Here is a 243,793-nt window from a genome sequence, read left to right as displayed (position 1 = left end):
ATGGGCAGTTGATAAGAGGTGTCCTTAATGAACAGTTGTAGTGTTGTTATTGCGGACAACGAGTAGCGGGTATAGCAGATACGCTGAGGATATCAGTACATGTATCATTGCTGTTGGGTTGACTACTGCCTGTAGAGTTGTCTATTAAAATGGTAATACGAACGAGCAGGGAGCTGCTGTGCCTGCTGATTCCAAGATGCCCACTGACAAGATGAAGAAATTGCTCTTTTATAGCGATTTTGACCTGGAAATCGGCTCCAGATTCAACTCAGAAAATATGCTTTTTTGCGCATTTTGATTGGTTAAAAAGTCGATAGCCTCTATTACGTTGAGTGTCTTCATCTACTTCCGCCAAAGAATGGGTTTGATCGGGTCAGGGGGTCAGTGGCTGACGAAATTTTTCGTTTTTTATACGTTGGCCAGAAGGGTACGTAAAGGCGCATGCGTGAGAGGCGAATTTTATGTATTTTGTCTAGGGGAGTCGAGGTGTCAACATCCAGTTGGCGAATAGATATGTGTTATGTGTTGTTATTGTTTTTAGTTGTTTGCTAGGGTGACAGTGAGATTATGATAGCATAATCAAGAACTCTGACTTGCACCTTGAATTGTTATTTATAATGTTTGTAATTGTTCCAGAGTCGTACCTATTTGCTGACATATTTTTATTTCATTTTTTTATTTTTTTGCCTGCTAAAGAAAAGTGTTTCGACCTGCCCTCTCAACTTCATCATGAATTCAGAGACCGCTTGATCCATCTTCCTTCTACACATTCTTCTCTGATCGCAAACTTTAAACTTTACTCAAAGTTCTTCTTTTTGAAGCACGAGAAACAAAATGGCTGTTTCACCCTCTTTACTGATGATAATTCATTCCTTAAAAAAATCATTAAAAATAATGATCACCAATCTGAAGTCTGAGCCCCGCCCCTCGAAGCTTAGAGTTAGTAATTGAATAATTCCACTGCAAAACAACCATATCCAAACATCTTAATGCCATTTTTTTTTCATGCTTTGATAAATCAACAAATGCAAATATAATTTTTTTTTTAATCAAAAACAGTTGTAGAATGTTAAAAATATATAGGTCGGTAGAAAATTCAATTTTAATATGTTTAATTTAAGTTATTAGTTGTGAAGTTGTTTATTTTTAATTTCTTGACTGTTAACTATACTGCAAGATTACCAGTGAACGAGTACAAGCCCTCCCCTCAAACGATTTTGTTTGAAAAAAAAAAATAGAATGAAAAATTATTATAGATTAATTAAGCATCAAACGTTCGGAATACTAACATTGCTAGCTCACTATCATTTTGTAAAGTAATTAGTCATAGAACGAATGTGATATTTTGGTGAAAGTGTCTAGGATAGAGTAAGTGCAAGGTATTTTGAAAAAGGTATAACGACAAAGTCAATTCATACAAAAAATAAATTCTGTTTTATTGACAACAGAAAGCAACTTTAGAGAAATGAGCATATCTAGTAAGAAACAGTCTTTTGGGAACTTTCAAAATAAAAAATGTCCTGGTAGCAGGAACAACTCATTAAGCAGGAATATAAGATTAGCAATAAACTAGACAGGTCTTAATCTGTTGCTATTGCTGAGGTAAATTGCATGCAGTGAAGAATTTTTTAGCAGGTCATATGGAATACTTTTTGGATTTAGCTTAAGTATCAATTAGGTGGCTCTGTAGCAACAATGCTACAAGCAGTCACAGCAGTAATAGTAGCAGCAGTACCACAACAGCAGCATCAGCAGAGACAACTTACTGATTTTAAATCTGTACTTGATTTCTAATCTCGGTGCTGATTGGTACAAGCATTTAACTTCCTTTTTGGCTTGCCCAATCAAAGACCTTCTTTCAGGTGAGCTGCTTGCATTACTGAACTTAATAAAAGGTAGTGCCAACTAAACTTTTCCTCTTTTGTTGCTAGGAGACCACCAGTGAGCTGATCCATTTTAACCCACAAACTTTTCTCTTGGGAAGCAAGTGGGGTTCAACAAGAAGCCACAAGAATTTAATATGGGGTCTTCCACGCAAAACTTAGCACACACATACACCTATCTACATAACTATTCACACACGGTCTGACTGGTACATTGCAAACATTTTTCATATAGGGACTATTTTCCTTTCTTTACAAATAGGACACTGAAGTTAAGCAACGTTGAACTGTTCAATACTAAAATGGGTGACTATTTGGAAAGTCGAGGTGCTGTATGTGTTCGCCACTTATCTTGGTATTGTTTCCAGTCGTCTAGCATTCTCCTGTCACTGGACTCAAGTAGTGCCAATTCAGGAGAGGTTTGGTTGAAGATTGCGCAACCCTTGCCTCACAATTACACGTGCTACCCTTAGAGGGGGTATCCATTGTCTCTTGAAACTGAACAGAGGCATTGCATAAACAGGACATTCATCCTATACTTCATACATGAAATTTTTTTTCTCCCTTCTTAATGAGACATTTATTTAACACCATGTGGACTTTCATGTGGCGTCACGATAAAAGATACCCTTAATAGCCCTGGCGAAGCATCAAGTACTCAGCTACCACAAAATTTGAATTACACTACAAACTCGTGTAGTGAGTTCAATCTTGGCTACGGCCGCGCTGGATGGATGGATGGACTTTTTAACCTTTAGTGTTCATCCACACTCATGGACGCTTTGTTTACATGTTAACGAAGACGTCTCCAAGTTGTTTTAAATCATAGAATGAGTCTTTTAATTCTACAGTACTCAGCATTTGGTGCCAATATTTCAATCTGTATTCTTTTAAAAAGTGACCCGTTTCAGCACCCACTGATGTCCAGCTATCTGTACTAGTGCCTACTGACGTCTAGCTGCTCCAGTTCACAGGCTGAGCCTGTCCCACTTGGCCTGATCACGATTTCCGGAACTTTCAAATTTATCACTTTCATTCATTACGTGGCAAATAAAATACGGTATCTGTCCTCTTTGAATGAATATGTCTGTCATTATTCTTTTGCTATTGCCATTATTTTTTGCCTCTGTATCTACCTTGCAGCTGTATGGTCGAGTGGCGCACCTCCATATCGCCTCTTGATCGGGCCAAAGTAAAGTGTTGCAAAATCCAAAATTAAACAGAATACGTACGATTACAATAAAAGTCACCAATCGTGTGAAATGTAATGTTCTATGTTCTACCAGTATTTTGTTTAATTTTCGATTTTTGAGCGATTATCGAGGTCGACTATGACCTCGAGTAAAATCGTTTTTTTGTTCTAGCTCGATACTGCCTTTATTTATTTTTTTTAAAGTAAAAAACACTTTAAAATAAGTTAAAACACAAAAAAACTTATCCAGGTAGGTAACAGCTTGTCTTTGGCAATATTTATTTGTTGTGCATTTATTTTTTCAACCTCTGTTTTTTTTTTGTTTTTTTTTCTTTTGCTTTGTTAGCTATTCTGGAAAGTCGCCCTAAATTAGATTTATTAGGGGCATAAGGAAAGTATTTTCAGAATATGAATTATCTCCCTTTGTTCACCGGTGTAAAAACGGTAATAGTGAATTCGGTGGGTGTTGTTTATGCCAGGAGAAGCAATTCGCACTTTTAAAAAGTATGGCTACGGCCGATTGGAACCCTCTTGGAGATGTTTACTACAGGTAAACAATAGAATTTTTAATAAACACTCTATGTCTAAAATTGAAATAAATTATATTGCATTCGTTCTTTTTGTATTGGTTTAAAAAAGAAAACTATTTAATTTCTCATTTTTCTATTGTGTGTTCTGTTCACGTTTCAGTCATTTCGCGACATTTATTTTTAATTGTTTGCATTTATTCAAAAATAGTTCTTCATATTTAATTTCCAATTTATTCGAAGAAATTAGACGTTCTAAAATAATATAAAAAAAAATGTATTATTTAATTTTTTTAAAAGTTTTATAAATGTAGGTTTCTCTAAAAAATACATTACGCTGCCTGCGATTATTTACGTTGTTTTTATTTTAGCAGATGATGAAAAAAAATCGCAGTTATATAGGACTTTATACGGTTATCACTTCCGGTTTCCCTTTGTTTTTAATTGATTTTTAAGGGTATTTAGTTCTCTCTCACTGCAAAAACTGTGACACTAGGATTGGAAAGTTGGATTTGAGAATCAACGCCCTAGAGGATGGATACGCTGACTTGGGCAGCTCTGTCGGCATTCCTCAGTAAGGGCGCCTCAGGCGATTAGCAATAAACTAACCCCTTCTCAAAGTCCGGGAGTGTGAACCGTCTAGAACTGCACAGAAACATCATTACACCGCAATCAACATTGACCAGCTCATTACAGGAATGGTCCAATCTCTGTTGATTTTAGGGGCCGAGGATAAAATCCCTAGGGTATCTTTCGTTACGTGAAAGTAAAAAATAGGTAAAGGAAACACCCACCTCTCCCAATGTTAAGAAGTGCTTTTCTAAATAACGTTATTATTGAGGAAAAAAAACAAAAAAAACAAAAACATTCTTAACATTGAGAGATGCAACCGGAAGTAAAGTAGAAACATTTGTGGTAAAGATAGCCCTCTTAACTATAAAACTTATTGTTAAACATTTACTTAAAGTAAAAATATAAAAATAAATAATCCGTAAATAACTGAACCCGGATCTACTTTTTATTTATTTTAGTGAAATTATATTTTTATTTTAAGGTTGAAAAAATAAATTAAATGTTGAAATTACAGAATAGTTAACAAAGCTCGCCTTTTTCCATGTTAAAAATGTGTTTCTCAGTAATAAAGTTCTTATTTAGAGGAACTAATTCTTAACAGGAGGAGGTCGTGAAAGAGCCTTGGTTTACTATTCTGTACCTTTTTGGTTAAGTGTAAAGTGTTGTATCTGTTCTGATATTTCATCCTCTCTGTCCTCAATCAGTGAGATAGAGATCCTTCCATATGTTACACTGCAGTGACTGAATGCGATTTGGACAAATGCTAAAAAGCAAATGGCTTGAATAGCTACCGCTTTTCTTTCTCTGCTTCATTGGGATTCATCTCCTCTTCACTTCCAAAAGCAAGTTTTCACAGGAACGTTTTAACTCAAAATATTTTCAACTAATAAAAATCGTTTTAGGCCCAAAAAAGTAACCATTACCCAACCTATAAGTTACCCTAAGGTTACCCAAATAAGATTTTCTCTAGAATTCTCAAATTGACTGCACCAAAGAAACCAACAGTGTGTTCAACACCCCTACCCCATGCCAGGAGAAGCAAAAAGAAACTCTTCAATGACTCGCATACAGGCCTTCTTCATCTTGCACATGTATTCCTACGCACTCATGAGAGTCAAGCGAACAGAAATGAATTACTACTTACAGCTATACATTTACTAACAAAGTAAACCAACAAACATACACAATACCACACTGCAAATATACATATATTACTTACATATGCATATAATTCACACTATGGACATATTGACATACACATCCCTAAGCCTTTGAACTACTTACTCAACTTTACCAAATATGAGTTTGCATAAATGAACATTTACTGACTGAAAACTTTTATATTCTTATGAAATTTTAGATATAAAAATGTTTTGTTATAAAATTGCTCTTCATTTCAATTTTTCATTACAAAATTCTGTTTACTTTAGCTAGTACTTACTAACTGGTGACACTTCTATTCTGTCAATGTTTTAGTTATTTCCATTTTCATATACATGCCTGTATTTGTCAAGGTTATTTGCGGGCACTGCTCCTGTGGGTCGATGGGTAGAAATGCTGTCAACGCGATGGGTCTAGATTCAATCCTCGGGTTGGGAGAAGTGTTAGTCTAGCATATATATATATATATATATATATATATATATATATATCATCATCAAGGGGTGAGAGTTCATATAGAAACGTTGTTTTAATTTGAATAAAATAAAATATGCATCAATGTAATATTAGGAAAATAAACAAATATTTTACTTGTTTGAAATTTATCACAAATATATTTCAGAGGTAGACTCCATCTTCAGTGTGTTGTTTCTTTTTTTTTTTTTCAAAGTAAAATATTTGTTTATTTTCCTAATATTACATTGTGATTTGGCTTTCAAACGCACTTGATGCGTATTTTATTTTATTCAAATTAAAACGTTTCTATATGAACTCACACCCTTGACGTTATTCTCGCGTTGCCTATGCACAGTTCAAACATTTCAAAATACAACTGCTGAGATACAACAAGCAGCTCTTTACAAACAGACTTTACAACATGGCAAGGAAGAAGAAGAAAAAAAAAAGAAACAAAACAACACACTGAAGATGGAGTATACCTCTGAAATATATTTGTAATAAATTTAAAACAAGTAAAATAGTCGTTTATTTTCCTAATATTACGTTGTGATTTGGCTTTCAAGCGCACTTGATGCATATTTTATATATGTATATATATATATATCATTCATTTTCTTCCTTTGCTATCACATAAATTTTATAGCCAGTTTATATTAATTGTTGGTGTGCTTCTTGGCAGTACTCAAAGACATCATTGTCATTCAAAATGGTGTTACCAAATCCAGAAACAACGCCACATATCGGTAACCCTGACATTTTATATGCACACTACAATACAATTAGTAGCAAGATCTCATTCCTCCGCTCGACAACAATTGCTGACCCCAACCTTGTGTTCTGTGGATTTCTTCTCCTTCATCTTCTGGCCGTGTCATTGTCTCTTACAGTAGTGGCTGTTGGGGAGAGCGAGGAGGGATGCGTTGATTCATAAGAGAAAATTAACTATAACTGCGACAAATGAATAATCCATAACTCCATCATCATCATCATCATCATAATGAAAAAATAAATCGTTAACTCCAATCTATCAAGAAATAATTCCGCAGCACTCAATAGTCGAGAATCAGCGATCAATGAATTAATAATCCACAACTCTGTTATCAACATCGACAAAATGGATCGATGATCCCAACAGATTAAGAAATATCTCATTTCTCTCGGCAGACTGGAGCTGGCTATTTGCAATCAAAACTCACACAATATCATTTTTTTTTTTTTTTACACATCTGGGCAGGAGCTGCTATCATCCCAAAACAAATGACTCATGCTACCATAAACCAAAACTGAACTTTTGTAAGCATCTTAAGCAGATGACAATTTATATCCAATATTATTGAAAACTTGTAAGACCTGTGGAAAGTCCATGGAATGAGAAATATATTTAATCAATAAATATATTTTCATAAAGCTTATATTTTTTCTGGATAGTGCAAAAAAAAAATTGTTTTATGGACAGAAAAACCAATAATATGCAGCAAATATAAGTTTAACTATTATTATTATTATTGGCAGACATCATTCTTCGCCCCCCCCCTGTTTCTTTGGCATGTTTCCTTTTTAACGTAACGTTTCGCTGAGTTCTTTCTTTGCTGAAGAACCATTGCCCGTCAAAATTAGTTCTTTGCTCACTCCATTACAACAATCATCATATATTATTATAATGATATTCGAAAATGATCTTTTAAAGCCAAATTTTATGAATTTGGCCTTTTTTCAAAAATTGTATTTGGCCTTTTTTTTTAAACAGCATAATTTATGGATTAACAAAAGAAGGAACAAACAGAATATTATTAGAAAATAATGTTTGAATATTACAATCAGTTAAAAATACATAATATGCTTGGCTGTTTCTTGCTCATCACCAGAGTAGTATAACACAGACTTAATCAATTTTAATTTTTTGTCTCAACACAACTAAAATGCAACATGTATGGTAAGGACGACCAGTGTTTTTTAAAAGAAAGAAATCTGCAACAGGTGGATTTTGCATTTACCTTATTTTGGAATCCTCTGCCGTATAACAAATGGACTCTCCCATCTGATGTATGAGGATCAGGCAACTAACTTGTCTGAAATCCACACTTATGATTTGTTTAAAATGGTTTTAAATGCAGATACTGGAAATTTCTACGATACATACAGTCATTCATTTGATATTGGCCAGGTTCATCATTGCTTAACTTTGGTGATCTAATGAGGATCAGTGTGTCACTGTGATTATGCTGTATAATAAAACATATACTTATTTGTATCCATATTTCACATGAATGTTTACACATAAAAGAAACTGCTTGACAAATCAATTTCAAGTATTTAGGGAATTGACGAAGCAAATAACAAGTCAGACAACCCCTCACCTTCAATCTTTTTCCATAATGAGACATTTACTTTTTTTTTGTTTTCTTTCTGCATATTATACCGATTTATACATTTTTCTTTCTTTTTTGAACTTTCCAGATTGAGACGTTTTCTTTATTTCTTTTTTAAATTTACTGAGTCAGGTGTTATTTTAAATCAATATTAGTATGAACACTGGCAAATAAAGTTTCTTTTGAAAGATTTCTTGTTGTAATTAAGTTCTTTTTTTTTATTTCTCAAAATAGGAAAACGGAAATTTACACAATGGAATGGCTCATTGAGCCACATATTGACCTCAGTAAATGTATGATAGGAGTGGCTCAATTTGCTGGGCCAATTGGTAAGTAAAAAAATAATTAATTTTAAGTTTTCATTAATCATGTTCAAGTTTCAAAGTCACAGTGTTTTTTGTGTAGTGGGTACATATTTAAAAATGACGGGAGGTCATGTTGGAAACATGTATAATGAGCATTCATGTGGGGGAGCACATATATAATGATGATGATGACAATACTGAGGGGAAGACATTTATAACAGTTCTTTGAACATCATGACGACTGTGATGATAAATATGGAGGGAGACATTTCTATCAGCCTGGGATGATCCTTTTTAACACATATAGAGGGGAGGAAATACTTCACTTATGATGGAGGAGGCACATTACTTGTAAGAGTTATACGAGAGTTCGTTATAAGATGATGATAAAACCACATTTACCTTTTCGGTTGTAAGGAATGACAATACGAGACAACAGTTATAAACATAGTTGGTTTCTTTATTCTTCAACCGGCCGATCGATGATGTCAGGAACTCAAGCCTGTTCAACTACATGGTCTACTCTCCTCCCTTCACTTCTAAGGGGCTCTCCTCTCGATCTCTCTGGATTCTCATCTACTGACTCTCTCTCATCTCACTCTACTGTCTCCGTCTCTACTGACTTTCTAACTTCAAACCCTCTTTATACAAGTGCATTTGAGAAGTTTTATTGACACACAAACGGAAAGGCCCGACATATAAAATTAACAGTAGATTCTTTGATATAACAGGGATGCATTCAAAATGAATGTTTCTGTTTAAAGCACAATTTTTTTTTTTTTTACTCATGTTCACCCCTTATAAAGCATATCGCCACTTGGACGTAAGGGGCTACTATTTGGGGCCATGTCTAGGAAAGATTAACAAGATATTTGTTTATGTTACATTTAAATTTTAGCATATCAGTACAGCCAGGGAAGCAGGTAGCAGGAAGGGAATTCCAAAGTCTAGCTGTTCGAGGGAAGAAACTATTAGAATAGAAAGCTTTCTGGCAACAGTGAAGGGGTAAGATCTTATTGCTAAGCAGGTTTGTCGAGGCTATGTACGTCAAGAGGGTACAAGGGAAACAAGTTCATCAGAGCACATTCCATTAAAATATTTGTAAAACAGGCACAGTGATTCAACATTACAGCGATGAGACGGGCTGTAGCTTAGTTGATAAAGTGGGACCGATTATATTGACAACTCTTTTTTAATACATGATGTTTTCATTTTAAACTTAAATTCTAGCCATTATCACCACATATGCAGAAAAGGCAGGCATATAAAATCAATAGTATGATATGATAGAGATGCATTCAAAATGAATGTTTCTGTTTAGAGCACAATTGAACCAGAAACTTGACTTTTATATTTTAAACTTTAATTCAAGCCATTGTATAAAAAAATAATTTTATAAAATCAACAATAAGTTCTCTACAGTGCAATGTAGACAACAACATATTATGAACTAAGTCATTGCAGAGAGGCATATAAAGCTTCCTCCTGGTGCAACACGATGGGTCCGCAACTAGAGCAGGCAATCAATTGATTTGATTGGAAATGTTTGTATTATTTTGGTTGTTGGGACAATTATTTTCATTTTACATGTTACTAGCGTAGGTGCCTGGCATTGCCCGGGTGTTTGGAGGTGTGCATTGAGCTACAAAAAAAAAAAGAAGTGGTAGTAGGCAGGCTTGAACCCATACCGTGAAGGAGAAAAAGAACGTGAGAAAAAAAACGTGAAGTCTTTGCCATTGTGTCCATTGCCAAACTGGAAGTGGCGAAGGTTTAAATTAAGGCTAGTCAATCGGAAAGAGCAGATGACTTTTGAAAATGTCGGCGAAAAAAGCGACCCCCCCCTCTCTGTAGAAAAGTGCCCACTTGAGGGTGAAGCAATTAATGTTTTAGCCAATTTTTCGATATTTGTCATCCGAAGAGTCGAGCTTCAAAACGATACCGATCTTGTGAAAATCTGTCGCCTCTGTTGAAAGTTTTAGGCAGACATACATACATACATACATACATTTAAACAGACAGGTGAGTTTTATATTATAGACTAGCGGGGGGGGGGGTACCCGGCGTTGCCCGGGTGTTTGTAGGTGTGTGTATGGAGGGGGGGGGTAATTAATAATCCTGCTTAAATATTATAAAAAAGACGATGTAAAAAAAAAAAAATCCAAAACCAAAACGGAAAAAAAATGGCATAAATAAACCTGTGTATGGGGAGGGGGGGGTAAACTAAAGAATAAGTGAAGTAATAAAAAAAAAACGTTTGGTCGGGAGGAGGGATTGAACCCGGAAGCTTTGACGCGTAAGTGGAAACCAATGCCAACTACTTAACGGTCTCGACCACGAGTGAGAGTAATTGATTAGCGTGTTAAGTTAAAGCTTATAAAGCTAAAAGAGGTTTGATTGACAGGACGACGCTAAATGAGGTCATTGTGCGATCGTTATTTTTAGTTTTCACTTCACCCCAGATGATGGTGGGAAGGGGGGGAAAGCAGAGCAAAGCCGAGAACCCAACGTTTTTCACTGTATTTATACTAAAATGCTGGAGGAACCGGGGAGAAAGTGAAATAGCGCGAATCTCATAAAAGTCGACGTAAATAAATCTAGAGACGACCCGCGTTCCCAAATCCTACATATTATGATATAGGACCCATATAAACAGTTGTAAGCGATAGTAACAAACCTGGGAGTGTGTGTGAGAAAAGCCTTTTGAAGACATACACGAAATGGTCACACACATTTTGCCTTTTATATATATAGATTTCCAATAACATCCAAGATGAGAATAATTGTCTGAACAATCAGAACAATACAAACATTCATACCTCACCTCAATAATTCAGAACTGCATCATGAATAAATATTTGAAAATATAAAGAACTTGAAACGTGAAAACTTTTTCCAAAATTATGTGATTCAGCATCAAATACCCTAAAAAGGGTTGATATGGCATAAAACAAACTAAGCAACTAACCTGGCCAGTGAAAGTCTTTGATCATTATCTCTCTGTCGCATGTGAGTTCACTAGCAGCTGTTCATTTCAAGATGTCTACAAGTTGTGCCAAATTTCTTCTCTTCGGCCACCTCTCCTTGCGAGGCGTCCTCACAGGTTTGATCATGGTTTTCAGTGTCTATGAAACAAATTCATTAGAAAAGTGGTCAATCTGATTCCACTTTGTGGCTTGAAAAATCAAAACATGGCTCAGCACAATAAAACAGAACTGATTATTAGTGCACGTATCTACGATGTTCGTTGGTAGAAATCAAGATGTGCTGTCACTCGTCTAATGTTGGCAATGAACTGCCGTGTTTGGTCAGTTTTCATTCAGAATTTGATGAATTCATTTGAAGGAATCAACTCAAGCGACTAATGGTAAATTCTGCCACAAATCAAAAAAATGGTCAAATCTTCAAGAAAGAATTATTTAAACCATCTAAAAGATTTCTACATTGGAAAATTCACTTCCATATTTTTTATGTTTTTTTTTTTTATTTATCTTCAGTCTTATAATGTCCATCAATCAACAGTGATAAAATTCATCATGCATCTATTTACATTTGATCACCAAAATGTCTGAACATTTGTTTCTATCATGTTGACATGATCTAGAAAGGACAACTAGATCAAACAACAGTCTGCAATTGCTAAGGCATTGGATTTGTTTTGTTTTTATAAATTTATCATCAGTCTTGTAATGTCAAAATGCATTTTGCATTTATTTATATTCAGCCACAAAAATATCTGTTGTTGGTGGTAGCCATTTTACATCTTTTGTGTCTCATCCTGAAATTTTTTTTGAATGACTTTCAATTTTTATGCTTGCATTCACAATTGTGTTTGGTTCTTATTTTTATAAACATGTAATGTTTTCATTACTGAAATAAATCAATTAAATGTCCTTAATATATATGTGGATATATATATATATATATATGTATATATATATATATATTGTTAGCCATTGTCTCTCACAACTCACATTATTCGACGTTTCTAATTTGTCTGGCATTGACAAACTCTTTTTGAAAGCTATTGTTTTTTCTCAGCTTGACAAATGTGACGTCATTGCTTTATGTTCCTCTAATGATCTGTAGTGTCTACGCCATTTGACTTGTTTTTCCTTGTTTTAACTCTACATCACATATCTTTAAACCACCTGTGAGAATTATTTTGTTTAACAGATTTGGATCATTATGACATGTACAAAATCGATGCTAGCTCACTTTATCGCTATTGACATAGGGCTTCTGCATTATGTAACAGCTATTCTTGATCTCAACACACGAATTAACCATGGTATGGTTGTGAAGATGTCTTGCCACTGTAAGACAACAGATACATAAAGTGCATCTTTGTAGACATGGCTACCATTATACACACTAGAGATTTTTAAGGATGATGTTAGTTTGCAACTCTCTTTCTGTCCACGTAGCTGTTGAGCTAAAAAATATGGTTCATTATATTGAGATTCAAATGCAGCAAGATAACATTGTCCAACATCCTTGACTCATTCTCCCTCTTTTGGTCACTTTGACCACTTCTAGAGAGTGGTGCTGTTCAAATCTATCCACTTGTATATCTATCATTTTCATTTGTTTATTGTCAGTCATGATCAACTCTAATTTATTGGCTGTAGTAACAATGTAGACATATCTTTAGTAGTTTTCTTTCTTTTCTTCAACAATACATTTCATCATTGTTGATAGTATTTGTTATTGCTAAGATCTATGTGGCCGAAGTTCAAAGTTTTTAGATATAATGAAAATAAAATTTTGGTTTGGAATACCTATTACAAATTTGTATATTTACCATTTCTCTGTAATTTGACATTTCTAACAATATTCCTTTCTTTCATGAACACTCAGATAATTGAAGCTTATCAGTGTATCCAGATGAACATTTTTATTTTATCAATTTTTTCATCTATTTTTCAGCTCTTATCCGAGATGACAGTAAACTTGCAAGAGTTCCCACAACAAAACCAATTCTTTATGTCTACAATGCAGCTGGAAAAGAGATTAGCCATATGCGAGTAAGTTTACATCATTAACAATATATATATATATATATATATATATATATATATATATATATAAAATAAAATAAAAATTACAATTAAATTTACCAAAATGATTCAAGTAAAATTAAAGTATATTATAATTCAAGTAAAATTAAAGTATATTATAAATATTAAAGAATTAATATTTATAAAATTATCTCAGCCAGATGTAAAAGCTTGATAAAACCAAATAGGAAATAGAGCTTATAATATGAGCAAACAGTTAATAAAATATGTTAAAAAACACTTTGAAATGAGTTAAAAACATATTTAATCTGAAAAGGAAACACTAGATAAATGGATAATCCTTAATCCGCGGAGTTTCGAAGAAATACTTTCCTTCTCATCAGAGGGTAGGAATTAGCAAAATGCGGGATCGGATTTTGCATGCAGAAGTATTTGATGAAACAATGTAAGTCAAAGATCTTACTTGAAAATAAAAAAAGTGAAGCAGAGGGAATATAGTGAAGAAAAAGGTGATTATACATGAATGGATAGTCTGGTGGAAAATAAAAAATCCAGTGATGGTAAAATCCAAATGTAAAACTTCAAGAAAGTTAAAAGAATTTCCATTTGTACAAGTAAAATCCCAGGAAATCCCGTAATTGGAAGAAGATGGTCCATAATAACCCAAAGGTAGAAATCCATGGAATAATTCACAAAAATGTGTACAAGGAATAAAGAAAAGATTCCAATAATATTAATAAAAGAAAAATAAGATATGCTTTTCACTCTACTTCCGAGACATAAATATAAATAAGAAAGATCAGGGAAGAGAGAGAGGGGAAACAATGATAAAGTTAAATATAAAATATAAAATAAAGGGAAGCAAAAGTCAAAATGATCCAGACAGGAAATGTTAAAGGCGCGAAAAAAATATATAGGGCAAAATTATATAGGTCAACTGAAATGTACAGGTCATCAATTAAAAAATGTCAGCAAGAGTTGTTAGACGAAACTAAATGGAAAATAAATAAATTAATAAATAAATAGAAAATAAATAATAAATAAATAAATATGAAAGTGGAACCTGTCCATTGATGGTTAAGGACATGCATTACATGAAGAGAAATGATATAAGAATAATATGATGGATGTGTAGTATGAGTATTAAAAAGAGGAAGATTAAATCTGGACAGTGCAGAAATATGGGCACATTGAAGGAATATATGAAAGTTCTTGAGTTATTAGTGAAGTAGCAGGGTCAGTTTGCAGAGAAAGGCAAAGAAAACATGGAAGGAAGTGATAAAGATGGGCGTGAGAGAGAAAGAGGGATAAATAAAGACATGGCCAGAGATAGGTTAGTATGAAAACCAATTTCTACAAACCATCCAACACATGCTAACATGTAAAAAATGATGATGATTATTTATAATGTACATTAAATGCGCTGACTGTAATTGTCTCCACTTGTTGTGCCAGCCCAATGTTTTTGTCAGCATTGTCAGTGCTGTAATGAAGAATCCTCCATCTAAAAGAAAACAAAAAGCACAAGCCTTGGTTCTAAATAATTATGTTTATTTCTCGGAGGTTACAAGGGCTATTTGTTTTCTCAAGGCTGAATAGCAGACTTACAGAATGAGATATTTGCCTGACCAAATCTAAATACATGACTCCTTGACACAGTTCTTCATCCAAGAGTCCCCAAGAGACCCACCCGGTCTGGCGGTGTACACTGGCTCAACTGCCTGGTAACTCTCACCAAAACCAACTGCCCTCCAACATTCAGCTTCAACTCTTTCGTCTTTCTTCTCCAGTAAGGAGGGTCCAGCTTTGACTGTCCCCTTTCCATCTTCTGAAATCTTTTCACTCCTGACTGGTTCTAGCCTTTTGTTAATGATCACTGTTCTAATGCTCTGAGTTTGGCCACTTGAGACGTCCACTAAAGATAACATCTAAAAATGTCTCCATTATCTGTATATATAACATCTAAAAATGTCTCCATTATCTGTATATAATCCTGGACATTGTTTTTTCTCACAAAAGCCGATCCCAACATTCAATGGATACTTATTTTTTTTCTTGGGTGATTGAGCGCTGTCCAAAGATATTTTCAGTTTTCTCTGCCCCACCACCTTTGACCAATCTTGTATCACTGTAATGTATGCCAGTTGTATGCACTAGCAAATCATGCTGTACAGCACATGTTTACAATAGTTAAAACTAGCATGGGTGCCTGGGTGTTTGGAGGTGTGTGTTGAGCAAAAAAAAAACAAAAAAAAGCTGGTAGTAGGAAGGCAGGCTCGAACCAGTACCACGAAGGAGGAAAAGAATGGGGAAAAAACGTGGCGTCTTTGCTGTTACGACCACCGCCAAACTGGAAGTGATGTAGGTTTAAATTAAGGCTAGACAATCGAAAAGAGGGGATGACTTTCGAAAATATCAGTGAAAAAAGCGATCCTCCCTGTAGAAAAGTGCCCAGTTAAGGGTGAAGAAATTAATGTTTTAGGCAATTGTTTGGTATTTGTCGCCTAAAGTGTTGAGCTTCAAAACGATACTAATCTTGTGAAAATCCATCACCTCTGTCGAAAGTTTTAGGCAGACATGCAAACATACATACATACATTTATATATTGTTAGCTCAAATTTTCGACCCAAACCGATTAAAAAGTTTGGCCTATCTCTGAATACACCTTATGTAAAATTTCAAATGTTTAGACCAGAAATTGTCTGAGTAATTTGGTAGAGACCACAAAGGTCAAATTTTTTTTAACTTTGACCCCTATTATGACTCCTTAACATTTACTATTTGGCAAGGCTCATTGTTACTTAATTCTGGTGATCTGATGAGAACCAGTGTGTCAAACGTGATTATGCTGTATGCCCCTCTAAACATGGTCCTGAATAGTAGCCTTGTTTGAAGTGAATAAAAAAAAAATCTGTATGTATGGAGAAAATGACACATTTTTCCATTGATGTTCTGCTGGCATATTCTAGCAATTTACATAAAACTGCTGGAATATGCTGAGCATTGATCAATTTTTAAAAGGCAAGAAAAAAAAAAAGCATCATGATAGAAAACCTTTATCGTATAGTAATTTCAATCAAGAAAAATGGAAATACAATAAATTTTTTTTAATCAACCTACGGTAAGTTTCATGAATAAATATTTATTTTTTTGTAAAATGATGTGTGTAGCTACGAATGAAAACTTTTTTTGGTTGTTGTTTTTCGTAAGAAATGTTACTGTTTTAAAGAAGGTTTTTTTTTTTTACAGGTGGGTGTTTATAAAATATATTTTTATGACAAAATGTTTTTATTTTTTTGTTAAAGTCAGGGTGAAAGGGTATTTTATTTTTTTGAGTGGAGGGGTGGGGATTTCTGCAATTCCTAAAAATATAATTTTTGCAAATGTCTCCAATTGGTTACAATGTAAATTCCGAACAGTTGCAATGTTGTGGGACCACATGTATTTTTGATTAATTTCCATTCCTGGCAAAATGAAAGATCTTTTTCCGGTGACTGTAGCATAATCTGCAAACCTGCTGAATTCATTGTGACAACTTCACTAAAATGATTTATTTTTAATGATTTAAATTTTTGCACAATTAAAAACTAATATTTTCTTTCAATTTATTAACTGTAGTTTGATGTATTGGCTGAGTATTTACTTATATTCCAGCAATTTAAGTTGAATATACTGAATTTAAGCTGAATATACTGAATTTAAGCTGAATATATGGAGGTAACATTCATGGAAAAACGGATCATAGATAAGTACCAAAAAATTTGATCATCATGGGCTCTTTTAGTTGTACTAATTCTAGTTTGGTGTTTTGTTTTGCAAATGTATAATCACTTTCTTACCTTGATTAGTTTCTTTGTTCACATTTCTAGTGGAGCAGTGGGAATCTCCTTACGATTGGATGGACATGTACGGAAGATCTCCTCTGCATTCAGGATGATGGCGTTGTTCTTGTATACGATTTATTTTGCAATTTCAAGAGAACATTTGGCCTTGGAGAAGTAAGTGACTATTTTGTTGCTTTATAACTGTTGTGCATTTCTTTTTTAAGTTAATTCTCCAGGTACAATGGTTTATACTGAATGGGTTAGCTAGAACCCCATATGAAAAATAGACAGTTGATTGGTTGGCTGCCAGAATTTCAAGTAAGTTACATTTTATGTAAGGTACTGAGAAATGGGGAGATGTTAAAATCTCTTAAGATAGTTCAGAATTAAAACAATGGAGATCCATTTAAGTTATGGAGCTGATCATGTGATATATGATTGATTTTTTTTTTTTACAAGGATTTGAATTCTGTTTGAATAAAGTCTCTATTGTCCAAACATACTTTTCAAAAGGGTAAATTTTTGTGATAAAATATAGAAATATAATTATATGCATAATGTCTGAGTACGTTTTTTTTTTTTTTTTTAATTTTCTCATTAGTTTGTTCAAGTTGGGATTGGGCATCCTACCAGATGCCAGACATTCACCTGCTATCTCCTATATTCCAACAAAGAGATCTTTTTAAGATTCTAACTGTCTCTTTAAGTGCCATTGTTTGAATCTCTCTTGCACTAGGTTCATTTGCCAGGTATTTTCCAGGTAGTTTCACAGCTATTTTCAAGATCATGGTGTGTTGATATCAATTAAATGTATACTAAGATGCAAAACCAGGAGATTGTGATGTTCTGATTGAAACAGGGAGGTATAGTTCATCAATGAATTAGCAACAACATCATTTAACAGGACTTTACTTTGACCTTAGAAGTTAATGCTTTTTCTCTCTGAAATCGGCTCAGCTCCTTAATTTACTTTTATTCCTGTGACTGATTGGGTGTAAAATAATCGGTTTTGTTATGTTCTGTGCTATGATAATAAGTGTTTAATTTTTCCTAATATACATACATATAATTGCCATAAATATATATTCGTAACTCATATATATATATTAAATGAGTCAAATTATTGCTGTTAGATGTAATTAACATTGCATATGACAAATTGCTATTTCATTTTTACAAGGCAGTTATATTCTGTGATATACTGATAAAAGAACTTCCAATCATTTTTTTCTTGATTATATATTCTTTCTGGTCTGTTACTTTCTTAAGTAAGATGAAAATTTAAAATGTTTTCATAATTCTGTTGATTTTGAATTACATTACCATGCTGAGTCCCTTTGCTTTGGAATGACATGTTAATTACAAATATGCACTTTGACGAATATCCTAAGTGTATTTACTTTAAAGCATTTTTCTTTTTTTGATAATACAGAATATTTACAAAATATTTTTATTTTTTTGCAATATTTTTGTTCAATTTGATTGGAGGTTGTTATTTTGTTATATGCACATTGGTGTTTTTAGGAATATGTTTCCAGAAATTTGCAGTTGCAACATAAACAGTTCTGACTTTCTGTAGAATGTAAAATCAAATCTGATGTTTTTACATAATATAAAATGAATGAGATTGACTTAGTTTAGGGTTAGGTTAGGGAAAAAATTAAAAAAACAAACAATTTGGCTTGTATTAGGGAGATTATTCAGTGAAGTTTGTTATTGTAACTTTTACCTTGGCATGGCTATTTCCATTTGGATTTTTTTAAATATCAATTTATAAAAAATACCCACTCTCTACATTTATATTAAAAACATAAAAAAGATCTAATTTGAATGAGTATTTATATTAAAAACATAAAAAGATCTAATTTGAATGAGTATTTATATCAAAAACATAAAAAGAACTAATTTGAATGAGTATTTATATTAAAAACATAACAAAGAACTAATTTGAATGAGTATTTATATTAAAAACATAAAAAGAACTCATTTGAATGAGTATTTATATCAAAAACATAAAAAGAACTAACTTGAATGAGTATTTATATTAAAAACATAAAAAAGAACTAACTTGAATGAGTATTTATATTAAAAAAATAAAAAGAACTAACTTGAACGAGTATTTATATTAAAAACAAAAAGAACGAACTTGAATGAGTATTTATATTAAAAACATAAAAAAGAACTTATTTGAATGAGTATTTATATTAAAAACATAAAATAAGAACTAACTTGAATGAATATTTATATTAAAAACATAAAAAGAACTAATTTGAATGAGTATTTATATTAAAAACATAAAAAAGAACTAACTTGAATGAGTATTTATATTAAAAACAAAAAAGAACTAATTTGAATGAGTATTTATATTAAAAACATAAAAAAGAACTAACTTGAATGAATATTTATATTATAAACATAAAAAGAACTAATTTGAATGAATATTTATATTAAAAACATAAAAAGAACTAATTTGAATGAGTATTTATATTAAAAACATAAAAAAAGAACTAACTTGAATGAATATTTATATTAAAAACATAAAAAAGAACTAATTTGAATGAGTATTTATATTAAAAATATAAAAAAGAACTAATTTGAATATTTATATTAAAAACATAAAAAAGAACTAACTTGAATGAGTATTTATATTATAAATATAAAAAGAACTAACTTGAATGAGTATTTATATTAAAAACATAAAAAAGAACTAATTTGAATGAGTATTTATATTAAAAACATAAAAAGAACTAACTTGAATGAGTATTTATATTAAAAACATAAAAAAAGAACTAATTTGAATGAGTATTTATATTAAAAACATAAAAAAAGAACTAATTTGAATGAGTATTTATATTAAAAACATAAAAAGAACTTACTTGAATGAGTATTTATATTATAAACATAAAAAGAACTAACTTGAATGAGTATTTATATTAAAAACATAAAAAAGAACTAATTTGAATGAGTATTTATATTAAAAACAAAAAAGAACTAATTTGAATGAGTATTTATATTAAAAACATAAAAAAGAACAAACTTGAATGAATATTTATATTATAAACATAAAAAGAACTAACTTGAATGAGTATTTATATTAAAAACATAAAAAAGAACTAATTTGAATGAGTATTTATATTAAAAACATAAAAAAAGAACTAATTTGAATGAGTATTTATATTAAAAACATAAAAAGAACTAACTTGAATGAGTATTTATATTATAAACATAAAAAGAACTAACTTGAATGAGTATTTATATTAAAAACATAAAATAAGAACTAATTTGAATATTTATATTAAAAACATAAAAAAGAACTAATTTGAATGAGTATTTATATTAAAAACATAAAAAAGAACAAACGTGAATGAATATTTATATTAAAAACATAAAAAGAACTAATTTGAATGAGTATTTATATTAAAAACATAAAAAAGAACAAACTTGAATGAATATTTATATTAAAAACATAAAAAAAGAACTAACTTGAATGAGTATTTATATTAAAAACATAAAAAAGAACTAATTTGAATATTTATATTAAAAACATAAAAAAGAACTAATTTGAATGAGTATTTATATTAAAAACATAAAAAAGAACTAATTTGAATGAGTATTTATATTAAAAACATAAAAAAGAACTAATTTGAATGAGTATTTATATTAAAAACATAAAAAAGAACTAACTTGAATGAATATTTATATTAAAAACATAAAAAGAACTTATTTGAATGAGTATTTATATTAAAAACATAAAAAAGAAGTAATTTGAATGAGTATTTATATTAAAAACATAAAAAAGAACTAATTTGAATGAGTATTTATATTAAAAACATTAAAAAGAACTAATTTGAATGAGTATTTATATTAAAAACATAAAAAAAAACTAATTTGAATGAGTATTTATATTAAAAACATAAAAAGAACTTATTTGAATGATTATTTATATTAAAAACATAAAATAATTTGAATGAGTATTTATATTAAAAACATAAAAAAGAACTAATTTGAATGAGTATTTGTATTAAAAACATAAAAAAAGAACTAATTTGAATGAGTATTTATATTAAAAACATAAAAAGAACTAACTTGAATTAGTATTTATATTAAAAACATAAAAAAGAACTAACTTGAATTATTATGTATATTAAAAACATAAAATAATGTGAATGAGTATTTATATTAAAAACATAAAAAAGAACTAATTTGAATGAGTATTTATATTAAAAACATAAAACAAGAACTAACTTGAATGAGTATTTATATTAAAAACAAAAAAGAACTAATTTGAATGAGTATTTATATTAAAAACATGAAAAAGAACTAATTTGAATGAGTATTTATATTAAAAACATAAAAAGAACTAATTTGAATGAGTATTTATATTAAAAACATAAAAAAGAACTTATTTGAATGAATATTTATATTAAAAACATAAAAAAAAACTAATTTGAATGAGTATTTATATTAAAAACATAAAAAAGAACAAACTTGAATGAGTATTTATATTACAAACATAAAAAAGAACTAATTTTAATGAGTATTTATATTAAAAACATAAAAAGAACTAACTTGAATGAGTATTTATATTACAAACATAAAAAAGAACTAATTTGAATGAGTATTTATATTAAAAACATAAAAAGAACTTATTTGAATGATTATTTATATTAAAAACAAAAAAGAACTAATTTGAATGAGTATTTATATTAAAAACATAAAAAGAACTAACTTGAATGAGTATTTATATTATAAACATAAAAAGAACTAACTTGAATGAGTATTTATATTAAAAACATAAAAAAGAACTAATTTGAATGAGTATTTATATTAAAAACATAAAAAAAGAACTAATTTGAATGAGTATTTATATTAAAAACATAAAAAAGAACAAACTTGAATGAATATTTATATTATAAACATAAAAAGAACTAACTTGAATGAGTATTTATATTAAAAACATAAAAAAGAACTAATTTGAATGAGTATTTATATTAAAAACATAAAAAAAGAACTAATTTGAATGAGTATTTATATTAAAAACATAAAAAGAACTAACTTGAATGAGTATTTATATTATAAACATAAAAAGAACTAACTTGAATGAGTATTTATATTAAAAACATAAAATAAGAACTAATTTGAATATTTATATTAAAAACATAAAAAAGAACTAATTTGAATGAGTATTTATATTAAAAACATAAAAAAGAACAAACGTGAATGAATATTTATATTAAAAACATAAAAAGAACTAATTTGAATGAGTATTTATATTAAAAACATAAAAAAGAACAAACTTGAATGAATATTTATATTAAAAACATAAAAAAAGAACTAACTTGAATGAGTATTTATATTAAAAACATAAAAAAGAACTAATTTGAATATTTATATTAAAAACATAAAAAAGAACTAACTTGAATGAGTATTTATATTAAAAACATAAAAAAGAACTAATTTGAATGAGTATTTATATTAAAAACATAAAAAAGAACTAATTTGAATGAGTATTTATATTAAAAACATAAAAAAGAACTAACTTGAATGAATATTTATATTAAAAACATAAAAAGAACTTATTTGAATGAGTATTTATATTAAAAACATAAAAAAGAAGTAATTTGAATGAGTATTTATATTAAAAACATAAAAAAGAACTAATTTGAATGAGTATTTATATTAAAAACATTAAAAAGAACTAATTTGAATGAGTATTTATATTAAAAACATAAAAAAAAACTAATTTGAATGAGTATTTATATTAAAAACATAAAAAGAACTTATTTGAATGATTATTTATATTAAAAACATAAAATAATTTGAATGAGTATTTATATTAAAAACATAAAAAAGAACTAATTTGAATGAGTATTTGTATTAAAAACATAAAAAAAGAACTAATTTGAATGAGTATTTATATTAAAAACATAAAAAGAACTAACTTGAATTAGTATTTATATTAAAAACATAAAAAAGAACTAACTTGAATTATTATGTATATTAAAAACATAAAATAATGTGAATGAGTATTTATATTAAAAACATAAAAAAGAACTAATTTGAATGAGTATTTATATTAAAAACATAAAACAAGAACTAACTTGAATGAGTATTTATATTAAAAACAAAAAAGAACTAATTTGAATGAGTATTTATATTAAAAACATAAAAAAGAACTAATTTGAATGAGTATTTATATTAAAAACAAAAAAGAACTAATTTGAATGAGTATTTATATTAAAAACATAAAAAAGAACTAATTTGAATGAGTATTTATATTAAAAACATAAAAAGAACTAATTTGAATGAGTATTTATATTAAAAACATAAAAAAGAACTTATTTGAATGAATATTTATATTAAAAACATAAAAAAAAACTAATTTGAATGAGTATTTATATTAAAAACATAAAAAAGAACAAACTTGAATGAGTATTTATATTACAAACATAAAAAAGAACTAATTTTAATGAGTATTTATATTAAAAACATAAAAAGAACTAACTTGAATGAGTATTTATATTACAAACATAAAAAAGAACTAATTTGAATGAGTATTTATATTAAAAACATAAAAAGAACTTATTTGAATGATTATTTATATTAAAAACAAAAAAGAACTAATTTGAATGAGTATTTATATTAAAAACATAAAAAGAACTAACTTGAATGAGTATTTATATTATAAACATAAAAAGAACTAACTTGAATGAGTATTTATATTAAAAACATAAAAAAGAACTAATTTGAATGAGTATTTATATTAAAAACATAAAAAAAGAACTAATTTGAATGAGTATTTATATTAAAAACATAAAAAAGAACAAACTTGAATGAATATTTATATTATAAACATAAAAAGAACTAACTTGAATGAGTATTTATATTAAAAACATAAAAAAGAACTAATTTGAATGAGTATTTATATTAAAAACATAAAAAAAGAACTAATTTGAATGAGTATTTATATTAAAAACATAAAAAGAACTAACTTGAATGAGTATTTATATTATAAACATAAAAAGAACTAACTTGAATGAGTATTTATATTAAAAACATAAAATAAGAACTAATTTGAATATTTATATTAAAAACATAAAAAAGAACTAATTTGAATGAGTATTTATATTAAAAACATAAAAAAGAACAAACGTGAATGAATATTTATATTAAAAACATAAAAAGAACTAATTTGAATGAGTATTTATATTAAAAACATAAAAAAGAACAAACTTGAATGAATATTTATATTAAAAACATAAAAAAAGAACTAACTTGAATGAGTATTTATATTAAAAACATAAAAAAGAACTAATTTGAATATTTATATTAAAAACATAAAAAAGAACTAATTTGAATGAGTATTTATATTAAAAACATAAAAAAGAACTAATTTGAATGAGTATTTATATTAAAAACATAAAAAAGAACTAATTTGAATGAGTATTTATATTAAAAACATAAAAAAGAACTAACTTGAATGAATATTTATATTAAAAACATAAAAAGAACTTATTTGAATGAGTATTTATATTAAAAACATAAAAAAGAAGTAATTTGAATGAGTATTTATATTAAAAACATAAAAAAGAACTAATTTGAATGAGTATTTATATTAAAAACATTAAAAAGAACTAATTTGAATGAGTATTTATATTAAAAACATAAAAAAAAACTAATTTGAATGAGTATTTATATTAAAAACATAAAAAGAACTTATTTGAATGATTATTTATATTAAAAACATAAAATAATTTGAATGAGTATTTATATTAAAAACATAAAAAAGAACTAATTTGAATGAGTATTTGTATTAAAAACATAAAAAAAGAACTAATTTGAATGAGTATTTATATTAAAAACATAAAAAGAACTAACTTGAATTAGTATTTATATTAAAAACATAAAAAAGAACTAACTTGAATTATTATGTATATTAAAAACATAAAATAATGTGAATGAGTATTTATATTAAAAACATAAAAAAGAACTAATTTGAATGAGTATTTATATTAAAAACATAAAACAAGAACTAACTTGAATGAGTATTTATATTAAAAACAAAAAAGAACTAATTTGAATGAGTATTTATATTAAAAACATGAAAAAGAACTAATTTGAATGAGTATTTATATTAAAAACATAAAAAGAACTAATTTGAATGAGTATTTATATTAAAAACATAAAAAAGAACTTATTTGAATGAATATTTATATTAAAAACATAAAAAAAAACTAATTTGAATGAGTATTTATATTAAAAACATAAAAAAGAACAAACTTGAATGAGTATTTATATTACAAACATAAAAAAGAACTAATTTTAATGAGTATTTATATTAAAAACATAAAAAGAACTAACTTGAATGAGTATTTATATTACAAACATAAAAAAGAACTAATTTGAATGAGTATTTATATTAAAAACATAAAAAGAACTTATTTGAATGATTATTTATATTAAAAACAAAAAAGAACTAATTTGAATGAGTATTTATATTAAAAACATAAAAAGAACTAACTTGAATGAGTATTTATATTATAAACATAAAAAGAACTAACTTGAATGAGTATTTATATTAAAAACATAAAAAAGAACTAATTTGAATGAGTATTTATATTAAAAACATAAAAAAAGAACTAATTTGAATGAGTATTTATATTAAAAACATAAAAAAGAACAAACTTGAATGAATATTTATATTATAAACATAAAAAGAACTAACTTGAATGAGTATTTATATTAAAAACATAAAAAAGAACTAATTTGAATGAGTATTTATATTAAAAACATAAAAAAAGAACTAATTTGAATGAGTATTTATATTAAAAACATAAAAAGAACTAACTTGAATGAGTATTTATATTATAAACATAAAAAGAACTAACTTGAATGAGTATTTATATTAAAAACATAAAATAAGAACTAATTTGAATATTTATATTAAAAACATAAAAAAGAACTAATTTGAATGAGTATTTATATTAAAAACATAAAAAAGAACAAACGTGAATGAATATTTATATTAAAAACATAAAAAGAACTAATTTGAATGAGTATTTATATTAAAAACATAAAAAAGAACAAACTTGAATGAATATTTATATTAAAAACATAAAAAAAGAACTAACTTGAATGAGTATTTATATTAAAAACATAAAAAAGAACTAATTTGAATATTTATATTAAAAACATAAAAAAGAACTAACTTGAATGAGTATTTATATTAAAAACATAAAAAAGAACTAATTTGAATGAGTATTTATATTAAAAACATAAAAAAGAACTAATTTGAATGAGTATTTATATTAAAAACATAAAAAAGAACTAACTTGAATGAATATTTATATTAAAAACATAAAAAGAACTTATTTGAATGAGTATTTATATTAAAAACATAAAAAAGAAGTAATTTGAATGAGTATTTATATTAAAAACATAAAAAAGAACTAATTTGAATGAGTATTTATATTAAAAACATTAAAAAGAACTAATTTGAATGAGTATTTATATTAAAAACATAAAAAAAAACTAATTTGAATGAGTATTTATATTAAAAACATAAAAAGAACTTATTTGAATGATTATTTATATTAAAAACATAAAATAATTTGAATGAGTATTTATATTAAAAACATAAAAAAGAACTAATTTGAATGAGTATTTGTATTAAAAACATAAAAAAAGAACTAATTTGAATGAGTATTTATATTAAAAACATAAAAAGAACTAACTTGAATTAGTATTTATATTAAAAACATAAAAAAGAACTAACTTGAATTATTATGTATATTAAAAACATAAAATAATGTGAATGAGTATTTATATTAAAAACATAAAAAAGAACTAATTTGAATGAGTATTTATATTAAAAACATAAAACAAGAACTAACTTGAATGAGTATTTATATTAAAAACAAAAAAGAACTAATTTGAATGAGTATTTATATTAAAAACATAAAAAAGAACTAATTTGAATGAGTATTTATATTAAAAACAAAAAAGAACTAATTTGAATGAGTATTTATATTAAAAACATAAAAAAGAACTAATTTGAATGAGTATTTATATTAAAAACATAAAAAGAACTAATTTGAATGAGTATTTATATTAAAAACATAAAAAAGAACTTATTTGAATGAATATTTATATTAAAAACATAAAAAAAAACTAATTTGAATGAGTATTTATATTAAAAACATAAAAAAGAACAAACTTGAATGAGTATTTATATTACAAACATAAAAAAGAACTAATTTTAATGAGTATTTATATTAAAAACATAAAAAGAACTAACTTGAATGAGTATTTATATTACAAACATAAAAAAGAACTAATTTGAATGAGTATTTATATTAAAAACATAAAAAGAACTTATTTGAATGATTATTTATATTAAAAACAAAAAAGAACTAATTTGAATGAGTATTTATATTAAAAACATAAAAAGAACTAACTTGAATGAGTATTTATATTATAAACATAAAAAGAACTAACTTGAATGAGTATTTATATTAAAAACATAAAAAAGAACTAATTTGAATGAGTATTTATATTAAAAACATAAAAAAAGAACTAATTTGAATGAGTATTTATATTAAAAACATAAAAAAGAACAAACTTGAATGAATATTTATATTATAAACATAAAAAGAACTAACTTGAATGAGTATTTATATTAAAAACATAAAAAAGAACTAATTTGAATGAGTATTTATATTAAAAACATAAAAAAAGAACTAATTTGAATGAGTATTTATATTAAAAACATAAAAAGAACTAACTTGAATGAGTATTTATATTATAAACATAAAAAGAACTAACTTGAATGAGTATTTATATTAAAAACATAAAATAAGAACTAATTTGAATATTTATATTAAAAACATAAAAAAGAACTAATTTGAATGAGTATTTATATTAAAAACATAAAAAAGAACAAACGTGAATGAATATTTATATTAAAAACATAAAAAGAACTAATTTGAATGAGTATTTATATTAAAAACATAAAAAAGAACAAACTTGAATGAATATTTATATTAAAAACATAAAAAAAGAACTAACTTGAATGAGTATTTATATTAAAAACATAAAAAAGAACTAATTTGAATATTTATATTAAAAACATAAAAAAGAACTAATTTGAATGAGTATTTATATTAAAAACATAAAAAAGAACTAATTTGAATGAGTATTTATATTAAAAACATAAAAAAGAACTAATTTGAATGAGTATTTATATTAAAAACATAAAAAAGAACTAACTTGAATGAATATTTATATTAAAAACATAAAAAGAACTTATTTGAATGAGTATTTATATTAAAAACATAAAAAAGAAGTAATTTGAATGAGTATTTATATTAAAAACATAAAAAAGAACTAATTTGAATGAGTATTTATATTAAAAACATTAAAAAGAACTAATTTGAATGAGTATTTATATTAAAAACATAAAAAAAAACTAATTTGAATGAGTATTTATATTAAAAACATAAAAAGAACTTATTTGAATGATTATTTATATTAAAAACATAAAATAATTTGAATGAGTATTTATATTAAAAACATAAAAAAGAACTAATTTGAATGAGTATTTGTATTAAAAACATAAAAAAAGAACTAATTTGAATGAGTATTTATATTAAAAACATAAAAAGAACTAACTTGAATTAGTATTTATATTAAAAACATAAAAAAGAACTAACTTGAATTATTATGTATATTAAAAACATAAAATAATGTGAATGAGTATTTATATTAAAAACATAAAAAAGAACTAATTTGAATGAGTATTTATATTAAAAACATAAAACAAGAACTAACTTGAATGAGTATTTATATTAAAAACAAAAAAGAACTAATTTGAATGAGTATTTATATTAAAAACATAAAAAAGAACTAATTTGAATGAGTATTTATATTAAAAACATAAAAAGAACTAATTTGAATGAGTATTTATATTAAAAACATAAAAAAGAACTTATTTGAATGAATATTTATATTAAAAACATAAAAAAAAACTAATTTGAATGAGTATTTATATTAAAAACATAAAAAAGAACAAACTTGAATGAGTATTTATATTACAAACATAAAAAAGAACTAATTTTAATGAGTATTTATATTAAAAACATAAAAAGAACTAACTTGAATGAGTATTTATATTACAAACATAAAAAAGAACTAATTTGAATGAGTATTTATATTAAAAACATAAAAAGAACTTATTTGAATGATTATTTATATTAAAAACAAAAAAGAACTAATTTGAATGAGTATTTATATTAAAAACATAAAAAAGAACTAATTTGAATGAGTATTTATATTAAAAACATAAAAAGAACTAATTTGAATGAGTATTTATATTAAAAACATAAAAAAGAACTTATTTGAATGAATATTTATATTAAAAACATAAAAAAAACTAATTTGAATGAGTATTTATATTAAAAACATAAAAAAGAACAAACTTGAATGAGTATTTATATTACAAACATAAAAAAGAACTAATTTTAATGAGTATTTATATTAAAAACATAAAAAGAACTAACTTGAATGAGTATTTATATTACAAACATAAAAAAACTAATTTGAATGAGTATTTATATTAAAAACATAAAAAGAACTTATTTGAATGATTATTTATATTAAAAACATAAAATAATTTGAATGAGTATTTATATTAAAAACATAAAAAAGAACTAATTTGAATGAGTATTTGTATTAAAAACATAAAAAAAGAACTAATTTGAATGAGTATTTATATTAAAAACATAAAAAGAACTAACTTGAATTAGTATTTATATTAAAAACATAAAAAAGAACTAACTTGAATTATTATGTATATTAAAAACATAAAATAATGTGAATGAGTATTTATATTAAAAACATAAAAAAGAACTTATTTGAATGAGTATTTATATTAAAAACATAAAACAAGAACTAACTTGAATGAGTATTTATATTAAAAACAAAAAAGAACTAATTTGAATGAGTATTTATATTAAAAACATAAAAAAAGAACTAATTTGAATGAGTATTTATATTAAAAACATAAAAAGAACTAATTTGAATGAGTATTTATATTAAAAACATAAAAAAGAACTTATTTGAATGAATATTTATATTAAAAACATAAAAAAAACTAATTTGAATGAGTATTTATATTAAAAACATAAAAAAGAACAAACTTGAATGAGTATTTATATTACAAACATAAAAAAGAACTAACTTGAATGAGTATTTATATTAAAAACATAAAAAAGAACTAACTTGAATGAGTATTTATATTAAAAACATAAAAAAAGAACTAACTTGAATGAGTATTTATATTAAAAACATAAAAAAGAACTAATTTGAATGAGTATTTATATTAAAAACATAAAAAAAGAACTAACTTGAATGAGTATTTATATTAAAAACATAAAAAAGAACTAACTTGAATGAGTATTTATATTAAAAACATAAAAAGAACTAATTTGAATGAATATTTATATTAAAAACATAAAATAATTTCAATGAGTATTTATATTAAAAAAATAAAAAGAACTAACTTGAATGAGTATTTATATTAAAAACAAAAAGAACTAACTTGAATGAGTATTTATATTAAAAACATAAAAAGAACTAATTTGAATGAGTATTTATATTAAAAACATAAAAAAGTACTAATTTGAATGAGTATTTATATTAAAAACATAAAAAGTACTAATTTGAATGAGTATTTATATTAAAAACATAAAAAAGAACTAATTTGAATGAGTATTTATATTAAAAACATAAAAAGAACTAACTTGAATGAGTATTTATATTAAAAACATAAAAAAGAACTAACTTGAATGAATATTTATATTAAAAACATAAAATAAGAACTAACTTGAATGAGTATTTATATTAAAAACATAAAAAAGAACTAATTTGAATATTTATATTAAAAACATAAAAAAGAACTAATTTGAATGAGTATTTATATTAAAAACATAAAAAAGAACTAATTTGAATGAGTATTTATATTAAAAACATAAAAAAGAACTAATTTGAATGAGTATTTATATTAAAAACATAAAAAAGAACTAACTTGAATGAATATTTATATTAAAAACATAAAAAGAACTTATTTGAATGAGTATTTATATTAAAAACATAAAAAAGAAGTAATTTGAATGAGTATTTATATTAAAAACATAAAAAAGAACTAATTTGAATGAGTATTTATATTAAAAACATTAAAAAGAACTAATTTGAATGAGTATTTATATTAAAAACATAAAAAAAAACTAATTTGAATGAGTATTTATATTAAAAACATAAAAAGAACTTATTTGAATGATTATTTATATTAAAAACATAAAATAATTTGAATGAGTATTTATATTAAAAACATAAAAAAGAACTAATTTGAATGAGTATTTGTATTAAAAACATAAAAAAAGAACTAATTTGAATGAGTATTTATATTAAAAACATAAAAAGAACTAACTTGAATTAGTATTTATATTAAAAACATAAAAAAGAACTAACTTGAATTATTATGTATATTAAAAACATAAAATAATGTGAATGAGTATTTATATTAAAAACATAAAAAAGAACTAATTTGAATGAGTATTTATATTAAAAACATAAAACAAGAACTAACTTGAATGAGTATTTATATTAAAAACAAAAAAGAACTAATTTGAATGAGTATTTATATTAAAAACATAAAAAAGAACTAATTTGAATGAGTATTTATATTAAAAACAAAAAAGAACTAATTTGAATGAGTATTTATATTAAAAACATAAAAAAGAACTAATTTGAATAAGTATTTATATTAAAAACATAAAAAGAACTAATTTGAATGAGTATTTATATTAAAAACATAAAAAAGAACTTATTTGAATGAATATTTATATTAAAAACATAAAAAAAAACTAATTTGAATGAGTATTTATATTAAAAACATAAAAAAGAACAAACTTGAATGAGTATTTATATTACAAACATAAAAAAGAACTAATTTTAATGAGTATTTATATTAAAAACATAAAAAGAACTAACTTGAATGAGTATTTATATTACAAACATAAAAAAGAACTAATTTGAATGAGTATTTATATTAAAAACATAAAAAGAACTTATTTGAATGATTATTTATATTAAAAACAAAAAAGAACTAATTTGAATGAGTATTTATATTAAAAACATAAAAAGAACTAACTTGAATGAGTATTTATATTATAAACATAAAAAGAACTAACTTGAATGAGTATTTATATTAAAAACATAAAAAAGAACTAATTTGAATGAGTATTTATATTAAAAACATAAAAAAAGAACTAATTTGAATGAGTATTTATATTAAAAACATAAAAAAGAACAAACTTGAATGAATATTTATATTATAAACATAAAAAGAACTAACTTGAATGAGTATTTATATTAAAAACATAAAAAAGAACTAATTTGAATGAGTATTTATATTAAAAACATAAAAAAAGAACTAATTTGAATGAGTATTTATATTAAAAACATAAAAAGAACTAACTTGAATGAGTATTTATATTATAAACATAAAAAGAACTAACTTGAATGAGTATTTATATTAAAAACATAAAATAAGAACTAATTTGAATATTTATATTAAAAACATAAAAAAGAACTAATTTGAATGAGTATTTATATTAAAAACATAAAAAAGAACAAACGTGAATGAATATTTATATTAAAAACATAAAAAGAACTAATTTGAATGAGTATTTATATTAAAAACATAAAAAAGAACAAACTTGAATGAATATTTATATTAAAAACATAAAAAAAGAACTAACTTGAATGAGTATTTATATTAAAAACATAAAAAAGAACTAATTTGAATATTTATATTAAAAACATAAAAAAGAACTAATTTGAATGAGTATTTATATTAAAAACATAAAAAAGAACTAATTTGAATGAGTATTTATATTAAAAACATAAAAAAGAACTAATTTGAATGAGTATTTATATTAAAAACATAAAAAAGAACTAACTTGAATGAATATTTATATTAAAAACATAAAAAGAACTTATTTGAATGAGTATTTATATTAAAAACATAAAAAAGAAGTAATTTGAATGAGTATTTATATTAAAAACATAAAAAAGAACTAATTTGAATGAGTATTTATATTAAAAACATTAAAAAGAACTAATTTGAATGAGTATTTATATTAAAAACATAAAAAAAAACTAATTTGAATGAGTATTTATATTAAAAACATAAAAAGAACTTATTTGAATGATTATTTATATTAAAAACATAAAATAATTTGAATGAGTATTTATATTAAAAACATAAAAAAGAACTAATTTGAATGAGTATTTGTATTAAAAACATAAAAAAAGAACCAATTTGAATGAGTATTTATATTAAAAACATAAAAAGAACTAACTTGAATTAGTATTTATATTAAAAACATAAAAAAGAACTAACTTGAATTATTATGTATATTAAAAACATAAAATAATGTGAATGAGTATTTATATTAAAAACATAAAAAAGAACTAATTTGAATGAGTATTTATATTAAAAACATAAAACAAGAACTAACTTGAATGAGTATTTATATTAAAAACAAAAAAGAACTAATTTGAATGAGTATTTATATTAAAAACATAAAAAAGAACTAATTTGAATGAGTATTTATATTAAAAACATAAAAAGAACTAATTTGAATGAGTATTTATATTAAAAACATAAAAAAGAACTTATTTGAATGAATATTTATATTAAAAACATAAAAAAAAACTAATTTGAATGAGTATTTATATTAAAAACATAAAAAAGAACAAACTTGAATGAGTATTTATATTAAAAACATAAAAAAGAACTAATTTGAATGAGTATTTATATTAAAAACATAAAACAAGAACTAACTTGAATGAGTATTTATATTAAAAACAAAAAAGAACTAATTTGAATGAGTATTTATATTAAAAACATAAAAAAGAACTAATTTGAATGAGTATTTATATTAAAAACAAAAAAGAACTAATTTGAATGAGTATTTATATTAAAAACATAAAAAAGAACTAATTTGAATAAGTATTTATATTAAAAACATAAAAAGAACTAATTTGAATGAGTATTTATATTAAAAACATAAAAAAGAACTTATTTGAATGAATATTTATATTAAAAACATAAAAAAAAACTAATTTGAATGAGTATTTATATTAAAAACATAAAAAAGAACAAACTTGAATGAGTATTTATATTACAAACATAAAAAAGAACTAATTTTAATGAGTATTTATATTAAAAACATAAAAAGAACTAACTTGAATGAGTATTTATATTACAAACATAAAAAAGAACTAATTTGAATGAGTATTTATATTAAAAACATAAAAAGAACTTATTTGAATGATTATTTATATTAAAAACAAAAAAGAACTAATTTGAATGAGTATTTATATTAAAAACATAAAAAGAACTAACTTGAATGAGTATTTATATTATAAACATAAAAAGAACTAACTTGAATGAGTATTTATATTAAAAACATAAAAAAGAACTAATTTGAATGAGTATTTATATTAAAAACATAAAAAAAGAACTAATTTGAATGAGTATTTATATTAAAAACATAAAAAAGAACAAACTTGAATGAATATTTATATTATAAACATAAAAAGAACTAACTTGAATGAGTATTTATATTAAAAACATAAAAAAGAACTAATTTGAATGAGTATTTATATTAAAAACATAAAAAAAGAACTAATTTGAATGAGTATTTATATTAAAAACATAAAAAGAACTAACTTGAATGAGTATTTATATTATAAACATAAAAAGAACTAACTTGAATGAGTATTTATATTAAAAACATAAAATAAGAACTAATTTGAATATTTATATTAAAAACATAAAAAAGAACTAATTTGAATGAGTATTTATATTAAAAACATAAAAAAGAACAAACGTGAATGAATATTTATATTAAAAACATAAAAAGAACTAATTTGAATGAGTATTTATATTAAAAACATAAAAAAGAACAAACTTGAATGAATATTTATATTAAAAACATAAAAAAAGAACTAACTTGAATGAGTATTTATATTAAAAACATAAAAAAGAACTAATTTGAATATTTATATTAAAAACATAAAAAAGAACTAATTTGAATGAGTATTTATATTAAAAACATAAAAAAGAACTAATTTGAATGAGTATTTATATTAAAAACATAAAAAAGAACTAATTTGAATGAGTATTTATATTAAAAACATAAAAAAGAACTAACTTGAATGAATATTTATATTAAAAACATAAAAAGAACTTATTTGAATGAGTATTTATATTAAAAACATAAAAAAGAAGTAATTTGAATGAGTATTTATATTAAAAACATAAAAAAGAACTAATTTGAATGAGTATTTATATTAAAAACATTAAAAAGAACTAATTTGAATGAGTATTTATATTAAAAACATAAAAAAAAACTAATTTGAATGAGTATTTATATTAAAAACATAAAAAGAACTTATTTGAATGATTATTTATATTAAAAACATAAAATAATTTGAATGAGTATTTATATTAAAAACATAAAAAAGAACTAATTTGAATGAGTATTTGTATTAAAAACATAAAAAAAGAACCAATTTGAATGAGTATTTATATTAAAAACATAAAAAGAACTAACTTGAATTAGTATTTATATTAAAAACATAAAAAAGAACTAACTTGAATTATTATGTATATTAAAAACATAAAATAATGTGAATGAGTATTTATATTAAAAACATAAAAAAGAACTAATTTGAATGAGTATTTATATTAAAAACATAAAACAAGAACTAACTTGAATGAGTATTTATATTAAAAACAAAAAAGAACTAATTTGAATGAGTATTTATATTAAAAACATAAAAAAGAACTAATTTGAATGAGTATTTATATTAAAAACATAAAAAGAACTAATTTGAATGAGTATTTATATTAAAAACATAAAAAAGAACTTATTTGAATGAATATTTATATTAAAAACATAAAAAAAAAACTAATTTGAATGAGTATTTATATTAAAAACATAAAAAAGAACAAACTTGAATGAGTATTTATATTACAAACATAAAAAAGAACTAATTTTAATGAGTATTTATATTAAAAACATAAAAAGAACTAACTTGAATGAGTATTTATATTACAAACATAAAAAAGAACTAATTTGAATGAGTATTTATATTAAAAACATAAAAAGAACTTATTTGAATGATTATTTATATTAAAAACAAAAAAGAACTAATTTGAATGAGTATTTATATTAAAAACATAAAAAAGAACTAATTTGAATGAGTATTTATATTAAAAACATAAAAAGAACTAATTTGAATGAGTATTTATATTAAAAACATAAAAAAGAACTTATTTGAATGAATATTTATATTAAAAACATAAAAAAAACTAATTTGAATGAGTATTTATATTAAAAACATAAAAAAGAACAAACTTGAATGAGTATTTATATTACAAACATAAAAAAGAACTAATTTTAATGAGTATTTATATTAAAAACATAAAAAGAACTAACTTGAATGAGTATTTATATTACAAACATAAAAAAGAACTAATTTGAATGAGTATTTATATTAAAAACATAAAAAGAACTTATTTGAATGATTATTTATATTAAAAACATAAAATAATTTGAATGAGTATTTATATTAAAAACATAAAAAAGAACTAATTTGAATGAGTATTTGTATTAAAAACATAAAAAAAGAACTAATTTGAATGAGTATTTATATTAAAAACATAAAAAGAACTAACTTGAATTAGTATTTATATTAAAAACATAAAAAAGAACTAACTTGAATTATTATGTATATTAAAAACATAAAATAATGTGAATGAGTATTTATATTAAAAACATAAAAAAGAACTTATTTGAATGAGTATTTATATTAAAAACATAAAACAAGAACTAACTTGAATGAGTATTTATATTAAAAACAAAAAAGAACTAATTTGAATGAGTATTTATATTAAAAACATAAAAAAGAACTAATTTGAATGAGTATTTATATTAAAAACATAAAAAGAACTAATTTGAATGAGTATTTATATTAAAAACATAAAAAAGAACTTATTTGAATGAATATTTATATTAAAAACATAAAAAAAACTAATTTGAATGAGTATTTATATTAAAAACATAAAAAAGAACAAACTTGAATGAGTATTTATATTACAAACATAAAAAAGAACTAACTTGAATGAGTATTTATATTAAAAACATAAAAAAGAACTAACTTGAATGAGTATTTATATTAAAAACATAAAAAAAGAACTAACTTGAATGAGTATTTATATTAAAAACATAAAAAAGAACTAATTTGAATGAGTATTTATATTAAAAACATAAAAAAAGAACTAACTTGAATGAGTATTTATATTAAAAACATAAAAAAGAACTAACTTGAATGAGTATTTATATTAAAAACATAAAAAGAACTAATTTGAATGAATATTTATATTAAAAACATAAAATAATTTCAATGAGTATTTATATTAAAAAAATAAAAAGAACTAACTTGAATGAGTATTTATATTAAAAACAAAAAGAACTAACTTGAATGAGTATTTATATTAAAAACATAAAAAGAACTAATTTGAATGAGTATTTATATTAAAAACATAAAAAAGTACTAATTTGAATGAGTATTTATATTAAAAACATAAAAAGTACTAATTTGAATGAGTATTTATATTAAAAACATAAAAAAGAACTAATTTGAATGAGTATTTATATTAAAAACATAAAAAGAACTAACTTGAATGAGTATTTATATTAAAAACATAAAAAAGAACTAACTTGAATGAATATTTATATTAAAAACATAAAATAAGAACTAACTTGAATGAGTATTTATATTAAAAACATAAAAAAGTACTAATTTGAATGAGTATTTATATTAAAAACATAAAAAAGTACTAATTTGAATGAGTATTTATATTAAAAACATAAAAAGAACTAATTTGAATGAGTATTTATATTAAAAACATAAAATAAGAACTAACTTGAATGAGTATTTATATTAAAAACATAAAAAGAACTAATTTGAATGAGTATTTATATTAAAAACATAAAAAGAACTAATTTGAATGAGTATTTATATTAAAAACATAAAAAGAACTAATTTGAATGAGTATTTATATTAAAAACATAAAATAAGAACTAATTTGAATGAGTATTTATATTAAAAAAATAAAAAAGTACTAATTTGAATGAGTATTTATATTAAAAACATAAAAAGAACTAATTTGAATGAGTATTTATATTAAAAACATAAAATAAGAACTAACTTGAATGAGTATTTATATTAAAAACATAAAAAGAACTAATTTGAATGAGTATTTATATTAAAAACATAAAAAGAACTAATTTGAATGAGTATTTATATTAAAAACATAAAATAAGAACTAACTTGAATGAGTATTTATATTAAAAACATAAAAAAAGAACTAATTTGAATGAGTATTTATATTAAAAACATAAAAAGAACTAATTTGAATGAGTATTTATATTAAAAACATAAAATAAGAACTAACTTGAATGAGTATTTATATTAAAAACATAAAAAGAACTAATTTGAATGAGTATTTATATTAAAAACATAAAAAGAACTAATTTGAATGAGTATTTATATTAAAAACATAAAATAAGAACTAACTTGAATGAGTATTTATATTAAAAACATAAAAAAAGAACTAATTTGAATGAGTATTTATATTAAAAACATAAAAAGAACTAATTTGAATGAGTATTTATATTAAAAACATAAAATAAGAACTAACTTGAATGAGTATTTATATTAAAAACATAAAAAGAACTAATTTGAATGAGTATTTATATTAAAAACATAAAAAAGAACTAACTTGAATGAGTATTTATATTATAAACATAAAAAGAACTAATTTGAATGAGTATTTATATTAAAAACATAAAAAAGAACTAATTTGAATGCGTATTTATATTAAAAACATAAAAAAGAACTAACTTGAATGAATATTTATATTAAAAACATAAAAAAGAACTAATTTGAATGAGTATTTATATTAAAAACATAAAAAAGAACTAATTTGAATGAGTATTTATATTAAAAACATAAAATAAGAACTAACTTGAATGAGTATTTATATTAAAAACATAAAAAAAGAACTAATTTGAATGAGTATTTATATTAAAAACATAAAAAGAACTAATTTGAATGAGTATTTATATTAAAAACATAAAATAAGAACTAACTTGAATGAGTATTTATATTAAAAACATAAAAAGAACTAATTTGAATGAGTATTTATATTAAAAACATAAAAAGAACTAATTTGAATGAGTATTTATATTAAAAACATAAAATAAGAACTAACTTGAATGAGTATTTATATTAAAAACATAAAAAAAGAACTAATTTTAATGAGTATTTATATTAAAAACATAAAAAGAACTAATTTGAATTAGTATTTATATTAAAAACATAAAATAAGAACTAACTTGAATGAGTATTTATATTAAAAACATAAAAAGAACTAATTTGAATGAGTATTTATATTAAAAACATAAAAAAGAACTAACTTGAATGAGTATTTATATTATAAACATAAAAAGAACTAACTTGAATGAGTATTTATATTACAAACATAAAAAAGAACTAATTTGAATGAGTATTTATATTAAAAACATAAAAAAAGAACTAACTTGAATGAATATTTATATTAAAAACATAAAAAAGAACTAATTTGAATGAGTATTTATATTAAAAACATAAAAAAGAACTAATTTGAATATTTATATTAAAAACATAAAAAAGAACTAACTTGAATGAGTATTTATATTATAAACATAAAAAGAACTAACTTGAATGAGTATTTATATTAAAAACATGAAAAAGAACTAATTTGAATGAGTATTTATATTAAAAACATAAAAAGAACTAACTTGAATGAGTATTTATATTATAAACATAAAAAGAACTAACTGGAATGAGTATTTATATTAAAAACATAAAAAAAACTAATTTGAATGAGTATTTATATTAAAAACATAAAAAAGAACTAATTTGAATGAGTATTTATATTAAAAACATAAAAAAGAACAAACTTGAATGAATATTTATATTAAAAACATAAAAAAAGAACTAATTTGAATGAGTATTTATATTAAAAACATAAAAAAGAACTAATTTGAATATTTATATTAAAAACATAAAAAAGAACTAATTTGAATGAGTATTTATATTAAAAACATAAAATAAGAACTAATTTGAATATTTATATTAAAAACATAAAAAAGAACTAATTTGAATGCGTATTTATATTAAAAACATAAAAAAGAACAAACTTGAATGAATATTTATATTAAAAACATAAAAAAGAACAAACTTGAATGAATATTTATATTAAAAACATAAAAAAGAACTAATTTGAATATTTATATTAAAAACATAAAAAAGAACTAATTTTAATGAGTATTTATATTAAAAACATAAAAAAGAACTAATTTGAATGAGTATTTATATTAAAAACATAAAAAAGAACTAATTTGAATGAGTATTTATATTAAAAACATAAAAAAAGAACTAATTTGAATGAGTATTTATATTAAAAACATAAAAAGAACTTATTTGAATGAGTATTTATATTAAAAACATAAAAAAGAACTAATTTGAGTGAGTATTTATATTAAAAACATTAAAAAGAACTAATTTGAATGAGTATTTATATTAAAAACATAAAAAAAAACTAATTTGAATGAGTATTTATATTAAAAACATAAAAAGAACTTATTTGAATGATTATTTATATTAAAAACATAAAATAATTTGAATGAGTATTTATATTACAAACATAAAAAAGAACTAATTTGAATGAGTATTTATATTAAAAACATAAAAAGAACTAATTTGAATGAATATTTATATTAAAAACATAAAATAATTTGAATGAGTATTTATATAAAAAACATAAAAAGAACTAACTTGAATGAGTATTTATATTAAAAACATAAAAAAAGAACTAATTTGAATGAGTAAAAAAAATGCCCCTCACCCTAATGTTCCCCTTCCAAAAATTGAGCAACTATTCAATTATACATTTTGATGTAGGACGAATTTGATGGGAGAGAACAATCTTACTAAAGAAGCCTTTTGAAAAAGTCTTGGGTTTGTTGTTGAAGAACAACTGCATATTTTGAAAATGCGAAGAAACAATTGTATAGATAAAACAAATCTGGAACATTTATTAAATTATTATATCACATGTACAAACACACACACACACACACACATACTTAATTCCTATCATGTAAGTAAAAAAAACATGCTGACCAAAACCATCTTAAGGTTTTTAGAAGAACTGAGAAAGCAAATAGTCCTCTGTCTGATATGAATTTGGAAAGAAATCTCAACTCTATTTGCATAAGCCCTTTTCTTTCTGGTTCTGAATGTTTTAGATGATGAATGATTTTTCATATTATTTAGATTCTTCATACTACTGTTCTCATCTTGAATGTCAATTGTGCAACGTGTCAGTCAGTGTGACCTTTGACCTTCTGCAAATGTATCTTGTTGAACTCATTAATTTTTTTGTCGAATTTGTGAATCTTTACGGAATTTTAAACAGAACCTTTAATTTAATCCACGGGAGTAGCATGCTCACATACCATCAGCCATTACTGTGCCTTAACCTAAACATAGATTCCATGAACAAAGCTTCTTTCTTAGAACTGCACAAACTCTGTTCCATTTTCGTTAGTCCAACGTGAACAAGTTCTTGATGAGCCATCCCCTTAAATAATCCAATTTACAAAATTTCCACTACTAACGATTACTACAATATTTTCCCATTGACTACTGTACACTCATTAACCCTTATCCTTGAGTGACCTCCAGGCCTTGATAAGTGGTGACTTCTTTATATAAAAAAAAATGTATTTTGGGTGTAATCCACACAGAGGATTGAACCTGCAACCTCCAGAAGAATGTAACTTTTACAATTGAATTTTACTATGTACTCTTTTCACTGCACTATGGGTCCTCCTACCCATCATGGAGATAGTGGATTTAATAAAGAGTTTCATTTGAAATTCTTTATTGATTCCTGAGTTCAGCAGATTTTTGAGTTTGACAAAATACACCTGGAGAAGGTTGGGGCTACATTAACAAAACATTGTGAAAATAACAATGCAATATCTCTGTTCAGTCTCAAAAGACAAAGGATACCTCCTGTAGGGGATACTGCGCATGAAATTGTGAGGCAAGTGTTGCGCAATCCCCGACCACACCTTCTGAATTGGCACTGTTTGAGTCCAGTGGCAAGGAGAGTCCAGGACGACTGGAAACAATGCCGAGATAAGCGAAGAGCTCATACAGCACCTAGAAGTTCCAAATGGTTACCCATTTAGTACTGACCAGGTTCAACGTTGCTTAACTTCGGTGATCCAGTGGGAACCGATGATTATGCCGTGAAAATAACACTGATGATGAAAACAGTAGTTTGAAGAACGCAAATAGTATGCATTTTCTTTGTGTTTTTTCTTCTTTTTTAAAAACTTTCTAATTTCAAACGTTTTCTGTCTTTTTAATTTCTTTTTTAACTTCATTAATTGAAACTTTGCTGTATATAAGTGTGAACACTGGTGAAGCATAATTTTTTCTTTTACATTATTTTTTAATATACTATGTGCATAATTAATAATGTAATCGAGACAGCAATCATTGTCACACTTTCTATTTCACTTTCTTACTCATGCATTTTCTTCTTTCATATATATATATATATATATATATATATAAATATATATGTATATACAAATTTACTCATGCAGATTCTGGAAGAGGTCAGTTTCATTTTTTTTTTTTTTTTTTTTGAATACTAATTATAAATGCAAGTAACAAGGCTGAAAAAGAGAAAATGAGTATGAAGTACTCCTATATAGCAGGTCTTTCAATGGATCAAATCTAGCAATTATATAAAAAAAAAGAAACATGGAGTTTTTGTTTAAAAATCTAAAAAGTTTAAATTAAACACACTTGCATGCATGCATGAATATATATATATATATATATATATATATATATATATATATATATATATATATATATATATATATTAGTGTTGGAATGATTAATCGAAATCGGAAAAATCGGAGTATCGGAATCGGGAAAATTTATGTATATTTTCTGATTCCTTTAATTATCGTTTTTATTTAATTTTGTTTAAAACCAAATCTTCCGCTACTGGTAGTAATAATAAATATAGTAAAGATCCTCCGTCCCCGCAAGTGTGATTTTACATTTTAGAAAATATATGCGCATTTAACTGTGTTTTTACTGTAATCGGGAAAAATAACAACTTTTTAGTTAAATATTTAGAGATTTCTAAAGAATCAGAATCAGGAATTTAGTACAGAATTGATAATTGTATCGGAATCCGGAAAAATATTGGAATTGTCCCATCACTTATATAAATTTCTACAAACATTATTGGCCACACATATGCACACATGTTTCAGCTGCAATTTTATTCTAAATCCAATTTCTCTGATCATTGTATCAACTGATATTAAGGTGAATAGAAAAATTATTTTGCAAATCCTTTTGGTTTTTGGAAGGGAAAGAGAGTGGAGGAAGAGGAGAAAAAAATAATAGATTGGCAAGGCATTTATTTACTCCCCCTCAATTGTCTATTCATATGCTCATACTAATTTGCACAGGCACACATGTTTAGGGTTTTTTTGTTTTTTTTTTACTCTATGCATTCTTGGTTAATTAATTTCTATCATCTTTACTCTTTTTCTTTATGATACGGTTATAATTTCAAGTGCCCCGTTTCTTATCCCGGGTCTCGGATATAAGTTGAACTTAGGATGAGATGCTCTCACCATTTTGTAGATGTGGGTCAGACCACATACATGTATATGGAAATCGTATTCTTTTAATTTATAATGCTAACTTAAACCTAAATATATATCACTCTTTCACTCCCTTTATCTCTACCTAAATATGTATGTATGGGATAGACAACTGAGGAAGAACAATAAGTGCCTTGTCAGTCACTTATTTTTTCTTTTCTTAAAATCTAAAAACATTTGTAAAATAATTTTTCGATTTGCTTTAATGTTGGTTAATATGAAGGCCTGAGGAAGCAGGATTCTAAACGAGAGTGCAATATGGAATTCATATTCTCAATCCTATGTATGTTTATGTGCATAAGATAATTTATAATGCTAACTTAAACATTTCACTCCCATTATATGTATATGTATGCGAATTAGTATGAGCATATGAATAGACAACTGAGGAAGAGTAAATAAGTGCCTTGTATTAGTATTACTATTATTTTTTCCTTTCCTAAAATCCAAAAAGATTTGTAAAATTATTTTTCTATTTGCTTTAATGTTAGTCAATATGAATCCCTGAGGAAGCCGGATTCTAAATGCTGAAACATGTATGCACATATGTAGCTAAATAAAACATATTATATTGTAATACAGCTCTACTTGTTATTGGGCACTATTTTGTAAACGCTGGAGTTTCATTGGATTAGCATCTAGAAAACAACAATACAATCACTATATATATAACCTGAGGATTCCCTATGTGGATGAAATGCAGAAGCCTCTGTGTAGGTTAATTACCATGAATATATTTTCATAATTAATTATCTATCTATCTATCTATCTATATATATATATATATATATATATATATATATATATATATATAGTGTTATAATGGAATAATTCCAGGAGGAAATCCGGGTATGAGAGCTCAATGTGGTAAACAGAGCAATAACATAAAAATATAACACGGAAATTACATAATGGTCGATGCAATAATTTATTTCAACCTTATGGTATTTTCAAGCATCTAAACTAGACAATTACATTTTTGATACTGAAATAAATAAAGAAAAAGAATCGGGCCTCGACCGTCAAAAAACCAGAGAGGGTGGTAGTAGCAATCCACTTAATACATTTTATAGAGAGGGTGGGAGGGATTTAAAAAAAGAAAAAAAAACAACATTATGACACTTATAATTGCTGTCAGGTAGCTGACGTAACAACCGACACACACACACACGCAACACACACACACACACGCCCCTAAATATGCACGTTCTTACACGTAAATTCCTTGATACGCGTTTACTAACCTAGGAAGAAGAGGGAGAAATATACGGATACAAAACAAAACAAACCGCGCGCAAGGGAAAGAGAAGAAGAAAGAAAAGAAGAGAGCGACCATCCACTGCCTGTCGTATGGTTTCATCAGTCTAGAATCCCCGAGAAAGAGAAGGGAAAGAAAATGGAGATCATACGCGCGTCATAGAGTCAATTGAGTCATGGAAAGCAAGTCTATTAAAAGATAAATAATAAAAAAAGTTTATATACAAAGTTTTAAAACTATCTGTATGTTATCATGTTATAATTAGTTAGAAATAAATATTATCTTATAATACATTTAAATATTGTAATATATTACTATGAATTCAAAAAATTGAGTCTTATGTAGTTAGTATTTTATATATTTTTATGTAATTAATTTTATTGGTGATTATAGCGGTCGTTGTAATTTTTCTCACTAATATTTCACTTCCTAATTGATTAAGATGCAGAAAATTGCATTATTAGTTGCCCCCAATTCCATAGGACGTATATAGTTTCAGTTAATATATATTTTTATTCATTCCGTACACAAAAGTACTTTCATGTACGCATAAAGAAATAAATAAAATAGTTATTATTTTAAAGTTTTTAAGTTAATTTATATTAAATCTAATAATGTCTAGTGGTAGTATTTGATCTTTTTGACTTAAATCAGTTTAATAACTAATGTATAATCTGCAGAGAAAATTTATTTTCTTAAAGCTATCTCATTTATTTATAAGTAATTTGGATAAACAGGTACTTCGGAATAAGTACACCCAACTTAGATTTCGGACAACAAATATGATCAAGTCGTTATTACCGAGTATATACCAGACAATACTATAATTGCCAGTGAGGTGGGGTGGGAGGGTTTATCGTAAATAATCTAGTGGTATTAAATTCGGTCTCTTTACCGTTATGGGATTATCTGTTTGTCGGATCTGGAGTTATTGGTTATTTTAAATTTACATTTATGTCTACATCTGGCCATCAGTTCATCTCGTTTATTTAAGAGATTATTGTGTTTGTACTTCAGGATTCTTATTTTTTCCTCGAGGCATAAACTGCCTAAAGCCGTTTGGAACATCCGAATAACATAGAATTGACCATGAAACCACTGGGGATCGGTTCTCATTTTTTAATAACCACCATTGTTTAGCTAACTCAGTTTTGTTCTTAAGTTCTGGGTTATTGAAAGAATGTTTATGGTCATAAAAATGCTGTTTCCAGTTTCCGGCGGAGATACCGAACTATTATTAAAAAATGAGAACCGATCCCCAGTGGTGCATTTGCTACTAGTCTCTCCCTGTTAGACAGGGTTCAAAAGAAAATTGCCAACCTAATAGGCCCTGGACTATCAGCTCGGCTTCAACTGCTGTCCCATCAATGATTATAGCTGTATAAATCTATGAATATATTTAAAGCTTTTTTAAAAAACAAAAAAAAAACAACAGAATAGTAAACAAGAAATGATCCATAATGTTGATATAGCATAAAAAATGACCCCAATCCTTCTCTAGTCTAGTAAACCTATCAAGGTTTGAGAGTCTAGTCTAGCTATAATCAAAGAGAGAACATAGGTGTATACTCTTCCCAAAGAGGATTAATGATATAATTTTGACAGAAAAGAAATCAACAGATTTACAATAATAACCACTTTCACTGTCTCATAAGATAATAAAAAAGCTATTTCAACATTTGAGGGCAATGTTTTTTACTAACCATTAAGTATGTAACAACTAGGACTATGACAACAGCATATTTTCCCCCCTTGTTTTGATTCTCAGGTATATATCCATTGATATCTTATATGTTTTTATATAGAGTGATGTGGTTCTCGGTTGATTAATTTTCTTACTGTGTTGGATATATTACTCGAGAGACAAAACAATGAAAAGAATATGCTGTTGTCTTAGCCCTAGTAATAACCTTTTGGCTAAAATCAAAGTGTAGTATCAGAACAGATACTACACTTCATCTGTTGTATCCGTGGTCAGTGAAGGAAAGACCCTTCTAGACCAAGGCAATTTTTATTTTTGTTCCAATACAAAATGACCCTTTTTAAGAACTGGATTTCCTCACATTTAAAACTGACCTTGTGTCTAACCCTGTTCTTGTGTGGGAGGTAAGTAAATAGTGGCTTGCATTGTTGTAAAAAATAATCTTAATAAATAAAATACAACTAAAAAACAGTTCAAACTATTAATAATGTTTTTTTTTTACTAATCAAGTTTACAAATTTCATTTCAATTTTATTTTTTATTTATTTAATAATTTATTTTTCAGATTTACAAATATTTATTTCCTGTCAGTGTATGAGCAGTTATATAAAACAGGAACTTTTTCTTTTGCAAAATCCATAGTTTGCATAAGAGGAACCCAAAGGTGTATGCAACATCTGTGACAACTAGCATAGGTTACATTAGTTTAGAAATAAAAAATAAAATAAAAGAGAAATAAATGTTGTCACGGATATATTTATTTGTAACCTAGCTTCTTTCTCCTCTTCTGACATGAAGCATTAAGCTTCAAAATGTCATAGTATATATATAACTTAATTGTTTTCCTTATTTAACAAACAAATAAATTTATCCATACTTATATTTATTTTATTATTATGTTATATGGTCCACTCTTGTTGAGCTTTATATACCTTGATAGGTCCCTATATAAAGATTCATCCGAATTCTTTAAACCTTCTTGCTATATATATATATATATATATATATATATAACATGGACGTCTCTGTGCAATTTGTCATAAATATATTTTTATAACTCACTATCTAACTGTATTCATGCATTGAGCACTTGAAATAAATACTGAAAATCTATGCATAATTTATTATATCTCTTTATAATTATGTGGAGACATGAAATAGTTCACTCTTTCTCATATACACATGCACACACACACACACACACACACACACACACACAAATATATATATAAGTTTAGTGTTAAAATTAAATTCTGAAAATCAAAATATAGACACATATATTCGAGTTAAGAAATTATTGTTTGACAAAAGGAATATATAGAAAGAGGTTATGTTAATTTCCTTAATCCATGGATTTTCAATAATGGCTCATATCATCAGAGGAAATGAAATGCGGTTAGCAAAATGCTCAGCTGTGAATAGGCACGTATTTTGCTTTTCAGTACAAATATTGAAAAAGTTTTTTGGGTGGTGAATAATAATTATATGAAAATAATTATAGGAAAAGGAATTTTATACAACCTGGGAGGTCCATTATCGGAAGGAGTACAATATCTTCCGGGGTTTTATTGCCAGGTAGACAGAATATTGGTCCAGGGGAGAAGGCAGTAATCCCATATAACAAGAATGCATGGTTGCTCCTTACTGATTTTCCAAAGGTTATATGGAGCGGCCGTATTCGTTGATGAGTTGAATATGTTTTGGTAGATGTAATCCTAAGTCTTTGTAGGTGTAGAAACAGTGTATCAGATATTGGATGAATGTTCCATTCCATTGCATATATTTCCGTTGGTAATGGAATTTGAACGTTGAGTTATATATGCATATCTATGGTGCAATGGACGTCGAAAAATCAATGGTCTGGGTAGAAAAATATTTGAAGAGATGATTATTCGATCAGATGTGTTGGACGATTAGCTTCTGATATGGGCTGAATTCCTGGTATTCTGCTGGTCAGCTTCCTTGTTGAGAAGGGGTGAAGGAAACCATTTAGATGAGGGAGTGAGGAGGAGGAAGAGGGTAAGGTAGAGATGGTAAGGAGAGAAGTGGGGAAGGTTAGGTTTGGGAGAGCATATATATTAGTGGTCTGGGAAGGCCACGGGGGGGGGGGGACAAACAATTATAAAAAACCTTAAGCAAAATTCATCCTAAAGCAGCAAAACTGAAGCTGGCCTGCTAGGACACTATATGTACGAATGTAGGTAAAGTTTGGCATATTTTATTGGTTTGAAAGTATAGGTTATTTTTTACTAATTGTCATAAAATTTTAACCAGAGAATTGTATTATAATGTTCAAAAAGCCTCAAAATTTTCATGTAGTTTCGTCCCATAGAACCAACCAAAAATATGAGCATTTCAATATTCAATTTGGCTACCAGTATATATATATATATATATATATATATATATATATATATATATATATATATACGTTTTATTTTTTATCACCGTATTTTTCTGTTAAGTTACATTATTGTTTCAGCTACCCGGCCGTTTTTTTGGGCCGTCTGTAGCTTCCTCACACTTTTACATATAATTATAAAACTCAAATGACCTTGTAACGGGTGTTGTAACCCAACATCCAGTTTACAACTTCCGGTTGCGCATGCGTACATAAGCATAAACCCATAACGTAATACAAAAATGAATGATGTAAAAAAAAAAAGCAGAAAGTATTAACAATTGTTTATTTGGATAATTTAAATGTGAAAAAAAATTGGGACGCTGAAAACATACACAGTAAAACGATATGTTTTATTGTCGCGTTGATTATTTATTTGTAATGCCAGTTAAAAAAAACATATTTACAAATAAATAATCAACACAACAATAAAACATTTTTTTTTACTGTGTATGTTTTCAGTGTCCCAATTGTTTTGTTTTTTTTTGCATTTAAATTATCCAAATAAACAATTGTTAATACTTTCTGCATTTTTTTTTTACATTGTTCAGTTCTGTATTATGTTTAAGTTGTTTTAACGCAATTTTCTTACAAATAAATCTACTTTAACCCGTTGACAACCATAAGAGCATTTTATAACGGCGATTTAACCACCGCCTTCCTTTTTTTTTTAAATTTATTCTCCATTTTTAATACACCTTTCTTAAAAAGAACATTCATACATTTTCTTCTACACTACCAACATAAATAAATAACCCTGAAAATATGTTTTTTGTTAATTTGCATTACAAATAAATAATCAACGTGACAATAAAACATATTGTTTTACTGTGTACATTTTCAGCGTCCCAATTGTTTTTTTTTTTTTTTTGCGTTTAAATTAAAAGATATATAAAAATTTGAATTTAACTTGAAGTATTATGGTATCTGTTCAGTGCACATTTAAGTATGGCAAATCACTTATAATTCAATGGCTGTAAGATTTTTTTTTTTCGAAAATAGACGATTATAAACAGAACAACTCCTAGAAATTTATCTATATTCTTTTTCATTTCAATATACTTTCATAGAAATGTTTCTGTTATGTCACAAAAAATTATTTTCTTTACGTCACAAGTGTCACGCTCATACATTAATTCCATAGCTAATATAACATACTGACCCAACGGGTCGTCTAGTGTATATATATATATATATATATATATATATATATATATATATATATCGTGACACCCTGCACTGATGATTCCCAAAAGGATGAAACACTAATGTCTGTAGGTATTTAATAATTATAATAATAATAATATATATATATATATATAGTAGAACCCCGAGATACAGCATTAAAAATCAGTAACAAAATACAGTACAGTAAATAATACACATGTATATAATCAAATAACATTATAAATAACGCCATAAGGCGGGGCAAATACTGTAAACAGGGGTCGGAAAAACATTGTATTCCACATTGTAACTTGAAAAAAAAAACTGTATTCTAGGGCAACCGTATCTTAGGGTTCTACTGTATATATATATATATATATATATATAGTGTTATAATGGAATAAATCCAGAGGAAATCCGGGTATGAGAGCTCAATGTGGTAAACAGAGCAATAAGATAAAAATTATAACACGGAAATTACATAATTGTCGATGCAATAATTTATTTCAACCTTATGGTATTTTCAAGCATCTAAATCAGACAATTACATTTTTGATACTGAAAAAAAGAAAAGAAAAGATCGGGCTTCGACACTCAAAAAACCAGAGGTGGTGGTAGTAGCAATCCACTTAATACATTTAATATAGAGGGGGTGGTAGGGATTTAAAAAAATAAAAATTAAAAATAACAAATAAAAATATTAGATTAGACACTTATAAGCGGCAGCTTGATGTAACCATAGATACACACACACACACACACACACACACTCACACACACACACACGCAACACATACACATACACCTACACCCACATACACACACGCCTCTAAGATGTACGTTCTGACATGTAAATGCCTTGGCACGCGTTTACTAACCTAGGGAGAGAGGGGCGAAAGTATACGGATATATAGTGAAAGAAATAGAACAGCGCGTAATGGAAAAAAAAAAAAAAAAAAAAAAGGAAGAAAAAAAGAGGAGACAGTGATCAAATGTTAAGTGTCATATTAGTCTAGAAACTCTGAGAAAAGTAAGGGAAATAAACTGGATGTTGTGCACGCGTCCTATAGTTAATTGAGTCATGGAAAGTAGGTCTATTAAAAAAAAAAAAAATAAATAAAAATAAAATAAAATAAAAAATAAAAAAATATAAAAGTAAGAAAATAAAAATAAAAAGAATATTATATATAGAGTTTTAAAACTATCTGTATGTTATTATGTAAAAATTAGTTAGAAATAAATATTATCTTATAATTCATTTAAATATTGTATTTGTAATATAATACTATGAATTTAAAAAATTGAGTCTTATGTATTTAATATTTTATATATTTCCATGTAAATAATTTTATTGGTGATTATAGCGGTCGTTGTAATTAATATTTCAATTCTTAATTGATTAAGAAGTGGGAAATTGTAATATTGGCCGCCCCCAATTCGATAGGACGTATCTAGTTTCGGTTAATATATACTTTTATTCACTCCGTACAACAAAATTATTCTCATGCACGCATAAAGAAATAAGTAAAATAATTATATTTTTGTGTTGTATCAAATCTAATAATATCTAGTTTTAGTATTTGGTCTTTTTGACTTAACTCAGTTTAATAACTAATGTATTATCTGCAGAGAAAAATTATTATCTTAAGGCTATCTCATTTATTTATAAGTAATTTGGATAAACCAGGTACTTCGGGAAAATATATATATATATATATATATATGCCTAACTTAGATTTCGGAACAACAAATCGTAAAGTAGTTATTATCGAGTATATACCGGACAACACTATAATTGCCAGTCGGGTGGGGTGGGATGGTTTATCGTAACTAATCTAGTGGTGTTAGATTCGGTGTCTTTACCATTATAGAATTCTCTGCTCGTCGGATCTAGAGTTATTGGTTATTTTAAATTTACATTTATGTCTACATCTGGCCATCAGTTCATCTCGTTTGTTTAGGAGATTACTGTGTTGGTACTTCAGGATTCTTATTTTTTCCTCGAGGCATAAACTGCATCTCTGCCTAAAGCCATTTGGAACGTCCGAATGACATAGGATTGACCATGAAATCACTGGGGATCGATTCTCATTTTTTAATAACCACCATTGTTTAGCTAACTCGGTTTTATTCTTAAGTTCTGGGTTATTGAAAGAATGTTTGTGGTCATAAAAACGTTGTTTCCAGCTTCCGGAATTTCTTTGTTAGCCGAAAGTTTATTAATCTTATTAAGATATTACCCCAAATTGTAAAGAAGTTAATTATCTAGACATAACTCTAGACTTAAGAAAGGGGATATACAAGCCGTTCAATAAAGATAATAACACACCTTCTTATATTAATACTAGATCTAACCATCCAAGTTGCATAATTAAACAAATACCTAAAACGATTAACACTAAACACTAAATTTTTGAAGCAAATAAAAAATTATACAGTAGAGCACTAGAGATAAGCGGATACAGTGAAAAACTCACATATATTAAGAAGGAAAATAAAAACAAAAATAAATCTAAGAACAGAGGGCGGAAAATAATATGGTGTAATCCCCCTTACTGTCAACTATCCAACATAAACATAGGCAAAGTATTTTTGAACCTAATAGATAAACATTTTACCATAAATAATCCACTTAGGAAGATATTTAATAGAAAAACAATTAAAATAAGTTACTTGTGCACTAAAAACATGGACAGAATAATTAGCACTCATAATAATAAAATATTAAACAACTCTAATAGAAATGAGGCTACAGTAGACAAATGTAACTGCCAAGTGAAAAATAACTGCCCACTGGACGGTAATTGTAAAGTTGAGTGCGTGGTTTATAAGGCCACGATCCACCCAGAAGATAATAACAGGGACAAAAAAGTTTACTTCGGTATCTCCGCAGGAAGCTGGAAACAACGTTTTTATGACCACAAACATTCTTTCAATAACCCAGAACTTAAGAATAAAACCGAGTTAGCTAAACAATGGTGGTTATTAAAAAATGAGAATCGATCCCCAGTGATTTCATGGTCAATCCTATGTCATTCGGACGTTCCAAATGGCTTTAGGCAGAGATGCAGTTTATGCCTCGAGGAAAAAATAAGAATCCTGAAGTACCAACACAGTAATCTCCTAAACAAACGAGATGAACTGATGGCCAGATGTAGACATAAATGTAAATTTAAAATAACCAATAACTCTAGATCCGACGAGCAGAGAATTCTATAATGGTAAAGACACCGAATCTAACACCACTAGATTAGTTACGATAAACCATCCCACCCCACCCGACTGGCAATTATAGTGTTGTCCGGTATATACTCGATAATAACTACTTTACGATTTGTTGTTCCGAAATCTAAGTTAGGCATATATATATATATATATATATATATATATATTTTCCCGAAGTACCTGGTTTATCCAAATTACTTATAAATAAATGAGATAGCCTTAAGATAATAATTTTTCTCTGCAGATAATACATTAGTTATTAAACTGAGTTAAGTCAAAAAGACCAAATACTAAAACTAGATATTATTAGATTTGATACAACACAAAAATATAATTATTTTACTTATTTCTTTATGCGTGCATGAGAATAATTTTGTTGTACGGAGTGAATAAAAGTATATATTAACCGAAACTAGATACGTCCTATCGAATTGGGGGCGGCCAATATTACAATTTCCCACTTCTTAATCAATTAAGAATTGAAATATTAATTACAACGACCGCTATAATCACCAATAAAATTATTTACATGGAAATATATAAAATATTAAATACATAAGACTCAATTTTTTAAATTCATAGTATTATATTACAAATACAATATTTAAATGAATTATAAGATAATATTTATTTCTAACTAATTTTTACATAATAACATACAGATAGTTTTAAAACTCTATATATAATATTCTTTTTATTTTTATTTTCTTACTTTTATATTTTTTTATTTTTTATTTTATTTTATTTTTATTTATTTATTTTTTTTTTAATAGACCTACTTTCCATGACTCAATTAACTATAGGACGCGTGCACAACATCCAGTTTATTTCCCTTACTTTTCTCAGAGTTTCTAGACTAATATGACACTTAACATTTGATCACTGTCTCCTCTTTTTTTCTTCCTTTTTTTTTTTTTTTTTTTTTTCCATTACGCGCTGTTCTATTTCTTTCACTATATATCCGTATACTTTCGCCCCTCTCTCCCTAGGTTAGTAAACGCGTGCCAAGGCATTTACATGTCAGAACGTACATCTTAGAGGCGTGTGTGTATGTGGGTGTAGGTGTATGTGTATGTGTTGCGTGTGTGTGTGTGTGAGTGTGTGTGTGTGTGTGTGTGTGTGTGTATCTATGGTTACATCAAGCTGCCGCTTATAAGTGTCTAATCTAATATTTTTATTTGTTATTTTTAATTTTTATTTTTTTAAATCCCTACTACCCCCTCTATATTAAATGTATTAAGTGGATTGCTACTACCACCACCTCTGGTTTTTTGAGTGTCGAAGCCCGATCTTTTCTTTTCTTTTTTTCAGTATCAAAAATGTAATTGTCTGATTTAGATGCTTGAAAATACCATAAGGTTGAAATAAATTATTGCATCGACAATTATGTAATTTCCGTGTTATAATTTTTATTATATTATATATATATATATATATATATATATACCACCTTTTTGGCAATTTTATAAGTTCAAAATCTCAGTGACTATTAATCAGGTTTTAACAAATGAAAGCTCGTTGAAAAGGTAATGACTTGAATTGTGTAGTGGGCTATGTGACATTTGCCCTTAAGGTTACACATTAAGGTGATCATCCATCATCTGGGGCCTATTTTTGGCACTTTTTTATAGCTATAAAGTGTTTCAATCATAATCATTTGTTTTCCTAGTTTTGCATACGAATTACAAAATATGTTTCCCCAAAACCTCTGGCCTTGATGAAGGGGAGACTAAAATTTGCCACTTTGGTTTCAAATAATCTGAAATAACAACAAGGGGAGACTTGATTCCAAATATTTCTCATATGTTATATCTCCTTTCTTTGGTTTTCATAAATTTCACAGTGTATAAGGATTATTTGATACTGGAGATATTCATAATCTTATCCTATTTCCAAAAGAGGGGAGATATAACATATGAGAAATATTTGGAATCAAGTCTCCCCTTGCTGTTATTTCAGATCATTTGAAACCATAGCAGCAAGTTTTTTGTCTCCCATACAGAGGTTTTGGGGAAACACACACGCACGCACGCACGCGCGCGTGAGTGTGTTACAGAAGCTCAGAATAAGACTCTCTTCAGCCTCTGTTTATATCTCTCTGGAAATGGTGTCTCACATCCTGTATCTCTCATAAAGCCATAATGCTATGGCATGCAAGATGCCATTTCTGGGAGAACAGAGGCTGAAGAGACTCCAACAAAGGCAACCAGATATTAGTCCCCTTTGTTTTGAATGTTGTTCTGATCTTCTGTAGTTTTTATTTGTTAATTTTTCTTATCAAACACTTTACCAGGGTTCTGCCCCACTAACCTTGCATCGATATAAGCATGTATATATATATATATATATATATATATATATATATATATATATACACACACACACATGGTCATTTCAAAAGTAAAGCCTATTTTATTTTATTTTTTTTTTTTTGTAACTCAAAAAATTGAAGAGCTGTGAAGACAGGAGTGGTATCATTAAAACGAGTGACCTTTTATTCTCCAGAATTTATTTTTCTACATAGTCACAATCATTCTCAATGCATTTTTGCCAGGAATTCAATGATGTATCTCTGCTTCTGACACACGTCCACAATAGGGATTGCTTTCTTGAGTCTCATACCGTCAATATCTGCAACAGAGAGATTAAATTTTTAGGTCATGAATGCATAAGTTAAGTCATCATAATAATGCAATTTGCAATCTCCCTCTGATGCATTCAGGTGAAATAAAAAAAAAATAGACATTACTTTTGGAACATCCCTCGCATATGTGTGTTTATTTATTTTATAATTTTTATTATTATATCATCTTATTATAATTTATACCCCAAACAACTCAACGGATTTACAATTGTTTCCAGAATATCTGCACAGTACATAAACATTATTGATTGTGTATCATAAAGGCACATTCCTTTCTTCAGAATCAGATTTCCTGGATCATTTGTTTTCTGGAAGAAATTGTAAATCTGTTGAGTTGTTTTCGGTATGAATTATTTATTATACGTTAATACAATAATCAAAATTTTGGAATAAATGCATTATAAATTCTATTAAATTACTAAATATTGAACTTGTCGATTGAAATTGCAATTTTCTTGTGAATCAATCTAAACTTATATAACACAACTTTTTGATTCACCCAATAATATGTGAATGCACTATTCTTATAATAATGTAAAAAACAGTTATGTTTGTATCAGAGATGGTGTTCTTTTTTTCTTTTTTTTTTCTCTTTTTTCTCTTTGTTACTCCTACATTTTATTCTTTCATATGTATGTAAAAATGTACCCATGCAGTTAGAAGATAAGGTCAGTTTATTTTTCATTTTTATTTTGTAATACTACTAATAAAACTCAGTACAAAGCTCGTTTACTCCCTTTGAACAGGCTTTTCAAGAGATCAAATAGATTTTCGATTAAAAGCCTGAAAGGTTGAGATTGAATACACATGCATAAATTTATAACACATTTTATTTTGGTACTCATGCAGAATAAGGACAGCATTATCATCAGCCGATTTTGAGCAAGTTACGTAAATTGCTGGAAAGTGCTGAACAAAAACTTTGTGTGTGTGTGCAAGTTTTTGGCTAATTCTTAAGGTGCTGGAAAAAAAACGATGTATTCTTTTTTGTATGTGTTTGTGTGCAAAAACGCTGGCCAATTCTTAAGAAGATTCCGGATAAAAAACTTTATTTCATCGATGGTCAATGTTTAAAATGCTGAAAAACAGCTAAAAATTATTTATTTCAAGGCTGTTTTTTTTAGAATAAGCAAACTTTAAATTAAAATAAAACATAAAAAAAATATTTCCATTATACAAATATGTGGTTTATTCCAAAGATTAATTTTTGGTATTTATAATTTAAATACTATTTCGGGCAAATTTTTTTTTTTTTTTTTAATTGCATTTTCACCCCAAACAAAGCACATTGCCACTTTGTTGTAGGGACTACTATCAGGGACATAAGCATCAGGGGTACTGTGTAGGGAGTTGGGCAGCAAGATGTCGGTTCACATTACACTTGAACTTCTGCATGTCAGTACAGTTGGGGAAGCAGGGACCCAGTAGGGAATTCCAAAGTCTAGCAGTTCTGGGGAAGAAACTACTGGAGTAAAAGGCTCTCTTACATCTAGGTATCTTTACCGTGAAGAGGTGGGATTTTGCTGCTTGTCTGGTTTGTCAGGGATATTTACGTCGAGGGAGCACAAGTGTTTGCAGTTCGTCAGTGGATTCACCGTTAAAATACTTGTAGAGCAGGCAGAGGGATGCAATGGCCTTTGTGCATTAAATTAGGCTGTGTTTTGGCTATAATGCATCAAATATTGTCTTCCAAGTGGTTTATAATTACTCGATTCAGCATTAAATAACTAAAAGGTTGATATCCCATAAAACAAAAACAACCAAACTATTTAAATGGTTGAGGACAGCATGCAGACTTGCAGTATTACAAATAATAATTTTAATAAAAAAGCAAAGATACCATCAATTTTAAGACTCAATACAACTAAAAACCAATCAAAACAATGTTTTTACTAACCAATAAGTATGTAATAACTAGCGCTATGACAACAGCATATTCTTTTCCTTGTTTTGATTCTCAGGTATATATTCATTAATATCTTATATGTTTTTATGTAGAGTGATTTGGTTCTTGGTTAATTAATTGTGTCTAACTGTGTCAGATATATACTCGGGTGTCAAAATAATGAAAAGAATATGCTGTGGTCATAGCCCTAATAATAACTCTTTGTTTAAGATTAAAGTGTCCTATCAGAACGGATATTATGCTTTATCTGCTTAAAAAGTTTTTAGATGAAGATTGATAATTTGTATTATTTGAAATATTGTTTTCATCTTTCCTGCAAGTGCCTGTGGCACAACAGATAAAAGTGCTAAGTAATAAACAGTTATGAGTGACAGTTTTCTGGAGATCAAAGGTTCAATCCCAAGTATGAGAAATTCTAAGAATACAATTATGAATTATTAAAAAATTTTGTCTGATCGTGGCTGATATCTCCATGGATTAAATAAAATATTCCGTTCAAAATTTCGTACAGGTTCCAAAGTTAAGGTTAGAGATGACATTGGCTGAAGCGTTGTAAGAAGATAAGGACAATAGTCTGAATAATTCAAATAATATAAGTTAAAGTCCATCTCTTCTGTTCTTGGTCATTGAAAGAGAAATCCTTCTGGACTGAGGCAATTTTTATTTTTGTCCCAATAGAAAATGTCCCTTTTGGGGGAACTGGATTTTCCTCACATTAAAAACTGACCTTGTGGGGAGGTAAGTAAATAGTGGTTTGCATTGTTGTAAAAAATAATCTTAAAAAAGAAAAAAAACGACAGAATAGTAAACAAGAAATAATCTATAATGTTGATATACCATAAAAAAATTATCCCAATCCTTCTCTAGTCTAGTTAACCTATCAAGGTTTGAGAGTCTAGTCTAGCTATAATCAAAGAGAGAAGATAGGTTTATACTCTTCCCAAAGAGGATTAATGATATAATTTTGACAGAAAAGAAATCAACAGATTGACAACAATAACCACTTTCACTGTCCCATAAGATAATAGAAAAGCTATTTCAATGTTATGAGGGCAATGTTTTTACTAACCATTAAGTATGTAATAACTAGGACTATGACAACATCATATTTTCCCCCTTGTTTAATAATAACCTTTTGGCTAAAATCAAAGTGTAGTATCAGAACAGATACTACACTTCATCTGTTGTATCCGTGGTCAGTGAAGGAAAGATCCTTCTAGACCAAGGCAATTTTTATTTTTGTTCCAATACAAAATGACCCTTTTTAAGAACTGGATTTTCCTCACATTTAAAACTGACCTTGTGTCTAACCCTGTTCTTGTGTGGGAGGTAAGTAAATAGTGGCTTGCATTGTTGTAAAAAATAATCTTAATAAATAAAATACAACTAAAAAACAGTTCAAACTAATAATAATGTTTTTTTTTTTACTAATCAAGTTTACAAATTTCATTTCAATTTTATTTTTTATTTATTTAATAATTTATTTTTCAGATTTACAAATATTTATTTCCTGTCAGTGTATGAGCAGTTATATAAAACAGGAACTTTTTCTTTTGCAAAATTCATAGTTTGCATAAGAGGAACCCAAAGGTTTATGCAACATCTGTGACAACTAACATAGGTTACATTAGTTTAGAAATAAAATAAAAAATAAAGGTGCAATCAATTTTAAGATCTGATACAACTAAAAACCAGTTAAAACTATTAACAATGTTTTTACTAATTTCATTTCAATTCTATTTCTGTATTAATTAATAATTTATTTTTCAGATTTACAAATATTTATTTCCTATCTGTAGGAGCAGTTATATAAAACGGGAACTTTTTCTTTTGGGAAATTCATAGTTTGCATATGAGAACCCTAAAGTTTATTTTGATTACTCATCAGTGAAAAATGATTTAAGTGACATCTTGTTTGGCTATAATCATTTTAATAAAAAAAGCAAAGATACCATCAGTGAAAAGTGGTTTAAATGACATCTTGTTTGGCTTTCACATTCTTCCTCAGCAGAGAAACATTAAAAATTTTCCCAGTAACAAACAAGAGTTCCTTCTTGAAAAACTGACTCAGTTTTCATATTTCCACTAGCTGTTATATATATATATATATATATATATGTACAATCCAATGTAGGGTGGTCAAAAAGGTATCAAAAAGTGCTCAATACTGAAGTAGAGCTAAATGTAATCTTTATTTTTTTTACCTTGAGTGAATACAGAACATAACGGTTTGTTTTGGCAGACACGAACGAATTGTCTGACCTGCTTTGTCAGATATTCTGTATTAAAAGAAAAAAGTGGCAGTAGACAACACATGTGTAAAAGTCCTGAGGTCTCTTTTGATAGTCAATATAGGGGCTCAGTTGGCTTCCTGTGAATGTTAACCCTTCTTATTTCAGGTAACAGAATGCAACAGACCAAATACAATTAAAAATATACCACACAGAGGAAGAAATAGTGTAAACCTGCCACTCCTACGGACTGTTACTGGCAACACAATTTTCACATCAATTGATTTTTGGAGATACTAAAAAATTCAGTAATTTCGCTCTTTGGGATGTCTCCGAGGTTGGTCATTGATCATTGGTTGTTGCTAGTGGTTTCTTCTCTCACAAAAAGTCAACCTTTCATCGCTGAAAAGGTCTGGTTTGTTGATGTCTGTGAAAAACTGAATCACTTTCAAATCACAAAAAAACGGCAAAAAAATAATTAACAAGCAATTGTTTTCTTATCAAAAATAATTATTCAGACGTAGTCTGCATACAAAAAAGAAATGGATAGTTATCCTTTTTTTTTCTAATTTATGAAACGTTCTGGATCAGCTAGAGTTTTTGTTCTCAATTTAATGTTTCTACTTAGTTTCTCGGAGGAATTCCATCTTGAGTTGGGGCAAATTGCGACCAGCACTAGTGTGGATTCTTCAGAAACTGAAGGAGACTATTTATAATCGTCCGAAAACACTTGCTTTAATTGACAATTTATTTCTCTCCTCTCTTACTGCAATTACTGTATTTACGACTTTTCTCTATATTATCTTTCTATTTTCTTTTTTCTAATAAGCATTTACTATCTTCCTCTTTCACATGGAGTGTTGGTCTCCCCTCTCACATATAGAAATTCTAATTTAATAACTTAACTTTCTTTTTTTTTTCTCTATTTTCCAAAACAGAGATAATGGTAAATTAATACCATTTCTTTTTTCCTTCTCTTTTTCAAAACAGAATGGTAAATTAATATCTTTTTTCCCTATCTTTTTTTTTTCTTCAAAATACAGAGAATGGTAAATTCATATCTTTTCTTTTTTTTCCTTTCTTTCTCTCTTTTCCAAAACAGGGAGAATTGTAAATGAATATCTTTTCTTTTTATGTTAGTTTCACTGCAGGAAATTTATCTTTCAGTAATCCGTCCCTAAAACACCCTAGTTAATCTGAACAACCTTTTTTATTTTTGCCAGCTGAATGTTTTCCAAGTGATTGTCTGGGAATTAAACTTTTGTCTAGTTTCCTTATTAGGAATATCAAGCACTGGATAAGGCACGGGAGGGGAGTGCAGTAGCCCTAGATATATCTAAGGCTTTTGACAGGGTATGGCACGATAGTCTTCTCATAAAAATAAAATCCTATGGTATTACTGGACGAATGATTAGCATAATTAAATCCTTCTTAAATGAAAGAAGAATCCAGGTTGCCCTTGATGGGCATACGTCCAAAAAATTTGATATAAATGTGGGCGTACCCCAGGGATCGATCCTTGGACCTTTATTATTTCTGATATTCATAAATGACTTACCTGATAAAATTGTCTCTGAGATGGGTATATTTGCTGATGACACCATGCTCTATAGCAGGCATGTGGGGAAAACTAATGAGCACATATCTACGGTAATGGCGGAAACCCTAGAGGAAGACCTTCAGTCTGTAGTGGAATGGGGTAAAAAATGGATGGTAACGTTTAACGCTGCTAAGACAAAGATTGTTTCCTTTAATAATTACATGAAACCTTACCAACCACCAATAGCTATTGTCCTTATTGTAAATAAAATTATTAAACACAAGTTAGGAGAGTAGAAATTGAACCGTAGGTTTGCTTTTGGCAGCGTTGTAACTCATTTCCTTTATTTTGTCCTTTAGTCCTCAAATTCATGTGATGTTTCTCACAAAAGGGGAAAGATTTGTTGCTTTCTGAATTGAAATCTATCCATATAACACTATTAACATTATTAGTTAGTTATCTATATTTTAAATGGTATTAACATTTTTTTAGCTTCCTACATCAGGTGGATTCATGCCTTGTCTGGAGTGGTTTCCAACTCATGATTAAAGTGAGGAAAATAGCAAATCTTTGATTGCACATGTCTCTATTCATATAAAGTTAGAAATATGTGTATGTTTACATATTTGTATATACAGGATCCACTATTAAAATAATTAACTGATCATTATTATTTTTTGAACACATCTGCTCAGCCTCAGGTGGGTAATATGGGCTATGTTTAGTTTAATCTAGTTTCATACAAAAATTGTGCAAGCTCTTCATGAAAATTTAGATACTTCCAGTCTTTGTGTGTGCGTATTCAGAGAGAGGAATATGTTGGACAAAGAAGAAAGAGGGGATGAGGGAGAAATGCAGTAGAAGAAAGAGGAAGGGATAGAAGTTGTTACATTTTTGCCTCAAGTAGTTTATAATATAAAAGAATATAATTGTTTGCGTTGAGCTAGGTACATGCAAAATGACTGCCGATGCTCAAAAGGTATAAATATTTTGCCCCCCCCCCTTTACTTAAAAATTCACGAAAAATCAGGAAATTAACCAATTTAAGTTAAATTTTCAGTATTTATCAAATAATGATCGCCGAATATAATGAACTAATGAACTAATTATTTTTATTTACATCTTAGTGAAAATGTATTATTTTGTTTAAACAAAAAATACCTTTACTAAAGTTATGGTTTTCATTAGTAAATAAAAAACGCAGGAATTTATTTTTGCTTTTTTTATGTAAATAAAGCATCGTAATTCGTAACAATAAAAAAAATAAAATAATTTTTACAGGAACATTATGAAAAAAGCCCTTAAAATCCATATTAACAAAATCGATATAACTCGTAGAAAAATTAATTTCTCAAACTACCAATATTATTATTGAATTAAGCATTGTTTATTTAATATTTTCGCACAAAAAAGTATAATTGCAAAAATTATTTCTACTTTTTTTTTACGCTTACATTTTTAACGTAATCTTTACATGTGATATTCTAATATTTCCATTGCACACATGAATGTATAATCATCAATGTAAGATAATGTTCATGTAATCTTGGAAAATAAAGTAAAAAAAATTAAATTGAAAAACAGGAACATGGAAAATAATTTAACTAAAAAATGGTAAAAATTATACGAATGTTCCATGTTGGTAAGTATGGATGCACAGACTTGAAAAGAAAACCAGTCTGTTTTGCTCACCCTCCTCCTCTCTTCAACTACCCGCCTATTTGTGTTTATCAACTTTAAATTTCACACACACATTCTGATAAATTTTGACGTAGGTTTGTATTTTTTTAGTGTGCAATTTTTTCAATAATTACAGAAAACTTATATTTTTCTTGCCAGAAAAATGTAAACGCGATCTTTGTCATAATGAATTTTTACGTGAAATGTAGGCTTTTTCAGATTTGAGATAAAATTATTCCATGTATTTTTTATTTCACACACTTTTTTTCTTAGAGAAATTAACTTTAAACTATAATCTTTCAAACACAATAAAAAAGTAATCGAAAATTAAAAAAATTATTATGATTAGCCGGCATTCAAAACCATGCCCCCCCCTCCTACCGAAGTAGCCATTAAATTGGCCGTACCTACCTTGAGCCATATATGTTCACAGAATGATTTCTTTTTTTTTTTAAATTTTATTAAAACATTTTTTTTTTTTTACTTTAGGAAGCCAAAGCAGTGAAAGTCAAAACATGCAAAATCTTTCACAACCTCCATGGAACAGGTGTGGCCATTCTGACACATTCCCATCGGATATTTTTAGTGAACAATGTTGATGATCCAAGGATTCGACGGTTTGCTGAAATTCCAAGTAAATAAACCTATTTTGAATTATTTTTAAAAATTCCATTTACCTATCGAAGTTTGGTTTTCATACTTTACACTGTTGCATTATTTATTTTAAAGAATCTGTTTCCGATAAAGTTATTTAAAGTTCTTTACGGGTAGTATTTTTCTTGTGAATTGAAACACATTCTTTTCCCTCTTTTCTCCTTTGGAATACTATCAATTAATCATCATATTTGGATTCTTCAGACTACTGTTCTCATTTTGAATGTCATTTTCACAACGTTTTGATTGATGAAACCTCCTACTGTGTTCAGGTGTATTTTGTTGAACCTGGGAATGTTTCCATCAAACTCGGGAATTTAGATGAAATTTCAAATGAAACTCTTTATTTACTTCACGGGGGTAGCATGCTCTCATTCCATCAGCCGTGACTGGATAGAGGACCTAAGTAATTTGCCATTGTATTTTTCAGTTGCCCACACTGAGAATTGAGAAGAATATCACTTTTACAATTGATTTTTCCAAGTACTCTAACCAGTGCATACTATCAATTAAGAACCAAATTTCCTGATTAAAAAGAAAAATGTTTGAAATCATATAAACTACATGTAATCCTCCCGATTGGAATATTTGAAAAAAAAACAAAAAAAACAAAAATTACTGTTTAAGAATACTTTTCTAATAATACCATGCCACAAAGAAGGAAAAAGAAAAAAATTGATTCGATGCTTGCATATAGTGTTGAAACTAACTTGATTGTAAATTTTTAAATAAATAAATGTTTATTAAAAAATTTCAATTATTTTTATTGGTTCTTTAACTGAAAATTCTAATTCAAATATACACAGCATTTACATTGAGAAAAGAATCCCTAATTTCACATGAGCCACTTGCATGACAAGCCCAACAAAAGTTTCCTGTAAGAAGAGCCCATGGGAGGGAAGGGGGGACGCACTCAACAGGAGGTGTTGCAAGGATGTGACGCAGATGGAAATGATAAAAAAATCTCCACTGCTTCAAGTACCTAGGTTCAGTCATCATTGCAACTAGACAACGGGATACAGATATTAATACCCGTATCGCTAGTGCCACTTTCATTTCCATTTGTGGTCTAGACGGGAAATCAAGCTAGCCACAAAGGTCAGAGTCTACCAAGCACCTATCTGCATCATTCTCCTCTATGGTTGTATGTCCTGGCCGATGAGAGCTGCTGATCTTTGCAGACCAGAGGTTTTAGATCACTTATGTTTACAACACCATGTTTTTGAATTTCAACCGTCAGGCAACATGCAAAATACTATTGCGAATTACTTAGGACTTCTACTCAGTCATGACTGATGGAATGAGAGCATGCTATCCTCATGGATTAAATAAAGGGTTCGATTCGAAATTCCATGCAGATTCCTGAGTTTCACAGAAAGTTTAACAAGATACACCGCAAGAAAGCTGTTGTGCTAATAACACTCAAGATGAAAACAGTAGTCTGAAGAATCCAAATCATACAAAGTTTACAACACTATCCTCTTTAAAAATTTATATACTACTAGCAAAAGTACCTGTCGTTGATTGAGTTCAAAAACAGCCTACAGAAAATGGACTCTGATTTATGAAAGTATGATAGGTTATGAAAAGGAAGGGTTGTAAAAAGATAGCTTCGAATTTGGGGCTATCAAAACCAAAGAAAAATATAATGAAAGTAAAAATAAAATAGATAAATCCCATAATTTATTATACCATACCTGTTCACACTGAAACACTTATCACAATATTCTGTGGATATATATTAAAAAACCTTGTTAAACTTTGTGACATATTTCCATTTTATGGAGGTCAGGCGTGAACGAACACCCCATAATTTTATTATACCATATTTCTTCAAACTGAAACATAATTATCAAAGTACGCAGATAGATATGAAAAGTCTTTATTAAATTTGTGCCTATTTCCATTCTATGGAGGCCAGGCGCGAATGCAGACCTCACAATTTTATTATACCATCCCTATTTAAGTTAAAACATACTTATCAAAATAATATTATGTACATCTATATCAAAAACACTTGTAAACGTTTTTTTTTTAATTTTTTAATTTTTTATTTCCATACTTTGTGGACCAGGCGCATACGCAGACCCCACAATTTTAATGAATCATCATTATGCCAGATCAAACATACCCATTCCTGTGTCTCGATACATCTATCATTATATGTGATCAGTTTTCTATAATAGTCAACCATATAGGAGTCTATTCGTGACCAGACACACACACAGACGTTCAGCTTTATATTATAGATTTAGTAAATTCCAGTGAGTTATCTAATGGACATTCTTTAATTGATGAGTAAAAATCTTTTATCTTGAATTGTGTAAATATGCAATTACTTTTGTTGTTGCAGCATTCATTCAATTCCAATTTATTTCTTACTCTTGTGTTTATTGCTACTAAGATTTGCTTATTTTTTCCTATATTGATTTTTTTTTTTTTTACATAGGAGTCATCATTTATCAAGGCCCAGGGGCCACTTGAGGATAAGGATTAAAGAGTGCACAGTAGTCAATGGGACAATATCATTGGAATCGTTAGTAGTGTAAATTTGGTAAATTGGATTACTTAAGAGGAACGGCTCATTAAGAACTTGTTTACATTGGACTTGAAGACGATCATATTGTAATCAGCTGGAAAGCAGGCAAATGGGAGATAATTCCACAGGTGTGCAGTTCTAAGAAAGAAGCTTTGTTCATGGAATCAACATTTAGGTTTAGGCACGGATAAAGATTTGGGGAAATTATTGATAATGTTTTCAGCTAGACAAGGGTTTCTTGTGAAAGTTTGGCAAGGAGGTGGGGGGACCATAGATTGGACCTCAGATGAGCACTTACCATTAAAATAACAATAAAGCAGAGACAAGCTTGCAATGTCTCTTCTGTGAGAAAGAGGTTGCAGGGAAAAGAAAAGGGCATCCCCTACTAGGTTATGATGTCTATTTTGAACTCTGTCAAGGCAGGATAAGTGCTTCTAGCAGTTCCTGCCCAGATGTGACAATAATATTCCATCCTTGGACGTACCTGGCTCTTATATAGGTAGAAAATTGTATCAACAGTGAGATATCTACTGGATCGATAGAAGGATCTCCCCATTTTTCCAGCGACCTTGGCAACAGATTTGATGTACGTGTTCCATTTCAGATCAGGAGTAAAGGTCAAGGCCAGAAGCTTGTCAAAATACAGAGTCTCCCCAATTGTATGATTTAATAATTTAAGAGCTGGTTTATTACTATAATTATTCTTGGTCTTTCAACAAATTAAGAACTGAAATTATACACTTAACCTCATCATCTAATTTTAGTTTGGATGCGATTTGCTGTACTTCTTCATTTTTTTTGTTGATTCTGTTCTGTCACTTGTTTGTTATCTAAAATATTTGATGCTTGTCAAGAATTTCCCCTCATAAAACAAAAAATAAATAAATTAAAATCTGTATGATGTACATACCATGTCGGAAAAGAAATATTGTGCACCAAAAATAAATTAATCAAGTAGTTTTATATTAAATAAGAAAATCAAATTTTATGGTTAAACCATGATCAACGATCTTTTGATGTCATCTTGAAAACATTCTAAAGAAACAAGGGATATAACTCCAAATTGAAATTTTAGAAAGCTATTCTTGACATGGGGAGGAGTGAAGACATTAGAAAAACTGAAATGCGCTTAAAGATGATTTTCTTTATAAAAATAAAAATAAATGATCAATTTATGTGATTTTTGGCATATGATATTATATTTCCATTACAAGATTTTTGTTTATTTTTGTTTTTTCAAAGTGAAAGGTGAAGGGATTCTGGATAAGTGCCAAATCTTCTAACTTTGCTGTTGATTAATTTATGATATATATTTATTATATAGTTTGTAAATTTTCCTAGATTTATCTGCCCTTACTAATATTTTTATATTATAATGTTTATATCTGCTATATTTTTTAAATATATTTTAAAGGTTTATTTTTCTAACTTCCAAATTATTTATTATAATCATTAATTTTTTTTTTCAAATTCTGCTAATTTATTCATTTTGTAGTGGATATTTTGTGGTACTTAAATCCATGTTTATTGTTCATATTGCTATTATTATCGCTAGAATGAACTTGGTAGGCAATCACCTAGAGATGGTGTCTCTATAAAAGCACTGATCCTCATCACCTAACTGGATTAGTGTTAGTAAAGGCTATGTTAAATTTTGCCTCAACTAAGGAAATAACTTCCAAAGAAAATCAGTCTTATTTCATGTTATTTAGTTTAAATGTTCAAAGCTTTTGTGGAAGGTCTAGTGAGATTGTTAAGTTTCTTCGGAGAAAATGTCTTGACTTGTATTGTGTTCAAGAAACTTGTTGGAGAAGTAAATCTGCTAGAATGTAAGATGTAAGCTGCACTGGATTGGAAATGAAAAAGGAACAGGTAGTGTTGATAGTTTTATTGCAGAGGGATGAATAGATAAAGTAATATTTTCTCTGTTTCCTTATTTTTTATTGATTCTGTTCCGTTACTTGTTATCATCTCTCAACTTGGAAATAATTTCACAGCACTTCTTATGTACCTGGTTTATAATATTCCTTAATTTAATTGTAAAATTCCTTGTCTCAGCATGTCTGGCAAGAAAAATTCTGGACTTCGGACATTTCTATTCATTTTTTACTATCACTGCCCAATGCATTCAGGTGGCAAATAAAGCCTGCAGTGTGGTCTTTGTCATTAACTGCTTCTTTGCTAAGATGATAGCGAAAATCTTTCTACTGTGTGACACATTCTGGAATATAGCATGCAATTTCATCCCCCTATTTTGTTCAGGATATCTAGAACCTGGAGTGGGTTCAGAGACGTGATTCAGATGATCTGTGGACTCCACATGAATTCCTATGAGCAATGATTGGTTCCTTAACCTGTAATTGCTGGATCATAGACAGTTGCATGGAGACCTCATCCTCATGACAACTATTGAGGATAATGTGGAGTAGGCATTTAAGTTCTATATGTGTGTGTGTCTGTATGAATTCTAATAAATGACACACAAGAAATGTATTAACCTAAAAATGTGAACATAAAATGCTGTTATATGCAGAGTTATGTTCAAATATCTGGGCTAAATAAACATAACACTGTGTTTCACATATTGAGAATCATATCAGACTAGTTGTCAATATTGCACAAACAATCTTTTAGGTAAGTGTAACAATCAACCAGGTTTGCAGAGTTAGTAGATCAAATGTTGGAGTCGGATTCCTTCTAAAAATTAAAAAAGCTTCAACTTTGGATTTAAGAAATATTCTTCCACAAGCGATAATTTATAGGTATGTATATATATACTAGCAGAACCCAGTGACCTCTTCTTCATACCAGCTCTACAGAGAGAGCTTCATGGAAACTCATGCAATACAATTTTAGCTGAATCATCAGAAGGGTTTTTTTGAGTTTGGGTCCCTGCATCACTGAACAGGCTGCCAGATGTTGTCAGTGTACCAAATAGTTTAAGGCAACACTGAATGCATCATGGGCACTGATCCTTGTATAATTACTCCTCACTTGAGCAGCAGAGGATGCATAAATGTACATTTCTGGTGTAAAATATTATCAACCAGAATGTAAATATACCTTTGAACAAGTTTTTTTTTACCCCAGCACCAAGAAATCATCTCAATGGAATCCAGCAAAAGTGGTTTCATCTCATTAAAAGAAAAGTCAGCATTCTTTGTCGATGATTCTGATTTGTGAAACAACCTACCAGAAGTAATGATGAGATTTCTATGATATCCAGGATTAAAGCAAAACATTCAGAGCATTTATAGATGTAGACATTTTTAATTGTCCTTTTACATGGCTTGTTGCACTTTGCTATTTGTTTGCCGATTTGATTTGATTGTGAATTTCATTCTAACTGGTTTATTTTCTTTTGGATCTTCTGTACAGGTATTTCACCAATGATAAGCAGTTGGACAACTCTGAACATTGATAGACAGACAAAGGTTATCCTCGCCAATGGAACGGAACTTGCGGTGCTTGACCAGGGAGGACAAGTTACAACTTTGGTGAGTAGGAACAGAAAGCAGAAAAAAAAAAAAGATATATATATATATATAAAAGTGACCTTGTATGTCTGTTTGAGGAATGGTCTCTATCAAACTCTGCTGTCAATTTTTGGTTTACAGACTTGAAACTTGATATATCGTGGATTTGGACCCGTGGAACAAATTTGATTTGGTCTTTAGCTAGTAAAAATAAGTAAAGGATCAAAAAATTTTTTAAATTGTAACTTGGTAGGTGTAAGTCAACTTAAATTGCTTCTGGATACATGTGGAAATATACATTAATAGGCTAAACAACTCCATTTTTTAAAGTTTTTATATACGTATGGATTTAGGTCAGACTGTAATGACTAAGACTGGAGCACTATATATTTTGGTTTTTATTCTAGCTGATGGGCACCTAAGTCATATATTTTTTTAATATTTGAAATCACTATATATTGGATACAATATAATAATCAACAGAATATTGGCTCTATAATAATAAATATGAAATCTGCATAAATGAAAATATCATATTTAAGTGTATTTTATGACTGAGCCACACCAGAGGGTTGAAACTATATATTGGGTATAATATAATAATCAATATATAATAATAATAATAATAATAAGTATAAAATCTGCATAAATCAAAATATCACATTCTGGAATATTTTACAATTGAGCCACACCAGGTGGCCTCTTACTGTATTTGCCTGTCTGAGGAATGCGATTGGAAATGAAGCTCTATACCAAGATTAAATAACACTTTCTGAAGTATAATTATATGCAGTGCCCCATGGTGGTATTAAGTTTGTTTATAATAATATGGAAGGGATGGGGAGTATCTGCATCCATGGCAGACATTCATAAACGGCAAAAACAAAATAAAAAAAAATTTCCCTATATTAAAAAACGCAAATGAAGAAAAGTCTGCATCCACGACAGAAAGAAATTCTCATACATCAGAAATCACATGAATTGATAAAATAATTTTATAAAGAAAATTATTTTTATGTGCATTTGAGTTTTTTGATTTCCCTCATGTTAAGAATGGCTTTCTAAAATCTTGCAAGTTTAGATAATTTGAAATTATCTCCCTTTTTTTGTTAAATTGTTTTCAAGATGGCGTCTTGTGATTGTCGCTCGTAGTTTTGCTATAAAATTTGATTTTTTTATTTAAAAATAAAACTACTTGATTAATTTAGATGATGTTTGGTGTACGATAGTTTCTTTCCATCATAAGTATGTACATCATACAGATCTTTCCTTATTTTTTGTTTTTTAATATAAGGTGAATTCTGGATAAGCACCAAAATTTTATTTTCATCTTATTTATAATCTTAATATACACTTAATTAAAAAACAAAAATGCAGAAAATTTTTTATGTTATATGTACTAGTCACAGAATGAAAATATCATATTCCAAAAATCACATAAATTGATCAAGTAATTTTTTTTTAATTAAGAAAATCAAATTTTACAATTTTTAGCAGTTAATAATTTTTGCAAGCCATAGCACAGTCTGTAAATCTTGATAGTTTTATTGAGTTGTCCGTCTTTGAATTAAAAAAAAAAATGACTATTGACAGCTTTACAGTCTTGCTGGTCATAAAATTTGATTCTCTTACTCAAAAAAAAAACTACTTGATCAATTTATGTGATTTTTGGAATATGACATCTTCATTCTGTGACAAGTATGTACATCATAAAGATTTGTCTGTATTTTCTGTGTTTTTTAATATATTTTTTATTAAGTTGAATTCTAAATAAGAACCAACATAATAATAAAAATGTTTATATAAAATTTAAGGCTGTGATCAAGTGCACCCAGGTTCTAATTTATTCCTGGATAAAACTGAGTACACCTGTTAGTCATCCATATAATGTGCTAAAGCAATAACTCTTGTTAATAATTTGGCTAGCAGGATATTTGTTCACATTATATTTAAATTTTAGCACAATATTTTTTTGCAAAAAATGTTTAAAAATAATTTTTAAGGAAAAAGTATCCACTCTAAAAATTTTCTTAGCCAGAATAAATATTTTCAGAAAAAAAAACTGATGTAAAATAAAATATATTTATGCCAATGACATAACTGAAGGTAGAAATGAAAAATAGGCTAGTTTGAATCAAATATCTGCATGTCAGATAGATTTCTATTTGAGTCTGACTTTGAAAATTCCAATATGTGTTGGCATGTAAAACAGACATTAAACTTAATATACTGATGATGATGTTTTGGTTTGTGATTCTGCTATTGTGGGAAATATCACCTCCGTAGATGTTTTTTTTTTAACTTGATTAACAGTGCTGCCAAAAATTTTCAATCCAAACTTTACTATGTAAGTCTGTTTAGAGGTTTTAATTTATCCTGCAAGACAGAGGACATGACCAAACCAGGATAAATGTGTTTTTTGTACACATTTTCTTTTTATTTCTTTGAGTTATCAATTCATCTTTGGCGATACATTTTTATTTTTATTTTAACTCTATATCCCTGAAAATACAATATTTCAGTGTTAAAATCGTAGATTGATGACATTTCCTTAAGCCTATTGGTTAATGCCATGTAATGTTAGAATTCAAATACTTTATATTTAAAAATAAATTTTTTTTTACAGGATTTACTTGGAAAACAAAATTTAAATTGATTTGATACAAACTGTTTTCATTGTCTTTTCTTAATTTGTATAGCCATTCCCACCGCCAAACTGGCAAGGAGGAGCTGTGATTGATATGGCAATATGTTTAGAAAAGAATGCAGTTGCATTCTACTCTGCCACAGGTGTGATTTGGGTTGGAACTTTATCCGATATGGTAAGAAAATATACTTTTTGATTTCTATGTTAATTATTACTATTTTATCAATGTTAAACATTGTCTTTGAAACTGTTCACCAAACATATCCTTTTCTTCTGTTTATCTTCCCATGCCATACACAATCAAAGGCTTAGATGAAATCTGGCCATCTTAAGCACTAAGTATAGGATATCCAACCATCTTTGTTTCGATTACCCTCTTAACCGCTTTGCAGAAACCTCAATTTTGAATTTCATTTTTCACGATGATGATGTCGTTTGCACATAGTGAATATTTGTACCAGTATAGTTGATTATTCTTAATGTTCTCTGAGATTGGTATAACATCATAATGGCAGCAAATATTGACTGTACAAGCATGGTTGAATCTGGTCCAAAAATTAAAGGTTAGGCTAAGCCTCTATCAGAAACCTCCCTGCTGCTTTGCTGATTTGGTTACAGATAGTCTTGCTATTCTCAATATCATGGATTAATGATTAATTGCAACCAACATGGAGAACTTCATGCAAACTAGACTATCCTGGAGAAGAATCTTCATGAACAAATCATTCAGTTTTGGTATTTAAAGTGCAGTGAATATCCAAGACTTAGGGATGGGTAATGCTACACATCTTCATGCAGCCTGATCCAAAATTTTTTTTTTTTTTTTTTTTTTACTCACATTCACTCCAAATAAGGCATATCATCACTTGGATGTAAAGGGCTACTACTATTTGGAACCATGCCTTAGAAATATTAACAAGCTGTTGGTTTATCTTACATTTAAACTTCTGCATATCAGTGCAGTCAAGGAAGCAGGTAACAGAAAGAGAATTCCAAAGTCTAGCTGTTTGAGGGAAGAAGCAATTAGAGTAGATTAGTAGTGGCATTTAGGGATCTCAACAGTGAAGGGGTGTGATTTTGCTAAGTAAGTTTGTCAGGGATATGTACATCAAAGAGACACAAGTGTAACGAGTTCATTACGGCACATTCCATTAAAAATACTTGTAAAACAGGCACAGTGATAGGACAGCTTAGTTGACAAAGTGGGACCTATTAGATTGAAGACTCTTTTTTTGGACCCTATCCAAGAGAGGTAGACTCGTGGTAAATGCACCAGCCCAGATGTGGCAACAATACTCCATACATGGATGAATAGTTAGAAATGTAGAGATACATATCAGCCATGCAGCATGAAGTTAAATCATTTTTTGTACACACAAACCAGATCTCCCTTAATCTACGATACTCCCTAGTAACTGGGATGTTATAGAGTTGATGCCAGAAGTAAGACATACATGGACAAACCACCTAAGGGTGAGATAACACTGATAGAAATCTCTACTTAGATTTCTGTATCTGACTGTAAACTATAGTGGTTTTCATCTCAGGTGCTCTGGTGACAGATAGTATTAATATGACTGATCAGAGTACAACTGGCACAAACAAGCAATTATATTTCTTAAATAAAAGCCAGAAACCTTGAACTAGCAGCTTATGTACAAAATGAAATCTAATTTGGCAAACATTATCTTATTTAAAATTTTGATATTGAAAGTAGGTTATAGTTTTATTTCTTTTCTTTTCATTTAATTAAAAAATTGTTTCACATGATAACAAAATATACACAAACCTGAAACATTTAAAAAAAAAAATGGTCGAACAGTGGTACATGTGGATGTAAATGGTACCCCATTTAATGTTGAAGCTACTTTCTTTTACTTGAGTGACACTTTAAATACTGGTGGTGGTGTATTGCTTTAGGAAGTTTCAAGATGATATTACCAATCCTTGCATTAAGGAACATTTATTTCATGATTCACGATAAGATCTTTTCAGCCCATTTTTTGTTTTTCACCCCAAACAACAAACCAGGCTTGAGTGTGTAAGAAGTGATTTGATTGTCTGATGCATGACTGATATGAACTCTTTTGAATCAAACCACATGGAGGATAGTTGAGAGATGTTGCCTGATGTTACTGTAATTTTCTTTAACATTTAACAACTATAGTTTTCTTCTTTGTCTCCTTTGACCTTCCGTGTTGACTTAAATGTCATGCCTCAACATGGTACATATGCATGGCTCATCTTCTTCAAACGAACTCCACCGTTCTTCAAATGGTTTGCATTCATGTAGCTCAGTATCATCTAATTTGCATATTAATGAAAGAATTCACATTACTTTTGCATGACCATTGAGCATAAAGTCAGCTATGTATCATTATTTTCTTTTTCACTATTGTTAAGCAACTGAACTTTACAATTACCCGATCCTAAATCAGGGATGCTCACAACATTTTAAATACCAAACTGGATGATCTGATGATTGTTATGCATTTATGAAGATTGTGCCTCAGGATTGTCTTGTCTGCATAAAGTTATTCTTGTTGGTCGCAACTGTGCATTAAGCTGATGGATTGCAAATATTTACCCCTGAGTGCAACAAGTCTTAGCGGTTGCATGCAAAGTTTGGGAAGAATTGTCTCAGAATACACAAAATAATAGTGCAGAAGCAACATTGCCACTTTCACTCAATTAATTTGTTACATTCAGAGACAGAAATTAACAGAAAATGATGCTGATTCTCCTAGATTTTCACCAGAGCCTTGTTAGTTGGGTGGCTCTGAGAATGCCGTGGCTCCACCACAATGATGTATTGTATTTTTGAACGATAGAAGAACCAGCCTTGAATAAATCCAGGGTTCAAGAAGATGAGCCAGATGGAAGATGAAACAAGCAGTCAAAAATTTGAAGTCTCTAAAACATAACCTCCCAAAACAAGAAGTATTGGCTACTAATTCACTACAAAGTGATGATATCATAATACTACTGGACAACAAAGGTAATACAACAGTGTTAATGGATAGAACTGCTTTGTGGATGCCTTGAGAAAGGCAAAGACTAAGAAAGTAAACCCTGACAAAAAAAAAATCTAGTTTGGAGTCCGGATAGGCGGATTGTGAAACACTGCAACATCTTTTCAGCAACTCCTGCAGTTGCGCTGGCCCCGACCGTATTGGCTTGTCTTTCCATCAGACTTTGTCTGCAACGCCGATAGGGGGACCCTGGTAACTCTGCAGACCTAGGTCTCCTTATCAACCGCCCTGACCTGCGTCCGGAAAGCCAATTTCATCTTCGAATTGTACAGCTACAGCAGGTGCTACTGTAAAGTAAAAACAAGAATCTGATTTTGAAAACAGAAGAAGTTGCCACAATTATTATATGGACATTATAAAATAATGTTTCCTTAAAAAAACAAAACAAAATAAAAATGAGTTTTAGACAACTTCTTTGAATTAAAATAAATTCTATTTCTTTTTTAAATTTCAGACACCACTGTGGGAAATTGATATCAAATGTACTCAGAAGCCAACTTGTTTTGTTTGGTAAGATGTTTTATTTATTTGTTTTAAGTTTGCTAATTTTATGAACTTTACATGGTGTTTTGGATAAATTTGACACTTTCTTAGAAAGGAGAAAAAAAAGTCATATATTGACTTTCAGTGTCTGAACACATGTTTAATTCTTGGTGTTGTAGACAATATGATTCATCTCTTTCACAACTTCTCCTCTTCGTATCCTTGAAGCATGTGGTCATACAATAGCTTTCCACTTTTTTACATTATTATTGTATTCTGTAAGATCTTTCAGGCTGTACTGATTAGACAGTAAATGGAAGTCAAGACAGTGTTACATCGTATGGTCATCTTCTCCATATTTGCAGATCAGTTTTGTAGACTCATCTGGTTATAGCAACTTTTGATTGTCCCATTCCTGTTTTCAAGTTGTTGAGTGTTTCCCAATGGAGCCAGGATGTTTCTGAACAATAAGAAAAATCCTCAGAAGGAAAGATTCCCTTGTCAGTAGGAGGGGAGCCATTCTCAAGCTGTCCTGTCTCTTTCTCAGAACCTGTGCATACTAACTAGGGCTTTGACATGGTTGAGGAAGCTTCAGTCATTGGACTGCTGATTCATGCCTATCAAGAAGTCATAATCCAGTAAGTTAGGAGAGGGGGGGGGCGATGTTAGGACTGGTAAAGTTTGGGAAGTTCTTAAACAGCCATTTCATGTTTAATTCTTGGTGTTGTAGACAATATGATTCATCTATTTCACAACTTCTCTTTGTATCCTTGAAGCATATAGGAGCCAGGTACGTCCAAGGATGGAATACTGTTGCCACATCTGGGCAGGAGCTGCTAGAAAGGACTTGTCCTGCCTTGATAGAGTTCAAAATAGACTTCGTAGCCTCGTAGGAGATGTCCTTTTCTCCTCCTTGCAACCTCTATCTCACAGAAGAGATGTTGCTAGTTTGTCTCTGATGTATCGTTATTTTCATGGAAAGTGTTCAACTGAGCTTCAATCTATGGTCCCCCCTCGCCAAACTTTCACAAGAAACACTCGTCTAGCTGTAAACACTATCAATAATTTCCCCCACTCTTTATCTGTGCCTAAACCTAAACGTAGATTCCATGAACAAAGCTTCTTTCTTAGAACTGCACGCCTGTGGAATTGTCTTCCGTTTTCCTGCTTTCCGGCTGACTACAATATGGTTGTGTTCAAGTCTAAAGTAAATAAGTTCTTGATGAGCCGTTCCATATAAGTTATCAAATTTACCAAATTTTCATTACTAATGATTACTATATTGACCAATTTCTACTGTACACTCTTTAACCCTTATCCTTGAGTGGCCTCTGGGCCTTGATAATGTGGTGATGCCTTTGTAAAAAATAGCTTTCCACTTTTTTACATTATTATTGTAAGATCTTTCAGGCTGTACTGATTAGGCAGTAAATGGAAGACAGTGTCACATCGTATGGTCATCTTCTCCATATTTGCAGACGATTGGATCAGTTTTGTTGACTCATCTGTTTATAGCAACTTTTGATTGTCCCATTCCTGTTTTCAAGTTGTTGAGTGTTTTCCAATAGAGCCAGGATGTTTCTGAACAATAAGAGAAATCCTCAGAAGGAAAGATTCCCTTGTCAGTAGGAGGGGAGCCATTCTCAAGCTGTCCTGTCTCTTTCTGAGAAACATCTCAGAACCTGTGCGTACTTTGACATGGTTGAGGAAGCTTCTTGACTTCAGTCACTGGACTGCTGATTCATGCCTATCAAGGAGATGACAAGTACTCCCTATGTCCAAGAAGTCACAATCAAGTAAGTTGGGAGAGAGGAGGAGCGATGTTAGGACTGGTAAAGTTTGGGAAGTTCTTAAACAGCCATTTCTGGGTTTTCCTGGACGTGTACCATTAAGCTGAATCCTTCTGCTACACATATGACATTCTTGCAGCCACCCAGCCCTTGACAACAGTGAATAACAACTCATAAGCCATCTGAACTCTGAATTCCTTTTGAAGGTGTAGTGTGGTATGACATGGCCATTACTAGTAACATACCCACAAGTCTGATGACTATCATGCTACTTTTTTTGTTAGTCTCTGTCAGATATAGAATCGCTATTGCCTGTCCCACCTAGCATTTACGCTCAATGTTGCATTAAAAGAAGACAAATAGCACAGAAAATGTTGTGAATTCGTTACATCAACAACATTTTGATCTTTGTGCTTCCAGATCAGTCTGTCTAAAGAAATCACCTTCCTGACTTAAATGCACAACATCAATGCTATTGTTTTTTATTTCTTTTGCAAAAGCAATCAATCAAAGCCAAAAACTACTATTTTTTTTCTATAAAATAACGAAACTAAACACCATGAATAAATATTTGAAAATATAAAGAACTCGAAACATAAGAAAAACTTTTTTTTCCAAAATTACTGAATTAAGCATTAAATAATCCAAAAAGTGTTAATATGTCAGAAAACAACCAAAACAAACATTTTGATGGACAAAAATGTGGATCCTGTACAAAATATCATCCACAGACAGCTGTTTTGTCACATGTGACTCATCAATGTGGCTAGAGGTAACACGGGTACCCACAAGATTCAAAACATGAACAACCAGTCACATCCAAATGTGATCATCAGTCAAATACCTTATCTATTGCATCAACAGATTTGTCATTGAGATTAGAATAAATAATTCTATATCTATTTTCTTTGTTTATATATATTTTGCCATGTTGCCATGTTATTATGTTTCTGAATTTTTGAGATGAGGATTTGTTATTCATATTATTTGGATTCTTGAAACTACTGAACATTTTGAGTGTCATTTTCATATTCCACTTGATGTAACTGTCGACCTTCTGTAGGTGTATCTTGTCAAATTTGGGAATGTTTCTGTCGCAAGGAATCATGGTTAGAGTACTTAGAAAAATCAATTGTAGAAAGTAATATTCTCCTGAAGGTTGAAATTTCAATTCTCAGTGTGGGCGACCGAAAAATACAATTGCGAATTACTTAGGACCTCTCCCCAGTCATGACGGACGGAACAAGAGCATGCTACCCCTAGTAAAGTATATAAAGGGTTCTGTTTGAAATTCTGTCCAAATTCCTAAGTTTGACAGAAACATTCCCAAGTTTAACAAGATTCACCTGAAGAAGGTCAGAGGTTGTATCAACCGAAATGTGAAAATAACACTCAAGATGAGAACAGTAGTCTGAAGAATCCAAATAATATAAATGTTAGCAGTAATCTGAGGAATCTATTCTTTAAAGAAAATTTATTGTTTTACACCATAGTCTGTCGGACTCTGTTAGCCCGTAGTTGTTTATACCCAAATATACTTGTTTTACGTAAGATCTTTTTGCCTCAAATTTACTGTTTCAATACCTCATTGTAATACAGCTGAGAATCGAGTCCAGGTTTTTTTTTTTCGAATAGAATACCTCATTGTAATACAGCTTCTTATTCCAGTAGCTTCTTTTCAAGAACTACAGGTTTCTGGAACTCTCTTCCTGCCGAATGTTTTCCCCTACTTTTAACCTTTTTAATCTTTTTGAGACTAAGGTCAATAGGCATCTCCTGCCTTTGCAATAATTATTTTCGTTCTTGTTATCTCCTTACATTAAGTGGCTTCATGACTTGTCTGGAGTGATTTCCATAAAAACATTATCTCTCCACTTAATCCTCAAAGTTATCTAATTTTTGCCAGAATTCCCAAACCCCTAGAATCATTGGATGATGAAACAGCATTGGAAATATGAGTATAAAAAGATATAGCAGGGGATACATCATTCAGGAGAGAACAAACTTGCAGAGATGATGTAACAGTGAGCCATGTGACATCATATCTGTTTCTATTAATTTCCACAGTCTGGCAGTCCTCGCCTTGGATTCATCAAGTTAATCCAGGCCGACCACTCAAAAACTAAAAATTACTTAACCTTTTTTTACCCATTCATAGTTATAGAACAATTTACCTTCATGGATTAAATAAAAGGTTCATTTTAAAATTCCATATAGATTGCCAAGTTAACAAGACGCACCTAGAAATGGTTGGTGCTTTCATTGGTTGAAACGTTAGCATTTAAGATGAAAACAATAGTTTGAATGATCCAAATTATCAATCCTTATCTAAACGATTCAAAAACATAAAATTATATTATTATATAACCATGTCCACTCGTTCAACTTTAACTTATTTTATATAAATAAAACATGTGTGTCTGTGTGAAAATATTTAACTGATGAACTCTTAATTTCAGTCACAGAAAATAGTAATCTTACATCAAGGATGGTTTATAACAGGTAAAATCTTTGTTTGGATGGATGAATAACATGTACAGAACTTATCAACAAGCTGAAATACAAAATATTTGTTCAAATTGCTGACATATTTCTATTACTTTTGCGCATGTGCAAATTCATTCATAGCTTTTAACTCTTATTTATCTGTCAATTGCTCAAATGGTAGGGAATGCAGCTGGAGCGCTGAATGTTTTGGTTTCGATTCTAGCTGATAGCACTCAAGTTATTTTTTTTTTAACTTTTGAAATCAGTACTATATATTATGTACAATATAATATTCATGTTTAATTGAACAGCAGAGATAATTCCTGTTTGCTTCTTTTACGATCTATCTTTTCCATTTGGCGAGCCAATGTTCAAATGTAAAAAGAAATTCTACAAAGTCACAAACGTTTTCAACTTCCATGTGTCATCTTCAGGAAGGTGATGGATTTCTTTTTACACTCAAATAATCTAAGACAATACAAGAGAAACAAACAGTAATTATCCTTGCTGCTCAATAAAAGATGCATAAAATATAATATTCAATAGATAATATTCTTTGTAATAATAAATACAAAATCTGCATGAATGAAAATATATTTACACATATTTTATGACTGGGCAGTTAGTATTTGATTAAAATGTATCACATTCTTTTAAATATTTATAATTTCAGGTGTGGAACTGATGCTCTGGTGTTGAACTGGGACACTCGTCTTTTGATAGTCGGCCCAGAGAAAGACGTTATTACATATCCTTTGTTATTTCATCTAAGTTTTATTATTTGTGTTATAATTGGTTTTGCAAATTATTTTTTTAATTTCTGTTTAAATAAAGTTTTTATTTTTCTATGTTTTTATGCATCATATTAACCACTAAACTAATGGAACTAATCATTATAAGTTTAAAAATACAGCTGTTAGGTGTAAGGCATTGTAGTGTTGATTATATTTAGATAAAATTAGTTTTATGCAAAGTGTATGGAAACTCTCTGTGAAAATTCAGATATTAGACATTAATTAATGAATATTCCTCAAATTTCAGTTTCTTTGGACTGTTTTGAAGTGTTTTTAGGGGCATAATATGGGCACTTGAACATTCAAATATTCCAGATTTGCATGGAATTTAATCCATAGTTATTAGACATCAATTGAGCAAAATTCCCTGAATTTCAGTGTCTTCTTAAGATACTTTAATCTTATTCCTTAAATTTTAGATATTTTCTAAAATCAAAATAATGTAATGAATTTATTATAAAAAATTGAAATAAGGATTCCAGGCTTAAGACTTAGTATCATTTGGATTTTAATCTTTGTTAAGGGAATAAAACTGTGTTGCAAAACTGTTCTATTCCTAGAATAGGTATTCTTCTTGTATATATATATATATATATGATTATTTACTATAATAATTATTAAATATCTACAGACACTAGTGTTTCATCCTTTCGAGAATCATCAGTGCAGGGTGTCACGATTAACACCGGTCGATAGATTTGAACCTGGCAACAATCTCTGACTCCATTAGCAAGGATCTAATCCATTTGGCTACCGTTAACCACGAGAAGTACTGTTGAAATTTAAACATTTATTTTTTTAAAAATGTTTTTAACATCTGTCAGAGTGATCTAATCATTATATGATGATCTGCGCATACAAGCTAAATTGACTGAGATATATATGGAATGTCATGTTTGTAAAGATAGAGCAATTCTTAAGTAAGAGATTTGGCTACATTTTTAGTTGCTTTTTTTCTCCTTTTAACTTTATATATATATATATATATATATATATATATATATATATATATATATATATACGTTTTATTTTTTATTACAGTATCTTTCTGTTAAGTTACATTATTGTTTCAGCTACCCGGCTGTTTTTTTGGCCATCTGTAGCTTCCTCAGACTTTTACAGAAATGTTCGTTATGATGGGATGAAAGAGTGAATGATGTCAGGGGAGGGGTGCGAGAAGAGCGGAAAAAGGAGGAAGGGAACAAGGGGGAAAGGTGGGAGGGGGGGGTACTTGGTATGTCGGTAATGTTTTAGTTTTGGAGTTTAAGGACCTTGTGGGGGAGGGTCTGGGAAGTTCATTTCTGGTGTGGCTGAGGGCATAGGGATATGTGGAGGGGGAAGGGGGATATGTGGGGGTAGGAGGAGAGGGGTTATTTTAAAATTCGAGTCTTAATGTTAAAGTTTTCGGCGTCTCGTTGGTGAGATGATTTCTTGATAAGTATGTCTTGACCTGATGGGTGTTCACTTAGGTTCGGAGGCCGGAGGCTATGATTCGGTTTATTTATTTGGTTTTTATTTGTTGTTAATGTCTTGGAGAGGGTTAGCTAGTGGCCACGCGCGCGAGCACACACATGCGCACATACACACACATATATACTTAAAGAAACGTTCACATGTACACATACATCTCCGCCCTAGCGTGCAAATATATGCACATATGCACGCATGCATGCATAGACACCTGCGCCGCTCCTGCTGACATCAAATTTTCCTTAAGGTGCTAAATTGGGTACGTGTGCATAAGCATGGATGCGCTCATACACAGATACATACACACATCGACACCCATACCCCCAAGGAGGTGTATACACAGACTTATATGCGCATATTGATTCAAACATACTTGCACTCCCACGCATGCATGCAAGCACATGTGCACATACAGATACTAATACTCGTGAACACATATATCAACATATATACAGCTGCACGCATCACACACGTATGTGGACAGCAGGCAGTGGGCACATATACTCTTACATCCACACATGTATACATGGATAAGTAAAAAAAAAGATTTTAAAATGTGATAGTCAAGACTTTTATTTATTTAATAAATTGGAATGTTTATTGTGATAAGCATTTTTCATTTATTTATTGCAGACTATTATCCTCATCTTTTTTTAGTCGTTGTCTCATGATGTTTTGGCCAACTATTCCTCTGGCCTTCGTCAGGTGGTAATCGCGACAAGATAGGAACTCTGAATCTCCTAACTGCATTCTCAGCAATTACTGCTATCCGTAGTTGTTTTTTGTCTCACCATGTTTTGGCCAACTAAGCCTCTGGCCGGCTTTGGGTAGGATTGAAACCGCTATCTTCAGACAATGCTCACTTGGAACCAAAGAGATTCAAGTCTCTGTCCACTGTGCTACGGGCCCTGAAGTTGTTTCCTTGCCCTTCAGGGCCCGTGACACAGTGAATAGAGACGTTGAATCTCTACGGTTCCAGGTGAGACGAAAACCAACTATGGAAGGCAGTAATTGCTGAGAATGCAGTTAGGAGATTTGGAGTTCCTATCCCGTCATCGTTACCACCTGACGAAGGCCAGAGGAATAGTTGGCCGAAACGTTGTGAAACAACAGCTAAACAGATGAGGATAATAGTCCGCAATAAATAAATGAAGGCTTTTATTATTTAAGACTTGCATGATTTTGATAAAAATTGTCCATTTTTTTTGTTTAACCTTAACTGATTCCACGAATGTGCTGGATACACCTGTACATTTAGTTGAAGAAATTGATGGTGTTAGAATAATCAGTACTTTGCTGCATGAGTTTGTGGAAAGAGTTCCAGGTAAGATTTCTATCTATTTTTTCTTTATTTTTTAACTTGAAAGAATAGAATTTTTTATGTTGTTGTTGTCAAACTTGTTAGATGAAATAAACTGATTCTGTTGATGCACTCGTTATGAGTGTCGCTGATTGTTTCCTCTTGATTGTCCTGTTAAGAATCCCCCGCTGATGAACCTCTCGTGGGACTGGCACAAAATTAAACATCTAGATCCCTGTGGTAATCAACATTCTTATCTTAAAGATAAAATACGAACTGGATATCTTTTATTGTTTTGTATAATGTACATTATTTATCTTTCATAATTGTCAACTGTAAATAAATGTGTTAAATGTAGTCTTATCCTTTTGTTTTAATGATGGATATGTTTGGAATATATATTGTATGTGCTGCAAATTAAAATATATATCTTCCTTCTGCTCATGAGTTGGAATATATGCACTTTTGACTGGAAATCTTAGATTCTTATCTTTCTCAGTCATCATTTGACTACCCAGAAGCTGACTACTGAAGATATTCACTAAACATAGCTAAGTGTTCAATCAAAAGGGTTTATCTGGAGCCTATCTAGGAACATTACTTTTCTCAAGTCACTTGGTCTCCGCATGATTGCCAGTTCAATGAAGCACTTATTTTATTTCAAACAAAAGACAATTTCTGTGTGGCCTAACTCACAATCAGTTATTTTCAGTTTCTTCTGTGCCCCTAGATTTTTATGTTTTAGCCAAACATCTATCACTTACAAAATCTACCATTCACAAAAAACATGCAACATAGTGCATGTTTGCATCAATAAATCATATTAAATGCAAAGATATTTCTTTGCCTTTGTTTTTTTTTTTTTCAGAGGTAACTCAGAATGTTTATAAAATGTTATCCATGCAACCTGGAGCTATGTTGAGACAAGCCTCAAAAGAATATCATGTAAGAAATTCTTTATGATGGAAAATAAATTTTCCTTTCTGAGTAGCTGTTTATCTATATACCATTAAAATGTTTTTGGAGTTGTTTGTACACAAATAGAAACATGAAGAGGGGGATTATGTTTCTGGATTTTTGAGCCGATAATTCATATTATTTTGATTTTTCTGATTATTGTTCTCCTCTTGACTGTTAGAAAAAAAATGTTTAAATTTTCTTTCTGAATTTTTTAGATGAGGATTGATAATCTAAATATTAATTTGACGCTTCTACACTATTGGGACGAGATTTTGTAGTCGATAAATGGAGTTTTCAGATGAAAAAACAATGGTTTCAACTGATTTTTTTGTCAATTCTAATAAGTTACAATGGTAGATTGCAAATTATGCAGTCAGAATTACCTCAATATCACTGAATTATTCAAGAAAACAACTTTAATCATGTTAGCAGGTGAAAAATTGCCTCCCTCTTGTTTTAATTGAAACGAGAAATTACCTCCCTTTTGAACTCTCTTGTGTTTTATGATTGTTTTCATCAAATTCTATTTTTATTTTCTTTAATAAATAATTTCCTACCTTATCGATTTTTGGATATAATCATCTTAAAAATATGAGGAATACTTAGATACCATTGTTTTCATGTGAACTTCAGTTTTACGATTTCCGAAATTTCGTCCTAATAATGTAGAAGCATCATTAATTTACTTGTCCGATGTCCGGTGCCACAAAAAAACCATCATCGCAAATTTTAATAAATGAAAAACCCATTACCTCCTTTTATAGTAGTTCTTTATCAGTTAAAAATCATTAAAACCATTTCCTCTCCAAAAATTTTCAAAACAAAAAAAAACATGACTATTTATTTATGATTTCAAATTTACTATTTTATTTTATAATTTAAAAAAATGTTAAGAGGAGACTAAATTTTTTTTTTTTGATTATAGATTCTTTTAAAAAATATGTGCACATGAATTGACATCTGTTCCTTTATAATTTATATAAAAAATTATTTAAAAAAATGTGCTGTGTGTTGAATTTTAATTGAAAAAATATGTTTTTTAAATTAATTCTGTTTAAAAGGCTAAAAAAGAATTTACTAAAAAAAAAAATTGTTTTAAATTCGTCGTTATTTGTTTTATTTTGTTTTTTTATTCATTTTATTTATAATATGTTTTAAAATTTTTCAACTATCATGGAATTTCCATGGGTTCTGCTGATTCAGTTTTATTATTAGGACTACTGTTCTCATCCTTGATGTTATTCTCACGTTTCAGTCGATGTAACTTCCAACCTTCTTCAGGTGTATCTTATTAAGCTCAGGGAATCTTTCAGTTTAACTCGGGAATCTGCACGGAATTTTGAATGGGACCTTTTATTAAATTCACTAGCCTGGGTACCTGGCATTGCCTGGGTGTTTGGAGGTGTGTGTTGAGAAAAAAAAGGGGGTAGGAGGCAGACAGGAGGAAAAGAATGAAAAAAATAAAACGTGACGTCTTTGCCATTGTGTCCATTGCCAAACCGGAAGTGGCGAAGGTTTAAGTTAAGGCTAGTCAGTCGAGAAAAAGGGATGATTTCGAAAATATCGGCGAAAAAAGCGACCCCTCCCTGTAGAAAAGTGCCCTGTTGAGGATGAAGGAATTAATGTTTTTAGCCAATTTTTCAATATTTGTCATCGGAAAGGTTGAGCTCTAAAACGATACCCATCTTGTGAAAATCCGCTGCCTCTGTCGAATGTTTTAGCCATACATACATACATACATACAAGCAGACAGGTGAGATTTATATTATAGATCATGGCAGCATGCTCTCATTCATCAGCTATAAATTGTGGGTGTCTTTAGTAATTCACAGCTGTATTTTTCGTATTGCCTGCACTGAAGATTGAGCCTTTAACCTCCAGAAGAGTGTCACAACTGAATTTTACCCAGTATTTTATCTGTTACACCATGGGTCCTTGCAGATTCTCGAGTTCAACAGAAATATTTCAGAGTTTGAAAAGATACACTTGAAGAAGGTTGAAGGTTATATCGACTGAAACGTGAAAATAATACTCAAGACGAGAACAGTGGTGTGAATAATACAAAAAAGCTTTATAGCTCTACATTTATTAATTTATGCAAATAAAAGAAATGTTGGGAAATAGTTTTTAGCTAGGGCATTTTGACAAGTTATTTTTCATGTACATCTGCCTGGAAGATTGATCCTTATTGAAAGTATCCATGTGGAAGATGTGCTAGTACTGTTTGTCCAATATAGTTCCCTATAGACGGTCTGCAAAAGTTGGAAATCATTTTGCCATCTTGTGATGTACATTCTGTCTCATTAGAGCCATAGACGACCTTGATAATCGCTCAAAAATTAAAAATTAAACAAAATATTGAGAGAAACCTATCCAATAAATGTAACCAATCATGCGAAAATGTTCCACTAGGATTTTGTTTAATTTTCGATTTCTGGGCGTTTATCAAGACTTTATTATGGCTTAAATGAAATTATTATTTTGTTCTTTTTGTTCTAACTTGACAAACTTCTATTTTGAAGTAAAAACACTTTAAAATGAGTTAAAACAAAAAAAAAAACTCGTCCAAGTAAGTAGAAGAATAACTTTGCTTGCATTTTGTAACATGTATTATATTTAATTTTTACTCTTTTGTGCTTTGTTGGCTATTCTAATAAATATTCAAAATTACTTTCATTGTATTACATCTTCAACAATTGGGTAATCCATTTTTTTTACAAAAAACGGAGCTGTAAGTGATAATTTATGTAAGAACCTGGGATTGCTGTAGTATATCATTATCTAGTTTAATCTGTTATACATTTTGTTGATAACTTACATCAGAACAATGAATTATCTTAGCATATTATTATGTAGATTTATCTTAGCATATTATTATATAGATTTATCTGTCATATTGTTGCCATTTATTTTAATATTTTTTGCATATTTTAATTTATTTTCTTAAACTCAGCGTGGCAGTCAAAATGCTGATGAACATCTCCGAATGATTGATCGTAAGGACATAGCGGTCGACCAATGTATCCGTGCAGCTGGTTATCAGTTTGAACAAAGTGAACAGAAAGAACTCTTGCGGGTTTGTCTATTTTTTTTATTTTATAAAAGTTTTTCAGTAGTGTGCAATAATATTGATGTTAATCTCCTACCCCCCACGTTAGGAAAAAAAAACCCAAAACAATACAATAAAAAGAAGAGGAAATAAGTTTAGCAGCAGAACAATGGAAAGTAAGTTGTTCATTATGAAACACAAAAGAAAGCCGAACAGGATTGTAAATCAAAGTGTGGCAGTGGTTTGGAGGTCAATATGCTTAGAGTTAGTTTTGGGAGTGGCGATGAGTTTCAGTTAATTTGGGTTTTACATTGTCTCCTTTATTCATGTGAAGTAAATTTTGTACTCAACATTAATTGTGTCAAAACTTTCCTTTTTAGAAGATTTTTTTCTTTTAAAACTGATTTTATTTTTGTTTCTTTTTATTTATTTTAATTATGTTCAAATCTAAATCTAACCCTAACTGCCAACCACTCAGAATTTGTGTTTGTGGGAAAACATTCTGCTAATTGTCTAAAAAAGCCTAAATGGCTCAGAAACAAGAGATAATTTTTATATTAAATTTCTATACAAAACTGGTCCCCACTCTAAAATAATCTTAAAAGAATAAAGTAGGATCTCATTTTTGAGGGAAGAAGGATATTCCATATAAGCTTAATTTATAAATCTATCAAGAAGCATATTTCTCATGCTTACAGAGTGAAACAATAACATTGTCGCCCTATAAAAGATGACATGATTCCATTTCTGTTTGATGTAAACCACTTTTCTTTTTTTTTTTTTTTTATTGCAAACCATCTACTAGTTGGCCAGTTGTATACAAATCCCAAGAGTGATAGGAGCCTTCTATCATGTCTGAAAGTGACACAATGTTCAACAAACGAGATTGGAGATGTGCCGCTCTACAACTCATACTCTTTACCGATCCAAATTATGACAACAGGACCCTTGCCAGCACTCTCAAAATGATTCACTGGATTGCCACAAATAACAGGAACATGCCCAGGTTGATGAAAACAAAGTTTCCGGCCATGGTTATGGTCTTTGGTGTAGTTTCAAGTGAGGGCCACATCATACTACCTCACATCTTTGAAGTTGGCTTGAAAGTCAACACCAAAGTGTACCTGGATGTGTTGAAGAGTGTGATGATCCCCTTATGCAATCAGGTGGCCGCTGGCAGACCCTGGATGTGGCAGCAGGACTCTGCGCCAGCCCACAAGTCCAAAGAAGCCCAGGCTTGGTTTCAGAAGGGGTGCTACGACTTTGTACCCTTCTCTCACTGGCCTCCCTCTTTCCCCAACCTGAACCCACTGGACTACTTTGTTTGGTCATACGTGAAGAACATCACCAACATGACTTCCCACAACACCAAAGCCATTCTGATCGCCGAGTATTTGCCAAGCTACCCCCAGCGCTTGTAGCAAAAAGGCATGCTCCTAGTTATGGACCTGTATCGAGGGGGTGATGTTTTTTTTTAAAATTCAATTTTCACCCCAAACAAGGCACAGTGCCACTTTGAAGCAGGGGGCTACTATTAGGGACTTAATTAGCAGGGTCATTATGAAGGGAGAAGAGTAGAAAGATGTTTGTTAACATTACACTTGAACTTCTGCATATCATTGCAGTTGGGAAAGCAGAATCTCGGAAGGGAGTTCCAAAGACCCACAGTTCTGGGGAAGAAACTATTGGAGTAAAAGGCTTTCTTGCACCTAGGGATCTCTACTGTAAAGGGATGAGACTTAGTAACTTGTCGGGTTTGTCGGGGGTAGTTACGTCAGGGAGGTACAAGTGTTGAGGCTGAAGGCAGCTACATTGAATAGATGTCAGCTCTAATACATAATAAAGTTACCTGAATTGATTTTTTCAATAAAAGTTTTAAAATAAAGCTTTTCTTTAGGGTGACAATTTTATCGTTCTAGTCTGTATTTTACAAAATTTTTTTGTCAAGTTTTTTTTCTGATTAGCATTCAGCAAAAAAAAAAAACATAAATAGACTCTTTAAAATTGGTATGAAACCATGCATTTCTCCCTCCCAACAATTGCTGACTAATGCGGTGTGCTATAGTTTTCTATTCATTTTGATCTTTTATTGTTCTGGCTATATCCTTGTCTCTGACATTGGCGATTGCTGAGAACACGAACACTGACTCACAAATATAAAATACAAATTCATAAAAGAAAACATAGACTCTGACACATTGATCAATTTCTATTGGTGTTATTAAACTTTTTTGATTGGAGCAATTCAGTTCTGATTAAATTTGGGTTTTGTATTATTTTCCCTTACTCATGTGTACTCAGCATTAACTCTGTCAGAGCTTTCCTTTGTACAAGATATTTAAAATTCTTTAATAATTGATTTTATTTTTTATTCCTATTAATTTTAATCAGCTTCAAATTATTTTCAAAACATTTGTTACATTCTTCGAACCTAATCCTAAACTGACCCCTACCTGGTAGCTGCTGAGAATTAAGGTGGAAAAAAATCAGTTAACTGCCTTTAAAAGCTAGAATGGCCCAGAAATAGGGGATCATTTTATGTTAAATTTATGTATGAAATTGCTCCACTCTAAATTGTAAAATAGTAAAATAATCACCTAAAAAAGAATGTCATTTCTTTTTAGGGTGAGGTGGGGGCAGTGAAAAGTGTTAATTTGGCAAAAAAGTATTTCTCATGTTTGTTTGTTGTAAAACAAGTACGAGATCTAAGCTTCAGCCTCTGTCCCATCGACAAAATGTTGCATCTCTCTGCCTGTTATACAAGTACTTTAACGGTGAATGCTCTCATGAACTGCAAGCACGTGTACCCCATTGACATAAATACCCACGACAAACCCGACAGGCAGCAAAATCCCACCCCTTCACAGTTCAGTTGAGATCCCTAGATGTAAGAGAGCCTTCTACTCCAGTAGTTTCTTCCCCAAAACCGCTAGACTTTGGAATTCCATTCCGGATTCCTGCTTCCCCAACTGTACTGACATGCAGAAATTCAAGTGTAATGTGAACCAACAACTTGCTGCCCAACTCCCCACATAGTACCCCTGTAGCTTATGTCCCTGATAGTAGCCCCCCTACATCAAAGTGGCAATGTGCCTTGTTTGGGGTGAAAATGTAATAAAAAAAAAATTTAAAAATTAACAAATGAAATTTGGTTAATCAGAAACAAAGTTTGATTTATTAGCTTAAATGCTATTTGTGCCTGACTTTGAACATTTGACAAAATAACTTTATATGTAAGATTGTGGTGTAATGAATATTAATATAACCAGGTTCCTCCTCATAAGAATATGATTGTGTGGTATAAGCCATAAATACAAACAGATATAGTAGCCTGGGGGTAGACGTTAAAAGATGCATCGAAAGCCTTAAGCTTAAGCATATTACCAGCTATGATTTGCTTTTGCGAGGTGGTAGACTAGTGCTTGATTAATTAAGGTCTCAATTTTAGCGAAGAGGGTGAGGAGACTGATAGTGATAATTTTGAGGGTCAGTCCTTTAAGATTTTTTTCTTTTAAAACTGATTTTACTTTTGCTCCTTTTTATTTATTTTAATTATGTTCAAATCTAAATCTAACCCTAACTGCCAACCACTCAGAATTTGTGTTTGTGGGAAAACATTCTGCTAATTGTCTAAAAAAGCCTAAATGGCTCAGAAACAAGAGATAATTTTTATATTAAATTTCTATACAAAACTGGTCCCCACTCTAAAATAATTTTAAAAGAATAAAGTAGGATCTCATTTTTGAGGGAAGAAGGATATTCCATATAAGCTTAATTTATAAATCTATCAAGAAGCATATTTCTCATGCTTACAGAGTGAAACAATAACATTGTCGCCCTATAAAAGACGACATGATTCCATTTCTGTTTGATGTAAACCACTTTTCTTTTTTTTTTTTTTTTTTATTGCAAACCATCTACTAGTTGGCCAGTTGTATACAAATCCCAAGAGTGATAGGAGCCTTCTATCATGTCTGAAAGTGACACAATGTTCAACAAACGAGATTGGAGATGTGCCGCTCTACAACTCATACTCTTTACCGATCCAAATTATGACAACAGGACCCTTGCCAGCACTCTCAAAATGATTCACTGGATTGCCACAAATAACAGGAACATGCCCAGGTTGATGAAAACAAAGTTTCTGGCCATGGTTATAGTCTTTGGTGTAGTTTCAAGTGAGGGCCACATCATACTACCTCACATCTTTGAAGTTGGCTTGAAAGTCAACACCAAAGTGTACCTGGATGTGTTGAAGAGTGTGATGATCCCCTTATGCAATCAGGTGGCCGCTGGCAGACCCTGGGTGTGGCAGCAGGACTCTGCGCCAGCCCACAAGTCCAAAGAAGCCCAGGCTTGGTTTCAGGAGGGGTGCTACGACTTTGTACCCTTCTCTCACTGGCCTCCCTCTTTCCCCAACCTGAACCCACTGGACTACTTTGTTTGGTCATACGTGAAGAACATCACCAACATGACCTCCCACAACACCAAAGCCAGTCTGATCGCCGAGTATTTGCCAACCTACCCCCAGCGCTTGTGGCAAAAAGGCATGCTCCTAGTTACGGACCCGTATCGAGAGGGTGATTGAGGCTGAAGGCAGCTACATTGAATAGATGTCAGCTCTACTACATAATCAAGTTACCTGAATTGATCTTTTCAATAAAAGTTTTAAAATAAAGCTTTTCTTTAGGGTGACAATTTTATCGTTCTACCCTGTATTTTACAAAATTTTTTTGTCAAGTTTTTTTTCTGATTAGCATTCAGCAAAAAAAAAACATAAATAGACTCTTTAAAATTGGTATGAAACCATGCATCTCTCCCTCCCAACAATTGCTGACTAATGCGGTGTGCTATAGTTTTCTATTCATTTTGATCTTTTATTGTTCTGGCTATATCCTTGTCTCTGCCATTGGCGATTGCTGAGAACACGAACAATGACTCACAAATATAAAATACAAATTCATAAAAGAAAACATAGACTCTGACACATTGATCAATTTCTATTGGTGTTATTAAACTTTTTTGATTGGAGCAATTCAGTTCTGATTAAATTTGGGTTTTGTATTATTTTCCCTTACTCATGTGTACTCAGCATTAACTCTGTCAGAGCTTTCCTTTGTACAAGATATTTAAAATTCTTTAATAATTGATTTTATTTTTTATTCCTATTAATTTTAATCAGGTTCAAATTATTTTTCAAAACATTTGTTACATTCTTCGAACCTAATCCTAAACTGACCCCTACCTGGTAGCTGCTGAGAATTAAGGTGGAAAAAAATCAGTTAACTGCCTTTAAAAGCTAGAATGGCCCAGAAATAAGGGATCATTTTATGTTAAATTTATATATGAAATTGCCCCACTCTAAATTGTAAAATAGTAAAATAATCACCTAAAAAAGAATGTCATTTCTTTTTAGGGTGAGGTGGGGGCAGTGAAAAGTGTTAATTTGGCAAAAAAGTATTTCTCATGTTTGTTTGTTGTAAAACAAGTACGAGATCTAAGCTTCAGCCTCTGTCCCATCGACAAAATGTTGCATCTCTCTGCCTGTTATACAAGTACTTTAACGGTGAATGCTCTGATGAACTGCAAGCACGTGTACCCCATTGACATAAATACCCACGACAAACCCGACAGGCAGCAAAATCCCACCCCTTCACAGTTCAGTTGAGATCCCTAGATGTAAGAGAGCCTTCTACTCCAGTAGTTTCTTCCCCAAAACCGCTAGACTTTGGAATTCCATTCCGGATTCCTGCTTCCCCAACTGTACTGACATGCAGAAATTCAAGTGTAATGTGAACCAACAACTTGCTGCCCAACTCCCCACATAGTACCCCTGTAGCTTATGTCCCTGATAGTAGCCCCCCTACATCAAAGTGGCAATGTGCCTTGTTTGGGGTGAAAATGTAATAAAAAAAAAATTTAAAAATTAACAAATGAAATTTGGTTAATCAGAAACAAAGTTTGATTTATTAGCTTAAATGCTATTTGTGCCTGACTTTGAACATTTGACAAAATAACTTTATATGTAAGATTGTGGTGTAATGAATATTAATATAACCAGGTTCCTCCTCATAAGAATATGATTGTGTGGTATAAGCCATAAATACAAACAGATATAGTAGCCTGGGGGTAGACGTTAAAAGATGCATCGAAAGCCTTAAGCTTAAGCATATTACCAGCTATGATTTGCTTTTGCAAGGTGGTAGACTAGTGCTTGATTAATTAAGGTCTCAATTTTAGCGAAGAGGGTGAGGAGACTGATAGTGATAATTTTGAGGGTCAGTCCTTTAACCAGAATTCTTGTACATTCGTACCACAGAGGACATCTTCCAGCTATTAGGGAAGCAAGATTCAGCAAGGCATTTATTGTAGAGCTTGGAAAGTATGGGGACTAGCTCAGCTGAGCATTTGTTAATTACTATAGCAGGGATTATATCAGGCCCACATGCCTTGGAGGTGTCTAAATTTTTTATGATATCACGGACATGAGAAGGGATAATTTTTACATCGTCTAGTGTGGCTTCAGTCTGCATAGGGAAATTCGGGAGAGAGTTGTTTGTTGGCTCTAAGGTAGAGTTGGAGGTGAATCGCCAGGCAAACAGTTCCACCTTCTGTGTTGCTTTACATGCAACCTTCTGATTGTTGGATAGGGGAGGAATTACTGATTGCTTTTTATTCATTACACTATTATAGATTTTCTAGAAATCACAAGTTCCTATCTTTTGCAATTCTATGCGTTCCTTGATTATTTCAGCATGCTTTCTTTTGACTGTTGCTTTTTCTCTTACAATTATTTCTAGCATCTATGAATTTTTGCCTATTTATATTTGATTTATGATGTACAACCGGTGGAATGTATCCTGTCTTTGTGCAATGGCAGCTACATGATCTGTAATGAACCATGGGGGTGAATGGGGTTTGCTATAATACTTCTGAGTGGGAACATGCGCTTCAATGCTTGCTTTGCACCATTCAGTTGTTTGTCAGAAAGAGAGAAGATATCAGTCCATGTGGCAACTCTGGTGTGTTCTCTGATGACTTCCCAGTCAGCCCTTTTGTGGTACTTTGTTGTTTTGAACAATGACTCCTCATCTTGGGGTTGGGATTTAAGTGTGATGTCAACTGAAACCGCTATGTGGTCTGCATTTCCAAGTGGTCTGTGGGCATTAGTCACACAATCCTTGGGTACTGTGGTGAGGAATAACTCTAGAAGTGAAGCCTGCTAGGGTTCACAATCTGGTAGGCGGGTTGGGAACATTACTATCTGTGTGGGAGAATGGGCTATAGAGAAGCTATAAGTAGAGCATCCAACTGCATCCGTGCAACCTGAGAAACCAAGCCATAAGAATTATGATGGACATTAAAGTCACCAAACACATGTATTTGGGCATTACTATTTAAGGAGAATACTGCATCTTTACTATCACACACATGATCAATTAGGGTACAATCCTGACTTGAGGGAGAGCGGTAAAGAAAATATAAGTAACTAACACAGTGATGAAAGGCTAGTCAAAAGTACATAAAAGCCTGGTCATCTGATTCAAAATGTTGCTTTAGTTAAAGGGAGGGTGCTATGAATATAGACTCCAAGCCTGTGCATATATCTATCAGTCCTTATGGCAGAAGAGGCCGGGGTATCCTGTCAAGTAGTTAGAAAAGTGTAAGTTTGTTTCATGCTAAAATATCCAGGTGAGTTTACTTAGAGGTAAGACTCTACATCATCTAGATTACTTCTAAGTCCACAGATATTTGTGAAAGCGAGCCTCAAGGGAGGAGGCAGACTGGTTTTATTTGGGTGGTTGTCTGGTTTGATCGTATTATTTATTTTGGTTGTCATTTCATTATGTTTTTGTTTAATTTCAGGTTGGAGAGTTAATGAAAAAGGAGCCTTCAGGTTGCCCTCAACTATGGTCAACTACTTTTATTTTTATTTTTAAAGAATTCAATTTCTTTTATTTTAGGCTGCTGCATTTGGAAAGAGTTTCCTGACTGATTATTCGGCCAAAGAATTTATGACCATGTGCCAGAAGCTTCGTGTTCTTAACCAGATTCGACATTACAGCATCGGAATGCCTCTTACTTACACTCAGTATCCTTTTCTGATGAAATCCTTTCCATTGTCAAATTATCATGGAGAGAGGAGTGAAAGCCCAGAATAGTTAAGAACCAAATATTCATAAGCAAAAAATAAGAACAACAAATAATTTATGGCAAATGCAGTAAAATTAAATTTTCTACTAACCTGAATACCCTAATGTGTGGAAACTGTTCAGAATTTGATTTTGTTAAACTGACATCGACATACAAAAAAAAAAAAAAACAGTGATCATTCAAAAATATTAACCTCCATTTTTTTCACATGTCGATTAGTCAGCTTTACAGAATCTAATTTCGAAATAAAAACAATCGTTAATCAGTTTTCGGAGGAAAATCAGGAAGAATAGTACCAGAATCACCAAAAAAAGAATTTTTAGCAAAAAGAGGAGTAAAGAGATCAGCCTTATCCTTAAAATATGAAATAACTTTATCCTTGGACAGAAGAGGAACACCAGACATTATTAAATATACTATTATAGACTCTCCAAAAATCATGAGACCAACCTTTTGAGATAAGATAGTCAAAAATTCTTTAAGTATAATTAGATTTAGCCTTAGAGATTACTATCTTGCGTCAGATTATCTAGAAGTCTCAAAACCATCCTGGCGATACTAATTAAAGTAATGGTTACAATAGGCAATGGCAGAAGTACAAACGGATGAAAACTGGGAAGGAAATTGAGGTTTGGTATGAACTTAGGAATGAAGGTGTCTATTCCAATGAGAAACTAATCAGTAACTTCCTTAGCAGAATCATTTGGAAATATACTAGTGATGGGACGATTCCGATACAATTGCTGATTCTGATTCTTTATAAATCTCTAAATATTTCACTATAAAATTATTTTTTCTTGATTACCGTAAAAAACACATGTTAAATGCGTATATATTTTCTCAAACATCAAAACACACTTGTAAGAGGTTGATTATAGATTTTAGTTTTACTAGTAGTTTCAAATCCATAACAGTGGAAGGTTTTATTTTAAACAGAATCAAATGAAAAAAGATAATTAAACGGATTGTTTTTGGCATCGGAAATCTCCAAAAGTTCTGATTTTTCTGATTCTGATTAATCATCCCAACACTGAAATTTACTAAATTTACTAAACTAGTAGTAGCCCATAAAATGTCACATAAGATTGCTCATTCCAATCAGCCTTCCTGTGGTTAAATGAATTCCTATGGTTGGGATGATCAAAAGAAGACTTCGCAGAAAAATCAACCTCAACATGAACAAGAGCATGATCAGAAAAACTCAGTGGAGGAGAAAAGAAAATAGAACATGAGAGCAGAAGTGAGAAAACGATGATGAAGGTCATTATCAGAAAAGCATGTAGGAGATGTGACAAAAAAAAAATTATGACAGACAGATTTGTTGTATTGGATTCAGGAGCCAGTAAGAATGATGATTATTGAAGTCTCCAAAAGCAAAGATGGATGAAGTTGCAATACATTATCAATGCTGCTAGATACAAACAATAGAACAACAGTCAACAACAAAAGGGGCACACAAAGAATAAGATAGGGAGTAGAGTGCAGCAAAGACAATCTCAGATGGATAAAAAGGATACCAATGAAATTAATATCAGAATCAAAAACACCTTTACCTGTGCAATTAAAATTAATTTTTTATTTCTTCCTATTTATAAAAAATGTAGCCTTCACAGATTTGTATTAGCTAAAAACAGACGTGTTCGTTAAAAGGTGAGCCTGAGTCAACTTCGTAGAAATCGCAGCACCTATATATATATATATATATATATATATATATATATATATATATATATATATATATTTTATTATTATTATTTCATGAAATTTTATAAGGAGGTATATTTTATGTATAGATTTTTTAGCATTTACTTCAACAGTGCTCAATATGTGAGTAGAGCATGGAAGTAAGTTATGAAAATATTTATATTAAATTCTGGATGGTCAACCTTTGAAACAAAACTATTGTTTGCATGTATTGCAACATTGCTGAACAAGATGTATTGCAATGAATGTTTACATAACCAGTTTTGTCAAAACGATTATATTTGCCATTAAATAACAACAAAACAAAATGATATGCTGCTAAAATAACCAAAAATATACGATGGCAAGCTTCTGTCTTGTAAGACAATGGCATTCTGCATCTAGTCTAGTGCACTGCAGCATCTGCTGTGGCTATACAGTTGAAGTTGGAGTTACCCCTCCAGATGCAGGTTTGGGTAGATGATAAGGAGACAGATGCAGGTTTGGGTAGGTGATAAGGGTCCTACACTCAGTGTTTCAGACAAAATTCGACTGAAAGGCAAGCCAATACAGTTGGAACCAGCACAATTGCAGAAATTGTCAGAAAAGTGTTGCAGTGTTTCATCACCCGCCTATCGGGACTCCAAACCAAAAATATATAGTTGTATTTTATTTATTTTTTTATTAAATTTTCGTATGGAAATCTTGATTAAAAATAAGAGATTAATTCCAAAAGACTAACAAATAAAATAAAGAACTTTTTTTTCTTTTGCTTTTATTGTGTCATGAACCTTGACCATTTTCCTAGAATGGAGACATTAACCATAGATGTTGTTATTGATCGCCTGGTTCTTCGCAAACACTTCTTCCTTGCCATTCGCATTTGTCAGTTCCTGCATATTCATGACACAGCAGGTGTCAGTCGTATCCTTGCTCATTGGGCCTGTTATAAGGTAAGATGATATGTAAGATGAGTTATGAGAAAAAAAAAATTGGAAAAACACAAGATTTAATGAACAAACTGTATGTAACTTTGAATCCCTTTACAAATTTTGTTTCTTTTACCTTTCTTTTTTTTGTTTGTATCTTATAATGTATCATGTATCTTAAGTGTTATATACCACCATTTTTATAACCATTTTGGATGACGATTGCATTTTTGGGTATTGTCAAAAACCACATCGACATCTATAATATAAATCTCATCTGTCTGTTTAAATGTATGTCTGCCTAAAACTTTTGACAGAGGCAACGGATTTTCACGAGATCAGTATCGTTTTGAAGTTCAATCCTTCAGACGACAAATAGCGAAAAATTGGCTAAAAAAAATTTATTCCTTCACCCTCAACTGGGCACTTTTCTACAGGGAGGGATCACTTTTTCCACTGATATTTTCGAAAGTCATCCCCTCTTTTTGATTGACTAGCCTTAATTTAAACCTTTGCTACTTCCAGTTTGGTGATGGACACAACAGCAAAGATGTCACGTTTTTTTTTTCACATTCTTTTCCTCCTTTGCAGTACAGGTTCGAGCCTGACTGTCTACTACCACTTTTTTTTTGTTCAACACACACCTCCAAACATCCGGGCAACGTCGGGCACCCAGGCTAGTTTAATATAAATTGGGTATAAAAGTTATGTTTTAGCTATAAGTAACAATTCGTTTTACTTTACTTGACTCTTGTTTATGTGTAAAAATGTGTGCTCGAGATAAAATAAGCTGATATGGGAGATATTGATTCCTTTCTTTTGTAACTTGCCTCCCCTCGATCGAAAGGCGCAGAAGAATGGGAGTGTTGTTGAATGATATTCTTGGGTTCTTTGAGATGCGGCCATCTGGAGAAAATCTCATTTGGTCAATGTTCTTTGGGACTTGAAATAATTTTCATTGGTTGAAAATACTTTTGAGTTCACACATTCTTGTGAAAAATTGTTTTAGAAAGTGGAAAAGAAAACGAATTCAGACAAAGTTGAGAAAGAATGGGAATAGCAATCAGAGCATTTAGCATTCGTTTGAATCACGTTAAAATCACCAATCTGTTACTGTTGTTCTTGGCCAAACTCAGAGACACTATCAGTGTTCAAACTGATCCTACCATGCCACAATATGTCATGTATCTTGTCATATATCTTATACGTTATATTTTTATTTTATCTTAGAATATATTATCAGTTCAATATCTTGTAAGGGTTTATTATATCTTGTGATGTTTCATGTGTCTTGTGTGTTGCATATCAATTTTTTTTTTATCTTGGAGTATATTATGAGTTCAATATTTTGTAAGGTGTCATATTTTGTGTGTTATTTATTGCTTTTTAGCCCTGGAATATATTATCAGTTTAATATTGTGTGATTCATCTGTTTTTATATGCGCATCAAAATAACAATGTTGCAGGATAAGAAAGTCTACTTAATATTATTTTAGCACAGAAAGTAAAGAGAGAAAATCTTGGGCGATTGTCACCCAATTATTTTTTTTAACAATCTCGTACATTGCATGCTAGTGTAGCAAAGTCTGATGAAGCATGATCCTTGAATCAACAGTTGAAAGTGATTTCACTGAATAAGTAATACTTGCTAGACAAGGCTTTACGTTACTATGTTGAAAGCAATACAATTTGCATTGGATGACTATATAAACATGTTGAATTGTGTTAATGGCTGAAGGAGTGAAACATTGATTACTGATAAAAGGAATGCATTTAAGACAAATGGGAAACTGCAGTGTGAAGTATAATAAATAGTAAAAAATAGCAATATCTACTGAGTGTTTGTACCTCTTTGAACATTATCTTGCACTTTTTGTGTGTTGTTCAATCTAAGATCAAGCTGAAAAAGAAAAAAAAAGAGATATGACATTTGAGAATCATAAGACGTTAATATAACATTATTATAGATATATTATTATTAAATATTAACACAAGAATAATGTAGCAGTATTTCATCTGGTAAAATCGAATATTAAGAATAAATTATATTTTTCTTAGATAGAAATGTCTTTGTTGTAGTGACTGTATGCACATCAAAGATTGTTTCTGGTTGAGTTTTGGTTTTGTACATGTTTGAACTAAAAAACATTTTTTCTATTAGAATAGGAAAAAAAATTCTTGAATGTAGAGCCATTATTGTAATAAAATTATCGTTGTTGTCCCAAGCAAAGGAAAATGGCAGCATCAATCAGAGAAGCTTTTCCAGGTAAAGAATTAATCCAGTTAGCAGAACATGGTCTTTTCGTGTCAAAAAAGATGCAACATATTTTATAAAGCAATTCTGCCATCTGATTGAATTCATTCTTATCACTCATGGTTATAAATATAATTTTCATAATATTGCAAATAAAAAAAAAATACTAATTATAAATATGCCATTAATATGTAAAGAGTCTTGGAATTTTGACAAAATTCAGGTTCTGTCACACAGAAGTAGAGTGTGAGCCACCTGACATCCAGCTGTAAGGCTTTGCTGAAGGATGGCTATTATATGATGTAAAAATATGTAAATATCTCCACTGGACCATCTGGAAAACGTTGAATATCAAATATAGTAGCAAGTCCTGGGAACATCTAACCAAAAAGAACAGTTGGAAATAAATTATACACGATCCACTTTGACTATACAATTTCTACAGCTATTGCATCCAGAAAACACCTGTAAAACCTGATATAGTGAAATGAGAGAAGAAGGAGAAAAAAAAAGTGCTGAGGAAGAAACGATAACAAAATACCAAGGTCTTGCAACTGGACTCATGAAAAAGAATTCCAAAAACTATCTGGCACATATACCTGGTCAACCAAGTACAAGAGAGCTATAAATGATTGCATTTAAAGGGGTAGTTAGAATTTTAAAAAGATCTCTCGGTTGAAATGTATGAGATAGTGGGTGTAGGTCCTTGCATCAAGTAGGATGCCTCATTCCCAGCTCGAACAAAATGATAAAAAAATAAAAAAAGAAGAGAATTGTATAGCTCTTCCATGGGTGGAATTATTATCATCATAGTAGTGATCGTGTTTTTGATAATAAAGAACATTGACAGATACATTTTATCTGCTCTGAACTCAACTTGTGATTCTCAGAAATATGAGTTCTCTTCTATTTTTGCCTAAACTGCATGTTAGTTTTTGCTTCTCTGCTTTTTAATTCAAATTTGCTTCTTTTTTTTTTTACAAGAAAAACTGATTTCTGCAAAATTGCTAGAGCCTTACCTCCTCATTTTTTTTATTGCTATTTGGCTGGATTTTATTTCACTCTTTCTCTTCTCTTTTCCTCTTTCTATCTTGTTTTGCCATCCTTTTCTCTTTTATAACAGTTCTCTCTGAAAACTGAAAATATTAGTTTTGCTGAGAAGACAAAGATTTCAAGCAATTCATGACGGAAGTAGTGGAGTTAAATTACTTTTTTTTTTATCAAAATATGACCTCCTGTCTCTTTTACCCTCACAAGCACACTGTGTCTTTCTATTAATTTTGGTTTTCTTAATTGAAATTAATTGGAGTTATTTAAAAAAAATGTGTTTTTTTTTTTGTTTTGTTTCTTCTCTCCACACATACATACACAGGGAGTGGGTAGCACGACTCAAGTTTGGGAAATCTATCTTAAATTCAGATTTTTTTTTTCATTGGCTACTTTTATTCAGATTCTTTATGATGTTTTTCTGGTTGAATCATTGTTTATTTCAATTAATTAAACAATTTGGAAACGATTTTTATACAAAATAGTTTCTTTATGCTTTTTTGGGGGGCATAATTAAAGAGTCAATCAGTGCTAACATTTGCTATTATATTCAGAACTTCATTTGTTATCATATTCAGAACTTCATGCTGACATGTGTATCATTGTACTCACCTCAAAACGAAATTACCCAGCATTGTTGCATCACATGATCCCTCACTCCCACACACTTGATCTTTTGAGCCCTTAACAACTACTTCCTATCTCAGTTTTAGTAAGGATTACTTAATATTAGGTTGGCAACTAAGTTCTTGCTGCTTTTTAGCTCAATTTTTTGTCATACCATAAGAGGAAATAGGAGAGGAAGTAAATGCATAACCAGAGTGAATAATAAACCAAGTTTAATTTAATTTAATGATCTGAAAATGCAGTACTTACTCTCTTCAAATTCAAAATGGCTGAACACTGATTATAAACATCAACATGCTATAGTAAATTGACTTAAAATTTCTTTTAAATATTGAATATTCAAATTAGGTCACAAATGAGTAGGTAGAACAGAATAAATACTTTTAACTAATTTTTCAATAATATTTCGTTTATGCACTTATACAGAAGAAGGACTATGCTTATGTCTGAATTGTTCAGGCTGTTTATGTAAAATGCTGATAGGTGCCGAAATGCTGATTCAATGAAATCGCAGCAGCCAACTTCATTTAAGAAACTATTTGCTATCATTGGTTTATTATAAAAAAAATAAATAAATATTTATCTTGATTTGAACAAAAAAAAAGCAGAAAAAAGAAAAAATTTATTTAAAAATTATCCTTTTTGTTTGCTATCACTTATTTAATATTCAAAAAAAAAAATATTTATTCATGAAACTTAAAATGAGTGCTTTTTTTCTTGGTTTGAATTTTAATTTTCTTAAGTTTTCTAAAAATTGTCCAATCATTAATGTATTTTCTTCGTAACAATAAAAAGAATATTGTTTTAATTCTTTCAATTAATTTTTCATTAAATTATCTTCATAACAGAAATAATACATTTTTAATTGAAAATATTAGCCAATGTTTGCATGAAAAAATTCACAAAGTTTTCATTTGGCACCTTCTTGCATTTTATGTACACTCCTGGAAAATTCCAACAATAGCACAGTCCTTATTCTGTATAAGTACCAAATAATTTATGTTGGTATTAATAATGATTACACTTCCAGCTATAGGTAAACTAATCATATCATTGATTCAAGTGGAGTTGATATGCTGTAAAACAGGAAAACCAAATCTGATGGTAATACAACTAAAACCTAATATAAATCAAACCTGATGGTAACATAAACCAGATTTGTCGGTAACCCAAACCAAACCCAATTGTAATATAAACCAAAACCTAATAATAATATAAATCAAACCTGACAGTGACACAAACCAAACCAAATGGTAATACAAACCAAGTGCAATGATAAACCAAATCTTCTATTATTCATTTCAGATGATACAATTTAACAAAATAATTGAGGAAAATAAATTTCTTGTTGATCCCGAAGTTTTGGTAATATGAACCCTCATGTAAAAATTAAAATTAGTACTCACCCAGTTGTGAAAAAAAACAAAAAAAGACTAATTAATGAATCTCATAACTTAAGTAATGAGAATTATTTCACAGAAAATATGGTCGGCTATTTTTTAATTGAAGGTGGCACCTTTTCATATTAAGGGAGAGAACTTGTCTTACCTTAATATTTTCTTTATTTCTTCTATATTTACGCTGTTTTTATCTCATTTTCTAGATTTTTTTCAACAACTTATTTACAACTTTATTTACAAAAACAAAAACCTTTTTATAGATGTGTTTATGAAACTAAGAAATTATTAAGAAACCAGTAAAACTATTAATGAAACTGAGGTAAAAAAAAAAAAAGAAGTTATCTTCTTTCATATGACACTGCCACCTTTAAACTAAAAAACAGCCTCAAAATATTCACTAATCCTTTTCTAAAAATTATATTTGCCAATTTCATTTTTCTGAATGTTTGAGATGAGGATTGATAATTGGTATTATTTGGATTATTCAGACTACTGTTCTCATTTTTAATGTTACTTTTTACCAAAGTAATCTCCAACCTTCTTCAGGTATATCTTGTTGAACTTGGGAATTTGCACAGAATTTTGAACGGGATCCTTTATTTAATCCATGGGTAGTATGCTCTTGTTCCATAAGCTATGAGCGGGTAGAAGTCTTAAGCAATTTGCAATTGTATTCTGAAATTGCCTATACTGACGATTGAATCCTCAACCTCCAGAAAAGTGTTTTTACCACATACTTTATCTGTTATGCTATAAACTCGTGGCATAACGGATAAAGTACTTAGTAAAATTCAGTTTTCAGTGACACTTTTCTGGAGGTTGAAAGTTCAATCTTCAATGTGGGTGATACTCAGAATACAATTGTGAATTGCTTAGAACGTCTGCCCAGTCATGGTTGATGGAACAAGAGCATGCTTCCCTCATTCTATTCAAAAATCCCTGCAGATTCCAGGTTCAACTAAACACATCTGAAGAAGATAAGAGTTTACATCAACCGAAAAATTGTGAAAATGACACTCAAGATGAGAACAGGAATCCGAATAATCCAAATAATGCAAATTGTCAATTTCATGTTTGATAATAAAAAAAATGTTCACTAAAAATAAAAATTAATACTAATCTTTTGCAACTTGTGAATCAAATTGAATAAAATATATACTAACTCCCTCTGAACCACCTGATCAGAAGCAATATTCCACCCCTTCACTGTAGAAGTCCCTAAATGCTGGAAGATTTTCTACTCTCATAGCTTTTTTTTTCTTGAACCGTCTGCCTTTGGAAATTTCTTCTCATTCCCTGTTTCCTCATCTGTACCAACATGCAGAAATTTACATGTAATATGAACAAACATATTGCTGCCCAACTCCCCACTCAGGTTTCCTCCTATAAATCTGGTCTCTACTACAGAAGCCACTAATGATTCATTGGCAATATGCTTTGTTTTGGGCATACTAAAAGTATAGATTTAAAAAAAAAATTGGTACTTGTACAGTTTAGTCAAGACATTAAAAAATGAAAATATCGAAAAAAGTTTAAATTGTATTTATCCGTTATAGAACACAGTTCTCTGAAAAAAAATTTCACTTAATTTCATCAAGTAGTTTTTTTTTTTTACAGCGGAAAAACACGTTTTTATGAGAGCGCGTTGAAGGCAGCCATCTTGAATTAAAAAATAATTGTTTGAATTTTAGAAATGCCAAAGGGAGATAACTCCAGTTGAAGCGCTGACACCCCTTCCCATCTTTAATACTAGCTTTTCTTCCTAAAAATCGAACATTTTGCTCGGTATCATAACAAATTGTTTTTTCGCTGTACAAAAAAAAAACTACTTGATGAAATTAAGTGAAATTTTTTTTCGGAGAACTTTGTTCCATAACGGATACATACAATTTAAACTTTTTTCGATATTTTCATTTTTAATGTCTTGACTAAACTGTACAAGTACCAAAAAATTTGATGACAATATATAACCCACACCTCTACACCATGGTGTAGAATGATTGTATATGAACCCTATACATATATATATATATAATTATATAATAATTATATATGTATATATATATATATATATATATATATATATATAAGAGGTGGGTGTAATTTGCTTGAAGCATTGTATAGTATGTAGTTAATTGAGAATGATTAATGTAATGAACCCTGTTTGATTTCTTATAAGGAGGGTTTATGAGATGTGTTGTTTTATTTTGCTGTTCCACAGACAATCATATAGAGCTAAAACACAGGCGACTAACAAAATATGGACAGACTTTTGGCAAATTATTGTACATTATATATATATATATATATTGAGTAAAATGATTCATAAAGAATACAAAATAAAGGTGAAAGGTGCCTTATTCCATGGAGTTTCAAAGAAAGGCTCTTCTCCTTAGAGGAAAAAAGGTTAGCAAAAGGTAAGTATAGATAAGTATCTATTTTGGCTGGTTAGCTTAATTTTTGAAAACAGTCAAGAAAGAAAATTGGAAGAGAAGTCTAAGTTTATAGATAAAATGAAAGGGAATACTTAGCAAAGTCCAATATATATATATATATATATGAACTCCATGGAATAAGGCACCTTTCACCTTTATTTCGTATTCCTTATGAATCGTTTTACTCAATATATATATATATATATATATATATATATATATATATATATATATATATATAATGTACAATAATTTGCCAAAAGTCTGTCCATATTTTGTTAGCTGCCTGTGTTTTAGCTCTATATGATTGTCTGTGGAACAGCAAAATAAAACAACACATCTCATAAACCCTCCTTATAAGAAATCAAACAGGGTTCATTACATTAATCATTCTCAATTATGTTTGATGTCATAGGATAACCTTTAACCAACTTTTTCTTCTGGCTCCATGGGTCTGGACATAATAGCCCGCTTGAGGGTATCCTATATGTGACAATATAGATCGAATGGTAGCATTGGAATATTAGACGAGAAGAGACTTTTCTGTTCCTTCCATTGTGTATTCATTGCTAATGTTTCACTTGTCAATAATTTTGATTGATTTAAAATAATGACAATGTTATTTAAAATGAATATACGTTTCTTACCTGTGCACATCTTTGGAGTAAATTTGAAGTAATTGTATGAATAGGGAATGCAGTGTGTGTGTTTGTATATATATATATATATATATATATATATATATATATATGGGCAAAATATGCTTATTCAATTATATTTCATCTTTTATTTATGCCAATCCTTTAATTTATGAAGCTTGATGTAACTACAGAGTATAATATAAATCTCACCTGTCTGTTTAAATGTATGTTTGTATGTCTGCCTAAAACTTTCGACAGAGGTGATGGATTTTCACAAGATCAGTATTGTTCTAAAACTTGACCCTTCAGATGACAAATATCGAAAAATTGGCTAAAAACATTAATTCCTTCAAAACTGGGCACTTTTCTACAGGAAGAGGTCGCTTTTTTCGCTGATATTTTCGAAAGCAATCCCCTCTTTTTGGTTGACTAGCCTTAACTTAAACCTTTGCCACTTCCGGTTTGACAATGGGCACAAAGATGTCACTTTCTTTTCACATTTTTTTCCTCCTTTGGGGTATGGGTTTGAGCCTGCATGCCTACTACCACTTTTCTTTTGCTCCGGGCAACACCGGGCACCCAGGCTAGTATACACTTAAATGACAAAAAGTCTATGTTCCAAATTCCAATAAGTTGTTCATCTTTTTATTTTCTTTTAAAGTTAATTTTTATTCTTCTGATGAGTCAGGATGGAAAAGATTAAAAAATTGACATAATAATTATATGTATGTTTCTGCACTATGAAACAGGTGCTGTCAAGAATTGAATATTTTAATATGCTGAAAGAAATAAATGGTAAGATGGACAACATTTTGAAATTTGGAATATAGACTTTTTGTCATATATATGCGTGTGTATGTGTGTGTGTGTGCGATATGAAAAGAATATTTTCAAATATTGTATTTCTTCAAATTAATCATCTTGAATTCCCTCTGTTTCTTGCTTCCTTGACTGTATTAACCTGTGGACATTTAAATGTAATACAAACAAACATCTTGCTGATCAACTTCCCACATAGTCTGCTGTAGACATGATCCCAAATAGTAGCCCCCTCACATTCAAGTGACAATATGCTTTGCTTGAACTAAAAGAAGTAAAATAAATAACACAAAACAACAAAATAATTTACAAAATAACAAAATTAAATTCTTAAAAAAAAAAAATAGGTTCCAAATTTTTAAACACACACAAAAAAAAATGGCAGGAACTTCTCAGTTCAATACATAATTTAAAATAAATACAAAGCATGATTTGAAATTAACATTAATACTAATTGATTAATATCTGTTATTATTTGTCAATATTTATGTTATTGACATTACTTACATGTTTCAGACTATTGTTCATATCTTGAATATTTCCATTGTTACTAATACTGTTATGTGTTATGAAATTGATGTTTGTTTATACTATTTGAGAATATTTATAAATATATTATGAAATTAATGTTTATATTATTTGACTATATATATTATTATTAAATTTATATTTGTTCATGCTATTTTTCTATATATATACATTACTTGCATGTTTTGAAATTTTATTCTCATCTTGGATGTTGCCATATTTTTTTACTACATTTCAACCATTGTATCCTCCAGCCTTCTTCAGATGCCTGCGAATTTCAAACTGAACCTTTTATTTAATCTAAGGAATAGATTATTCTCATCTGTCATTCCACGCCATTTTAGATATTCTGATTTGGATAATTTTTCCTTCATGGATTGAAATCCTAACTTCTGGGTAAAATTCACTCTAGAAGTTAGGACAATACAAGATACTTTTCTATTTTATCTATAAACCCAATATCGGATATGATTTTACTTATATTCATATTGCATGTTCCATATTTAATCCTCTCATAATATTGATCATAATTGACAATCTATCCATATTTAGCTCTTATCCCCGAGTGTCTTTTAGCCTTGATAAATAGTGACTCCTTAGTAAATAAAAAAAGATTATTATATTGTAATTAATTAGTTATTATTATTTCTAATACAACTATATAGAAAGTAGTAGAAAGTCTCCAAGATTTCCACTCTCCATTTTTACTTCTTTTCGTCCCTGGCCTTTCTCCCCATTGGCACTCCTCTTGGAAGGACTCCACCCACCTCCAACTCCACCCTTTTTCTTTTTCACCCACACTTAGATCTCACGCCCACTTAGAGATTAATCTGCTTGTATTTGGTAAACTGAAAAACAGTGGGCGGTCTATTATTTAAAAAGGGTTGAAAAGGCCTTACTAGCCAATTTTTGTTGTTTTTTTGCTTATTCTCCATTCCCTCACCAATGAAATGAAATATATGTATGCATCCATGATTCAATAAAACTTTTTCAAATTTGGGGTTAACTTATGTTAATGTTATTGTGGCGACTGGCGATATTTCTAGTAGGATAGACAATTTTAAGTATTTATGACCAAGGATAACCGACAACACTCATTATCCCCACACTTTTGATCAGCCTTGTGCCTAATTTGTTCAATTTGTATTTTTTTTTATATATATTTTGTGTAAATATATATTTCAAAGTGTAGTATCTATTTTCAGCTTCCCAGCAACACCAGGTATTTTTTTGTAAATTAAAATATTGCATACATATAAGAAAATATGACAATACAAAATTACAACTATATATTCCAAAATATAAACTTATTAGACGCTGTTTATTATAGAAATATTCAAATTAAGAAATTATGTTTATTATAGAAATATGCGAATTAAGAAAGCCAGACTGTGTTTATGAGTATTTGCAATCTACTATAAATGATATATATCATATAAAAAATGTCATGTTGTATCATTGAATTAAATAAACACAACGTCTTTTGATGTTAATATAGTTATAATAGATGGAAAAAGAATTTTTGCATTTATTAATTTATATATATATATATATATATATATATATATATATATATATATATATATAAATGTTTATTTTTGAAATATTGTTAATTTAAGTGAGAATCTTATAATAAAAACTGAATCACCATTAATTTTGAGTAAAGCTCAATGTATCTATTTTATAGGTGCAGAGCATGTATAGTACAAAATTTTGTTAAAATTCAAAGACTTACATTTTTTATTTTATATAACTCTTGTTTATTTCATCTTGGATCTCTTAATACAGCTGTTTCGTTAATGGGATGACAATTTTATGTTTTCATAAAAATTTTCTTTCTCACCAACTAGTCAGATATGATGTCCATCCGATATTACCAACAAAAAGTTAATTTTGTACATGATAAATCTGGTGCATTTGGGGAAAAGACATTCCATTCCCACATTGTTGCAGGTCGGCCATCTTGGGTACCCATATATATATATATATATATATATATTGATAAAGATATATATAAATATTTAAGCATGGTATTGTTTGAATTTATATATACATAGATATATATATATATATATATATATATAAATTCAAACAATATTTGAATTTATATATACATATATATATATATATAAATTCAAACAATACCATGTTTAAATATATGGTTAAGTGTTAGTTTTACTTATTTAGAACTGCTTTAAAGTTTCACCACTCACTCATTTTACGACGAAATTTCAAACAATTTTTACAATTCATAGGTCACCTTCTCAGCTATATTTTGAAAGAAAATTTTTCAATCTTTGTTCAGTAAAACAGAAGTTAAAATAAAATTACTGTGTTCAAAAATTCTCAGAATCTGTAAGGAACAGAGACGTTTTTTTTATTGGCTGTTGGTTACCATAGCAACCAAATATGTTATGCTATCTCAAATCGGCTGGGAATAGGGGAGATGATGACGTAACAGGATATAAAAAAAAAAGACTGTCACCACTAATTCACTGCTGTTCCGATCTGTTGCTCAGCTGTACTATCGCTAATAATTCACAGGTAACAAGTGAAACATAGAGAGAAAATTTTATTTCAAATCAAAGCCTGGAAAAATCATGAATTACATAGAAAAATGTGAGCATGAAAAGTAATATAGTTTAAGATTTAAACATGGAAAAGTAAAAGGACTAGTTGTTAAAACTGGAAAAGAAAAAGACAAGATATTCTAGTAAGAAATATAATAAATTTATAACTTCAAATATTGCAGTATTAAGAATTGATTATATAATGTTAAATTGAATTTTTAAAAAAATTCTTAATGCTGCAATATTTTAAGTTATAAATTTATTATATTTTTTACGAGAACATCTTGTCTTTTTCTTTTCCAGTTTTAACAACTAGTCCTTTTACTTTTCCAGGTTTAAATCTTAACCGTATTACTGTTCATGCTCACATTTTTCTATGTAATATATATATGTATATATATATATAAATTAATAAATGCAAAAGTTTTTTCCATCTATTATAACTATATATAGGTTAAAAAAAAGAAGAAAACATTAAAAAAAAATTAGTCAAATAAGCTTATTTAACACAATAGGGGCTTTTCAAATGAGTAAGCTGGTTGAAGGCTGTTTCCTGACTGAAAAATGAAAAAAAAAAGCATAGTTTTGTTTTTAAGGCGAGGGAAGGGGGGATATATATTTTGTTGTTAATTCTGGGGTACATTTGCTCTGTTCTGTATTATATTAGCCTAATTTCCCTCAGGTTACTGGCAACAACAAAAGATATCCGAGGAAAGTCAAAGATAACTCTAACTGAAAATAGCAACAACCAAGAAATATGAAACCTGTAAGTGATCAAAATGTTTGATGGCAGTATGACTTTTTCCTCTCAAGAATGTTGCATTCCTCATTTCAGGTACAGCAAAAGGCCGAACAGGATGAAGCCCTTGCTCATGCCATCTCTCAAAAATTGGGAGATACTCCTGGGGTCTCTTATTCTGAAATTGCTAGTAAGGCCATGGAATGTGGCCGAGAAGAACTAGCAATTCGACTCTTAGAATTTGAGCCGAGGGCTTCGGAACAAGTGCCATTGCTCATGCAATTGTTGAGATATGATTTGGCACTTTCTAAAGCCATTGATAGTGGAGAGACAGATCTCGGTAAGATTTTTATCTTTTTTTATAAATGTCCTTTTTCATAATCATTCAGATTAAATTTTAAATCGAATTTTGTATTTCCATGCCATAAAAACAGAAACATTTTTTTCTTTTGCTTGGGAAAATAGGAATCATACATAAAGATGAATTGGGTGCAGAGAGAGTTAGATGAGATTGATGAAAATAAGGAGAGATGGATGCAGATGAATAAAGAGAGATAGGTGAGATGGGTGAAGAGAAATAAGGTGAGATGGATGAAAAGGCATAAGAGATGGATAAAAAGAAATCAGTGAGATGTATGAAGAGAGATGAGTGAGATGGATGGGGGAGATGAATGCAGAGAGATAGTTGAGATGGATGGAGAGAGGTGGGATGGATAAAGAGAGATAAGTTAGATGGATGAGGTGAAATCTGTGAGATGGATGAAAGGAGATATATGAGTCAGATGCGGAGAGATAAGGATGGATGAGTGAAGAAAAGTGAAATAGACAAAGCGAAATCAGTTAGATGGATGAGGAGAGGTAGGTGAGTTGGATGAGGAGAGGTAGGTGAGTTGGATGAGGAGAGATAAGAACAAATGGATTCAGAGATATAGGTAAGATGGGTGAAGAGAGATAAAAGGTAGAGAAGAGAGATAGAGATGGATGCAGAAAGATAGGTGGGATGGATGAAGAGAGATAAGTGAGATGGATGAAATGGATGAGGTGAAATCTGTGAAATGGATAAAGAGAGATATATGAGTTAGATGTGGGGAGATAAAAGAAAGGAGAGATAGGTGAGATGGATGCAGAGAGATAGGTGAGATGGATGCAGAGAGATAGGTGAGATGGATGCAGAGAAATAGATGAAATGGATGTAGAGAGATAGGTGAGATGGATGCAAAGAGATAGGTGAGATGGATGCAGAGAGATAGGTGAGATGGATGCAGAGAAATAAGGGAAATGGATGCAGAGAGATAGGTGAGATGGATGCAGATAGATAGGTGGGATGGATGAAGAGAGATAAGTGAGATGGATGAAATGGATGAGGTGAAATCTGTGAAATGGATAAAGAGAGATATATGAGTTAGATGTGGGGAGATAAAAGAGAGGAGAGATAGGTGAGATGGATGCAGAGAGATAGGTGAGATGGATGCAGAGAAATAGGTGAGATGGATGCAGAGAAATAGATGAAATGGATGTAGAGAGATAGGTGAGATGGATGCAAAGAGATAGGTGAGATGGATGCAGAGAGATAGGTGAGATGGATGCAGAGAAATAAGTGAAATGGATGCAGAGAGATAGGTGAGATGGATGCAGATAGATAGGTGGGATGGATGAAGAGAGATAAGTGAGATGGATGAAATGGATGAGGTGAAATCTGTGAAATGGATAAAGAGAGATATATGAGTTAGATGTGGGGAGATAAAAGAGAGGAGAGGTAGGTTAGATGGATGCAGAGAGATAGGTGAGATGGATGCAGAGAAATAGGTGAAATGGATGCAGAGAGATAGGTGAGATGGATGCAGAGAGATAGGTGAGATGGATGCAGAGAAATAAGTGAAATGGATGCAAAGAGATAGGTGAGATGGATGCAGAAAAATAGATAAACTGGATGAAGTGAAATCTGTGATGAAGAGAGATATGTGAGTTAGATGCAAAGAGATAAGGATGGATGGATGAGGCGAAATTAGTTATATGGATGAGGAAAGAAAGGTGAGTTGGATGAGGAGAAATAGGAAAAGATGGATGAAAGGATGGAGATGAGGGAGAGCTTGAGAATAAGGAAGTAAATAGAGATGAGGAGAGAGAGAGAGAGAGAGAGAGAGAGAGAGAGAAAAGCGATGAATGGACAGATTGAGTGGTGGCTAGGGAACTTTCCTGTTTTGATTTGGACGTTTCAAGATGTTTCTATTTTTTATTCTTTCTTTCAGTTTACACGGTGTTATTACGATTGCAAGATTCCAACTCAACAGATTTACATAGACAAATACGGAATCTTCCAATGGCTTATTATCTGTATCTCCAGGTAAGCAATGTCTGTTAAAAATTTTTATTAAATCTCTAATCTTCTGATTAGTTGACATCCTCTGATTTCTATTTAAATGTAAGCAATATCTATAATTCAAGCATTTTTAAAAAAATATTTAAAAATAAAAAAATCTTGTGATTATTCAAATGAATAAATATTTATATAGCTCAATATTTCTACATTTTAAAGACACCAGAAAGATGAAAATATTAAAACACATATAAAAAGCCAATTTTTTGTGTCAAAAGATTATTTTTTAATAAACTGAAACATAAATCAGTGAAAATGCTGATATGTACGAACTAAACACTTACCTTTTAAAAGTTGATTTTTTAAAGGTTATTTGGATCTGATTTGAATGAATATCACATTTAAAATTGTTGTCAACAAGTAGTTATTATAATATTAAAATCTTTATTATCTAATGTATTTTCTAGTGGTTGCCATTTGTTTTCACTTTAGACACATGCCAGTGTGCATGCACAAAAGAAAATATTGAGAATTGGCTAAGTTTAATGAAAATGAAATATGGTTAGGGTTAGAGTTGGAGTCAGGATCAGAAAAAATATAAAAACTTGAGATGTTTTGCGCAAAAGAAAAATCAAAAACCAGAATGTTTTTGAATAACAATGAAAAAATTAAATCAAAAACTCCAGAAGAAACGTAGTAATTAATATAATAATAATTTTTATTAACACAAAATGAAAGAATGTAAAAACAAAAAAACTGAAAACAAAACCAATATAACGTAAGAATTCTGAAAAAAAAAAGGAGGGAATTGCTTATTGCCATTGCTCTTTCTCTTCCGACTCATTGCACATAATGAAGGTCTTAATATTTCTACTATTATTTAGAAAGAACTTTGTGTGAGTTCATTCTCTATGGACTTGAAAACGGCTCAGCCGATTTTTATTAAATTTCACACGAAGGTACTTAACGTACCTGGCAGTGGTCTTAGAGAATTTTTTTTTATCGGAATGTCTTTGATAAGTATCAATAATCAAAATAATGTGATGAAAGAAGGTACAAGCGATTTTGATTAACGTTAACACCTTACACAGCCTAACAGCACAAGGGTATTTGAAAAGTTTTATTACCACACAAGTCAAAAAGTCCGACATATATATTCAACAGTATGTTCTTTGATATGATAGGGGCGCATTCAAAATAAATGTTTCTATTTAAAGAGCAATTGCACGATGATATTTGAAGTTTTCATTTTAAACTTAAATTCAAACCATTATCACCGCACAAGCAGTAAGGCCATGCATATAAAATCAACAGTAGGTTCTTTGATATGACAGAGGTGCATTCAAAATGAATGCTTCTGTTTAGAGCACAATTGAACCATGACACTTGATTTTTACATTTTAAACTTTAATTATAGCTGTTATATAAAAATAATTTTATAAAACTAACAGTGACAAACAAATATAAAAATAATTTTATAAAACTAACAGTGACAAACAAATATAAAAATAATTTTATAAAACTAACAGTGACAAACAAATATAAAAATAATTTTATAAAACTAACAGTGACAAAAAAATATAAAAATAATTTTATAAAACTAACAGTGACAAACAAATATAAAAATAATTTTATAAAACTAACAGTGACAAACAAATATAAAAATAATTTTATAAAACTAACAGTGACAAACAAATATAAAAATAATTTTATAGCACTAACAGTGACAAACAAATATAAAAATAATTTTATAGCACTAACAGTGACAAACAAATATAAAAATAATTTTATAAAACTACAGTGCAATGTAGACTACAATGTATTGTGGATTGCAAGGAGGTATGTGAAGCTTCTTTCCAGTGCACTGTAATGGGTCCCCAACTACAGCAGGCAGTCAATCAATTTGATCGAAAAATGGTCGATTTCACTGATTTTGATGACAATAAAAATATAAGAGTGTGAAACATTTGTTGATCATCATTCAATACCGCGCAATGTTGGGTCTCCTTGCTAGTAAAAACTAATTGTTGGTGACAATTTTAAATTTGATATTCATTCAAAAACAGACCCAAATACCCCCCCCCAATCAACTTTTGAAAGGTGAGTGTTTAGTTGATCCACATCGACATTTTGACCCAGAAATCAAATATTTCAGTTGATACGTGATCGTCTTCAGTGAATTATAGGCATTTATTTTTTTCAGTTGATAACAGCAAATGCCAATGACAAATACAAAATCTCTTGTTAAATAGACATTAATATTTAGTCCAAGTGTAGATATCATGCTGACATGTGTTTTAGTTAATTTATCAATATTTCTACATTCTAAAGACACGGGAGAGTTGAAAACATCAGAAATTTTTAGAAAGATATTCTTATGGTTAACATTTATATAATGAATTTTCGATACTATCATGATATTATTTATATAATATAATTATTTATTTTGAAATTATATGTTTTTATTATTTCAACCTTGGTAGTATTTGCTTAAATCATTACAAGATTGTTTCTATAAATGGGACAAACATATCCAGTCCATGTCATCAGACAATTTAAGCCAAATGTTTTTTACCAAATATATCTCTTATATATATTATATAATAAAATGACTGCAGAAATTCCCCTCTGGACCAAAGTCTCGTAGGCTTGCAACAACAGATTCCACATGCAAATTCAATACGTCTAGGCTATAAGCCACTATCTTATGTAACTTATGAATACCATTTTAGACACATTGTCATTATAATAAAATGCTACATTGTGTCCTAGGAGCAACACCATCACAATCGCAACATCTTTAGAGGAAGAAGTTCTTATTTTTCCCTCTATATATTTAGTCCTCCTACCATCACCACCACCATCACCAGTCAACACTGGAAGGAAATCTACACTTTCCACTTATTTTAGGCTTACACCACCCTTAAGTGACTCATACAAGCACAGATATAGGATTAACTTTTGCAGATTAGAATAAAAAAATAATAAAGTCTCCCTTGGGAAAATCCACTTCCTCTGATTGGTTGTCTGCTAATTCTCTCACTCTTAATGAATACTTCAAAACAATACATTATGGTGTCGATTAAATTCATAAACTTTACTGGTTTTATTTGTTTCTTTTTATTGGCAACTGTTTTTTTCTGTTTTATTTTTTCTTGGCTTTATACTTTTCATTTTGTTTGCATATGTTTTTACACCATATCACGGCGTCATTTATTCATTGATAACAAATGATACTGCTTTTTTTTTTCATTTTTTTGTTTAAACTGCCTTTTGAAAAAAGTATTTTTTTATAGTATAACCCAGCGTAATGTTAAGAATGGCTTTTGAGGTTGGTGGTGTTTCTTCCAACAGCCATTCTTCTACATTCTTTTTTCTTTCTTTCTTTGTGTTCATCAAAACTTCTTTTTTTTTCTCCTTCCAATTTTTGCCCATCTGTTCACATTTCTTTGCTCACTGTTTGCACAAAACATATATGCCGCAGATTGATGAATAATGTGCACTTATTTTTTTTTTTTATTTATATCTTCATAATTTTCCTCTTTGGACATTTATTATATTCTTTTTGGACTTATGCATTTACTGAAGCGCAATGAATTAATCATGTGATTATTTAGAAACCCATTACAGACGTGAAGAGGGAATATTTTTCTGCAACTATTACATATTTTCACCTAACAAATTAATAACAGATGCTGTAAAAAAATAAAATCAAATACAAACATATTAATCGCTCAAATACAGAAATTTAACACCTGGTAACCTTAAAATTTTATCCTAATGTTTCATAAATACTGGCAACTTAGTTTGAACAATTCAGTATGTTAACATATTAACATGTATGAGTAAAAACAAATTATACATAATCGCTTTGAAGTCTTGATAATTGCTCAAAATTTAGACATTAAATACTGGAACCCTAATAATTTTGCTACGGTGAGCGCTGAAAGGTTTAGGAATTATTGGCATTTTAACATGCATTGCTAACTCTTTCTTTGCGCACACAGAACTAATGCAAAATATAATCAACATATGTTGCTCTTTCATAGCTCAGACGGAACAATCTCTAAATGTAAACACAGCATTGGTTTGAGAATGTAAATACATGCAAAATACTGACATGCCACTACCCCCAAACCCAAAACGGCCATAAAGTTTTTTTTTCTTTAATGGATACCAATACTTAATTTTTGATTATAGAGCTATTATCAAGACTTTACTGATGCTATATTTAATTTTTTTACATTTTGTTTCCCCGGTTGACAATTAAATTTAATTATATATTCTTGACCACTTATGTAGGTTACAAAGCTGTAACTTATCATGTCAACATTTTTTTTTAGAACTGATTAAACAATTGCAAATAAGTCAGAACACATATTATGCAGGTAGGTTGCAACGTACATTTACTTGGCTAATGCAACATTTAGTTAGTGGGATAGAGGTTGAAGCTTAGATAACAGTTCAGGACCTATTAGGTTGGTGACTCTCTTTTGAACCTTGTCCAGGAGTGAGAGACCAGTAGCAGATGCATCTGCAAAAATGTGACAACAATACTCCGTACGTGGGCAAATGGTGGTACAGGATGCTTTCAGGCCTAAGTAACTTTCTAGCACGGTAGAGAGAGCCCACCTTTGCAGCAACCTTGGCAATGCTCTCAATGTATCTATTCCAACTCATGTTCCCTGTGAATGTTAAGCTAAGGAGTTTGAAGGAAGTACTTTCAGGTAATGTATCTTTAGCCATAGCTATTGGTAGTTGAGAAAGATTCTTGTAATTATTGAAGGAAACAAGCTTAGTCTTGGCAGCATTGAATGTGACCATTCATTTTTTTCCCATTCCACTACAGATTTTGATTGCTCTTATTCCTGTTAAATGTTTGAATTTCTGCAAAATGTCTTTTGATCAAGACTCAAATGTATTAAATTCTCGTCATTACTGTTTCTAGTATTGTCGACAGCAAAATCGTAAGAAGATGCAGAATATTTATTATTCCGAAGACAATTATGTAGAACAAGGCACTTTCCATGTGATTGACAGTTATGCTCATGATGTAAGTATAAACATTTCTATACTAATGCGATGAGAAACTAATTAGCTAATATATAAAATCAAGAAGTAAATATTAAGTTTACATGCCAACAGCTCCTGTAAACTAAAAAAAAAAAATAAGTATTAATATTTATATAGTAATCCCAACTAAATAAAAAAGCTCAATACAACCAAAATAGGAAAAATAAAAGAATGTAATTAAAGACTGTAAATTGATAAGTATTTATTGTTCAACAGGATACTCAAAAAGAAACAAATTCTTGTAAATTATAATTTACAGTCTTTAATTGTATTCTTATAGAAAAGGTGAAGGTTTAATAGTTTATATAGAGGGGAAACATAACAAAATCTAATCCCCCCCCCCCGATGTAAACTTGATAATAATTTCACAATTATTAACCCCTCACCTTTTCTATATATAGCTCTAGGTTAACAACACCTATTGAGCTTTTCATAACTGCAATACTCCTTGCTCGTATAGACCTTATCTATTTATCTATAACACTCTGTAATATATATATATATACATATATATATATATATATATATATATATATATATATATATATATATATATATATATATAAAACATGTTTTTTTATTTCAAGAAATGATAAAAACGTATGGAAATATTCTAACATGATGTTTTATATATTCATCAACATTTCATCTTTACCTTCGGATGATTGCTTTGAAGAAATAATATAATTCATCACGTTGAAATATTATTTTCATAATTGTCATTTTTTATATATATAAATATAGTTTGGAACGATAAAATTGTTGCCATAGAAAAGACATGATTCCATTTCTGTTTGATGAAAACCTGTTTTCTTTTTCTGTTGTAGACCAGCTAGTTGGCTGGTTTTGTACAAATCGCAAGAGCAATAGGAGTTTTCTATCATGTCTGAAAGTGACACAATGTTCAATGAGTGAGATCTGAGATGTGCTGCTATACAACTCATGCTCTCTAACGATCCAAGCTATGGCAACAGGACCATTGCCAGCACCCTCAAAATGATTCGCTGGATTGCCACAAATAACAGGGTGAAGAAAACAAAGTTTCTTGCCATCGTTATGGTCTTTGGTGCCACCTCACATCTTCAAAGTCAGCTTAAAAGTCAACACCTGGATGTACTGAAGAGTGTGGTGATCTCCTGGTGCTATCAAGTGGCCGCTGGCAGACCCTGTGTGACGGTCCACAAGTCCAAAGAGACCCAGGCTTGGCTTCAAAAGGAGTGCTACGACATTGTACCTTTCTCTCACTGCCCCCTACCTCCCCTGATCTGAACCCACTGGACTACTTTGTTTGGTCATACATGAAGAACATCACCAACATGACCTTCCACAACACAAAGCCAGGCTGATCGCCACCATCCACTGAGTATTGGTGAAGCTACTGCCGATGTTTGTGGAAAAGGCATGCTCCCAGTTCCATATCGAGGCGGTGATTGAATAGATGTCACCTGTACTACATAATCAAGTTACTTGAATTGATTTTTTCAGTAAAAGTTTTAAAATAAAGCTGTAGTGTTGTTTTCTTTAGGGTGACATTTTTATCGTTCCACCATATATATATATATATATATATATATATATGGTCCATTAGCATTCTTAAGTTTCATTATTAAACATTTTTTAAGAAATTGAATCTATCCTTAAATATATGTTTTCGCTTTTATTGACTCCACTTATTTAAGGCAATAAAAATGTTGTCTGGAATTTATTTTGTGTTAGTAAGTATTGAACAATTTTGCCAGCATTGACATATAATCATCAATTTTCTACATTGCAGTGAAAGCGATAATTAATTGAAATGTTTGAAACATATCTACACAAGGATATATTTGGTGCTGAATTTTTTGGAGGGCAATTACAGAATATGAATTATGTCATAAATTTTGTATTCTACTTGAGTTATATAAATATATTTATAAATATAATTTATTATTTATACAAGTCTGGTTGAAGCCCACAGAACTTTCATGATTTTTAATTTTTTTAGTTTATTTTTCGACATAGCAATCAAGCATTCAGGTCTCTGTTGGCAAACTAAAATCATGCACAAAAATAATTGTACATATCAACAAAAAATAGTTCAAGCAATATTTATATAAAAAAAGAACCCAATGTTAACAAAATAGCTTTTAGTATCAGCACTAACTTATTAAATGGCTTCTGTAATTAAAAATAATAAACATACAAAAATAATATGACTAAACAAATTTGGTAAAAACAATAAATACATAAATACACAACAGACTCGATTACATTTTCTTTTCTTTTGCCAAAACTTCAGAAACTTTGATGACATTATTTTTACTTTACAGTTTTTTAATAATTTTAGGTATTCTTTTTGTCTTTCTGCTTTTTTTTTTTCTTTTAAAAAATCGTTTCAAAATTTATTTTAAAAAATTTATTAATAAAATTATTAGAACTTCATGTGTGTTTTGACAAACTTCAAGAATTAGATGGAGTTATTACCCTTCGTCTCCCTCCCCCATCTTCTGTAGCTGAAATTTCCAAGATGGCTGGTGTTGTGATCGTCCTCACTAAAATTTAAAATTTGATTTTCCTTTGTAAAAAAAGTACTTGATTGAATTAAGCAATTGTTTTTTTTTTATGAGAACTTCATTCCATAACAGCCATAGACATTTTTAATGTCTTGGCTAAACTGCATAAGTACTCGAAGTGTAATATCTGTCCTAATATTACACTCCATCTTTTCTGTTCTTGGTCAGTGAAGAAGAAATCCTTTTAGACTAAGGCTATTTAAATTTTTGTCTCAGTCCATAGTGCTCCTTTTTGAGAAGCCATATTTTTCCTCATCTTAAAAACTGATCTTGCGTCTAACAAAGCCCTTATAGGGAGCCAAGTAAATTGAGGCTGTTAGATTTTGAAAAGATCAGAATTTATATTGGTTGAAACATTGAGAATATAGCAACCAAAATGAGAATTCTTGTACGATTAATGATACAAATTATCCATGCTCATCAATGTTTTTAGTGTTTTTTTTTTTTTTAAATGAAAATATAAATAAATGTTAAATGAAATATACTTACTGTTTTTTTTTTTTACCAATGTTCTTTCCTATTTAATTTTACAGAGGTTAGAGGACCGTTTCTCTGCATTGAAAGATGCCCTGCTTTCTTTTAACAAATCAAAAAACGACTTTGTGATTAAGGTAAGAAATGCATTTGTTCTTCCATATATATTTTTGATTCTTACTAATAAACCTGTATGTATTTGTGGCACAGATCGTGATCATCCACTTCTTGTCTTCATTTGAATTTGGCACTTGATTTCAACACTGGCAATCAATTGGCAGTGATTTTTGTTCTTTAACAAAGAAATTTCTCTTCTAAATAAAATTACAACACTGACTTTAAAACAACTAAGAATATTTTATTTTGCAAAGTGAAAATGAGACTTGATTTCTTGACAAATGAGAAACTAAATAAGTAAAATCCAAACAAGATGGTGACTGAATTTGACCTGATGTTGTGTGATTTTGCATATTTAGATAGTGTAACATAACGCTGACAAATATATGCGAATACCATGATTGAAATGACGTCACGATAAGGAAAAAGAAGACTATAAAAGAAAAGAGAGAGCGTATCAGAGGCATGAATGATGTTCGAGAGCACGATCACGTGAAGGACGTTACAGCGGTAATGAGAGAATGAGGAAATGTACAACAAAAAAAGCGAGTGGAAGTTCTTTTCTATTCTTTGTCTGCTTTGCGACCTAGACTACAATATATTGATTCCTTGACAACGTTACAAATGTTTACACATTTATAGTGTGCTTTTCTCAAGTTTACATGCATAATACAAAATGGATTTTCAATTTAAATTCAAATGATTCTTTGTTTAATAATATATGAAATAAATAAGAACATAAAATCATATTTAATGCCTGTACATAATTTTTTTTTTCGCATTTTGTTCTGGCTGTAATTTTTAATGTTTTCTCAAACTTGCAGTCAGAGCAAGAATCCTTTGTAACTGAACATAAAACCACGGCTTGGTCAAGCTGGGCCCAAACACCTATCTGTTTCTGAGACCGCCAGAAACCAAAATTTCCCCCACCTGTTTTTCTCTGAATTTTTTTTTTTTTTTACACAGTGATCACCACTTATCAAGGCCCGTAAACCACTCAGGGATAAGGGTTATTGCAAGTACATTACGTTAGTGTGGAGATTTGATGAAGTGTTTACTTAAGGGGGCGGTTCATTAGGAATTTGCTAACATTGGACTTGAAGACATCCTAGTTGTAGTCCGGTGGGAAGCAGGCAGACGGAACAGAGTATCTTTAGTATCAATTGGATCACACCATGTGACCACTAGATTTCTCAGCTGTTAATCTATGAACATAAAAACTCACTGACCAAGTTTCTATTGTCTGTAGAATTTCAAGTGGTTCACAATCTCACCATGGAACCTTGTCTTTAAGAGGCAACTACTTTCATCAAACTAGCATCTTCTTTTTCAGGTGGTCAAATCTAGAGACATATTTTTGCCATCACTGGTTTGTCATTTGTATGCTTTGGAATTCCACTAAAAACATATTGTGCATATTTATATTTGAGACATTCTGTAAACTAACATCAGCCTCTGAGTGATTGTGTCTACAGACAGTCAACGACCTGAATTCCTAATGGCAACAAATGTATAAACTGATTCACACCATGATAAACAAAAATGTACCAATAATTGCTGATTGTTGCTGTCCATATAATGATAACATGTATGGACCTGTAGGCTTGTTTGAAAGCAATGTTTTATAATATATATTACAAATACTGATACGGCATAATTACATTTACACACTGGTTCTCATTAAATCATTGAAGTTAAGCAATGTTGAGTCAGGTCAAAACTAGATGGGTGACCATTTGAAAATACCAGGCTCTGCATACAGGAGGACGTCTACACTTCCCTGCAAGAACTGCAAAATGATATGGCATGATCACATTGCCATACCGGTTCTCATCAGATAACCAAAGTTAAGCAATGTTGAGCCTGGTCAGTACTAGATGGATAACCATTTAGGAATATCAGGTGCTGTATGAAGGAGAATGTGAATACCTCTCTGCAAGAACTGCAGTGAGATATACATGCAACTAGGAACTGCTTGTTAAGCTGATATTCCTATGAAATTCCCTTCTTTAGGAGAAGCTGGTTCAAACCAGTTAGGGTGAATACTGCTTTTTAAATACTGATCCAATTCGTTATGAGTGGTTTAGTTTTAAATAGACATTATTTAATTTTTTTGTCCTCTGACAAAAGGAGGGTGAACCTGTAAATTCACCTTTGTCCGTTTGTCTGTTCACCCGTCTGCACTTTTCTCAATAACTACGACTTGGAATTTTTTGAAATTTTGCACAAACATTAAACATGATATGAGTAAAAAAAGTAACAGAACAGATTTTCCGGGAAAACTCCAGTTGCCTCCCTAAGTGTGTGCCTTTCGGGTTAAAATGGCTAAAATTGACACTTTTGTGCTTATTAAAAAAAAAATGATGCCTTGGATTTTTATAAAACTTTCTGAAAAATTGTAACTAACTGATTTCTATATAATTTTGTTTGTCTATACTTCACAATAACTCTTAGATGTGCCCCAGGGGCTCTTTTGGGGCTGATAAAAACACTCCATTTTTGGGAATATTTTACCATATTTGTCCAAAATTTTCTGTGTATGTCTATTTAGCAGTTTTGCATGGTGCTGAACTCAAATTTAAATATGTTAAGGCCTTGGAGATTTTGGGGGCTAAATGGGGGGGGGGGCAAATGATGGACTTAGTCATTTCTTTTTTTGCGCGGTGCAGAACTGAAATGTACATATGTACATACTAAAACTGCACTGCTTGTTCATTTTCACCAGGATTTGACACCTCCTGAAGACTTTTGGGGCTAAATGGGGGTAGGTGCAAATGCTGAACTTAGTCATTTTTTTTATGTCTCATTCACTGTACACTCACAGGGGACCATGCATGCTTCACTTGAGGGGAACAGAAAAATGTAACAACTCATTATTTAATGATAAAAAAAGTGTATTTATAAGTTCCTGTATTAATAGGACCCATGGACATTCTACAGTTATATCCGTCATCTGCTGTAAATTACTGCTGTGCTTCAAAAATATTTTCATTTCTAGGATGTCTACTGCGAAAAAGATGCTACAATATTATTGTATCATCTTTGAGCAGAACAAATACTACACTTTGATGCTAGATGCGGCCAAGAAAGTGTATTGAGTTTTATGTTTGACACTACAGCAACATCAGCTGAAATTTTTAAATTACTATTTTTACATTGCGTTTCAGCGATTGGGCAATCCCATCATGTAAAAAAGGGGTAGAGGGTGATAACATACATACAAATATGAAATTGTCATATCGTATTATTATTATTTATGTAATTTGGATTTTTAAAAGAATCAGTTGAAATTGGCCTCCCGCTACGAATAAATAAAGTAAGCAAGCAACACGATAAAGTAAAAACTAGTCCCAAACGTTTTTATCTGAAATTATTTTTCCCAGGTAACATGAGATTTCCTTGCTAGTTAACAATGAAAATAACTGAATAAATATTTATTTTATTTTAGCAAACAGAAGATCAAATCAAATTACTTGAACAGCAAGTGAAATTTGAAGAAGAATACAATCGACCTTACATCGATTTGACCCTTCATCAAACAATTCACAGGTTGATTGTGGACGATAAAACAAAACAGGCAGAGGCTCTACGAAAGACGTTTAAAGTTCCTGACAAACGGTATGATTTTATTTTATTTCGCAAATCTATATATAAATGGCAATGTTTGTATGTATGTCTGTGTCTTTTTATGTATATGTTCTCTATAGAAAGAACAGTTTAAAAATTTGCATAAAAACTAAAAATGTATTCATGCGTAAAATGTTCTTAGGAAGACAATGGAAGTAGCCCAAAGGGGATCTGAAGGAGGCAGAACCTTTTTAAATCTTCAAATATGTGTATCTGATTCTAATGAAAATTTAAGACTCTGACGAATAGTATCATTTTATTTCACAAATTGATGTATATATAAATATTGGTGTCTGTGTGTATAACAAAACCATGTATCCCTTGTTTGACAACATCGCTGACTCCAATGTTGTTTCCATAGTCTTCTCCTCTTTCTTTCTTTTGGCCGTGTTGTAATCAATCACATTGATAGTTGTCATCATGGGGTGCACATGGATTTATGAGTATATAAAATAAACAAAACAGAGAAATCACAGACTCTCGTACTTTGTTGCACTCTGGGTGTGTGTGTGACACCATCGACTCTCTTCATCTACTGTTCTGTTGTGTTTGTCCTTTGGTTGATCAGTTCGTTTCCTCATCTCTTCCAAGCCACAGTCTGAGTCTGACTCGAAATTCTCCTTGATTGTTGTAAAATGCTGCAAACACTCATTGCCACAAAGCCCACCAACACTCAAATGTCAAGCTGTTCTAAAACTCTTTGCCAATTCTAAAACTAATTCTAAATATATCTCAAATCCTCTTATTTCTGTTCTCCACCACACTTTAATTACAATTACACCTCAGCTTTCCTTTGTCTATCTCAGTAAACAAATTCCTAACCATTGCCTTTCCACCAACCACATTTTTCACACCTTTGTTTTCTCAATAAATGTATTTCCTCTTTTGTTTTATTTTTTTCCCTCTTGGGAGGGGAACGGAAGCATCGATAGTATCACATATATATTTCTGTGTCATTCTGTGTGTATGCTCACTATAGAAAGAAAGGTTAATGAATCTACATATAACTTAATACTGTGTTCGTTTGTTAAATTTAATGGAAAAGACAATAAAATATTCTTGAATCTCTACATGTCCTCTTAAGGGAACTGAATGAAGGCAGAACCCTTTTAAGCCTTTGAATATGTATATCTGATTCTAATGAAATTTTATCTTCACAAATGGTATCATTATTTCACAAATTATGTATGTATATATATATATATATATATATATATATATATATATATATCAATGTCTGTTTCTTATAGAAAAAAAGATTAACAAACTGAAATGTGCACCTCCAAGTGAATTTTCTCACTCATGATACTTTTTTATTTTGTATATGTTCATCTCATAATGCTTCCAATTAATTCCTGGCAAAATGAAAGAACTTTTTTCCAGTAACAGTAGCATAATCTGCAAACCATTAGATTCATTGACAACTTTGCTAAAATGATTTATTTTTAATGATTTAAATTTTTGCACAATTAAAACTAATATTTAGTTTGCTGCATTGACTAAGCGTTTTAGGTTTTGCTATATTCCTGTGATTTATGTAAGCTGCCGGAATATGCTGAGACAGCTTTTATGGAAAAACTGATCCTTCTCTGCATAAGTCCCTTCTTCAGCATTTTACTTCAGTCTTCCAACATATTTTTCTGCAATAATCTCCAATACTTCATTGTGTCTTCATGTGTAGCTTCTCAGGAGATGCTCACATCCAGTGCAAATATGTTTGAGGTTAGCATTTTTCTCACATGCTCTGCATTGATTGGATGTAGATTAACTGGTGTTGGTAAGACACATACATCGGTCTGCAAAGTAAGTAAAATAAAAGCTTTTTTTTTATAGTGTCTTTAATTTGTAATGTTCTGTTACTTTCTTTCAATTTATAAAATGTGTATCCAATTAAGAAACGTTTTTTAAACTTTTGTGAGATTTAAGCTTGTACAAAAAGAAACTTGTATTTAACCCTTATGCTCGAGTGGCCTCCAGCCCTTGATAAGTGGTGACTCCTATGTAAACAAAAAAAAAAAAAATTTCAGTGTTTTGACAATTTGACATTGTAAAATCTTCTGCCTTAGTAATGAGTACTCTGCTTATTCCAATCACATTTCTATTTGCATATGAACAGGTAAACTCTAAAATCGCCATAACTTTTTACAGTTTATATTAGTGATGGATGATTCCAATATTTTCCCAATTTCAATACAATTATTGATTCCATACTAAATTCCCGATTCTGATACAATTACTAACTCTGATTTTAATAAATCTCTAAATATTTAGCTAAAGAGTTGTTTTTCTTTTCCTCTGATTACCATAGAAACACACATTAAATGTGCAGATATTTTTCTAAACATAAAAATACACAATTGTGGAGGATAATCTATGAATTTTAGTTTTACTAGTAGTTTAAAATCAATAAATATTTATTATTTTATCATTACGACTAGAAGTGAAAAAATTTGTCTTAAACAAAGTCTAGTAAAAACAATAATTAAAAGAATTGTTTTGCCATTGGAAAAGAGGCATACATTTTTCTGATTCCAATGTTCTCAAATGTTCCGATTTTTAAGATTCCTAATTCCGATTAATCATCCTAACGCTAGTATATATACCTGGTACTACCAGATCAGACTGTCTGAAGATATCGGCTCTCTGACTCAAATACACTAATTAGGTGTTATTGTTTTTTTCCTGTCTCTTTGCAAAACCCCATCATGTTATGCAAAGACAAAAACAATAACAATTTTTCTCTCCAAAACAACCAAACTAAATACTATGAATAAATATTTGAAGATATAAAGAATTTAATGAATAAAAATTTTGCTAACATAATTGAAGCTAAAAAGATTTGGTATGCCATAAAACAAAACAACCAAACTAGACACAATGAATATATATTAGAAGATATAAAAAACTTGAAGAATAAAACCTTTTTCCCAAATTTGCTGAATTTGCCATTAAATAACCCAAAAAAGGGTTGATATGCCATAAAACAAAATGACCAAACAATGAAATTATTAGATTTATTCACTCTGTTGGTGAGGGTGTGGTATTAAGATTTAAAAAATCATTTTTATTTCAATTTTACCTTCTTTTTTGTGTAATTTGCTGTATTTTCTTTTATTTTGTATTACTAGCAAGCATACCCACATTATCTTGTGATAAATGACAGCCTCCCATTTACACCTGTTCAAAGTCTTGAACTTTTAAAATACTTGTTTTTTTTGTTTTTTTTTACATTTTTTAAATTTTCAATTTTTCGAGTTAACAGTAAACAGATAGATTTCTCAGATCCCACACTATTATAAAAAAAACAAAAAAAAAACTAATGCAATATACATATATATATATATATATATATATATATATATATATATATATATATATATATGTATATTTTTTTTTATTCAATTTTCACCCCAAACAAGGCAAGTGCCACTTTGAAGTAGGGGGCTACTATCAGGGACATAAATTGCAGGGATATTAAGAAGGGAAATGAGCAGCAAGATGTCTGTTCACATTACACTTGAACTTCTGCATGTCAGTACAGTTGGGAAAGCAGAATCCCGGAAGGGAGTTTCAAAGTTCTGGGGAAGAAACTATTAGAGTAGAAGGCTTTGTTACACCTAGGGATCTCTGTGTAGGGGTGGGATTTAGCTGCTTGTCGGGTTTGTCGGGTATTTATGTCGAGGGGGTACAAATGCTTGTAGTTCGTCAGAGCATTCAGCATTAAAATATTAAGAAAACAGGCAGAGGGATGCCACATTTCGTTAATGGGACAGAGGCTGAAGCTTAGATGACAGTTCAGGACTTATCAGGTTGGCAACTCTCTTTTGAATCCTATCCAGGAGTGAGAGACTAGTAGCAGATACACCAGCCCAAAAGTGACAACAATACTCCATATATAGACGAATGGTGGCCTTATAGAGGTACAGGATACTTTCAGGCATAAGTAGTTTTCTAGCAAGGTAGAGAGAGCCCACCTTCTTCGCAGCCTTCTGATAAGATTCTTTGTTTAATTTTGGTATAGCGCTTTGTTTTTAATTGCATTCCAGACAGACACCACAAATATAGTTATTTTTATTTTAGTTTTTTTTTTACTCTTATTAACCTCAAACAACGCACATTGCCATTGAAATGTAAGGGGTTAATGTGTATGAAGGACCATGTCTACAGGGGCTTTCTCACTTCATATGGCATAATCACAGTGACATGAGTTCCCATCAGATCACCAAAGGTAAGCAACCTTGAGCCTGCTCAGCACCAGATGGGTGATCATTTATAATGCTAAGTGCTGTATTTAGAAGGACATCGACACCTCCCTGTAAGAACTGAAAAAACCTAATGTTGCGAATCCTCTGGCAGAAGTATACAATTAACTGAGAAGCACTTGTGAATTTTATATTTCTATGAAACTTCCTCCTTTGAGAGAAGTCAGTTCAACCCACCTTTTAGAGTAAGTGCTACTTCGTTTGTTTTTCATTCCGGCCTTCTTACTTGAGCAGTGGGATGTCTGTTTGTATTACATGTAAATTTCTGCATGTTAGTACAATCGGAGAAACATGAACCAGGGAGGGAATTCCAAATGTTAGCTGTTCGAGGAAGAGAATATAAGAGTAAAAGGCTTTCTAGCGTTTGGGGATTTCTACAGTAAAGGAGTGGGATTTTGTTGCTTGTCAAGTTAATCAGGGGTATTAACGTTGAGAGGAGGCACCAGACACTTTCCATTAAAATACTTGTAAAACAAGCACAGGGATGTAATATTATTATGATAGAACCAGGGTTGGAACTTGGTTGACAGTTCAGAACATATTAGAGTATAGTTTTTCTTTGGAGTATTGTCTAATAGGAAGAGGCAAGTGGAGGATACAGCAGCCTGGATATCACAACAAGTGAAAATTTGACCCTTTGATGAGTTTATTATTTTAATTATTCATATTATTTTTATTTTTCAGGCTACTGTTTTTATTTTGAGTGATATTTGTACAACATTTTGGTTGATGAAACCTTTGATCTTCTTCCAGTGTATCTTGTCAGACTAAGAAATCTGTACAGAATTTCATACAGAATTCTTCATTTAACTCAATGGGGCAGCATTCTCTCCGCCAATCATAATTTGGTAGAAGTCTAGTACAAATTTTAAGAGCCTTAAACCTAATTTTGTTTGTAGATGTTATTATTACTATTTATTACTACATCTTTAGAATTAAAAAGCATTTGGGGAAAAATAGACACTTATTGTAGTGTTTATAAAACTCACCCCTGAAAAAAATTGAATTCAAAGCACACATGAGGGAAGCTGACTTAAGCTGCCATATTTGATTTTGGGGGGAAAAAATGGTCGGAGATGATTTTCAATTAAAACATTGTGAAAATAGCATGCAAGATGAGAGCAATAGTCTGAAGAATCCAAATAATACACGCAATCAATCTTCATCTCCAAAATTCAGAACTTTAATTATTTTTGCTTTCATTATTTCAGATTTTGGTGTCTTAAGATCAATGCTTTGGCAGAATCTGAACAGTGGCTGGAACTGGAAAAATTCTCTAAAACTAAAAAACCTCCCATTGGAATGGAGGTATGTCAACTTTAGTCTTCATTATCATTACTGACAAAATGGGTTTACTTTTTATTTATGTGTTTGGAGGTTAGGCAGGATTTGTGTTATGAAATCAGCTGATCTGAGTTTTAATGTAGTCAGATGGAAAATAAGGACAAAGTTAATTTCTTTCTTTTATTTTATTTATGGAAATTACTCCAGACAAGGTAAGAAGCCATTTGATGTAAGTAGCTAAAAAATAAAATGCCACTTCAAAGTTTAAAACTAGCCAACCATAAGTGTTAGGTGGATTGTTTTTGATCCTGAAAACAGCAATTCTTCCGTCTTGTCAGAAATATTGCTCGTAAAATATAAGGACTAAAGAACAAAAAAAGAGGAGATAATGCCTGAGAAACGGTATTATGATCAATAACAAAAACAAAAAATACAGCACTCATAACCCATTACTGGAAAGTCAAAGAAAGTGGGCACTACCTAATAGAGGAGTAGAAAATAATATGAGAGTTCAGTAAAATTATTATTAGTAAAAAAATACTTTAAGCAAACACATATTAAAATAAGTTCAACTATTAATTCAGCACTTATTGTATAGGGTCATGCGCATTTTTCTTTTGTGACTGTTGAATTCACAAAGTATGTCAATCATATTGAAACACCACCAAAATTAAGCAATGTGGAACCTGGTCAGTAACAGATGGGTAACCATTTGGGATTGCTAGGCAGTATATGTCATCTTCCCTTGACCAGGGTACACATGTAGCTAGAGACCGCTTGTGAATTTCATATTCTCAGTAAGTTTCCCCCTTTAGAGGAAGCCAGCATAGCTTGCCTAGAGCTAATACCACACTATGTATAAGTGGTTTGTTTTATTACATAATGTTTTGAAGTAATAGTTGAGCTTATCTTAATACTTATGCATTGTTATGCTAAAGTAAAGTTTATTTTGTGTAAACAATTGTTCACTATTTCACTTCTACAGTTTAATAAATTTGGAGGCTTCTTAAGGTTTAAAATCTCAAATTTCTCATTTAGGCAATACTACATGGATCATCTAAATATCTATATGAATACTGGTCTATCATAAGATTTTCCATTCGGCTATTGGTGAGAAATTTTCAGGAAATTGAAAATTAAGGAATTTTACTTATTTGGTGTCAAAGTTTATGCAAATCTGAAATATATGAATTTTGTGGTTTTATTTAAAGCTTTTTAAAATACTGTAAATTCTGAAATCTATAATATTAATTTACTTGTCCGTATATCCAGTGTCACAAAATAAACATCATCATCACAAACATTAATTAATGCAAAATGAATTACCTCCCTTTATAGTCAATCTTTATCAGTTAAAAATCAATAATACCATTTTCTTTCCAAAAATTAAAAAAAACACATGGCTGTCTGTTTATGGCTTTAGAATAGTAAATATCTGCAAAATGTACATTTTCAAAAATAGAGAAAGATGGAGAGAGGGACAGATAGATAGATATAGAGAGTGTGTATAGATTTAGGCAGCATATTTTCATTTAAACACACGTTATAATATAGCACCTAGATTTCCATTTAATTATTCTTTTCTTTAAAGTTAGATCTACTTTCCATAGAATCATTCTTGTCTGTTAAATTGCTGTATATAGAATCTGTTGTTTTGTTCCATTTTTTGCGAGTACATTCAACTGGCTATTTTATTTGATAATAAAAAAGAAGTCATGTTGAAAGGAGACTGTAAGTTTTTTTTTTATTATAGTTTCTTTTTAAAATTAAAAAAATGTGCAAGTGAATTGAAATCTGTCCATTCATAATTTATACAAAAAAATTATTCAGAAAAAAAAAACAAGCAATGTGTTGTGTGTTGAGTTTTCATTGAAAAAAAATCTAAATTTTTAAAACAAATTTCTTTTAATTTTAAAAGGTTAAAAAGAATTTGCTAAAAAATTGTTTTAAATTTATTTGTTTTATTTTATTTGTAATATTTTATGTTTTTATGTTTTATTATTTTATTTATAATATTTTATGTTTTTATGGTTTAAAAATTTTCAACTACCGTTGAATTTCCATGGGTTCTGCTATTTATTATTATGTCTATTACATATTAAAATTTCATAACAATTGAAGATATCTGATTTTTTACAATGAGTTTCTACTCTGTTTTTATCCCCTTTACATAAAACTTAATTAAACTGAATATAGCCCATATTGCTACCCCTTATGCCTAGAATCTGTGTTCCAAAGTTAAAATGATCAGTTAATTAGTTTAGGAGTGAATACAAATATATAAAAAAATATGCTTACCTAACTTTAAAGAAATAGACATATGCTATTATAATTTTTGTATTGGTATTTGCTATAACATGCCCAATACCTGATTAAAGCTGAGTAGTAATAAAAAATATACTTATGACAAGTAAGCTATTTGTATAATAATATAAAAATATAGTTATAGCAAATAAGCTACACAAAAACGTTTGTATTTAAAAAAAAAAGCAAATTTAATTTTAAAGACATGTTTTTGATAATCATTCATCTGCCATTCAAAATCTGCACGATAAACAATTTTCTTTTCAGGCTTTTGTTGAGGCTTGCATGAAACATAACAATCCTGAGGAAGCAAAGAAGTATCTGCCAAGGGTACAACCAGAAAACAGAGTTCGATGCCTTCTTCGAACTGGGTAAGTCTTCATAAATCACTGTTCTCTTAATTTCTTCATTACAGCAAAGTTATAACATATTGTGACAATATGTAAGTGTGAACATTTTAAATGTGAAAACTGCCAGGATAATTTTTACTGACTAAACCTTTTTTTTTTTTTTTTTTACATGGAGGTCACCACTTATCAAGGCCCAGAAGCCACTTGGGGATAAGGGTTATTGCATGTACAGTAATCAATGGGATAGTATCGTAGTAATCGTTAGTCCATCAGGAATCTGTTTATGTTGGACTTGAAGACATCCAAGTTGTAGTCAGGTGGGAAACAGGCAAACGGAAGAGAGTTCCCCAGGCATGCACTTCTAAGAAAGAAGCTTTGTTCATGGAATCTACGTTTTGATTTAGGCACAGATAAAGAGTGGGGAAAGTTATTGACAGTGGTTTCAGCTAGACAAGTGTTTATTGTGAAAAATTGGCGAGGGGGGACCAGAAAATTACACAATATTATTATTTTTATCTTGTTTCATAACAAGGGCAGTGTTTCAATGGAAGAGTTTGGTGAATCTATAAAAATCAGAAGTGAACCCAACGGAAGGCAATGAAAGCATGTGATTGTTTTGGTTATATTTGTCTTCGTAGTATTGGTTATTGTGATAGAACAAATAAATGAAAATGAATTTGTATGAAAATCTTAGATATAGATCAACAAGAAGATTTATTAATATATATATTAATAATTGAAAAAAGAATTTATTTTTATAATGAGGACATTAATTTATTATAAACTGTTTAAAAATAGCAGTTATAGTCAGCTGACATATTTCCTAACTTCCTGTAACTGGAATATTTCCTAACGTCTGTAACTGGAAGTGATGATAAGACAAATAAGTTCCTTCACTTTTATTGTTCTTGTGATGTGATTTATTGAGATAAAATATAAGAAAAGGACATTATTGAAATATATATCATAAAAATTAACAAAATTATACAGATAAAAATGACACAATTAGTCTTTATTTGCACTTTTCTTAATTAAAAGTTTTAAACATGTTTTTAATAATTCTTTAAAAATTAAAACTAATTTCAATAAAGACCAAAAAACTTTTCAATAATTATTAAATAAAAAAAGAATGATCGGAAAAACAAAAAAAAATGCACAGGGGAGATATAGGCATGCGAGAAAAAAGAAAAATGAAGGAACTAATTTGCTTTGTCACCACTTCTGGTAGCAGACATACCGATAGTTAGGAAGTACATTAGCTGACTATTGCGAAAATAGTTATGCAAATTAGGTATGCAAAATAGTTATGCAAATTAGGTATGCAAATAAATAGCTATAATTAGATGTTTGCTTACAGTAGTTCAAAATACTATGTTTTATTATTGATTGAAATAACAGTAAGACATTTTGAAGATAGTCTATGTGCAATGAACTAAAAAAGCGCTTTTGCATTTATTTAAATTCTATTTTCTATTTTCAGGAAAATGAAAGAAGCTGCGGATGCAGCCTTTGAAAATCGCAGTGAAGATGAATTGAATATTGTACTCTCCCGTTGTGGATTGTCTGATCCGATCTTGGCCGAGAAAATCAAATCTCTCAAATCACAACTTACGAAGAAGTGATTTTTTTTCTTTTTCATATTTTTTTTTTCTGCTGTCTTTAAAATTTGGAATTAAAAAAAAATCATATTTTTTTACAATCACTATCCCATGAAATAAAACTTATTACTTATAAAGTATTTCAATATTTGAAGTGAATACTTTGATAGTCTTTAACTCTTAGGATCTTAGTGCACCTCATTAAGAAACACAATAAAATCCAACCTTGTGTCTAAACATGCCCTTGTGGGAAGGCATGTAAATAGACACAAGATCGGTTTAATGTAGAGGAATATCCTGTCCTTTAAAATGAGGGCATTCTGGATTGATACAAAAATAAAAATTGTTTTTCTCCTGCTTTACAGATGCAGTCAGATTACCAGCCTTCAATGAAGGGAGCAAAAAGCAGAATTATTGCAAGGTTTATTCTGTTCTTTTTCCCTCCCAATTCTCATTCGATCGGTGACATAAATCTTCAAATTGTTTTTGATACATTACTCAAATTGACAAATCCCAAAATACAAACAATAAAATGTTTATATTTTACTTTCGTTTCAATCTTGAAATTATCAAAACAATCACAGTTGCATTCCGAATGTACTGTCCCCACACCTTTATTTCTTTCTTTTCTTTTTATTGTTTTTTAGTTTTCTTCATTTCTTTTTTCCTTTTCTTTTTTTGTGTTGGGCACTCTTGTCTTTTTTCGACCTACACTATGTTTGAAAACCAAACAAGAAAGTTTTTTTTATAGCTTTTAATTTATTGTAATACAATGTTGGCATTCTCTTGGTACATTCTCGCCTTACAGATGCAGTCAATTCCTCAGTTTTCAGAGGAAGCAAAAGACGAAATATTTGCTCACTTTGAACTCAAGTCTTATGCTGCTGCTTGCTGTCTCAGTCAGATAATGTAACCCTGAAAATTATTTTTAACTCATTTTTTAAATTAGCATACTTCAAAATATGAACAATAAAATGTTTATATTTTAATTTTCGTCTCAACCATGAAACTATCAAAGCAACCATAGTCACATTCCAAACACAACATCTATGTACATCTCTGACCTACATTTCATTACCATCTAGATCATAATTCTTATCTACTATTTTACTTTTTAGATAACTCCAATACGAACAATAAAATAAATATTTTTTTTATTTTTGTATCAACCTTGAAATTATCAAAGAAACCACAGTCACATTCCAAGTGTGATATCTGGTAGATGTCTACGAGATTGGTCCCTACCTCTAAATTCCACAATTTTCACTTTTTTTAAAACTTTTTTTCCAGTTAATCTCATTGATTACACACTTTCAGATTAAGAAAAGAACAAAATTTTAGGACTTTTATTGTTGGGGATCAGTTTTCAATTATAATGTTCTTCTAGTATATTTTTTATTTTCGTCTCAACCTTGAAATTATCAAAATAACCACAGTAGCATTCCAAGTGGATGTCTATCTACACCCTTGATCCACATCTCATTAACATCTAGGTTATAATTCTTATTTACATTTCTGCTTTTTTTTTTTTGATCACTCATGGTTAATCTTGTTACGAACACAATCAATGTAGTGACATAGTTGTATTCAAAGTGAAAATGGAAATGAGAAACAACTTATTGAAATTCACTGAGTTTCTGAGATTTTATGAAATATTTTCTGTTTTGTAATATTTGAGATGAAGATTGTTTATTTGTATTGTTTGTAAGATTCAAGCTACTATTTTCATCTTGAATGTTATATTTGCAAAGACCTATGGCACAACATATAAACATGCTAAATAATAATCAGTTCTAAGTGATAATCTTCCAGAGGTTGTAGGTTCAATCCCTAGTATGGCTGATACAAGAATACAATTACAAATTACTTAAGATTTCTACCCAGTCATGGTTGACAGAATGAGAGTAAATTACCCTGAGAATTAAATAAAGGGAACTGTTTGAGAGATCAATTCTAAATGACAATCTTTTGAATTTTAATGGTTCAATTCTCAGTATGCCTAATACTATTAATGTAATTATAAATCATTTAAGACTCATAGCTGATGGAACAAAAATCAGTTCTAAATGACACTCTTCTAGAGGTTGAAGGTATGGCCAGTACTAATAATATTAAGATGTCTAACCAGTCATGGCTGATGGAATGAGAGTAAGGTACCCTGTGGATTAAATAAAAGGTACCATTTGAAATTCCATGCAGATTCCTGAGTTTGACAAAATGCATCTGAAGAAGGTCGGAGGTTACATCATCCAAAACATGACCAGTAATCTGAATATTTCAAATGATACATATAGAGAAATTTGCTTAAAGAAATGAAACCAATCAAACCAAATAAGATTGCACGTTATTTATGGCATTGTGATTGTAATACAGTTGTATTTTCTTTTTCCCTATGTTTGTCCATTTTTTTTTGTTCGTTTTGCTTCAATTGTAAATGAATCAATTTAAAAAAAATCTAAGAAAACATACTATTATTTATCAATCTTTTTTGTTGTCTTTGTTAACATATTTTTCAAATTAATTTAAAATATTTCACAAATCATTAAAAACAATTTTTGTTAATTCAACTACTTTAGAAATTTCTTTAAAAATTAAATTTGAAAAATAAAGACACGAACAAATTGTTGTTTTTTTTGTATTTTTTGGCAAAAATAAATTTATAAAGATCTATATTGTATTCGTGGTGTTGTTTTATCTTGGTTTTCTGTCAGTCCAAAGATGCAACTGAAAACAAAGACCTATACCAAGATCAAATGTTAAGTATAATAGTGATAATCATTTTGTACTATATGTGTAGGATTGCAAAGGGTACGAATCCATATATTCTCCCCACAAACCATGGATTAAATAGTAGGCTAAACTAGAATCTCAAGCCTTGGTTGAGCAATTGACCTAGGAAAAAGAAAATTTGGAAATAACACCGGTCTTTCTCTGCTTACCATGGCATTGATTACACTTTTCCTTGCCACTAGACTCAAGCAACATTGGTTCAGAAGAGGTTCAGTTGGAAATTATGCAATCCTTGCTTCACTATAGACTTTCTACTCAAGCACCCTTGCAGGGAGTGTGCATTTGCACTCGAGACTGAGAGGAGGTTTGTCTGTCTTTTTTTTTTAAATTATAATTCCTTGTTTGAATTTTTGATAGATTAATAAATATTGTAATTTATCCAATTTTTATTTTCATCATTAGTTTTTTAATTGCTCTGTCTAGTATATTAAGCTTTATATATTATCTTGATCAATGTTGGGCCTGGTCAGTCCCAAAATGTTTAAGAATTGCAGGTTCTGTATGTACTCTACGCTTGGCATTGTTTCCGGTGGTCCTGGATTCTCCTTGCCACTAGACTCAAGTAGTGCTAATTCAGGAGAGGTGTGGTTGGGGATTGTGGAACCCTTGTCATACAATTACACATGCAGCTACCCTTACAGGGGGTATGTATTGTCTCTTGAGACTGAAGGAAACCATCAATATTATCTTGATAGTTTATAAATAAATATTAAGTTGAGAAAAAAATTTCTTGCAGAATTTTTAATTTTGATTTGAAATGATATATTTTCAAACAAGTTTTCATTATAATACCTTTATTTTATATAGCATTTAAAAAGCGTTTTTTGCTCTATCGAATCATTTAAATTACAATTGTTTTAAAACAATTGCCTTTTCAGAACATTGAATGCAAGATGGTTCTTATTTTAATTCAAGCGTGGCCAAAAAGCTGCTGAAACAGCTCGTCATATCAATGAAGCATTTGGTCCAGGAACCTCTACTGAACACATGGCACAATACTGGTTTAAGAAATTTTGTGGTGGCGACAAGAGTCTTGACAATGATGAGCGTAGTGGTCGGTCATTAAATGTTGGCAACAATCAATTAAAAGCCAATCTATGCACAACTGGTCAAGAACTTGCTTATGAATTAGACAACATATACAATGATTTCCAATCACTTGAGAAAGAGATTGGAAAGGCAAAAACACTTGATAAATCACGAATTAAATGATAACCGGCATTATGAAGTGTTATCTTCCCTTTTATGCAACAAGAATGACCCGTTTCTCAACCAGGTTGTGACTTTTGATGAAAAGTGTTCTTTATGAAAACATGCTGACTGTTTGGTAGTGTGCAACCAATCTCATCCATTACAGTTTTACAGCAGAAAAGTTCTGTCAACAAATCGATAAAATGCATCAGAAACTTCAACAACACTCAGCATTAGTCAACAGAAAAGGCTTGTTTCTCCTGCACGATAATGCCCAACTGCACATTGCTAAACCGACCCTGCAGAAGTTGAATGAAACTTTGCCTCATCTACCATACTCTCTAGACCTCTCACCTACTGACTACTACTTTTTCAAGCATTTAACAACTTTCTGTGTGAGAAATGCTTCAAAAACCTAAGTGATATGAAAAACGCGTTCAGCAACTTCATTGCCACCAGAACGCAAGATTTTTATGCTATTGGCATAAATACACCAATTTTGATTCTGATGGTGCTTATTTTGATCCAAAAATTTTTGATTGAGCCGAGATATGTTCATCTGAATTTAAAAGTTAAAAATAGCAAAAACTTTCATACATAGAAATAGGGCAAGTTTTTTAATCGGATTTTGGCAGAAAATTTGGCTGCCAAGGGGTCAAAGTTCAAAAGATTTGACCTTTGCAGTCTCTTGCAAATTATTCAGCCTATTTTGTGTTTAAACATTTGAAATTTTACATAAAGGGTATTCAGACATGCAGCAAGCTTTTTAATCAGTTTTTTTATGCGAAAGTTTGGCTGCCAAGAGGTCAAAGTTGAAAGATTTGACCTTTGCAGATTCTACCAAACTCCTCCACCAATTTTGGATCTAAACACTTGAAATTTTAGATGTAAGTTACCTGGATATAAGTCAAACTTTTTAAATATATATACATATGCAGAGAAAGTTATGAACAGTACATAAAGCCAGGCTGATATATGTATGTAATATATATATATGTGTGTGTGTGTGTGTTTCTTTCCGGTAGAAAGATATCCAAAAATTGAAAATAATTGAATTTCAACAAGGGTCGTTGATAGTGCTCAATCATAAGAGAGCAAATTATATATATATATTTAAATTTTTTTTTATGTAAATACAGTCATATCTTGCTACAATGTGCAGACGGTTTCAATCATATTAGATATCATCAGGCAAGAAAAATTAAGGTACAAAAATTAAAAAAGGTTCCAGACCTTTTCAAATTTTGAGGAGAGAGAATTTGCCATGACTGGCAATGAGCAAAAATTAAGGTTCTTATGGGTTTGAATTGATTCCTGAAATCAAGTTTCTGTTAAAAGGAGGAGGAGAGGCTAAAAGAAAGAGGAAGTGTTGAAAGGGTAGTTTAAGGTTACAAAAAGAAAGAGGGGGTAATATAATAATATAGAGGTGGTGTGTGAAAACAGTAGGGAAGAGAGAAATGGAGTGAACACAGTTGTCATGGTTACTGATGGGCGACAGTGAGGATTCAATTCAGGTCATTTAGAAGTGTTTCACCTGTTGAAAAAGTTTAACTAAATTGGGTCAACTAGTCTGTCAATAAATATTTGTGTGTATACATGTAAGTGTGTGTATATATATATATATATATATATATATATATATATATATATATATATATATATATATATATATATATATATTGCAATTAGGAAGGGAAGACTTATGATTCATGATTAAAAGTAAATTTGTATATATATATATATATATATATATATATATATATATATATATATTCCTTTAATCTTCTCTCCAAAAAGGGTGAAAAAGGGGAACAGGAGAGGAAAGAAAGAGAAATGGGGAGCCAGCTGACCGGTTTCGATCTTCGTTTCTCAAAGATGTATTGAGGGAATTTTTAAAACAAAGAATGAAAAAGCGATTAAAATTGCGTTTTATTCAATTTACGGGGAGAGAAAAAAAAGTGGGAAAACAATTAAAATAAAACAGCGTTATGGTCGAATACCCTAGCGATTAATCATGTTCAAACCCAGGAGGCATTCCCTTTGCTTGCAAAGGGAAGGTTTTCTAAGTCGAATGTGAATAGTCTCCAAGATCTTAAGGTGATATAGTGAATGAGCATGACTCAGAATAGAAGAAGAGTTTGTGTTAAAGTTTGTTGCATAAGACGGGTTTTTAAGTAAATGATCAGTAATTGAAGACCCGTATGTGTTACTAACCACGTCCGTTGCCCGGTAGATTCCATTCCTAATTTTACTGGGTACATGTTGTTGGATTCTTCCATCTAATCTTAATGTCATTCGACCCAAGTAGTTGGCACCGCAACCACATTCAAAATTGTAAATAACGTTACTATTATGGGGGGGGGGTAGAACGTCTTTTCGAGAAGATGGTAATAAAGTTCTCATAGAGAACACAACATGCACATTGGCAGCAAAATAACATCCATGAACTGTTGAACTTATTTGTTGCTTCTTTCGGGCAAGCTTTTTAATCAGTTTGGGTAAAAAATTTGAGTTTCCAAGGGGTAAACGTTCAAAAGATTTGACATTTGCGGTGTCTAGCAAACTACTCAGCCAATTTTGTGTCTAAACATTTTGAATTTATACATAACAGGTATTCAGACATAGGCAAGCATTTTAATCAGTTTGGGGGAGAAAATTTGGCTACAAAAATGTCAAAGTTGAAAGAGTTGACCGTTGCAGATTCTACCAAATTCCTCCGACAATTTTAGGACTAAGATTTGAAATTTTAGATGTAAGTAACTTGGACATGGGTAAAATTTTCTATGTTAAGTGGTAAGAATTGGGGTTAAAGTGAAAAAAAATTGATCTCTGCAGTCTCTATGGAATTACTCAGACATATTTCGACACCTCCATATAAGAACTGCAAAAACCTAATGTTGCGAATCCTCTGACATAGATATACAAGTAACTGAGAAGCACTTGTGAATTTTATATTTCCATGAAACTTCCTCCTTTGAGGGAAATCAGTTCAACCCACCTTTTAGAGTAAGTGCTACTTTGTTCATTTTGCATTCAAACCCTCTTGAGAAGTGGGATGTCTCTTTGCATTACATGTCAGAGAAACAGGAAGCAGGGAGGGAATTCCAAATGTTAGCTGTTCGAGGAAGAGAATATAAGAGTAAAAGGCTTTCTAGCGTTTGGGGATTTCTACAGTAAAGGAGTGGGATTTTGTTGCTTGTCAAGTTAATCAGGGGTATTTATCTTGAGAGGAGGCACTAGACACTTATGAGTTTGTTGGAACACATTCCATTAAATAATATAATGTAATATTATTGTGATGGAACCAGGGTTGGATCTTGGTTGACAGTTCGATACCTATTAGATTATAGACTCTTTTTTCAGCACTGTCTAACAAGGAGAGACAAGTGGTAGATACAGCAGTCCATGGGGCCCGTGGCGCAGTTGATAGAGATGTTGAATCTCTATGGTTCCAGGTGATGATTGTTTGAAGATAGCAGTTTCAATCCTACCCGAAGCCGGCCAGAGGCTTACTTGGCCAAAAACGGGGTGAGACAACAACAACTACAGAAGACAGTAATTGCAGTGAATGCAGTCAGGAGATTCAATGTTTCTATCCGTCGCGGTTACCACCTCACGAAGGCCAGAGGAATAGTTGGCCGAAACGTTGTGAAACAACTAATAAAAGATGAGGATAACTGTCCGCAATAAATAAAATAAAAATTAATAAATTAGCAGTCCACTTATCGCAACAAGTGAAAATTTAACCCTTTGATGAGTTTTTAATTATTTATTTTAATTATTCATATTATTTTTATTTTTTGGGCTACTGTTTTTATTTTGAGTGATATTTGCGCAACATTTTGGTTGATGTAACCTTCGATCTTCATCATGTGTATCTTGTCAGACTAAGTACACAATTTCGAACAGAATTGTTCATTCAACTCAATAGGGCAGCATTCTTTTGCTCATTAAATCATAATTTGGTAGAATTCTCTAGTACAGATTTTAAGAGCCTTAAACCTATTTTTGTTTGCAGATGTAGATATTACTATTTATTACTACATCTTTAGGATTAAAAAGGATTTGGTGAAAAATAGACACTTATTGTAGTGTTTATTAACACTGAAAAAAATTGAATTCAAAGCACACTAAACTTCTGACTAACAAACAATATGGATTTAGACAAGCCCGTTCCACAGCTGACATCCTCACTGTAATCTCTGAACATATATACCATTCACTGGACAAGGGGGCGGGGAGGGCAGAGCGGTAGCTCTAGATATATCTAAGGCTTTTGACAGGGTATGGCACAAGGGTCTCCTCAGGAAAATTAAATCATACGGTATCACTGGTAGAATACTTAGCATAATTAAATCCTTCTTAGATAAGAGAAAAATCCAGGTTGTCCTCGACGGTCGAACATCTAAACAGTGTGATATAAATGCGGGAGTGCCTCAGGGATCTATTCTTGGACCTCTATTGTTCCTGATATTTATTAATGACCTCCTCGACAAAACTACCTCTGAGATGGGTATATATGCTAATAACACTACACTCTATAACAGGCATGACAGGAAAACAAATGAACACATATCTAAGGAAATGGCAAAAACACTAGAGGATGACCTCCAATCTGTAGTGGAATGGGGACATAAATGGATGGTCACATTCAATGCTGCCAAGACTAAACTGGTTTCCTTCAATAACTACAAGAAACCTTCTCAGCCACCAATAGCAATGACCAGTGATTCCCTGTCTGAGAGTACATCTTTCAAACTGCTTGGCCTAACGTTCACAGGAAACATGAGCTGGAACAATCATATTGAAAACATTGCCAGGGCCGCTGCAAAAAAGGTAGGCTCTCTCTACCGTGCTAGAAAACTACTGACACCTGAAAGTATCCTGTATCTCTATAAGGCCACCATTCGCCCATGTATGGGGTATTGCTGTCACATCTGGGCTGGTGCGTCTACTACTAGTCTCTCGCTCAAAGACAAGGTTCAAAAAAGAGTCGCCAATCTGATAGGCCTTGAACTGGCATCTAAGCTTCAGCCTCTGTCCCATCGATGAAACGTTGCATCCCTCTGCTTGTTCTACAAGTATTTTAATGGTGAATGCTCTGACGAACTGCAGACACTTGTGCCCCCACGACGCAGACACCCTCGACAAACCCGACAGGCAGCTAAATCCCACCCCCACACAGTAGAGATCCCTAGATGTAAAAGATCTTTCTACTCCAGTAGTTTCTTCCCCAGAACCGCTAGACTCTGGAATTCCATTTCAGGATCCTGCTTCCCTAACTGTACTGACATGCAGAAGTTCAAGTGCAACGTGAACCGACATCTTGCTGCACAAATCCCTACATAGTGCCCCAGTAGTTGCTGACCCTGATAGTAGCCCCTTGCACCAAAGTGGCAATGTGCCTTGTTTGGGGTGAAAATGTTATTTAAAAAAAAAAAAAAAAAAAAAGCTGCCATATTTGATTTCTCAACTTTGTGCCTTACTTTTGGACGTTCCTATTTTGAAAATAAATAAATAATTGTTATAATTCTTTTTCTATCCTTTGCAAATGATTCAAATGTTAGTATGTTATTATGGATGCTAACGACTACCAGTTGTCAAAGTTTCAGCTTTTCACAATTGTTATTTCTAACAAATATTAGGTTTTAAAATTTTGTCCTTTAGTTTTGGACGTTACTGTATATATATATATATATATATATATATATATATATATATATATATATATATATATATATATATATATAGTAATCCACATACAATACTGTTTCACAGCTTATCAGTGCGGCTAGACAGGCAACTGCCTCGAGCCAGGATCGAAACCTGACCGCCAAATAACGATGTTTTGAAATCGTCTAAATGCTTCTGCTCGATTCGCAAAGAGCGTCGCTTAATATGCTAATGGCAGTTTGTATATCACTTCCCTATATGCTCAACCCAAGATAGGGAGCATTATAATACACACACATATATATATATATATATATATATATATATATATATATATATATATATATATATAAGAACATATTTATGTATGTATACATACATGTATGTATGTATTATATACGTATATATATATTAGTATATATAGGCAGCATTTTCTCGTTTTATGCAGGTTTTATTTTAGAACAGAGACAACTCTTGTTTGTTACGCTTACAATCCATTTTTTCTTTTAAACATTTAGAAAACAAAATATTTATAAATAATATAAAGCTCTCTATATACACAGGTGGCAAAAAGAAAGTCCGCACGTGTAATTTTTTCAAAAACTGCAAATTTAAGCTAAATTTAATGTAAATGTTTAAACAAACTATACCTCATTTGATTGGCCTTTTATTCTTCTATAATTTTACCTGTTCATAATTGACTTTTAATTGAAGAATTCTAGTGTTCACGTCAATTTAAAAAAAATAACTTCAAATTGAGGAGGCAAAAAGAAACTCTGCACAATGGAAAATTGTTATTTAAACGTAACTTTAGGACATTAATGCAACACAAATACAACAGGAACACAATGAACTAGTCAATATTTAGTACCATAGCCCTTCTGCAATTTGACAACCTGCAATATTTTTGGAATTCCTTGAATTAGACTGCATTAACCTTCTTAGTGACATGCAATATGGTTTCTGTTCTGCTAGATTTACAGCAGATGTGCTAACGGTTATATCTCATAGGATTAGTGAATCTCTCGACAAAGGCTTCCTTTCTAGGGAAATTGCTCTTGACATATCAAAGTCCTTCGATAAGGTATGGCGTAAAGGCCTACTTCACAATATTTCCAGCTATGGTATAACTGGAAATGTTTTCTCAATTATTAAATCATTTCTCTCTGATAGGTTCATAAGAGTAGTGGTTGATGGGCAGAAATCAGAGGCCTACAGTATTAATGCTGGAGTCCCTCAGAGGTCCATCCTGGGCCCAGCTCTCTTCCTGATGAACCGCCCCCTTAAGTAAGAGACTTTATCAAGTCTCCAATACTAATGATTACTACGATACTATCCCATTGATTATTGTACACACAATAACCTTTATCCCCGAGTGGCTTCCGAGCCTTGATAATTGGTGACCACCATGTAAAAAAAAAAAGAAGAAAGCAATACTCCGAGAAAAGGGGAAAAGGGCATCCCACTTTTCTTTAATTTTTGTCCAAAGTTCTTCCAAATTAATAATTCTGTAGCTGTTGCTTGATGTAATGCCATAGGTTTTCGATAGGATTGAGATCTGGAGATTGTGCAAGCCAATTCAAACACGGAATATCATGCTCTTCCAGGAACCTCTTGGCATTACCAGCTGTGTGAATGGGAGCATTATCCTGCATGAAGATGGGATTATCATCAACATTCCAACCAAAGTAGGGTAGAAAATGCTCAGTCAACATATTAATGTACTTGGTTAAATTAATTCGATCTTGTAAGCGAACTAGAGGCCCTGGGCTATTGGTACTAATAATGCCCCACACCAAAACTGAACCTCCACCACCTTGCAGCGTTGAAACTGAGCACCTAGGATTAAATTCTTCATCTTTCCTCTGACGGATGTATTGCCTACCATCACTGCCTAGCCTATTGAACTTGCTTTCGTCGCTAAAAATCACTTTTGACTAATATGAAGAGTCATGATCTCCATTGCATCTGACAAAATCCAGACGGCATTTTCTGTTCTTTACAGAAATCATTGGCTTGCGTCTTGCAACATACCCTCGAAAATTAAATTCCTTTAATCTGTAGTAGACAGTAGAAAGAGAGCACTTTTTAACAAGATTGCACTGTTGTTGGATTTTGGGAGCCGTTTCAAATCTGTTTCTTAGGCTGCAGATCTTGATAACATTGTCTTCCCTGTTAGAAGTAACTCTAGTACGACCAGATTTAAAGGTATCATGAACACTGCTGGTTTTTTGGTGCTTTTACACAGTCTTTCGTACCGTTTTCTCATTATATTTCAATCTGTGGACGATTTCTCAATTGGATTAACCAGAAAGGTGGAGATTAATGATCTCCTGACGATCACTAAGAGAAAGTCGTGGCATATTGCCTAAATGTTACATTGTATAACCTGGAACAACAACAATTACGATTAGAGATGCTTTGTTGCCTATTGGTGGATATTTTAAACTGATTAAGGGGCGATAATTTAAGTTGGTTTTAAGCGAATTTGTCGCTGTGGACTTTTTTTTGCCTCCTCAATTTAATGTTATTTTTTTAAATTGATGTGAACACTAGAATATTTCAATTAAAAGTCAAATATGAACAGGTAAAATTATAGAGTAATAAAAGGCGAATCAAATGAGGTATAGTTTGTTTAAACAGTTACATTAAATTTAGCTTACATTTGCAGTTTTTGAAAAAATTACAAGTGCAGACTTTCTTTTGCCGTCATTGTATGTACGCTATGTGGAGGACATTCTTATTTTAGCTGAAAATACTGAAATGGATACCAACTACAGTACATTTTCAAAAAAACTCAATTCTTAATTTTACAGTAGAGTTGAATAATAATAATAATAATAATAACATTTCATTTGTTGATGTCGTTATTGATACGACCAATAAGTTTTTACACTTCTGTATATAAAAAAACAACGAGCATAAACCCCAGTCTCCTGAACTTTAAAAGTGAGTGACCACAAAGGTACAAAATAGCCATAATAAAAAGTCATTAAACCGTGCTAAAATGATATCATCTACAAAAAAATTGAGATAAAAAACATTAAATGCTACACCCTTGAAAACCCTAATAATAATATTAGCCAACACCGCAATGCAAACCCCATTAATATATTTTATCAAAATCAAATGACATCGAACTTCAGAATCGAAGAAAATGCAATTGAAAATATCGTACGTAGATACTTGACGCCTATTGACAGTAACTCTAAAATTAAATTTATTATCTACTACAAGAAGTTTAGAACACAAAACCTTGTGGTTAGAAACAACTCCTCACCGACTATAAAAACGTAGGAACAAACCAATGTAGTGTATAAATTTAAATGTTCTATGGAAGAATGTAACTCTAAAAATAATACTTACATTGAGCATACACCGATAACGTTGTCCCGGCGAATAACGATGCATCTTAATAATACTAGTGCTATATATCAACATTTGATAAAAGAACATAACTGTTCCCCCTCCAATCTTAGAAAAATCCTTGTTGACAACATAAAAATTATACAACATGAAAACAATATTAAAAAATTAAAAATCCTTGAAGCGTTATATAATAGAAGCCTTCAACCCACTATAAATGATATTGCATTCGAGAAAAGCAGTAATGTTTTAAAATGTCTTGCATAGTTCTTAGTGGACGGACTTTGTTCACAGTGTCCACGAACTTGCTGATTTTAATACTCGAATTTTTAATCGACCTATATTTTTGATCGACTTTTCATCGACTCTATATATTTTAACTTATCACCTAACGCTGTTTACTGTATATTTTAATTTTCACTTTTAATTCTCATTTTCACTCCTTCGCACTTTTGCTTTACCACTTGAAGATGATTCGTGGACGAATCGAAAGCGCTCATGACAGCAACAATTATGAAACTTTTATTAATATTTTTGATTTTTATATAAGAAGATTAAACGGAAAATCGAAAAATTAAAAAAAGATTCACTGTCTCCATTGCATTTAATAATATTTATTGGAATGAAAAATGCTGCCTAAATATACCAATATATATATATATATATATATATATATATATATATATATATATCAGGAGCGGAGATGGGACTAGTGCCACTCGTGCCCGGCACGACCAATAATTCGGTTAATCTTATTCAAAATGGATTAAAAAATCATCCATTAATTTCAAGCAAACATAGTTAGTCTGATCTCAATTAAATTACATATCTATTCAAGTTTCGATAACTAAGTAGCAAAAAATTCATAAATATATCTGGGAATAATACAAGGATGCTGTTTTGAACGCGTTGTCTTTGTCCGGCTACCGCCAGATTCATTGAAAACTCCATAACAGCGGCTATGACGTTGAACGTCCGTAATTCGTGCCAAGCCAAACCTTTACTCGTAATAATCATAATGTTAGAGAAATCCAGATTTTTCTGTAATCACCCGCAAAGTGAAGCCCACTTATAGTGCCTAAAATATTTAGCACGATCGAGCCTGCTGATGTCTGTTTTAGGAAGAGGATGAGGGACCAAGAGAGAGAGAGGGGGGAGAGAGATCTCTAGACACATACATACGCATAAACACATGAAGAACGATTACTACTACTGTTGCAATATGTAGTAGCACGAATAGTTCTGTGTAAACATAACCATGCGTGTATATCAGATTGTAAATAAATATCAGTGATGAAGTTATTGTTTCATTAATTAATAAAGAACAGGTTTTGAATAAGAGTGAATTTGTTTTTTTGAGGAATTTTTTTTTTCGTGAATTTTGAATCATAGAAATCTACGAAAAATACGGGTTTTAAGTCATTTTATATTAATACTAAGAAACCCGTCAATCCAATAAACCTTCGTAGAATTCCGTAGTGATACGTAAATACTTTGTAATTTTTTTTCATAAAAACCCTGTATGTAACTTTTCTTGCTGCATCCATCATTTCACAGCTATTTAAACCTAACTTTATTCATCAATATTACCTTTTATTCTATGGGAAAATTTAATCGCCGTTTTTGGAGAACATTACTTCAGTTGCCGAAATATTTCAGTCGCTTCACTACATTCAATTTTACCACGGACTTTATTTACGAATTCTTTGTATCTATTGCTAACCTGGTTAGTTGTCATTGTCATCAATTTCTTTATTCTAATAAACATATTTTTCTACTCATAGTAATGAATATCTCTTTTCTTCTATACTTTTGAAAGGGAAAAAATATCTTATCTACTGTATCAACAAGACTACAAATTATATAATATCTTGATTGTTCACAAAAAAACAAAAACAAACACCATGCAAGGTACGTTAGTCAATCTGTGCTATGCAAAGGAGAATCACACAATAGCAACTATGATTACTTATTTGGGTCCACGGACCACGGATTGGGAACTAAAGTTGACAAAGGGCAGGGGGGGGGCACGACAAGCAATAATAGGCTAGAGTCGCCACTGATATATATGTACGGCATAATTGTGTTGACACACCGGTTCTTGCCAGATCACTAAAGCTAAGCAATTTTGAGCCTGGCTAGTACCAGATGGGTGACCATTTGGGAATTCTAGGCGCTGTATGTGCTTTCCGCTTATCTCGGCATTGTTTCCAGTTATCCTGAACCTCCACTTGCTACTGATATTCAACAATGTTGACTCAGGAGAAATGTGGTTGGAGATTGTGCAATTCTTGCCAGAAAAATTTCACGCGCAGGCACCCTTACCCTGGGTATCCATAGTCTGTCAAGACTGAAGGAAGCCATGATATATATATATATATATATATATATATATATATATATATATATATATAAAATAAATAATATTTAAGTCTCAGCAGTAGAGTGAAAAGCATATCTTATTTTTCTTTTATTAATATTATTGGAATTTTTTCCTTTTTTCCCTTGTACACATTTTTGTGAATTATTCCATGGATTTCTGCCTTTGGATTATTTTGGACCATCTTCAAATTACGGGATTTCCTTGGATTTTACTTGTGCAAATGGAAATTCAATTAACTTTCTTGAAGTTATATATTTGGATTTTACCGTCACTGGATTATTTATCTTCCACCAGACTATCCATTCACGTGTAATCACCTTTTTCTTCACCATATTCCCTCTGCTTCACTTTTTTGTTATCAAGTAAGATCTTTGACTTACTTGTTGTTTCATCAAATACTTTTGCATGCAAAATCCGATCCCGCATTTTGCTAATTCCTACCCTCTAATGAGAAGGAAAGTATTTCTTCGAAACTCCACGGATTAAGGACTATCCATTTATCTAATGTTTCCTTTTCAGATTAAATATGTTTTTAACTCATTTCAAAGTGTTTTTTAACATGTTTTATTAACTGTTTGCTCGTATATATATATATATATATATATATATATATATATATATATATATATATATATATATATATATATATATATATATATATACATTTTTTTTTTTTGCTTAAATCATTACAGATTGTTTCTATTGACAGGACAATAATATTATTCTGCCGATTTCTTCAGATAATTCAAGTCAAAATAAAAGATTCTTAAAAATTACAAATGAGCATTAAAACCCAAGATTTGAAATTCTGGATAGAGAGGGGAAGGGAGGAGTGAGAGGGAAGAAAAGGAAAGGAAAAGAGAGGAAAGGGATTGCGGAGAAATATAGATTATATGTAGTTAGGAATTAAAGTTAAAGATTAAGGATTAGAAAGAAGTTGAAGCTAAAATGAATTAAAAACAAAAGAGGAGGTTGCTTGTTTTGAGAGGAAGAAAAGAAAAGGAAAATATGGGGTTAGAAAGGGAAGCTGAAAGAGAAAAATAACGAACAATAGTGTGTCAGACGGATGTCAATCAGAGGCAGTAGTAAAATAAAATAAATTGCACCTGCTAAAGCATTGATACATCGGTTAGAAAGTCTGTTAATGAGCAAACCCTGTAGTGGTGGTAGATAGGACAAATATACGTCCAGTTTAAGAAGGTGATAGATACGTCCAATAGATTTAAGATAAGATCCTTTATGTAAATGAAAGGGTTAATGATAATAGATGTATAGTTAGTAAATAATCAGGAAAAGTTAATAGGGTAGATAATTAATATATTTACTATAATTACTGATAGAATGAAAGATAAAGTATTATTATAAAATATTATTGCTAACAATTATTGCTAGAATAAAAATAAAAATAAAAAATAAAGAAAATTCATATGAAAAATAAAAAACATAAAAAAATAAAAAATAAATTACTGTTATATTTAGTAAATGATAAAACTCTTATTATTATTATTGCTGGTGGTGCAAAATATAAATAGCTATTATTAATTATAAAAGGTAAGTAATTATTATTATTATTATTATTATTATTATTATTATTATTATTATTATTATTATTATTATTATTGCTACTACTACTACTACTACTGATGGACTCCAGAATGAATAACTATTATTTTATTTTTATTACTAATGGGATAAAGGATGAAAACTTTTATCATTATTATTATTAATGGGATTAGAAAGAAAACTGTTATTTCATAATTATTACTAATAGAATAAAGGATGATCAACCATTAATATTGCTGATGGAATAAAAGATAATAGAGAACTATGATTACATAAATATAACTAATGAGAGAAGGGATAAGTAACCATTATCATTAATACTAAATATTACTAGTGGAGAAAATATATGTATATTTTAGTAATAATAATAGAATAAAGGAACATAAGTGTTATTATTATTATTATTATTACTGATGAAGTAAAGGTAAATTACTAATATTTCATATTATAATTAATAATGGGTAAAGGGTAAAAAGGCTGTTATTATTATTAACAATAATGGAGTCAAATTAAATTGCTAAAGTAAGATGGTGTTAAATGAAAAATTACTAAGGAAGTGGGATTTGTAATATTTGCAAACAATAGAGATCTCACTTCTAATATTTAATAGTTTGTCTCTATCTTTAAAGTTAGTGATGAAAATTTTTTACGTAGACAAAGGAAACAAGGTGAATATAGAGATTTACAAGTACTGGATTTTTTTAGGATTTCCCATTTTATGGTGGGTGTAAGATAATTTTGGATTAGGCTTAGATGGTGGTTAGTTAGGGAGGTATTGTTCGGGTGCTTGGGGTTCATATATATGCATGTATGTATGTATGTATATATATATATATATATATATATGCATGCATATATATAATCATGTGTATATATAAATGCATTCATATATATGCATGTATATATATATGCATGTGTATATATATTCATGTATAAATATATATGCATGTGTATATATGTGCATGTGTATATGTACATATGCATTTATATATATCCATGTGTATATATATGCATGATATATATGCATGTATGTATATATATGCACGTATGCATATATATATGCACATTTATCTATGCATGTATATATGTGCAGGGATATTTATGTATATGCATGTATATATATGCGTGTAGAAATTATATATATGCATGTATATATATGCACGTATATATATATGCATGTATATATATGCGTGTATATATCTGCAGGTATATATTATATATGCATGTATATTTGCATATATATGCATGTGTATATATGCATGTATATATATGCATGTGTATACATGCTTGCATATATATATATGCCTGCATGTTTATATATGCATGTATATATGTGCATGTATATATGTGTGTGCATATTTAGATGTGTGTGTCTATATATATCGTGTTGAAAAGAATTTATTGAATCATTATTTAAATAATTAATCAATAGAAAATAATAAAGTGATATATGAGGGGCGTGCAATAAGTAATGCCCCTGACCCACTTCCCATAGCAGTAGAGCAACGAAACTTGGAACAGTTATTAGCCTTTCTCTACATAGGAACCACCCAGAGTTATGCATTTCTCCCATTGTTTGATGCAGCTCTGGAGACCGTTTATGTAGAACACTCCAGGTTGGTCCTTCAACCACAACGTGACTTCAGAAATCAAGGCTGCATCATCTGGGAAATGCTTTCCTTTCAAAAACAACTTCATGGCTGGGAAGAGGTGAAAGTCAGAGGGTGCAAGGTCAGGAGAGTGGGGGAGGATTTCATAACCACACGCCCATGGTTCTGATCTGGCGACATGCGAGTTGTGGACCGGAGCGTTGTCCTGCAGGAGGAGGGTACCTTAGCTGGTCTTGCCCTGCCTCTTGATTTTGATAGCTTCCCTTAATTTCCTCAAAAGTGAAGCATAATAGGCTCCTGTAATTGTGGTACCATTTGGCAGGAAATCTGTCATCACTACTCTGTCCTGGTCCTAGAAGACTGTGAGCATGACCTTACCAGCGGAGGGCTGCACCCTTGCCTTCTTTGGAGGTGGTGAGTCCAAGTGCTTCCACTGCATTGACTGGGCTTTGGTCTTTGGATCATAGTGATGGATCCAGGTTTCATCCTGTGTAATCAGTCTTTTGAAAAACTTTAACTCATTTTCTTGGCACATCTACAAATTCATTCATTCTCGAGCACTCAACGCGTTCTCGCTTCTGGAATGGTGTGAGCAACCTGGGAATCCATCTAGCAGACACCTTATGCATATGCAAATGGTCATGAATGATAGTTTCCACAGACCCTGTACTAATCTTGACATCTTGGGCTATTTGGCGAATAGTAATGCACCGATCTTCCAAAATGGCAGCCTCAACTTGACGGACAGATGTCTCATCAATGGTAGAAGGGGGGGGGGCGACCAGGTCTGGTAGCTGTTTCCACAGACTTCCGGCCATGTTTGAATTCACGATGCCAGCGTTTTACAAGGTCATATGTCATAGGAGAACATATTTTCTCCTATGATTGGATTAAGAAATATATAAATATTTCTTATAATATAAATATGTTTATTGATATATTAATTAAAACATAAAGACGTTTCTAGAATGTCGTTATTCATAAAAATAAATAATAATCGGCGTCTATAAATATAAAAAGGCGTAGAACGCCTTTTTGTTCTTTTTTTGGAGTCTCTAGAAGGTTCCAGGAAATTCTTAAAAAACTCATATAAAAGAAACGCTATTGGTGGGTAAAGTCAGTTCGTGGCATATTTTTGGGGTGTACACATAGGCAACCAACGTCCGAATTCCGGCTTCCTCATAAAGGCCGTAAAAAACAAAAATCTCACTGAAGGAAGAACTGCTGTTTGGATTCTGTAAAGTTTTTATTTATTCTTTGAGTTTGTTGACCGAAAAGCACATATACGTATAGAGCAAACCATTTCAAAACACAATACATAAAGAAATACTTTCTTTATGATCTAAGGGAGATAATTTTTTAGCGAGTTGTCGCCCTTCAAAAATAATAATCTTTTCTTTTTTTTTGTTAATTTATTTTTTTAATAAATTTCTTTTTCATTAAATCTTTTTCTTTTGTTTTAATTTTATTGCATGTGGGTGCTGATAAATCCCTAGAACATACGAGCTATGATCAGCACACATATGTAATACATATGATGGGGCATTATCACCATAAGTTTCTTTCATTTCATCAAAAGTCTCCTGTGGTGTGCGTCCTTTCAAATACAAAAACCGGATCACTGCTCGACATTCAACAGGCTCCATTTCACACCTGACTCAGTTCAAACACATGTAAAACAGAAACCACAATTAGTTCAGAGCTGTAATTTGCCACATAACGCGTAGAGATATAAATCATTGTACATGCAAAATTTCAGCTAGATCAGACGACTGGAAGTGGGTCAGGGGCATTACTTATTGCACGTTCCTTGTATTAAAACACTTGCTGCAAAGTTTACAACTTAAACCTGGATTACCGGAATTTTTAAAAATGAAACACGTGAAAGAAAAGAAATGCCGGCTACATACTACTACAGATTTTGAGGGGTTAATGTACTTCAAGACAAGTGTGTTTAATGTTAAATGCAGATAAAGCCGGTTTTTTAGTTTATATATATGTTATGGATAAAAAAAAAAAATGAATTCCTACTGTGTTAATAAAAAGGTCCTACTAATAGTTTGTTAAACTTTTGAAAAATGTTTTCTTTTCAATGCGCTGATAAAGCCCAGTTTGTGCAAAATTATAATTAATGAACTGTTATATATTGGTGTGCCAACATTGAGGGTAGAAACAATTGTATGCAAGGTCAATTGTCTTCCGTTTTCCTACTTTCCAGCTGACTACAATATGGTTGTCTTCAAGTCAAACGTAAACAAGTTCTTGATGAGCCGTTCCACTTAAGTTAACAAATTTATCGAATTTAAAGACCAACATTCTGAAAATGAGTGTGTATCTATTCCTTTGTAACGTGGTATTTTTTAAAAATAATATTCACTCAGAAACCGAGATGGATTTGATGTTTTATTTCTCAAATTACATCATTTAGACAATCTCAAATTAGGCAACAATGTCCCGTTTTTTTCTTCCGTTTGATCTGATGTTGATAAGCAACTGTACATATATATTTTATCAGATTTGGTGAATCTTCCTTTTTGAAGTTTTCGCCTGTTTTAAAAATTAAAAAGATTTTCAACTTCGGCGACGGCTTTGTTGACAATCGTCTTGCTCAATTTGACCATGACATCATGACGGGGTCGGAATTTGTGCATGTTGTACTCTCCTTTGATCCCGCTCTCATCCTTCTGCACAAAGCCCACACGGAATGATCTCCTGTATGCTTTTAATTTGATACGAAACATCTGAAAAAATATATAAAATAAAATATCCTAAAATTAATATATTTTATGTTTATGTGCATCACATTTTCTACAATAGTTGCAAGGGCTTTCCACCTGTGAAATTTATTAATGTGGGATTATTTTCCTGCTGATTAGCTACCAGCATTAACAATAGGTGGGTTGACTTTGCTTCTTCTGAAAGAGGAAGTGTCTAGGGAATATTAAATGCACAAGTCTCCAGTCGCATGTATATCCCACTTAGAGGAGACGATGATGTTCTGTATTTGCAGTTCTTGCAGGGAGGTGTCGACGTCCTCTCACATACAGCTGCTAATTACATCTTGGTTGTTTTCAAATCCAATATAAAGAAACTCACAACTGTCCTCAACTCTAACTGCCATCAACCGTCGCAAGCCCAAGACTGTTTACAAACTATCCTCAACTGTTCAGAAGTGTCGCAAAATTCATTGTCACTACTAAAACTAACTCTAAGTTCTTTGTTCCAATCATCGCCATACTCTGAACAACACTCCCACTTCAGCTTCCTTTTATGTTCCTTGGTGCATAACTTCCTATACATTCTCTATCTACCAACCCCATTCCTATATCCTTGTTATACTGATAAACTTATTTCCTCTTTTTTTATTATAGTTTTCACTTTCCATTTTTTTTTCTTCCTAACACTTAAAGGGGAAGAAGGCGTCGATAGCATCAAACTAAGAGTTATATGGAATGACGGAAGTCTGGCTGTTCAGGGGGAGAAACTATTAAAGTAGAAAGCTTTCTGGCATTTGAGGATGTCAACAGTGAAAGAGTGTACTGGGCTCATTAACTCTGGCTCTTTTTACTGCGGAGGAAACAGTTGTTGTCTGCAAACTGCTTTTCTGATCTTCTATTACAAATACAATCAAAATGGAAAAAAAATACTGTAAGAAAAGGAATGAATGCCCACGAACTGCCGTCCGAAGGCTGTGTTTATGTACTCAAACCGTATTCAGGATAATGGGTAACCGGGAAGGTGGTGAAGGAGGAGATTGGGCTTCTCTCACGAAGCAGTCATCTGATGCTCTGGCGGTAAGAGAAGTTAGTTGAAAAGAAGTCAGAGTTTAGTGTTTTAAGGTTTATATAGACTGACTCATGTAGCTCATTGGGTTATCTGTTAATGAATCTATGTAATCCTTAAAGGGATAAGGGAAACAATCACTGACGAATCAACAAGCGTGTTATAAATGCTAATAATATCAAAGAAGCAGATCTACTTACTTTAAAGAATGGGTTATCCAAATCAGGATAGCGAAGGACACCAACATCCAGGATACTGCGATTCACTTCTTCGGTTCTCATGATCAAAGTCTTGAAGCCTTCGACAGCAGCATCGGAGCAGCCAACGATATTCGCATAATCCAAAATGTTTATCCGTGTACTTGTCAACACATCTGCATCATCGATTAAATTTTGGAACCAGGTTTCAACTTCAATGACCTGTGAAATATTAGAATAATATCAAATTATCCGACTATTTTAGGTTATCAATGCAATCGGTGTTTATATATATATATATATATATATATATATATATATATATTCGCGCATATTTTATTGAAGAGGATTTTCGTTCTTCTTTTTATGATCTTTCTTTCGAATTTTTCTTGTTTTCGTACAAGTATTTTTGTTGTGGGATCCAACGTTCTTATAAAGTCCCCTAGTTTACCGAACATTTTCGGTCTCGATTGACCATCGTCAGGGTTGTTCTTCCTGTACATCCTACTTATTGATTGATTTGTTCTCTGTCGTTTTACTGTTTTTATTACTAATTTACTATGTGTAGTTTCGCCTAATTTGAATTTTTTCCCCTTCCTCTTCACCTATATATATATATAATAAAAATTTAGCCAAAAAATGAATTTTCAGTGGTAAGGCAAACCTATCTAGATAAAAAAAAGAAGATCTATGCAGATAAGAGAAGCAAACAATAAAATAAAATAAGAAGATAAAGAGTAAATTTACAAACTTTATTACATTATCAAGTCAATAAAAGTTACAGGAAGAGGAATAAAGGAGAAACCTTTTTAGGCCATGGCATTTTTCCGAAGTTATATGAATGATGTTAGGTTATATGAGTAAACTCCTAAACTAATGAACCGATCATTTTGAATTTTTGAATAAATATTTTCGGCAGCCCAGGAAGTAACATGAACACACGTTTTGTGAACTTTACCATATAGGGGGAGGGGTGGAGGTGCGTCCACCCAAACTTGCACTCGTCTCCAAAACTAAAAATAAGTTAGAAACAAAATAATTAATAGATAACAGGACTGTTCTACACCAAATTCTGAGTTATATTAAGTGATGAAATTTTTAAAAGGATTTGTGCATAACGTGAGCGTCAATAATGTGCATATGCTTGGTAAAATCCTAAACTCTTGAACTCATTATGAATTATCGAATACATACATACATACATACATACATACATACATACATACATACATACATATGTCTATTAACGTTTGACAAAAGGTAAAAAAAAAAACTTTGATACTGTCGGTTTCAAATCTTATATAAGGAGACCAGTTTATGGTTGAAAAATATTGAATTCTCTTCAGCCTCTGTTTAGAACTATTCTCACCAGAAATTATAACTGCACCTTGTTTTTGTTTCGGATCGCAATGTATTATTATTATGCACTTGTTATTTTTATTTTTTATGAACTCTTTATGAACTATTTTTATTTTCTGTTTTTTTAGGAATTTCCAGTTTATGGGTTTGGGAAAAATCTGGGTTTCAAAATACCTTTCGCTGATTTAAATTAAACGATTTCTTTTTATTTAAATTAAAAATATTGACTTTTTGCAAGGGAGATTACTGTTGAATTTTTATATTTTCTCAAATTTAAGCAATTTATTGTGAACCCTCCCCTTTTAAAGCTTATATGAATATATCTAGGTATACACACATCGATATTTTAGCATTTTACTTTATATCTATCCATGTTGAAGTTTTTCTTGGAAAAAAATCTATATTTTAAGAATCTATTCATAATTCAATTTTATTTTAAGATCTTTTTGCTTTTATTTATTTATTTTGAAATCTAAATAAATATGCTCTGTATATACCCACATTTATATTATTTTATCAAATTTTAATTTATCATTTTTTCACCTACCATATGTGTGTATATTTCTATAGAAATATATTCGTGTTTATATGCTATGCTAAAGATATCATGCACATATTAAAAATCTTTTATATTTTTTATTTATATGTATTATATTAAAACATTTTTCAAAGTTTCTTTGAAGAAATCTATTAATATTCTATATTATAAAAATTTGTTCTTAAGTCTATTTTTAGATTTTTATTTAAATTTAAAATTTGAATTTTTGCTTTTTTATATTATAAATATACTTAGCATATATAGATTTTAAATCTATTATAATATATATACGTTTTAATTTTTCTTTGTAAGCATGAACCCGAATAAAACAAATTTTATTCAAGCTATTTGAAGTGAAATTCTTAGTGAATTTAAATTGTAGCACTTGAAAATTATTTTTATTGAATTTATAAATTATACTCGTTTGCTATATTGTTTTATCTATATGTTTGCTATCTTTTACTTTAAGTTCCAATTTAAAGTGCTTCCTTTGCAACGCAGAGAAATATTATACCAAAGAGACTATAAACAATCCCAATAAAACCTGTTTAAATATGCGCAGTGAATGCTTAAAGGTGTGCATACACAGAAGACAATCACTCTTAATAAACTGGAAAAGGCAGACGGCAGATACAGAAATTACATAGGAATATTTAAAGGAAATGCAAGTTATAATCCTCACAAGCAGAAATTATAACTTAGAGTAATAAATAGTAAACACATAGAGAAACCAATATAATTTTGCAGTAGCATTTTCAGTTTGAAATAGCATCGCCATCACTAAAATCAAAGAGCAAATTAATACACCTTAAAAACGTATTTTCTAATTATTATTTTGTTTTCTTAAAAAATGTTTTCTCGTTGTTGAGAGGTGACTATTGAGATGTTGATACAGGTGCGGATTGATGACTTACCATGCTGTGTTCAAATCCTGCTAGTTCACTATGGATGTATGCTACCCACACGAGTGAATATCTGATTATAAAAAAAAACAACAAAAAACGAAAACAAAAACAATAAACAATTAAAAAAAAAAATCCAGAAAAACAAAGGGAATCAAGCCGATCAAAAACTTGAATTGGTACGAATAATGTTTACCCACCCCACTTGACATAATGGTTACAATGCCCGCTAATGGGCCGGGAGACCAGAGTTTGATATCCGGCCTAATCATACCAAAGATTTTAAAATATGGTGCTTGATGCCTTCTTGTTTAAATATTCAACAATATAAAGTGAGAATTAATCATTGGTGAAGTAATTCGCTAGAAAAAGTACCACTCTCCCTCACACTTTGATGTAATAGCCAATGAAAAGGGGAGAACGGATTGCTCTCGACTATGACCGACCACTTTACTTTTTTTACAACTGTTTCTAATTAGTTGTCTCCCCATGAGAGCAGAGTTATATACAAATCAGTTTTTAATGTGGGGAAAGTCCAACTCCACAAACCGTCTTAATATGAACAAAAATAAAAATTGACCCCTGCTTTATGAACTGAGAGAATAAGTGAACACTGCTGTTGTTCGTGAATCCTTGCTTAGATACTCAACATTATAATGTGAAAATCAAGGGCAAGTGGAGCAATGCAAGGAAAAAGTGATATCTTCGCCTACACCTCGGTGTTGTAGCCAATGAAAGGAAGCCTTTGACTTGTCCTCGACTATGGTTAACAACTTTACTTTTTTTTACCATTGTTGGTGCTTATGACTAGGGCTAGGACAACAGCATATTATTTTCATTGTTTTGACTCTCGAGTGTACATTCGTTGGTATCTTACACGCTTTTTTATAGTGATGTGGTTCTCGGTTGATTAACTGTGTCTAACTGTGTCGGATATATACTCGAGAGTCAAAACAATGAAAAGAATATTCTGTTGTGTTAGCCCTACTTATGAATCACTATTTATGATGCAAAAACCACTCGAGGATAAAGATTATGGTTAGGGTTAACATACAGACGAACGAGCAAGTAAAGTTATAACCAGATGGTTTTGTTTGGAGGGGATTTTTTTTTTGTTGTTCGAGGGATAGTAGAAATGTTGTAGACTCACGATTTGTCGATCTATTCCGCTTCTCATGATTCCAAATCGCGAGAATTCCTTGTATTGATCCCTAAAAACTTCTTCATCAAAATCTTTTTCGATAAGAGGATTCTGCAACATGGTAGAGACGTAATCTTCAAAGGGGATTTCATGGCCTTCCTTGTTTTGCGCGTGGAGCTTTACAAGTTGTCTGTCAACTGCAGCAATCATCACCTGAAGTATAGATATACGTACACATATACCGAGTAAATATTAAATGAACATTTACGAACAAATAGAAAAAAAAGAGACCATGAAAAAGTGCATGGAATTGACTAGTAAAAATAGGGACACAAGCATAAAAGCTGAATAAAGATATTTTAGTCGATTCATTTGATTTATACATTTGGTATAAATAAGTTTTATTAAAAAGAGATGGACATTTTATGCAATGTGTCAAGTAATTCAATTAGGAAAGCAGATGTAAGCGAGGGAGGGAGAAAAGTGCAAGTTTTATGTAGTGAGTTGAGGAGAGAAGAAAGCGGAGATGTAAGGCATCCAAAATCTGACCAAGAGTCACGTCAGCATCTTCCGGCAGTTTACGATAAGCAACCGGAAAAGTTGTCGGAAAAATCCAAACACTACCAGGCGATAAATTTAAAATGCTGAAAACAAAATTTTAACACAAGAAGATAAGACTTACATTTAATTATATGAAATAATGTTTTTATTTTTTTTCTAAAAGGCCTTTTTGTAATGACGAAAAGAATTTTTTCTATGGAAACAACTATAATGGAAAACTTTTTAAAGAATAGTATCAGATGAGTGTTTTATTTTTTTTTCTATGAGCGAAAACATCGTCTGCGTGCAGTTGATTGCTGATTGATTAATCATGTCGGTTTTCCCAGTTGCTTATCGTGAACTGACGCGACTTTAGGTTGAGTTCTATATAAATACTGGGAAAATTGTGTGTGTGTATATATATATATATATATATATATATATATATATATATATATATATATATATATATATATATATATATTACTATTTCCTTTAATTACATAAATTAATACAAGAAGATATAATTTTATGCGTAAATTTTCAGTATTTACTTCAATAGTGCTCAATACATAAGTAGAGCTAGGTAGTAAGTTATGAGAATATATATGGCAATTAAGCTACACAGAATATTTGAATATTTCGCGATTCATCCTCGTGAGAATTCGTCAGGCTTAATTGCTATATATATTTTCATAACTATATAACCTTGCGTAGGTAACGCCCGGGCCCGGGACCAAAGATCAAAGTGTAGTATCTGTTCCGGCAGATACTGCACTTAAGATAATTTGTACCAGTCAATGGAGGGGAAACCCTCTATACTGGGACAATTATTATTTTTGGTAACCAGAGTGACCCCTTTTAGGGGAGCTGGTTTTTACCTCACATTAAAAACGGCCTTGTGCCTAATTTGCTCAGTGGGGAGCAAATAAACACCATCTGTTCCGGCAGATACTACAAGCAAAGACCATATGTGGGGGCAACTCCACATATAAGACCTTGGTCAATGTAGGGGCAACCCTTCATACCAATTGTCACTATCCAGCTCCCCTACTCCCCGGGGAGTTGGTCCCCATTTCCCCTTCACTCCTCACTTTAAAAATCGGCCTTGTGCCTAATTTGCTCGGTGGGGGAGCAAATAAATACCATCTGTTCCGGCAGATACTGCAAGCTATGACTAACTATGACTAGCTATGACTAGCAAAGACCAGATGTGGGGGCAACCCCACATGCCTAACCATTAACCAGCTCCCATTTCCCACCTCTCGGGAGCTGATCCTCATTTTCCCTTCCCCCTCCCTTCCTTCCTCACATTAAAAATCGGCCTTGTGCCTAATTTGCTCGGTGGGGGAGCAAATAAATACCATCTGTTCCAGCAGATGCTGTACTAATGACCATATGTGGGGCAACCCCACATATCAGACCATTGCTCAGTTTTGGTCAATGTAGGGGACACCCTTCATACCAATTGTCACTATCTAGTTTCCCCTCCTCTTCTCTCTACATTAAAAAGCGGCCTTATGCCTAATTTACTCAGTGGGGAAGCAAATGAATAACAACTATACACACACACACACACATATATATATATATATATATATATATATATATATATATATATATATATACTAGTTTATTTTAGGCAAAAAATTGTTTTATAAATATATATATATATATATATATATATATATATATATATATATATATATATAAGCCATTTTGTGTGCGTGTCTATGTGTGAGTCCGTACTCCATGAACTCCAAAACGACTTGGTTATTTTTTTGGAATTTCACACAAATATATGTCTTAGAGCATTCTTGGATAGGTTACATATCATAATGCATCCAATACTTATTGAATATTAATAATCTAAAAAATCTGATTAAAGAAGGAACAGTTCCATTTTGACCGAAGTTAAAAACCTTATACAGCCTTACATCACAAATGCATTTGAGAAGATTCATCACCGCATAAACAGAATGACCTAGCATATAAAATCAACAGCACATAAAAGACGTACGTTTGAAATGAATGTTTCTATTTAGAGTACAATTGGACCATGATATTTGGTTTGCATTTTAAACTTTAATGTAAGCTATTACATAAAAATAATTTGATAAAATCAACAGTAAGGCATCTACAGTGAAATGTAAACTACAATGTATTGTGGACTGTCATTTCAGGGAGGCCTATGAAGCTTCATCTGGGTGCACTGAGGTGGGTCGCTGACTAGAGCAGGTAATTAATCGATATTATTGAAAAAATAATCAATGTCACCGATTTTGTTTACTATAAAAGTATTGGAAATATGAGCCATTCGTTAATCATCATTCAATCCAGTGCACCGTCAGGTCTCCCTTTATATATATATATATATATATATATATATATATATATATATATATATATATATATATATATATATATATATATATATATATATTCTGATATTCTATTATACAAACATTATTGATTACATATGTGCATACAGGTTTCAGTGGAATCCCAAATCAAAGACACAATTTTATCAGGCTAAAATGGAGCAATATTGAAATGAAAGTCAAAATTACATTATTCTTTTTTATAAGATATTCGGGTGTGGTTTACGCTCTGGAAGAAAGTGGGGTATATCCTTTGTGAATGTGAGCAGTAGGGATTTGGGAGGGAGGTGTGGCGAAAGAAAGGGAGTAGGGTGGGGGGAGGTGAAAGAAGGAGGGGAAGTACGATCCCATGTGGTCAAGCTGTATCAGAGGCATTGGTATTATTTTAACTTGACGCATGTTTATTGGGCCAAGTTTTCGCTTTGATCTGAAGTAATATTATGCCCTCATCGCCATTACTTCCCTGTCAGGGTCTTATGGTTGTTTTTTCTGCTCTGGTGGCGACTTCATTATCATCTATTTTAATGATAAGCTCTATCTATTAATTTATTTTATTCCTCGCTTTGTTATCCATTCATTTGTTTCTTGTTTTCAGATTATTTGTAAATTTATTTATTTATTTATAAGATATATGTCCATATTGCTAAATTAACAGCCAGTGAACAGATATACAAGCTTATTTATTTGATTTAAATAAAAGTGGTACACAAGGAGTAATATTTTCCACTCTGCCGCGGTGTCTGACGTAACTACAACAGCAAAGGTTTCCATATCTATATATATTTATAAATTTAGTCCCGATGGTTGTCATTCTATCAGTTGGGTTGTTTATCTTTTCCTCAATACTAGAGTACAAATATATTTTATAGGTTTATATGCCCCGTTATAAAGATAGGTTTTCCAGACCATATACATGCAAATAGGTACATAATATCATATATTTGTCTATATTGGTGGAGTACTCTGTTCCCAAAGCTCTCTAGTTATAATATTTAGTTATCGTTTGGAATCAATTATATGGTTGGTTTCCTTATGTAATGCTGCTTTACAATAACACTTCTCGTAGGTACATATCAACATTCCAATTACAAGCGTGCTAGACCCATAAATTATTTTAGTTAATCGTTTTTTGGGTGTTCAATTATTAAGTATGCAAAGTGCACTTACCTTTATCCAGTTGGTGGCATATTGTGTTTCTGTTCATTTAGTTTAGTATTAAACGGTAGCGCTTGAGATGCTGTTGAGGGGTAACAAGAGGATGGTATAGCTCCTTCCTTAATTTAGCTAAGCTATTTATGCTTGTCTATTCTTCAACGCTTTTCGGTGAGTATAGTTATTAATTAGAGGTGTACCGGCTTTTAGTAGTATATACCTATGAGAAGTATTATCGTAAAGCTGCTCACAGTCACTAAGTATACACCACACTTTCTTCCAGAGCATAAACCACACACGAATATTTTATAACAAAACCAATGTAATCTTGACTCTCGTTTCAGTATCGCTCCTTTTTTCTGATGAAGTAGTCTTTCTGTATGCACAGATGCAATCAATAATGTATGTATGATAAACAGACTATATACCAACTCTGTCCTTCATTGAGCACACTTTAATAATCACGCAGATTTCATTGGATTTAGATCCAGGAAACCAATCTATACAACCATTATATATATATATATATATATATATATATATATATATATATATATATATATATATATATATATATTTCTGTAAAAATATATTTTCTTATAATATATACCAATCCTTATTTAAGAAGCTCAACGAAATTACAGAGCAATACAGTGAATAAATGACAAAAAATACACTTTATTTCCTTTTAATGGATTGATTGTTGCTATTTCTTCTGATGAGTTAAGGGCATTATAGATTTACTGATTGATATATTAATTAAGTGATTGATTTTGCGCTATGAAACAGATGCTGTCAAGAATCGTAAATGTCAACTGAATTAAAGGAATAAATAATAAGATGGTAAACATCATGAATTTTGGAATATAGTTTTTTGTCATTTATTCACTATATATATATATATATATATATATATACATACATACATGCCTATATGACTACTTGATTTAATCACATGAATTCATATACGAAAGTATGAATTTATGCGTAATCTTTAAGTATTTACTTCAACAGTGCTCAATACGTAGGTAGAGCTAGGTAGTAAGTTATAAAATATATATGGCAATTAAGCTGCCAAAAATATTCCACGTTTCATCTACGCTAGGATTCATCAGGCTTATGCAAGGAGTTGTGGTAGCCTCGCGTTTTTATATGATTGTGTTTTTATTTAGCCAATCAGCTTTCTAGTTTCTACCGCACCCTTCCTAATCAGCCAATAATCAGGCACTCACAGGACAAAAGCCCAGTTGACCCCCGGTTCACCCTTCCTTTGTGTTCCTTTAATATGGAGCGTAGACCTATTTTAAACTAGAAATTTAGCGTTCTGACCTATTTTAAATTAGGTTAAATGTGTGTGTGTTTTTATGTTATATATATATATATATATATATATATATATATATATATATATATATATATATATGATAATTTATGTAGATTTATGTTTATTTTATTTATTTATTTTCTATTGTTATTTTTAATTTAAAAGTTATTTTGTATCGCTATCCTAGGGTAAAGTGTATTCTGTGAACACAGTTGTTCGCTATTTCTCTCCTACAGTTTAATAGATGTTGGGGTTCTTTAAAGTATATGATGACAAGTTTTTCGTGAAGGCATAATCTACATGGATCGTCTAGGTCTCTACATGTGTTTGCTTGTCTTACTATTTTCCATTCGACTACTGGCGAACGTCCGCTTTCTTTGAGCTCCTAGTATTTGTTTGCTAGAGTTGTTTTCATTCGGTGTTTTTTTTTTATTTTTGAATGTACTATATTATGAGCACAAATGTAAGTGCATGCTCATTGGCTGATTAGGCAGGGTACGGTGGAAACTAGAAAGCTGATTGGCTAACTAAAAATTCAATAGAATGTGCATATATAAAAACGCGAGATCACCACAACTCCTCTCATAAGCCTGATGAATCTTAGTGTGGATAAAACGCGGAATATTCTGTGTGCCTTAATTGCCATATATATTTTATGACTTACTATATATATATATATATATATACATATATATATATAAATCTATATATATAAAAATGTAACTCTTGGTTCGTTCGCAATTAATAGTCTAAAAAACTACTGGACGGATGGCTTCCATGTTTTGGTATAATATGTTTACTATATCCATGTGTGTTTTTATATATTTCTTTTTAATTATAACATTATACTTAATTTTTCCATGATAAATAGGTGTTTTTCTTTGTACCGAGAGGCCATTTTTTTATTTAGGGACAATTATTTATTACCGCTTCCTGTCACGTGACCAGTGTTACAATTTAGCGGTTTTCCTGCTAGATCTGGAGATTTCGTTTGCAATCTAGCGGGCAATTCTAGAAAATCTGGAGATATTTGGCACCCACACACCTGCATTAGATTATTAAAAAATAAAGAAAAGCGCTTGAAAATACTTTAAAACATAAAATAAACTCATTCATGTAAGTAAAAAAAAGTAGCATTTATTGCCTTTGGTAACAATTATTTATTGATTATTTGTTTTGTTTTTCACCTTTTTTCGACTACCCATTCTTAAATCTCACTATAAAATCGATTTTTCCAAGTACATTTTAGGTGGGGGGGCATTCCAACCTCCGAAGTTTAGTTTAAAATACGATCTAAAATTGTAAAAAGCAAGAAACAACAGCAAAAAAAAAAAAACTTATACCAATACAGTAGAATTTAATTATCTACCAACCTAAATACTTTAAATATGCTAAAACAAAGTTTTTTTGTTTTTTATTTTTCTAATTTCAAAATATGTTGCACCATTATTGTAATGTTTAATTTGCAGTATATTTCAATTGGGTTTGAATTACTGTACACATAGATTCGAAAAAGTTGTCAAAAAACAAATTTATTAGAAGTAAATATTATCACAGGCAAGATAAGTTACTTTTCTACCAAACTGGATACATTTTTTTGTTTTTATTCAATGTAACATGTTTATTCAGTTCGAAAAACATGCAGTGTTTACCGATGTATTGGAAAATTCAAAATGGCGCCCGACACTCTCTTTAACATGGTAAGTTTGACAAAAGGTGTTATAAATAATAAACTAGATAAAATACTATTAAAAAACACCGAATATATGTCAACTTATGTCACAGTAACATATAATGAGCGAATTTCTAACAGTATTTTGTCTTGTTTATCATTTATAACATCTTTTCCTGAAAGCTAGTATATATATAAATATATATATATAAATATATATATTTACATATATAAATCTATATATAAATATATATATACAAATATATAAATATATATATAAATATATATATATAAATATGAATATATATATATATAAATATATATAAATATATATATAAATATATATATACATATATATACATATATATAAATATATATATACATATATAAATATATATATAAATATATATATATAAATATATATATATATAAATATATATATACACACATATATATATATATATATATATATATATATATATATATATATATATATATATATATATATATAAATACTAGCTGTACCCTGCCACGCGTTGCTGTGGCTTAATTTCGTGTAATGGAAAATTCTAATAAAAAGAGAAAATGCATGTTTCTTATATTCTTAGTACAGCAATCCACTCCAAAAAGTAAAAAAAGGCGAAAATAAAAAAAATGGTACTCTTGCAGAATTGGATCCGGATCCTCGGGAGTTACCATCAATCATGGCTTGGGCTCGACCAACATTCAGTGGATTAAGCCGAAAGTTGCTAAACCATTGAAACGCTAAATAGTTTTCTTTTTTATTGTATTAAAAAATGTGAGTTTTTAATTAATATTTGGGTAAGGGGTGTGTTACTATACACAGATTCGAAAAAAGTTGTTCAAAAACGAATAAATGAAAGCAAAGGTAAGGTAAATTACGTTTCTATCTAACTGGATGATTTTTTAGTGTTTTTATTTAATGTAAAATGTTTAATCGGCTCAAAAACGCAGTGTTTATCTATGTATTTGAAAAAGACGAATGGTCGCTGTTGTGGTTGCAAGGTTGAACAATAATTAGTAAGGAAATACAATGAAGACGCAAACAACAAGATAACGCAATAATAAGTGTATTAAAGAAAAGGTATATTTGCAATATGTACAAATGACGGTGTCGAGTCAGAGAGTCTTGGTGGGAGGACATGTACGCTCTTCGGCGTCACTTCTGGTGGCATTTGAGTAAGAAACACCAAGGCCAACCTAGGCTTGCCATTTATAGTGTTATGTTATTCGCATATGCAAATAAGTGGTTGCCACCACAACACCCCCCTCCCAAGATTTGAAGTCACACAGATTTCAATATCTTTTTCTTTTTGGGTTTACCATTAATGGTTCATTCACTTTTCTTTTCCTACCTGATTTTCGAGGTTCAGGTGCATTTTGAGGCGGTTCCAAATTAAAAGATTCGTATATGATATCTATGGTGTCCTCCTCTTCGACTGCTGTCGTATCATCATCATCTTGGATATGACGTTTTTTTATCTGATTTAGGTGCCTTTTATGTATATTCTGTGGACCTTTAATCATGTATGTACAATCACCAATGCGTTTATCCACTACTCCACATTCCCAGTAAGATGTGTTATTTCTGTAGCACTTAAAATATACTCGATCTCCCGAGTTATATTTCTTTCTTCTCGTGTGTGTAGTGTTTCGGATAATTGCCTGCCTTGGCAATAGTTTGTCAAACGCTGATTTTACCTTTCTGGCAAACATTAGATCAGCTGGTGATATGTTTGCTGGTGTACTAGGATGTGGTGTAATCCTATATACTTGCAAGAATTGTTGCAAAGCTTTTTCTGTTGGTGTTCCAATGGATTTCTTTAACGCTCGTTTTAGCGTGTCCACGAACCTTTCCGGGAGGCCGTGGATGATACGGCGGAGTCGTGATGTGCTTCACTCGGAACGTGTCGCAAAATTCCTTAAACTCTGCGGATGTGAACTGCGTTCCGTTGTCAGTGACCAGTGTGTCTGGTACACCGAATCTTGCAAACAACTCGTGTAGGAACCCTATTGAGTTGTTCGTTGTTGGATTCCTACAACGCATTACCTCCGGCCATTTTGTGAAACTATCCACTACAATTAAATAATAGTTTTCACCTACTGGACCAGCGAAGTCCATGTGGATTCTCGACCATGGTTGGTCGGTTTTCGGCCAAGGTTTGTGTACTATAGGTGGAGATTTTGCCGCTAACTGGCATCCTTTACATTTATCAATTGTTGTCGCTATGTCAGTGTCCATGTTACGCCAGTACACGTAGCTTCTCATTAACGACTTCATTCGATTTATCCCCGGATGTCCTGTGTGGAAATCTCTTAACATCCTATTCTGCAATGTTTTGGGTATTACCACTCTCTCGCTGTACAGTAACACATCGTCACATATGGAGAAAACTTCCTGCACCTTTGTGTCCGTTATAATTTTCTCTTTTGTGTCCTTTATATATTCGTCTTTCTCGGCTTCCCTTTTAATGTCCGACAAAGTTACGGGTAGTTCCTTAATGATGTTTGCTACCATATTTTTTACTTCAACATTTGTCCGAATTGCTGCAATGACTGATTCTTCCAGATTGTGTTTCTGTGGTATCAGTCTTGACAGTCCATCCGCATGGCAAATCTTTTTTGATGCTAGATGTTGTAGCTGGAAATCGTAATTAAGTAGTATTGTACCCCAGCGCAGCAATCTATTTGCGGTGTATACCGGCAATCCTTTTTTGATCCATAGATCGTGACTAACGGTTTATGGTCGCTTTCAAGTATGAATTGTCTACCATATAAATATCGGTGAAATTTAGTCATGGCAAAGATTATGCTCAACGCTTCTTTTTCGATTTGTGAATATGCCCTTTCGGCTGGTATCAGCGTTCTCGAAGCGTGCGCTATTAGTTTTCTAGACCCATCCGGCATAATATGTTGAATGCATGCTCCTAAGCCGTAGGAGCTAGCGTCACTAGCGACGACTATTTTTAAGTTTGTGTCAAAGTGCGTTAAGAATAATTCGGATGTTAGTGCGCTCTTTATTTTGTCAAAAGCCGTTTGACATTCTTGCGTCCAGTTCCACGGTGTACCCTTTTTAAGCAGATTATTTAAGGGGGCTCGCAAGTTATGCATTCCTTCAATAAAAGATTGGTAATAATTTGCGAGTCCTAAGAAACTCTGCAAGGTTGTTACATTATCGGGTGCTGGCATATTTTTTATTGCCGCAGATCTGTCCGGGTCTGGACGTCGTCCATGTTTGTTTATTATGTGTCCAAGATACTTAATCTCGCTCATACAAAAGTCACATTTACTTTCTTTTACTTTAAAACCGAATTCTTGTATTCGAGTAAATACTTGTTTCAAATGTTCCTTATGTTCTTCTAGGGATTTGCTCCTGACAACAATGTCGTCCAGGTATGCACATGCGCACTCAATACCACTTAGCATGGTGTCCATCGCTTGCTGAAAAATGGCAGGCGCTACTTTGATGCCAAAAGGCAATCGGTTGTATTTGTATAATCCCTTATGCGTATTGATGCATAGTATTTTTGAGCAATTCTCCTCGACCGGTATTTGCAAATACGCGTCGCTCAAGTCTATCTAGGAGAAGATATTACCCCCATTCAACTTCGTGAATATTTCCTCTGGGCTTGGTAGGGGGTAATGATGATCTTTTAATAGGGAGTTGACTCCGGTCGAAAAGTCTGCGCACACTCTAACTTCGTCATTCTTTTTCTTTACGTATACGGTGGGGGCTGCCCACTCGCTGTGTTCTATTTTTGATAGAATTCCCATCTGTTCCAATCTATTTAATTCTTTATCAATCTTTTCCAACCCAGCGAACGGAACATTTCGCTTTTTTCTAAAATTTGGGCTGGCGTTTTCTTTTAGTTCAAACGAGGCCTTGAATTTATTGCAGCGACCTAAGTTAGTCGTGAATGCCTCAGGAAATAATTCTTTTAAATCGTCTTTTATATTTACTGTTGTTGGAGAAGAACATTCTAATTTTTTACAGAATGTATTGATTGGCTTATCCCATAGTCCGAATTTATCAATTAAATCTATTCCAAACAGATTTTCACTATTTTTTAGTACGAATAGTTTTAATTTCTTCGAAATCCCTTTCAATTTTATCGGGAGGACAACTTCTCCTCCAAATTTTATACCACCACCAGTTACCGTCCGGGCTGCTTTACTAGTTTTCATCATGGCCGGTTTTCCCAACTTTTTCCACGTATTCAGGTTTATTATAGAAACATCGGAGCCGGAGTCGAGTTGTAACTTTATTGATGTTTTAAATATTTCCACTTTTACGTATTTTCGCCGATCTTTGTCTAATTTTGTATTTGATTTTGTTTGCTGTAACCTCTTTCTGGTGTAATCTTTATATCTGCAGCAATCGCTTTTGTGTCCCACCTTCTTACAAATGTAGCATTTTTTCTTCTTATAAGGACAATCTGATTCCCAATGCTTTTCTGCACATCTCTTACAGTTATATCTAGGAAGAGGCTTGTTATCTTGTGTACTATATTTATGGTTATTATCTTTGGAATATCCCGTTCCATTGCTTTTCTTTGTAAAGTTCTTGGTTGGTGCGTATGGTTTTCTAACTTTTCTTACATATGCCACTCCGGATTCTTCTATATTTTTTAAATCCTTTTTTAGTGTAATGGCCCTTTCACAGTCCTCTGCTAGTTTCTGGAGGGTTAAATCTTGCTCAGATTCCAGCTTAGACAACACTCGTCTGCGTATTTCTGCATTTTTCGTGGAAACTAACCCTTGAGCGAATATTAGACATTTAAAATCTTCTACCGTTAGTTCTGCAAGCTTAAAATTATCGCAGTTTTTATTGACAACTGATGCGTATGTCAAATAATCTTGGTTGTCCATCTTTCTTAGATTCATGCACAGCCATCTTTTATGAAAAAGAGATATACTTGGATTAAATAATTCTTTTAGTAATTTTACAGTTTCCATGAACTCTAATTCCGCAGTTTTTTAGGTAATATGTAATCTACGAATTTGCTGTGTTCTGATGTACCCAATTTTCTGAGTAAGAGGCTCACTTTCTGACTATTTGGCCAATTTTTACAGTCCAGTTGAAAAACATCCTCGTATCTTGTGTAGTATGCTTCAAAATTCTTCTCTTCCTCAGGCACATAATGAAATGTGTCCATGCTATTAAAAATAGTTGTATGGGAGAAATTAACACTATCGACATTTTCTCGATTACTCTTTAGTAGCTCCAGTGTTTTAGCAAAACGTTCCTCTTGTCTTTCTTCATATTCCAATTGTAGTTTCTTATGCCTTTCTTCCTGTTCCAATTGCAGTTTTTTCTGCTTTAATTGCGCCATTTTCTGCTTTTCTTCTTGTTCCTGCTGCCATTTCAATAATCTGTCCTCTCTCTTTTCCTCGCGGTCAGCCTGTGCTTGTAAAAATTGCATGAACATTTTTGATAAGTCTTCCATGTTTTTTTTTTAAATTTTTTTTTTAGTGTGTAGTTAAAGAAAAAAATATTGTACCATGTACAATATACACCGGTTTGGGTTACAACAAAAATCAAATTGCTGTAAGCTCCTGTTTTCAATAATAATATCGCTGCTTGCAATAATATATTCTTTTTGCGAGTCACGCTGCAAAAAAAAAAAAATAAAACAGGTTTATCTGGAATCACGAAATGGAATTGACTTTCCGTTTTTAGGCACTTACTAATAAGTAACTCTTTCCACAAAATAAAAGTTTTTTTTTTTTTTCGAGTAACAATTGAATAAATGTATGCAGTACATTTAGTTCTTTGAGTTTTTTTCTCTAGTATTTTAGTAATTAAAATACCTCTTAAATTGAGATTACCTTTTTTTCCGTGACGTTTTACTGTATTATCCATTATTCAGTGACAACTTCAAGAAAAAAAAATCCTTTCCTTGAATTTTAGTTTTAGCTGTGGTATTTCCTTTTAGTACCGACGTCAACCAAAACATTAATTAAAAAGTCCTTTAGTTGTTGTTTTGTTTACGGAGAACAGTAATTAGAATCCATTGGTGAACTTTTTTCGTATGTTACTTCCTTGCTTTTCGTAATACGGGTCTGACCTGTCGTTTTTGCGCTTTTCGTTTGCAAGTTGGTCCTTTAGTAAGATTTGTCGTGTAGCGACAAACAAAAATTCACTTTTACATTCGTTTGCAAGTCGGATTCGTTGTACTTTTTTTTTTTGGTTTAAATAGTTCTTCGTCAAACTGTTATATTTGACGCTTCATATCTCGTCGCCAACTGTTGTGGTTGCAAGGTTGAACAATAATTAGTAAGGAAATACAATGAAGACGCAAACAACAAGATAACGCAATAATAAGTATATTAAAGAAAAGGTATATTTACAATATGTACAAATGACGGTGTCAGTCAGAGAGTCTTGGTGGGAGGACATGTACGCTCTTCGGCGTCACTTCTGGTGGCATTTGGGTAAGACACACCAAGGCCAACCTAGGCTTGCCATTTATAGTGTTATGTTATTCGCATATGCAAATAAGTGATTGCCACCACAACAGTCGCGGACTCTGTTGAATACGTTAGGTTTGGGAAAATCAGTTAAAAACTATACAAAACAATGTCAGACACCTACTGATTATATGCTATTGTGACATAGGCTGACATATTCGGTGGGTTTCTGATAGTATTTTGTATATTTTTTTAGTTTTAAATCATTTTCTCAAACTTAACATCAACAGTGTCCATCACCGTTTGTATTTTTCAAATACACTGATAAACACTGTTCTTCGAGCCGACTAAACGTTATAGTAAATAAAACGGGTTTGTATTACTAAACACAGAAACGAAAAAGTTGTTGAAAAATAAATATAACAAATAAATGTTATCAAAGGCAAGATAAGTTACTTTTCTACCTAACTGGATAAGATTTTAGTGTTTTTATTTAGTGTAAAATGTTTAATCGGTTTGAAAAAATGTAGTGTTTATCTGTATATTTGAAAAATACAAATGGCGGCAGACTGTTGAACACAATAACTTTGGGAAAATGAGTTAAAACTAAAAAACTATACAAAATACTGCCAGGAACTCACTCAATATATGTTACTGTGACATAGGCAGACATGTATTCCGTGGTTTTTAACAGTATTTTGTATAGTTTTTTTTTAGTTTTAACTCATTTTCCCAAACCTAATGTGTTAACACAGTCTGCCGCCATTTGTAATTTTCAAATATAACAGTAAACGCTGTGTTTTTTGAGCCGAATAAAAATTTTGCATAAAAAAAACAAAAAAATTATCCATTTCGGTAATAAAATAACATATCTTGCCTTTGATAATATGTTAATAAGGTCACGTGAGTCGATTAATGGGTGCTAATGCACTTACTGATCCGCGCTATTTTTTAAAATCGTATTTCCAAGCTTAATTAAAGTTTTATGTTTTTTTGGTATTTTTTTTAGATTAGGTCCACCTCCACAATTTTCTTTTAAATGACGACTTTTATAGGTTTCCGACTATGCTGAATACAGAAATCGCATTGAAATTTTGCAGAAATAAGTAGTTATCGAGATATAGATAGTTGTTTTATGCATTATATTCTTTGGCGGTCATCTTTGTTTTGCGTAGATTTGTTTATGACGCGCGCAAGCGTGTAAAAAAGACGGCTGCCGGAGATTACAATGCATTATACAATTTATATATTTTAATATCTCGATAACTACTTATTTCTGCAAAATTTCAATGCGATTTCCGTATTCAGCATAGTCGAAAACGTTCAAAAGTCGTCATTTAAAAGAAAATTGTGGAGGTGGACCTAATCTAAAAATTTACCGTTTTTTTCATTCAATTGTAAGGTTAAAGTACAGAATAAGTACAAAACACCCTCTTCTCCCAATGTTAAGAATGGCTTTTTAAATAATAACGTTATTATTTCAGCACGGATCAATAAGTGCACGAGTACCCAATTTCTTTATAAACATTCATATTTTCTTTTATAAAAACAACTTCTGTAAAAAAAAGAAAAAACGTGCACTTTCAATCTTTGTTAAAAAAGGTTTTCTTGAAAAAAACAAACAAAAAATACGGTAAAAAAGCAAAGAACAAAACGTTAATCGGTATTCATGCAGAGAGTGATCCTTGCTGAAATAATAACGTTATTATTTAAAAAGCCATTCTTAAGATGGGGAGGGGGTTTTGTACCTATTCTCTACTTTAACCTTACAATTGAATAAAAAACATATCATAACGAATGGCTTTCTAAATAATGTTAATGATTCAGTACTGTTCCTTGTCTGCTTAAGTTTAACTTTTGTTTATTAAATTGTTAGGTGAAAGTCCAGAATAGTTACAAAACACCCCTATCCCCATGTTAAGAATGGCTTTCTAAATAATAACGTTATTATTTCAGCGGGGTAGCTTCTCTGCATAAGCACCATGTTTTGTTTTTAAATTGTTAGGTGAAAGGACAGAATAGTTACAAAATACCATTCCCATGTTAAGAATGTCTTTCTAAATAACATTATTTCAGCACGGTATTTTTATGCATACGTACTATCTATTTTTGTTTATTAAATTGTTAGGTGAAAGTATAGAATAGATGCAAAACTCCCTCCCCATGTTAAGAATAGCTTTCTAAATGACGGTATTATTTCAGCACGGTACCTTCTCTGCATAAATACTATCTTTTGTTTATTAAATTGTTAGGCGAAAATATAAAATAGTTACAGAACACTCTCCCTTTCCCATGTTAAGAATGGCTTTCTTAATAGCGTTATTTCAGCACGGTACCTTCTCTGCATAAGTACCATCTTTTGTTTATTAAATTGTTAGGTGAAAGTATAGAATAGTAACAAAATGTCCTCCCTATGTTAAGAATGGCTTTCTAAATAACGTTATTATTCTATTATTATATTATTATGGTACTTTCTCTGCATAAGTACCATGTTTTGTTTATTAAATTGTTAGGTGAAAGTACAGTACTCATGCAGAGAGTGATCCGTGTTGTAATAATAACGTTAATATTTAAAAAAGCCATTCTTAACATGGGGAGGGGAGGGTGTATTTTAACCTTACAATTAAATAAAAAAAAATATAAAACTTGGAAATACGATTTAAAAAATAGCGTGGACCACTCTTTGCATTAGCACCAAATATTATTTAAGCAAGTTACCAATCCTTAAAAAAAAAAACTGTACTTTTACCAACCAATCTTATATCGAAAAACAAACAAAAAAAAACTCAAAAAGCAAGCGACAAACTTTTTTTTGGCCTTATATAATAAAGAAAAAATGTGTAAATTAAAAAATTTGGAAGATAAACAAATGAATTATGTTTTTTTGTTGTTTTTTTTTACTTATCGAGTAAACAGAAAATGAAATTTACATTGTTTCGTCAATTCGTGGCTGTGAAATGAATCGAACCGGAAGTTCAGTTTTATCAACAAAGCAGGTTCGCACTAGCGGTTAAAAAATATATATTTATTTTATTTAATATTTTAATAATTCGCGAGGTAAATTTATTTTAATAACATAAAAACATGCCTCGACTCTAAAGATGGGTTGTCTGAAAATTTCAAAGAAATTGGTAACGTAGAAATATGGTTTTATTCACTTGTAACAAACCAAGAATTACATTTTTATATATATAGATATATAGACCTTGTAAATTATAGACCTTGTCTGTAACACTAATATATATATATATATATATATATATATATATATATATATATATATATATATATATGAGGGAGAGAGAGAGAGGGAGAGAGATATTTTTACCTTTAGTTCATCATCCATGTTCTTGACAGATTCTGCGTTTAGTTTACCATAGGAAGCGGCCAATTCGCTATGGTAAGGGACAACTTCGAGGCCAACAATATCCTTAAAGGTAGTTTGGTTCACCAACTGGCGTCCCATTTCTATAATTGCCCCCACGGTAGTAAGACCAGCAATGACGGTGGAGACAGCTAGCTGCTCCTTCACATCGGCTGCAATAGGTATATTCAAAAGAGAAGAAACATAAAAATTAAAATTCATCAATTGCAGAACCGATCGTATGTATAATGCCCCCAAAACAATGAGCGGTTATATTAATGCTATGTTTAACTCTTACGAGGGGCGTTCAATAAGTAATGCCCCTGACTCACTTCCAGTTGGCTGATCAAGCTGAGATTTTGCGTATGCTGTAATTTATATCTCTACTAGCGGGGGATGTCCGGAGTTTCCCGGGGTTTTGGAGGTGTAAAAGAAGCAAAATAAATAAATAAATAAATAAATAAAAGTGTAAGTAGGCAGGCAGGTTCGAACCTGTGACGCAAAGGCGAAAACCTGAGATCTTAGATGACAAAGGAAGTGAAAAGCGTTTAAATTTAGCGATGTCAATGAAAAGCTGTTGACTCATTGATAATTAGGTCAAGAGTCGGCGAAGAAATGAAAGTGCTTGGGGCTAGTTACGTTTTATTTTCTTCACCACAAGGTCGTTCCCAGCCCCAGGTGACCAAATGAATAGCAATTGTCTGATATGAGGGGTTTTTAACACTGATCAAAGCTAATTGCTTTCTGCCTGTCCCCGGCATGAAGCCAGTAAACTGCGTTCGCTTTCGTTAGTTTCACTTTTTTTTATACGAAAAACACGAACAAACACGCGAGAAGGCAGAATAGCGGGAATTTTATAAAATAAAAGTCGCTCAAATAAAAGATAGACACGACCTCCTTCCGTAAATCGGAGATATTATAATCTAGGGAGTATATAAAAAGTTGTAAGACGTGGTACACCCTCCCCCCGAGAACCCCCTCCCTCTGAAAAAAAAACTTTGCTAGACATACAAAAAAAGCGCGCATACACACAATTACAGACACATTTTCGCTTTTATATAATAGGGGAGTTATGTGGTAAATTACAATTTCGAAGCAATTATGGTTTCTGATTTATAGATGTTTGAACTGAGTCCAGTTTGAAATGAAGTCTGTTGACCAGCAATATTGTACAGTGTGAATTCCCAAAGAACCTATGGAATCGTTAATAAGATTCACAATCTATCTGCAATCCAACCATGACATGAATAAACTTCGACATATGTCTAACTTTTCCATCAAGTTTCAGTCATGTATGTCCAACAGTCTTTGTTTTATCACTGTTCACTGTGGTACACTTTAGTGATCGTCTTATCAGTAGGAGGTGTGATCCTAAATGAGTGTCGCACTTACTCTGTATATGAACCACCAGGTTTGAAAACCTCATGCACCTCGAATTCAGATTAGTTAGTGTCACATCCAGTTCCGAAGTCTGCCAGCGAAAGGACAGCGACGCTATGCGCCATATTTAATGTAATCAATTCTATGGCATCATGCAAGGAAAAGTTAGTTTTCGTGTCCTATATAATGAGGAATGCATCAAAATTGGGACCCTCTCCTTACATTCTGTTAAACGTCCATCCATGTTATTTCCGGTATGGCTTCATCCGCAGCCTCCGGCATTTTCCAGAAATTTTGAAGCCTTACAAATGTTATCATGAGAAGAGCATTCAGGGAATTAGTGGGGTCCTCAACATCTTTGCCCCCAACCTGACGGAAGTAAGCAAGAGGTTTCAAATTCCTTCTTTGATGGTAGGACAAATCTGTGCTGACTGACAGTGGGGTCAATCTTATAAATGTCACTTTTCAATTAAAGGGAAAATCAGAGTAGGGTGTTGAGTGTGCGTGCAGATATCCGTTTTGGTAAATGCGGTGTATATGGGACCAGGTGATGTTTCAGGTTTTGATGTGGGGGGGCTGTTGTTTGCGGATTGGGGGCAGGTGTTTTTTTTCCCCAGCGTTGTTGTTCTAAAGTGGGAGTTGGCTGTGTGAGTATAAGTTTTGGTGGTGTCGAGGATAGTGTTCATGCAATGAATTTTTTTTCTCTATTAATTCTTTTGAATCTAACTTATTTTTAAAGTTTTGGGGGACAAGTGAAAGTTTGGGTGGACGCATTTCCTAAATGGTGAAGTTTACAGAACAACTAATATGTTCATGTTACTTATGGAGTATATACTTTAGTGTCGTTTCATCCCATTTGCTCTTAATTCGCCTTTTCTTTACTTTTCCTTTCTTTTCTTTTCTTAGTCTGGGCGGCGGGAGCAGGGGCAAATTTTTGTCAGAGTTTTTGTTTTTCTTGCCCCCTGGCGATTTTAGGGACGTGAAGACATTCTGTGTCTGTGTCTTCCATCGTTGTTGCAGAATTCAATGTATGCAACAATGAATTACAAACAATGCATAATATTTATAATATACTCATATAATAATATTTATAATATATTCATATAATAATATTTATAATATATTCATATAATAATATTTATAATATATTCATATAATAATATTTATAATATATTCATATAATAATATTTATAATATATTCATATAATAATATTTATAATATATTCATATAATAATATTTATAATATATTCATATAATAATATTTATAATATATTCATATAATAATATTTATAGTAACAATTAATTAATTTTATAAAGTATTTCGATCGGCTTGTGGGTTGCTTCATAATTTCCATGAACTTTTCATTACCATTTACGTACGCTTAACACGGCCATCCACATGCCAAACCTGACCGTTTCAAAATTATCTCCCCTGTCTTCTTTACATGATATTGCTCGATCAATTATAATTGCGTATCTCTTCGTACTTTTGTTTCGAGCATGTAATAGATTTATTCTCACATAATTTAGAACTCTGGTAGAGTGAAAAATTGACACAACAATAAAAGCAAACTTACCAGGTTGATGCAACCGGTCGAGTCTTCTTATCATTTGCAAAAACGCTCTGTATTATTTTAGTTGCTGGTTTAAAAAGACGATATTTCGTCTGGAAGGAAAACCTGGTAAGTTAGGTTAAATTGTCTCACGGTGCCGAGACAAATGGGGACTAATTCGCCCTTAAATTGAAGCTTTGATGATAAATACGAACTAATAGTCATTGTGTTAAGACGCAAGCCAGGAACTGACTTTTTCAGTTTGAATTCCCCGCGCGTGCGCGGAATTAAAGTTTAAATCAACCAATCAGAAAGACTAATAAAACAAAGCACACATTCATACTACCTACTATGAATATTCGCATTTTAATTTATACAAGCAATACTATTACGATTGTTCTGAATGGGTAACCTTACTTTTAATGGTCATTCCAAGTATAGAAGACTTACCTGAAGTGAGTACCGGACTGTTGGGGATCTTAGAGGCTTCACATCCTGTAAGATTTTAAAATATTAATATTAAATGTAATTAAAAGAATTAACGCTATCACAATTATTATTACATAACGAAATCCTGTGGAAAATTCCACGATGTTTTATACATTCATCTGTATGCTTTACTGTTAATGATCATAGACGCCTTTTCTATATAAATAGAGCAACATATGCATGTATCTGTCTATATGAAAACCCTTAAACTACTGATCACGTAACACCGAAATTAACAGAAATAGTATTCATACACCAAGGATAGTTTATAACGAGTAAAATCTTTGGATGAATATTGCGTACAGAAATATGTTTTCATTTCAACTTTGCCAACACATTTCTATTACTTTTGCACATAGCTTGAAGTAGTTTAAGTTTAAATCCTTCGAATAACCTGTCGATAAGGCAAACGGTAGGGAACATTGCTGGAGCAATGTTTTGGTTTCGATTCTAGTTGGTGGTACCCAAATCATTTTTCAACTTTTGAAACCAATACTATATATATATATATATATATATATATATATATATATATATATATACAGTGCCACCTAAAAGTTTACAATACACATTTAAAACTGCCAGTTTTTGTATTTCTAGTTTCCAAATGGCAATGAAACTTTTTTATAAACATAGAACATGTATTGAAACTAAGATAGGAACAGTGGGAAAAATAAAAAATAATAATTTAACACAACGCGAAAACAAAACTCAATAATTATCAACGCAAAAGTTTACAACACATTTACAAAATAATATCTAGTATTTTGTAGCATAACCATTATTGTTGATTACAGCATGCAGACGTTTTGAGTAATCTCCTACGAACTTCTTACACGTGTCTTGTGTTATTTTATTCCATTCTTTCACACAAATTCTCTCCAATTCTCGTAGATTTGAAGGTTCTCTTCTATGGACCCGTAATTTCAGTTCTCCCCATAAATTCTTTATAGGGTTGAGATCAGGAGATTGACTAGGCCACTTTAAAACATTCATTTTATTTGAATTAAACCAGTTTTCGCAGTGTGTTTTTGATCATTATCATGTTGAAAGATCCAATCTGATTTAAATTTGGGCAACTTCACAGGTTTTTCTCCAAGAAACTCCTATAAAGTGCTCCATTCATTTTTTTCTTCAAGATACTTCTATAAAGTGCTCCATTCATTTTTTTCTTCAAGATACTTCTATAAAGTGCTCCATTCATTTTTTTCTTCAAGATACTTCTATAAAGTGCTCCATTCATTTTTTTCTTCAAGATACTTCTATAAAGTGCTCCATTCATTTTTTTCTTCAAGATACTTCTATAAAGTGCTCCATTCATTTTTTTCTTCAAGATACTTCTATAAAGTGCTCCATTCATTTTTTTCTTCAAGATACTTCTATAAAGTGCTCCATTCATTTTTTTCTTCAAGATACTTCTATAAAGTGCTCCATTCATTTTTTTCTTCAAGATACTTCTATAAAGTGCTCCATTCATTTTTTTCTTCAAGATACTTCTATAAAGTGCTCCATTCATTTTTTTCTTCAAGATACTTCTATAAAGTGCTCCATTCATTTTTTTCTTCAAGATACTTCTATAAAGTGCTCCATTCATTTTTTTCTTCAAGATACTTCTATAAAGTGCTCCATTCATTTTTTTCTTCAAGATACTTCTATAAAGTGCTCCATTCATTTTTTTCTTCAAGATACTTCTATAAAGTGCTCCATTCATTTTTTTCTTCAAGATACTTCTATAAAGTGCTCCATTCATTTTTTTCTTCAAGAAACTCCTATAAAGTGCTCCATTCATTTTTTTCTTCAAGAAACTCCTATAAAGTGCTCCATTCATTTTTTGTTTTATTATTTCTACGTTTCCTCTACCCCCTGCACTAAAACAACCCCAGATCATAATAGATTCTCCTCCAAATTTTTCTGTTGGAATGGTGATTTTTGACTGGTATTCAGTAACTTTTTTCTCCAAACATTCAGTGTTTTTGGAGTGCCAAACAAGTCAATTTTGGTCTCATCTGACCAAAGAACGTTATGCCAAAACTCTAGAGGCTTTCTTGCATACTCATTTGCAAAATCAAGCCTAACACGAACATTTTTGGCTTAAGACGGGAAGTTTTCCTTGCTGATCTAGAGAAAATGTCTTTAACGTGAAAGATTCTACTGATTGTGTCCTTGTTAACTTTAATTTCACTGTTTTCTAAGTCCTTCTGCAGCTCTCCAAGAGTAATTCTAGGCGAATTCATAACCTTCCTAGTTAATAACCTTTCAGCACGTTTGGATATTTTTTGAGGACGACCTGATCTGGCCAAAGGAAGCGTTGATTTGTGAAACTTCCAGTGCCGAATTATTGTTCCAACAAAATTCAATGGAACCATCAACTGTTTGGATATTGTTCTATATCCCAATCCACTTTGATGAAGACTTACAATTCATTTTCTGAGCTCTTGACCAATCTGTTTATTCTTTCTCATGATGTAGTTGCTTACAATACGGTCATTAAATAAATGATGCAATATTTTTACTAATTGCTTACTTCGATGTCTATTTGTTGTGGGACTCAGTTGGGTCCACAAGAACGACATGGGAAAACACGTAGTAGGTGGCTTACAAGTGTATTAAGGAAAGGTACAAGGATATAATGAAAGATAAAAAGAATAGTAGTAGTTGAAGTAAGATCTCGTTCATCGAAGTACAATATCTGTTGAGGTCTCGCTCCAGCGTACCAGCCTTAGGAGCTGATTATATCGGATCTGAACGAGTCCATTATGGGGTGAGATCCAGTCTCACAACACTATTGCATATTCCTGAATATTCTAGAAGCTTTTAAGCATTTAACCATGATAAACCGTCATAAAATTATTGAATGAATTTCATATGTGTTGTAAACTTTTGCGGTGCTAATTATTGAGTTTTCTCTTCGCATTGTGTTAAATTGTTATCTTTTTTTATTTTTCACACTGTTTCTATCTTAGTTTCAATACATTTTCTATATTAATAAAACGTTTCATTACCATTTGGAAGCATATTTTATGACCGAGCAATACATAGTTGTGATTTCAAAAAAAAAAAAAAAAGAAGAAAACATAACTTGGTTGCTATCAGCTAGAATCGAAACCAAACAATTTTACCTTTGGATTTTTAAAAGATTTTCTCTTTTTTCTTTAGTTCTTATTTATTTCTTATGTATTTCCATATCCTTTATTTGCTCTTTCTATCTCCACTCTCACTTCTTGTTTGCATTTTCCTCTTCCCTCCTTTTTTCTTTTATTGTCGGTTCTCTTTTAACGATCCCCATGATTTCTTTGTGATATCTTATTTTCTTTATACTATTATTGACCTATATACTACTCTTCCAGTTTTTATTCTCATATTTTTCCTTCCTATTCATGTATCCTTAACTCTTCCCTTAGTTATATATATATTTATATTTTTATTTCAGTCTTTTTATTATTGTATTTTATACCGTCTTTAATATATCTTAATATATACTTTCTTCATTTTCAATCTAATGTTCTTAAGTCAGCTTTTATCTACATTTTATATTTTGTATAATTCTGACCTTTCTCCTCTTCTAATGAGAAGCATTTAGCTTCGAAATGACATTGCCTAAAGTGATTTTCTATTTTTTTTTATTGATTTGATAATGTGATAAGGATATAAGTAATTTTTATTCCCCATCTCTTATTTAATATGTTTAATTACTCTTCTTAATAGCATTGAGCTTTTTCTATTTTGATAAGTTTGCTTTATTAAAGATATATTCTTTTATGACTTCATTGTATGTATATATATATATATATATATATATATATATATATATATATATGTTTGTGTGCGTGTGTGCGTGTGCATGTGTATGTGTGTATATATATGTGTATGAGACATATACCTAATGCACCCATTTAGTTAAATATCCCAATTTGATTAAATCTATTACTAACCACTTGATAAGCCTAAAATACCAATTACCTACTTAGATCAAGACACCCAAATTAATAAGATAAATACATAAACCAATGGTTTCCTCCTAACACGTTTTCTTCGCACTCAATGTATTGATTTAAACAGTTAACTATTCTTATTCCCTAACATATATTGGAAAATATCTAACTACAGGATCCCCAACAATATAATTCAAAGAATTACGGAAAAAAGACGTATTTTTAAAGATAAATTAAGTCCTCAAAAACACTATATGTAAGCCTCTCCCGCCCAGGTCAGCAGATGGCCTCTGACCTCATCGAAAATGAAATGGTCTTGATCGTCTTCTTCCGGGAGATCTTCACATAAATTCTCAGCGTCTCAGGTTTCATATCGATTCTGCTGAAAATCAATTAACTTTGTATGCACGTCAGAAAAAACGAAAAACAGACTCCGAGATTCTAACCACGAAAAAAGTTAATTTCACAAAAAATGTTTTTATATATGTACATCGTCCAGTTTGATTATACCAAAAACATCAAGATTCTCCAAAATTTTATTCTTCGTTCTTTACGATGGCGGTGGTAGCGACTGCCGGGTAAGTGTGATATCTCTTGGTTAAGTCCTCACTCCCGGAGGTTTGGTTTAATCTGCTAAATTTGGCCTGGGTATTTTCTTAAATACTAAGGTACGGAGTTGGTCGGGCAATCAGCCAACCAGAACCCAACACGTCAAGCGGGAAATACCCAACTCTTTTGCGTGTGTGCATTTCAGCAGGTCGTACATAGTTGCGAATATGGGACCAAAACTAAATTTCTCTCACACGCCATCAAAAAGGTCAACATTGTCACGTCTGAGCAGGTGTTCCTTAGGCCAACGAGTGCACGATTTCATTCAACATTATTCTGACATTTCCTGTCATTTTATAAAACAATAAAATATCCGTCTATTTTTACAAAGCACAATAAATTCGTCCCTTTTTATAGGTCACCTGCTGCTGTCCGGGATTCAATCAACGTTTAACGGACAATTTCAGCATATTTACCCGGTCTTACTCAGGGTTTTAGGGGATTTTAATCTCCCCAATGGGGAGCAGTATAGCTCCTCTAGACGATCACGTCATAATAGTTTTTTTTTTTTTTTTTTTTTAGAAAAGACCATCAAACTGTAGAGATTACAGATCTTAAGTGAATTTTTTGGAAAACCTTTGGAAAATAATATAGATAAGAATACACCCTTTTATTTATAAAATAAATAAATAAATAATTAAAATAAATGGATAAATTTATTGTAAAATAATAATAAAATAAAATAAAAATAAAAAGAAAAGAAAAGAAATAAGTTAATAATAATAATTATGAATAATAAAAATAAATAAATAAATAAATAAAATAAAATAATATTAAAACTAAAATAAAAAAAATACTGTGCACTAAAAATCATATAAATTGATCAAGTAGTTTTATTTTTAGATGAGAAAATCAAATTTTATGGCGAAACTACAAGAGACGATCTCGTGACGCCATCTTGAAAACAGTCTGAAAGAAGAGAGAAAGATAATTTCAAATAATTAAAATTTGCGAGATTTTAAAAAGCCATTCATAACATGGGTAGGGGGAAGGCATTGAAAAAACTCAAATTTACTTAAAAATTATTTTCTTATATAAAAATAAAAAAATAACTAGATAAATTTGCTTGATTTTGGGAGTATGATATTTTCTTTCCGTCACGGGTACGTACATCAAACAAATTTTCTTTGCTTTTTTTTTTTAGGAATGAATTCTGGATAATGGCCGGCAAATTAACCTTAATAAGAGAATTATATGTATCCTCATTGGTTAAAAAGAATTAACTGAGATTATTTAATGTCCGAAATTTGCAGACGTTCTGTGTGTGTGTGTGTGTGTGTGTGTGTGTGTGTGTGTGTGTGTGTGTGTGTGTGTGTGTGTAAGAAAGAGAAATAAGAGAAAACAAGTGTTGTGAGCCACATTATTCTGGACCAATGATTATTATTTTCATACTAATCTGGTTAAATTGAGCTTTAACCGCACCACTGAAGTCAAAGGAAAAATTGTTCCTTCATCGAGTATCAAACCTTTTATTACCATTTTTAATCTATATGAGTAAAGCAGTAGATGTATGTATATATGTGTATGTAAGCATTTAACCGATAAACTCTTAAACTACTGGTCACATAACACAGAAATTAACAGGAGATCGTAATCATACACCAAGGTTGGTTTATAATGAGTACAATCTTTGTTTGGATGGATGAATAATACGTACAGAAATATGTTGGCAAGCTGAAATGCAAAATGTCATTTCAACTTGCCGACATATTTCTGCGCATGCGTAAATTCAAAGGTAGTTTGAAGTGGTTCAATTTTAAATCTCTTTTTTTTTTATCTGTCTGGCGATAGTTCAAACGGTAGGGAAAGCGGGTGGAGCGCTGAATGTTTTTGTTTCGAGTCTAGTTGATGGCACCCGTCATTCTTTTTAAACTTTTTAAAACTTTTGACATCAATATAATATAATATTCGGGTTTGTATTACTGTACACATAGATTCAAAAAAGCTGTCAAAAAACAAATATATAACAAATAAATGTTATCAAAGGCAAGATAAGTTACTTTTCTACCAAACTGGATATATTTTTCGTGTTTTTATTCAATGTAACATGTTTATTCAGCTCGAAAAACATACAGTGTTTACCGATGTATTGGAACATTCAATTCTTATTCTCTCTTTAACATGGCAAGTTTGGGAAAAGGTGTTATAAATAAAAAAAACCGGTTAAAATACTGTTAAAAACTCGCTCAATATATGTTACCGTGGCATAGGTTGACATATATTCGGCGGGTTTTTAATAGTATTTTGTATAGTTTTTTATTTATAACACCTTTTCCCAAACTTACGGTGTTAAAGAGGGTGTGAGACGCCATCTTGAATTTTCGAATACATCGGTAAACACTGTATGTTTTTGAGCTGAATAAACATGTTACATTGAATAAAAACACAAAAAATATATCCAGTTTGGTAGAAAAGTAACTTATCTTGCCTTTGATAACATTTATTTGTTATATATTTGTTTTTTGACAACTTTTTCGAATCTATGCGTACAGTAATACAAACCCTAATATTCAATACAGAATTGGCTCTGTCATAATAAATACGAAACCTGCATGAATTAAAGTATGCTGAAGCATACTTTATAACCGAGCAAAACCGCCCCCCCCCTATTTTGAATATTTTCAGTTTTCAACTTCGAAATAAAATAAAATAAAACGCCATTTTTACTCTTGATGGAAGGATCTTTGTGCTTTTAAGGTTCAGAGGACAATTTTTTTGTTTACATTTTTGAAGAATTTCACTCAGAACAAAGGGATACAATTCAAGGAGTTTCACGTAACTTATTGGTAAAAGAAAAACAAAGACTAAATCAACACAATAATGCAGCGTCTTTGTTTTCAATTAACAACCAAATTCTTCGGGACAAGATCACAGTGTAGTATCTGTTCTTCAGATGCTCCACTTCAATTTCTTGTTCTCTGTCAGTGGAGGAGAAATCCTTCACGACTGAGACAATTTTTATTTTTGTTCCTTTTCTCCACGTTAAAAAACGACCCTGGTGTCTAACTCCATCCCGTGGGGAGGCATTGTAAATAGGAACAACCAAATTAAGATATTGAATAACAAGCCGAGTAATAAAATTCAATTAAATTTTAATTTGAATTTAGTATTCCTGCAGAATACGGGCCGTGTTGAAATAATAGCGTTATTATTTAGAAATCCATTCTTAACATGGCAAAAGGAGAGTATTTTGTAACTATTTTGTACTTTTACTTAACAATTTAGTAAACAATTACCGGACAAATTGAATCGCATCCATTTTCGGGGGTGGGGGATTAGTTAAAAAACTTTAAAAACGTTTTGAATTGTGTCATCTTGTTACGAGTGAAATTCTTCAAGAATGAAAAGAAAAAATTCCTCCAAACCTAAAATGCACAAGTACCGATGGAAGTTCCATACAAACGTAGACCCCACAATATTATTCTAAAACTCCAATACAAAATTAATATAATCTTCATAAAATTTTACTCTAGAAAACTTACTCAAAATGGTGTTTAATCTTGGCATAGGGCTTTGCTTTGAATTGCATCCCGAATAAACAGGGATAAACAAGTAAACAACGAATAAAGTAGATATTTGACATGCTTCCCAGCGCAGCGTGACGTGACACAAGGTCAGAAGGTTGGGCTTTCAAACTAGCGTCCCTAAAGGAGGAGCACTCTAGCCTAACAAATATTACCTAGATAGCCCCGTCGGCATTCCCAATTGGGGGCGCTTCTGGTAGTAAGCGATAAACTTGCTCCACCGGAAAGCTGGGTGGCAAGGCCTAGAAGGATAGACCGCCTAGGAACTACTCAGGCAGTGTACCTCAGTCTGACCCATAATGGCACAGTTCATGTCCCCGAATCTGTCAGGCTGATTGTCAAGAACGGGTTCTTGACTGGTAGTTTCTACTCAAGTCTCCAAGCAAGTGAAGCAGCAAGGAAACCAACCATTTAATATTCAAATGAATGGAAGGTAATAGTACAGATTTGAGCCTATTGCACACGTAATTGAGAAGATAAACACCTTTACATTTAACCAGAATTTTTTTTTTTTTGGCAAACGTAACTACTATTGGTAACAGAAATTAATTTAAAGGAAATATAGTATAGGAATTAGTCTAAAACTTATTTTTATTTACTTTCTCATGTGCGACGTATTTGCTTTAAAACTATTGGCACTTTTGCGCTTTAGCTTTTTGTTTTTCAATTTTGGAGAGTTCGATGACAAGTGGAGACAATCACGAAATTTTCTCTGGAAATTGACGTAATCCTTTATAAATAAACTGTTAACTGTTTTAATTAATTTTCAAATTAATGTGGATATAGTACTTGGTAAAATTAAATTGTGAAAGTTACACTGTTCTGGAGAGTGAAGGTTCAATCCTCAATGCGGGCGACACTTAAAATATATTTGCGAATTAATTATGACTTCTACCCAGTTATGGCTGACGGAAAGAGAGCATACTACCCCCGTGGATTAAATAATTCGAAATTTCGTGCAGACTCCCGAGTTCGACGGAAAAGTTCTCGAGTTCGACAAGATACACCCGGGGAAGATCAAAAGTTACATTGATGGAATCATTGTGAAAATAACACTCAAGATGAGAACAGTAGTCCGAAGAATTCAAATAATACGAATTTAAAGAATTCATAAACATAAACTGTTTGTTGTTTTAATTTATTTTGAAAACTGTTTTCCAAAATAATAATAAAAAAAAAAAAAAACGTGTTCCCTTAAACAAATTATTTAATTCAATAAATGTTCAGGTAATTTATATTTTCTGCTGGGCCATTCTATAAATTTATTTGCTTTGATGTTCCAAAACCTTTCGCAAAAGTTCCGTAAGTTTTGTGATTGTCTTTACTTGCTCCAACATTACAAAAATGGAATCAAAAGAAGGCTTAAATACAAAAGTACCAAGCGATTTAATAGAAAATATAAATATGTAAAATTACCGTTAGGGTGTGTTTGGATTAATGAAGGGCATCAATATGCAGCTTCCAAAAGAAAAAAAGCTTCCAACCAATGACTAACTACTATTCATGGTAACTTCATATTAGTGATGGGACGATTCCAATATTTTTCCCGATTTCGATACAATTATCGATTTCGTACTAAATTCCTGATTCCGGTACATTCTTTTTAATCTCTAAATATTTAACTATATAGTTGTATTTTTTATCTGATTACCGTAAAAACACACATGTTAAATGTGTAAATATTTTCCTAAATGTGAAAATATACTTGTGGTGGACGATTTATCGATTTTAGCTTGACTGGTGGGTTAAAATCAATAAATATTTATTATTTTATCATTATTACCAGCAGTGGAAGATTTAGCTTTTAACAAAATTAAATTAAAAAAAGACAATTAAAAGAATCGTTTTGGCATCGGAAAATCAGTACAACTTTTTCCGATTCCTGATTCCGATTAATCGTCCCAACACTACTTCATATGCTTATATTTTCTATTAAATATTAAATTGTTTTTGATGCAAATACACCATACAGGAATGGCTATGTGAAAACAAATTGTTTAGATCAATTTATCCACTATCTTTTCTTTAAAATTATTTGTGTAGTCAATGGTAAGTTTTGCGAAGAAAATCCGGCAGAACTGTCATTTCAAACGGATAATAACCATAATGCAATTTAACCCTATCATTATCAGACGTATTCTGAAGAATTTGTACGTACCATTTTGGGGGAAGCATAAGAAAGCCAACAAGGCAGTGAAGGCCAAAAACTTCATATTTCGATAAACTCCGCTCGACGCTCGACTGTTATGCAAAAAAAATCAAGTCTGAATTTATAACGTCATTTTTTTTTTAACAAAGAATTTCTGCAGGTGGTGAGTTCACATCGAAGATATTTTTGTCCAACGTAAGTAAAAGAAAATATCGACAAGGTGCTTTTTTATTTTTATATCAACGGTATATATCGACGTTTCGTTTTTAGAATTTTATCTACAATGAATGTGTTTAAAAGAAATCCATTGTTAATTATAGAAAGCGAGGACATAACGATCGCCATTTTAAGTACTTTAGTTTCTTTACGATTTCTTTTTTCTAATAAATTATTTGAATACGTCCTCGCATTTCGATCAGAGGTTCGATCATTATGTCTGTCACGCTTCAGTTTTAAATAGCATTTTCATCGTCAAACGTTCAAATTGTATTAACGTATTTTATTTTAAGTACGTCCAATAGTTTTTGTCTGTCGTACTTAGATTTGAAATAGAAGTTTTATGCGTCTGAAACACTTACCGTTTAGATTTTTGGTCTGTCATGTTTACGTTGTAAATATCATTTTCATTGGTCTGTGACGCTTGAGTGTGAAATATAATTTTGGGGGTCGATCATGGTCAGCGACACACAAAAACCTCTGGTGATACACTGGACCAACTTATTGATTGTATGTCCCAAAGACTCATGTATAATTCCTAGTACTAAGAAATGTTATGAAAAAGCACGTCATTGGTCATGGTTAAGTTTGCAATTGCATTTATCAGTTTATGATTCTAAAAGTTATAACAGCATTCTCATAGCCCTGTCTTTCTTAAGTTACAAACCGCGCAGATTGTATGGACGTATCTTAAGCAGAGTAAGTTCTTACTTTTCTCGCTAATGGGTTTTGTGTTTACACCATGGTATGCAAGTCCCGCTGATTCACGTAATAAAAGAAAGTAGATTAAAAGAGAGATCGATCTCTTCGTTTTTAGGTTAAATATATTAAAAGAATTCTAAACGCGTGCTTTGGCATCAAATCGAATCACTCACCACCACCACCACCACCAACAACAACAACAACAAAAGACTTAATTATATGTATCATCAAAGTCAGAGATAAGCAACCTTGTAGTACACAAGATGTCTTCCCATTATTACGCGCGAATCATTTTCTCCTCTCCCAACGATAACGTGTGTCGACTATAAACTGAACGAGGGTTTATTAGCGCTCTATTTATTCGATTGCAATTCCCTATTAATATGTAAATAACATCAGGGTATAACAAATCTAAGCGACTTGATTGGTCACTAAATAAAACGTTCACCCTAGACTTAAAATGGAAGACTTACATAAAATCCATTGGTAAAGTCATAGGAAAACTGGTCGGATCGTACCACTGCTCTCCAAAATTATTTCAACCTTAATGCAGTTCTCTATCTGTAACCATAGCTAAGTGTGCCCTAAGATAGAATATTGTTGCCACATCTGGAAGGTACTGCACAGAGTATTTTCTTTTCCCTTTGTAACGTTACCTAGATATACAGCCGGTATCCAGAAGTAGTGATCACTTTTATGGTCCGGAGCAAATTTCTGGAAGAGGCATTTTAACAGCAATCACCGTTTTTCAACACGCACGCGTTTGAAGAACGCGCAAGGACACAACGTCGTAATTTGCCTACAGTTGTGCGGCATTTCATAATGATTTCAAAATCATCATCGGGGGCATTGGCATTGGACTTAGCAAATGCAATCGCTTTTCCAAAAAGATCCTTTGTGATTGATGGGTAATCAAATCATTATGAAATGCCGCACAACTGTCCTTGTCTATAATGGAGAACAGTGGGCTAAAAATGGGCAAAATGACTTTTTCGGTGTGTCAATGGGATCGTTGGACTCCGCAGAAGCAACAGATCCCGTGGGATTTTATATCCTTTACAATTTAGTAAAAAATAACACTATTGATGGGGCTGACATAGACTTATATCGTGATGATGGGCTAATAAAAGTGAGGAACGCTACAAGTGTTAAATGTGATCAGGTTAGAAGAGCAATCCATAGAGAGATGAATAATTTTGGTATAAAAGTCGAAATTAATGCAAACTTAAAGCAGGTTAACTTCCTCGACATTACTTTGGATCTTGAATTAAACACTTATAAACCCTATATGAAGGAAAACGCTAACCCTATTTATATACACTCGTAATCTAACCATCCACCATCCATTATTAAACATATACCGTTATCTATTGAAAGTAGAATAAGTAACAACTCATCCGATGAAGTAACTTTTAATGGCTGCAAAGCTATTTATAATACAGCACTTAAAAATAGTGGGTATAATGCTAGTACAAATAGAGCTAGAAACCGTAATAGGAAAGTGACCTGGTTTACGCCCCCCTTCAATATTATGCCGAAAACAAAACTTGGTACCAAATTTTTACAATTTATTAACAAGCATTTCCCACCAAATAATGTTACATAAAATTTTTAATAGAAATATATTAAAATTAAGTTATAGCTGAATGAAATGAATGTCTAATCCCATCAGCGGTATACCAAGCTAAAATATTCCCAGTGGAGAACCCGAGGGATGAAAAATTCTGCATAGGTAGTACCCAAATGACATTCAAAAATAGATTTTATGGACATATACGTTCGATGAATAATCAAACGTATGAAAAAGAAACCTCGTTATCGTTATACTACTGGAAACTAGTTAGGGGAAATAAAACACCTAAGATAGAATGGAAGATTATTACGAAAGCCAGTACTTGTCACTAATTAAACTCGCTATGTCCGTTATGCATATCAGAAAAACTTGAGATAACTAGGTTTAAGGACAGGGACAAACTATTAAATATTATACAAGAAACTGCTATATCCTACAAACATTCCAGAATACATGCGCTTAATGAACTAAGTTATGAAGATCAGAACTACTATAATAGCAACTATTCCCATCCTACCCCCCAAAAAAGGATAAGTGAGGTCATGATTATGACCCTACCCAATTGATTACATAAGTCTCTTAATATTCTATTTACTCAAGCAGTATATTACTAATCTGAATAAATACCTGTATAATAGTATATCTGAACCAAACGGGTAATAAAAAGTTAGGTGAAACTCAAAGTAATGTATGCATGTGTATATATATATATATATGTGTGTGTGTGTGTGTGTGTATAATAAAACCCAAAATAATTTATGCATGTGTATGTGTGTATATATATATATATATATGTGTGTGTGTGTGTGTGTGTGTGTATAATAAAATACGTATAATACGTTTGAAGCAAAAAACTGCAATGCGAAATTCTTTATAAAATAAACGAGTGTTTATTTTTTAAGAAATATATTAAGGAGTAAGACTCCGGGGGGTTTTATGAAGCCGGATAGGTGACGCGTAGTCGCGAATTTTGAAAATCTGGGTAGTTTTTTTTGTTTATATCCGTTAGAAGCGCTGAATGAAGTTTGAAGAATAAAATACGTATAAATACGTTTGAAGCCAAAAACTATAACGCAAAATTTTTTATAAAATAAACGAGTGTTTATTTTTTAAGAAATATATTTCGGAGTAAGACTCATTTGTCAATCATTTTTTTTTCTCTTTTTCTTCGACATGATGTAGAGTGGAAGATAGTTCGATGAAGAGTCCACGAGATGTTAACTGCGGGGTTTTTATGAAGCCGGATAAATGACGTGTGGTCGCGCATTTTGAAAATCTGGGAATACATGCACATAACCATACATTCAACACGTATATATACGTATTATCTTAATAGTCAAAAACTTTATTTAATAAGGTGCCCTCTAACTTCGATAGCATGGTAACCCATTTATATGAAACAGCGTATTATTATAGTTTACATAGGCATATACATACATACATACATACATACATACACATATACACACATATATACACTCTGGTAATATATACACTATTTTAACTCCCCTATATGAGACAGCCTATTTTAATAGTTCAGATATACACACATACATACATACATACACACACACATATGTACACTCACACATACATGATACATCTAAATAGATAGAGATATGAACGCATTCTATACATAACGCTTTTTACCAACACCCTATACGCATAAATATGAATTTAAGTTCACATAATTATATTACGCGAACCTACCCGCTTGCTATTTCTCGCAAGTTGTACGCTTTTTTCTACATAAAAATAAAACTTATAGTGAATGCACATTGAAGTCCATAGGTCTATCCTTAGATCAAACAACTACTCCCTCGAGGTTTATACAGAAATACAGACAACAACTACGGATGGCAGTAATTGCAGTGAATGCAGTCAGGAGATTCAGAGTTCCTATCCGTCGCAGTTACCACCTGACAAAGGCCAGAGGAATAGTTGGCCGAAACGTCGTGAAACAACAATTAAAAAAGATGAGAATAATAGTCTGCAATAAAATAAATTAATATAAATAATACTCATCTCAATAATGAATTCAATTAAAAATAATATATATGTTTGTTTCGTGTTTACAGCAATGAAATATTTATTTTAAAGTTTCTTCCAAGTATTTTAAATAGAAAACTTTGCGAAGATATATCATGCTGACGAAGCTATGTAGTTTTTTTTATACTTGTATAAAAAGTAAAGTGAAAACCCCCTATTTACTTGACCAGTATAGCTTCATAGACAAAAGATATATACCTAAAATGTTTCCTTAACTATTTTCTAAGTTGGTTCGTGCCAGGAAAACATCAAATTTCGTTTTCAGCTGATTTTATTGATTTTTATATTTATTCACTCATCCGTTTCTGTATTAACTACTAATTTCAAAGAGGAGGTCAGATGAGTTCACACACATGTAACTACTTTTATCACTAGACACAATACCTAAAGAAATACGAAAAAAGTAACTTGTTTAATCTTTTCGTCTTACACCTACAGATATATCACAACACGATCTGACCATAATCGGTAAATGAACAATATATATATATATATATATATATATATATATATATATATATATATATATATATATATATATATATATATATATATAGTAATTTAATAAGTAATTTATCAAATATATATGGCGATTAAGCTACACTGAATATTCTGCGTTTCATCCACTGTAGGATTCGTCAGGCTTATGACGAATCCTACAGTGGATGAAACGCAGAATATTCAGTGTAGCTTAATCGCCATATATATTTTATAAATTACTAACTAGCTCTACCTACGTACTTTTGAAGTAAATACTTAAAGTTTACGCATAAATCTATACTTTCGTATATTAATTTTATGTGAGTAAATGAAGTAGTTATATATATATATATATATATATATATATATATATATATATATATATATATATATATATATATATAAATGTTTGGAAGTACAAAACTCTATATAGATTTAAATAAAATATGCGGAATTTTTTCTAGAGCTCTTTCGGCTATCATCTCTTCAAGAGAAAATCGATAGTAAGGGAAAACAATACTACTGACAAAATTAAAGAGCACTAAGGGGAATTCAGATGTGGCAAGAATTAAGAAATAAAAACGATTAAAATGGAAATTTTTTATCTGCGTATAAGAGGTTTAAGAGAAATTTCCGCATATACATCTATCCCCCCTCCCCATCCCCCCTCTCTCTCTCTCTCTCTCTCTCTCTCTCTCTCTCTCTATATATATATATATATATATATATATATATATATATATATATGCGTGGCACTATTTCGTAGTGTAATTGTGTCGTTGTCGTTGTGATCCCCCCCCGGCCCGCCGTAGCCGGGAGGTAATTTGGTCGCACGGAGCGATATAGAAGAAAGGGATCACAAGGCAACTTCATTAATTCCTTTTATCTTTCTCAGCCGGCAATCATGAGATGAGCACGTATATTTTGGCTCTCTGTAAAAAGTGGAGGAGGTACCCCTTCTCCCACAGTTATTTAAGAGTAGTTAGCTTAAGTTGTTAATTTCAAAGTTAATTCCAAGTCAATGGTAATTGTTGTTACTTGTTTTAAATTGTAAAATATTATACTATATTTTCGTAAAGAAAATAAATAGTAAAGATTTTCTTATATAGTACGACTTGTGTAGGGTTGTTTCAGCTGCCTTAAATGCCCTATACGTCGAAAGAATTTAGGAAAACTTGTACTCGGAAAACTCGTCCCTTTTTGCTAGGTAGGAAAACTGGTCCCTTATTGAATAAATATCGGTTAAATACACTTTTATTGACCGTTCTTGAAGGAGATATTGTTTTCACCCCTTATAATATTTTTTATATTATATCTCTCTCTTTATCCATCCTCTCTCTCTTTATCTTTCTCTCTTTTTTTTACACGGTGGTCACCATTATCAAGGCCCGGAAGCCACTCAGGGATAAGGGTTATTGCAAGTACATTACGTTAGTGTGGAGATTTGATGAAGTGTTTACTTAAGGGGGCGGTTCATTAGGAATTTGTTTACATTGGACTTGAATACATCCAGGTTGTAGTCAGGTGGGAAGCAGGCAGGAACAGAGTTCCACAGGCGTGCAGTTCTAAGAAAGAAGCTTTGTTCATGGAATCTACGTTTTGATTTAGGCACAGATAAAGAGTGAGGAAAATTTTTCACAGTAGATTCAGCTAGACGGGTGTTTTTCGTGAAAGATTGGCGAGGGGGGACCAGAGATTGGAGTTCAGACGAGCACCTGCCATGGAAATAACGATAAAACAAAGATAGGCTTCTGTGGGAGAGAGGTTGCAGGGAAGAGAAAAGGACATCCCCCACTAAGTCACGAAGTCTATTTTGTACTCTGTCAAGGCAGGATAGGCTGTTTTTAGCAGCTCCTGCCCAGATATGGCAGCAGTATTCCATCCTTGGACGTACTTGGCTTTTATATAGATAGAGAATTGCATCAGCAGTGAGATATCTTCTGGAGCGGTAGAAGGATCCCACCATCTTTCCAGCGACCTTGGCAACAGAATTGTTGTACGTGTTCCATTTCAGATCAGGAGTAAGGTCAAGCCCAGAAGCTTGTAAAACATGGGGCTTCTCCTAGACGAGAGCCATTCATTTCAATTGATGCCAGATGGGGATCAGAGCGTTGATGATGTAAAGATAGGAGTTTGGTTTTAGATGCATTAAAGGTAACCAGCTACGTCTTCCCCCACTGAACCACGCGTTCGAGATCAGAGGAGAAAGAATCAGAGAGAACTTTGTCATTTACAGCCTTTGATGTGTTGCCGTAGATGGTCGTGTCATCAGCATAGATATCAACGAATGATTTAAGTATGTGTTTAGGGAGATCATTGATGTAGATCAGGAAGAGAGTTGGGCCCAGGATGGACCCCTGAGGAACTCAAGCATTAATACTGCAGGCCTCTGATTTTTGTCCATCGACCACTATTCTTATGAGCCTATCGGAGAGAAATGATTTAATGGTAGAGAAAACATTTCCAGTTATACCGTAGCTGGAAATCTTGTGAAGTAGGCCCTTATGCCATACCTTGTCGAAGGCCTTTGATATGTCAAGAGCAATTGCCCTGGAAATGAAGCCTTTGTCAAGAGATTCACTAATCCTATATCACTCACTTTCTATCTCTCTTTGAGTCCTTTTCACTCTCTCATTCCCTCTATATATCTCTCCCCTCTCTGTTCCTCTCTCTCCCCTTCTCTGTCTCTACCCTTATCTGTCTCTAACTCCTTCTCTCTCTATCTCTCAATCCCTCTATCTTTCTCTATCTATCTCTCTTTCTCTCTTCCCCCTCTCTGTCTCTTTTTCTATTACTATCTCTCTATCTTCCTCTCTATATGTCCATATCTAATCGCTCATCCCATTTTAGTCCCCTAAATTACGATGAATAAGGTATTGTCAAAACATTAAACAATCCTATTTTAGTTACTTAAAATACTTACAGTGAATAAGGCATTGTCAAAACATTAAACAATCCTATTTTAATCACTTAATTTACTTACTGCGAGAATAGAAGTGATTTGGAAATTACTGCTACTTTGAACAGCACCAGGAGAAACTGGTAAAATCTTTCTAATTAAAGTGATTTTGGCAGTCATTCGATGACAAAATGACATAGCCTTAGCTTTTGCTGCATGCGTAATAGTTGCGACTTTACTACCAGCTAGAAGAACTAATGATTCTGCTTTTAAATTATAATCCAAAGGCACGGACCAGGCACGGAAAGGCATAGACCATCTTCTTCCAATTATGGGATGTCTTTGGATTTTACTTGGAAATTCTTTTAACTTTCCTGAAGTTTTACATTTGCATTTTACCGTCACTGGATTTTTTTATCTTCCACCAGACTATCCAATCATGTGTAATCACCTTTTTCTTTACTATATTCCCTCTGCTTAACTTATTTTGTTTTCAAGTAAGATCCTTGACTTACTTGTTGTTTCATCAAATACTTCTGCATGCAAAATCCGATCCCGCCTTTTGCTAATTCCTACCCTCTGATGAGAAGAAGAGTATTTCTTCGAAACTCCGCGGATTAAGGACTATCCATTTATCTAGTGTTTCCTTTTCAGATTAAATATGTTTTTAACTCATTTCAAAGTATTTTTTAACATATTTTATTAATTGTTTGCTCATATTATAAGCTCTATTTCCTATTTGGTTTTATCGAGCTTTTATGTCTGGCTGAGATAATTTTATAAATATTAATTCTTTAATATTTATAATTTACTTTAATTTTACCATCTTTGATCATTTTGGTAAATTCAATTGTAATTTTCATTTTATATATATATTCTCTCTTAGAATAAATAATATCGTTAGAATTCAAAGGATTAGACTGTTAAAGACGCGTTTCTCATCTTTATTTACTGTTTAATTTTTAATTTTTCGTTTGTATGTATATATGTACTGTGTGCATGTGTGTATGTGCGTACTTATATGTTTATATATTTAAGACTGACGTGACACCTTCTCATTGGCTATACCTCCTTCTCCTCCTCCTTCTTCTCCTCCTCCTCCTCTACCTTCCTTCCTTTTCCATTCCCCTTTTCCCTGTGCATCCTCATACTTTCACTACACCGATGAAGACTGAAGGATCGGTCGAAAATTATGTACTTATGAAAAAAGTTTTTTAATTTTTTTTCATAATATTATTATTTTGTATTCCTGCACGTCACCAATTAAAAACGAATAAAGAAAAGTTATAAGCTTTTATACTTTTCGCATTCTTTTTTATTCATATATATATATATATATATATATATATATATATATATATATATATATATATATATATATATAGTTGATCGTAAAAAAACGACATAATTTTTGCACTAATATAATTAATGCTTATCTCAAATACTCTACTTTTAGTGCCATGTGAAGACATTAAACTTAAGTCAAAATATGCGTATCCAGTTGCAGAACGCTCGATTTGCAGAGAAATCTTCGCATCACTTGTGAAAAATTGGGTACGGAAAAGTGCCAGCTTATCCGAGTTAAGAGCGAATTTCGTGGACTCTTTTGTAATTTAGTTACATCAAAAGAAAATTGGTTAAAAGCTTTTGCTAGATATATATATATTATTCCTTAATTGGAATTTTTTATTTATTTATTTTTTTTTTTTTTTTTTTTTTTTTTTGAGATGAGCATTTTTATGTTAATTTTATTTTTATTTCGGACTATTAGTCTCATCTTTATTAGTTGTTGTTTGTTTGTTTTTATTGGTTCACAACGTTTCGGCCAATTTCCTCTGGCCTTCGTCAGGTGGTAACCGCGACGGATAGGAACTTCGAATCTCCTAACTGCATTCTCAGCCATCACTGCCATCCGTAGTTGTTGTCGTCTCACCACATTTTTGACCAATTACCTCTGGCACGCTTTGGGTGGGATTGAAACCGCTATCTTTAGACAATGTTCATCTGGAACCGTAGAGATTCAACGTCTCTATCAACTGCGCCACGGGCCCCGAAGGGCGATCAAGGTTGGATTCTTTGATCTTATAAATCCACATTTATTCATTATCTAATCTTCCATAGTCGGGTCCGTACCGATTGGTATATATATATATTATTCCTTAATTGGAATTTTTTATTTATTTATTTATTTATTTATTTTTTTTTTTTTTTATTTTTTTTTTTTTTTATTTTTTTTTATTTTTTTTTTTTTGTGAAACGTTGTGAACCAATAAAAACAAACAAACAACAACTAATAAAGATGAGACTAATAGTCCGAAATAAAAATAAAATTAACTTTTGCTAGATATTCAAATTAATCATAAGAATTCCAGTTGGCTGAGTGAACGAGCAAGAGCAGCTCATACAAAGACGTCCATGAACTTAACGGTAATCTTCAGCTTAAAATTCCAAGTGAGGTAGTCAGATACAAGTCTATCGACACTGTTGTGGAAGCAGATAAAGTGGTTAATTATCCAACAGAATTTTTTATTCCACTAGATTTGCCAGGGATGCCACTGCATGTACTGCAAGTCAAAATTGGCGTACTAATTATCATGCTGTGAAATATAAACCAACCCAAGCTTTGCAATGGCACATAGCTTGCAGTAAAAAAAATTAATGAACAAAAATTAATAGAAGCAACAATCTTAACAGGACTTTTCACTCGTGGAGATATATTTATTCCACGTATTCCTATGATTCCACCGGATACGCTATTTCACTTTAGGATATTGCACTTTCCAATTCGATTGTTGTTTGCAATCTCCATCAACAAAGCTCAGGAACAATCTTTACAATTGTGTGGCTTACAACTAAACACCGACATATTTCTTATATGGACAATTCATGTTGCGTATTCAAGAGTCAGCAAACCAAAAAATCTCTATATCAGATGGGATAACAAAAATTGTATACCCATACGTATTGGGAAATTAAACATGTAGGAAACATGCATTTTCTCATTTGGGAATGTTTCATTGATCTACAGCAACGCGCGGCAGGGTACAGTTAGTATATATATATATATATATATATATATATATATATATATATATATATATATATATTACGTTCATTACGATTTTATCATCATTACTATTCTTCTTATTATTATTAGTAGTAGTATTTATTAATTAATATTGCTAGCATTTTTAATCCTTTAATTTTTGCTTACAAAACACTCTAGACTTCCCTCTAATTTTCCTTAAGATAAGCTAACCTTCATAGCAACCTTAGGTGTCAAAATCTATCTGTCTGCTTAATTTCTGATCGTCTGACACTCATTGCCATGACAACGCGCGACTCACTTTCAACTCTACGTTCCCTTCTTTTTATTTTGCCTAATCATTATCAACTTTTCATCAGGGCAAACATAGAAGCGGGTTTTTTGGCTGTCTTAAAATTTTTTTAACTCTAATTTCTGACGCTTTGTTTTTCATTTTTCAACTACTGAGATGAGCACCTGCTATTGTTCATTTACCTGCAAATATTAACCTCCATTATACTGGACTTCTTCTTTTAATACGGTTGATTATTTTCATTTTAATATTGAACGCTGAATGAACTGTCCGCATGAACTGTTTTTCATATTTATATTCTTATGTTTTTTTAAAAGTTTTGTGACCACAAATCATAAAACTTTATGCAGAAACCAGCAAATACATAGAAATATTTTTAACGTAACTATCTGATTATTTTGCTACAATTTTTCCTCTGATGAGAAAAAATAGCATTCTTTGAAATTCCGCGGATTAAGGAGAACCCAGCTTTGGAGTATTCTGTCGAATAATAAAAACTTTCTGTAAATTCTACTTTACAGCTCTGTTTCTTATATATATATATATATATATATATATATATATATATATATATATATATATATATATATATATATATAATTATTATTATTATTATTATTATTATTATTATTATTATTATTATTATTATTATTATTATTATTATTATCATTAACTCCCTACCGACCCTAGTGTTTCATCCTTACGAGAATCATTAGTGCAGGATTTCACGAGAGTCGAGAGACTAGAACCCGGCAACGAAGCCATCTCTGACTCGATTAGCAAGGACCAAATCCATTCGGCCACCGTTAACCGCGAGAAATAATGTTGAAATTTAAACATTTATTTTAATTTTTTTTTTTTACGTTTGCATGACAAAATAACCCATTTTATTTCAACTGTACAAGTATTTCATCCTTTCGGGAATCATCAGTCGCGATTAACGCCGGTCGAGAGACTCGAACCCAGCAAGGAAGTCATCTCTGACCAAATCCATTCAGCCATCGTTAACCGCGAGAAATACTGTTCAAATTTAAACATTTATTTTCAAATGTTTTAACATCTGTCACGCAGTAATTTTTCCCGATTTTTGATAATAAAAACAATGAAACAAAACTCCAAAACAAAACCTCACTGCCTGACTAACAACTTGCTCAACAAAAAATGGCGGTTTTGTCGTCGACTGTGCTATTGAACTACATCGTTTTTTCTTTCATTTCCTTTGAAATTACTGCTTATTCTTGTTTTAATATAATAAATTCTTACATATTAAGCTACACCATTAAATTTAACTAACTTAGCTTCAATAAACATGACTACATTTTATTAACATCGTCCTTTATTATGCAAAACACCTTTTTTATTATAATTTCTTTTTACGCAATTATAAGCTTCGTTAACAACAAAAAAAGATTTCTAAACAGCTATTTTTACTATTTTCCATCAGTCGATTCGAAATCATCGTTAACAATAACGGACAACAGATTGCTACGTAACTATTTTACTTGCTTTTCCATCAGCTGATTCGGAACCGTCGCTAAAAGAAAAAGGTTGCTACGTAATCATTTTTACTGCGTTTCCAGCACCCTAGTCGAAATTGTCGCTAACAACAATAGACTGCTAAACTATTTTATTGCTTTTACAGAAAGCGATTTAGATTTCTTGTCGATAAAATTCATTTAGACATGCATACAATTATATATTGTCTTAATATTTTTTGAACGTTATAGGTGTTTCATCGCGTTCAATTGCACTCAATTCTAACGATATTATTCTAATGAAAATCTTTCTCGGAGATAATTTACTAAACCTGTTAAAATTGTTACATGTAGCATTGTAGGGCGTGTATAATTCTGTTATCTGATGTTTTTTCTGAAAGCTCTAATTTACCCTGGACATTTGTAATTCTGTTTTCTTATGGATTACCAATGGATTTTCAATGGACTCATTTCGGATTTATCCTGTTTTGAAATTTACCGTTTTTCTCATTGGATTTTTACCATATCCTTTTTTCTCCATTTAAACTTCATGTAATATAATTCATGTAATACACGTTATACCACACACCGGCACATCATACAAATAAATACTACACACTATAACCCCTAAATTCGAATACATAATAGCAACTGATAAATATACGAGCTACATAATCAGTAATATTAAGTTGTAGTTAAATAGTACTAAGTTGTAATAAAAACAATTTAAAGCTTAAATAATCGATATAATGTATTGTATGACTTTCATCTACCATATTTCAATGGATGAAATCTTTCAGAGACTATGAATATAGTTATGACAAAGTGTAGCAAGAGTCATGATGACCGTCATAGTCACAGAATCTCTGTAACATACTATTCTGCACATTTGAATTTACCATCTAGTGGCAAATACACTCTTGTTGTCTTAATTATTATCGGCCCTTTAAGGTCAGTCCATAAAGACAGCCCAATAAACACGGTACTTTTCCCCAAAAGGGATGAATTAAAACAAAGTACCAGACGTTTCTAGGTGGAGATCGTCGCCGTCCGTTTAATTTGTCTTCGGATTCTTTTCGTTTTATGTGATTCTAAGGATATGAGACATAATCTCAGGGCTTTTTCTAAACAGATCTGCATCAATGAAAACATGATCCATTTCTAGAAACTGTTATGTATTTTTAAAACAATATATATATATATATATATATATATATATATATATATATATATATATATATATCTCGATATTACGACATTCCTTGATAATATGTAATTAAGTAGCACGAAATTTCTGTCAGGGTATTTGTGACATAATGGTTAACGTATCCAACTACAGGTTCTGCAGTTGTGGATTCGAATTATGGCATTGTCAATCACGCTGATAAGCTATAGGCGGCGAAACATCTGTTCATGGATACCTATCTTTATCTATATCTACACATGCATGCATATATATATATATATATATATATATATATATATATATATATATATATATATATATCAAGCGGTGTGGATTAAAGTAAATTTATAATAAGATCCAGTCAAGATTTCGTTGCTTGTTTCTATTAACTTTTGCTTTTGATCTCGTACGTATTGAGCTCTCCCACTTAAATTTTCCAAAGAAATTGTTTTAATCTTTACGGATATAACATTACACACACACACACACACACACACACACACACACACACACACACACGCGCGCGCGCGCGCGCGCGCACGCGCGCACATATATATATATATATATATATATATTCCAGGTAGAAAAATATTCAAACATTAAGATTAATTGAATTTCAACAAGGATCGTTGATAGTGCTCAATCAAATGGAGCAAATTATATATTTTTTTATTATTCTTTATCTAAATAGTCATATCTTGCTCCGATCTGTAGACCGTTTCAATCATATTGGATTTCATCAGGCAAGAAAAATTCAAATACAAAAATTAAAAAGATTCCAGACCTTTTCAAATTTTAAGGAGACTGGCATGAATCAAAGCTAAAGTTCTTATAGGTTGAATTAATTACAAAAATCAAATTTCTGTTAAAGAAGGGAGGGTTTAAAGGATAGTTTTAGGGAAAAGTTATAGAGAATGATAAAGAGGGAGTGGTAGTAGAAAGTACAGTAATATATATATATATATATATATATATATATATATATATATATATATATATATATATATATATATATTTAAATAAGAAGGTACTTACCAACAATATGTATTTTTTAAAATTATTTTATTATTCCTTTTCTTGGTTTTTCATTGAGAATTATGTTTGGATCATTGTAATAATGTTTTTAAATCATTGAAATCGTTTATACGCGTTTAAGACGTTCTGTGAAGCGTCCTCGTCAGAAATTATTTTCAAATGTGTTGGAAATGTAAAAAGGGCATTTTCTAGTTCATGAAAGTATTTCCAAGGGGTGGAGGCGTGAAAGTGTCTATTATTCATTGGCATGTTCAATTTTTATTGCTCTTTTATTGAGCTTGTTGAGGCCGCTGACCTCGGCTGTACTCACTCTCGTGTTGTGTTTCTCTTTCTCTCACTCTCTCTTTCTGCTTGTGTTTTTTCCCCTTTAGGGTAGGGTGTGTGTGTGTGTGTGTGTGTTTTCTTTTATTGGTTTGAGAATGTATGTACTGTTTTATAGTATTATGGGATTATTTGCTTCCCTTGGAAGGTGACTGTGATACAAGGTGGTTACTAATGTGCATGTGTGAGGAGGGGGGAACCAGCTCTTCTGAAAGAAGGGTAGGGGCGCTTTCATTCTATTTTGATATTTATTTTTTGGATTCTTAGATTTTAGTTTTGTGATTTTTCGTTTCAGTCTTTTCGGGTATTCTTTATATTATATTTGTTTAAATAGAAGGGTGTATTTAAAAATATGTATAGGGGATTTTTTTAATGTTTCGATTTATTTGTCTCCCCATGTGGGTATGGCCAGACCCAGAATCGGTTCCTAGTGTGGGGAAGATTTTGTTCTCCAGAGGGGGGGGGCAATTGGAGGGGGTATAGGTATGGGAGAGGGATGATAGAAGGGATGATAGTTGTTTCAGTCATGAGGGGGTTCTCTTCCACTGACTGAGGAGGGAGCGAGGTGTTAGAACAGATATTATACTATGGTTCTAGGTATTTCCTAGTGTTGTTGGTTTCGAGGTTAAGTAGGGTTGGTATTGTTCAGTGTGTTGTATTAGAGATAAGGGTGTTATGTCTGTGTGTAGTTGTATGCTCGCGCGTGTGTGTGTTTCAATGTGTCGGTTGTGATTTATGTGTGGGTGTGTATATATATATATGTATATGGATGTGCATGCGAGTGTGCCTTGCATTTCATGTTTTTGTGTGTTGATATTAAGCTCTGTTCAGTTCAGGAGTGAATCTGGTGATGAAATTTTTTCCTGTGTAAGTAAATAAAAATAATTGTCTGTTTGGAAGATTGGCATTATTTTGAAGCTGTTTCCACTGCATGTGTGTACGTGTTTTGAAACATAGAGGTGTCTGTTATCTGTAATTTTGATGTTGGTCTTATGTAAGGCCACTCTATTTCTGAAATTTTTGGTGGCGCCTATGTAGGATTTGTTGCATGCTGTGCATCTTAGTGCATATACTACATTTCTGGAGGTGCAATTTAGATCCTTTTTTATTTTGAATGTTTGTGCTGGGTTTTGAATGTGTATGTGTTAACTTCTATCATTATGTCACATACTCCACATCGCGGTTTGTTGCATTTTGTAACCCCTTTTGTAGTATGTGGGGCGAGTTTTGAGGAAGTTAGGATGTGTTTTAAGTTTTTGGGTTGGCGTTTGCTTTTTATTATTTTTGTTGTTTTAAGTATGTTGTTTAGTTTGTCGTTCTGATTGAGGAGGATAAGGTTTTTGTTATCTGTGTGAATAGTTCTGGGTTGTTTGTGTTGTGTGTAGAGACGTATGCTAAAATTTGTTCTTTGTTGTGTTCTTTTAGGGTTCTTAGTTGGTCTATTGGAATTTTTTCAGCCAGTTCAATACCTATATATACAGTATTTTATACCTTTTGGATTTCTCTATCAGATTGTATGAATAGTTATCTTAATGGAATCCCTGTTGTAAAGTTTGCGTAATGTGTGTTCTGATTGAAAATTGTTTATTTAATAGGTTTAAGAATGTTTTCCTGCATTAATTTAAATGCTTAATGCGTAAGGTGGCGCGTACCAAATCAACCAAATTATATTTCTTTTGTCTTTGTATTGTGGTTAGTATTGGTCGTAATGTTGGAATATATTTACTCTGTTCACTGAACTCGCTGTTTAGAAGATCTCTATTACAATATATTATTATTATAATCTGGATTAGATAATATATTGGAAATTCTATGTCTTACATTACGTAGTATGTTTTTTGGAAAATTCTAAGACTGAGGTAGGAACCTATGTCTACATATCTGAGTTTTTCACTCTATTTATAGTAGTTTTTTTGCGAGTTACTTTCTTAATCAAAAAATTTACATCTTTATATTGCCTGATAGACCCTTCGACTGAATCTACAGCAGTAACGCTCTACTGGTGAATAATAACAGAAGATCCCTGAACTTATTCCATCTACTCTTAACTCTTGTAATCACACAAGCACCAGCTCCCCAAAATGCTAAAACATTAAATTGAATCCTTAAAAAATGATCTCAGGTCCGTTGTAGTATTGGTCTAAAAAATGGATGATCACATTCAATGCTTCTAAAACAAAAGCTCCTTTAAAAATTATATGAAACACGCAGAGAATATAGTTATTTCTATCGAATACTGATTGGACAAAATTTTCAATCAACAGCTTTTTTTTTCAGACAATCAGAGATTTCTTACGCGTCTGCTAAAAAGCAAAAATTTTTTCTCCATTTTTCCTGTTGTCTTTCATACAACACCCGCGTTTACGTCATGATCTGGCCTCGCTCCTTTAGTAGGGGGGATGGTTTGATACTCACATGCTACTCCCATGTTCTGAATATGACTTTGAGAGATTCGGTTGTTAGTCAAATCCTTTGTTGTCACCATCTCACTTCTCTAATCCAAAATGCTAGTATCTGTCATTTATAGACTATATAGTTTACAAAAATAAATGCTTATAAAACAGATTAATCTACAAATCAATCGCATATATAAAAAACATGTGTACTGTTTGCATGCTGTAAAAACCCCAACAACCAACCAATCGATCAAAACATCATCCATAAAGGCTTATTGTCATTTTGTAAGATGGTTTGAGTTGAACTAAGCCTTTGCCACCATCTGATCTGAACATGGATGGATCATCATCATCATCATCATCATCATCATCATCATCATCATCATCATCATCATCATCATCATCATCATCATCATCATCAATAATGGGACCACAACATGTACGGCATAATCATATTGACACGGTCATTCTCGTTAGATCACCGAAGTTCAGAAAGTTGACTCTGGGCAATACCAGCTGCTGTATGTCAGAGGACGTCGGTGCTGTCCTGCAGCAGCTGCAAAACTTAGTTAGTATAAATGAAAACACTTAGTTTTCAAAAACATAGCGGTGAGTAATCGAGAGATAATTGTATAAATTAAAGATGAATTTACCAAGTAAACGCCTACTGTCTATACTGTCTATATAGAAATTACAGTTAGTGAAAATCGTTCCATGCATTAAAATAGCAAGAACAACTGCAATATATACGTGTGTAATAATTTAAACACTGCCAAATATTCTAATAAGATATTTAGCTCTGCAATAAGCTGAGGTTCATATCATTATGTCGCTTGTGAATTGAATACTCCCTAGAAACTGGCCTAACACGCCTTGAGTGAATGCCGCTTCGTTCCGTATTTTTCATCATCATCATCATCATCATCATCCATTGACCACTTAAACATAACAGACCAAACGCTCGATTGACATCAAAAAGCACTACCTAATAGAGATGCTGTAAAAGTGCACACGAAAAACGTCATCACAGAAAGAAGAAAAACAATGACAAAAATGATTTTTTTAAAACTTTATTGGAATGTTAAATGTTTTATTTCATTTTTCGAAAAACAAAAACAAAAAAAAAACGAAATTAGTCTGCGAAGAGCGATTCGACTTCACTGATGGCTACCTTCCGGGTTTTCTCTCTGATCTGCTTGATAATGCTCTCTCTAGGTTTGAATTTTTGCATATTGTATTCACCCTTGATTCCGCTCTGGTCACTCTGGACAAAAGCCACACGGAAGGATTTCCTGTAGGCTTTCAATTTGATACGGAACATCTGAAAAGCGAAATCATGAAGGATATAATAGGAATTAAAGGTATTAATAGGGGAGTATTAAGTTGTGTTCCCTAAAGTTGATTCTCGCAATTAGCCTCTCTCATGCTGGACATGAACGTCCGTCTTATGCTATGCTGAAAAGTTTTTTTTTTTAATTTTTTGCAAAGTTGGGAACTGCAACCGGCCCATAGCTTGCGGAAAACCCCAAATTTCCATTCATAAAGCACAATTTTTACTTGATCCTACTCCAGATCAAGGAAAATCAAAAACGAAAAAAAAGGTTTTGTGAATCACTCCTCGAAAATAATAAAATAAATAACCGCCTGTGAAAATTCAATATTGTCTACCTCTTTCTAAAATTCTAATGTTATATGCTGACTATAGGTTTAATTTAATTGGATTTTTGTTTTTAAGTCCGTCTCTGTCTGTCTGTTTGTCTGTTCCACTTTTTCTTGGAACTACTACCCCGATTTGGCTGAAATTTTGAATGAATCTTTGTTATGACAAGACGCAGTGAAGTAAGTATTATGGTATCCATTCAACACACAGTTAGAATTAAGAGAGATTAACAGCGATTAGTCATTATAATACCAAATTCATTCGAGAAGTTTCATCAAAAAACTACTGGTCTGATTTGGCTGAAATTTTGTTTGGATCTTTCTTAGGATAAGGTGCAATGAAGCTAGCATTATTGTATTTGTTCATTGCACTGTTAGAATTAATAGAGATTAATAGGGATTAATCATTAAAATATCATATTTACCTCAGAATTTTTCTCGAAAACTTCTGGGAAAAACTCTCTGCAGTTTTTTAGAACGTTTATCATGATAATGTTATGCGAACTGTGGCACAATGACGTAACTCCCATTTTGGGTAGCTGGGAGCTTTTACATTAATAAAACTTGTACCTAACTTCTTCTTATGATGAAGTGAAAACGTGCCATGCAGGTGCTTTGTGATTTTGAAAATGTTAGAACATATCAACCAGGTTCGACTGACAAGTGTTTATCAAAATTTGGCGGTGTCAAAATAATTAGAGAAAAGTTAGGTTTGCATGCGGATAGCCGAATTTGAAAAAAAAACAAAAAACATTACGGTAAAACGTATATTTCTGTCTGTCTCTGTCTCTGTCTCTGTCTCTGTCTCTGTCTCTGTGTGTGTGTGTGTGTGTGTGTGTGTGTGTGTGTGTGTGTGTGTGTGTGTGTGTGTCTCTCTCTCTCTCTCTTTCTCTGTTTCTCTTTTTCATTCCCTTTCTCTCACTTTCAATGAAGAAAGAGAGAAATGAATATAATTGTATCGTTTTAAACAGCTAAACCTTGGATCCTGTACGTGCCAGACGGAGATCGCGGTTTTGTGCACACGCGTGGGCCGATGACTAAAGTGTTAAACGTAAAATAAATTATATATTTTTATAAAAATGCATTTGTTCGCTATTTTTGTACAAGCGTTCAATTTCACCATACCGTCTCTGCCATTTAATGCCGACGATGGAAATACTGTCTGTAACAACGCAATGAAGAACCATGCCAGCCGGTTATAGCCGACGACATCTCAAACTGTTGCTGTTTCTATGTGCCTATCGTTTGATATCGTGTCTAACTCCGGGGAGCTAGTTCCCTCAATCAAGTAAGACTCCCCGCAAAACGATAGTGTCATAAACTAAGTATTACAATATCCGCTCGATGCATGATTAGGGATTAATAGAGATTAATATTTAATGCAAAAGGAGCACAAATGTAACTATATTCTGCTATCAATTTGGTATAAAGTACCCATTCTAAGTCAACATGCTATAACTTTTGCCTGTTAGTAGAAAATATTATTATTGACAAGGTGGTTATGCCAAATTCAAATCCAGTTCGTTCCACTTAGGGACGTTGACAATCTTCAAAGTACACGATGTTTTTTTCTCTTTTCTAGAAATAATTCTAAGTAGAAAATATCGGGGAAATAAATGCCAATAATGCTCATCTGATTCATTCGAAATGAATGAATAATTCTCAACAACAACATCAACAACAACAAAGCCACTGTCGGATTGATTGGTGGGTACTTTTGATTGGTACAAAAACACTTACTCAAGCGTTGCCATGTAGAAACAGCGAAATTAAAGAAAAGTAGTTTTCATTGAAGCCGGAGGCGAGATTTTCTGCTTAAATCAGTGTTTCTCTCTGTCTGTCTGTCTGTTTGTCTGCCTATCTCTTTCTTTCTTTTTCTCAAACACACACAAATATTACATATATCTTCAACTAACTTGGATTCTAACAACATTATTCCATTCTATTCAAGGATTACTACTATACCATAATTTCATATACTTCCTTTGTTTCAACCTTTATTTTCTATCCCTTACAATAAATTTATTCATTAATATATGTGCATGTGCTGAATAGCAAAATTATTTCGAACGAGATTAATTATTTTGCTAATGACCTTTCCTTTGAAGAGATGACCCTACATCGAAAACCCATAGGCTAATAAAAGTACTCTAAGTTGTATTTTTTGTTCAAATAATAGATTTTTTGTTTTGAAAAATTATATTTTTTTGAATGAAATTAAAATATATAAAAAAAACTATGAATTTCATTTGCTTTTATCAAGTATATTGAGCTATTCCCTTTTTGGCTTTATCAAGTAAATTGAGCTATTGGGAGATAAAATATTATCTCCCAATATATTCTGTAAGACTTGGTACAATAGGATTCATTAGGCTGTGTTCCTATTCGCCTCAGGATTATATATATATATATATATATATATATATATATATATATATATATATATATATATATATATATATAATATGCGTAAGTTTCTCTAGAGCTCTTTCGGCTATCATCTCGTCAGGAGGAAAATCGATAGCGTAACAAAATAATATTATCTCGAAAGTTTAAAGAGTTCTAATGGGGAACTAATGGGGTTCTAATGGGGAACCATTCGAACTCTTTAAACTTTCGAGATAATATTACTTTGTAACGCTATCGATTTTCCTCCTCACGAGATGATAGCCGAAAGAACTCTAGAGAAACTTCCGCGTATTTTATTTAAAGCTTTATACAAATTTTGTACCTCCAAACATATATATATATATATATATATATATATATATATATATATATATATATATATATATATATATATATATATGTGTGTGTGTGTGTGTGTTTGTATGTGTGCGCATATATATGCATATATATATATATATATATATATATGATGAGAATTCTCATCATCCTGATAAAATGGGACACCAAACATTTAAGCAAAAGTTGCGAAAATACAAAAAGATATTAATCGCCTCCAACTCCCACAGCAGGAGAACTTTTTTCCTTAATTGTATACAAGAAAAAATATACTCAAAAGTACATTCATATATATATATATATATATATATATATATATATATATATATATATATATATATATATATATATATATATATATATAAAATGGGTTAAGAAATTCCAACCAAAGAAAGATGTATATTTAAATAAGGGAGTAGTCACTAACAATGTGTATTTTTTAACATTTTTTTATTATTCCGTGTCTTGGTTTTTCATTGAGAATTATGTTTGGATCATTGTAATAATGTTTTAAGTCATTGAAATATATATATCATCATCATCATCATCATCATCATCATCATCATCATCATCATCATCATCATCACTTCTTACCTCGACGGTTGCACTCAGAAGATTTAGTAAGAACTGCCTTTCGGTCTAGAACTTCTAATATTTCTTCGGAGAAGGGGGACGTAACAAAGTCTCTGTTGGACTGATTGTCGAGAATGTATCCCCAGAGATGGGGCACAAATAGTTCGATATTTACCTCCGCCAAAAGAGGTTATATTTTCAATTTGTCCTTATTTTATGTGTTCTCGTGTGTGCAGTCGTACGTCCACATAGTTTGGCCAATCAGTACCAAACTTTGTCAAAATATCGGCTGTGGCTTAACTCTAACTGATTAAAATTTTAGATATCCAGGTTAAAGGTCAAAGTCACGAAAAAGTCACGAAAATAAATTCGACTCTGTCATCATATACTGGCTACCTATTCATATCGTCAATTAAGTTCCTCGTGTTATCTGAATTTGATCTTAAACTTGAAAAGTTTGATCATGTTTGAAATTTGGGAGAAATTTTAACTTCCAAATTTTCCAAATTTAATATAAGAAACTGGTGCTATTTGATAACAGTAAATACCATGCAACATTTCAGCTTTTACCTTATTCACCCCAAATAAGACAAATTGGCACTGAAACGTAATGAACTACTGTGAATTCGGAATCATGCTTATGGGGAGGAGCAAAAAACAAAAACAAAAAAAACTGTAAAAACTTTGGTACTTATACATTTTTAGTATCGTGCTGTATAACGTTATTATTTTGAAAGCCACCCTTAACATGGGGACGGGGAGGGTGTTTTGTAATTATACTGTGCTTCCACCTAACAATTTAATAATAAAAAAGTTATCGTGAAACTTGAATTTAACTTTTTTTTTATTATTACTTTTTCACCCCAAACAAGGCGCATTGCCACTTTGGTGTAGGGGGCTTCTATCAGGGGCAGCAACTACTGGGGCGCTATGTTGGGATTTGGGCAGCAAGATGTCGGTTCACGTTGCACTTGAACTTCTGCATGTCAGTACAGTTGGGGAAGCAGGAACTTGGAATGGAATTCCAGAGTCTAGCGGTTCTGAGGAAGAAACTACTGGAGTAGAAAGATCTTTTGCATCTAGGGATCTCTACTGTGTGGGGGTGGGATTTAGCTGCCTGTCGGGTTTATCGAGGGTGTCTACGTCGTGGGGGCACAAGTGTCTGCAATTCGTCAGAGCATTCACCATTAAAGTACTTGTAGAACAGGCAGAGGGATGCAACGTTTCGTCGATGGGACAGAGGCTGAAGCTTAGATGTCAGTTCAGGGCCTATCAGATTGGCGACTCTTTTTTGAACCTTGTCTTTGAGCGAGAGACTAGTAGCAGATGCACCAGCCCAAACGTGACAACAATACTCCATACATGGGCGAATGGTTGCCTTGTAGAGGTACAGGATACTTTCAGGTGTCAGTAGTTTTCTAGTACGGTAGAGAGAGCCTACCTTTTTTGCAGCGGCCCTGGCAATGTTTTCAATATAATTGTTCCAACTCGTGTTTCTTGTGACAAAAACTATTTAAAAATAGCGCGGTACCAAAAATACATAAGCAGCAAAACGTTAATTTCTGTACAGAAATATTTTAAAATAGTTTCAAGGAAGTAAGATAGGGGGGGTTCTAAAGTCTTGCAGTACGAAGAATGAAACGTTCATAGTAGAAGCGTTTCAGGCATCGAATGACATCTACAATGAAGGGTTGGTATTTTGCTGTTTGTCGGATTAATCAAGGGTATTTGCATCGAGGGGGCACTAATGCTAAGAGTTTGTTGGAGCATATTCCATTAAAGTACTTGCAAAACAAACACATGCTGCAATATTGCGACAACGAGACAGATTGGAAACTCTTTTATGGACCTTGTCCAATAAAGAAAAACTATTGGTTAATGAACCAGCGCATATGTGGCAACAATGTTCCATGCATGGGGGAATGATAGTTTTGTTAGAGATATAGTGTACTGTCAGATGTGAGTATATTTCTAGCACGATAGAGCCCATCTTCTTTGCAGTAGCTTTGGCAATGTCTTCTGTATACTTGTTCTGGTTGATGTTACCTGCGAATGTCAGTCTGAGGTGTTTGAATATTTAGTTTTCATCTAGAGTATAATTGTAATTGTTAAATGAGAGGAGCATTGTCTTCGTAGCATTAGATCTTAAGATTGGAGGTTTCAGGCATTGCCTTTTCCAACACGTATCAAGTACTAAGGCCAAGATAAGATTTTGGTCTATTCTTATGTTATCAAGCAGTGTTATTAGTCTCACGAATTATTTATGTCTTATCTGTCTGTCTGTCTGTCTGTCTATCTATCTATCTATCTATCTATCTATCTATCTATCTATCTATATTACTTTCCTATCTATCCATATATCTCTCTATTTCTATCACTCTCCTTGTTTCTTAACACCACTCTTTGTGAATAAATGTTTACTTATCAGAATCTTAGTGATGTTACGGTGACGAGGTTATTGGAACATACGGTGCCCTACTAAATGGATTTCACACGTTTAAAGAGAAGCACCGAAATTCTGTATAGTTCAATTCTTTCACTTTTTTTTTCTGACATGGGTTCTGGAATGTAGTAAGTAATAACTGTAAATACCTTGAAATACGGATGATCCAAATCTGGATAGCGAAGAACTCCGACCTCCATAACGCTGCGTTCAACTTCCTGTGTTCTCATGATCAAAGTTTTCAGACCCTCGATGGCCGCATCCGTTGCCCCGACAATATTGGCATAATCTCTAATGTTAATTCTAGTACTATTCAGAACATCGGCATCACCAATAAGATTCTCAAACCATGTTATGACTTGACGAACCTGTAAAAATAAAAATAAATTTTGCTCTGGATTTATATTTCAAAAAATAAAATACAATATATATATATATATATATATATATATATATATATATATATATATATATATATATATATATATATATATAGATAGATAGATAGATAGATATGTATATATATATGTATATATATGTATATGTATATATACATTTATATGTATATATATGTATATGTATATATATTTATATGTATATATATGTATATGAATATGTATATAAATGTGTGTGTGTATATATATATATATATATATATATATATATATATATATCAAAGAAAGTCAATTATTGCACTAGTAGGATATTTGCGAAGAGATATGGTGGTGTGAAAAGAAAGTTTGACAAGGGAGAGTACAAGTTTGCATTGGAATGTAAACTGAGAGAGGAATTCGAAAGGTGACTCTTGGATACTGGGAAGAATGTTTGAAATGACAGAAAATAAGCTGCTGAATCAGATAAGAACAATACTTAAAAGCTGAAATAGAATCGATCAAGAGGAGGATAGTAAACAGCCAGGTGTGCCAAGCGATAGAAGAAAGTAGTAATTACACTATGGGAAGAATGATAGATAATAATATAGTCCAAAATAAGGGGGATAACTTACTTAATCATAGTGAGATTTCCAATGCGGAAATAATAGATGAATGAAATTTGCTGAATAGACTGAAAGAATTAATGAGAAGTGGTGAAAAAGAAAAGATTTTTAATTGCTAGAATTCTGACTAGACAAACTTAAGGAATGCGACAAATAATGTGAACTAGACGATGGGTCAGCCTCGATTTTCGTGTGATTCCGTCGACGCACAACCTATATGACAAAAATTTACTTGATTCTGAGAGTTTCGATGCTGTAGAATCTAAATCTAAACTCTGTATAAATAAAACGAATATATAAGTGGAATGCAAACTGAGAGCGGAATTGGATGATCATATAAAAGGAATTGGAAAGGTAACCATGAGATACTGGGAAGAAGGAAGTATTTTTGAAATGACAGAAAATAAGCTAATTAATCAGATAAGAACAATACTTAAAAAAGGATGGTTTACGCCGGCTGAAATAGAATCGATCAAAAGGAGGATAATAAAAAGCCAGGTGTGCCAAGTGATAGAAGAAAGTAGCAATGACACTATGGGAAGAATGATAGATAATAATATAGTCCAAAGTAAGCGGGGATAAATACTTAATCATAGTGAGATTTCCAGTGTGGAAATAACAGATGAATTAAATTTGCTGAATAGACTGAAAGAATTAATGAGAAGTAGTGAAAGAAGGAAAGATTTTTAATTGCAAAAATGTTGACCAGACAAATTTAAGGAATATGATAAATAAAGTGAACAGGGTAAGAGCTATATTGGTTGGTGAGGTGTTAGAGGCGAAAGAACCAAAAGCGAAACAGAAAAATAACCATATTGGAGAAGGAAAATAGAAGGTGATCTGAAGAGATTAAGAAAAGATGTAAATCGAATTCAGGCATTGTTCACAGGTAAGTGGAAAAAATGCAAACAAGAAGAGAAAGAAGAACTGGATAGACGATACAAACTGAAGGCCAAGGGGGTTAATACCATTATGGAAGAGATAAAGCGGCAGGTTATGATAAAAAGCTTCCAAGATTAGGAAGTAAAATAACAGAATTCAACAGTTTAACGATATGTTATTCAAAATAAACCAGTCCAGGTTTTTAGAAATCTGGAAGGAGGTAAAACCAAAACAGTGGCTCCTAACCCCCGAGAAGCTACAAAGTTTTGGTCAAGTACATGGTCAAGATTTCACATAAGGTTAACGTTGACTGGGTCACTAGAGTAAGTGAGACACTAGAAGGGTACAAACAAGAGGATATTCACATTTCTGTTGAAGATTTGAAAAAACAAATGTTCATACCTAAGTGGAAAGGACCTGGACCTGATAGAATTCATAAGTATTGGTTGTGATCTTTCGCAGGAATCCATGTAAGGCTTCCTGTTTCTCTGAATGATTGTCAGATTGTGCCAGATACAAGAATGACTTGGAGTGGGAAGAACTGTTTTAACAATGAAAGATCCCGCTAAAGGGCCAGATATTGAAAATTATAGACCAAACGCTTGCTTGAACTTGCTTTCGAAGACACTGACAGGGATAATAAGGTTCAAAATATATGACAATATTGAAGTAAATGGTTCACTGCCAGTAGAACGAAAAAGCGGGAGGAAAAGGTGTTTGGAATCAAAAGACTAACTATCGATTGATAAATGTATTTTAAATAACTACAAATGGAGAAAAACAAACTTGCATGTAACTTGGATAGATTACAAGAAGGTGCCGCATTCGTGGATACTCGGGACGTTGAAAATGGTAGAGGTGGCAGAAAATATGATTGAATTCATTGGAAAACGTACGAGCAGTTGGAAAACCAACCCTTTTCAGATGGGAGTCTATTAGGGACAGTCAACATCAGACACTGGATCTTCCAAGGATATTCCTTCTCGTCACTTCTATTCATAATAGCATTCATACTATTGACACATGTACTAAGAGAGACATATATGGGTTACCAACTGGAGAAGAATAAACCGAAGATCAGCCACATGTTATTTATGAACGATCTGAAATTGTTTGGCAAAACAGAAAAGGAAATTTACTCCCTGGTTTAAACTGTATAGTAGTGGAGGGAAGACATAAATATGGCGTTTGGAATTTCCAAATGTGCAGTAGCGAGGAAGAGAGGGGCCATGAAAGGCATCATTTTGCCAACTGGTAAAAGATTAGGAGATCCTGATGCAGAAGGTACAAGTATCTGGGGGTGCTTGAACTTGATACGATGCTTTGCAATGAAATAAAAGAGAAGACGAAAGAGGCGTATATCAGAATACTCCTGATATCCAGACTGAATGGTAGCAACCTGTCTTCATCCATCAATTCATGGCGGTTGCTGTAATCCGATACAGCGCAGCTTTTGTAGGATGGACACATGAAGAAATGAAGAAGCTGAATAGAAACATACGGAAACTGTTGGTCAAGCATTGAGCACTTCACCCAAATTCTGTGCTCAGACAAGAAAGAAAGAAGGAAGAATGCTGATTGGGATTGAAGAATGTGTTGGAGGAGAGCTTAGAAGTGTTCACCACTACTTGGCTAACAACCATGAAGTGCTACTTGCTGCAGTGGCGAAAGAGGAAGGGCTAGATAAAGATTCATTGGAAGATAAACAGAAATACAAGGAAAGAATCAAAGCAGAAAAGTTGACTGAGTTGGTAAGAATGAAACTTCATGGACAGTTTGAGCGAGATATTAAAACACAAAAATCTCAGGGCACATGGAATTTTCTGTCAACATGTGACTTGAAAAGAGAAACAGAAAAGCTTATATTTGCTACTCAGGAACAGGCACTAAATACAAATGCATAAAATAAAAACATCTATGAGGAAGACTGTTCTGGTAGTGTGGTATATCTCTTAAAACAGTATCAAACATTATTAGTGTGTATTCTATACTTTCTCAAAAAGAATACAAACGTCGCCATGACAAAGTTTGTACAAATCTGCACTGGAGTTTGTGCCAAAAGTTTGGAATTTAAGTGACGGAAAAATGGTACTGACATCACCCAGAAGTAGTGGAAAATGAGGACGTTAAGATTCTCTGAGATTTCATGTAACCGAGAGATAACTCACAGGAAACCGGATATTGTAGTTGTGAACAAAAAGACCAATGAATGCCAAATTATTGATGTGGCTTGCCAAAACGACATTGCAAGAAGAATGAGAAACTACAGAACTATCAGAAACTGAGGGTGGAGATTGCTAGATTGTGGAATAAGGAAACTTCCATTGTGCCAATCATCATAGGTGCGCTTGGATCAATGATCTTATGAAAAAACTGAACTCCTTGGGCATTAGATACGATATCACTGTACTCCAGAAGTCAGTTCTGCTTTGTTCAGCAAACATCCTACGCCAGGTGCTTACCATCTAATTGACTCTTTGACTATCCTCGCTAGCTTTGGCGCCTTTGAGAATAAAAAATGGTGTAAAACATCAAAATACTCTGAAGTTAATGGAATAATAATAATAATAATAATAATAATAATAATAATAATAACTTTTCTCTCTCTCTCTTTCTCTGAATATATATATATATATATATATATCGAGAGAGAGAGAGAGAGAGAGAGAGAGAGAGAGAGAGAGAGAGAGAGAGAGAGAGAATTAATCCTTACCACTTCCTGATCAACATCGCCTCTAGCGAAACCAAACTTTGAAAAATGTTTGTATTCGCTTCTAAAGATGTCTTCGTCGTAGTCATTTTCGAGAACTGGGTTTTGCAACATGGTGGCCAGATATTCTTCAAACGAGATGGTCCTTCCATCTTTATTTTGTTCGTGAAGTTCAGTCAGCTGTCGGTCCACAACTGCCATCATGATCTGGAAAAAAAAGAAGCTTTTTTTTAGACACGAAATATTCTTGCGCTTCAATGTGTGTGTGAGCAATTAATATTCAATTTTGATGCTGTCTCTCCATTCATCCATTCTTTTATTATTACATTTAATGCTATTGTTTACTTTAGTAGACAATATAATCATTTTCTTTTTATTGTTATTGTCTAGAAGACATCAGTGTGAACATATTTTGTAGTATATATATATATATATATATATATATATATATATATATATATATATATATATATATATATATATATATACTAGCAGGCCGTCCGGCGTTACCCGATCGTTAAATACGCTTAAATATTACATTTTAATTCGTGCAGATTACATATTTATTATTATAGAGACAATTCTCTTTCGATCATTAAATTGTACCTAATATATAATAGTAAGATTAAAACTATATATATATATTGGTACTCAGCGTTGCCCAGTTGACATGAAGTTCCGTTTGGAACGCACCTTCTATACTAAGGATATTAATCGTTTTCATCATGGGCAACGTCGATACCCCACAACAATTTCAAAAATAAAAGAACGTATAAAAACATATAAATGTAATCGCTCAAAAAAAGAAGTACGTGATACCCTGTCCACCAGATATTTCGGCAGAAGGAATACAAAGAGGAGAAGCTATTCTCCAGATATTGAGTACTTTTTGTTGCACATACGCTTGCCCCCCCAAATAAAAACAGTTTTATTTCAATAAAAATAGGAGCGAGTGCCCGAGTGACTGACAAAAAAATTAGCCGCGTAGGCAGGCTCGAAACTAAAACGCGAAAGAAGAGAAAAGGTAATTTGCAAAACGACGACTTATCAATTCATAGAGGAGGGCAAAAATAATACATATAAACATCAACACGTTCGTGGTTTTGAAGTAAAGTTTAAGAAAAAATGATATTCGTTTCATTGGCTATAAACAAACAAAAAAAAAACAAGGAAATCCTTTTAGTGTAATCCGTAAGTTTTTTTTTTTTTTTTGTTTGAATATTTGACAAAAAACATTTATCTGTCTGCACAGAATTATTTTTTTCAAGCTAGAAACTTACTAAATTATTTGGTGAAGAGTTTTGTTTTTTTTCTTTCGAATATTACAGGGAAGATAACTCTACGTTTCTAAAAAAATCGATGTCGGAAATAATAATTCTAAATAAATTAAATTAAATATATTATCAATATAATTGTTATCTAAAGTTGATTACATAAGAATCTTAAATAGAACACGAAAAACAATTCTCTCGCTAAAAATATTTACTAACATACAGATATTTAGTAAAATCAATTTTCCTTACTGTAATTCTATATTTTGCATATATAGAAATAAATGAAATAACAAAGTAATTGATCTTGTGTATATATTAATTAAACAAACAAACAGACAGGAATACAAATTTATATATATATATATATATATATATATATATATGACTTGGGTGCCATCAGCTAGAATCAGCTAGAATCAAAACCAAAACATACAACTCTCTCTGTCTCTCACGTGTCTCTGTCTGTCTGTCTCTCTCTCCCTCCCTTTCTCTCTCTGTGTCTCTGTCTCTGTCTGTCTGTCTGTCTGTCTCTCTCTCTCTCTCTATCTCTCTCTCTCTCTCTCTCTCTCTCTATATATATATATGTATATATATATATATATATATATATATATATATATATATATATATATTAGTGACCTGACAAGGCCACAGGGAAGACAACCAAACAAAGGAAAACCCGCAGCAAAACTGAAGCTAGCCTGCCAGGACACTATATACGCAATTTAAGCATATTTTTTTGGTTTTAAAATATAGGTTATTTTTTTATTGTCAGAAAAATTTAACCATATAATAGTATTATAATCTTCAAAAAGCCTGCAAGTTTTTATGCAGTTTCGTCCCATAGAACTAAAGATATGAGCATTTCAATATTCAATTTGGCTACCAGGACACACACACCCACACACACACACACACACACACACACACACACACACACACACATATATATATATATATATATATATATATATATATATATATATATATAAGCTTTTTTTGGCAATTTTATAAGTTCCAAATCTCAGCAACTATTGATCAGAAGTTTACAGATGAAGGCTCGTTGGAAAGGTAATGACCTAAATTGTGTAGTTAGCTATGTAACATTTGCCCTCGAAGTCGCACATTAAGAGATCATTCATCATCCATAGTCTATTTTTGCCACATTTTTACAGACATAAAATGTTTCGTAAAGGTGCAGTATCTTTCCACTCTCAAAAAACTTTAAAATTATCACTATTATAGATTTTTTTTATAGTTTGAAATGCCGGGATCACTTTTCGATATTTATTTAACGCAAAATGAACACCCACTTTATGGCCAACTTTTTGGAGGGGGTGTTATTTATTTTTTAGGTGTGGTGGTTATTGTGGCCTGGTAAATCAATACAAAACCTGCTTTAAAAAACGTGTTTGCTATAGGTTTTCTTGTGTGCTGAAAACGAATATCACATTTAAATTTTCCGCAAATAATTATTTTTCTAGTTATTAAGAAAAATATGCGCGCTTGCGCATATTACATTGTTTATACCCGAAAAAATACTTATTTGCGGGAATTTCGATGCGATATTCGTTTTCAGCACACCCGAAAACCTATAGCAAACAAGTGTTTTAAGGTCTATTTTGTGTTGGTTTACCAGGCCACAATAACCAAATGAACATCACCACTACAAAAAATTACAGACGCCCACCCTCCAAATAGGTGGCTATAAAGTGGGTGTTCATTTTACATTAAATTAATATTGAAAAGTGATTCTCCACTTTTTAAAACTATAATTTCTTCATATCTTGAAAACTACTGAAATACCACCAAAGAAGACTTGATTCCAAATATTTCTCATATGTTATATCTCCCCTCTTTGGTTTTCATACATAAAGTAAATTTCATAGTGCATAATCATTATTTGATACTGGAGATATTCATAACCGTACCCTATTTCCAAAAGAGGGGACATATAACATATGAGAAATATTTGGAATCAAGTCTTCCCTTGCAGTTATTTCAGATCATTTAAATAAAATTAAATATGAGAAATATTTGGAATCAAGTCTCCCTTTCTGTTATTTCGGATCATTTAAATCCTTAGCAACAATGTTAGTCTCCCCTCCATCAAAGCCAGAGGTTTTAGGGATATATATATATATATATATATATATATACATATATATATATATATATATATATATATATATATATATATATATATATATATATTAACATTGTTAATACCCGAAAAAATTCTGATTCTTTTCAGTTTGTTGCTTATGTGCTCATTTGATGTCTCTAGTCTCTTTATCAACATACCGTTGGATGAGACTATACGTATACGTACCGACGCGCTTTACGATGGTCGCCTGACTGCTCCACGTTTTTCTAAAGAGATTCTTATTGAACTCATTTTAATGTGCACAAAATCTGTGGAGTTTAGTTTTTGTGATATTATGTACTGTCAGGTTGACGGGGTTTCAATGGGGAGTTCGTTGGCCCCAACTTTAGCGGATATTTTCGTCGGGTACAATGAATCCGTTCTGTTTAACTCTATAACAAAACCCACTGCATATTTCAGATATGTTGACAACACTTTTGCTATTTTTCCATCGCAAAGTGAAGCGTCGATATTTTTTGATAGGTTGAATTTTTGCATGGAGCTCTCAAGTTCACTATGGAAAGTGAGAATGACAATTTGCTTCCCTTCTTGGATGTTCTTGTTGAACGCTCCAGGGGGGGGGGCTTTCTCACTACAATTTATAGGAAGCCGACATTTACTGGCCTATATGTGAACTGATTGTCTTTTGTACCAAAATCACGTAAGGTCGGCTTAATTAATACTTTGGTACATACAGCCCTGATGATTTGTTCACCTAACAGATTGGACGCCGAACTCGATAAGATCAGAGAAATATTTATCAATAATGGTTATCCTGTTGACCTTATTGATGACTGTATTTTAAAAAAGGTTGCGGATTTTAAATCCCCTAAAAATTTTGGACCTTTGAAATGCCCGGTTTATTTAAAAGTACCGTGGATTGGGGAAAAGAGTAACAGACTTTCCAAACAGATTCGCAGAAGTATTTATGACTGCTTTTATTCTGTGTCCTTGCGTTTGGTATATACTACGAGACCTGCATTTCCTTCTTTTCGCAAGGATAGTTTGCCTTCCATCCAAAATAGCAATACTGTATATCAATTCAAATGCCAGTGCGATGCTGGTTATGTTGGTTATGTTGGGCGAACATCCTTGCATCTTTTGACTCGTATAAACCAGCATGTTCCATCGAAGATCAGACAAGGGATGATGGGGTCTGGTAGTCTCCCTCCTTCTGCAGCCTTGGACTCTGCTATTGGCCAGCATTTGGCTGACAACCCCCGCTGTGCCGATAGATATAAAATAGAATGGTTCGAGGTGCTACATAGAGCGGACTCCAGAAACCATTTAAAGATTTTGGAGTCTGTCTCTATTGCAGTGCGGAAACATTCTTTGTGCCGGCAGAAAAAAACATCTAACGCATTGTTTCTCTTTGGGGAACTGGGTATATTTTATCCCGTTTTTCCCCCCTCGTTGTGCCAATATTTTAATCGTTTTTTAAACGTTAGTAAACTTTATTTTAGTATCCCCGTAATTTTTTGGCACATTCAATAGTTTCTCATCGGAACTCTTTACTTTCGATATAGTATTATTATTTTTACGCTATCGATTTTCTCCTGATGAGATGATAGCTGAAAGAGCTCTCGAGAGACTTCCGCCGATTATATTTAAAACTGTATTTAAATTCTGTACCTCTAAACATATATATATATATATATATATATATATATATATATGACTACTTCATTTAATTACATGAATTAATATACGAAGATATAATTTTATGCGCAAAGACGTGTACTTTAACAGTACTCAATACATAGGTAGCGTTAGGTAGTAAGTTATGAAAATATATATTGCAATTAAACTACACAGAATATTATGCGTTTCATTCTCGTGAGAATATTCTGTGTAGCTTAATTGCCATAGATATTGCCATAACTTACTATATATATATATATATATATATATATATATATATATATATATATATATATATATATATATATATATATATATAGTAAGTCTAGCCGCACTGATGAGCTGTGAAAGGGGTTTTGTGATGAGCCGGATTCAGAGAAATATTTTCAGAGAAAAATATTTGCAGGTTTTATAATCAAATGTGAGAAAAACGAGACATTGTCATACGGTAAATAAAACAAAATAATGAGTTAAGAAGGCATATATTAACAACAAAAAAAAAACAGATAATTTTTATATGTTTAAAATGGAAGATTTACAACAATAGGAAAACATAAAATATTCGTGAACATTTTCAGAGTTTTTGCAAATACAAGCAAATGCAAATTCATTAATCGAGATATTAAAAAGTATGAATCGATTAATAAAGAACCGTGAGTTTTAGGAGTTAGGAAAAATTATTTTCAAAACTCTGTTCAATTAAATAAATTATAATTTATTGACAATTGTTTCTAAGAGTCAATATTCTTTTTTATTGTATTAGTAAAATATTTCAGTGAGAAGAATTGAAAATATCTCAATGAATAATGTTTTATATAAATTGACAGACAATAATATGGCTGAGTTGTGTGGGTGTCTGTGTGTTCATTAATGGTTGTGTGCGTGAGTGGATAGAGATGTTGCCGACACCGATCCGCAGACTCAGGTCAACTGGGCTCACTGGTTTATTGAAGAAAATCTGGCTTTTAAAGGATTTAGGTGGCTCCCAGAAAGACCATCTCGAATAAATTCAAAAGTTCTCTGATATGTCCAAATTATAATTATTTGTTTTTATTCAGAATAGTTTATGCGCAGACAACATAAGTACAAACGCATTTATGCATTTTGATTTTGTACGTTGATGTGTAAACATCGACTACTACGGTTCTGATTTGCATGATGCGGTAGAGCGCCTACTTTTGATATGGATAAAAGAAAAGGAACTTGACTGTGATTCGATTACAGAAACTATTATTTCTGAAAAAGCTATGTGTGCAAGGTAGCCTTGATTTTCTCCCTTCCCTATTCTTGCATGCATCCTGTACGCTAGCACTCGCCTAGGCGGTGAGTACAACTCTAGTTTTTATCGTTTTTTATTACCATTTATTATCTAATATATAAAACAATACATATTTGTCTGTCTGTCTATCTCCATATGTTCAAACTCTATCTTCTCCGTAACTAAAAGTTGCAGAGCGGCGCTAGGGACCTCAAATGATTGGATTTTTTTTTATGGATCTTTAGCCGATTAAAATAGTTTTTAAAGGGTCCAAAAATGGGTAAAAATTGGAAAAATCTTTCTACATTGGTACATTCATCTTAGTTTATTTTTAATTTTTAATTTTTAATCAGTTCATATGCATGTCACGTTGGTACTATGATAACGTCACCAGCTTTGAATGCTTCGGTTTCGATTCTAACTGATGGCATCCAAAAACTTTCTTTTTACTTTTGAAATCATGACTCTATAATAAGATATACGAAATCTGGATAAATGAAAATATCATATTTAAGCGTAATTTACGTCCGAACAAAGCACCTCCCGCTAGTTATATACCAATTTACTATTGCATTTATTTTTCTTTAGTGATTGTTGAGTATAATTTGAGCACAATCGAGCCTCTTTTCTTACCTATGGAACGAATTAGTTCTGTTTCTTTTAATTCAAATGTAAATAATTATTTTGCGATACGATTTTTTTAGATACGTCGGCGGTCATGGAACGAATTCAGGCATTACTGTAGAGGCATTTTAATTTGATAGTTGATAAAGATTTTCATGAACTTTTATATTCAAATTTAATGTTTATATTTTCTGAAATGTTTGTTATATATTTACTTACCAATGTACACATTTTAAAGACGTCTACTAAATGAAATTTTATTTCATTTATACGAGTATACTATTTTTAGTAAATTTATTCAGTCAGACGAGTAAATTCAATATTATATTAATCAAAGCTAATATACCGATGAATCAATCCTTACTTTCACTAATATTATATGTGTCCTAATCATAAAGTTACTCAATTAATTATTTATCTACTGTAATGAAATGTTTTTATAACGTAATTTATTTTAAAAAGACATTCAGAAATGTAAATTAAACTAGTAATTAAACTAGTAAACTTATAATGACTTTGGTCTTAATAGAGCTGAACGGGAAAGATAACAAAATATCAGGACCTAAAAAATGATCTAAAAACGACATGGTCTCTGAAAGAAATAAACATTATATCGATTGTGATAGGAGCAACTGGCTTAATAAAAAAGAACCTTCATAAATACTTAGAAGCAATCCCTGGAAGACCAAGCTGTAACGAGATACAAATAGCAGCCATAAAGGGAACAGCATCTATTCTTAAAAGATCCCTCGGATATAAATTTAAATCATTACAGAATCAAGTGTCAGCTCACAGGAGGGAACCTCTTGATCTCTTAAAACTTACTGAAGGTAAATAAACACACACACACACACACACACACACACACACACACACACACACACACACATGAGGGGGCGTTGTAAAAGTAATGCCTCCTATTTTTTTTATTCAGCAGTGATAGAGCTTTATTCTGTATGCAAGTAATTTTAGCTATATAAATTTAAATCATAACAGAATCAAGTGTTAGCTCCAGAAGGGAGCTCCTTGATCTCTTAAATCTTACTGAAGTTAAAAAAAAAAGTAATTACTAGGCCTATGACAAGAGAATATTCTTTTCATAATTTTGACTCTCGAATATATATCAGTTAATATCTTATCTGTCTTTAGATAGAGTGATGTGGTTCTCAATTGATTAACTGTGTTTAACTGTGTCGGATATATACCCGAGAGTCAAAACAATGAAAAGAATATTCTCTTGTCACAGCCCTAGTAATTACATAACTTATTAAAGATAATTAGGTCAAACAAACAAAACAGAAATATAGCTGATAAACCTCATATCATAAATAATTTAAACTCCTAATTATATAAACAAAACAGCAGATATATGCGTGTGTAAATATTTAACAAGTAAACTCTTAAAACAATGTTCGCATAACACTGAAATTAACAGAGAGTAATAATTATCAACCAAAGGTGGTTTATAACGAGCAAAAGCTTTGTTTGATTGATAAATAACGCGTACAGACATATGCAATACATTCGTAGGGAACACATATACTATTGTAACAGACACTGACGTTGGGTTAGCAACAGCAGTAATTTGCAAATGACCGAGCCTATATCACAGCAGAGATAAAAAGGACACACGTGTTCGAAGAAGCAGTGTTCGGAGAAGCGCGTATTCGAGACGTAAATGGTTTGAGACGTGTTCGAGACATAAAAGAGCGGAAAAGGCCATGTTTGGAGCACGAGAGAGCAGAAAAGGGCGTGTTCGAGACATGAGAGAGGGGAAAAGGGCGTGTTCGAGACACGAGAGAGGGGAAAATGACGTGTTCGAGACACGAGAGAGGGGAAAAGGGCGTGTTCGAGACACAAGAGAGGGGAAAAGGGCGTGTTCGAGACACGAGAGAGGGGAAAAGGGCGTGTTTGAGACACGAGAGAGGGGAAAATTACGTGTTCGAGACACGAGAGAGCGGAAAAGGGCGTGTTCGAGACACAAGAGAGGGGGAAATGACGTGTTCAAGGCACGAGAGAGGGGGAAATGGGCGTGTTCGAGACGAGAGAGCGCGGAAAAGGGCGTGTTCGAGACACTAGAAAGCGGAAAAGGCCGTATTTGAGATACGAGAGAGCGGAACAAGCTGTGTTTGAAGCACGAGAGAGCGGAAAATGACGTATTCAAGACACAAGAGAGCGTAAAAGGCCGTGTTTGAAGCACGAGAGAACGGAAAAAGGACGTGTTTGAGACAAGAATGTTCGGAGAAGTGGGATGCAAGACGTGTTCGAAACGATTTGGTGGCGTTAGAGCGGAGATGAAATGTCACACTCGGCCGGAAAAGGAGGAAAAAAAACTGCTTAAATATTTAGAAAAAATGCGTTGTTGAAAATGTTAAAAAAGAAAAATGCGTCGAGATTTTTCGTTTCTTCTGTTTTCTTGTGACATATTGACATACTAACGATAGCGTTACACTATTCCTCGGCTGACAAAACCACAGACGCCGATGTTAATTCATAGAAAAGTTTATTAAAAAGAGAAAAAAATCAAAGAAATAAAAACAGATAGATTGGATAGCTCGTCTCTCTATACCCAGTTTTATTATGTGCATCCCCATTATTGAGGACGCTCTGAACACGACTTTTCTGCTTAAAGTATTGCCAAAGGAACAGAAAATATCTGTTCGGAAATTACATAGTTTCGTCGATTTCCGTTCTGGGGTCATCTCTGACCATTAAGGTATCACTCAAACTTTTCCATTCAAACAATACCCTTGTTCTGTAATTGCAGGTGATACTAAGAATAAATTGCGAATTACTTAAGACTTCTACTCGGTCATGGCTGATGGAACAAGAGCATGCTACCCCCCTATGGGTAATATAAAGAGTTCCGTTCAAAATTTCTTATAGATTTCCGAGTTCGGCAGAAAATTTTCTGCAGTTGGCAAGGTACACTTGAAGAAGACCTGAGTTTACATCGGCCGAAAAGTTGTGAGAATAACACTCGCAGGGTCCAAAAGAGAGTCACCAACCTAATAGGTCCCGAACTGTCATCTAAACTTCAGCTCTTGTCCCATCGATGAAATGTTGCATCCCTCTGATTGTTTTACAAGTATTTTAATGGTGAGTGCTCTAACGAACTACAAGCCCTTGTACCCCCTTGACGAAAATACCCCCGACAAATACAACGAACCCGACAAGCAGCGAAGTCTCACAGTTGAGATCCCTAGATGTAAGAAAGCCTTTTACTCTAATAGCTTCTTCCCCAAAACTGCAAGATTTGGGAATTCTCTTTCGGTTTTCTGCTTCCCCAACTGTACTGATATGCAGAAGTTCAATTGTAATGTGAGCAGACATTTTGCTGCTAAACTCCTTACATAGTACCCCTGTAACTTAGGTCCCTGATAGTAGCCCCCTACATCAAAGTGGCAACGTGCCGTGTTTAGGGTGAAAATGTAATAAAAAAAAATGAACAGTAGCCCAAATAATCCAAATTATCAATCCTTATCTCAAAAATTCGAAAACCTAACCTCCAACGTAGTTGTTAATTCGGAATGTAATTTTTTCGCTGTATAAACAGTTATACACTCGTCGTGAGACCACGGTCTATTCATCTGCTGACAAAACTAATCAGATGCTGATGTTAAATTATTTTTTTAAAAATCAGAGATGGGTTACTTGCGTTAGAGATGCATGCAGACAAATAGATGGATAGATCGTCTTGCTACACCTAATTACTTTCTGTGCATCACCACCGTGGATGGCACTCTGGACACGTGTTGCCAGAAAAGAAACATAAAATTTATGAAAAGGTTTATTAAAAAGAGAAGAATCAGTACATAATCCCGTGGGCCGGCTTCCCGGCTGACTATAGCATAGTCGTTTTTCAAGTCTAACGTTAACAAGTTCTTATTAAGCTATCCTCTTAATTAAAGAAACGCTGTCTAAGTTCCACCATTACGAATCAATCACAACATTGTCTCACAAGACCTTTGACGGTTTAACCTTTACCCTCGAGCGGCCTTTTGGCCTTGATGAATTGTGACCTCTCTAGTAAAATAAAAAATAAGCGAAAAATTCAGAGAGCGGTGTTACATGCGTATGCTTGAGAGAGAAAGCGAAAGACGGACAGATAGTCAGATGGATAGTTCGTCTCACTAGATATATTGCGTGCTCTCCCCTTACCTCATTGGAATGACGCTCTAAACACGCTTTCTCTTATTGAACAGAAAGATGTCACATGATGTTGTCAACCTTCAGGTTGATGTCACCTGTAACTCTTAGATGTCACTTAAACTTTCCAATTCAAACAATATACCTCGTTATGTAAAATTTTGAATTATATCTATTATATAAATTTCACCTGTCTGTTTAAACGTATATGTATGTATGTATGTATGTATGTATGTATGTATGTATGTCTGCCTAGAACTTTTTACAGAGGCGACGGATTTTCACAAGATTGGTATCGTTTTGAAGCATGACCCTTCGGACGACAAATATCGAAAAATTTTCGAAAAACATTAATTTCTTCACCCTCAACTGGGCAGTTTTCTACAAGGAGGGTCGTTTTTTTTTTTTTTTTGCGTCGCTATTTTTGCAAGTCATTATATCGGTTGGAATGACTTTACTAATTTCAACGTTCCGAACTTCCGGTCGCGTCATGGAGTAGGGGTAAGACGTCAGGTTTTCTTGCACTTTCTTTTCCGCCTTCGCGTCATGGGTTCGAACTTGCCTGCCTACTAACACTTTCTTTTGTTCAACACACACCCCCAAACACCCAGGCAACGCCGGGCACCTAGGCTAGTATTAAATAAATCATTCATTAAAAAAATAATTATAAAATAATAAAATACTTAGGTTCAGTCAATACCTTCAGTTCATCATCAACGAGTTTGATGGACTCTGCATTGAGGTTTCCGTAAGATGCTGCCAATTCTGTGTGGTATGGGATAATCTCAGTTGCCATGATATCTTTAAATGTTGTGTCAATCATCAATTGGCGACACATAGCGATCACGGCAGCAACCGTCTGAATTCCGGCGATGATAGTCGTAACAGCAATTTGCGGATTTTCATCTGAAAAACAGAACGTGTCAGATCATACAGTAGAAATGTAAAGCCACGTGTGCTAATCCGCTTGCTCGACAAATGCCGACCCCAACGCTGTTTTTGTGGTCTTTTTTTCTTTCATCTTCTCTTTTTTCACTTTCTACATGTGTCGTCGTCTCTCATATTGGTGACTGCTGAGGGGGTGCACAGCGACTCACGTGTATGAAAATAAAATAAAACAAAATACAAAAACACATTCTGCAAATATAAGTTACACCCTGGATTGTTTGTGACACCATCGATCCTTAAAACGCTAAAGTTTACATGTACATAGTTTCTCAATAAATTTTTCATCGTCGGTTGACGTCAGCTCATCTCAGGTCACGACCTGCATTCTACTATGTCCAATGTGCAACTGTAAGCACTTATCGCAAACCCAAGATTGTCCACAAATTGTCCCTAACCTTTATAAAATGTCGCAAAACGAACGCCATACTTAAAAATAACTCTAAAAAATAACCTCCATTGTTCGGTCCTTTGTCCTAAAAATAACAATCCTTTTCTATCTGCCATTTGTGTGCCTTGAGGAACAACTGTTTCCACTTTTTTAAAATATTTTGCTCTTTTTTTAATTTCCTAACACTTGTGGGAGGGGTGTCGATAGTATCACAGAAATACTCCCAAAGTTCTTCAAACAGGTAATGTGTGTTGGCAATTTGACTGATTCTATGGTACTGAGGCATAATGACGGTAAACTACCAATAAAGGGGAAAAACTACTATGCATCAAAATTGGAAGAACCAATTAAGTCGAAACGCCAAGGTAAGCATTCATACCTCTTAAATGGCCTTGAATTGCTATCCCCATCAAGCTTACTCGCCAAGCAGCTCCATCTCACTCCTTTCTCTTTTATAAATTCAAATTCCACTCATGTGGACACAATTTTATCATCATATGTGATGTGGAGGATTTTTTTTTTTTTTTTTTTTTTTTTTTGAAATGTCAATATCACACCTGCTACTGGTGGAGTTATAATATTTAAACAAAATTTTTTTTCATTACTTTAATTTACCCCATACAAGGCATATTGTCACTGATACATAAGTGGCAGCGCTAGTCCAGACTCTCCTATGAAAGATAAAAAATAAAGAAAAATGTGTTTGATGTATGTACCGGTGAGAGAAAGAAAATATCGTGCACCAAAAATCACATAAATTGATTAAGTTTTATTTTTAAATAAGAAAATTAGATTTTATGGCTAAACTATGAGCGACGATCTCGTGATGCCATTTTGAAAACAGTGTAAAGGAAAAGGAGAGATAACTTCAAATCGAAGGGGAGGTGGAGCATCGGAAAAACTCAAATTCGATTAAAAATGATTTTTCTTTTTGAAAAAAAAACTAATTTTACACTAGCAGAAGTCGTGGAAATTCTACGGTAGTTGAAAAATCTTTTAAACATATTATAAATAAGATGAATAAAAAATAAAATAAAACAAATAACGACGAATTTAAAACAATTTTTTATTATTTTTTAATTTTTAAAGCTAAAAAGAATTAATTAAAAAAAAATTTTTCAATGAAAATTCAACACGCAACACATTTTTTCTGATTAATTTTAATATAAATTATAAAGGAGCAGATGTCAATTAACTTGTACATGTTTTTTTTTAATTTTACAAAGAATCTATAATTAAAAAAAACAACTTGCAGTCTCCTCTCAACATGACTTCTTTTATTATAAAATAAAATAGTCAATTTAAAACTGTAAACAGACAGCCATGTTCTTTTTTTGTTTGGAAATTTTTGGAGAGGAAATGGTTTAAATGATTTTTAACTGACAAAGAGTAGCTCTAAAGGGAGGTAATTCGTTTCTCATTAATTAATGTTTGCGATGATGATGTTTTTTTGTGACACAGAACATTATTTATGGTGTACATTATTTTTTTTCTGTCACCGGTACGTACATCACTATATCACTGGATATATTGTGTGCTCTCCTCTTACGTGGTGAATTCTGGGCAAGCGCATAAAAGGTTACTGAGAATTAGAAACCTGACTTATAGGGATCCTGCAACGAGAAGAATCACCGTACCTAATAAATTGATGTTAAGAGGTTTATATTAAAATAAATAGTACTAACTTACAGTCTTCTTCTGGGGAGTTGAAAATTCAATCTTCGGTATTAAGATTAAGATTACAAATTACTTCTACCTAGTCATGTCTGACAGAATGAGAATAACCATTCCCGAAAAAGGTTGGAGATTACATAAGCTAAATAATTTTATTGTTTCACATCAATTCCACTATAAAAACGATGTCTTGACCTTTGTAGAAATTATGCAACTCTTATGCTTTGGAATTTTTTGGATAAGGATTGATAATTTGTATTATTTCAATTATTTGAACTGCTGTTCTCATCTTGGATGGTATTTTCACAACGTTTCAGCTGATGTAACCTCCGATCTTCTTCAGATGTGTCCTGCTGAACTCAGGGATCTTTTTGTTGAACTCAATAATCTACACGGAATTTCAAACGCAATCCCTTATTTAATACACGTTGGGGGGGGGGACATGCTATTTCCATCAGCTATGATCAGGTAGAAGTTTGTGCTGGCGATATTAAAGATACAATTGCAAATTTATCAAAATTTCCACGCCGCCATTTTTGAGATGATAATTGAAAATTTGTATTATTTGTATTATTCGGATTACTTTTCTTATCTTGGGTGTTATTCTCACAACGTTTCAGTCGATGTAACCTCCGACCCTTTTTAGGTGCGTCTGATCGGATTCAGTAACGTATACAGAATTTTGAACAGAACCCGTTGTTTAATCCCCTTACTTTTATTACATCAACCATGACTGAATAGAGGTCTTAAGTAATTTTTAATAAGTAGAACTGATTTTTATTTATTACTTATATCTGTGGCAGCGCTAATCGAAAACCCCCTATGAAAGAACAAAAATAAGGATAATCTGTATAATTATTATTTTTTATTTTTTTATTTTTTGAGGCCTTTGAAGCTTCCTAATTTGTACATTCATCCTTTTTGCAGACTGTTATCTTCATCTTCATAGTTGTTGATTCACCACGTTTCGGCCAACTCATCCTCTGACGTTCTCAGGTATTATTTTTTGAATGAATGCACAAATTATGAAACCTAATCTCAAAGGATTCCAAAATAAATAAATAAAACCATTTAATACGTACCCGAGAATGGAAGATCATTCAAAAATTGGATTTATAAGCCCATAAAACCCAACCTTGATGGCAAGTGGCTGTAGGTATTGAGTCCCTACGGTTCCAGGTGAGTATTGTCTGAAGATAGCAATTTCAATCCTATCCAAGCAGGCCAGAGGATTAATTGGTCAAATAGTGGTGAGACAACAACTATGGAAGGCAGTAATTGCTGGGGATACAATTATAAAACTGAACATTCTTATCCCGTTGCGGTTAATAACCTGAAGAAGGCCAGAGGATGAGTTGATCGAAACGTGGCGAAACAACAACTATGAAGATGAGGATAGTCCGCAAAAAAATGAATGCGCAAATCTGTTTGATGTATGTACCGGTTTATGGACAGAAAATATCATGCGCCAAAAATCATATAAATTGATCAAGGTTTATTTTTAAATAAGAATTCTAGTATGAATTATAGGATTCTTGTTTTAGATGTGTAATCTCGCTATATATATATATATATATATATATATATATATATATATATATATATATATATATATGTATATGTATATGTATATATATGTATGTATAAATATACTATTTAGGACTATTTTTATAAGTTCTAAATGACTAAATAAGTACTAACTTACAGTCTTCTATAAGTTGAAGATTCAAGCTTCGGTATTAAGATTAAGATTACAAATTACTTAAGACCCAGTCATGGCTGACAAAACGAGAATAAGCGTCTCCGACGAAGATCGGAGGTTACATTAACTGAACTATTGTGAAAATAACATTCAAGATAAAAATAAGTACATATGTATCTCTTCTAGATAGATATGCCATCAGATGGAGCGCCGAGCGGCAGTTAGTTGAAGCGGCTTGGATTCAGACCGCATGTTTTCGTGTCAATCTTCGAGTGATCTTTGTACTTTTTTTGTCTGATCAAAAGTCGAAGTGTTGCATCCCTGTTCTTGTTCTACAAGTACTCCCACATAATGTGCTTGGATGAAAATATCTCCGACCCACCTGACTATAAACAAATTCCCACCCCTTCACTTTAGATGTCCCAAGATGCTGAAATATTTTCTATCCTGATAGTTTATTTTCTTGGACAAAATAATTCCCTTCCTGTTCACTGTTTCCTCGACTGTATCAACATACAAAAATTTAAATGTAATGTGAACGAACATCTTACTAATCAAGTCCTTCACCTGTGAATGTGATCCCTATAACAATAGCCGCTTCAGTGTCAATATGCCTTTTGGGGGAGGGGGTGAACAAGCATAAAAAAGTAAGTAAATAAATAAAAATGATAACAAAGTTAATTGGTCATTCAGCGCTTTTCATGGTAAGTCCTCTTTCAACACGTTCAGGATCAATTATATCCTGAACGCCAGACCCAAAATATTTGAAGGAAAACTTGGAACCAAGTGAGTAAACAAGATCACACAGAGTGGAATTTGAATTCAGTTAACTTACTTAACGATGAGAACTGGAGAGTGAACTCTGACCATTGTGTAATAGAATATATTAAACACACAAGCGGCAGTGCATCTGTCAGGTGCCGGACTCGAGGAAAGAAAAATGAATGAAAGAACTTGAGTTTGTAGATGGATTCTTTTTATATTCAGCATTAATTTGCATGTAGGGGAATAGCTGCTCCATGAAGGACGAATTTGGGAGGATAGGTAATTAAGTGTTTGACTCATTGAAGTTGAGAAATGCTGTAAATTACGGTTTAATTGAAGAGTTATGTCAGTTTTTCTTTCGGGATCTGCAGCGTTAGCGAAGAGGTGTTTTGTCAATTATTATTTTTTTTTAAGATTACACGTTGAACAAGAGAAAAATAGCGTTAAATGGAAAGAAGAAGACACTTACCGGATTTGCTGATGATATCGCCATTGGTGGTCGCCGGAACTGCAGAGGCTGTAACACGCGGATGAAGAGAAATGAGACACAAATATATTCAGTTACTGGAAAGACTTTAAAAAATACAACTCAAGTAAAGATCTTTTAGAAATTACAACGCATTATTGCTTTTTATTAAATATCTACGTCATCATATTACAAAAGAAAAGCCATTGTTTTTAAGGAAAAAGTTTGAGTGAACCTTAAGGGTCAGAAGTGACACCAGACGGAAGTCGTGAAATAATGTGACTTCTGGAGGGGGTGAGATGGATTTTCTATTGTTTGGTTTGGCAATGATTCAAATCATTTATGAGTGGGAGAGTGAGCACAATGTAACTGTGTAGTCAAAAAAGCGCCCCGTTTATCTATCTATCTATCTATCTATCTATCTATCTATCTATCTATCTCTTTCACGTGTAAAGTGACCTATCTGATGTTTTTCGTTATTGTTTGTGGTGACTAAGTCGCGAAGCAATTCTAACGAACTCCAAAAAATAAATGGCTCGAAGTTGTTATTCTCTCTCTCTCTCTCTCTCTCTCTCTCTCTCTCTCTCTCTCTCTTTCTCTCCAGTATGTTTTGATATACTCCCTTTATCACTTCCTAAAGCTAATAAGTTTTCATGGAAATGTGTGAATTCAAAGTATTTTCAACCAATGAAAATCGTTTCAAGACCCACAAAATAACACGTATATGTAAAAATTGTAAGTCTGCGCAAAATTAGAAATTCTTATAAAGCAAATAGTTAAAAACTAAAGATAAAGAGACTTCATCGGTTCGTCCTGCACAAAAGAACTCAAGAGCGTCTCCGGGAAGGGAGACAAGTGGAAAAAAAATCAACGATTTACATACCAGCTTTCTTCATCTCGCGCAGACATTCCTACACACTAGCGTGAGTCAAGTGAACAGAAACGAACTGCTATTCACATCTATACATACATTAACAAGAACAAGGTAAACCAACGCACACACGTACACAATGCCACGTTGCAATATATATATATATATTGCTTACATACTCAGATTATTCAAACCGGAACTAGCGCCCATACTTACAAAATTATTTAAGCGTTGCCTTAAGGAGAAATGTTTCCCAACACCTTGGAAAATCTCATCAGTATGCCCTGTATTTAAGAACTCATGTGATCGCTCATCTCCCTCTCAGTACTGACCAATAAGTCACCTATGCATCATGAGTAAACTGCTGGAATCTGTGCTAAACAAGGAAGTAGTCAACCATCTCAGCAAAAATAACTTTCTTAGTGACATGCAATATAGTTTCCGTGCTCACAGTTATATCTCATACGATTGGCGAATCCCTCGATGGAGGCTTCCTCTCTAGGGACATTGCTCTTGACATATCAAAGGCCTTTGATAAGGTATGGCATAAAGGCCTACTTCACAAGATCTCCAGTCATGGAATAGCTGGAAATGTCTTCTCAACTATTAAATCATTTATTTCTGATAGGTTCTTAAGAGTAGTGGCCGATGGGCAGAAATCAGAGGCGCTCAGTATTAATGCTGGAGTCCCTCAGGGGTCCATCCTGAGTCCAACTCTCTTCCTGATCTATATCAATGATCTTCCAGATCACATCCTTACATCATTCGTAGACATTTATACTGACGACGCTACCATAAACGTAAACGACCAGGTTCTCTCTGACTCTCTCTCCTCTGATCTTGAGCACGTGGCTGGTTATATTTAATACATCTAAAACCAAGCTTCTATCTTTACATAATCAACGCTCTGCTGCCCAGCTGCCATCAATCGAAATGAATGGCTCTCGCCTTGGGGAGGCTTCATGTTTTGACAAGCTTCTGGGCTTGATCTTTACTCCCGATCTGAAATTGAACACGTATATCAAATCAATTGCCAAAGTCGATGGAAAGATTGTGGGATCCTTCTACCGCTCCAGTAGATATCTCACTCCTGATGCAATTCTCTACCTATATAAAAAGCCAGGTTCGACCAACGATGGAGTACTGTTGCCATATCTGGGCAGGAGCTGCTAGAAGTAGCTTATCCTGTCTTGACAGAGTTCAAAATAGACTTCGTAGCTTAGTGGGGGATGCCCTTTTCTCTTCTCTGCAACCCCTTTCCAACAGAAGAGACGTAACGAGCCTATCCCTGCTTTATCGTAATTTTCATGGCAGGTGCTCACCTGAACTTCGATCTCTAGTTCCCCCTCGCCATACTTTCACGAAAAACACTCGTCTTGCCAGAACCACAACAATTACCCACACTCTTTATCCGTGCCTACACCTAAACATAGATTCCATGAACAGGGCTTCTTTCTTAGAACTGCTCGCCCGTGGAACTCTATTTCCAGCTGACTACAGTCTGATTGTCTTCAAGTTCAACGCGAACAAGTTCTCATTGAACCGTCCCCCTAAGTAATCCAATTTACAAAATTCCCACTAATGCTTACTACGCTAAAATCACAATGACTAATATATACCTATTAACCCTTATCCTCGAGTGGTATCTGGGCCTTGATAAGCCATGTAAAAAAAAACTATGACTATTCTTTATGTATTTTCATGATTAAAAATAATTTTTATATTCTTATCTCTTGTATAAAAATATTTTGTTATAAAATTTCGTTTACCCCAATTTTTGCATTTTTCTGTTAATCTTTTAGTAAGAACTTACTAATTGGTGACCTATTCATAACCTTCATGCTTTATCTATGTTTTTCATTCACCAATTGAACTATGTGCATATTAATTGTTAACGCCGTTTTGGGTACTTTTTAAAGCGTTACTATCACAAAAAGTCAAAACAAAACAAACAAAAACAACACCAAAAAACACTACTTGTAGCCAGGAGCGGCACTATATATAACCTTTTTTATTAATCAACATTGGCGTTCGAGTGGTTTTGTATCAACAGACGAGGAAACCTGAGTTCACAACGACGACATTGGTATGTAAGATAAAGTCAAAATCTATATTTTATTTAAGTGAAGAGGAGTTCTGACAGTTTTCTTTTGGGGATTAGAAAGATATCTGTGTGTCTGTTTGTCAGTCTGTTCCACTTTTACTTGGAAACTACTGGGCCAAGATGGCTGAAATTTTCAATTGACCTTTCTTTTGATAAGGTGCAGCGAACTAAGTATGATGCTATCCGTCCAATGAACAGTTAGGAATCAATAAGGAATAGTATTTAATGCAAAAAAAGCACAAATTTAACTACATTCAATTATCAATTTGGTATAAATTACTCGGTTTAAGTCAACGGTCTATAACTTTTGCCTGTTAAAAACAGGGAGAAAGTCTAATATAACTATAATATGCTAAGATAATTTATGTTCCTTCATACGTTTTCTCCGGTCATCACTTTTTTCAAAGATAGAATCGCCCAGTGGCCAAGGATTAATTTATTTAAAGAATATTTACTGACAATTATTTTTACAGTAAAAGTTGTACTGGAAAAATATTTATTTTAAAATTATTACAATCGTCGTCGTCGTCGTCGTCGTCGTCGTCGTCGTAGTAGTAGTAGTAGTTCTTCTCATCGGTTTAACGTCCGTTTTACATGCTGGAATATTTTGGAGGGCTTTAAGAA

General features: G+C 31.3%; 3 protein-coding genes across 4 annotated transcripts in view; 1 reads left to right on the top strand and 2 right to left on the bottom strand.

Annotated features, from left to right (window-relative positions):
• The first annotated feature begins 3,473 nt into the window (after nucleotides 1-3,473).
• On the top strand, nucleotides 3,474-137,818 carry LOC145258238 (vacuolar protein sorting-associated protein 16 homolog). 2 transcript variants are annotated; one of them, XM_080116201.1, is made up of 23 exons: nucleotides 3,474-3,625; nucleotides 8,399-8,493; nucleotides 13,396-13,493; nucleotides 17,358-17,486; nucleotides 64,507-64,651; nucleotides 70,589-70,707; nucleotides 73,386-73,508; nucleotides 76,820-76,875; nucleotides 81,799-81,873; nucleotides 84,619-84,713; nucleotides 85,558-85,634; nucleotides 88,603-88,725; nucleotides 96,663-96,790; nucleotides 99,344-99,488; nucleotides 104,698-104,757; nucleotides 112,621-112,864; nucleotides 114,774-114,868; nucleotides 119,790-119,894; nucleotides 123,000-123,077; nucleotides 126,506-126,675; nucleotides 132,158-132,254; nucleotides 134,802-134,905; nucleotides 136,365-137,818. In XM_080116201.1, exons 1-23 carry the CDS (start codon nucleotides 3,582-3,584, stop codon nucleotides 136,504-136,506), a joined length of 2,547 nt encoding a protein of 848 aa, XP_079972327.1. In that variant the 5' UTR covers nucleotides 3,474-3,581; the 3' UTR covers nucleotides 136,507-137,818. The 2 variants fall into 2 exon arrangements, with proteins under 2 accessions (XP_079972327.1, XP_079972328.1); XM_080116202.1 differs by lacking the exon at nucleotides 104,698-104,757.
• A 19,630-nt stretch (nucleotides 137,819-157,448) lies between these two features.
• On the bottom strand, nucleotides 157,449-193,636 carry LOC145258237 (uncharacterized). The gene is made up of 6 exons (XM_080116200.1): nucleotides 193,490-193,636; nucleotides 183,228-183,272; nucleotides 179,808-180,016; nucleotides 162,988-163,191; nucleotides 159,042-159,260; nucleotides 157,449-157,799 (listed from the first exon to the last, which is right to left on the bottom strand). Exons 1-6 carry the CDS (start codon nucleotides 193,542-193,544, stop codon nucleotides 157,611-157,613), a joined length of 921 nt encoding a protein of 306 aa, XP_079972326.1. The 5' UTR covers nucleotides 193,545-193,636; the 3' UTR covers nucleotides 157,449-157,610.
• Nucleotides 193,637-212,204: 18,568 nt separating this feature from the next.
• Nucleotides 212,205-243,793, bottom strand: part of LOC145258236 (uncharacterized) — a 36,793-nt gene continuing 5,204 nt past the window's right edge. The window contains exons 2-6 of the mRNA XM_080116199.1: nucleotides 240,198-240,245; nucleotides 234,952-235,157; nucleotides 223,163-223,366; nucleotides 218,720-218,938; nucleotides 212,205-212,471 (exon numbers count right to left, since the gene is read on the bottom strand). Of these exons, the coding sequence (XP_079972325.1) occupies nucleotides 212,283-212,471; nucleotides 218,720-218,938; nucleotides 223,163-223,366; nucleotides 234,952-235,157; nucleotides 240,198-240,245 (866 nt within the window). The 3' untranslated portion in view covers nucleotides 212,205-212,282. The remainder of the gene's footprint in view (nucleotides 212,472-218,719; nucleotides 218,939-223,162; nucleotides 223,367-234,951; nucleotides 235,158-240,197; nucleotides 240,246-243,793) is intronic.

The sequence above is a fragment of the Euprymna scolopes genome, chromosome 33, assembly GCF_053919585.1.
Source record: "Euprymna scolopes isolate OS-2025 chromosome 33, ASM5391958v1, whole genome shotgun sequence".
NCBI lineage: Eukaryota > Metazoa > Mollusca > Cephalopoda > Sepiida > Sepiolidae > Euprymna > Euprymna scolopes.
Note: the sequence above shows the minus strand (reverse complement) of the source record. Positions and strands in the feature narration are given on the sequence as shown.

Excerpts from the sequence above, each read along its gene's own strand:
- LOC145258238 (XM_080116201.1), top strand. The coding sequence starts at position 3,582 with ATGGCTACGGCCGATTGGAACCCTCTTGGAGATGTTTACTACAG. Across the intron at positions 85,635-88,602 it reads AAGCCTCAAAAGAATATCAT|CGTGGCAGTCAAAATGCTGA; the intron begins GTAAGAAATTCT and ends TCTTAAACTCAG. Across the intron at positions 96,791-99,343 it reads ATGCCTCTTACTTACACTCA|AATGGAGACATTAACCATAG; the intron begins GTATCCTTTTCT and ends CCATTTTCCTAG.
- LOC145258237 (XM_080116200.1), bottom strand. The coding sequence starts at position 193,544 with ATGAAGTTTTTGGCCTTCACTGCCTTGTTGGCTTTCTTATGCTTCCCC. Across the intron at positions 183,273-193,489 it reads CTTATGCTTCCCCCAAAATG|GATGTGAAGCCTCTAAGATC; the intron begins GTACGTACAAAT and ends AAAATCTTACAG. Across the intron at positions 157,800-159,041 it reads TGGATAACCCATTCTTTAAA|ATGTTTCGTATCAAATTAAA; the intron begins GTAAGTAGATCT and ends ATATTTTTTCAG.